This window comes from Cetorhinus maximus, chromosome 2 (assembly GCF_964194155.1).
Source record: "Cetorhinus maximus chromosome 2, sCetMax3.hap1.1, whole genome shotgun sequence".
NCBI lineage: Eukaryota > Metazoa > Chordata > Chondrichthyes > Lamniformes > Cetorhinidae > Cetorhinus > Cetorhinus maximus.
Genome location: NC_135880.1, coordinates 123,972,740 through 124,204,859, shown reverse-complemented (window position 1 = coordinate 124,204,859; position 232,120 = coordinate 123,972,740). Strand labels below are relative to the sequence as shown.

At 41.5% G+C, this 232,120-nt stretch overlaps 1 protein-coding gene across 7 annotated transcripts; it reads right to left on the bottom strand.

The window, feature by feature from the left end:
• Window positions 1-12,122: 12,122 nt before the first annotated feature.
• Window positions 12,123-158,910, bottom strand: LOC144697282 (SWI/SNF-related matrix-associated actin-dependent regulator of chromatin subfamily A member 2-like). Of its 7 annotated transcripts, none has more exons than XM_078569235.1 (35): window positions 158,712-158,910; window positions 151,140-151,400; window positions 137,583-137,712; window positions 133,430-133,759; window positions 123,021-123,113; window positions 121,942-122,188; window positions 120,663-120,789; window positions 115,654-115,827; window positions 112,435-112,608; window positions 109,642-109,812; window positions 107,546-107,599; window positions 103,972-104,102; window positions 97,621-97,678; window positions 93,704-93,807; window positions 87,271-87,418; window positions 85,941-86,104; window positions 78,659-78,725; window positions 77,906-78,016; window positions 77,239-77,481; window positions 73,658-73,771; window positions 69,068-69,175; window positions 63,754-63,840; window positions 62,299-62,345; window positions 61,243-61,409; window positions 58,108-58,271; window positions 54,296-54,523; window positions 51,463-51,501; window positions 47,377-47,454; window positions 42,308-42,526; window positions 40,093-40,310; window positions 39,002-39,107; window positions 27,500-27,601; window positions 25,073-25,199; window positions 17,593-17,738; window positions 12,123-12,710 (listed from the first exon to the last, which is right to left on the bottom strand). In XM_078569235.1, the coding sequence occupies exons 2-35, from the start codon at window positions 151,365-151,367 to the stop codon at window positions 12,675-12,677; spliced, it is 4,740 nt and encodes a 1,579-aa protein (XP_078425361.1). In that variant the 5' UTR covers window positions 151,368-151,400; window positions 158,712-158,910; the 3' UTR covers window positions 12,123-12,674. The 7 variants fall into 7 exon arrangements, with proteins under 7 accessions (XP_078425361.1, XP_078425395.1, XP_078425370.1 ...); XM_078569269.1 differs by having other exon boundaries at window positions 93,704-93,804; XM_078569244.1 differs by lacking the exon at window positions 158,712-158,910 and adding an exon at window positions 158,084-158,326.
• Window positions 158,911-232,120: the final 73,210 nt, after the last annotated feature.

Below are 232,120 nucleotides of genomic sequence, written 5' to 3'. Positions count from 1 at the left end.
GCTCCATAATTAAGGGATTGAGCACAAACAAAGGAAGTGATGCTGAACCTTAATAAAGCTCTGGTGGGTCACAACTGGAGCATTGTGTCCAATTCTGGCCACTGCACTTTGGGAAGATGTGTAGGTCCTTGAGAGGGTGCAGACGGACTTATGTAAATGGTTCCAGGCATGTGGGAATTTAGCTACAAGGTTAGGTTGGAGAGGCTGGGGTTGTTCTCCTTGGAGCAAAGGAGAGGAGATCCGTTAGATTATGACAGGTTTAAGTAGAGTAGAGAAAGAAAAGTTGTTCCTAATAGCTGAGGGTACAAAGTCTAGGGGATATGGATTTAAGATTTTGGGAAAAAGATAGAGGAGGAATGTGAGGAAGAACTATTTGACTCGGTAAGTGGTCATGACCTTGAACTCGCTGCCAACGAGGGAGGTGGAAGTAGATCAATGATCTCAAAAGGAAATTGAGGGCACATGAGGGAAATAACCTTGCAGGGCTTCAGCAGAGATAGAGCTGGAGAAATGGACTACACTCTATTGCACAAGGGAGAATCGGCATGGTCTCATTGTGCTGAAAGGCCTCATTCTATGCCATCATAGCTCTATGATTACTGGCTGAATTTTCCATGGTCTGAGAAGGCAAAATGGAGGAGGGCGTGCAGGTAATTTCGTCCAACAGAACAGGCATGCCCTCCACCTCCAGGCCAATTTGGAAGAGGCTGTGTCAAGGGGGGGGTGTGACAGCTATCTACTGGCAAGCAGCGAACAGCCAATTAGGCCATGTAAAGCGCCTATTAAGGCAATTCTCCTGATGCCAACTGGAATCTACTAGTCAGTATGCAAGCCCCTCGCTGAAGCCAAGACTCTGCAGGTGGATGAAGTGGCCTCCTGGCAGCAGACCAGGGGAGGAGCATGTCATCATACAATTTAAATCCCACCTCCCCCCAGTTGCCAGCCGTAATTGCCATAGGGTCACAGCTGCAGCCTCTTTGTGTTTGTAAAATTTGAAAACTCATCAGAAAGTCCCTCCATCTTGAGGCGTCCCCTCACTCTCCACCCTATACTGGCAACTCCATCCTCTGACAGTGGAACTGACAATCTTTCAGTGCTAGAGAGCCTCCTATTAACCTTCCAGCCTCGGGTGCCTGCCCGCCATCCTTAATTGCCTGGCAAATAGTGAAATGCATCATCTGGCCATCCTCTTGAACACTGCATCAGGCAGCAGACACTGATGCAGTTCAGGATCTGGAAATGCTCCCGACATTGGTGTCCTGATTGAGAAATGAAAATTCGGCTCTAAGTGTCTCTGTACCTTAAAAAGGTGCTTCCCTCCGTGAAATTGTACGAAAGGCATCCTTTATTAATTCGTACTCTACGTATGTGATTGCTCAGCCAAAAGAGTACGTGCTATAGTTGGCTGTTGAGAATTAGTCCTTGCCTGTTAAGTTAGAGGTACTCCTGCAATTTCTGGAATCACTGGTGATGCTGTAGTGACTGCATCCTGCACCCTATTTGGCACAAAACAAGTCACTTGAGCATGCCAGCTAGGTGGACAAATGTCACATCACCTGAGTGAGAACTCCGCCATTTACATAAATCCCTGCTGCTGGGCACTTTTTTACACATCCAGTGATTTGCCTTCTAGGGTTTTCTCCTCCTGCATAATTACAGGATCAAAAGAAAAATCATGCATTACAATATAATCAGTAAAACAGCTCTGAAACCAGGTATTGTTTAGCAAGATAATGTGCATTATGCTACTGAGGTACCAGTGCTTAACTGTATCAGTGAGTGAATAGGGGGAAGAAAAAATAAGCACTAGCCTGGAGTTCAGGATCGGCCAGACCTCCTCATCGTCTCCTAACTTCGCTATGGGCTTTTTTCAATGATAAATATTTTTATTTTCAAATACAGCAATAAATGTAAGTGGGAGTAGAGCTCAAAACATTCACCCAGTTGGATCACACTTCATTAGGTTCAGTCAATGCAGAGTGAGCTTGTCAAACAGGTACTCTCCCATGCCATTCACAGGGGCTCCCTGTCTCTTCAGGTTGATGATCTGATCCCCAAGCTTCCCAGCCACTTAATTTGAAGGGTACTCAATGGAGACAAATTGTGACAGTTGACCCCTCCCATCCCCCACAACACACAAGTGCTTTAAGAAACAACACCAAAGGTGAGAGTGACATTCTATTGATGCTCATCATTAACGACATTAAAATAGGCAGATTGTGCATAATTTTAATTTAGCAATCTTCAAAGGTTCGGATTTTTGTTTAAAATTTGCTCGCAGTGTATGAACTTCGGAAACTGAGCTCACTTGCTTGACCTCACCCACCCAGGCAGTTTTAAAACAGTGCTCCTGCACAGATGGTTCTTATTAGCACCAAAGAGGGCAAAGTTTCAAAGCAGTCTTACTTCTGGCTAGCCTTAATTCCATTCTCAATTGTCATTAATGTACAGTTCTCCTTCAATTGTAAGTAGCAGTCATTTTGAGATCTGCTTATTTCCTGGAAATCCCATATTATCTTCCCACAACCCCTCTGCAGCACATTCATTATAAATAATTCAATGAGTGACCACATAATTAATAAGCTCACCTTGTGAAAGCTATGGTCAACTATTAAACTCAGCTTCGAGACAGTGGGGATTGCATAATCAACTATATAATTCTTCCCTTATAAAAGAGATTTTCTAAATTTTATGATGCATTTGCAACTTTAAAGCGTTTGCTGAAAGCATTCAATAATGCATTTCCACATTTAGAATGCAGTATAAGTAACCATCTCAGATGCAATGTGCCAATTTGCTTCTTGTCTAAGCAATGGCACTCTATGGGCATCTGGATATAATACTTCAGTGTAGCAGTAGTGTAGGGAATGTATATTTAGAATTTGCCATTTAATAAATTGAACAAAGTGGTTGGAAGAATGTTCTAACTAGTCCAAGTTCTCCATTGTAGGCCACAGATCTATTAGATGATTCTGCTTGAGAACAGGTTCACACAATGTTTAAGAATACTTATTATATAGGATGGTTGAACCAAGGACAAGCTCGTATTTCTGTGTCACAAGGCCCTGTGTAACTAATGAATAGTGTAGCGAACTGAGCGATTGTCAAATGTACTGATTATTGGATAATCTTGTCTGTGTCATTGACCAAGTAGCTAATGGAACAGTGGGCTGTATTTTACTTGCCTCCACTGGGCGTGTTTTGGGCAAGGGGGTAACGTAACATAGGGCAGGTGCCCACCTCACTATCTTCACACCCACCCCCGAGCTCACCCCCATAGTAAGGCGGGACTGGGCAGCCCGATCCTCAAAGGGTAGGAAGAAGGGTGGGTTCGATCTTCGGGGCTGCCTTTTGCCAGCCAGGGGTTGGCTCCCCTAATATCGACCCCTCCTTTCTTTCCTACCTGCCCGCAGCCTTAAAGCCACCCCCTGCCCTCCTCCCTGGCCAGCCCAAACCCTCCCTGCCCATGACCCTGCACTTATCCGCTTCAGGGATCCATGGGCCTTCTTCTCCTGCAGTCCCAGCAGCGGCCAGTGATCTGCTTCTGGCGCTGCTGAGACTGATGGAGCTGCTGGCCTTTCTGATTCCTCCCTAGTGAGGGGTGGAAGTACCACTTGGCACTCATTTAGCCCGCCCACAGAGCTTTATGACTGTGGGCGGGTTGGTGTGGAGCATGTTGGCTCCACATTGACTTTGCTTCTTGGGATGGGGGAGCTGGGGCCGACCTGTTTCTTTCCCCCCGTATTATTCAGCCCAATATTTGCTGCAAAGCTACATTCCACCTAACAAAGATCATGAAGATCTGAATGAGAACCTGATCTTTGTAAGTGAGGAAGTTTGACAAATGGTGGTTGATCAGAATAGATCCTGGTGAGGGCTACAGGCACGAAGGAACAGCATTACCTTCAACATAAGCCACATAAGCAAAATCTTGCAATGCCGGAAATCTGAAGTAAAAACAGAAAATGCAAGAAATGCTCAGCTGGTCGGGCAGCATCAATGGAGAGTGAAACAGAGTTCATGGGCAGAACTTTGTCGAGGTGTCGGGGGTCCCGCCTGCCGACTGGAGTGCCGGCAAGAGGCTGTGCTGCCTATTTTGGGGAAGGCCCACCGAACCATATGTCAATCAGGCAGTGATGGTTCCCCTGGAATCATGACCTGAAGGCTGAAGTCTCGCCGATTGAGATCTGGGCCTGCAGTTCTTGTGCTCAGCAGCGTCACTGGGAGGCTGTGGCTGGAAGGGCAGGTACCGGAGTCCTAGGATCGCAGAGTGACCCAGGCCACAGGTAAGTAATGGGGTTGGGGGTTGGGGAGGCGGTGCTTTGCAGGGTGGAGGTCATGGGGAGAGGCATGTAGGGGGGTCAGCAACAAGGACAGGGGTAGTCCCTCAGTGAGCTCCCCGCACCCCCTGGAGTCCCTCGAGGGACCCTCTCCCATCCCCGGTGGTGACAAGCTGACTGCACAGTTTTAGCTGCCGTGCACACCGCATGGCAACAGATCTGCCTGCTACTGGGTTGATACCAGCAGCAGTGGGATGAGGCCCGTAAATTGTCATAAATTAGCCACCTAATGTCTTCAATTGGTGGTTCGGCAGGAAGGTCGACCATTGGCCTTCCAGCCCAGAACTTAATTCTGGCGCAGCTGGGAAGGCAGGATGGTTCTGGTACACCACTATCCCGCCTAATTACATGCCCTTCCCGCCTCCAAGCTCGCCACCAGTGACAGCACAAGATTCTGGCCAACATTTCAGGACAACAACCTTTCATTGAAAATGGGAAAAGTTACAAATGTATTCAGATTTAAGCAACTGAAAGGGGGGGGTGGTGGGGGCAGGTGTGGAATGCAACAGATTAAATGACAAATGAGTTGGTGGTGCAGGGCCAAAAGGAGTGAATAAGGCATGAATGACTGGAGAGCAGGGTGAAGAATCAAAATGACAGTCAACAGAGCCAAACTGAGCCTGGCAGAACCAAACAAAGCCAAACAGGGCAAAGCGGTCACCCTATCTGCATTTGGTCTCCCCTGAGTAGAGTCGACTGCATGGTGAGCAGTGAACAGTATACTAAATTGAAAGAAATTCACATAAATCACTGTTTCACCTGGAAAGAGTGTAAGGGTCCTTAGCAAGGAGAGGGGAGGCAAAAGAAAGGTGTTGCATTTCCTACATTTGCATGGAAAGATGCCGTGTGTGTTGGGGGGTGTGATTGAGGAGTCGATTAGGATGTCATGGAGAGGACGGTCCTTTCAGAATGCTAAAGGGGGAGAGGAAGGTGTGCTTGGCGGTGGCATCGCACTGGAAGTGGCAGAAATGGCAGAGGGTGATCTGTTGAATACTGAAGCTAGTGAGGACAAGAGGAATCCTATAATGGTTCTTGGGGGGAGGTAAAGGAGGGAGAGCAGAAGTGCAGGAAATGGGACGCACATGGTCAAAAGCCCTGTCAACCATGGTGGACTGAATCCTTGGTTGAGGAAAAAGGAAGGCCTATTAGAAGTGCTGAAATGGAAGGTTGCATCATCTAAACAGATGTGGTAGACAGAGAAATTGGGAGAATAGAATGGAATCCTTACAGGAAGCAAGGTGTGAGGAAGTGTAGTTGAGGTAGCTGCAACAGTCAGTGGGTTTATGGTGAATTTTCGGAAATAGCCTACCCCTTAAATGGAGACAGAGAAGTCAAGAAAGGGAGGGTGAGTTGGGATAAGTGTCAGATGTGGCTCAGTTGGGAGCACTCTGAGTCACAAGGTCCTGGGTTCAAGTTTCACTCCAGGGCTTGAGGACAAAAATTAGGATTGACACTAGTGCAGTACTGAGGGAGGACTGCACTGCTGGAGGTGTCGTCTTTTGGATGAGACTTTAAACCAAGGCTCCATGTGCCTGCTCAGGGGGGTGTAAAGATCCCTTGGCACTATTTTGAAGAATAGCAGAAGGCTCAACCCCGGTGCCTGGTCAATTTTTATCCCTCAATCAACATCATGAATTATCTGATCATTATCACATTGCTGTTTATGGGAGTTTGCTGAGAGCAAATTGGTGCTGTTTCCTACAAAGTGACTACTCTTCAGAAGTACTTAATTGGCTGTAAAGCACTTTGAGACATCTGGTGGTTGTGAAAGGTGCTATATAAATACAAGCTTTTTTAATGGACCATGTGAAGATGAGAGAAGGGTGTAAATTGGAAGCAAAGTTGATGAAATTTAACAGTTCAGGGCTAGAGGAAACTGTATAGATAAAGCCATCAATGCACTGGAAAAGAGGTGAGCGAAGGAGGCAAGTAGAGAAATTGGGAGGGCCGATGTTATGCTGATAGTTAGCAATGAAAAGATCAAGAGAGGGTAACCTTCAAGTTCCTTTCCAAGTCCCATAATGCCCTGAGTTGGAAATACATTGTTGTTCCTTCTTTTGTCAATTATGTCAAAACCCCATATCAACTGTGGAGATACATTCACCACATGGATTCCAGACATTCAAGAAAAAGAATCATCACCACCTTCACAAGGGCAACTAGGGATGTACAGTAAATGCTGGACTTGCTAGTGATGCCATATCCCAAGGGAAAAGAAGGCTGTACATTCAAATGATTCAAAGATCCAGAGGGAAGTATGGTCACTGGACTCTTACAATTCCAAAGCCAGCAACAATTCTTGATATCAGACATTGGATTCTACCATGTTTGTCTTTAGTATGCAAGGACTGTATTTGCTGTTCGTGAGCAAGATGTTTCCTTAACTTCAATAATAAAGCCAGGTCATCATCAAGGTTGTGAGTAGGCATCTAATTTAAGCTTTTGACAGAATCCTCTTTGGAACCTTTATGGATTAGGGTTGAATACTCCTCAGCCTGAATCAGCTAACAGTGCAATACATTGAACTTTACCTGGACTGAATTGGTGCAAGTGCTGATGTGGAATATTGAGCTATTTGAAGTCTTCCTACCTTACTCAGTATCTCACATCTCAAAATGGACACAAATGTTTTATAACATTTATTGGTTTGGATAAGGAAATTTCTCACAAGGCCAGTATTTATTGCCCATCCCAATGCCCTTGAGAAAGTGGTGGTGAACCACCCCTTCTTGAACTGCTGTAATCCATGTGGTCCAGGTACACCCACAGTGCTATTCAGGAGGTAATTCAAGGATTTTGACCCAATGATGCCAATGGATTGGCAATATATCTCCAAATAAGGATGGTACGACTTGGAGGGGAACTTGGAGGTGATGGCATTTCCATTTGTCTGCTGCACTTTTCCTTTCAGGCGAGAGGTCACGGGTTTGAGAGGTATTGCTGAAGAAACATTGCCACAATTCTACAGTGTACCTTGTAGATATTATACAACATCTACGACATACTAGTGGTGGCAGGGGTGAATATTTGAGGTGGCAGGTGGGCTGCTGATCAAATGGCTGCTTTGCCCTGGATGGTGTTGAGCTTCTTCAGAGTTGTTGCAGCTGCATCTATCTAAGTACGTGGAGAATATTCCATTACACTCCTGACTTGTGTCTTAAAGGTGGTGGAGAGGCTTGAGGAGTCAGGTGCTGAGTCTCTTGCCACAGGACACCCAGCCTCTGACCTGTTCTAATAGCTACTACATATATATGGCTTGTTCAGTTTAATTCCTGATCAATAGTGACCCACAGAATATTGATGAGGGATTTGCTAATTGCAACGCCATTGAGCTTCTGGGGTGGTTAGGCTCCTGCTTATTGGAGATAGTCATTATCTTTTAAGTGGCACACAAGTAGCAGGCAATAATTGAATGTTGTCCAGGTCTTGCTGTTTGCAGGTACAAACTGTTTCATTATCTGTGGAGTTGTGAATGGAACTGAACACTGTGCAATCATCAGCAAATGGCCTCTCATCTGACCTTATGATGGAGGGAAAGTCATTGAGGTAGTAGCTGAAGACAGTCAGTTAATGCTGCCCCAAGGGATTCTTATCGTGAAGCCCTGGGGCTGAAATCATTGGCCACTAACAATTATCTTCACAAGACACAAGCCCAGCCAGTGGAATTCTCCCCTGATCCCCATTTACTTCAGGTTTACTAGATGTCTTGATGCCAGACTTGGCCAAATGCTGCCTGCTGTCAAAGGCAGCCACTCCCACATCAACTCTTAAATTCAATTTTAAAAACTTATTCGTTCATGGGATCTGCACATCGCTGCCTAAGCCAGCATTTATTGCCCATCCCTAATTGCAGTTGAGGTGGTGGCAAATTGCTTTCTTGAAGTGCTGCAGTCTATGTGTTGTAGAAATACCCATAGTGCTGTTAGGAAGGAAATTCCAGGATTTTGACCCAGTGACAGTGAAGAAACAATGATATAGTTTCAAGTCAGGATGATGTGTGACTTGGAGGAGAACCTACAAGTGCTGCTCTTGCTCTTCTAAGTGGTAGAGGTTGTGGGTTTGGAAGGTGCTGCTGAAGAAGCCTTGGCGAGTTGCTGCAGTGCATCTTATAGATGATCAACACTGCTGTCACTGTGCATTGGTGGTGAATGAGATGCCAATCAGGTGGGCTGCTGTGTCCTGGATGCTATTGAGCTTCTCGATTGTTGTTGGAGTTGCACTCACCCAGGTAAGCTGAGAATATTGTTATGACGTGGCAGATGATGTATGCTGGGCAGACCAAATCCACAAGGGAAACTTGGCCACACTATTACAACGGTTTTTCAATTTGTATTTATTATGAGGTGTGTACTGAATTCAGGAGTAATGAGTCTACCAAGACCTTTAGAGACTTTAAAAAAATTAAAATATTTATTAACAAAATAAAAGGTTTCAAACACATATATAAGACAATTATTTCTTTAATTCCTAAAATTCCTAATTAACCTGACTCCCAGCTACACACCCCCTTCAAGGCAACAGTCCAAAATAGATGAACAAATGTTCTAGATTTCCAGCATCCGCAGTATTTTGCTTTTATCTTAGGGTCCAAAATAGATTTTGGATTAAAAAAAACAGCAAGTCAACAGTACCCACTTGACAGTGGAATTCCTAATGGCTTTCTCCAACTTTAGTTACTGGACACAACAGACTTATGCACAAATGGCTGGAGGCTTCTTCAAGACTGTTTCACACACTCTTTTTAGACTTTACATGGCCCTCAACATAGCCTTTCATTCTCCTTTATATATGTTTCTCTCTCTTTAATATGTAAACTCCATTATTCCTTATGTCTTTGGAACTATACTTTTCCCATAATATAAAAACTTTTATGTTCCCAATATTGTTTGGGAAAATAAATACACTCCTTAGTTTTTCTTTTCCCACCTATTTCCATTATTTTTAAATGTATTTCCATCCATTGTTTTATCTCTGCCTTTTAGCCTATTTCGATCCCTTCCCCCCACCCCACCCCCGCTAGGGCTATCTGTACCTTTATTATCACATTCCTTAGATAATATCACCAGCTTCAACACCTTTTTGTCCTTTTGTCTCTGACATCTTTTGGTTATCTCCACCTATCACTGGCCCTCTATCCAGCTCTACCTGTCCCACCCCTCCTTAAACCAGCTTATATTTCACCTCTTTTCTATTTTTCCTTAGTTCTGTTGAAGAGTTATACGGACTCGAAACATTAACTGTGTTACTCTCCGCAGATGCTGTCAGACCTGCTGAGTTTTTCCAGGTATTTTTATTTTTGTTTTGGATTTCCAGCATCCGCAGTTTTTTGCTTTTACCTTAGTTTTGCTCATCTGGCTAGTTGTAAACAGACTAACATCCCTTTGAAACCCAAACAATCCCTTCACTTAACTAAAAATGCAAATTCCCTTCACACCTTACATGCTAAGATAGCAACCATTACTCAATAGCATTTCAAGTACATTTCTACACCTAGCTTCTTTTGATAATTTCAAGCTTGCAGTCTACCTGGCTCAAAGTAATTAAATCACACAGACAGAATCATACACCCACCCATAAACCTACTTGACAATAAACCAGAACAATATTATTAAAATTATACTTTTGTAACAATATTCCATCACAATTCTGAACTGTGCCTTGCAGGTGGTAGTCAGGCTTTAGGGATTCAGGTGAGTTAACCTCTACAGAATTCCCAGCCTCTGACCTGCTCTTGTAGCCACAATATTTACATGGCAGGCCTGATTCAGTTTCTGGTCAATGGTAACCCCCGGGATGTTGATAGTGAGGGATTCAGCAATGGTAAATCTATCGAACGTCAAGGGGGATGGTTAAGAGTCTCGCTTGTTGGAGATGGTCATTGCTTGGCACTTGTGTGGCACGAATGTTACTTGTCACTTATCAGCCCAAGCCTGAATATTGTCAGGTCTTGCTGCATTTTTGTCATGTTTGGACCCAAGGCCCTGGATGCCACCACCGGATGGATTACCCCTCCAATCACCAGGGCCTGGTTGCGTGGTGCCAGCATGGCAACAAATTTTTTTTACCTTTCCTTTGTGGGTGCCTCAAAATGGAGGTGCACTCTTATTTTCCATGCAGTTTCAGCAGTAGCCACCTCTCTGGATGGTGTTATTGAGGTTGCAGCCTAAGAGTGGGCTGGGCTGGAAACATGGGGAGCCAGCTTGCCATCCTTATTTGAACAGCAGCCCGATGGCAGCCTTTTAATTGCCGCCACCTCCAAGATTTTTGCTCTGGTCCTGTTGACTGCTCGCAAGGGATTGGGACCTGCACATCGTCCCAATGTCAAGTCACACTGTGCTCTGGGGAAATCCTGGCCGAAGTCTCAACCTTTCTCCTCAGCCAAGGTAGCCCCTTTTAAAATTGTTGAGGAGATAGTAGGCAGCTACTGAAGATGTTAATATCATGATTAGCATCTGGAAAGGCTGTGAAGGAAAAAGGCCTAATGCAATTCATGATTTGTTTAATTTTTTGCCAACGTTCTGCTATTTTGTAAGAGATAGATGAAGAAGACTGAAAATAAATGTTCTCAATTCAGATGTGATCAACTTTCCCCATTGTAGATAAGCTGCACCGATATGTAATCCCAACCAGCAACATAGAACATACAGGACAAAAAAGTGTTTAATAGAGGCAGGACAGGGGGTCACAGGACAATAAAGAAAATTAGTCCTGGAATTCTTTCCTTTGATTATCTGGGTTTATGAAATTAAAAAACATTGCATTGTATGTACAAAACATGCTTCCAAAGTGTGGATACACATCATATGACATTAATACCTTTGATAGGGCAGAAGCCTGATATTTTCAAATCCAGTTCAGAATGAGCTAAGAGCAATGAATTTAGAAAAAAGGTTGATGCTGAAATTGTATTGCAAAGTTAATATGAAAATACTGTAATAATAGTGATTTTTAAATTAATGACAAATTAAAAAATGTAAAGAAATGATACATGAATTTCTGTGGATTTATTATTTTTATTGGCAAGTTTAAAATACAGATTTCTCTGACATATTGATAGATCAAAACTTTCACAAGCAATTACAATTATGAGGAAACACAAGGAAATCAATTACAAATTAAAATTATAACCACAAATTGAATTAAAATTATTTAAAAATCCCAATAATGAACCATCACCCCTCATGCAATCAAGCTACATTTAATTTTAGCATCTCTGGGGTTTCTTCCTAAATAACTGCCAAAAGAAGCTTGTATTTTATGAAAGAGGCTCTTTGAGTTCAAGTGGAAAGTCATCTGCTCTGTCATTTTTTGCTTGCAATAAGTTAGTTCAGCATCTGGAGAACTGAGGGAGTGGAATCAACACATTTTAAATCTTAAGTACAAGCATCAATAAACAACTTAAGACCAAAGTGTTTTCTTTCATTAAACATATTCTATAGATAAATATGTTTAAGAAAACATGATATTTCATCATCTTCCACAATGTAGAACTTCACAAAGCTATTCAGATGACAGAATGTTGTTTAATTGCCATCCATTTCCACATATTTCAAATCAACTTGGTACACAGTACTCTAATCTGTGCATTTTTTTTTTACACAAGGTTTAAAAGTAATTCACAAATCACAAAATACAGTTTTACAATTCTTTTATGAGATGACCTTTAACTAACCTTGACCTCAATTGTGGCAATATAAATAACATTTCAGGATTCCCCATGAAGTATCCTAACCTTGCTAAATTCTTAATTAGTGCTTAAATAAACACAGACAAAAAACTTCACTCTTTACAACTGAATTAGATTTTATTTGCCTTGGGCAATCAGATACACCAAAGACATTGTGCAAAGAAAGCAAGAATTAAGTACACTTAAGGAAAAGCTTATTACCAGCACTGGTTGCAAAACAATATTTTCAAAACAAATTGAACTAAAAAGGGATGTGCATAATGATACAAATTTTCCACTTGAATTATATTTGTCAGAATTTAAAGTTGTGGAGACATTGACCTTTAGGAACACAAAAAAAAAGCTATGACATGTTTTAATGTATATATAAACTGATACAATTCAAAAGCCTTTTTATTCAATTTGACAAGCATAAAGCAAATATATGGTGATGCAAACAGATGTATACTTAGGAAATTATTTTACTGCAGTCATGCCTACATAAAACTAAAGATTATACTGTTCTACTAACAGATTTACTTTTTTAGAAAAAGGACAAGCTGGGAAGGGTAAAGGAGGAGGGGGAGGAATTATGGATAGTTGTGCAACAAAACAGTTGATAAAGTTACTGAAAGCATGAAGCAATTCACATTTTTTTTTTCATTAAATCATTCATCTTCACTTCCACTGATATCAGATTGGTCCTGGAAAGGAAAGAAAATTAATAATTTACTGAAATTTGACAGAGCATTTTTGCAAGAGATTATGACACACTTAAATCTGGGGGCAAGACCTCATTTGCAGCTTCATATCAGTTGTAGCAGCTTGATGTTGACACATTTGGCAAAACTTGCAGTGTTTTTTTCTAAATAATGCAGATGAATCCTCATGAAATAACACATGCAGAACAACTGCTGTGGTTAGCTTCCATATCCTTTAAAGCAGTTTAGCTGGCATTACAGTTTTCATATTTAAAGCTAAATTATGCATACAATATATGCAACATTTGAATTTTCTTGAGTTGCAGCAGTCTGCTATATGTATAGTACCACAGGCACAGACATTTAATGCACATATAACTGATCTGGCAAAATGTACATTTCAGGAAACATTTGCATTCCACATAATCTTTGCTGGACTTTGAATCATTCCTGCTGATGTCAAGTCTCAGCCAAAGTTAAAAATTGAAAGAGATGGGATGTTGTGATTCATTTCATGCTGTTTCATCTGAGAAAATCAAATTACTGAATACATAAATCCCAGGTATTGGTACTTCAGAACTAGAAAGAAAATAAGCTATTTTAAAAATGAACCATTTTGCAGAAAGGTGGCGATGTGGGAACCTTTGATAAATCATACTTAGTTTGGACAGTTTTGCTGAAACTTGTTTTCATAGCTCTCAACTGCGTGAATACTCCTAATATTTACAATAGATTTCTTTCAATCAAATGGTTTAATCTCAAAATTAGCAGTTTTGTACCAGAAATACTCAAATGCACACCAAGCAAGTAATTTAAAACAAAGCATTTAGTTGTATGTAAAGGAAACTGGAGCATAAATAAGTGTATTTCCATATGTTTTGTTACTGTGCAAGTTACAATTAATGTGTTTAATATTTGATTCAGAGATCCAAAATGATGCCTTCCTCCCATTGAAAATTATATGGAAAGGGAGTAAGAACTGTGAACATTTACATAGAACAGTATTTACAACCTGTAACGACATAAAATGTGATTTTGACATAATATCTACAAACCATCCTTACAATAAGATTGTACAAAGACTCTGTCCTAGATTTCCACTTAGCATGTGGACCTGCTATAAAGATGTGCTTGGACCCATTACAGTTTTCTGGTATTGGGGGTAGGAGTTGGACCTTGGTGTAAATTAATGCAGTGTGATAGACAGCATCCTTGTTGCTACTTTAAACAAATAAAAATGTTTATTCAAATTTACGAGAATGGGACTGATGACTCGAATCTTTTGGTCATTCACATTTTAAACAGTTCTTCTACCATCTATTGCAATCCTGGATGTCAGGATGAAATACGCGCCTTGTGATGAGCACTGGTACGGCAGAAATGATGAGTGCTATTTGCATTTAATTACATCTGGCAATATCAGGATGGTTGTATTTTATGCTGCTCTTCCCATCACTCCCAGCCAAAGCGAAGAGATGGAGCAGAATCTGACATGCATTGTTCGGAGCTTGACATCAGCAGAAAATCTAAGCCTGTTCTGTATATTTAGAACAGCTGGCTCTGGTACAATACTAATCCAGAGGGAATGAAAGGTGCAATATTGAGTTTAACAAACCTTTGAATCATATGAATGTGAATGAGTTGTGATGAGGATGCAAAGAGGCTTCAAGAAGATTTAGACTGACTAAATGAATGGGCAAGAACATGGCTGATGGAATATAATATGGAAAAATGTGATGTTATCCACTTCACCAGGAAAACAGAAGTGCAGAGTATTTCTTTAATGGGGAGAGATTGGGAAGTGTTGATGTCCAAAGAGACCTGGGTGTTCTTAATCATTAGTCACTGAAAGCTAACATGCAGATACAACAAACAATTTGGAAGGCAAATGGTATGTTAGTCATATTGCAAGGGGTTTGAATATAGGAATAAGGAAGTCTTGCTGCAGTTGCATAGGGCCTTGGTGAGACCACACCTGGAGTAGTGTTTGCAGTTTTGGTCTCTTTATCTAAGGAACGATATACTGGCCATAGAGAGGGTGCAATGAAAGTTCACCAGACTAACTCCTGGGATGGCAGGATTGATCTATGGGGAAAGATTAGGGAGACTGGGCCTGTATTCTCTAGAGTTTAGAAGAATGAGAGGCAATCTCATTGAATTGTACAAAATTCTTAAAGGGCTTGAAATGGTAGGTGCAGGAAGGATGTTTCCACTGGTTGGGGGATCTGGAACCAGTGAACACAGTCTGAGAATAGGAGGTAGGCCATTTAGGACTGAGATGAGGAGGAATTTCTTCAGTCAGAGCATGATGAATTTTTGGAATTCTCTACCTCAGAAGTCTGTGGAGGCTCAGTCATTGAGTATTTTCAAATCAGAAGCCAATAGATTTCTAGCTACCAATGACATCCAGAGATACAGGGTTAGTGTGGGAAGATGGAATTCAAATAGACAATTAGCCTTAATCTCCTAAATGGTGGAGCAAGCTCGAGGTGCTGAATGGCCTATTCCTGCTCCTATGTTCTTGTATGCAGTGTGTGAAACCAGGGTTAGCTGAATGATAATAAATATTGCAACTTGGTAGCAGGATCAAAACTATTAGCATTTCCAACGTGAACAGAAATCCTATTCTTAATTTATTTACAGTCCAAAACAAGTCAGAATTCCAATATTATTTCAGCTATTGTCCACTAACTAAATTGTTAGCAAACATATTATCAGAGCCCCGAACAGAAGTGTTTCTCGTATTGCAAGGAGCACTAAATGTTTAATGAGCCAAACAATGGGTACATAAATATTAGAGCGTACATGAACAAGAAGAAATGCATAGGCAATGGACTCCAAGCTCAGGTGCATTTTTCTCTTATTGGGATGTGAGGATTGATGGCAAGGCCAGCGTTTATTGCTCTTCCCTAATTATCCTCAGGAAGGTGGTGTTGATCCACCTTCTTGACGTGCTGCAGTTGTGGTGTACATGTGGTTTTAGGGAGGGAGCTCTGCGATTTTAACCAGTGAGTATGAGGAAATGGTGATATGGTTCCAAGTCAGGACGGAGGGGAATTTTGCAGGTGGTGGTGTTCCCATCTGTTTGTTGCCCTTGTTCTTCTAGTTAGTATAGTTCACAGGTTTAGAAAGTGGAGCTTTGGCGAGTTGCTGCACGGCATCTTGTAGATGGTGTGCACTGCTGCCACTGTGAAGTGGTGGTGAATGGGCACCAATCCAGGTGATTCCTTTGACCTGAATGGTGTTGAGCTTCTTGAGGATTGTTGGAGTTTCACTCATCCAAGCAAGTGGAGAGTATTCCATCAGACTCTTGACTTGTGCCTTGCAGATGGTGGAAAGGTTTTGGAGAGTCAAGAGGTGAGTTACTCTCTGCAGGATTCCCAACCTCTGACCTGCTCTTTAGCCACAGTATTTATATGGCGGGTCTAGTTAAGCTTCTGGTCAATGGTAATCTCCAGGATGTTCATGGTGGGGGATTCAGCAATGGTAATGCCATTGAATGTCAAGGGGAGATGATTATACTTTCTCTTGTTGGAGATGGTGGTGCCTGGCACTTGTGTGATCCGCATGTTACTTGTCACTTATCAGCCCAAGTCTGAGTGTTGTCCAGATCTTGTTGTATGCGGGATGGATTGCTTTATTATCTGAGGAATTGCAAATGGTACTAAACACTCTGCAATCATCAGCAAACCTCCTCATTTCTGACCTTATGTTAGAAGGAAGATCACTGAGGAAGCAGCTGAAGATGATTGGCCTCCAACAACCACAACCATCTTCATTTGTGCTAGAAGTGACTCCAACTAGTTGGAAATCAGGAATAAAAATCTAAATCTTGCTGGTGCTCTTTGATGCCACACTCAGTCAAATGATGCCTTGATACCAGGATAGTTATCCTCAACTCACCTCTGGAATTCAGCTCTTTGTTCCATGTTTGGACTGAGGCTTGAGCTGAATGGCTCAGGCGGAGCCCAAACCGAGCATCAGTGAGCATGTTATTGCTGACTAACTGCTGCTTTAGAAAAAAAAATTCATGGGATGTGAACATCGCTGACAAGGCCAGCATTTGTTGTCTATCCCTAATTGCCTTTGAACTATGTGGTTTGCCATGCCATTGCTCTGGGCAGTTAAGAGTCAACCACATTGCTGTGGGTTTGGAGTCACATGTAGGCCAGGCCATGTAAGGATAGCACATTTCCTTCCCTAAAGGACGTTTGTGAACCAGATAGGTTTTTACAACAATCGACAATGGTTTCATGGTCTGAGACTAGCTTTTCGATTCTAGATTATAACTTGAATTCAAATTCCACCAGCTGTTGTGGTGGGATTTGAACCTTTATCTTCAGAACATTAGCCTGGGTTTCTGGATTACAAGTCCAGTGACATTGCCACTAAGCCACCATCTCCCCCTTGATAGCACTGTCAACAACACCTTACCTGTAACTATATTCAGGATGCAAGACTCAACAATGGATGAACTTGTAGGAGCGTCTTAATTTAAAACTTTATTTATACATTTGTAAACAGATATCATGGCAGAGGGGAAGGGGAGCTAACAGTTATTTCCCTTCATGAGTCACATGAATAGGGCATAGTAGAAACTCAGAGCAAAAAAAAGTGGAGGAACAGCCATAAAATCAAATTCTTGATGAACTAACACCATAGATATGTGGAACATTCAGGGAAATTATTTCTGCTACACCATGTAAATGATCTAAAAAGCTACAAAAAGAAACTGCTCTAATTTGAATTCAAAGGCTCATAATGGTTTAAAGTAATGTAGCCAGGCTACACATAAAAATTACCTTTGCAAAACTAAAGATTTTTGTATTCCAAACTGTCTTTCATGCAACTCTACAATAGTAAATTACCTTAATTAAAAACTTACATTGTCATCTTGGTCATCATCGCTGTCATCGTCACTAATGACAGGCTTGATTTTAGTACGACTTAGTCGTTTCTTGCTTTTTCCTTTCTCACGGCTTTTGTCGCTGTCCTTTCGACCAAGCTTTATTTTAACTTTGACTGATTTTGCTGCAAGTTATACAGAAAAAAAAATGTTTTTGAAAGCCTATTTATTGAACAGGTAAACATTATTACAAACATCTACAAAGAATAGCAGATTGGTAGGTGTGTGCTACAAGGCTGTAACACATTCACAGCTTCTGTAACAATATTTAATTTGTATGCTGTGCAAGTCAACTTTTTTTTCAAACCAGTTATCAATCATAATTGCATTATTTTGCCATATAGTTCTGTGCCGGATAACAAGGATAGAAGGTGCTTTACAAGCTTGGAGCACTATCCAATGCTGCCCTCTGATTTCTAGCATAATCTAGACCAAAATATAATATAATTTCAATTAAATCTCCCTTTCTGCCTATATCGACTGAAGAGAATCTAAATTGCCAACCAGCCAAACAAAAATATATTGATGGCATTTCCATTGATATGAGAGAAATAAGATCAGGTTATAATAGAATAAAAAATAATTGGAGCCTGTTCAAAATGATGTCAAAAAACATATGAATTGGGTGAGGTCGTTGAAATGGCCAAGATAGAATCTTCTTACAGGGGCGGCACCTCAAGCAATGTTTCCTTGTTTAACAACATTTATACTGTTATAAAGTCAATGTTTTATATCAAAAATGATTACTTATTGGGCTGAAAGACTGAACAGCAGCATATTTAAAAAATGGCTTTTAAACAGCAGCTAAGATGGCCAAACATATGCATAACTGTACCTTACAAATTCCAAAGCCATTAAAACAGAGTCAGCCTGTCTAGAGACAGCCCATCAGAGACTATCACTTAGAGGAGTGTGCATGAACCATCTTCTAACCCATTCGCAAAACATCCAGACAACCTGTATATTCAACTGGATGTGGACCAAACCATCAAACACAATCACTTTGGACAATGGACCCTGACTAAGAAGAGAACTCTGCCAGCCATGGACCTGGAATCAACTTGCTATGACCATATCTGGGTAATTGGTCAGTTTGTGAAAGGAGATCATGAGATGTGCTTTAAGGAACTGTTTTTTCTCCAGGCCAGTCAGAAGAACAGATGCAGAAAGAGAATGATCCAGCAGGGGCACTCTTTCCCTCTCTCCCCAACCATATTGCAACATGAGCCCTGCCTGTTGTTCGACCAGTCATACCCTACAGACAGAGTCCAAGACATCAACCCAGCAGCTGCTGACTCCAGGAGACCAAATAGAAATCATCTGTCAACATCTTTAAATCGGCCCGTTGCAGGATTCGGAAAGCCCATTGAGCCCAGTATTAAACCATCCAAGTCAATCTACTGGATCCATATCCAAATTACTTTCTTTTGGACTCTTTGACCTACACTCCCACTTTGTAATTTGTGTGTGTACTTGTGAATTCTTGAATGCATGTGTGAGAGAGGGTTGGGGTGTTTTTATTATTTTTATTTAGATTGGGTGGTAAGTACAAAAATGTTATCCTCTTTCCTTTTTGTAAACTTACAAGGAAACCCGTCAGTGTGTCCCCTTTATAGTCACAGCACTTAAACACTCACTGAATTGGAAAGAGCATTCTTTTAAAAAACCTGTTATGGTCAAACGAGGGGTGGAAAGGGGGGGGGATCCATTCTGCCACTTCTCACCTGACCATAACACTACCTATATGTGTAAAATTAAACATATTTCAATTCTTCAAGATAAATAATACTACTTCTTTTACCTCACATTTTCCACTTTTTTTTGTACTGAATTTGGTTCTTCTACATTGATCTATATCGAAAAACATTTACAATGTTGATCAAGAACTTGTGCACCTCAACGTGTAGAACTGGAACCAAATTGGGATGCAGGGTTTATTCTATTAGCCTCAAACCATGCTGGTCAAGGGCACTGCTTTGAAGTTAGCCAATGAAATACAGCTGACCAAGAGCTGTAAAAAAAATGAAACAATGTTGCAAACATCTCATTTCAAAATAATGATGTTACATTAGCCAATTAACCTTGGCTTCAACATTGTGGCGTGATACAAAGTATCTGTAAAATATTTAAAACTAGCTGTGATCTGCAAAGCATTTGCAGCCAAATTAGTATCTTTATTGCAACAGTACCTTAAAATACAGGTTTTCTAGTTATTCTTTCAAAGACTTTAATAGGCATCAAATCTTCTCACTCTGGAAATAGCTATGTAAAGCTTATCCATGTGTAAAACAGACCTAACAATATAAATACAAATTTTGTCAAGAGTCTGAGTTGAAGACAGGTTTATACCTGATGGGCTCAATATTGTTTGAAACATTATTTCAAATAGTTGTTTGGTAGTACAGAACTTGAGCATTGCTGAAGAAGAGACATGTCAAAGCTTTTCATCTTGCACTCAACAGGACACTTCGCAAGAATACCAATATGAACAACAATTTATATTGTTTGTGAAGAGAGTGCTGATTGGTTGGCAAGTGGACTCTGATTGGTAGAGGTGTTGCCATGGAGAATGCACCAGTGATGGTTAACTGCCAAGCATTGTTTGAAATTTAAACCAGGCAGCTTGACATATAGTATAAATTGTTGTTTTCCCCTTTTACTGGTATTCTTGTGAAGTGTCCTGATCAGTGCAAGGTGAAAAGCTTCGACATGTCTCTTTTTTCAACAATAAACATAATTTCCTTGAAAACTGACTTTTTAAATTTCAGCATCTAGCATTGAAGAAAACAGTTTCCTAACTACCAATCTTGTTCCATGATAAATGCCTTGTTTAGGATTCAAGTAATGGAGCAAGATTTTAACTGCTTCTTCCTTGAGACTAAGTTTGTGTGGTGGCATGCCCACTGGCGCCAAGCTATGTAGAAACTCTAACGGTACGGTCTGTTATCATCTTCACCTATAGAATTGATGCTAAAGTATTCCTTTAGCTCAACTGACAGCTTTCTTAAGCTTTTTCATTCAAATTTCGTGAATCTTCATTTTCAGCACAAAGAAAAGCTTTTGAATAACAAGTTGTATCAAATATTTGTCTCTGTCAATTTGTACAGTTAATGTATACCAACCCTAACCCACCTCCCCACCTTTCAATGCCATTCCACCTCTCCCATGCCATTCCCATTCCTCATGGAAATAATCTCACCAGCTAGAATAACTTTGTTGTTCAGGTCCCCTTACTCCTGCTGTTTTTGTTCTCTACCAATCCCCACCGCTGCCACCACCAACCTTCTGCAGCTGCACGTGTAACACATTCCTCCGTGCGCCTCATGTGCCTCCAGGTGCACCAGGCTCCGTGTACCAAATTAACCCACCAACAGGTGCGCCCTTAAACTGACCAATCAACAGGCAAAAAAAAAAGGACAGACAAAATCTGACTATCATGACAATAAATACTAACATCCGAATAGTAGCATTGCAAGACTTTGTCTCTCTGACCCCTTTCCTTGACCTTGTCATCTCCAGTTACTCAAACTAGGTCCTGCTCAACATTCCCCAAGCTGCGCAGCTACCCAAAACCCACTGTGGAGGCTGCGTCCCTTTAAATTATCACAAGTTTAAATGGGCTGCACACTTAAACAAATAGTCTGTGTACTTCAAAACAAAATGGAGGGATTGTTGGTCCTGCCCATTGTTTGTCAGTTGGCTGCCCAATAATTGTACTAGTTCTGGGGTTAAAACCCTGTGAGATGAAACTCTTCTGGTAATTTTTTCTCCCCTCGTTCATGTGAATCACTTGAATGAAATACCATGTTGTCACATCAGCAGAATTCTACACAAAATTGATGGCTTAGAATGAATTCTAACCAACAATATCGCATATCAACAAAAGATGACTGAGGCAGCAAATGTATAGATTAACATTTATAGAATTTGGCAATTCATCAGACCGTTCTTTCCATTGAAAAGGTCAACTGTTGAAATTATATCAGTGCGGTTGAAGCCAGGATGCCTTTCAGTTGTATGGTGAATTCAATCTCTGCTATTTGCTTTCACTTTGTAATGGCTAATTGTTCATCTCCTGTTTCAGATATCATGTAATCTGTTTATACCTTCAAGGTCTAAACCTTCATGATGTTATATCCTCAACAAGAAATAAAATATTCACGCACCATTGTTTTATTTTTGGATTGAATGAACGCTTCTAAACCTTATTTAACCTATATAATTTATGTTAATTTGTTCTTCTATCCAAGAACTTTGTTTCGTGCAATAGGTTTTCCATAGTTGGAGCTTTTAGTTCCAAAAATCAGATATTTAAAAACAAACAGTGCTGTGAAGAGTTGAAAGGATTTTTTTAAACCCAAGATTTTCACATGGGTAACTGCTGCGTTATTCCTTCATTAGAAAAACAATTTTCATCAGCAGCTGAAGAGTCACTCCTCAGAAGCTGATACCACTTTGCCTTTACTTTGGCTGGGTTTTATGTATGCAAATTCCCACCACACCCAGGCAAACTTAAGATGCAGCGTGATGGGTCAGCAATTCCACTTTATCATGCCGGTTTCAAATATTACACAAGGCAATTGGGCACGTAAATCGGAAGCCCGCCATTTTTGAATCACCGATTAACAAGCTATTGAACTTGTTAAAAAATCAATTGTGTGGAGCTTTTTGTTGCCAATTGCATTTTTCAAGCGTTGAACAGGAAAAAAATTGAGTGCGCTTTATGATAAACATAACGAAGCAGTACAAGTGCAGAAGAAAGACCTGCCAACTGGACCATGACCACACGTAGCAGCTGATTCTGGTGACGAAGGTAGCAGCATCTGCATGTTTTCTCAATGCATTTTTGAGTTGTCAAGAAAAAATAGGGGGGCTTTCAGAGAGCACGGGACCTTTAAACTTTTAGCCATGACCGACTTCCTTTTCGCGGCATTAATCCTCTGCTGCACGACGTCCCAGCCTACAGCCCTGATTGGCCATCCAGCTGAAAGGAGGCCACAGACACTTGATTGGATGAGCTGAGATGGTGGAGGCGGCAGCAAGCAGAGTACTCAGTTTTTGTTCCACCACCCTCACCCCACCGAAAAAAGCAAAATCCAGCTCTATCTCTGGGGATTAATTGGTTTTGAGCTCAGTGTGGTGCCTACACACACATTTCAACAGGGATCACAGTTTAGTTATGAGAAATAGAAACGCTAAATAATCTTTGCTTCTCCCATTTTGGGAACATAGAGACCAATTTTTAATGGCCCACCGACACCATCAGTTTTAAAAAAATATTTGTTCACAGGATGTGGGCGTTGCTGGCTAGGCCAGCATTTATTGCCACCGCTCATTGCCCTTGAGAACTTGCTGAGTCAATTTCTTGAGCCACTGTAGTCCGTGTGGTGTAGGAATACCCACAGTGCTGTTAGGAAGGGAGTACCAGGATTTTAATCAGTGACAGTGAATGAATGGCGATATAGTTCCAAGTTAAGATGGTATTTGGCTTGGAGGGAGAGCTTGCAGATGGTGGCGTTCCCTTGCAACCTCTGCCCTTGTCTTTCTAGGTGCAAGAGGTCACGGGTTTGGAAGGAGCCATGGTGAGTTGCTGCAGTTCATCTTGCAGATGGTACACACTGCTGCCACTGTGCATTGGTGGTGGAGGGAGTGAATATTTAAGGTGGTGGATGGGGTAGAGTGACCAATCCTCCCTAATTTTATGGGACTGTCTCAGGTTATTTGATGCCAGGAAGCTGTTTACCCATCATCACTTCGGAGACTGCATCTGACTCATCACTCCCTGGTTTCCGGAGTTCCTTGATTTGCACGCATGCGAATTGTACTCTCCTCACGGTGGCCTGCTGTTGCAGTTTGGACAGCACCCCCTTCTCGCACAGTGTAGACAACCATCCCTCCCAGGTTCTCCAAACAAAGTGTCCTTTATATCCCTCCCCCCCACCAATGGGAGTTGGTCCCCCTTTAAGGAGGTGTCAATCAAGTGGGCTGCTCTGTCTGGATGGTGCTGAGTTTCTTGAAGATTTTTTGAGTTGACTCATCCACGTCTGACGCTAATGTCATATGCCCGTGAAGTTATGAAAATGATAGTTTATTTTTTGAACGAACAGCATGGCATATAGACAATTTACCCTGACCAAAGATGGAGTCCGGGGATCAGGTGACTCCGTGATTTCTGCACAGACAGGAGCTAACTTATGTTTCTGGAAAGTCATCAAAATGTAAATGTCCGTGGGTGGAGGACCCTCCCTTAAAAAGACATTCAACTGTGAGACCACTTTTGGAACTTTCAGCTCCTATTATCGGGTATTTACAGATGCTCAAATAAAATAGTCTCCCAGATGCTGCAAACTAGAAACCTAACAAAGCTATGAATAAACTAGTTTATCCCAAGCAAGTGCGAATGGCCACCTTCATCCCTCATTGTGTGGCAACGGCTTCTAACATTTAAAAAAATCCTTTCATGGGATATGGGTGTCACTAACTAGGCCAACACTTATTGTCCATCCTTAATTGCCCTTGAGAAGGTGATGGTGAGCCATTTGTGTGAAAGATTGAGGTATTGATTTTGTGGTCACATGATCAAAACTGACTTCAGATAACATATTATTCCAAGGCCCGGCCAGCAGAAGGTCAGTCTGAACAAACATGCAGTGAGAGAGGGGCTAATTTGTCCCCAACAGCGAGAACATCTCTCTTTTCTACAGAAGCTCGGCCACAACATTGTAAGAAAACCCAGAGACAGAGACATTCAGCCTCCACTTATCTTCAAAGAACTAAGAGAAGGAATTCATCAGGCCTGCAACGTCTTCATCTTAAAGGACTCATTTAAACCAAGTGAGTGGTTTCTTGTTATTCTGTTAATAATCTAAGTGCATGTGTCATCCTTAGAACTCTTTTTTTTGTGTGCCTGTGTCTGTATATTTGAGGGAGTGAGCGTTTTCATTGTGTCTACATTCCGGGTTTTGCGTAAATAAACTTTTATTCCTGCTTTGTGATTTAAACTCACAAGAAAGCCTGTTTGCCTCTATCACAAACCTCAAAGGGTTTAAAACACTCCCTCTGAAATACCGCGAACAACTGAGAGGTGGGAAAAAAGGGGAAAAGTTTCCCACCACCTCTCCCCGTCTGTAACACAGGCAAGCGGAGAGTGCTCCATCACACTCCTGACTTGTGTCTTGTAGAAGGTGGACAGGCTTCAGGGAGTCAAGAGGTGAGTACTCACCACAGAATTCCCAGCCTCTAACCTGCTCTTGTAGCCACAGTATTTATATGGCTGGTTGAGTTCTGTTCCTGGTCAATGGAAGCCCCCAGAGTGTTGATAATGGGAGATTCAATGATGGTAACGCCATTGAATGAATTGAGATCAGCCAACAGCATAGATCACCACCATTCACACTAGATAATTAGTTAATAGGATGAACTACACTTAAAATGTATAAAGATAACATTTCAAACTCACACTCAGATCCTGATTCCTCATCATCATCGTCGTCGTCATTACTTTCCTCTTCACTTTCTTCTTCTTTAGCAATTTTCTGCCTTGCACTTTTGAATACAGATTGAAGAACGATAGAATCTTCGTAAATCTGTAACAAATCAATGTTTAAACAAAAGGAACAACATTTATTTACATATCAAACTGAGAAACAAAACGATTTCCCCTGTGCCTTTTCTCATTTTAGTGGGCCAATATTTAGTCACAATTCATTGTGAAGGATACTAATTAAAATATGTTCTTCAGTTACTGTGCAATGTTACGTTATGATATACAAGTGTAATAACAGTGAAAGCTTCAAGAAACAAATTTTCCCAACTTTCCGGTGAATTCAATTAGTAATTATAAGCCTCTGACTAGTGGGTAACTATAAGGTGAATATACAACTATATAGGCCAACAGAAGCATTACCATAGAGACCATGTCTGAATCACTCACTTTTCCAAACATCTTAGATTTAAAAATCTCCTTTGATGAAAAAGCAATGTATAAGGGCTTGGGCAACATAAATCTTCAGTAATATCACTAGAGACAAAAAAACTGATTTTGATAGCACAGAGCTGAGAACTGGGACGTAGCAGAGTTTAGGTAATTCTAAGTTAGAAACATATGTACTTATATAATACCATTATTTCCATAGTTTAATTTAAACTCGAAATGTGATTTGTAAATGTTTCCCCTCCTTAAACAGTATTGGCCATATATCAGAAAGGGTGAATATTCTAAAGAGGAATGCTATAATCAGATAATAGATATCTCAGAATCTCTAAAGAGATTAATAAATTTGTACGGTACAAGCTAAGAGCTAGGAACAAGACCAAAAAGACTTGTAAGTTCTGACTCTAGCAAGAACTGAAAAGAATAAATAAATAAATGAGATCATCCGTTTTCAGGTTGGCTGAGGAATTGGTGCTGGAAAGAACACTGGGAGAACTACCTTCCTCTTCAAGCAGTACCATGTGATCTTTTACATCTGCGAGAGGGGGCACAGAGTGTAAAGCACCTTGTCTAACATTTGAAGCAAGACAGCACCTCCAACAGTACAACTCTCCCTCAGTGCTGCATGGAATGCCAGCCTGATGATTATGGCCTCGAATTGCTGCTATGGGCAGAATTGGGAAATGCACTGTACATGGGCAGGCTCTGCCAAGGTGGAGTTACAGACAAATTTCCACTCTAACCATTTTATACAAGCCCGAATATAAAATCTCCTATGACTCAGCACAATCGAGCAGGGTTATCAATCAGAACCAGCTCAAGAATATTCAGCTAAACCAAGTTAAAATGAAAATGTGTTCATACATTTACTGAAAAACTAGTCCAATTAGCGGTTTCAATTGATGGTTGGTTACAGCTCTTATGTGCCAAGGGCAGATCAACTGAATGACTGCAAATTCAATGTAATTGTAACATCCAAATGAGAAGCAGGCCTGATTGAGGCTTCAATTGACTATTGGTCACTGCAGCTGTAGGTCATTAACAATGGATTAAGGTAAGCACAGGTGTAATGTGATAATACATATCCACAAATGGGCAAAACCAGCAGAAGCTTGCCATGCTCGTCTGGGAGTGTAGTCAGATTGTGGGTGGGGATTGATCAGGCGAATTGATTAAAGAATCACCTAAAGGATTGCAGAAACTCCAGCGCAAGTGTATTAGGACTAATATCATCAAGTTAATGAAGTGCACAGTCTCTCCTTTTGTACGAGAAGTATGTTAAGGCTCTGTAATCAAGGGAAATCAGCTGTGCTGATCTTTTGCTATTGTCTACTTGATCCCTGTAGCAAATCTAATTCGTAGTTTATAGCTTGAGTCACAATGTCTAATAGTGTTTATCTCTCTGCTATCTTAAAATAATATGAACATGAAAGTGTGTCAATTCAGTAAGCAGATTACAGTAACAAACGTCTCTTTGACTTGTACAATCTGATATTATATGTATCATCATACTTGAGTTTGCTTACAGGAGTCAGCCTTGCTCTCAAGCAGAGAAACATCGATAAAAATATCATATTTTATGATATAATGGTAAACATACAAAGTGAATGGGAGCTGCAACACTACATCCTGAAGTAATAAACAACATTGGCAATTATTGGTATTGTCAATCTCAAATGCTTAAATCTAGAAACATACATTTCTACAGGCCTCACTTAAGAGTTACTTACTCATATAGAAGAAAAAAATATAAACTTCATTATCTGTTACACTGTTGTAATTCTTGTCAATTTATAACAGGTTTTGAATACATTTTATGGGTCAGTCTCCATCAACTAGTCCTTTTCCTGCCAGCAGTTCAGATCACAGGATCGGCATATTTACACTTTACAGTACTACTTATTGACACAAAAGGTTCAGTAAATTCTAATATTAATTGAGTGAAACACTAACCTGTGATCCTTCCAGGTTGAATGTCTGAGCATTATGGCATAACAACATTACATCCTTTTCTAGATCTCCCAGGCTCCGATACTTATGGTTGCGAATACGGTCCTATACAAATTTAACAGAATTGATATATTATTAGAATCAAAGAATCCCACAGTACCTCAGGAGGAGATCATTTGGCCCATTGAGTCCATGTCACCGCTGCAAGGATAATCCAGCTTGACCCACTCTCCCACCCTTTGCCCACAGCCCTGCAAATTCTTCCTTTCAAAAGTACTTACCTAATTTCCTCTTGGAAGCCATGATTGAATCTGCCTCCATCACACTTTCAGGCACAGCATTACATATCATAATCATTTGCTGAGTAAAAAAATTCTTTCCTCATGTCACCCATCTTAAATCGGTGGCTTCAGATTCTGGACCCCTCTGCCAACGGGAAAGGTTTCTTTTATCTACTCTGTCTAGACCCCTCATTATTTGAAAACCTCCATCAAATCTCCTCTCAACCTTCTCTGCTCTAAGGAGAACAGCACCAGCTTCTCCAATCTATCCATGTAGCTCATCCTTGGAACCCATCTGTGCCCTCTCTAAGGCCTTTACATCCATTCCATAGTGCGGTACCTAGAATGGTTAAAAGCTTTGTGCGTGGTGCACATTCTCTATTTGTGAGGGGCTAAGACCTCACACTGTATTCTATATACCTATCTGTGATTCCAGAACAAAATAAGCCCCTTTGCAGTCTTGTGAAAGTAAGCCACTTTGCAGTTATTTCTGAGGAGCCACTAACCTGGGGACTGCTTAGCCCAACTTCAAAGACAGCTATACAAAGGCCATTTGCATTTGATAACCCAGGATTACAGCAGGAGACTGAGGGTCTGCTAAGACAAAGGCCCTTCCAACCTTCCTTTCAACTCATAATGGCTAGGATGTTTAGCAGTCTTTGAGACCCAGCTGAATTCCAGACAATGGATACACATACTTTGTTAAAGGCCTGATGGAAAGGTGGGGGGTCATGTGACATAGACCTCTGGCCTGTTGAACAGGTAATATCACCTTGCTGGGCTGAAAAGCTCAGTCTGCTGCTTTAACATCTGACTAGCAAGCCATACTGAAGGAGCTCTGGTCCAGGTTGGACACCTGGTCCCATCTATCCTGCTTCTGCTGGAGATCCTGTACCATTGTCTACAAAACTGATTCAACTTTGAGTTCCTATTTCATCATGTGAAGTCAACACCACCGGAAAAGTGCATTATATCACATCAGTTTTCAGCCAGCCGACCTCTGTGAAGGAATACTGCAATGGGTTTTGATTCTAGACTCTGAAACCCACGTGAAACAATATTTATTTTCTCTGTGGTCTCTGTACTGTTAATCCTTCTTTTCTCTATCCCTCTCTTCATTGTCTGAGTGTGGAGGCTCCTCCCATATTTTGAGTGTATGAAAATAAACTAACCCTTGAGTTTGCTGTGGGATTACTAATAGAAAATTGGATATCACACAAAAAAAAGGGGTTGAGAAATACGCCACCGCTTATAAAGGGGGAAACAAATAAAAACATTTTTCTGTTTATGGACGAGTAGCAAGAGGAGGAATTAGTGCTGTTTAAATTAAGCCCCCTCCTGTCCCGTAACAGGAACCTCAATTACTTTCTACTTGCATTTATTCTTGGGATTTTGGAAATATTGCTCAGGCAGAAGTTATTGTCCATTCCAAGTTGCCCTGAGGGCAACAAGTGAAAACCACATGGTATATGCTGAAGTCAATTGTGGTTCAAATCAATGGGTGAAAGTTCCCTCGAGGACATGAATGAATCAGTTGTTTTTGTTAATCAGTTGCTGGTTTCTTAGTCATAATTCTGGAACTAAGCACAAATTACCAGATTTATTCAATTTTGCAGATTGTCACAATGGGTTTTGAACTCTCATCTACTGGGCTGGTTCAGTGTAATAACTATTACACCACTTTATCCTTGTAATTCTTGTATCAACACTTACAACAGAACCTCTCTCTGTAACCTTACATATCTCAAGACGGCTGGAGTACGAAGGGATAAAAGTTATGTTACAGTTGTATAAGGTTCTGTAAGACCCCACGTGAAGTGCTGATTCAGTTCTGGGTATTGCAATTTAGGAAGAGTATATGGACTTGCAGGGGGTGCAGCACATATTCACACCAAGGCTAAATGGATTAAATTTCAGGAGTGGTTGCATTGTGTAGGTTTGTATTCCTTTGAGTGTAGAAGATTAAGGGGGTGATCAATTGGAGGTGTTTGGGTAGATAAAGAGAAACTATTTCCTTTGGAGCGAGAGTCCAGAACAAGGGGACATAACCTTCAAATTAGAGCTAGGCTGTTCAGAAGTGAGTCAGGAATCATTTCTTCACACAAAGTATAGAGGAAATCTGGAATATTCTTCCCAAAAAGCTGAGGCAGCTAAACCAAGTGAAAATTTCAAAATTGAGATTGATAGGTTTTGTAATCCCAGATTAGTAACAGTTACAAAACCAAGAGGGTAGATGGAATTAAGAAATAGATTAGACATGATCTAATTGAATGGAGGAACCAGCTCAAAGGGTTAAATGATTTACACCTACAACCTTTTTGGAATTTTCTGGCAGTTTTGCATCACCCCAATGCTGCAGTCACAATATAAATGCTGTTTGAATTTGTACCAGGGCATTCCTGAATCTTCACCAGGGCACAATTTACACTGAAACCAGCATGGAAGAGATAGAGCTACTCAGCTTAATTTCAGAGTTGGTTCAGATCTTGGTGTCCAATCTACATCAGAAGTGCAATAATGGTTTAATAGTTTAAGTTTTCACTATTCACTTCTGGAATGTTAATGCAATCTAAAAGGAATTAAACAGCACCCAAGGTATATGTAAATTTAGAAAAATGTAACACTGAATTCTATAATTAGTCTAATTTACACTTTCTATCTCATGCATTGGCGTTATCACAATCCACAGCCAAATGACAGTATATTTTTGATCTCTCTCTCTCGCTATAGAATACACTAGTTGCACAATGTCTTCAACAACTTATGTAACCAAGCAATCAAAGCCAGAATTCTCAACAGCACCCTACCTCACAAATGGTATATACTAACCATACACCATTTCAAGAACATAGAATGATTACACCTTCTGATTGCAATTATTTATTTTACATGGTATAATGGCTGTCCTTACAGAACAGTGCATCTTCTAACTTAACATGATCAATCCCACTGTAGACTCACTGTATTTTAAATATGGAGCGAAACTACTGCACTTAGTTGCACAATATAGAATGTGTTAAAAATAATTCTAAAAAGATCTCAACAATATGATACAACTGTGTTTATTTCACAGCAATGTGATGTAAGGAATCATTAATAGTGCTATCAGCAGTATTTACTCAGCAATAAACTTGCTTACTAACACTCAGTTTGGGTTCTGCCAGGGCCACTCAGCTCCAGACCTCATTGGAGCCTTGGTCCAAATGTGGATCAAAGAGCTGAATTCGAGAGGTGAGGTGAGTTGAGCATGACTGCCCTTGACATCAAGGCAGCATTTGACCAAGAATGGCATCAAGGAGCCCTAGCAAAACTGAAGTCAATGTGAATCAGGGAGAAAGCTCTACGCTGGTTGGAGTCATACCTGGCATAAAGGAAGACAGCAGTGATTGTTGAATACCAATCATCTCAGTCCCAGCATATCATTACAGGCGTGCCTCGGGGCAATTTCTTAGGCTCACCCACCTTCAGCTACTTCATTAACGACCTTCTCTCCAACAAAAGGTCAAAGGTGGGGGTGTTTGCTGATGATCGCAGAGTGTTCATTACTATTTGCAACTCCTCAAATACAGAAGCAGTCTGTGCCGCATACAGCAAGACCCGGGCAACATTCGGGCTTGGACTCAAGTGGCAAGTGATATTTACGTCACACGTGAGCCAGGAATGACCATCTCTAACTGGAGAGAATCTAACCATCTCCCTTCGAGGTTCAACGGCATTACCAAAGTTAAACACCCAATCACCAACATCCTCAAGGTTACTGACCAGAAACTTAACTGAACCAGTCATATAAATACAGTAGTTACAAGAGTACGTTGGAGGTTGGGAATTCTGTAGCATGCAACTCACCTCTCAATCCCCCAAAGCCTTTCCACCATCTACAAGGCATAAGTATGATGGAGTAGCTTCCACTTGCCTGGATGAGTGCAGCTCCAAAAACACTCAAGACAATCAACACCATCCAGGACAAACAGCCCACTTGATTAGTCCCACATCCACCACTTTATATATTTACTGCTTCCACCGCTGATGGATAGTGGCAGCAGTGTGTACCATTTACAAGATGCACTGCAAAAACTTGCCAATGCTCCTTCGACAGCACCTTCCAAATCTACCATATGGAAGGACAAGGGCAGCAGATGCACAGAAACATTACCACCTGCAAGCTCCAAACCAAGTAACACACCATTCTTACTTGGAATTGTATCACCATTCCTGCCTTGTCACTGGGTCAAAATCCTGTAACTCCCTCCCTAACAGCACTGTGAGTGTACCTATACCACATGGAATGCAGCGGTTCAAGAAGGCCACTCACCACAACTTTCTCAAGGGCAATAAGCACTGACCGTGCCGTCGATGCTCACATTCTTTGAAAGAATAACAAATAAAACCCCAAAAATCTAAGGCAGCCCAGTTACCAAGAGTTTATCTAATCGTTAAGAAGAGGAGTGAATGTTACCTATGGGACTTGCGTAAGGAAAAGATTAATCATACTATCTGGACGATGGCAATATTGATTAAGGATAACATTGTAGAGCTAGAGAGGGAGGAGGGGTCAAGAACAGAATCTATTTGGCTAGAGGAAGGAACAAAAAAGGAGTAATTACATTGCTTGTGTAGTCTATAGGCCATGAACTAGTGGGAAAGACGTAAAGAAAGAAATTTGCAATGAAATTACAGAGAGGTGCAAGAGTTATAGAATACTATGGAGGAACTTAATTATCTGAATATAGATTGGGTTAGATGTAGTATAAAGGGCAGAGGGGTGTGTGAAAAGGGTAGTCAGGGGTGGGGCGGGGGTTTAGTTCTTGGACATTTGTCTCAGCACACATGACGAGTTACGGAGATGGCATAATGCCAGATGACCCTCACCTATAGACAGTGGAAAAGGTTAACTCAAGACTATTTCAAAATAAGGAATGAGACAGTCAGAATAAAAGTTGAAAGCTCAGAATTCCTTGGTACAATTTCACCATCACTGTTGTGGTGTAATTCTTCTGTGACACAGTTCAATATGACATCAATTCGGAAACAGAAGAAGGCATAGCCTGTGCTGGTAGCACTCAAGGACTCCTAGGCTTTTGAGGGATTAAAAAAATCTTCCATGCTGTCTTCACTGCTTTTGTTAAGTATATATAACATCTTGCTTAATAAATTCTACTTGATTCATAAATGTTGCCTATTCATAATTGTTAGGTTAGGCACAATGGAGGACCCCATTGTTATAAATTTAGGATCTGGAACCTAGATATTCGAATTGAAAGGGTTTCATACCTTAAAATCCCCAAAACCTACAATGAGGGGTCTTTACAGAGTAGTCCTCCCAGTCCCCTAGACTCCCCCACCTGCTTAGTCCCTCCCCCTTCAGACACCATTAGTCCTTCCTCCAGCCTTACTCCTTCCCCGACTCCCTCAGACAACCTTACTTCTTCCTCCAGCCTTACTCCTTCCCCAACTCCTCAGACACCCTTACTTCTTCCTCCACCCTTACTCCCTCCCCTCTCCGCACACCTTCCTCCACCCCTACTCCCTCCCCTTGTGCACTCCTTCCTCCTCCCGGACTACCTCCACTCTCAGCACTCCTTCCCCCCTCTGAACTCCTCCTCTTACACCTCCCACCTCTCTTACACCTACCTCCCCAGTTGCCATCTCCTCCCCCATTACCCCCTCCCAATCTCACCCCGACACCTTCAATCCCTCCCTCCTAACCTCACGCTGCGACACCTTCATTCCTCCCCTCCCAACCTCACCCCCGACACCTTCATTCCCCCCCTCCCAGCCTTTCCCCACCGGACACCTCTTCCTCTCCAAGTCGATCTCAGACCTTCCTCTCCCACCCCTCGACCGTCATCTGTCGTGAGCATCAATGGTGACTTTCCAACTTTTGTGAGCTGCTTCGCAGCAGAGCCATATCCATGAGAATCCACCCAGCATGCCATGCATGTTCCTCCATTGTGCCTTTGGTGTCGGGCTCCACCATCTTCTGCTCCTTGGATTTCTGTAATGTGAGCAAGGCCCTGTCGATAAGTTCCAACTTCTGCACGTCACAGTTGTCAAGACATGTTCTGCACTGGCGGATTTGCCTGATGATGTGGGTGGACGTTCCAGCGGGCTGGCCTTATAACAGTATGCTGATGTATTACAATGAGGTTCCCAACATCCGACGACAGGGAATGCGGCCCGCCATCGACTGGCTGAGCAGAAAATCGTAAACTGGTTTCATGACGTTGTGAAACCGATTTTTGGCCTTCTTGCCATATTGTCCGCTCACGCCACCAAACATGACAGGTGGCAGCGGGCACGGACAATTCCACCCAGAGTCGGAATAAATGGGTCTTTTTTGGAGTGGCAGGCAGTGAAGAGTGGGGTACTGCAAGGACCAGTGCCCGGGCCCTTGCTATTCACAATGTATATCAATGATCTGGATGGGGGAGCCAAATGTAACATTTAGAATAAGAAATAGGAACAGGTGTAGACCATTCGGCCCCTCGAGCCTGCTCCGTCATTCAATATGATCATGGCTGATCCTCTGGTGTTTCAATTTCCACATTCCCATCTAACCCCAATCACCTTTGATTCCCTTGCCTAACAAGAATCTATCTACCTCTGCCTTAAAAATATTCAATGACCCCGCCTCCACCACCTTCTGAGGCAAAGAATTCCAAAGTTTCACAACCCTCAGAAAGAAAAAATTTCTCCTCATCTCTGTCCTAAAAGGGCAACCCCTAAAAAGAGCCCCCTAGTTCTGGACTCACCCACAAGAGGAAACATCCTTTCGACGTCCACCTGGTCAAGGCCGTTCAGGATCTTGTATACTTCAATCAAATCACCCCTCACTCTTCTAAACTCCAGTGGAAACAAACCCAGTCTGTCCAACCTTTTCTCATAAGACAACCCACTCATTCGAGGTATCAATCTAGTAAACCTCCTTTGAACCACCTCCAATGCATTTACATCCTTCCTTAAATAAGGAGACCAAAACTGCACACAGTATTCGAGATGCGAACTCACCAATGCCCTGGAAAGCTGAAGCATAACATCCTTACTTTAATGTTCAATCCTTCTCGTAATAGCCTTATTAATTACTTGCTGTACCTGCATACTAACTTTTTGTGACTCGTACTACAATATCTAGATCTCTCTGCACCGTTCTCCATTTAAGTAATACTCTGCTCTTTTGTTCTTCCTGCCAAAGTGAACAACTTCACATTTTCCCACGTTAAACCCCATTTCCCAGACCTTTGCCCACTCAACCTATCTATATCCATCTGCAACCTCATGTCCTCTTCACAACATACTTTCCTACCTACCTTTGTGTCATCTGCAAATTTAGCTACCACGTCTTCACTCCCCTCATCTAAGTCATTGATGTAAATCGTAAAAAGCTGAGGCCCCAGTACAGACCCCTGTGGGACGCCACTCGTCACACCCTGCCAATCAGAAAAAGACTCATTTAAGCATACTCTCTGCTTTCTGCCAGCCAGCCAATCTTCTATCCATGCTCATATGTTATCCACTACACCATGCGCTTTTATTTTCCGTAATCATCTTTGATGTGGCACCTTATCAAATGCCTTCTGGAAATCCCAGTACGTCTACAGACTCCCCTTTATCCACGGCGTATGTCACTCCTTCAAAAAAAAAAACTCGAATACTTGGTTAAACATGATTTTCCTTTCACAAAACCATGCTGACTCTTCTCTATTGCCATGAGCTCTTCTAAGTACCCAGCTATAACCTCCTTAAAAGATCAATTCTAACAACTTCCCCACAACAGGCATCAAGCTAACTGGCCTATAGTTTCCTGTTTTCTGCCTCCCTCTCTTCTTGGGTAGAGGGGTTACATTTGCTATTTTCCAATCTGATGGAACCTTTCCAGAATCTAGCGAATTTTGGAAATTATCAGGGCATCAACTACCTCATTAGCCACCTCTTTTAAGACCCTAGGATGTAGTCCATTGGGACCTGGAGACTTGCCAGTCTGCAGCTCCATCAATTTGTTCAGTACTGTTTCCCTGTTGATTTCAATTTCACCAAGTTCCTTTCTCCCGTTCACCTCCTGATTTGCAGCTATTACTGGAATGTTTTTTGTTTCCTCTATAGTGAACACAGAAGCAAAATATTCATTCATTTCTTCCATCATTTCCTTATTATCTAATATTGACTTCTCACTGTCACTCTCTAGAGGACCAACACTCACTCAAATTTCCAAGTTTGCTGACGACACAAAACTTGGCAGGAATGTGAGCGATGAGGAGGGTGTTAAGACACTTCAAAGTGATTTAGACAGTTTGAATGAGCGGGCAAATACAGTATAACATGGATAGGTGTGAAGTTATCCACCTCGGTAGGAAAAACTGAAGGGCAGATTATTATTTAAATGTGATCGATTGGGAAATGTTGATGTTCAAAGGGACCTGGTTCCAAATGTCTATTGATAACCACTATTTAAAATAAAAACTCTATTCATAAAAACCCATTCAATAATTTAAATTCCTTTAAGTGCTTAATTCGTTATGAAAACAAACATTCATATTCATAGCCCCACATCAAATACTTTATAACCACTTAAAGCTGTTAGTCAAACAGTAAGCTTACAGGCCCCATGCTGTGATAGTGATAGGTTGTGGAATGAGTTATGTAGCACTAAACCTATAATGATAACTCTCAGGCTTATATCAACAGACAGCTAGTGAAATTGCAAACACTGATTTTGTTTTCAGCTACAGGCTTTTTTTCCCAAAACTTTAAAGAGCTTGGGGATTTAAATGCCATGACAACTTGGCTGTTCCACTGAGTTTATCCACTTTTTACACAAATTCATGTCTAATTTTAACAATCCCAAAGGGCACCTGATCTCTCCCAAATAGGCAACTGACCTCTCCCAAACGGGCACCCTACCTCTCAAAATAACTCCGGCAGCTTTAGACCTTTTGCTCAAATGCCTAAAGCCCACAAGTTGTGTTATGGGCATCCCACTAATAAAAATTGCATCTGCCTTGCAGCTGCCTCCGAGAATCACAGATGTGCAAACTATAACCCACCCCCGTTTCTCCCATAGTAAAAATGGTGGGTGCCGGGTTCGGGGGCTGAATTTCCGGAAACTGGGTTCTAGCACCATTTTGGCTGAGGCGTGGAGGTCTTCCGTCGTTTATGAAAATTCGGGCCTTGGTCTTACAAAACTGGGTATACATCATCCAATTTAATTGTCCAGAGTCAAGACATTGACTGGTACTGAATGATGCATAATCAAAGACAGACATATAATTATATGCTTCGGTGTGAAAAACAGAAAGGCAGAGTATTATTTAAATGGTGATATATTGAGAAATGCGGTTGTACAAAGGGATTTAGGTGTCCTTGTACACCAGTCAATGAAAGTAAAAAGGCAGGTGCAGCAAGCAATTAGGAAGGTAAATGGTTGGCCTTCATTGCAACAGGATTTGATTTCTGAAGTAGGGGTGTCTTACTGCAGTTATACAGGGCCTTGGTGAGACCAAACCTGGAGTATTGCGTGCAGTTTTGGTCTCCCTTCCTAAGAAAGGATATACTTGCTATGGAGGGAGTGCAGCGAAGGTTCACTAGGCTGATACCGGGGATGGGAGGATTGTCGTATGAGGAGATATTGGTTCGACTGGGCCTGTATTCACTAGAGATTAGAAGAATGAGAGGGGATTGAAAGGTATAAAATTCTAACAGGGCTAGACAGACTGGATGCAGGGAGGATGCTTCCCCTGGTTGGGGAATCTAGAACTAGGGGCCACAGTCTCATGCTAGGGGACAGGCAATTTAGGACTCAGATGAGGAAAAATTTCTTCACTCAGAGGGTGGTCAACCTGTGGAATTCTCTACCAGAGAAGGCTGTGGAGGCTGGGTCACTGAGTATGTTCCAGAAAGAAATTGATAATTTTTTGGATTTTAGGGGCATCAAGGGGTATTGAGAGAAAGTGGGAATATGGTATTGAGATAGAGGATCAGCCATGGTCATATTGAATGGCTCGAAGGGCCAAATGGCCTACTCCTCCTCCTAGTTTCTATAATTAAAGGTTTCAGCTGGTAAAATAAAAATGATACACAAGGGGGAAACTACTGATAAGGTAAAAATTAAGGAAGTTAGAATGAGCTGATTAGCTCAATGGAAAATTAAGTAAGGAAATCAGTTTACAGATTGGGGTAATTGTTTAGGGAAAAGTTCAAATAAATTCTCCTCGTATGGAGCTGTATTTTAACTTCTGTATAATCACTGTGCAGAAATGGATAGGTTGTCATGTAGTTAGGGTTAATATATAAAAAGTGGCAGTTTATATAGAGTATTTGGGCTTATAAAGACCCAAGTTCAGAACTGTAGCGTGTTTAGATTCTCAACCAAATCATCTTTTGCAAGTACTCTGCTAAGCACATGTTAAGTGCTATTTCATGTACTGTATACTTAATTTATTATCTATGACAAATGACATAAATGATTAAACACCTTATTGGTTTGAGTGGATAGAACATCTAAATCATAAATAAGACTATCCTGAAAACATTTCAGTCTGAATCTCGCGCAAGTGAAACATAAAGCAAACACAGGTAGCTATCAATAACATTATACAGAACTAATTTAGGCACTTTTAGTTTCAGTTCTTTGTGAGCACAAGTCTTTCATAGTAATTATGCAATCTCACTCGCAGAGAACATTGCCAGAACTGGAAAGATGATGCTGGTGCAATTTGGAGGAGGAGGATAGGGAAAGGAGAAAACAAACAAAATCCAGATCCTTGAACAGTGTAATAAAGTTCATGCAATATCCCGTCTCTCTTCGTCTTTAAAACAAAAAGGAAGGTGGTGCCAAATGGCAAAACTCCTCATTCAGGACATTCCTGCCTCCAAAAAAAAATTCCATATTTCATTCTTGTTTTTACGTTTACAGCATGTAAACTTCTTTCCAAGGCCACTTGTATAACCATTTATTTTTAAAAAGCATCTTTAAAATATCCTTGAAATATTTAATTTTGAATGCAATGTCCTACTCTACTTAAAATTTCTCATGTTATACTGGAAGGTGAAAATTTGCATGAGCTCCTCCCTTCAATTTATCAGAACACAATGGTGATTCCAATCAGTTTTAAAGTAAAATCTGATTATTTGTAAGTCGTTTTAAAAAAAAAGTTAGAGAAGAAAAACATTTTAAAAAAATGTAACTTCTGTTATGTGGCAAATTAACCTTGTTTATGGTCTATCCCACCTTAATTTTTTTGAAATCCACAGGTTTTCTGATTAGCTCGTAGTATTCAGGTAGCTCCTTCCGTGAAGGCAATTGGATAAAAACCTCACTCAACTGTCGGCTCAAGCTAGTTTCAAGGCAAAAGTAAATGAAAATAGATCAGTTCTACACACACGTCACCAATACATTACAAAAACAATTTGTATGAATTCAATTTAAATTCCATTTGTACCTATATCAGACATTCACTTTCTTTCAACTATAAATTCACTTTGCACTGACTGTTACGGTAAAAGCAGCCCCAAATTCTATTTGACTGACTGGAAAATCTTCTCCCTCACCCAATCTACTGCTATTAGTCTCAAAAAATGGTGGATGTATTCAGCAGATGAGACGGCATCTATGGTGGGAGAAACAAAGTTAACGTTTTCAGGTTGACGGCCTTTCATCAAAATAGATGCTGCCTGATTGTTGAGTATTTCTAATATAAAAACAGAAAATGCTGGAAAACTCAGGTTTGGCAGCATCTGTGGAGAGAGAAACAAAGTTAACCTTGAGTCCGTATGACCCTCCTTTAGAGCTCTGGATGCATTGTGAACTGTGAGGAGGCCAGTGATAGGCTTCAAAAGGACATAGACACGCTGGTGGAATGGGCGCCCTTCATATCTCTGCTGCACTGAAAAAAATTGTACGGCTATGGGGAATGGGCAGGGAAGTGGGATTAGCTGAGTTGCTCTTACAGAAAGCTAGCATGGACAAGACAGGCTAAATAGCCTCATTCAGTGCTGTAACCATACTATGATTCTATGACCTCATAATTGAAGATTGCTGACCCAAGAACTGGCCTCTGAAGAGAGCTACAATTAAGATCACTTCAGAAGAAACAATTGTGCATTTTTCATTTATTTCTTATATAATTCAAAGATGGTTGCTGCTTTTTATATTTCATTTAACATTTTCACCAATGCAAGTTTGACATTGGAAACTAATGCTCAACAACTTAAAATACCAATTTATATGCTGCTGGGAGGTTGAATTTTTGGAGCAATTGAAATGCAAATGAGATGCTTTTATTTCAAAAGGTAAGAATCTAAATGTGGAACTGATCTTACCTGTCTCTGTAGTTAATAACTGTATCAATGATTACATTCATCTGTTTCGTGATCCTTGGTGGATTTGGAGACAATTTTTCAGCTGGAGGTCTACCTCTCTTTTTCTTCTTCTTTCCATCGTCTTTTGATGGATCTTTATCGACATTTCTTCTGCGCTTTCTAGCTTTCTTCTGACGTATTTCTTCTTCCATTTCTTCTAAATTGCCGTCTTCAATTGCCTAATTGAAAATGTTACAAGCTTACTGTCCTCTTCAAAATTTTGAAATTAAATTTTTATACACGTTTACTATGAGAATAGAGTTGGTGGTTGCCCCTTTAGTATCTGGGCTTAGAAACTTCACTTTGTGGTAATTTCACTTTTTAAATCATCAGCCTCCTCCAATTATACAGTCCATTCATTATCTTTTATTTTTGTCACCATGCGTTTCAACCTAGGAGAACCAGCAAGAAATGCAGATCCCTCAGGACCCAATTATATTCCAGACTTGATTCTGTTCTACTCCACAAAAATAAACTGTCAAAAGATTACCCCACAAGGGATATTGGATCCTTGATAGTCTCAGTTCACAACAGGTTAATTTATTTCTACCAGCTCTATAACTAATAAATCAGTGAAAATCCTCAAACCTTTAAAATGCAAAGTTGCACATCAGTGATTTGATCCCTACATCATTCCGCAAAGTTCAGGTCTTCAGTTTTAAACAAAGTTTGTAGGAAAATTCTACAGTTCATTCAATTTTTGGGTTTCCAAAAACAATGCTGTTCAAGGTCAAAGATGCAGCATAAGTTAACTATTGTACAACACCATTATGAGCAATTTGTCACACATTTTCCAGATCCCATACTTGCCAAGGCCTTAAACCGTAAATTCAGAGGCTCCCCTCAGGAAAATGGCCTTTTACCTGCCTAATTTCCACATCAAACAATTTGTTCAGTTATCCCAAAGACAACCTGCATCTGGTCTCCTTTAGAAATTTGGTAAAGGTAAGGAAACCGGTGCTATGTTTTCAGAGAATTATAGATGCAAAATAGGAGTGCCAAGGATAGATCTTTGGTAAAACCGGAGGTAACTGTGCAGGAGCAGGACGAGATGTCACTGCAGGTGATCCTCTGGCTACTACTTGGCTGACAAGAATGGAACCAGGCAAGTGTAGTCTCACCCAGTCCGCAGAGGAGAGGCAGTAGAGCAGAATTTTGTGATCAACTGTGTCAAAGCCTGGAGGAAAGTAGAGAAGGGTGAGGAAGGATAGTTTACCATGGTCAAAGCCACATAGGATATCATTTGTGACTTTCATTGGGGTGTTTTTGGTACTATAGCGGGTTGAAACCCTGATTCTGGGGATTCAAACATGGAGTTCTGGGAAGATGGGCAAGGATTTGGGAGGCAAAAGAATGTTCAAGGACTTGACAGCAAAGGAAGATTGGAGATGCAGTGGAAAACAAAGGGGATGCCTTCAACTACCTTGCTTTCCTCCACTACTCAATTATTACTCTTTGCCATTAACATTTTCTCTCACTTCAATTTTTCCCATTCCACTTTCTCGATAGCTACAGGATGGGAAAAACCCTAATGATGCAAAATTTTGACATCATAACCAGTGATCGGGCATCTAATGCATCACATGGATTATACATTATTGTAATTTTATCAAAATATATTCGGAACTTTTGAATTTAACTATGGAAATTTCAAAATATACCCATATCATCTACTTTCCCTGCCCTGAAACAAATTGCACCAAATCTACAGTTCAAACTAGATTCATACATTTCCTATTATTGTTCTTCAGTGTGTATGTGATTTACATCTATCAGTTGTGAGCTATGTGCGGTGAGACCAACTCTGCCAGTCAGCGCTATCAAAGAGCAGCCAAATCTCAAGAGGGTCACATTCTCAGGATTAAAGTGGCAGGCTTTGTGGGGAAGTATTTTGGCTTTTTGCTGTGTTTTTATTTGGAAACACATGAAACTATGTCATTTAAATGCACCTCAAGCTGTCATAATGAAACAGAATGTGACACCATTAGTCTGAAATTACTTAAGTTTCACTGAACAAAATTCCATTCCACACAACTGACCTTCATAAATCTTACTCAGGACAAAATTCAAAAGAAAAAAGGTAAATAAGTGTCATATATACACAACTTTCCATTTGTTCATGAGCCTTTTAACAAAAGTTCTTTATTCTACAAGGATAATTAAATGCATCACCTACCCTTAGCCATTGCTTTTCTGTAAGAGCATCACTATAGTCCACATCCCTGCGCATACGTGAACCTCGCCCGAACATCTTCTCCTCCTCCTCTTCACAAGTCAACCGTTCAACCTCCGCATCATCTTTGACAATCCACGAAGGCAAGTCGTCTTCCTCCATCAGCCGTGGTTTACGTTTTGGATTCCGTGCGTCTTCTCTTCGCCGTTCCAGATCCATGCGCTAAGATTGACGGCAGGAGGGAATGTGGCAATTGTTAATTTTAAAACAACTCTGCAATGCCTTTCTTGTGATTAAATAAAACCCAATATTTATACACTGTTTTTGCATTTATACATTTTTTTTTAAAGTGACTGAGGCATACTATAATCAGAATTTGTTACATGGGGTAGTTATTGGCAAACAATTTTGCTACTTGCTCCTCCTTCGATAATGCCAAAAATTTCATAAAATGTCAGAAGATATTTTTCACTAGATTTAGTTAATTTAAAAAAGCACAGAAGATCAGAATGAGGTCATTTGAAGTCCAGAATGCAAAATGAAATAAAAAATGTGTACATTCTCTGCCCTGAAACAAATTACACCAAATTTACAGTTCAAACTAGATTCATACATTTCCTATTACTGTTCTTGGCGTGTATGTGATTTACAGTGATCAGTTGTGAGCAACGTTTTATTTATTCATTCATGAGGTGTGGGTGTCACTGGCTAGGCCAGCATTTATTTGCCATCCCTAACTGCCCTTGAGAAGGTGGTGGTGAGCTGCCTTCTTGAACCGCTGCAGTCCATGTGGTGTCAGTACACCCACAATGCTATTAGGGAGGGAGCTCCAGGATTTTGACTCAGCGAGAGTGATGGAACAGCGGTCTATTTCTAAGTCAGGATGGTGAATGACTTGGAGGGGAACTTCTAGCTGGTGTATGACTTGGAGGGGAACTTTTAGCTGGTGGTGTTTCCATATGTTTATTGCCCTTGTCCTTCGAAATGATAGTGGTCGTGGGTTTGGAAGGTGCTGTCTAAGGAGGCTTGGTGAGTTTCTTGCAGTGCATCTTGTGGATGGTACACACTGCTGCCACTGTTCAGCAGTGGTGGAGGGAGTGAATGTTTGTGGATGTGATGCTAATCAAGCAAACTGCTTTGTCCTGGATGGTGTCAAGCTTGAGTGTTGTTGGAGCTGCACTCATCCAGCTAAGTGGGAAGTATTCCATCACACTCCTGACTTGTGCCATGTAGATGGCAGACAAGCTTTGGGGAGTCAGGAGGCAAGTTACTCGCCGTAGGATTCCAAGTCTTTTGCCTGTTCTTGTAGCCAAAGTATTTATATGGCTAGTCCAGTTCAGTTTCTGGTCAATGGCAACCCCAGGATGTTGATCATGGGTGTTTCAGTGATGGTAATGCCTTTGAATGTCAAGGGGCGACGGTTAGATTCTCTCTTGTTGGAGATGGTCATTGCCTGGCACTTGGGCTGACAAGTGGCAAGTAACATCCATGCTACACAAGCCTGGATATTATCCAGGTCTTGCTGCATTTGGGCATGGACTGCAGTGAGATCAACTCTGCCAGTAGGCATTATCAAAGAGCAGCCAAATCTCAAGAGTGTCAAATCTCAAGAGAGTCGCAATCTGTGTGTGGAAGCAGTTTGACTTTTTGCTGTGTTTTTATTTAGGAATGCATGAAACTGCGTCATTCAAATGCACCTCAGACGGTCAAGATAAAATGGCATGTGAGTCTGTACACCATGGCCAGAAACCTACCTGTGTTGGGCGGGAGTGAGCGCGGAGCCGATCGCTGCCATTTTACGTAGGCAGGCCAATTAAGGCCCGCCCAGCCTGACACATGGCCGGTAGTGCTACCTGTTCTGGTGGGGAGAGGAGGAGGGAGAGTCAGGGCCTGTGCTTTTTCGTGCATGCATGCGAAAGAGCGTAGAAATCTCCCTGAGGCTCGGAGCTGCCTCAGGGAGATTAAGTTTATAAATAATAAAGTTAAAAATTATTTAGACATGCCCCCTCATGTGACAGTGTCACATGAGCTGGGACATGTTTATGAATTGTGCAAAAATTAATAGTTTTATAAAACCTTCAGGAAACCTCATCCCGCCGTGGATGACGTTTCCTGAAAAATGCGAAGGCCGCTTGGGCTCTTCGCTTTCCCACCAACCTTAAGGTTGGACGGGCAGTGCTGTTAATTGTCTAAATTACTTCGCTACTGGCCTTAATAGGCCTTTGACAGTTCGGCGGGCACACAGCCGCCTCTGGTGTGCGCTGAACGAAAGACCTAAATGATGCGCGATGAAGTTTGTGAAGATAAAATGATTGGTGAAGACAAATGTAGGTCCCTTACAGTCAGAAACAGGGGAATTTATAATGGGGAAAAAGAAATGGCTGACTAACTAAATACATACTTTGGTTCTGTCTTCACAAAAGAGGACACTAATAACATACCAGAAAGGTTGGGGAACACAGGGTTTAGTGAGAGGGAGGAACTGAAAGAAATCAGTATTAGTAGGGAAATGGTGTTGGGGAAATTGATGGGATTGAAGGCCGATAAATCCCCGGGGCCTGATAATCTACATCCCAGAGTACTTAAGGAAGTGGCCCCAGAAATAGTGGATGCATTGGTGGTCGTCTTCCAAGATTCTATAGACCCTGGAACAGTTCCTACAGATTGGAGGGTAGTTAATGTAACCCCACTATTTAAAAAGGGAGGCAGAGAGAAAACAGGGAATTATAGACCAGTCAGCCTGACGTCGGTAGTGGGGAAAATTCTAGAGTCCATTATAAAAGATTTAATAGCTGAGCACGTGGAAAACAGTGGCAGTATCGGACAGAGTCAGCACGGATTTATGAAAGGGAAATTGTGCTTGACAAATCTGCTGGAACTTTTCGAGGATGTAACTAGTAGAGTTGATGAGGGGGAGCCAGTGGATGTGGTTTATTTGGACTTTCAGAAGGCCTTCGACAAAGTCCCACATAAGAGATTGGCGTGTAAAATTAAAGCACATGGGATTGGGGGTAGTGTATTGAGATGGATAGAAAACTGGTTGGCAGACAGGAAACAAAGAGTAGGAATAAATGGGTCTTTTTCCGAATGGCAGGCAGTGACTAGTGGGGTACTGCAGGGATCGGTGCTGGGACCCCAGTTATTCACAATATATATCAATGATTTAGATGAGGGAATTAAATGTAATATCTCCAAATTTGCAGATGACACAAAGCTGTGTGGGAGGGTGAGCTGTGAGGAGGATGCAGAGATGCTTCAGTGTGGTTTGGACAAGCTGAGTGAGTGGGCAAATGCATGGCAGATGCAGTATAATGTGGATAAATGTGAGGTTATCCATTTTGGTAGCAAAAACAGGAAGGCAGATTATTATCTGAATGGCTATAAATTGAGAGAGGGGAATGTGCAACGAGACCTGGGTGTCCTTGTACACCAGTCGCTGAAGGTAAGCATGCAGGTGCAGCAGGCGGTAAAGAAGGCAAATGGTATGTTGGCCTTCAAAGCCAGAGGATTCGAGTACAGGAACAGGGATGTCTTGCTACAATTGTACAGGGCCTTGGTGAGACCATACCTGGAATATTGTGTGCAGTTTTGGTCTCCTTATCTGAGGAAGGATGTACTTGCTATGGAGGGAGTGCAGCGAAGGTTTACCCAACTGATTCCTGGGATGGCGGGACTGACATATGAGGAGAGATTGAGTCGATTAGGATTATATTCACTGGAGTTCAGAAGAATGAGGGGGGATCTCGTAGAAACCTATAAAATTCTAACAGGACTAGGCAAGGTAGATGCAGGAAGGATGTACCCGATGGTGGGGGAGTCCAGAACCAAGGGTCACAGTCTGAGGATATGGAGTAGACCATTTAGGACTGAGATGAGGAGAAATTTCTTCATCCAGAAAGTGTTGAGCCTGTGGAATTCGTTATCACAGAAAGTAGTTGAGACGAAAACATTGTATGCTTTCAAGGAGTTGGATATGGCTCTTGGGGCGAAGGGGATCAAAGGGTATGGGGAGAGGGCGGGAGCAGGCTATGGAGTTGGGTGATCAGCCATGATCATGATGAATGGCGGAGCAGGCTCGAAGGGCCGAATGGCCTACTCCTGCTCCTATTTTCTATGTTTCTATTTTGCACGTTGGGCCTGCTCCTGATGGCAATATTTAGGCCCATTAGCCTGAGATTACTCAAGTTTCACTCTTGCTGAGAATGGTGTTTGACTGAAGTCGTCTCACTGTACATACTTAACTGATCAGTGTAGATTCTAGACGCACTAAAGAACAGGAATAGGAAATACAAATAACCCACTTTTTAAACTCAAGGTGCTTAGTCTTGCTAGATATTAGAGATTGTGCAAGTAAATTAATAATGACAACCACCTCCCGCCGCCCCCACACTCACCTGAACTCACTTATTCCCCTGCATCACCACAAAGTAACAGAGACATTGGATTACTAATGAATACCATACCTGCCTGATAGTGTTAGTAGCAGTTTCCAGTATACAGTTAAAATAAAATCATTGGAGGTAGCAAATGCTTATATGTTTAAGTAGCAGCCAGTTTTTAACCAAGGAGGTGGGAAGCAACAGAATTTCATTGTTATTTTTACTTAAAGGCTGCATGAGCAGAGTGTCTGGCTCTAAACTGTATCCACCAGATGGGAGCCTCTTCTGTAATTGGATGTTTTCCAGGGTCCAGTGCAAACAGGAGCTATAAAAGCTGACTATTTGCTCCAAAAGAATTGGTTGGAAACTATGCCATTAGTATTTGGTCTTACATGTAGTTACAATTTGGAATAGTTGATTATTTCTTTTCCCTTCCATGTGAAAGTACTATTTCTGAACTCTCACTTTCAACAGCCTTGGGAATATTAGCTCACCCTAAGCTTCTAGTCAAGTGCCAGAGACCGTAACTATAGCTGAATAAATAAATTACAAGGTCCTTCAGTATAACTTTAATACTCGTGAAATGCAAGCGATTAGCTATATGATACCCTTCCTCTCATGCACTTTAAAATTGTACAATTAGAGTCAAAAAATCTGAGCTTTTAACTTCTTCGCATAATTTTATGTAATTACCATAAACAATTCAAATTCCTCTTCGTGCCGAGCAATCATCTGATTCAGTGTCTCATCATCTGGAACTTCATCTTCTTCCTGTAAGTCAAGGAGTTAAGATGGCAATTAAATATTTTATTCGCCGTTGTAAGCCAACAGAACTAGATTCATTCTATTTACTGAAACAAAATTTTCTGGTTGATGGAAACATCACCTCTCTTCTAAGCTATAATTTTATTTGAAAACTTGTTTTGCAATTGTACTTTTTTAAAAAAAACAATTAATTTAAGAGGCTAGGGCCACTCCACACTAATGAGTCCAGAAACAGGGACAGGGTACACAAAAATAGGATGCTGCTGTTATCTTAAATCTCAGAATCTTCAGTAAGCATTACGTGTAGCACAGCCAATTAGATATCAGAATGCAAACACATTTGAATTCCATGATTTATGCAAGGTTAACATAGCGATGCCCTTCAAATATAATGTGATATATGAATCAATAGCAGCAACAAGCTGAATACCGGGGAGATTGGATAGTTTAGCTAAATAACAATGCTTTAATAAAAAATAATGTTCTTCAGTAACCATACACTGACAAACGTGTTTTTTTTAAATAGAATACATGGCTGTGTGGGACACTAAATGTGTCTTTTGGGTGACTAACTAATAAATGGTACTTATATTTGAGAGCACACCTGTGACTCTGAAATATCAATTCATGTAGTTATGTTGCTACAGCTCTGCAAGTTAGGTATCACATGATTCATCAAACCATCCAATTGGCAACTGCCATGTTGATCTGTCGCTGGCAATAAGCCAAGTCCGGGAATCAGTTTCTGGAAAATTTCTCAATTCTGCTTTGATGAATACACGACTAGGTTTTCAGAAATTTCCCATAGTCTTTCAACACGCACACATCGAATTGGTGGGGATGGGATGCATTGCCAGGCTACAGCAAGAAGCCCAGAAACTTTCTTACATGGATACAAAGCAAGCACTATAGGTGGGTCAAGATGACAGTGTGTTGGGCAAATTTAAAAAAAAACAGCATATTTGACAAGAGAATTGAATTGCTGGACACATTCAGGAAATAACAAGATTGTGCCTTCTCCTCCATAGCTTCTCCACTATTAAGTCAAAACTCCAGTGTTTACCATTTGTGCAGAAAGGAGTGGGCATGATATTTGACTTTTAGTTTATTGAAGGTCAAAATTTGATGTTGGGTATGGGTTACTTAAACACTATCAGCGCGTATTTTCTAAGTACCAGAAATAAAGACTGTACATTCCTGTGAACTAGTTTGACTTTATAGGAGGAGAGAAATATTTCTAGCGCCGAGCAAGGTGCATTTATTTTGAGTTTTCCACCAAGTTTGAAAGACAAAATAATTATTTCAGCAAACACTTTTCCTTTCGTCTCCTGAAATTTGCCAAGTGTCAAAAGGACAAGAATATTTCAGAAATTCAACTAAGAGGATAGGATTTCATAAAGTATATTGTTATGTAGCAATCAGCAAAACATGGAAGTAAAACTAAAATCCAATGAAGGGAAATTCCTGGTGGAAACACAATTTTTCCCAAAAGTATCTAACTGACATCATATTCAGTTTGGTCAAAACTTTGAGAGTACTGAAAATGCAACATGGTAGAAAAGCCTGAATTTCACAAACACTTAATTTTCAAAGCCAATGGATACAATGAAAGTAGTGCCTGTGTATGCTGCATTCAATGAAATTCAAAGATTTATCAAGTTATTCAAGAGGAAATGTAAAACAAAGGCATACATTTTGATAGTCACCAGAATTAAATTGCTTCCCTAGCCTTTTAGGTAATCAAAATCAGCTCAGGATTGAAGTGACAACTATATCTCAGTTCCCTACTTCATTCTATCTTCATCTGTCTCCAGTGCATGGTACAGTGGACCTCCATTTGAAACTATCAGTGTTGATGTCAGGAGTGAGTGAGTAGGCAAATTTGTGTCAAACAATTAACAAAAATCATGTCTACAAGTCCACAAAGAACTTGTAGCATTGGTGAAACCACTAGAATAAAGTAGAGTACAAGATAAAGTCTACATTATTAAAATAAAACATCTTTTCATACAGAAATCACCAGCACACAAAAATTAGATTTTTTTCATCATCTACGTTCATATTTCTGATGATTCAACTTAACGTCACTTTCATTTAACTCTACACAACTGGTGCTACATACCAAACATCAAATTTCAGGCACTAGAAATCAGTCTTTTTTTTAAAAAGAAAAGAATATCTTAACTCCAATGATGGGTTTTCACTCTAGACAATTCTGTACCACTATAATACCACTATGTGATGATGCAGAAGTTTTTCCTTTACACTTCTAAAAAAGATCACAAAGTCAGAGACATGGCTGAGTAAATGCAGCATGGTTCCATTCAAACTTGTTATGCATCCCCCTTCCCTGGTCCATAATATATTTTGAAACTGCAGTTTCCTTGATAGCCTACTGGCTAAATACTGTGGTGCGGTGCAAAGCCATAGAAATCAGGAAGGTTCCAGGCTTAATCCTTGTGGCTGAAAACTGGGGGCTATGATTGACTTTACCCTGGGCTGAGTCAAATCAAGGTCCCCTCTCCTGATTGCTATCCTGCTGGAAAGCGTGAATGTTGATTGGGGTGAAATGGAGGAGAAAAACACGTGATCGTGCTCAGACACTCTTGCCTCCACATTCAAATAGCCTGTTGATTGTGTCCAGATTTGTACAGGAAAAGTGGCCACTTAAGGGCTGCTCGTGCGAATGGAACTATATGCAAGCAAGAGTCAGCATATTCAGAGAAAACAGGTGAGAGCACTGGCCAAATTTAGAACAAAAGCTTTTGAAATATAATTTTAGGCCAATGGAGAAAATAAAAGGGAGGAAATGAAGCACATATCAAATCACACAAACATGCAAACACATAGTAATTAGGGCATCCTTGCAGAATATAACACAATTGCTATGTGTCAGAGGCTTTTTAGATTTATTTGTTCCTTTCATTAGTTACAGTGGCACCTCATTAGTGTGAGTGACCTATAAAAAGATCTTAAGTATAGATTTTCTGGATTATTAACATTCTTTTAAATTTTTGCAATTCTGATTAATTAGAGCTAGCCAATTTCATTGGTCATTATTTGTAAGAATTGAGATTCAATGCTGAAACAAAAATTGTAATATCAGTATCTGCCAAATTTGGATTTAAATCTATATTGCAACAAAAAGGCAAATTGCATGATTCAAATGGTTACATGCTTGCATGTTTTTATTGGTTCTAATTTAAACAATCTTGAAATTATCCCTAGGATGGCCTAAATATTGTGTGGAAATTTAGAAACCAGTCATCATAATATGTCAGTGCAATTAAATTACATTGATCTGGTTTTTAAAAAAAAAAATACACTGACCTTTTGATTTTTCCTCATTATTTTACCTTACTAACGTCCTTACTGCAGATTTCTCATTTTGCATCTCTCTACCTGAATCTCTCACTTAAGCTCTTTGTTTCTCATTCCCCCAGTTTCTACAATTCATGTTTTCTTTCCTCCCCATCTATAATTGGCTGGGAGGACAGCCATTAAATATTACAAATCCTGCCCATCCCCAAAAAATTACATTTATTTCTACAACCCACAGTCAATAGCTTATAATTGCAGATATAAGAACATAACATTGTTGACCAATCGCATTGCCAAATATCATGACATATTGTTCAAGCTTTTCAATAAGCTTCGAGGTAACAAATGTTATAAAAGACAAACTAACAAGGATTTCATAGTAAACATATTTTCTGGTTAACAGAACCATAGGATTAAGCCAATGTGTATTTTGTGCATAGCCATCCATTATTCAGAGTTGGGAGTTTTTCAGCATGTTTATCTATTTATCACTTTTGGTTACAAGATTGAATTGACAAAATGTAATTTTACTGAAAAACTCCAACTCCAATAGTTATTATGCTATTAAAACTAAATCAGCTGATTAAGTATAAAATACAGCGTATAAATAAGACACTGTTTGTAGCATATACTCATTTTTAAAGTTATTGAGCACAGCTATAGATCAAAAGCCGGCCAGTGATGTTATCCTACCCAGGTAGTACTGCAGGAAGGAGAAGCATTGGTGTCCCCCTGGTGGTGAAAGAATGCAATGTTACAAGATTGATTTCTCCAACAATACAGCAGAAGATGCTTCAGAACACTTGAGGAATGCACATGAGTAAACTGAAATTTTTCATTTTATAGGGAAATAATTGGTTATGACTGTTTTGCTGAATTCAGGCAACTTAAAACTTTGGACAATGGGAATGGTCACTCCACGTCACTTTAAAAATAGGAGCTATGTTAGCTGTCGGATTAATTTTAATCCTTTGCCTTTCAAGGAAAAATTTTAACCAAGACGCCACTCCAATGCAAAATATTCTGATGTTTGCAAACAGAGAATTACAGTCTCAGAGCAATTTACATGCAATTTTGCAGCTATAACATCACTAGAGCATTGGTTCTCTTAAAAAAGGTACTCTAAGAATAACATTAAAAAAAAATTAACTAAACTCAGGCCAATATTAGATATTAGCTTGATGAAATTCATTGCATTATAGGTGGCCTACTCAAAAAAGAACTCCCATAAGAACTTGACTTTCTGGCATAGGTCGTTTTTCTAGCACGGTAAGAATTAAAGTTTACCAAAAAGCACATTTGTTTTATTACCAGAAACATCCTCATAACACCTAAATGCAGCACTTTGCTTATGGTCTCCATCCCTCCACAATTAGCTTCTACAATACAACTGAAGGAGAAAATACGCTTATTTATTGACTTTATGAATAGGGCCATTCTTTCATGAAAAAAATGCAAATTACTTTAAGTTTTATTTAAACCACGTCTATTTGTTTTTGTTCATCAGTATTAGCAGCACAATAAAACAGGTCTCCTTATTGTCGGGTTTGCAGCTAAAGCAAATGCAAACTCACTAAAGTGAAAACTTATTATCGCAAGTAAAATTGAAAATCATGATATAGGGAGACAACACTGTTTGACAAAAGAGATGCAGAACTCGAACACAACCAATCGCTGCTGTGCAAAATAGCTCACTGCAGCAAGTTTTCAGATTTGAATAAATCATCCCTCTGCCATCCTACTTGAAATTAGCAATCAAAATCTGAAAGCTGTGGCCCAATTTTAAACTCTGCACAGAAGTGCTGGTAATTGAACATAACACAGAGCTTCACATTAAAGATGTAACTGGATGGAAATGGAATAATCCACATTTCTGTCGCTAATTCATTTTAGCATATGCCTCAAAATCCATGATAAAGGCACATTCTGCAAATATGCAGAAGACAGATCTTTGTAACATTTTTTGAAGGTTTCATGTCAATATTTGTGGCTTTGAGGGGCAAATAGATTAGTCCTAAAGATATTTGTTCAATTTTGATGGCAACAAATCACAGCTTTGTTTGCACAATCACTGAACAATTTGGTCTAGTGTAATTTATATATGGCATAATATACAAAGTCTTGCACTCATATTGACAGCCTAGAAACATTTATTTTACACATTCACTATAAACAAAGGACCGAATAGCAAGAGCCAAACTGATATTAAAAATGAGATGTTTTGTACTTTAACGAGATTATTTAAAAAAACACATCAGGTCTCATAACATTTGTCACTGAATACGAATACATGTGGTTTTTAATTCTACAAAGCCTACATGCATGTTACTGAGATTTACAGATCTTTAACTTACAGAAGCCTTTCTCTCATTTCATAGACTAGTGAAGGTTTCCTCTAGCCATATGAGTGACAATAATTGAGTGTACTGCAGAAATTCATATTGTTCCATCTAGATCTTAGGATGCCTGCACATAGATGAACATAACTTTCGCCTTTGAAATTCTACTGTATGCACTTTAAACTAAGATTTACTGTTGGAATGAAGAATATCTAATTTATATAAACTATCAGACCTTGTCAGCTTAGATATAATGTGCACCAACAATAACAGGACACATTGTCAAAAGTACACATGCAAAAATACTAGTTTGTTCTTTTCACTACTTTAATTTACCCAAGGTAATTTTTCAGTTCCAGGTTCTTTTGATAACAGACAAGCACTGTAGCCCAATCAAGAGAGATCCCCTCCCCTCATCTCAAAAAGGAAGGATGTTCTGCATGTATGATCAAGGCAAGCTAATAGCATCTTACAAAAGGCACAAAGCATCTAGTCCAAAGACATGGATGTATAATTCTTTAGCTAAAAAAAAGACATACATTATTGTTCCGCAGTTTACCATATGATTATCAAGTGCTTAATCTACTTGACTTGCTGGTTTAAAATAAAACTAGTTTTAAAACAGCAACACAATAGAATGCTGTCAATCACCTGCCACAACATAGGATCTATGGGTATTCCATAAGCAATGCTCTATTGATTGAAGTTATCAAGGTGATGTAATGAAGGCTGCATATAGCTAGAGGAACAAACCATGCTAAAATGAGCGTAAACCATGGAACATTTCAGTAAGGAAAAGCTAAATGGTACAAAGTGATCAGATACTCTTTTCCTTCAAATATTCTCCCGAACTCGGTTTGTAGCTACAACTGGATCATGCAGTATGTTTTATAATTGCGATGGCACTTCCTAGTTTGAAAGAATGCTATAATTTTCCATGCTGAAATACTAATGACGGCTTTAAACTAAATGCTAACAATTTAAATATTCTCTACTTATACTAAGGTATTTAACACATATCCAATATCTCTCATTCCTTTTATAAACATCAATCCTCATACCATTTAGTGAGATGATTTTTTTTGCAAAAATAAAATTAAACGTATCCTGGTGCAAATCCCTGCAGATGTATAGACTTTGCTTCAAACAGATCTCAGATTTCAATCATTGTAAAAGGTTACACATACCTCATTCTGCTCCTCATGCTCCAGCAAAGCCTGCAGGAAAGCTCGGCGCTCATGACTTGAAGATTTTTGATCAAACATACCAGCCTGGATAACTTTCTGGTCCACATTAAGCTTGTATTTGGCAGCGGCAAGAATTTTCTCCTCCACACTGTTGACTGTGCAGAGACGCAAGACACGGACTTCATTCTGTTGACCAATACGATGAGCCCTATCTTGGGCTTGTAAATCCTTGGGAGTGAGCAGGGGAAGGAGGAGAAATGCGGATAAAGGAAAGAAGTTTCAGCAAAATTTGAATCCAATAGCATTAGTCAGAGAATCTACAATTATCCTTAATATCCACAAGTGCTGCTCTTAATTTTTTGAGATTTCTCTCCCTCTGGAGATGACCCAGCTCAACATAAAAGGATAGGATGATTTATGCTTTTGATGCTGCACAAGAGATAGCCAAGAGACAAGACAGAAGCAGCTTTGTTATTGCATGGAGTTGCAGAAGTCCAGAGAGGATCAACAAAGTGGATTGGCAAAGAGGGTTGTTACACGAATAAGTATAATTTGATTTCTAGGTGCTTTAGGATCCACTGTTTCAGGAACAAGCAACAGAATGGGTCCAAACTGCCAAAGAATTTAAACCTACAATTTGTTATTAAATGATGAGATACAGTTGAAAATTCTGCAATGCTCTTATATAGTTCCTGGCAAACAGCTGGATTGAAGCGCTCAGAAAGGAGGTGCTTTTCAACCTCTCAACTAAAGTTTTAATGCAGTGAGAAAAATATCTTAAACAATTTACACTTGTGTAGTGTATTTAATATGGTAGAAACTCCCAAGTGAATAACTTGTTTAACAAGGGTGATAGTAATAATAAAAAAAATTGACACAGACATTGAGATAAAAATCAGGGTAGATAAAGAAAGCTTGACCAAAGAGGTAGGCTTCAAGAAGCATCTTAAAAAAGGAGAGAGAGGTACAAAGGTGGAGAGGTTTAGGGGGTATTCCAGATTTTAGGGCAAAGGCAGCTATAAGCAAAGCCTTCAAATGGTGGAGCAATGAAAATCAGTGATACTTGCAACTCCCACCATTCGCGGGGTTTCTGTTCCTGTGAGATCTTGCGAAGGGCAGAATTGTGAACAGTGAACAGTTTATATTGGGACCGAATCAGATATTATCCAGCCATCCCCAAATTTCACATTTTGATATTAATGGAGTCGATAAACGTGCACCATGGAGACTGCACATGCGCAGTGAAGTGACATTTGCAGTGCACACTTTCTTCAAGGAAGAGGACAAACAGCCATTTTTTAGGGCAGAATTTTGCCCTTGATGGGCGGGTGGGTCCCACCGGCTCGGCCGCCGAAACAGGCCCCGCCGCTATTTTAAGCGGGCAGGCCAATTAAGGCCCGCCCAGCGGCCTGCCTGACGGGAAGTGCTATGTGCTTCCTGTGTGTGTGTGGGGGGGGGAAAGAGATTCCCCAACTGTCAAAGTGGGTACTTTCGCGCATGCACACGAGAAAGCGCACATCTCCCTGAGGCAAAGTGCTGCCTCAGGGAGATCGCTGGAAGGCTGACAAATATAAAAAATAGAACAATAAAAAATTAATTAACACGTCCCCCTCGTGTGAAAATGTCACACGAGATGGGACATGTTAATGAAATAAACAAAAAATTTATTAAATGTTTTTAAAACTGCTATCAAACCTCATCCCGCCACTGGATGAGGTTTCTAAAAAAATCACTTACCCGCCTGCCTGTTGGGCCCGCGCGCCGAGCCGAAGTTTGCATGGCCCCCTCAAAATCGTCAACGATTGGCAAGTTAAGGGCCTTAACGAGGCCTTTAATTAATGGCGGGCGCGCGTCCTGCTGCACAGCATGCCCGCTAACTGAAACAACGCGATGCCGCACGCTGACGTCGAGATGCGCACGCGACATATTAAGCGCTGGTGTGCGGGCTCCGCCACCCACACATCAGCCAGAAAACTCTGCCCTTATGGTTTCAAGAGAATTTTACTCAGTAAGCTCTTTATTAACCTTTCGGGACCATGTGTAGAAACTTGAAAAGCTTGCTTCTGTAAGTGCTGTTTAGTTTGTGCTACAGTATTTTAATGGTTGGAGGGCAAGGGAGCAGCGATTCTCTGACTTTCAATGTTTCTAAGTGTGCAGTAACACCAATGTTTTAGGAGGGTTCCAAAATGTGGGATTTGACACCCATTACACAGGTGTGTGCTGTTTAAATTTCACCGGGAACTTGTGGCTTTCTACTGGTTTGAAAGGCTGCATGAGCTTGAAGCACAGGAGCAACAAGTTTGTCAACAGCTCGAAGATCTGCAAAAAGAGGCAAGTTTGTGCCTCTCAAATGCCTGTAATAATTGGTGTATTTTTATTTTTGGTTTGACTTTTTAAATTGATTGCACCTGGATTGTTACATTTTTGTAGATGAGCAAAGTTTTGGGGGTGCGAACTGCAATTGAATACACAAACAGATTCGCGAGGATAAGCAAAATTGTGATGGGGGGGGTGCATGAACAGCGAGAGTTGACTGTATTCAAGAGATCAGAATTGGAGTGCAGAGATTTCAAAAACTTATAGGGCTGAATTTCCGCCCCCCCATGGGGGGGGGGGGGGGAGAGAAAGTTGATGGGCGGGCGTGCTTCCAATCGGCGCCCCCAATCGGAGGCACGCCGCCATTTTATGTGGGCGGGCCAATTAAGGCCCACCCAGTGTGACATCTGCACAGAAGCACTATGTGCTCCCTGTGCATGTGCACTAAAGACTGCACTCATCTCTCTGAGGCTAAGTGCAGCCTCAGGGAGATAGGCTGTACATGTAAAACAGACAAAAATAGAAAAATAAAATTTCCCTTACGTGTCCCCTCATACGACAATGTTACGTGAGTTGGGACATGTCCATAATTTGTACAAAATCTTTATTAAAATTTTTTAAAGCCTACATGAAACCTCATCCCGCCCGTGGATAAGGTTTCATATTTTTTCTAGTTCCCACCGGGGCTCCTGGCCTGCCCGCCAAAGTTAAGGTTGGACGGGCAGGTCCTTTAATTACTTAACTGACCCTGTCAATGGCCTCAGTTGGCCACTGACAGGTTGGCGGGCATGCAGCTGATTTCGCTGGGCTCCTGCCTTCCTGAAAATTTAAATCGGGCGCAGTGACGTCGGGAGCTCCCCCTGACGTCACAGCACATCATTTTACGCGTCGGCGAGTGGACCCCGCTCCCGCTCGTAAAATTCTGCCCATCTGGAGGAGGCTACACAGCTAGGGAAGGGTGAGGCCATTGAGGGATTTGAAAACAATGAGGACTTTGAAATTGAAGCAGTGTCAAACAGGGAACCTGTGTAGGTCAGTTAGTACAAGGTGAATGAGATTTGGAGCCAGTTAAGATATGGACAGCAAAGTTGAGCAAAAGACTATGTAGGGTGAAAGTTTAAGGGCAGCCAACATAGCAATGGAGTGGTTAAGTCTCGAAGTAACAACTGGGATAGGGTTTCAGCAACAGATGACCGAAGGCAGGGTTGGAGTTGAGTGAGGTTATACAGGTGGAAGTAGGCAGTATTGGAGTTAATATAACAAAAGTCTTTGAATAACTCTCCTGCAATTATATTTATGATGTACAACCACAACTTAAAAATGACAATTATTCTCCACAGGCATTACAAGATGAACAATTTTTTAAAATGGGCACACATGTCATATTGATATAACATTAAACAGCCACTGATAATTTAAAAATTCTCATGCTTGCTGTTTTTAATACATATAAAGTTAAAACAGCCAATCTCTTTGCATTAAAACAAACATCACACCTGATGTGGATTCCAGTCACTGTCAAAGATGATAACAGTATCAGCAGCTTGAAGATTCAAACCCAGACCACCAGCTCGGGTACTGAGCAAGAAAATGAAGTACTTGGAGTTTTCTTCATTGAACATTTTCAGCAAAGCACCACGGTCCTCTGCCTTAGTTGTTCCTATGTGTACAGGATAGATAGAGAGATTGAGGGATCAAGACAAAACAACTTGGGAATACATCCTTTACCACAAAAATAAGTCAATTCTCAGTTCTTGTGAAATTCACAGGTGTAAAATTCCAACCACATAAATCTAAAAATAATTTGTTTTCAGGTAATAAAAAAAGTCCGAGCCAAGAAAAGATTATTCACTCCATCAAGAATTCATTTGTGGTTATTCCATCATGGATGTCTCTCCCACTTCACATGTTTACCCTTTCCCTTTCAGTGAATCTAATTTCTTCTACTATCTCCCATAGGGAAAACAAAGTCAAGAGTCTGTAACTATTATGTTAGGCTTTTTTAAAAAAAAGATTATCAATCCAGCTCCTTTAAAAAAAAACACAAATTGACCCAAATTAAATTGTCTTTGCTTCCCACATTCTGTTTCTTCTATGCAGGAAAATTCCTTATAGATTAAAAAATCCAAATAACCTGTATCAAAACAAGATTCATTCTACATTTATGTGCTATTAAACACATATCACAATGTGTCAATGTAAATGATTACAAGACAATTTTTATTCTCTTAAATTATACTCTGGCTATCCAAAAATATTTATTGTGCAGTTTTCGGCATCAGTCAAAGTGTGAGCTTTGAAATGCGATCAGCATAGAATGCTCACATTTGTGCCTTTTGCAGATGTCTGCTGCAGGTCAGCAAATATATTCACAAGCCTCTAGATAGCTTGACACAATGACAACATGGGTTGAAACAAACTGGGCTTTTGAGTTTAATGTGACATGTGTGGTGGGCTTCACTGGAGTAAGAGTCATGGCAGCTTCCAGGAAACCTTGTGCACACGTGCATGATGAACTATGGTGATGACAAACAATCTGCACACAGAGCATGAAACTCCTTCCTGGTGAATAAACAAGCCAGAATTATCTGATGGTGCCTTGATTGTTACAAGGTGCAGTCCATGATGCCTTGAACCTGTGGAAATCCAGCTACTGCAACATAGGCAAGAGCTCTCCGTGTCAAACTGGCCTGAGTGTCAAAATGCACACACTGGACAGTCTTGGCAAACATGGCCTCTGTTAACTGGGAGACAGACTTGTGGGCTACAGATAGAGAGATTCTCATGTTCTCAGCTTGTGCATGAAAAGGAGCCAGAGATGAAGAAATTCAAGGTCCAGTGCCCCTGCTATTGTTGGTGTTGCTGGTCCTCCTGTTCCTCTTCAGAGGTTAATATAATGGCTGCATAAGTTGTTTCCATTCTGCAACGAAGGCTGAGAGCAGTTTAGTTTACACCAAGGTAAGTAAGGTGCAAGGGTAAGACAACTGACTTCCAAAAGGTTGTGTCTGTCTTGAAATGAATGAATGAATGAATGAACCAACACAAGTGCTAAGAATGCAAACCTTTACCATCAGCATGGCTGCAATTTCTCTATTTAAATGTTTTCTAGCATGTTAGTTTCAATGCTTAATAACTTCCCGCTGTGATCTCACCTTGTACATTGTGGTGAGCTCCACACAGCACAGGAAATCCATGTCATGGCTGTTAATGCCAGAATAGGTTATACTGTCACTTTATCGGTATTTAACATATTTAAAATCTGACTCTTACACCTTCAGGGGGACTTCCCACTCGCTTCCTGGACTCCCCATGTTCATAAAAAAAATAGGAGAAGGAATAGGCCATTTGGCCCATCGAGCCTACTCTGCCATTCAATCAGACCATGGTTGATTGGATTGTGGCCTTATCTCCACAAGCCTGCACCATAAGCTTGTAGAACAAAAGTCGGTCTAACTCAGCCATGAATATATGACCCAGCCTTCACTGCTCTCTGTTGAAGAGAATTTTCATGCCTCTGGTGATTTGTCTGACAATGGGGAAAACTCAGTGGGCATGGGGGAGGGGGGCCATGTTGCAATTTTACCAGCAGGGGTAGGAAGGGCCGTTGAGTGGCTCGTGCACCCGTGGATTAATTGGGGGGGCAGGGTCCCTCCTTAATGGGCCATTTTGGGACCCATCGGAGGGCACCCCACCACCCCAGGTTATCCTACCCCACTCCCCGCCTTCCTAACCCAGCCTCCCAACCTCTTGCCTGGGCCTGCCATCCTGGCCCATGCGAGGTCCTCATACTTACCTCCAGTCCCAGCTCCAGCACAGCACTTCTTCCTGCAGATCTCGCTGTAGTAAAAGCAGCGGCCGCTGCTTCTCCCGGCTTTTAGCCAGGGGTTGGGCTGGAGGATGAATAACTAGGTGCCCCATTAAATCCAACCCCTTGTGTGGAGAAGGGTATGGGTGAATTGTGCCCATAATTCACAATCATGTGATATGCCAACGTACCTCATGCTGGAAGCATTAATCTCCAAATTGAATACTCAAGGTCAGTATGTAATCAATTATAAGCAAAGGTAAGTTTGGCCTGTGGATTCTGGCCTATCCAGGACTGATTGGAGAACACCCAACACATGCTGAAGTATTGAACTCATTTTCCAGTACGCACTTCCACTGGACAACTAGAATTTTGAAAGAATGCCTCATCATATGATTGAAAATATGAAACAGATGATGATCAATCAGTGCAATTTTAACAGGCATGCTTGTTTAGGAAATATCTTATATTTAATGAAAAATGTCAGATTAAAAGATTTCATAAACAAATGAACACAGAGCCAATTATAAACTGAGTTGTAGCAGCATTTGGGGAAATTTGGTTTTGAATTAAGGGCAATAGCTAATGATGCCCAAATTATAAATCTATTGCCCTAAGCACTAAATGTGTGATCTCATCTAGCTACAAATTAGTCATTTTCATTAATTACAACTGAGTGGTATTATAAGCATTATTTACCAGTTCATATTGGATTTTCTCTGTGTACACTTCTATATAAATCATCTCACAATGACTTCAATCATAATACCAAGGCTCTATTAGTGCAATTGAGATGCAGCCAAGTTCCCACATGAGTGGAACATACCATCAAGTCGCAAGTATGGAAAACTTCTGAATGCAAAATAATCTTCCATAATGGTCATCAGTGAGGTCATTTGGCAGAACAGCAGTACTCTGTGGTTAGAAACTCGCAGTTTTGGCAAAATGCGGTCCAATAATTCAAATTTTCCTGAAGCCCGATATAGGTCAGGACTAAATGGAAATAACGGAAGCATCAGTATATTAAATTGTTGTATGGTTAGACAAATGCTATAACTTTGAACATTTATTTGCTCAACATTTAATCAACATAAAGACATATTCTGTCTAACAGGGTAAGCAAAGGTACCAAATTTAACTAATTATGGCATAAAACAATGAGCTAGAATAAATAGCATTGCTCCAGCCATCCTAAACTATTTTTCTCCTTTATCATTGCAATACATTCTACTGATCATATTTCAAGAGAAGTACATCAACTATAAGTAACTAAATACGGTGATCCATCTTACTTTTCCTGCAAAAGGACAATGCATGAAACTGCACCATTAGGAAAATTTTGAAATTGAAACCAGTCTTCCTAATGATTACATGATGCAGCATAAGACAAAGTCAAATTCTGTTGTAAGCAAATATCCTTGCTCCAAGCTTCACCGAAAAGAGGGGTCCATTCCCACACTTCAAACAAAAGTTTATAGGATTTGATCTCCATCCACACAATAAAAGAGTATTTCAAGTGTTTTTCTAAACATTTAAGTGTTAAAAAGTTGTGTCCTTTTAAGCATTCTCTTATCTTCTCCTCACCACGCGTACATAAATAAAAAGCAGAGTAAAAATAAGCAACCTTGTATTTTTTTCTCTCTTCATCAAATATGATAGGCCTGATGATAGCAATATGGGTGGATGAAGGAGAAAACATTTCCCACATACCCTTTAACTTAGTGTAAAAGTCAATTAAGTCAATTTGTGCATGAAGTACAAACAAACCAAAACTGGCTCTTAAACACAAATGCATATACGCCACTTTGAATTTAACTTTCAGCATTTGGGGTTGCATCACAACTTTCAAAATCTGTACAAAACAAAATGCTTTACCACTTACCCAGTAATGAGCCCGCCATTATAACCCAGGTGTTCAGCAAAAGATTCCTGCAACAGGAAAGCAAAAAAATGGTCACTGCAGTGTGTAATTATTAAGAGCAGTGTAATTTTTTTGAATAATATTAGGAACATCAAACCTAAAAAAATTACATAAAAGAGGCACTTAGAAAGGAGTGAAAGAAATCAGTTTTCATTTGCCCTAATAAGTGTTATGCTATACTAGTGGGACTGGTGGAGGTAAATAACTGTTCTTTCACTAGGCTGGCAGATCAAAATATAATTAAGCTATCTTCAAAAAGCACACCATTGCTTTAGCAAACTATTTAACAGCTAAATTATACAAAAATGGAAAGCTTCCTTGTTGCACTTTGTGGAAAAAAAAGTACTCCATCAAAGCCAAGTCAATTTTTTTTTGCCCATAAATATATGGGGGCACAGGTTTGATGAAATGTATTTTTCAACATAAAATAATTTTTCCGTTCTCTAGCTTTTTTTATCCTCCACCACTTAAGGATTTCTTGCTGGAATACAATTCCTCAGGTGGACATCCCTCAGTTCCCGATTCATGTCCAAAATCAGACATCAAATGTCAGGTCAGGTGGGGAAATTACATCCTCACCTCCTCCCACACTTCACACATTCTCACTTGTAATTCATTATATATCTTCTCTAATTGATAAAAGGCTTGCAAGGGAGAACACCAAAACCAAGGCAACACGTGCATTACTAGGAGGAAGTGCTTTACTGTTTAATTGATGACAAGAAGGGATAAGAAGGAGCATATACAGACTTAGTGAAATAAATTAAAAACAGCTTCTCCAAATGCGATACATGCTGTTTTTCGAGCCTTGCTCAATACATAAGGTAAGTCTATTTAAGATCTTGGAAAGATCATTGAAAGAGGACTTAATGCTGAAAGACCTCAGTTGATCTATACTCAGTTCTGAAAATAAACTCGATATGAAATAGTAATGTGTTACAATTAAGGTTTACAAAAATAAGTTGTCATGGATAGTTTTGATTGAGTAACCAAGGAGAAATATGGCAGAAGGGACGGTGGCCAGAGGACACAAATGGAAGGTTATTGGCAAAAGAATCGGAGGTAACATGAGGAAGCCATATTTTACAGTTGTTATGATCTGAAATGCACTGCCTGAAAAGGGCGGTGGAAGCAAGGTTCAATAATTATATTCAAAAGAAGTAGATAACAATGTGAAGGGGAAAAAAATGCAGAGTTATGGGGAAAGAACAGGAGACTGGGACTAACTGGGTATCTCTACAAAAGAGATGGCACAGGCACAACGGGGTGAATGACACGTCAAAGAATGCCATTCTATAACAACCTCCAATCTTCTAGTCTATTAAGTCTAAGCTACATTTGCCCTTTCTGCCATTTATTATGGGTTTAAGCAAAACAGTGTAGGAATATTCCTGTTAGATGGCATTGGGAACTTACCTCTATGTGCTGAAACATGAAGGGATGATTGCATATTTTTCTGAGCTGCATTATGGTATTCATTAGGGTTTTAGCACCACCTTTACCCTAAAGGGAAACAGAAGAAATGTTAAACATAAACAAGATAACATAGAGGGACCACTCCCAAGTAACCTTTAAACATATATATGAGCATTTGACTAGTGGAAGGATCAGCTCAGTTTGAAAAGTGGCTACTTGACTTTGACCCTGCAGGATAAGTTAGTTTATTGTTTATTATTTACCTTTAATAGGACACCACAGGTATATTGGGAGCATCACAGCAAATATACATGAAGGAACAAACAAATCAGAAATAAAAACAGAAAATGCAGGAAACACTCAGCAGGTCAGGCAGCATCTGTGGAGAGAGAGAAAGCAGTTAATATTTCAGGTCGATGACCTTTCACGGAACAGGGAAGTTCCACAGCCTTTCTGACCTATTGAGTGTTTCCAGCATTTTCTATTTTTATTTCAGATTTCCAGCATCTGTAGAATTCTGCTTTTAAACAAATTATCAGGTTTGTTACTTTAATCACATAGTAGAAGGGAGTGGGACTGATGGAAAGTGCTATAATATTAGCTAACCCAATTATTAACTGATTGCTCGTACATTTTAATTGCTTAATCCTATGTTAGAAGAAATGTGAAAATCGCAGCACATGGATTTAAACAGAGTACATTCACTTGCATACCAATAGGGGAAAAATTCGACAGCACCCCCCCCAACAACTGGCATAGGAATTGTGATGCAGGATTGACCTGTGCCAACTGCCCCAATGCAGACAGCACATGGACTTTATGCTGCCTGCTAAGTATAGCAAGTTTCTGTTTTAAGTTGTCCAATTTAAGTTGTTCTGCTTTAATGTCAGTTAGTAGGGCCGGTATCTGTGTTTTGTGTCAGGAGTTTTGTTTTAATGTTGCTTTGTACTGGGTCTGGCATAGGTTCGTGTGACCCGATTGACACATTTTGGATCAGTTTCTCCCCCTCGCTGACCCTCCCAGTCGTTGTTGACCTTCCCTCATGCTGCCTCTCCAGCTTGCAGTTTACTTGTGTAACCCTGCAACTCAAAGCTGCTCTTACTCCAAAGCTGTTCTTCCTGCCTCTCACTGCTCATTTTGCAAGCCCTTGCTCGCACCGAGGGTTCAGGAGGGGGAAAACGGTAAGCGGGAGAGTTGGTGAACAGGATGTGTGGTGAGTGAGGTGTTTGGCGAGCAAGATCGGCAGCGAGCAGGAGGGGCAGCGAGCTGGAATTAAGTAGGGAGTGTCAGCATATTTCTTTTGTATTTTCTAATTTATTTTATCTTCAAAATTATTTCATTTGCAAATATAGGATTTTAGCAATGTTAAGTGTTTCAACTTACAGGGTTGAATGTTTCAACTTTTTTTCCAATGAGAAAGGTCCTATAGAACATGACTACAGCTTTTACAGTAGTTATAATTGGAAAATCTGGTTTGCTTAAATTTGTTTCACTTAAAGTTGCACTTCTCAGGAATACAACTACAATGTTAAGCGAGGACTTACTGGAACATGATTGCAGGGTCCAGAACGTGCTAACCACACTGCTGATTAGCTACACATATCAGCAAGAAATCAAAAATCATGAAACAAAAGCACCAGTTAAAGCTAGCCACACTACTTAAAGCCAGCTTGTATCTCTCAAAGCTTGCATTTTTACTGGAGCAGGTGATGGAAGTCATTTTGCAACTGATTCTGACCTGGGGAACACTCAATAATACCACATGTGAGACAGCAGACTCCAAGATTTTTCTCCATGGCACTAGAGACCCTGATCGAGGAACTGCAGACACTGGAGGCCCTCTGGACAATTATTGCAAAGGCAGTGAGAGCAGATAGCTACGGCAGCCAGCACTGGTATCAAGCCTCGAGAACCTGGATGCGATGCTGAAACAAGTTCTATGGCTTCGCATGAGTGATCAAGGTCAGCGAATAATCTTTAAATGCCACATTCCACCAACTACACCATTAACCTCACACATTGCTCAATGAACCACATCTTCACTCAACTACAAAAAAATGACTATTAATCAAGACTGAGACACAACAATTGTAGCTTCACCTCACCATCACACACAGCACTGCTGCAAGCTGCACTCAACTTATACACACTTTCAGCTATTCAACCTTGACAGCAGTATCACTCAAACACATTGCACCACACCCAATGGCACACTTCCCTCTTTCTTGCAGAGAAAGATGGCACACAAACAGGGGGCAGCAGATGCTAACCTGCAGGGCAAAGGCACAACTGCATATCCTTTCCCCAGAGGAGGAGACAGTGTCTGCCATCATTGGAACCCATGACAGAGGCTGTGGCCAGCAATGGTGCTGAAACCACAGAAAATGGCGTCATCCTCATACCCAATTGTCCTTCTCACACCCCATTTCCCCTCATCCCATAATCTCTTCTGATTTAGGAGCTGCAGATGGTGTAAGCACGCCTCTCTTACTTTCCTTCACATTCCCTCAACATAACCCACCCTTCTCTTTTCAGATAACCAAGAGTTGCCACCTGGCTAGGCAGTGGTGGAAGAGAAACAGGAGGAAGCACAAGACAACAATGATGATGAAGAATCATCACTTGATCTCACTCACAGCACCTGCTCGGATACTGACTGTGCATCTAAATTAAAGGATAGCTTAGTGGCAGGATCCGTAAGTAGTTAGGCAAGCATAGAGGCCTGCAGCCAGAGCAGGGGATAAAGGAGTGCAGATGCCAACTCATCAGGTGGCGAGATTGTACATGAGGGTGAGATTGTATATGAGTTCTACGGCAGAGGACACAGATGAGCACTTCGATGGGGCAGGTGACAAAAGAAGGCTGATGGGTACGCACAATGAAATATTTGCCACATTGACAGCACGGTCAGAAAGCCTGAGTGCATGTCAAGAAGCATGGAGAAGTCTAGCACCATTCTTCACAGGCCTTTGCACAGGGCCTGAAGCCCACCTTTTCCAGCATGGAAGTGGCAGCCAATTTCATTAGCGCACTTGTGAACTCAACCATTATTAAGCATTACATAGTCGATGTGTCCATTGCCACACAAGCATAAATTTGCCCAACTATGTCCTATCCACAAAAAGCAGGACAAATCCAATCCAGCCGATTATCATCTCATCAGTCTACTCATCTGCAAAGTGATGGAATGTGTTATCGGCAGTGTTTTCAAAAGCCACCTATGCAGCAATGACCTGCTCACCAATGTTCAGTTTGGTTTTCACCAAAACAACTTGGTTCCAGCCTTGGTCCAAACAAAGACAAAAGAACTGAACTCAAAACTTGAGGCAAGAGTGACATCAAGGCAGCATTTGACCCGGTTTGGGATCAAGGAAGCCTTACAAAATTGAAGTCAATAGGGATCCAGGGCAATTCTTTAGAGCTGGAGTCATATCCAGTACAAAAGGAAAATGTCGTGGTGGTTGGAGGCCAATCATCTCAGCCCCAAGACATTGCTGCAGAAGTTCCTCAGGGCAGTGTCCTAGGCCTAATCATCTTCAAATACTTCATTAATGGCCTTTACACCATCATACATTTGAGAAGTAGGGATGTTCGCTGATAACTGCAAAATGTTCAATAGCATTTACAACTCCTCAGGTACTAACGCACTCCGTGCGCACATACAGCAAGACATGGGCAATATTCAAGCTTGGGCTGACAAGCGGGAAGTAAAATGTGCACCATGTGCCAAATAATGGTCATCTCCAAGAAGAGTGTCTAACCATCTCTCCTCAACATTACAATGGCATTGCCATCCCTGAATTCCCTACCATCAACATTCTGGTGTCACCAGCTTAACTGGACCAGCCACATAAATACTGTAGCTACAAGAACAGAGGCTGGGTGTTTGTATGTTCGTATTCTCCTGACTCCCGATCACCTTTCTCCCATTTACAAGGCAAAGTCAAGCGTGTGATGGAATAGTCTCCATTTACCTGGATGAATGAGCTCCAACAACAATCATGGAGCTTGACGCCATTCAGGCCAAAGCAGTCCACTTGATTAGTGCCCCATTCACCCCTCCACTATGACCCACTGTGGCTGCAATGTATACCATCTACAAGATGTACTACAGCAAATCACCAAGATTTCTTTGACATGCAAGAATATAGGTAGCAGGTGCACGTGAACATCACCAGTAACTTTCCCTTTAAGATACACATCACCCTCACTTGGAAATACATTTCCATTCTTGTATCATTGCTCGGTGAAATTCCTGGAACTCCAACTTAACAGCACTACGTATATAGCTACACTACTCGGACTGCAGTAACTCAAGGTGGCGGTCACCTTTGCCTTCTCTAGGGCAATTAATGTTACAAGCACACTCATACCCCATTACTAAGACCACATATCCCACCACTACAATTGTTTACATTCACCTCCGTAATATTGTCAGATTCCATCCCTGGCTCAGCTCATCTGTTACCGTAACCACCCACCATCTATGCCTGTGTTACCTCTAAACTTGGCGGTTCCAGCACATTCCTGGCTGGCCTTGCATGTTCTATCTTCTGTAAACCTGAGATCATTCAAAACTCTGCTTCCCATGTCCTAACTCATACCAAGGCCTGTTCACCAGTCACCCTGTGCTAGCTGACTTACATTAGCACCTATGAAGCAATGCAGTGGATTCAAAATTCTCATCCTTATTTTTAAAGCCCTTTGAGTTCTCCCCCCTCCTAAGCTCTTTAGTCTCTGCCAGTCCTACAATGCTCCGAGGTATCTGCACTCCTCCAATTCAATCCTCGAATATCCCCAATTTTAATTGTTCCATTGTAGGCAGCTGAAGGCCTGGCTACCAAAGCCATAAACTCTGGAATTCCCTTCCTCAGCCTCCCCAACTCATTTTTCCTCTTCAAAAGCTACCTCTTTGGCCAAGGCCATTTGCCCGAATATATTGGATGGCTTGATGTAAAATTTTGTTTGATAAAACTCCTATGAAGCACCTTGGGACATTTTAATATGTTAAAGCTGCTAACACAAGTGTTGTTCTGGAATGCACTACCTGAAACTTCCCAAGTGATGGAAACGGAATCAATAGGGACTTTCAAAAGCAAATTAAATATATGTTGAGAAAGGAAAAATTTACAGGGATTTGGGAAAGGAGAAGAGTGAAACTAATGGATAGCTCTTTCAAAAAGCTGGCATGAGCACAATATGTATAAAGATCTGTAATTTTTTACATGATATATAGTTGTCTCAGAAGTGATAAAAGTAATACAGGACATAATCCAAGACAATGTTTTTAGTACATCATCTTTTGCATCCTTACCTTCTTGTCTTTCTCAGAACCATCTGTTAGAAGAATTCCCTTAGCTTGCATGTGACGGTATAGAATCTTCTGTAGAGAAGACATGTCACATTTGATGACGTACTCAACCTGAGAATAAAATTTAATTTGTTATTACACAGAAATAATACAAAACAATAATAGGTGAATAAAATAATTTTAAAAATTATATTAAAAATATTCATTAAGAAACACTGAAGCTAGCAGGCTAGAAGTAAATCTAAACTCGTTAGACCATTTTTTGCAAATTAAGTCTTTGGGGGAGAAACTTGTTTGTGCAGCGCCACTTCTAGCGATACTACGTAGATTCCCCCAGGGCAGGCAGCACCATGGGCTACGCAGTTAGCAGCCTGTGCGGCATTTTTAAATGATACCAATGAAGAAAGTAGGTGAGCCATAGTGCTGTTTCCCTCAGAGAATTGACTAGAAGCGGTGCTACACAAATGTATTTCCCCCACTATTATTTCTAATGGATTTTACATCTTTATAATGCATGGAGTGTTAGACAAAATTGAATTAGAAAGCAGGCAAATAGACTTGGCAGAAAAAAAGATACTGAAAAATCAAATACGAACATTTAAACATAATACCCCAATACTTCCTTAGATTATTAATATACATAGGTGAATGACAGCAGTTGATATTTAAATTTGATCGTTAGCCAGTATTGGGCACACTAATGACAAATTTTCTTCATAGGAACAGGAGTGGCATTAATACGGTAATCAACCAGAAATCTGCTGATCGCTTGGGGTGGGGGTAATGGGAGTGAAAATTAAAAATGACAGATCAATTTCCTAGTTATGTGCCCGCTATTATTGCATTAAACACAACATTTGAGATCTAACCGGCAAGAATATTTAATGAGGTACAGGAATGATTATTTCTGGTGATAAAAGCAATCCGTCATCTATTCCTGCTTTATAGTTTATTCTACCTTTTATTCTACAAATGTAGCATCCTATTCAGACTGATGTAAAATACCATGAGGAACATTTTTATTACAGTAAAATCTGCACTCCAGGAACTTTAAGTAGTTGCCGCCATAATGCTTTCTAAAACTGCATTACTTTGTTTAAAGAGAGGAAAAGGTTGTGTAGGTTACTGTCACATCATTAATGGAACAGCTTCCCAAATTCCACACACCACAAGTCTCATTTGGTATCTTTTTGGCGATGCAACATGTTTTTAGATGCACATTAACTAGTCATATAATTCAAAAATCAATAACAACTGGCACTTAAAAAGTCACAAGGTGTTTCACAGAGGTGTAATCAAAAATTGATGCCAAGCCAAAGGAGCAAATTAGGCAGGGTGAAGAAAGTTTGGTCAAATTGAAGGTTTTAATGCGGTGCGTGGGGGTTCAAAAGGCAGACGGAGTTAGAGAGAAAATAAGAGAGCATAAGGCCTTGACAGTGAAAGCCCAGTCACTAATGGTAGGGCAAACGGAGTAGGGGATGCACAACAGGTTAGAGTTGGAGCAACACCATGTTTCCAGAGGGCTGTAAGACTGGAGGAGGTTACAGATAGGGAGAGGAGGTGCCACAAAGGAAGTTAAATGAAAAGATGAGCATTTCAGGTTTCAGGAAATGGGGAAAACTTGAGATAATGCTGGCTAGCAAGGACAGAAGACAGAGGATGAGCAAAACTTGTGGAGGAAAAGGGTGCAGGCCACTTAGTTGTAAATGAGTTGAAGTTTCATCTTGGGGGAGGTTTGTGGCAAAGGATGGGAAGCCAGCAAGAGAGCAATGGAACAATTGAGCCTGGAGGTGACAAAGCCAGACGAGAGTTTCGGCAGTAAATAGGGTAGGGATAGGCGATGTTAGAGGTGAAAAAAGATATGGAGGGGAAATAAGGTCAGAAGTGCAGCACAGGTCAAACAGGATATCAAGCCTGCAGAGTCTGGTTCAACCAGAGGCAGTAACCGCAGAGGCGTATGATATCATTGGCGAGGATACGCAATTCATGACAGAGGCAGAACTTTTCCCTCGTTGGGCAGGTGCACGCCCGACCTGAACGAGAGTAAAATAGTGCGCAATGACGTCAGGCGAGCGTCTCGACATCATCACGCACTCTTGCGATATTTTGCTCGGCAGCAGCACGCCCACCGACAATTAAGGCCTATTAAAGGCCCTTAATCAATTAATTAAATCGTATTTTTCACTGCTTGTCCAACTGTTCGGTTGGCAGGCTGGCAAATAGACCAAGCGGACTTTACATTTTTTACGAAACCTCATCCACGGGCAGGATGAGGTTTCAACTACTGATTAAAAAAAAACTTTTAAAACTCATTTTTAACATGTCCTTGCTCGTGTGACAGTGTTGCATGAGGAGACATATTTTAAACACTGTAAAATTTTTAATTTATGTTTTACAAAATCTTCAGCTCCCTGAGGCAGCTCTGTACCTTCCAGGAGCTTTCAGTGCACCCTCCCCCACGCATGCACAAACTTCCGCACTTGCACTCCTCCCGTTCCCACCACCCCTCCCCCAGCGGTGCTGTGTTTCAGTGCACGATTCATGCCAGTTGGCTGTTAATTGGCCAGCCAGCGTGAAATCGCTGGCGGCAGTTAGTTTCATGCCCGCTCCCGCCTGTTGCCTCCGCCCGACGAGGTAAAAATCCTGCTCTATGGGTTTGATCTTCCCAATGTTTAACTGGAGGAAATTGCAGCTCATCCATGACCAGAAATTGGAGAAACAGTCTAATAATGGAGGCAGTGGAGAGGTACGGGATGTGGGTAGGCCAGCATTTATTGCCCATCCCTAATTGCCCTGGAGACGGTGGTGGTGAGCCATTTTCTTGAACTGCTGCAGTCCATGTAGTGTAGGTAAACCCACAGGTCTGTTAGAAAGGGAGTTCTAGGATTTTGACCCAGGGACAATGAAAGAACAGCAATATAGTTCCAAGTCAGGATAGCGTGTGTCTTGGAAAGGAACTTGCAAGAGGTACTGTTCCCATGCATCTGCTGCCCTTGTCCTTCTGGGTGGTAGAGGTCGCCGGTTTGAAAGGTGCTGTGAAAAGAGCCTTGGGGAGTTGCTGCAGTGCATCTTGTAGATAGTACACACTGCTGCCACTGTGCAGCAGTGGTGGAGGGGGTGAATGTTTAAGGTGGTGGATGGGTGTCAATCAAGTGAGCTGCTTTGTCCTGGATGGTGTTGAGCTTCTTGAGTGTTGTTGGAGCTGTACCCATCCAGGCAAGTGGAGAGCATTCCATTACACTCCTGACTTGTGCCTTGTAGATGGTGGACAGGCTTTGGGGAATCAGGCGGTGAGTTACTTGCCACAGAATTCCCAGCCTCTGACCTGTTCTTGTAGCCACAGTATTTATATGGCTGGTCCAGTTCAGTTTCTGGTCAACTGTAATAATCCAGAGGATGTAGATAGTCAGGGATTCAGTGATGGTAAGGCCACTGACCTGACTTAATGTCTTTGGGTATTATTGTCTAGGTGCAGATGCAGATAGGGAAGAGGAAGGGGGGTCAAGATAGATCTTTGAGAGATTCCAAAGATGGCGGTGTGAGATGGAAAGAAAAGCCATTGCTGGAATACTCTGGCTACAATTGGATAGATAAGAATGGAACCAAGCAAGGGCAGTCCCACTGAGCTTGACAATGCTGCAGAGGCACTGCAAAAGGATGGGTTGGCCAAGAATATCAAAGGCTGGAAAAAGTTTTGAATAGGATGAGGAGGGCAGTGCATTACTAATATACAAAGGATGCCATTTGTGATTTTGATTATGCCCGTTTCAGTGCTGTGGCAGGGAGGGCTGGACTACAAAGAGTTGGAAGTTATATTACAGCTGTACAGAGCGCTGGTTGGATTCCATCTGGAGTACAGCATTCAGATTTGAGTACCGGTCCCAAGGGACAATAGATTGGCCTTAGAAGGGGCACAACGTACTTACTAGAATGATACTGGGGCGAGAAAGCTTAAATTATGAAAGCAGGTTCCACGGATTAGGCTCGAGGTGTTTAAGATGATTAAAAGATTTGATAGTTTCTCTTCATCTGCTCTACTTCCTGGGGAGTTCAGAACAAGGGGGCTTAAACCTTAAAATTAGAACCAGGCCATTTAGGGATTATATTAAAAAGGACTTCACAAAAAAGGTAGTGGAATTCTGGAACTCGCTCGCTCAAAGACCTTTTCAGCTAGGTCAATTGAGAATTTCAATATTGAGAATGATAGATGTTCGGTAGGCAAGGGTATTCAGACTTAAGGAAACAAAGTGGATAGACAGAGTTGCAATACAGATCAGACATGATCCAACTGAATGGCAGAATAGATTTGAGGGGTTGAATGGCCTACTCCTGTGTTCAAATGTGGAGTTGTGAAAAAGATTTGCAGCATTTGGGAAGGGACATGGTTAAAAACTTAGAAGGAAAAGGAGGTTGATGAAGGGGCAGTAGCCTGCAAGGACAAATTAAGGAGGTGACTTAACAAACAAAACTTAGGTCAACAATCTTGTAGAAGCTCCATTATTGAAGTAATTTTCCAGGTTAAATCTACATGTGAAAGTTTTACTTGTAAATTATCAATTCTGGGTTTCTTGAAAGCTTTGCAGAAAATATTACCTTTTCTGGTAACTGGGATTCCACTTCTTTTTTCAGCCTTCTCAGAAGGAAAGGGCGCAGCACTTTGTGAAGACGACGAATGATCAGGATTGTTTCCTCCTCATTTAGGTCCACCTGCAAAAAAAAAAATCCAAAACATATACCTCTGGATACTTGCCCTCCTTAAAGGTTATATAATAAATTTTAAGTTAAAATCAAGTTTTAAAAAGCACACCAAGGCTTCCTCCATCTGGTGAAAAAATAGCATTAAAAAGAAGATACACATCATCCAGTTGTATGGGCACCATGAAATTGGTTACTCTTATGTTAATTATAAAAAAATTAGGGTGAGAAAGGAGAGAGAGGCAATTGCCTAGTTTATAAAGTTTATTCTTATTTCTGTAAACTAAAGATTTTTTGATGCTGTTAACAGAGCACTCCCTTCAAGGAAATGTGCGTGTGCAAGAAGGTGATCAAAAAAATATCCTGCATTCAATCTTTCATTTTAGTTTGGACAAATGAACTGCGCAGTACATTAAGAACATAAACCAGACGGGCCAAGTTTAATCCCTGGTCTTTGCTCATTTAGCTGTTCTCGTCTGAGTTACTATAATTAGTTTCAACACACTAGCCTTGGGTGGAGAAAGGTATGTTTTCCCATTTCCAATGCTTATTCCCAATGCAGATATTGGATGAAACAGGATCAGGTTCAGCTTTGCTTCCTGAGTCATCAACGCCAAAGCTAATTGGACTCTTACATGACTAGTTGAGTGCAATACCAGAAGGCTGCCAAGTCTGTAGAATCATATTTAACCTAGATTCAGCACTTGAGACGATGAGGAAGAAGTGTTTATTAAAAGTCGCACCAAATTCTGATTCTATCTAGCCTCTGCTTGAAACAACTTCACAACTCAAATCACTCTGATTCAGTGTTTCCCTATTTCTTCTGTAATAAAATTGCTGCCTGTGATTTTATTAAAATTCTTCATTTTAATCCCATAACGATGAGACACGTGCTTATACAGCAAGTTTATTAAACTGAAGACAGTGTGAGGAATACTTGAGCAAATTCATTAGGTCAACCTTTACCATACTCCCACCAATCCCTCCCCTACTTTGCACTTCAGAAATTGAAATAGAGTAGAAGTGTTATCAATGTTACGGTTGATTTCAAAACAGCAAAAAAGGGTCCATCTGCCTCTGAAATCATGCAGCAATATTTCAATAGAAAAAAATCACACCACTTCACAGTTGTGCTTTTTTCAGAATTTATAACGATAGATTATATGCATATGCAGTATAAACTGAACTGAATATTTTTGAATGTTTATATTTGAGTATTGCTGGAAAAAAGAGACACGCTGCCGAAGCTTTGAGTCATAGAGGTCTACAGCACAGAAAAAGGCCCTTCTGCCCATCGAGTCTGTGCCAGTCAAACAAGTACCTAACTATTCTAATCCCATTTTCCAGCACTAGGCCCATAACTTTGTATGCCATGACATTGCAAGTGCACATCCAAATACTTCTTAAATGTTATGAGGGTTTCTGCCTCTACCACCCTTTCAGGCAGCGAGTTCCAGATTCCCACCACCCTCTGGGTGAAAAAATTCTTCCTCTAAACCTCCTGCCCCTTACCTTAAATCTATGCCCCTGGTTATTGATCCCTCCACCAAGGGGAAAAGTTCTTTCCTGTCTACCCTCTCTATGCCCCTCAATTTTAGACACCTCAATCATGTCCCCCCTCAATCTCCTCTGCTCCAGGGAAAATAACCCCAGTCTATCCAATCTTGCCGCATAATTAAAACTCCCCAACCCAGGCAACATCCTGGTAAATCTCTTCTGCACTCTCTCTAGTGCAATCACATCCTTCCTATAATGCGGATTCCAGAACTGCACGCAATACTCTAGCTGTGGCCTAACCAGTGTTTTATACAGTTTCAGCATAACCTCCCTGTTCTTATATTCTATGCCTCGACTAATAAAGACAAGTATCCCATATGCCTTCTTAACCACCTTATCTACCTGTCCCGCTACCTTAAGGGACTAGTGGACATGTACTATCATTCATTGTGTCTTGTTTGCCCTGCCCAAGTGTATCACCTCACACTTGTGCGGATTAAATTCCATTTACCACTTATCAGCCCATCTGACCAGCCCGTCTATATCCTCCTGTAATCTAAGGATATCCTCCTCACTATTTATCACCCCACCAATTTTCATGTCATCCACGAACCTACAGATCAACCCTCCTACATTCAAGTCTAAATCGTTTATATATGCCACAAACAGCAAGGGACCCAACCCCGATCCCTATGGAACCCCACTGGACACAGGCATCCAGTCACAAAAACAGCCCTCAACCATCACCCTCGGCTTCCTGCCACTCAGCCAATTCTGGATCCAATTTGCCAAACTGCCTTGGATCCCATGGTCTCTTACCTTTGTTAACAGTCTCCCATGTGGGACCTTATCAAAAGCCTCGCTGAAGTCCAAGTAGACTACATCAAATGCATTGCCCTCATCTACATACCTGGTCACCTCTTTGAAAACTTCAATCAAATTGGTCAGACATGACCCTCCCTTAACAAAACCATGCTGACTGTCCTTGTCCCTGCCTCTCCAAGTGTAGATTAATTCTGTCCCTCAGAATTGCTTCCAATAGTTTCCCCACCACTGAGGTTAGACTGACTGGCCTGTAGTTCCCTGGTTTATCCCTTCCTCCCTTCTTGAATAACGGTACCACACTGGCTGTCCTCCAGTCCTCTGGCACCTCTCCTGTGGCTAGAGAGATTTGAAAATTGCCAGCGCCCCTATCTCCTCCCTTGCCTCACTCAACAGTCTGGGATACATTTCATCCGGGCCTGGAGATTTATCTACTTTTAAGCCTGCCAGACCACTTAGAACCTCCTCCCTTTCAAAGCTAATTTCTTTAATTGTAGCACAGTCCTTCTGCCTGATTTCGATATCCACGTCGTCCCTTTCACTTGTGAACACAGATACAAAGTATTCATTTAGAACCTTACCTACGTCTTCCGGCTCCACACACAAATTACCATTACGGTCCTTAATGGGCCCTACTCTTTTCCTAGTTATCCTCTTACTCTTAATGAACTTGTAAAATAACTTTGGATTTTCCTTTATTTTAACCTGCCAATGTTTTCTCATGCCCCCTTTTTGCTCTCCAAATTTCCTTTTTAAGTTCCCCCCCTGCAATTTCATTTTGCACCATCAGGATAGATTCACAAGAACATCAAATCTCAAAGGGAACAACAATTTATACTGCATGAGAAGAAGGTGCTGATTCATTGGCAAGTAGACTCTTGATTGGTAGAAACATTGCCATGGATGGATGGATGGATGGGTGGCAACACCTCTACCAACCAATCAGCACCCTCTTCTCATGTAAATTGTTGTTCCCTTTAAGGTTTGGTATTCTTGCGAATCTGTCTTGATGAGTATAAGACAAAAAGCTTTGACAACATCGCTCTTTTTTCAGCAATACTCAAGCTCTGTCCTACCAAGCAACTATATGAATATATTTCTTAAAGCTATATTTTAAACCTTTAAATGCAACTGTAAAATACTAGTGGCATTATCTTTACCCTTTCTCCAGTCATGGCAAATGGGGCATTAAACCACTGTTCAAAGGTGCTGCAGCTTTTGAAGATAGTTGGCAAAAGAAAGTTGAGAAGGGCCCAAAGTTCAGGAAGTTTGTTCTGTAGTGGAGTTCCAGTCAAAAGGACTCGACGAGGTGCAACATAGTGAGTATTCAACACCTGGGTCAGTTTACAATGGTGATTCTTCATACGATGACCTTCATCTACAATCATGTATTTCCATCGAAGCTGTAACAGAGGGACATCTGGTGATTCAAAACATCTGTCACAAATTCAACAAAAGGTTGAATTATGCAACTGGGAATGTACAACAAATTAATATAGCTGCAGCATTCAATGGGAAAATCTTAATCTGGTTAGCATCTTTCCTCTTACAGACAAAATCATCAAATAACTAAAGTTATGATTTTGTTAGAAACCCTCATTCGTCATTTCTTTACTTGAAATTCCTAGTCAATGATGCATATAATTCTAAAACTGATTAAGTTTGGAATCTTGTCCGCAAAAGAAAATTAACTTTACAAAGTTAAACAAAAATAGAATTAAGGTTAATTTCTGACAGTAACCATCATAATAATCAAATGATAGCTCAATATAGCCTGTCACTTACAACTTGTGAATAGTTTGTCAAATATGCCGAAATCGGTCTTACCTTAGCAAGCACGTGTTTGTCCTTAATAATATATTCGTACGTGGTTAGAAGAACATTGAATTTTCCACTACGTAATTGCGGAATAAATGACCGGCGGAGAGCTGGCGTACCCTTAGACATAATGAGAGCTATGTTACCATAACACACCAACAAATATTTACCAGTTTTTCTACTATAAGCTGTCAAATTTATATAATAGAGAAATTGTGCACTTAGTGCAAAATTACAACGTATTTGCAGCTGCAGTAATACTAAGTTACTCTCCACTAATTGCTTTCTTCAGAAAAAAAATACATTGATCACTACTAAAAGCTTTAGAAACAACTTTCCAGTTAAACTTTCCATCATGTTTACTCATTGTAGTTCAGTCCGCACTTATCAGTACAATTTCTTCCCAGTGCCATGCCAGTGCTCAACCTGTTCACTGCAAAATGTAAAAAAACTAACGTATAATAATGTTTTTAAATATGCCAATACACATTTGACTGTATTGCTCACACAAATGTGAATTCCAGTCAAGATTTTTATTATAATTAAATAAAAAAAAAACATCTTGACAAATAGTCAGTCCAACGCTCATTTTTACTTGGATCTGAAAAAGAGCATGTAATATTCACCTGAAAATGCCAAATAGCTCACCACAGCATTAACTACTTCAGAGTAAACGAATAATATAAAACTTGTATAGAGAACTGAAAGCAACAGGAAAATCACAGTACTTCTTATACCAAAGGCAGATTAAAAAAAACTAACCTTGTAAGAAATCTTCACAACAGATGGGGCCCACTTATCAAACTCATATACCCAGTTGGATAAAGTTCTAAAAGGGAGGGAAAATGTCTAACTTATTACTACTTCCAAAATATAGTTATTCCATTTCTAAATATTACAGAAACTTCAAATTGGAAACAAGCTTTAAATCACAGTCACATTGTCAATGTATATATTGTCCTAGCATTTCAAGGATTAAGATGTTACATGCACAGCATAATTTGATTATATATTCAGTTCCCAACGATTGGGAACATCAACAAATCCTCAATCAGACACTAATTACATCAACAATCAAGAGTAAAATCTGGAAGTTGTACTGGTAAAATGTACGTGAGAATTGAGCTTTATTCATTTCGCTGAGCAATTAGTTTGAAAATGCTCGTAACCTTTTTCCTGTTTTAAACTGACCAATTTTCATTGAAGATTGTTTGCAGAACACTCAGGACCTTTTTGTATTTGTTTAAGTTGCAAGCAAGGGTGCATATATATATAAAAAATAAAGTTAAAATTGAAGAAATAGCTGTGTGCTTAACAATATAAGACAGCTGCAAGTCAAAAAAGCAAAGCATGCAAGGCATGTTTCATATTTTAATTTTGGGAAAAGAACTGTGCAGCCATGAGCCGCAAAAATAGAACATGCCTTCATAGAGATAGGGCACTAGTGTTCTTAATATAAAATGTATCTGTTATATAAAATGTATCTGTTAAGTTTCTTTAAACTTTCCTCAGCTTTATTTTGCAGGTTTCTTTGCACAGGGGTCAGAAACAGCATCCTCAAAATGATCTTAAAGAAATTATTTCAAAATGCCCAACTTCTTCTAATTAAGGAAAAATATCTAATAATTCCTTAAGTTAGATATTTCCACAAATGAGCAGTTAAAAACTATTCAACTTTAACTTTAAATAATTTGTGGTATTTCCATTCTATGTGCAATCCATGCACAACTATTTCCGAAGTCCTCAGGAATAGTCATTTTGCATCAAAACCTAGAGTTAGTTTTCAGGCATGAAATGTTTTGATCTAATTTTATGTAAATAGTCTAATATCATTTCTTAATGTGTTATAAACAGTCTGAACCTGCTCTTGCAGCAAGTGTCAATTACAGTGGTCCAATTCAGCTTCTGGGTCATGTGACCCCCAAGATGCTTAGTGGCAGTTTGGTGATGGCTAAAGGTCACGAAGAGATGACAGGACTTTTTTTTGTTTGAGATGGGCATTTGACACTGGGTGGCAAAAATGTTACCTGCCATTTGTCAGACCAAGCTTGGATGTTATGGTTGGATGTAAGCTGACATGAGCTTCTTCATTATCAGAGGAATGAAGTCAAACATTGCAGCATTATGAGCAAACAATCCCACCAGAAGGTCTGGCAACCATGCTTGGATCAAAGTTATGGTAACAGTGGTTCTGGCAAAACCCAAACTGAGCATCAAAAAAACTGATTACTGGTGGGGATATGTTGCTTCATTATAGTACTAAAGACTTTTTAAAAAACAAGATGATCGGGAGGAGGTAAACAGGGAAGTAAGTGGACACATTAAATTCATCCTGGATGTTATGAATAGGAGAAATCTTCTGCATGTTTGGGTAGATGCCAGTGTTTTGGTTGTGCTGAAACAGGCTAACTAGGGAAGCAACTAACTCTGGCACAAGATCAAGTGGTTGGTTCCATCTGTCAGTGTGTCCCAAAGTCACTACTATCCAAGTAATTATTTTCTGATATGCAATCAGACATGTAGATAAACACAGCCAAAAAATTGTACAGGGCTGTGGATGCACAAACAGCAAAGAAAAAGGTATGTCAATCAGTTTTCTGGTCATGTTTGTTGGAGATGAATGTGGGTAAAGACAAGAGAAAAAAGCTGCTCTGCTCTCCTCTTAAAATAGTCCCCTGAGGTCTTTCACATTCCTACAACAGTGGCTACATTTCAAAAGTGTTTCATTGGTTGTGAAACACTTTTGGATGCTCAGAAGTGAAAGATACATGATGTATTTTTTTTTTTAAAAACCCAACAAAACAGGCAGCCTAGCCCTCAGCTTTAATGTTGTGCCAAAAAGACAACATGACAAACGATACAACACATTTAGTACTATACTCAAATATCAGCTTAGATAATATGCTTAAATCATGACCCAGAAACCTCCGACACATAGCATGGTGCAGGGTGGCTATTCTAGTTTTATCCCATTTTTATATCATCATGGTACTGGGAGAACTCATGCAGGCAATCACCACCTGTTCCAGATATTCCTAGTAGTGTGCTTATGTGGTTCCAATAAAGTACAGAAGTCTATGTTTGTTGTTAACTTGAAAGGCAGGGCTTGGAACGTATCCAAGTATTTATACTTGTCCACACAGAAAAGGTCCCCCGTGGCATAACTGATCAAGAAAAATCAACATGACAACCAGTGGGACAGAAAATATTAACCCAATAGAAATTCAGCAAGGAGTTTATAAGCATACTAAAAAAAAAATAAAATTGTTAAAAGGCAGGAAGGCAGCAAAGGAATGATGGGGCAATCTAGTCACGATGGATGAAGATATGTTGTAATGTGATGTATATATACCTTTAAGGGTGCACATCTTAAACTGCTGTCAATCACTATGGCCTTGTCACAGGGTGCGATATATTAGTCCCATGACTTAAATTCGGTCTACAGCAGCAGATGGTTGGAGTCAAAAACATATACTTAGCCCCCTTATTATTATTTGGATGTAATCCTATATTTAAATAAAGAGCCCACATTATTGTTTTACTAATCCTTAATGTGTGATTGGTACATTTACATTGAAGAGAAGAACGTAATGGATATGACCAATAATTTGTATCAGTTTTCACACATGGTGGAAGAGAGAAGCAGATTTACAGGCTTTAGAAAAGTTTCAGAAGAAAGACATGAGAATGATATCCAGCTTAAAACACTGTTATTCATAAAGGCTGAAAAACAGGGTCTCGGTGCAACAGGTCATAGAGTTAGCTACAAAATGAAGCCATTCAGCCCATTTATGGCTCTCCATAGAGTAATCCAGCCAGTCCCATTGTCCCGCTCTAACTCCATAGCCCTGCAAGTTTATTTCTTTCAAGTGCCTATCCAATTTCCTTTTGAAATCATTGATCATCTCTGCTTCCACCGCGTACTTGGACAGCGAGTTCCAGGTCATTACCACTTGCTGGGAAAAAAAAAGTTCTTCCTCACAATCACCTTGCATTTCTTACCCAAAACCTTAAATCTGTGCTCCCCAATCCTTCATTCCTCATATCTGCAGCCATGCTGGTAAATCTCTGCACCCTCTCAAGGACCCTCACATCCTTCCTAAAGTGTAATGACCTGAACTGAACAAAATACTCTAGCTGTGGCCTAACCAGAGCTTTAAGGTTCAGCATAACTTCCCGACTATTATGCTCTATTTTACTTTTATACCCTATTTATGAAGCACAAATCTTCACTTCTCATCTTAATGTTGAAGGGAAGGTCATTGATGAAGCATCCGAAAATGGTTGGGCTTAGCACATTATTCTGAGGAACTCATGCAGCAATCTTGGGGCCATGAGTAAAGGTTACACAACCACAGGATTAGTTTAAAAACAAAAAGCTAAAAGCTAATGCGGATGCTGGAAATCCAAAACAAAACAAAAACAGAATTACCTGGAAAAACTCAGCAAGTCTGGCAGCATAGGATTAGTTTAGATGTTTACAGGTTTGTCATTTTCCAAAGAGCAGCAAACCAATGCAACAAGTGCTAATTTGCAGCACCCTTGGAAATAGAGCTAGATAACTTCTTGGCTGGGGCAGTGCTCACATGAGGTAATATATATATCATGGATAATGCAGGGTCCCAGGTTTGTTTTAGTTGCAATGGGGGAGAAAGAGGAAGTTTTCTTTCCCTAAATTGGTCTTGGGTTTTTTAATATTTTGTTTGCCTCTCCCTGCAAATTGCCATAGCAGTTAGCGGGTGGGGACTTTGTGAATCATTATGTAGGGTAGGCTCAAGTGACCGGTTGGTCTTTTCCTGTCCATTACTTTCTTATGCTGATATGTAGGTGCACTAGAGGAGGATATGGAGCTGTTGCCAGAGAAAACCATTAGAGAACCTTAGGGGGAATTGGTTCTGAGAAAATTGGCAGAATTCCAAGTGAATAAGTCACCAAGCAGTGATGCGATATATCTTGGCTGTCGAAGGGAGTCAGAGAAAAGCTGGCAATGTTTACAATTTTTCAATTCCCCTTGGATATGCAAATTATGCAAGGGGACTGGAGGATAGCCACTGCAACTCCTTTGTACAAGAGAGAATGATAAGCCAAATGATTATTTAATTGTTAGTCTATTAACAGCTCTAGGGAAACATTTAAAATCCACAATATAAAACAAAATTAGTGAACATTTAGAAATGGGCGGTTTAATAAGGGCAGCCAAAATGTATTTGTTAAAAGCAAATCATGATTGATAAATTTAGAAGCTTTTTACTGAAGTGACACATTGAACACATGAAAGGAAGGCAGACAGTAAATGTCATATGTATGGATTTTTAGCAGTTAAGATGTTTATAATGAGAATAATGGCAAAAAATTAAGCTTGTGGATTAGGAGGAAATGTAGCACCAGGGATGAAAAAGAATAGGTGATGGACATGGGGGCCCTGGGGTTGGAGGAGTTCCGTACTATAAAGTTAGAAGTGGTTTTAATTCTAATTTTTTCTGAGTAACTACTGCTGCAAGACATTCAAAACCATTTGAAGTTTGCGATTTAAATTGGAGTTTCGGACGGTTCCCATTAATGGAAGTTTGAACTTTCTGGGCAATTGCCGTGCAATCCTTATGTGGGGACTTCCGGGAGGGATGGAGATGAGGGTCCCAAGCACACCTTTGGGGTTCCCCCGACCCCAGTGGCGACGCTCCAAAGCTCGGAAGTTATGGGCGGTTGTCTAGGACAAAGGGAGCACGATTTCAAATGTAAGGCATTTGGTATACAAAAAGATTTGTAAAAGACTTCTGAAGAATGTATATAGGTTAATGGAATGGACAGACAGGAAGCAGAAGTAATTTCATGTGGAGAAATATCAGATAATACATTTTAGGAGGTAGAACATGAAATGGAAAAGCTCCAGAGAACCATATGGATGAATAGAGAAAGTCAAAGATTCAAATGTAAAACTCCAGAAAAGTACAAGTCCAGGCAGATTTTTGTAAAAAATCATTCATGAAATGTAAGCATCAAGGGCAAGAGCAGAATTTACTGCCCATCCCCAACTGCTGTGAAAAGTAGGTGCGAACCGCTTTCTTGAACCACTGCAGTCAATCTGGTGTGGGTACATCCAGTGCTGTTAAGAAGGGAGTCTCCAGATTTTGAACAGCAGCAGTTAAGGAGCAGTGATATACTTCTAAGTCAGGATGGTATGTGGCTTGGAGGGGAACTTGCAAGTGGTTGTACTTCCAATCACGTGCTTTCCTTGTTCTTTTAGCTGGTAGAAGTCAAGGGTTTGGAAGATGCTGACTGAGACGCCTTGGTGAGTTGCTGCAGTGCATCTCGTATATGGTACATACTGCTGTCACTGTGCGCCATTTTTAACGTTTAAAGTAGTGGATAGGGTACCAATCAAGCAGGCTGCTTTGTCCAGGATAGCACCGAGTTTGAGTGCTGTTGGAGAGTGTTACATCATACTCTTGACTTGTGCTTTTAGATGGCTACTTGCTTTGGGGGAGTCAGGTGGTGAGTTATGCGCCACAGAATTCCCAGCCTCTGACCTGCTCTTGCAGCTACAATATTTATATGACTGGTCCAGTTCAGTTTCTGGTCAATGGTAACCCCAGAATGTTGATGATGGGGAATTCAATGATGGTAACACCATTGAACATTAAAGGGAGATGGTTAGGTTCTTTATTGTTGGAGATGGTCATTGCCTGGCACATGTGTGGGACAAATGTCATTTGTCACTGATCAGCCCAAGCCTGAATGTTGTCCTGGTCTTGCTGCATGCAGGCATGGACAGAGTATCTGAGGAGTTGAGATCACCAGTGAACATCCCTGCTTCTGTCTCTTGGGTCTAGGACACTACCCTGAGGAACTCCTGCAATGTTTGCCTGGGGCTGAGATAATTGACCTCCGACAACCACAATCATCTTCCTTTCTGCTAGATAGGATTCCAACCAGTGAAGTGCTTTCCCTTATTCTCATTGACTTCAATTTTATTCCTTGATGCCACACTCAATCAAATGCTGCCTTGATGTCAAGGGCAGTCACTCTCACCTCACCTCTGAAATTCAACTCTTTTGTCCATGGCTGGGCCAAGGCTGCGTTGAGGTCTAGAGCTGAGTGGCCTGGCAGAACTCAAACTATGCATCGGTCAGCAGGTTGTTACTGAGTAAGTGCTGCTTGCTGGAACTATCAATGACACCTTCCATCACTTTGCAATGATTGAGAATAGGCTGATGGGGCAGTAATTAGCCAGATTGATTATTTTTGTTTTTTGTGGACTGTATATACCTGGGCAATTTTCCATATTGTTGGGTAGATGCCAAGATTATAACTGTGCTGAAACAGCTTTGCTACGTGCATGACTAGTTCTGGGCCACAAGTCTTCAAATATTACAACCGGGGTGTTATCAGGGCCTATAGCCTTTGTTTTAATACAAAATAATGTAAAACAATGCTGTTTTGAAGTGGCTTTTGATGAACAGCACATGGATCTTGCCCAAGCACGTATTTATAGATTGGCAGAGATTTACAACTACCAGGTTCCTTTTTGTGAGCCTTAACAACCAACACAATTTTCCAAAACTGCACTTTGCTTCTTGAGAATTTGTTTTAAATTAAATTTAAAAAGCCGATGAAATGGGATGAAGTTCCTTTACTTGCACCCCCACCAACCGACTCAAGAGAAAACAATTAACTCTTCTGAGTTTTTCTCCCTCCAAATAACTTGGGGTTGCAATCCACAGTCTTTTTCATAATGTATGTAAAATAAAATGATAAAAAAGCCAGGTTGCACGTTTTGGGGTTTATAACCAGGGGCATTGTGTAAAGAGATGATAACTTGGTAAAAATGATTATGTCAGTTAGAGGGCAGTTTATAATTCCGGAGACCCAATTTTCCCAGGCAGTGAAAAGACTGCAGTTTCACTGGGAAGAGCAAAAACAACTGAGAGTAGGTCAAGTCCCATATTACTCAATTACAACTCTTGACCAACTGATCAAAAGTATGAATCAGCTCACACTTGCAACAAAATAAATATTTGGAGCACAATGCTTTTAGCAGACTTACGAGAGGGGTACAATAATGAGATAGGGTCCGTTGAGTCTCTTGTGTTCCATCAGGTAAGTAATGAGCCCAATAGTCTGGATCGTCTTTCCAAGTCCCATCTCATCAGCCAGAATTCCATTCAGATTGTTATTGTAAAGAGAAACCAGCCACTCTAGCCCTTGAAGCTAAAGGTTGCAGTAAAAGAATGTTTATTTATCACATAGTACTTGGGATAGGACTAAATTTTCTTTTTGGAAAAGTTATAAATTAACATTTCAATTGTAATCAGAAACATTATACTTCAACTATTGTCCATGTCTGTTTAAAAGTGGCTTGTGATGAGCAGCACATGGATTTTACTCAAGGATGTATTTATAGATTGGCATGAGAGATTTACAATTACAAACTTCTTTTTGCAGGCCTTAACCAATGCAACTTTGCAAAACTTCAGTTTGCTTCTTGGGCATTGAGAATTTGTTTCAAACCAAATATAAAAAGCAGATGAAATAGGGTGAAATTTCCTTTAACCCACCCCACCAACAACTCAAGGCAATTAACTCTTTTGAGCACTCCTTCCTCCAAATCCCTGGGGGTTGCAGTCCACAACCTCTTTCAACCAGGATCTGGATGACACTTAAGGGGTGTAGATTTTTGTTAACATCACAAAACCAAACCTTGATAAGCTGGATAGAGATATAAAGAGAGTAGGTAATTGCAATTCCACTTCCACTCAGTAAGGGATAAACATTCTACAGTTAAGTTTAGAATGGGCAATTATCATCAAAAGAGATGGATTTTGCATTCTTAAATACTACGCTCCAAATGCTTGTAACACATTCTTTTATAATTTACATTTCAAAAAACTTCAATAGGACCCAGAAAGCTATGAATCACTTCAAGTTGATTAACTTTAAGCTACAAAGCAATACTCTAATGTTGTGTATTTATTCAAAGTAAAAAGGCAGATGTAATGGAATAAATACTATTGTACTGTACTGCTAACTACTCTCCCTCAATTTTCACCTCTCTGATAATGCTGCCATCTGTTGCACCACACACTGAGTGCCTTGTACAGTAACCATTTCTGTCTTGTTTGAATAGTTATTGTTGACAAGATGACCTAAACAATCAGTCCTGAGAGATTATCCAAGCACATGAGGGGCTTTCTCAAACATTTAAGTTCTGGCGAATAGCAGAATATTTTCTGCTGAGCTCAATTTGCCACGGTAATGTACATTTAGTTTGGGCAAATAAAAACAGGACTCATTGTAATTGGGAGATCAAAAACTTCCACCGTAATTACTTGCTGGAACTATTCATACATAATACTTATTGTCATCTCAGTACTTACCTGGTACTGTTTAAGTGATCCATTGATCAGCAAAGTTGATTGTTTTTCTACCCGCTCCGTGACAGCATGTGCCACTGCATAATATGACTGGGAACCTTTCATTCCTGCTCGCATGCTGTATTCATCATCAACATCTTGTTTAGCACACCTAAAATGAACAAGAAATAGTAATAAACAATCACGTCAGTCCATTAAATCAAAAAATCCTTAAACAACAAACCAAATCATCTACTTATGGGGAAATCCAGAACTACTGTTCCACAAGTAAAATAGAGCAAATGCCATATTTAAAGAATACTGATCAGTGCAAAAAGTGATCATGCATTTTGCTGCCACTTTCAATTCTGTTTTTCTCCTGTGCCATTTTCTTACTACCCTTAAAAGATGCAGGCTCTGGAAAAGCTGTGGGGTTTAACTGATCGCCTTGATGAGAAACCAGTGGAACCAAGGAAACACAGGTGCTCAGTTATGATCCTGCCAGTTGTCACAAATGATAGCTGTGGGTGGAGACTTCCACAGCTTTTCCCACAGCCATGTCAGGGCCAGATAGTTCAATGGCAGACAGTACACCAAAAAAAAAATGAAGTGTGTGGCCCCCTCATGGATGCTTGTATACTTCACTGATGGGATTCTAAAAGGACTTCTGTTTTTGGAATGAGGGTAATGGCCAATAGGAATTGTCCCAGTCTCCTGATAACAGGCAAAGGAATTATTCCAAGTAGCACTATTGTCCCACCAAGGATTACAGGTATCTCCGGGACATAAAACGTTTCTCGGACTGCTGTTCCCGTCGCATTCTGAGATCCACACACAGTGCCATGCGCTGCCATATGAACACACTCGACCTCTCCCTCCAGCTGCACCGCCGCACCCTTTTTCAAAGCTGCGCGTGCCCCCAGTTTCATTTTATTCTTCGTCTCATCCAACGCCTCAACAAGAAACTTTTTCTCTTTCTCTCAAGTGCTAAGGAACGCAAGCTCCAACAACTCATCGACACCAACACCCATCCAGGACCCTCCACCCCTGCCTGTCCCTCTGTCCCCACCCCATCTTCCAATCCCAGCCCCGGCTGTGTATTCACTATACTCCCTGACCTTCCCCTCTCCGACGCTGAACGTTCAGTGCTCAGCAAAGGACTTAGTTTCATACCCTTACGCCCTCATCTCAATGAATTTCGGGCTCGGCATAATGCTGAACTCTTCTTCCGCCACCTTCGTCTCCATGCTCACTTCTTTGGGCAGGAGTCCTCTCCCCGTTCAACGGATCTTTTTACCCACCGCCAATATTCTCCCTCCACCTGGACCCCTCCCTCTGGATTCTTACCTTCTCTTGATCTTTTCATTGAGAATTGTCGGCTTGACATTAGTCGTCTCAATTTCTCTGCTCCTCTCACTCATTCTAACCTGTCTCTCTCTGAACTTGCTGCACTCCGTTCTCTCAGGTCCAACCCTAACATTGTTATCAAACCCACTGACAAGGGTGGTGCTGTTGTTGTCTGGCGCACTGACCTCTACCTCGCGGAGGCTGAGCGTCAACTCGCAGACACTTCCTCCTACCTCTCCCTGGACCATGACCCCACCACTGAACATCAAGCCATTGTTTCCAGGACTATCACTGACCTCATCTCCTCTGGAGATCTTCCTTCCACAGCTTCCAACCTGATAGTCGCCCGACCTTGGATGGCCCGCTTCTACCTCCTACCCAAAATCCTCAAACAGGACTGTCCCGGCAGACCGATCGTGTCAGCCTGTTCCTGCCCCACGGAACTCATTTCTTGTTACCTTGACTCCCTTCTCTCTCTCTCCTTGTCCAGTTCCTTCCAACCTACATCCATGATTCCTCTGACACCTTACGTCACATCAACAATTTCCAGTTCCCTGGCCCCAAACGCCTCCTCTTCACCATGGACGTCCAATCCCTCTACACCTCCATCCCCCACCGGGATGGTCTGAGGGCTCTCAGCTTCTTCCTCGAACAGAGGCCCGAACAATCCCCATCCACCACTACTCTCCACCGTCTGGCTGAACTTGTTCTCACGCTGAACAATTTCTCCTTTAACTCCTCTCACTTCCTCCAAATAAAAGGTGTGGCTATGAGTACCCGCATGGGCCCCAGCTATGCCTGTCTCTTTATGGGGTATGTGGAACACTCCTTGTTCCAGTCCTACTCCGGCCCCCTCCCACAACTCTTTCTCCGGTACATCGATGATTACTTCGGTGCTGCTTCATGCTCTCGTCGGGACCTGGAAAAATTTATTAATTTTGCTTCCAATCTCCACCCCTCCATCATTTTCATATGGTCCATCTCTGACACTTCCCTCCTTGACCTCTCTGTCTCAATTTCTAGTGATAGACTGTCCACCAATATCCATTACAAGCCTATCGACTCCCACAGCTACCTCGACTACAGCTCCTCACACCCCGCTTCCTGTAAGGACTTCATCCCATTCTCTCAGTTCCTTCGCCTCCGTCGCATCTGTTCTGATGATGCTACCTTCAAAAACAGTTCCTCTGACATGTCCTCCTTCCTTAACTGAGGTTTTCCACCCACGGTAGTTGACAGGGCCCTCAACCGTGTCCGGCCCATCGCCCGCGCATCCGCCCTCACGCCTTCTCCTCCCTCCCAGAAACATGATAGGGTTCCTCTTGTCCTCACTTATCACCCCACCAGCCTCCGCGTTCAAAGGATCATCCCCTGCCATTTCCGCCAACTCCAGCATGATGCCACCACCAAACACATCTTCCCTTCACCCCCCCCGGCGGCATTCCGTAGGGATCATTCCCTCCGTGACACCCTGGTCCACTCCTCCATCACCCCCTACTCCTCAACCCCCTCCTACGGCACCTCCCTATGCAAACGTAGAATATGCAACACCTGCCCCTTCACTTTCTCTCTCCTCACCGTCCAAGGGTCCAAACACTCCTTTCAAGTGAAGCAGCATTTCACTTGCATTTCCCCCAACTTAGTCTACTGCATTCGTTGCTCCCAATGCGGTTTCCTCTATATTGGAGAGACCAAACGCAGACTGGGTGACCGCTTTGCAGAACACCTTCGGTCTGTCCACAAGCATTACCCAGACCTCCCTGTCGCTTGCCATTTTAACATACCACCCTGCTCTCTTGCCCACATGTCTGTCCTTGGCTTGCTGCATTGTTCCAGTGAAACTCAACGCAAACTGGAGGAACAGCACCTCATCTTCCGACTAGGCACTTTACAGCCTTCCGGACTGAATACTGAGTTCAACAACTTTAGATCATGAACTCCCTCCTCCATCCCCACTCCCTTTCCGTTTCTTCCCCCTCCTTTTCGTTTTGTTTTTTTCCAATAATTTATATAGATTTTTCTTTTCCCACCTATTTCCATTATTTTTAAATGTATTCCACCCATCGTTTATTTCACCCCACCTCCACTAGAGCTATCTGTACCCTGCTTGTCCTGCTCTCCACTCTTAATTAGCACATTCTTTTAGATAATATCACCACCTTCAACACCTCTTTGTTCTTTTGTCTGTAACATCTTTTGGTTATTTCCTCCTATCACTGCTTGCTTGTCCCAACAATCCCCCCCCACCCCCCACCCCACCCCCCCCTTAAACCAGCTTATATTTCACCCCTTTCCTATTTCTACTCAGTCCTGTTGAAGGGTCATGAGGACTCGAAACGTCAACTTTGCTCTTCTCCGCCGATGCTGCCAGATCTGCTGAGTTTTTCCAGGTATTTCTGTTTTTGTTTTGGATTTCCAGCATCCGCAGTTTTTTGTTTTTAGCACTATTGTCCCACTGGTCCCATGTAAATGAGCTGCCTTCCCACTGATCTCAAAATCTGGCACTGTGCAGTGTTGGAATATGCCAACAGGTATGACCCTAGCTCAACCACCAGGATGGCTGTCTGGAGAATTCTGGAGCCAAAGTTTGCAAATGGAAGCTTACATCAGCTAGGTACAAACTCTCAATATCATAATTCTACATATTAACCCTTCCTCGTGAACTGCACTATGGGCAGTCTGGGTGGGGTGGGGTGGGCAGAGGGAAGGAAAGCATTTCATTAAGATACAATACAATACAGGAGATTTCTCTGTACTGACATCTCAACCACAACCCTAAGTGTCTCCTTCCAAAGCATACCAAATTGTGCCCATATTCGTGGTAGAAGTGGAGAATAATATCTTGCCTTTGTTAAGCACCGGTGGCATTGAAACATTTTCTAAAATGTTTCACAAGGGCATAATCAGACAAAATGGATGCTGAGCCAGAGGAGGAATAATAAGGAGCAGTGACTAAAAGCCTGGTTAAAGAAAGAAAGGAGTTTGAGACGCAGAAGTGTACAGGAAAAGAAATCCAATGCATGAGGGCTTTGGTGACTGAAGGCATGGCCACCAGTGATTGACTAAAGGCAGGGATCAAAAGTACATTTGGCCAAAGAAAGAGGGAGAACTTGGGAGGAATTTAAACACGACATTTTAGTTGTTGGAAAACCAGGAACCAATATGGGACTTCAAGGGCAGGAATGATAGGTGAGCAAGACCTAGTACAAGATACGGGCAACAGAATTATGGATGAGCTGAGTTTGCACAAGGTGGTTAACGAGAGGTTGAGCAGGAGAGTAGATGAACAGCTAAATCTGGTGGTGACAAATGATAGTTTTAATGGCCAAATGTGTTGAGGCAAGGGCAGAGGCAGTATTTGTGACAAAGAAATGGGCCGGAACATAATGGCCATAATAGGGGACTAGTCCATTAGCTGGAAAACTGGTGACAACACAGCCACAGCTGTTTCCGAGAGGCCCAATGGGATTTAATCCCAACCTGGCACCTACCTGATCGCTGGCTCGTATGAAGGGAATTACATCCTCCCTACCCTATCCCACCGGAAATCCTGGCGGGGGGACAGATATCCTGTCTCTGAGAGTTGCCAGCCAGAGGCCGGCAGCTCTCCAATACCTGCATTGCCAGTGGGTGCAGTGGCCACTGCTGGTATTGCAGTGTGGCCTACACCAAGGATCAATGGTGCATCCCAAGGAAAAAGGCTTTGCAAGGGGTGGACAGGCAAGCTTGGCGAGGGAGGTTGATTTAAAGGATGTTCTTGGTGGGTGGGTGGGTGCGGGTAGTGTGGGTCTTACTGGCCTCTGGACAGCAATGACATCTTTAAGCCTTCCCACCCTGGACTAAATCAGAACGAGTTGGGAAGGTGACGGGGTCTTCACCCTGCACCTAAGTTAGGGTTGAATAGAACAAGATTGTCAACAGTCTGGGTTATTCTGATACTGTTGCGAAGGAGGATGAATTGATGCCAAGACTATGGTGTTTGTGCCAGGAGCCAAAATTGATGACTTTGGCCTTACCAATGTTTAACTAATGAAAATAGTGGTTCACCCACAACTGGATACTGCCCAATAGCAGAGACAAAGTGGAGCAGTTGAGAAAGATAGTGAAAAGGTAGTGCTGGGTGTCATCAGCAAACATGTGAGAGCTGACCCCATGTCTGCAGATGATGTTGCTAAGGGAAGAGACCTGGATGGAGGACAAAGGATACATCCTTCGGAGATTCAAGGTAACAGCGGCAGCTGAAACAGAAGCCATTGCTACTGATCTTGGATTTGATGGATGAATTGCTTTTATGATTCTGTAAGTGAGAGCAATCCCACTGATTTGGACAATGGAAGATTGTGTGATCGGAAGTTTCAATGGCTGAAGAAAGGCCAAAGAGGGGTAATGCCTCATCAGTCACAGGATGCCATTTCTGACTTTTATTAGTGCTATGGCAGGGATAGAAACTTAGCAATTTACCCACTTATTATAATTTTCCCCCCCATTTTAGACATTTCTGGATCAGCCAGGAAGTTGCCTTGAGTGCTCAAGTTTCCAAACAGAACAACTCCCTAACAGCAACCATAACAGAGGAGTTTTAAATGTGTCTCTTGCTCAGTTTCAGGGTATTACATTGAGAGTTTTCTTTTTAAGATGTGGTAAAAAGGTAGAAAAAGCTTCTACTGGGAGGACCCAACCCTATATTGTTCTCCTTTTTTAAAATCATGCCCTTGGTGTAGAGACTGAAATAATGTGAGAAAGGGTCTCAGTCTGAAAAATTAAATTTTCTTTCAGATGTGGAGGGATTTATGCATGCACAGACAGGATAAGGAAAATTTCCCCTCAGTGCATCAGGAGGTCTTCTTATTTGGCAACATCATTCTTAGTCACACTTGCAGCTTCACACTTGTACCACTCGATGGCACTTACAGCTTACACAGATTTTCTGCTGTAGACAAATGAATATTTGAAGAATTTGTTTGGCTCGCTTCTTTAATTGGTAGTGCTGGCTGCCCATTTTGGATCTGTAGTTTCTTTTAAAGCTTGTGATTGGCCATTTTCACTCCTGTTAACTCCTTACAAATAAGATCCTAAATAAATTGCAACAGGTTCAAGTTTTAATACATACTCAATTATCTGCTTTGCAAAAAAGTCAGATACATCTTCGATGTTAGGAACAATAATCTTCTTTTCTTCACTCTCTGGTGCAACTGGGGCTTCTTCATCTTCCTCCTCAAAACAAAAACCCAACAAACCTTATATTCCAACCAAATAACACATGGAGGCAGAATATCAATTAGAATTTATATAGTCTTTTTTTGCCTCGGTGCACAAGCACTGGGGTGAAATAAATTAAAGGGACATACTGAAGAGTGACATCCCAGAAGTATGATTCATCAAATGGGGATGGAAACCTTTGTGTGTCTTTGACAATAAACTCTTGAACAAAGGAACAAAACACATCTAATTTAATAGGTTGCAATATGACTTGACATGATGAATGTTCACATCCACAATCTCTTATCCAGAAGTTCCTGAACTTATACAAGCAATTTTGAGGAACCAGGAAAACGTCAATCAACCCAGGCTGTTCTTCCATTCAGCATGCCATTGGATCACGTATTACCAGGAGTAGGTCATTCAGCCCGTAGGCTGGTTCACCATTCAATGAGATCTGTGTCGCAATCTCATTTATCTGACTTTGCTCCCAATACTCTTAACACACAAAAATCTATCAATCCTAAGTCTTAAACATCTCAATTAATCCAGCACCCACAGCCATTTAGGGTAAGAGCTTCAGATTTCTACCATCCTTTTTGTAAAAAAACTTCTGTTTGAATACATAATGTTGACCTGTTTTTTATACTATTAGTGGAGACTCAAAATAATTAAAGCAATATTCCTCAATATCTTTAGAGTTCCAAATAAGTTTGCTAACCATAAAGGAGGAGCAAAAAAAAACAACAAACCTTTTAGATGCTGAGATTTTGTAAAGCAAAGACTGGAAAAGCTCAATTTTTGTTTGTAACTGGCAATAAGTCAAGATGGCAATTGGTGGTTCAGGCGCAATTTGTGCCAAAAACAGTGCTAGTTTTATGAAGTTCCTCTCAAACACGCTGCATATCACCAAACACAAAATCTGCTATTGGGTATGTTTCAAAAGGTTTTTTTGGAAATGTTGCTTTAAAAAATATTTTTAAAAACTCAAAACAGTGTCCAACATTAAATGTGATTCTGCGATGGGACAACATTTGCTAAATAATCCTTAGCGTGCTAAGAATTACGCTGACAACCAATTTAAGATTGCCAGTTGGGCTAGCACTGTGGCACATTTGCGTGTACTGGAAGCTTCATATATTAATACACAGGCCCTGATCTTTGCAGACAGAAAGAACATGTACACATATTGTGCCCGTTTCAGCTAGACAAAGTAAGTGAAAGCCCTTTGCTGGTTCACTCCCCAGGGCAATGTCTTGACCAGAGTTAAGCTGTTTGATTTAAATTTCAAACAATGCTTGGCTGTTAGCTGTCAGCCACCAACAGCTGGTGCATTTTGAATGGCAATGCCCCTACCAGGGTCCATTTGCCAACCAATCAGCACTCTCTTCTCATACAGTATAAATTTGTTGTATCCTCTGACATTGGCATTTTCTTGTGAATTGTCCTGATGAGTGCAAGGTGAAAAGCTTCTGCAAAAATGTCTTTCACCAAACGGCTATAAAAAAATTCCTCAACATCTTTAAGAATTACTTGCAGTTTAATACAGCTGAAAATGGACTCATCGAAAAACATAACCACTTTTAATCACAGTTTTAATCCATTAGCTATAAGTAACAATTTTTACAATCTCCTTAAAGTCTAGCAAATGAATACAATTAGTGGAAATGCCCAACAGTGATTATTTCTTTCTGGGGAGGTACCAGTTTTATGGGCAGACCCAGCATTTAACATCTTTAAAAAAAAAACTAGCTCAAAAGATTGCAGAAACTAGACTTGTGCTGGATGTAATTAGCACTAAAAATTCTGCAGTCTTTTACACTGGTTATGCTAATTTCAGGTGAACTGCACTAAAAGAAACTAGCAAAGCTCTAGGCCAGTAAAGAAAAGCATTAGAAAGGAAAGTTCACAGCAGTGTTTTTTCATCCAGTAAAGTAAGCCATATTTTACTTTGTTTTAATGCATGTCAGGGTAACTGCTACTCAACTTAAATAGTATTAAGAACCTTAAGACCACTGTTTCAAAGTACTTTATAAAATCACTGTTTGAAACCATCTTCAGCCCATACAGTTGCTTCCAGCATGCTCAACCTGAATAAAGTTGGCAAGCAGCCAGAAAATAAATCCTTGGTCATAGCTGCTAGCTTTTTCAAGAGGCCTTGAAGAATTACTAAGTGGGCCTTCCACAGCATGCTGCCATATTTTTTAAAAGCACAGATTTTGGATTTCTTTTTAAATGAAACTATTGTATCAACATGCACAACAGAACTTTTAAACACAAAACCAAACAGGCCGATTGATGCAAACCTTTGGTATGTTTTAAATTCATTCATGGGATGTGGACATCACTGGCAAGGCCAAAATATATTGCCCATCCCTAACTGCCCTTGAGATGGTGGTTATGAGCTGCCCCCTTGAACCCCAGCAGTCCTTGTGGTGTAGGTACACCCACAGTATGGAGAGACTGTGGCATGGTGGTAATGTCACAGGACTATTAATCCAGAGGCCCAGGCTATTGCTCTGTGATTATGGGTTCAAATCCCACCACGGCAGCTGGTGGCATTTAAAACTTAATAAATAAATCTGGAATTGAAAGCCAGTCGAAGTAATGGTGCCCATGAAACTATCATCGATCGTCTTAAAACCCATCTGATTTGCTAATGTCCTTTAAGGAAGGAAATCTGCCGCCCTCTAGATACACAGCAATGTCGTTGACTCTCAACTGCCCTCCGAAATGGTTTAGCAAGCCACACAGTTCAAGGGCAATTAGGGATGGGTAACAAATGTTGGTCATGTCAGTGACACCCACATCCCATGAAAGAATAAAGAAGAAACACAGTGCTGTTCCAGGATTTTGACCCAATGGTAGCACAGGGTAAATCATGGGTCATTCTAAAGGCATCAAAAAAAAACAAACGCACGCCGTGGATCTACCTTCACAGGCAATTATTAAAACAAATCAAAAAGAGGACAGCTAAAAGTAAAGTCTTCTCAAAGACCATCTCAAATTAGTTAGCAGCCAATTTGAAAAGTTTAAAACTGTAATTAGAAATAGCACTAACAGGTTCCACCAACAATGGGCTTACAATAAAAAGCTGAGCCCAGCCTATTCTGAGTTAGCTGATGTCGAACAAGGGAGTACTATAATTAATCTCAGCATTCCTGAGTTAGGAGGGGAAAGGATTCCTGTTTTTGACCATAATATAATCATCCCTGCTGTCAATTCAAGCTTGCGGGTGTCAGTTGAGAAGAGATCAGGCTTAGTCATGATGTCCCTGTAAGTCAACATAAGAAATAGGAACAGGGGTAGATCATTCAGCCCTTCGAGCCTGCTCCGTCATTCAATAAGATCATGGCTCATCTTGTGTGTCGATTTCCACATTCCCGTCTAACCCCGATAACCTTTGATTCCCTTGCCTAACAAGAATCTATACAGCTCTGCCTTAAAAACATTCCCTTAAAAAATGACCCGCCTCAACCACTTTCTGAGGCAGAAAATTCCAAAGTCGCACAATCCTCAAGAGAAAAGTTCTCATCTCTGTCCTAAAAGGGCGACCCCTAATTTTAAAACAGTACCCTGGACTAGTTCTGGACTCACCCAGAAGAGGAAACATCCTTTCGACGTCTACCTTGTCAAGGCCGTTCAGGGTCTTGTATGCTTCAATCAAATCACCCCTCACTCTTCTAAACTCCAGTGGAAACTCTCACAGGGATAGTGGTCATTTCAGAGAGGTACTGGAAAGCAACTGTACCTCAAGTAGTTTATGCCATCAGCAAAAGAGAAGAGATAAAGCTCTACTGTAACATAAAATTGAAAGAAAGCACATACCTCCTCCTCGTACTCTGATCCACTCTCCTCACTGTCTGATCGTGGAGCTACTTCATACCTAAAGGAAGTTTAAAAAATGTCAGGAAGTTATTACCACAATTAAAATATTTAAAATGAAACAGCTAAAGGTTTATCACCATAAATACAAAATCATTAATAAGCTTATAAAAATGATGAATTGTGGATAACCTGAACAAACATATTTTGGTTCTTACTGTAAAGCTTGAAAATTGTTTTTCATTGGTTATTATTTTTATATAATTGAAGGACATGAGCTTCTGTTTACTAAATTAAATATTTTTTTTCAGAATATATAACAAATTAAACCATTCTTGCCATAAACACTATAAGCATCTATTTGGGTTTTTCTATTAAAAGAGTTATTGCCAGTTTTGTAGTTATTGTGGTTCATAATATCAGATGACCAGTTCAAACAACTTGTCTGACTTGCACTTTTATTTAATCAATAAATTTGGAAATTTATGCCCTGGCAGATCTCTTCGGTAACCCTGGGTTTCAGTATAGTTATCATGCTCAGTTTCTGACCTGATCTATCCATATGAAGCCACTGTCCAAATATCCCCTGTGGGGATGTAATCTGAAAGAGATTAACTGCCCAGTTAACTGCCTTTATTTACAACTGCAGAAGTAGGGGGTAATTGTAATTGCTTGTAAATTTCCAGGTCATCGTCAGAAACACCTTTTGTGAAATGCTTCAAAGATTCGAAAACTAAAAAACTGTTCGCCATTTGTAACAAAGTGCGACGCATGTGCTAGATGCAATTAAAATAACTAGCCATCCTACCAGCATTGCACATGGTAAATTTGTTGATTCATAACTTCTCCAATAGCATCTTGGCCTATTCCAAGCTGCACTTGTTGACTTGCATTGGCACCCTATCCCCAATGTGCTGAAATTAAAATCCTGAGACAAAACACGCCATAGTTTCATCCCACCCACTCACTGCAACCACCACTCCTTTAAACCACCTCCTGCATCATTCCTGTTGATTTGTCTTCAACCTACTCTGCTATAAATGGCAGAGCTTCACTTTTTTAAATTCCATGGCCAAACTCTCGTACCACTCCCACCTTCCTCTCCAGCTTGGGAAAGATATTCAAAAGGATATTTAACGAAGCTTATGGTCAGGTTTCCTAACCCTCCTATAATGTCTTGGCATCTTTTCCTTTCTCTTCTTCCCCTTTAAAGTGTAGTGGGAAGGTATTTCTAAATTAAAGGTGCTTTATAAATGCAAGTTAAGTACAAATATAGTTACAAGGCCATGGATTTGTAGTGTTTGAATAAATTATGGTGCTTTTATTAGAATATTGTAGGAGAGTTTTCATACTCAAATTACAAGATTATATGCATGTGTGCGTGTGTAAACTGTAAATAAACACCATTAATCAATATTAAATGGCAGCTTAACTGTGCTATTGTTATCTCAAGAATATTTTTCGAAAACTCAGGATACAAATTAGATATTATGCCCCCATGATCAAGTACATTAATCATGGGTGACTTTAATCTTCATGTAGATTGGGAAAATCAAATTGGCAGAGGTAGCCATGAGCAAGAATTCACAGAGTGTATTCGGGACAGGATCCAACTAGGGATCAGAATATTTTGGATCTGGTAATGTGTAATGAGGCAGGTTTAACAAATGATCTTAGAGTAAAAGATCCCCTAGGCAACAGTGAACATAATATGGTAGAATTTAGCATTCGGTTTTAGTGAGAAACATGGATTGCAAACAACTGTGCTAAACTTAAATAAGGGTAATTACAAAGGAATGAGGGCAGAGTTGGTTGGAGTGGACTGGGAAAGGAGCTTAGCAGAAAAAACAATTGGTGAACAATGGCAGACTTTTAAGAAAACAGTTCATGACTCACAACAAAGATACTTCCTAGTGAGGAAGAAGGATGCTAAGGGGATCAACCAGCCATGGTTAATCAAGGAAGTTAAGGATAGTATCAAATTGAAAGAAAAAACATACAATGTGGCAAAGATTAGTGGTAAGCCAGAGGATTGGAAAAGTTTTTTAAAAAACAACAAAAGATGACCAAAAAAAAATAGGAGAAAATAAGCTTTGAGGGTAAACTAGCAAGTAATATAAAAACAGACAGTAAGAGCTTCTTTAAATATATAAAAAGGAAGAGAGAGGCAAAGTGAACATTGACCCCTTAGAGAATGAGACTGGGGAAATAATGGGAAACCAGGAAATGGCAGAGGAGTTAAATAAATACTTTGCACCAGTCTTCACAGTAGAAGACACTAATATCATTCCAAAAATACTAAATAAGCAAGGGGCAAAGGGGGAGGCGGGAAAATGAGGAAATAAATACGATAACTATCACTAGAGAAAAAGCACTAGGGGAGCTAAAGGCCGATAAGTCCCCTGGACCTGATGGGTTACACCCTAGGGTATTAAAGGAAGTAGCTACAGAGATAGTGGATGCACTGGTAGTAATCTTCCAAGAATCTTTAGATTCTGGAAAAGTCCCAGAATTTGGAAAGCTGCCAACTCTTATTCAAAAAGGGAGGCAGACAAAAAACAGGTAACTATAAGCCAGTTAGCTTAACATCTGTCATTGGGAAAATGTTAGAGTCAACAATAAAGGATGTAATAGCAGAGCATTTAGAAATGCATAATATAATCAAGCAGAGTCAGCATGGCTTTATGAAGGGGAAATCATGTCTGACAAATTTATTAGAATTCTTTGAGGAAGTAACAGGCAGGATAAAGCGGAACCAGTAGATGTAATATATTTGGATTCCCAGAAGTCATTTGATAAGGTACCACACATAAGGCAGCTTAATAAGATAAGAGCCCATGGTGTTGGGGGTAGTATATTAGCATGGATAGAGGATTGGCTAACTAATAGAAGACAGAGTTAGGATAAGGGGGTCATTTTCGGGATGGCAACCTGTAATTAGAGGAATGCCACAGGGATCAGTGCTGTCTAGCTATTGTACTGCAATATGCCATATATTAATGACTTGGATGAGGGAAGTGAATGCACTATCATCAAGTCTGTGGATGACACAAAAATTAGATGGGAAGTCAAGTGGTGAGGATGGCAGTCTACAGAGGGATATAGACAGGTTAAGTGAGTGGGCAAAAACTTGGCAGATGGAATATAATGTGGGAAAATGTGAGGTTATGCACTTTGGCAGGAAGGATAGAGGAGCTGAATATTATTTGAATGGCGAAAGACTGCAGAAAGCTGCAGCACAGAGGGTTTTGGGGGTCCTTGTGCATGATTCACAAAAAGCTAACATACGTTCAGCAGGTAATAGGGAAGGCAAATGGAATGTTGGCCTTTATGTCAAAGGGAATGGAGTATAAAAATAGGGAAGTCTTGCTAAAACTATACAAGTTACTGGATAGACCACACCTAGAATACTATGAACAGTTTTGGTCCCCTTCATCTGAGGAAAGATATACTGGCATTGGAGGCAGTCCAGAGAAGGTTCACTAGGTTGATTACGTATATGGAGGGATTTTCTTATGAGGAGAGGTTGAGTAGGTTGGGCCTGTACCCATTGGAGTTTAGAAGAATGAGAGGAGGCAACCTTATTGGAACATGAGTCTTAGGGGGTTTGACAGGGTGGATGCTGAGAAGTTGTTTCCCCTTGTGGGAGGGTCTAGGACCAGAGGGCATAATCTCAGAGTAAGGGGTCACCCATTTAAGACAGAGATGAGGAAGAATTCTTCTCTCAGAGGGTAGCGCATCTGTGGAATTCTTTACCGCAGAGGGCTGGAGAGGCTGGGTCGTTAAGCATATTCAAGGCTGAGATCGACCGATTTTTGATCAAGGGTTATGGGGAAAAGGCAGGAAAGTGGAGTTGGGGGTTATCAGATCATCTCAATGATCTCATTGAATAGCGGAGCAGACTTGATGGGCCGAATGGCCTACATCTGCTCCTCCGTCTTATGGTCATAAGTCCAAATTACTTAAGAAAAAGCAATCATCCCTGCACTAATTTTGGAGGACACCACTATTTATAAATCGCTAACCCAAAAAACATTAGCTAGCTTATTGATTCCAGTCATTTAGCCAACTTTCGACCCATGCTACAATATCCCTGTTAATACTTCATGCTTAATCTTTATCAAGTCTCTTATGTGGCATCTTGTCAAATCTCTTTTTGGAAACCCAGAAAGATAACTTCTATTTCATTTCCTTTTATTCATACACTTCACTGACTTATCAGAAAAATCTCATCTTTACAATGAATGATAAGCCTTTCACAAACCCATGTTACCTGGCCTTAAGTTAACCCATTCTCTCCTAAGTGAGCACTAATTTTACCTTATAGCCTTTAGAAGCTTACCTCATACCAATGTTAGACTGAATGGTCCATAGTTTGCCAATATACCATTCATATTTAAGAAATGATTAAATTGGCTATCTTCCAGTTCTCTGGTCCAATTTTCATGTTTAAGAATAACGAAAGACTATGTTAAAAACATCTGCTATTTTCTCCCTGACATTTTGCAGCATTGTAGGATGCTTGAAATCAGGGTCATTTCCAGAGTTGTGCTGATTTTTTCATAACTAATTCCTTATCAATAGCTAGTTAATTGTTTCACCTCTTTTCTTAGTTCCTAACTTTCTATGAAAACAGAGGCAAAATACTCATTTTGCATTTTGACAAGGCTTTTTTTTAAAATTACGAACCAGACACTTTAAAAATCTTTCACTTTTTATATTTATAAAATCCTAACTGCCCCTCTTACATTCCTGGTTATAAGATATAGGTGATCTCAAGGTCAGAGAAAATCAGAAATGTGTGGGGGCATTTCTGATGGTTAGGTACCTGGATCTAATGAAAAAAAGCTACCAGAAACTGGCAGAAACGAGATTGAGCTGCAAGATAGGGTATTTAGATAATGGTCACTAGAAGGCAAGTGAAGAGGCAGACATAGGGTGTGGCAGCACAGCAGTGGCAGATGGGGCACCATGAGTGGTGCATTGTTGGGTGTGAGAGGACAAGAAGAATTGACGCTGTCGCCAAAAAAACGAAGATGTAGATTGGGATTTTCGGGATGAAGAGAGCACCAAATGACAATAGGTGCAGGGAACAGAAGGTTCCAAATAGGTGCCCCCAGTGATTAATTGGAAAAAAACTATTATTTAAAAATAGATGCAGCTGGCTATGTGTTCATCCTTAATTCTCTCCCCAACCCTTTAGCCTACTGCTGGTGACCAGACTCTCAGCAAGTCTCTAAATCACAAGAAGTGGCAGCAAGAGGGAGGAGTCACATAGTATCAGAAGGATGGTGTCTGGAGCTAGAAGGCAGGTGCAACTATGACCAGCATAGCACTACCCAAGTTGGTGACAAAGGGAGATCTCAGCAGTTTTTAAAAATTCATTCATGGGATGTGGGCATCGCTGGCTGGGCCAGCATTTATTGCTCATCCCTAATTGCCCTCAAGAAGATGGGTGTGAGCCATCTTCTTGAACTGCTGCAGTCCATGTGATGTAGGTACAGCCACAGTGCTGTTAGGGAGCGAGTTCCAGGGTCTTGACCCAGTGACAGTGAAGGAACGACGATACAGTTCCAAGTCAGGATGGTGTGTGGCTTTGAGGGGAACTTACAGGTGGTGGTGTTCCTATGCATCTGCTGCCCTTGTCCTTCTGGATGGTGGCAGTCGTGGGTTTGGAAGGTGCTGTCTAAGGAGTGTTAGTGAGTTTCTGCAGTGCATCTTGCTGCCACTGTGCGTCGGTGATGAAGGAGTGATTGTTTGTGGATGTGGTGCCAATCAAGCGGGCTGCTTTGTCCTGGATGGTGTTGAGCTTCTTGAGTGTCGTTGGAGCTGCACTCATTCAGGCAAGTGGAGAGTATTCCATCACACTCCTGACTTGTGCCTTGTAGATGGTGGACAGATTTTGAGGAGTCAGGAGGTGAGTTGCTCCCTTCAGGATTCCAAGCCTGTGACCTGCTCATGTAGCCACAGACAGTATTTATATGGCTAGTCCAGTTCAGTTTCTGGTCAATGGTAACCCCCAGGATGTTGATAATGAGGGATTCAGCGATGTTAATGCCTTTGAATGTCAAGGCGCGATGGTTAGATTCTCTCTTGGAGATGGTCATTGCCTAGCACTTGCATGGCACAAATGATACTTGCCACTTGTCAGCCCAATCCTGGATATTGTCTAGATCTTGCTGACAGTAAGTAAGTGTCTTTTCAGGCCAAGCTTGGAGGACTTGAATTTACCAATTCACTTTTATGTGAATTATGTCAGAATAGCATGAGAAGACAGCAGTGCCCCCACTCTGAAAGCACACTCTCAAATCTATTTTATTGCAGTTACACAAAATACAAATAAGATTTACTTACCCAGGGTTCATTTCCAACCATGTATCCAGTTGGACAGCTTTTGGAGCATCAGCTCCCTGAAGGACTTTCCCAGTTTCAACATGAATAACTTTGACTGGCAAATCACTCATCTGGCTGCTTTCATCCAAAAGCTTAACAAATAAAGAAATTTTCTTTTATAAATAAAAGTCGATAAAAGAGACTACTACATCAGTTCAAGACATTATCAATAGATTTTCAATAAATTTCTGGTCATTTATTTTTGGGAGGGTGGAGAGAAGCTAAAATGTATGGATTAAAGTTAAAGTGTATGGCACCCCAATTGGTCAAAGAAATGCATAAAATTCCACACAATATATTAAACTAATTAATACCTAAAAGCAAACAAAACTTTTTAAAAAATCTACAAAGCAGTCTTTCTGCTCTGAGGAAACATCTATTGCATCAATTTGGATTAGATTTAGCAGTGTGCTGACTGCAAAATCCTATAGGAAGAAACTTTAGACACAGGACAACAGCATAAATGTCAAAAATGGTCAATTTCATTAACAGAATGACTCCTGTAGAAAATGTTATAACAGTGCGGCAAGAGAAGCTCTTGGAGGTTCGAATAGGAGTGCGAATGTGATCAAAATTTTTTCTCTCTCCTCTTTTAACTAGCAAAGGTTAGGTCATTATCTCATGCAGAACATTTACAATAACTGAACCCATATTTCGTGGTTTAGCAATTTTAAATATGCTGTGTAGACAGTAGGTGGGGCAATTGTCCAGGAATCACTCCTTCTCCAAAATTAAGGGAAGATCTGGCTGCTTCTCAGGTCTTTGGCAGCATAAAATCCAAGCCCCTCTTGGCCTATTGGCTGCTGTCAGAATAACAGGGCATCTTTTGGATGAATGGATGGAGGCTAATAAAAAATTGACATGGCTTTGAAGCAGATTGCTGAATATTTACTATAGATCCTCCAATAGAAAAGGTTGTCATACTTTGAGGTGGGGAGGTGGGGGTGATTGGGGGAAAGAGGAGACAAAGCAAACATATGCCAGGGACATTCCCCACCAACTCCCAAAAAAATGACATGGAGTGATGTCATAATGGTACATGCATTCACTTTAAAATGCTCCCACATTTTTCAGCTAGGACCTTCCTATCCGTACCCCCTATGAAGTAGGAAACTGAATATTGCTGTAAAGAGAGCCATGTTGCTGAAGCTTTACATCTTGCACTCATCAGGGCAAATGCATGAATGCCAAATTTCAAACCATCACAACAATTTATACTACAGGAGAAGAGAGTGTGCCGATTGGTTGACAAGAGGACTCCGATTGGCGGAGGCATTGACATGTAGAAAGCAACGGGAACGACAGGCTCCCCAAGCTCCTGAGTAATTCAAACAAGTCTCAAGGCTTGAACTTATTCCTTTTGTTTGCAGAGACCAGATCCATGTATGTCGCTTCTGGCAAGCAAAGCCGAGCCATGTTATGAGCTCAACTGATTATGGTAAATTGGTTGTTAGAATAGCTATTAGTTCACCGAGGATTGTTCAGCAAGTGCACCCAATCGCGGAATTGCATCTAACAGTAGACATTTTGTTTTGGGTTTTATAAATATGGGTTGAGTACAGTCTGTACTTTGCCTATCACAAACAAAGGAACATGCTGTTGCATTCGATTAGCCAATTGTTGGGACTACGGCCTACATGTCTGGCATCACACCGACATTAAATTCATACAGGACATTAATTTTGGACGCTCTTGTTAGTAGAAAATGCCACTTGCATAGCCACTGCATAGTAGCAGCAATGAATGGTGCGCTTAACCTGTTGTTCACATCTTTCAGATATTTTTCCTTTCCAGGGTAATCTGAGGTGGACCAGACACTTTTCAGGTCTGAAAGTGGCAGCCTTCGGTCCATTTGCAAGTTTGCACGATACACAGCGAACAACGATCTGATCAGGATAACCACTGTCCCGCTGGATAGCTTTGATGCGTTCTGTTCTGTGTTAAACTTGCAAGTGAGCAAATGGCAGGGCCCCATTTACAAGATTGCTGCTATATGAATCCCAATGCGTAAACTTACCAGTGAAGATAGGCTTGCAGTAGACAGCAGTGGCAAACCCATCTGTGGATTTCTCAATTAACACAGAGGAAAGTGAGCACGTTAGATTGTTCAGTCTTAAAAGTGAATTGGAGCATGGGATGGAGCATATTAAGGTGTGTAAGGAAATCGGCGTGGCTGCAGATTCATAAATCACAAACATATCTACGTATTGGGAATATGCACGGGATAGGAGGTTGGAGTATGTTCCGTAAAAAAAAAAGTGCTTCCGCGATTGGGCAGCACTTGCTGAACAATCCTGACTGTGTTAATAGCTACCCAACAACCAATTTAAGATAATCAGTCATGCTCACAATGTGGCTCATTTACGCTTGCTAGAAGTGACACAGGACAGGATTTTACAGTCGGTGTGTAAAATGACACTCGATGACGTCGGGCTTGCCCTGACGTCATCGTGATGTTTCGCTCAGCGGGTGCATGCCGGAGTCGGCTACACGCTTGCCGATAATTGATAGGCCAATTAAGGCCATTAATGAAGTAATTAATGTCAAGTTAACAATGCCCGTCCAACCTTACGGTTGACACGCAGGCGGAAAGGCTAAGCGGCCTTTACATTTTTTGGGAAAGCTCATCCGAGGTTTGAGCGGGATGAGGTTTCCTAATGCCTTTATGAATTAAATAAAAGTTTTTCTGAAAAAAACATGTCCCATCTCATGTGACACAGTCACATGAGGGGGTATGTTTCATTAAATTTTTATTTATTTTATTTATTGTTTTGAAAAGCAATTCAATCTCCCTGAGGTAGCTCCGTGCCTCAGGGAGAATGAAGCACTCTTATGCGCACACGCGCGAAAAGAGCGCTGGCCCCAACTCTCCCTCCTCCTCCTGCCCGCACAGGTAGCGTCGACCGCTCGCATATTACGCTGGGCGGGCCTTAGTTGGTCCGCCTGCGTAAAGTGGCGGTGCGGAGCAGATCGCGGACAGCGGTTGACTCCCCAACTGCCCCCGCCCGCTTCTGTCGAGCCCACCCGATGTGGGAAAAATTCAGGCCATACATTCAAACGTAGGGACTGTTCTCTGCACATATAAAGCCTTGCATCTTTATTGAATTACGTGGGAGCTTGGGGGGCATTTGGTTCCCCACTGCTTTCTCTATGGCAATGCCTCAGGCAGTGTCGAATTACCAACCAACTAGCATCCTTTTCTCCTGTAGTATGAATTGTTGTGATGGTTTGAAATTTGATATTCCTGCGTTCGTCCTGATAAGACACAAAGCTTCGGCAACATGTCTTTCTTCAGCAATATCTAGGAAAAACTTGGTAAAGGTAAATAGGCTGGCAAGCTAATGGCATGGGTAACCACATACATTTCCTCTCTTGAGTTACGAACTGACACTGGCAATCAAAAATGAAAAAAATTGCCCACTGGGTATTGAAAATAAAAAAAAACTACTCCATAGCTATTTTAATATTTCTTACATTATAGGCCACAAAAATCTCATTTCAAAGAAGTCTGCAAGCAGTGATGAAAGCAACTCACCTCTCCATCAGGAGCAAGGCTAGAACTTGCTCCTTCTGCAGCTTCCTCAGTTTTCTGTTGATTTCGAAAAAGGATAAAAATATTATTTAGGATAGAAATGTTATTATGAGGGGCAGCTTTTAAAGACAATTTTAATAACAACACCATAACATTTACATCAGCGGAAGAACAGAAGGGAACCAAGCCAAGTTTGATTCTTACAATATTTTCTGCAGGGCAACTATATCAAATGGGAAATGTATGATTAAGAAGGTATTTGCTGCCACCATTACTAATTTCAAAGCAATAGTAAAATAAGAGCCAGACACAACTTAATTAGCATAGAGAATACTTGTACTTTTGTGTTGTACTTGAAACTGTTTGGTGAAGTTATGTTTGGAGGTGGTGGTGTCAAGAGAGAGCAAACAACACAAAAACAATTTTGAAAAGACAGAACGGAGACAGACCAAAGGGACAGAGAAAGAATTTGCACAAATTTTGATGTGTGAATACCAAAAGCACTTTGTAGCTAATTAAGTACTTTTGAAATGTAGTCACTGTTGTAATTTACGAAACATGGCAGCCAAATTGCACACAGCTAGTTCCCACAGCAAAGAGTTAATGACCAAGTATTCAATTTTATTGACTGAGCAATAAATATTGGTCACACCAAGGAGAACTTCCCTGTTCTTCTTCAAGTAGTGCCATGGGATTTTTTACATGCACCCAAGATGGAAGACATGGCCTCGATATAACATCATTTGAAAGACAGTACTTTCATCAACGTAGCACTGAGTGCCAGCCTAGGGTGCTACTGAGACAAGACTAATTCTATATGGAGGGGAGGAGCTGGAGATAAAAACACAAAGGTCCAAATCTTCTGATCAGGATAGGAATGCCTATTTCTGACCCTGATCAGACAAAATAAAAAGAACACACTTGCCTTCCTCAGACTTTTGTAGGCAATTTTCTGTTGGATGATCTTTCCAAACTGACTCAGCACAGGAAACCTCAGGGGGAGCAGTGGAGAGAAACCACACCACTGCCACTGTCACCGTCACCCCACCCTCTTTAATGGCACTAGCTACCATATTCTGGTAAGTAAAGAGTTTAAATGTCCTAAACTTTCTTTGAAAAGCTATGGAGAGGACGTAATTGGGTAAGTTAAGTAAGTAAGGTTGGTAAGGGTAGGGTAGATAAGGTAAGTGGGAAAGAAGGTAGGTTGGTGAGGTCAGGTTGAGGGGGTAGTCAGGTTGGCGAGGTCAGGTGGGGGAAGGAAGAGGAGTTTGGGGGTTTGCAGTTAGAGTGATTGAGGGAGGTCAGTTGTATAGTTACCCAAGAGTTAGACTACAATTTTTCTGTCTAACATTTCCTGGGTAACTATTCAGCTAAGTAAGTCGGAAGTCTCCAGTCTCAGGGTGCATGGGATGCGAGGTCAGGCTGCCCTTCAGGGACCAGGGGGGGCAAATCCCATGGGTCGAGAGGTCTCGTACATTGAGGGTGGTGGAAGTCCCATGGGTGTGGGGGGGGGAAACGGGTGGTCAGAGGGTGGTGGGGTGGAGGGAGAGACCTGAGGATCGGGGGAGCAGGGTCATTGTAGGGCTATACAATAGTTACCCAGGAGTTAGAAGAGATTTTAATTCTTCTAACTTTTCCCGGGTAACTATTGATGTAACCCAGTCGGAACTATTCGAGCTTTGCGATTTTTAAAAAAAAAATCACATTTTCGGATGGTTCTCAACTTTGCACCTCTGGGAAATTGCCGCGCAAACCTTACCTGTGAACTTCCAAAGGGGATTCCCCAGTGCATCTTTGGGGTACCCCCCCAATACGACGCCCTGGAGCTCGGAAGTTACGGCTTAATGAAGAACAAAGGAATGGGGAGGAAGGAATGAAAATGGAAAATAAGAAATATTGATTATTACAAAAGCAAAACTTGCAGTAGGTACACTTTCCAGATACCTAGAGAATCATTGTCTAGCCGTTTCTGCCCAACATCAGAGATTAAACAGGGATGAGGTCAATTTTATGTTTCCGTTTAGATGACTGAGTAGCCAGAACAAAATTGTCCCTGGACACTGCATATGTGCATTAATGTTTAAATGGGAAATACAAACCTTCTTTTTCTTCTTCTTTTTCTTCTTTTCTTTAGCAGCCTGAGCAGCTTTATGCTCATAGACCAGTTTAGTAAGACTTGCAACATATTCATCTGTTTGCTGAAGCAGGTATGCCAGGCGTTTATCCTTTTTCTGGTCAATTAGTTTACGATAGCCTTCTTCATCTTCAGCCTGTTTGCAGAAAATTAATAAATTAATTTACACAGTGCACATGGTATTTTCAATACAGAAAAAGGACATTCAGCCCAACAGGTTAGTGTTTATGGTCCATATGAGCCCTCTTCCAGCCTTCTTCATCTAACCCCATCAATATACCCTTCTTTTCCTTTCGCCCTCATGTGCTAAATGCACTTACACCAATCGTTTCAACAACCCTCGGCAGTACCAAGTTCCACATTCTAACCGCTTTCTGAGTAAAGAAGTTTCTCCTTAATACCCTACTGGATCTCTTGGTGACTATCTTACATTTATGGCTCCTAGTTCTGGTCTCCCTCTGCAAGTGGAAATATCTTCTCTACTCCCCTCAGCAAATTCATTCATAACCCAAGGATCTTTATCAGGTCACTTTTCTGTCTTTTTTACTAGAGAAAAGTCTCAAGCTGCTTTAATCTGTCCCGCTAGGTTTAAACCTCTTAGTTCTGGTATCACTAATAAATTTTTTTAGCCTTTGTGAGCACCTCTATCTCCTTTTTGTAATATGGAGACCAGAACTGCTCAGTACTCCAAATTAGTTTTGTCTAATCAGTGTTCTATTTTATCATACCTTCTCTGTTTTTCAATTCTATCCCTCTCGAAATGAACCCCAGCGCTTTGTTTTCTTTTTTTAATAAGTCCATTAGCCTGCTTCACTTCTTTTAGTGATTTGTGTAACTGTGTCCCCAGATCCCTACTTCTCCTCTATTTACTTTCCATGGAGTGTGTGGCTGCTATATCCTTCCTACCATAATGCATCACCTCACACTAATCTATACTGAAGTTCATTTGCCACTTTAACAAACTTGTAGAATGGATGTGTAATTTATGTCATCCTGCATTTTGTCACAGCCCTTTTTTATTAACTACAACCCCATTTGAAGTCATCTGCAAATTTTGAAATCGCATTTTGAATTTTAGAGTTCAAATCGTTGACATAAATAACATGGTGTTTTCAGCACCGATCTTTGTGGAACACCACTTCCCATCTTTTGGCGGTATGAGGAAATAGCTTTAATCCTTACGCTTAGTTTTGCTGTCAGCTTGCTATCCATTCTGTTATTTGTCCCCAGGCATCATATGTTCTGACCTTAGTCATAAGTTTACTATGTGGTACCTTATTGAAGGCCTTTTGAAAATACTAGTATATTATGTCTAGTGCATTACTCTGATCAACGTTGATACTTTCAAAAGAATTCAATAGGTTGGTCAAGCATGATCTTCCCTTTTGAAATCTATGCTTGGTGCTCCATTTTATTTTTAGTTTCTAAATGTTTGAGTGGGGGTCCAGTTAGCTCACTTGGCTAGTCGCCAACATACGGGGTTCGATCCCCAATTCGGCTGAGTAGACTCAGAGTCAGCCTCCTCACCCAACCAGTAGTAAAAATTCATGGCACTTTGCTGCAGTTTGGTAAATAATCGCTAAGGACATCCCTTCGGGCAAAAAATTCAAGAAGTGTTTGAGTAAAGGATTTCATGATCATTCCTACCACCCGCATTCAGCTAATTGGTCTTTGTTTAAAATTGACATTAGGAATTGATGTGCAAACATTCCAACTCCAGAAGATGACTAAACCAACTGAATGTTTATTACAGGATAATAACTAAAGAAGTTACGATCAGTTATAAAGCAGGCATTGTCCAATTACCCATCATTTTATATAAACCAGACACTACAAGTACAATATTATAAATTGTAGCCACGGATGCTTCTGAATTTGGACCTCAGAGCTTGGTATGTGCAATCTGGCTCTTATCACAGCCATTAAATCAAACTCCCATACCTGATTACAGAAACATCGACCAACAAAAAAACCACTCAGTCAAGGGAGCCAATTTAAACAGAGCAAGGACAGCAAGTTTGCTTTTACACACTGTTCTTCCAGAATCCAAAGTAAACAAATGCCAGTGTTGCCTTTAAGTGCACATGTGGTTCAATACTGCAACTAGTTCTACAGGCACAGCTTTTAGATAATAGTTCTATTCTCTATCTTTACAAAAGGTCATGAGAACACTGGTAAATGAACACTTTAAAAAAATGTATCAAAGTTCAATCCCTCACATTGTAATGAGCACATTATTTACCCAACAGGATTCAAAATTGCCAATTTCAGAATGACAATGCCCATAACCCAAATTACCATTACCTGGGCAGATTTGTTCATAATTGAAGTGTACAAATATGTTAGGCATTACATTCTTGGAACTAAATAATAAATAAAAATAGCAGATAACAGTTTTTATTACTGTTTGCAACTGGTGTACTTTGGGAATAGCCTTTTGTGCGTGTGTGTGAGTAGCACGTAACAGAACTTTGATTGCTAACGCTTGTCAGGAACTTAACTTCTTCAATTTCCAAATACTAATAGTTCAGAAAAATGCAGCATCACAGAAACCAACAGCAAACTTCAAGCTAAGCAGTAAACCACTCAAAGTGGTGGTTCCTTTGGTAACTTTCAATTTGGTAACCACCAGCCTATTTTCTATATGCAGCATGCTTATTTCACACAAGACTTCTGCTGTTCTGCATATGTTTTATTAAATAGAACCCTCTAAAATAGAATAATACAAGAACAACCAAAACAATTTATTTAACATTACCATCAGCCTCCTCATTCTTTCTTTCTCAATCCTCTCAGTTTCTTTCTTCTGCTCACGCTCTGTGTTGGCATGCCAAGTACCAATTGCTCTGGAAAGTTTCTGAATTTTTCCAGTGACTGAACGGTGATATTCCTTGAAGTCTTTTGCATGCTGCAGTATGCTGTTGAGATATTCCTAAAGCATAAATATATCAGTGAACAAAGAGTATTAAAGTATTGTGTCTTCATATCCTTTGACAATAAATTACTCTTGAAGTGCAGACACTTAGTGAAAGAGGTAAACAGCAAAGCCCTACCACAGCAAATAAGAAGAATGACCTCCTTTGTTTTATGGTGTTGAGCAATGCTCTCCCTAAAGTGCGTGCATGCACAACCACGCAGTAATCTGCAATGTACTGCGCACCAAAATAGAATCATACACAGTTTACAGCACAGAAAGAGGGCACTTGACCCATCGTGTCAGTGCCAGCTGAAAAACGAGCCACCCAGCCTAATCCCACTTTCCAGCATCTGGTCCATAGCCCTGCAGTTTACAGCACTTGAGGTGCATATCCAGATGCCTTTCAAATGAGTGGAGGGTTTCTGCCTTCACTACCCTTTCAGGAAGTGGGTTCCAGACCCCCACAACCCACTAAGTGAAAAAAACTTTTCCTCATTGCCCCTCTAATCCTTCTAGCAATCATTTTAAATTTATGGCTCTGAGTCACTCACCTCTCTGCTAAAGTAAATAGGTCCTTCCCATCAATTCTATCCAAGCCCTTTACAATTGTGTACATCTCAATCAAATCTTCCCTCAGACTCCTCTGTTCAAAGAAGGCCAACACAAGTCTATCCAATCTTTTCTTATAGCTACAATTTTCCAATCCTGGCAACATCCTTGCAAATCTCCTCTGTACCCTCTCTAGTGTAATTACATCCTTTCTGTAATGAGGTGACCAGAACTGCATGCAGTACTCAAGCTGTGGCCTAACTAATGTTTTATATAGTTCCAGCATAACCTCCACTGCTCTTATATTCTATGCTTCTGCTAACAAATGAAAGGATTCCATATGCCTTAACTACCTTATCAACTACCTTCAGGGATCTGTGGACATTCATCCAAGGTCCGTCACTTTCTTTACCTCTCTCAATGTCCTCCCATTTATTGTGTAATCCTGTGTCTTGTTTGACCTCCCCAAATGCATCACATCACATTTCCCTGGGTTAAATTCCATTTGCCACTTTTCTGCCCACCTGATCAGTCCACTAATATCTTCCTGCAGTCTACAGCAATCCTTCTCTCCATCAGCCATGCTGCGAATTGCATTGTCTGCAAAATTTATTGACCACTCCCACTACATTTATGCCCAAATCATTAATACATATCACAAAAAGTAGGGGGCCCAGTACCCCCACTGGAAACAGCCTCCCAATCACAAAAACATCCATCAAAAATTACCTTGTTTCTTGTCACTGAGTCAATTTTGTATCCAGCTTGCTACATTCCCCTGGATCCCATGGGTTTTTATTTTTATAATTAGTCTGCCATGTGGTACTTTGTCAAAAGCCTTGCTAAAATCCACGTAGACCACATCAACTGCACTACCCCCATCAATCCTCCTTGGTACTTCCTTAAAAAATTCAATCAAATTAGTCAGGCATGCCCTTCCCATAACAAATCCTTACTGACTATCCTTGATTAATTCATGCCTTTCTAAGTGACTGGTTATCCTCAGAATTGATTCCAATAATTTGTCCACTACCAAGGTCAGGCTGAATGGCCTGTAATTATCCGATCTATCCCTTCCTCCCTTTTTAAACAAAGGTACAACATTAGCAGACATCCAATCCTCTGGACCTCACCTGTATCCAGTGAGTATTGGACAATGATGATCAGATCCTCAGCAAGTTCCTCCCTGGCTTCTTTTAACAGCCTGGGGCACATTCCATCCAGGGCTGATGATTTATCCACTTTCAAGGATGCTAATTCCCTTAATAATTCCTCTCAATGTTTATCACATCCAAAAGATCACACTCCTCCTCCTTAACTACAACGTTTGCATTGTCCCCCTCTTTTGTGAAGACAGACGTAAAGCATTCAGGTGCAAATAAATGGGTCACTCACAACAATGAACTTGAGCAAGGGGTAGGGATGAGTTTCAAACTGCAAATGCAAAAGCATAAACACTTGGAGAGAGGTTGTGGGACAAAGTGCAGCTGTGGCTGGAGGAGCTGTCAGCACAGGAGATAAGAATCTATGATCTGAGGAGCAGTATATTTGAGTTAGTTGGGAGTGAGTGCTTGTCCAGAAGTGAGCAGTGCACAGGAAAAAGGGCAGGTGAGGGAGCCCTGGAAGAGACCGAGCTTCAGAAGGTGAAGGTGCTCCAAAATCATCAGTCCATGATTGTGGGAATGGGAGAGACTCAGAAATTTGCCAGTAGCCAAACATACTGTGATGGAGATTAAATTGGTCAAATGATTTAGTCTCAACGAGCACCTAATATCTTCTGATAGGCAAATTCATGATGCAGATTAGGTTATTGATCATGTATATACATATGCAGCATTGTCAATGAAGGGCTACCTTTAGCATTGTCTGAGCCACATGCACCAAACTGGAAACTGTAACTCAATTTAAGGCACTTAGACTAAGGGATAAAGGATGACAGGTGCCATTATGTGATTTTCTCTTCACTATCTGGCGAGGTGAATGGATGTTGAAGGTTGTTTATGATCCAAGTCCAGATTTCAAGCTACATGCATCCTCCCTGCTCCTGTCACATTTCATCTACTCTCATGAAATAAATAAGAGAGTTCAATGACTTTTAAAGTGTAATCTGTCCGTGGACAAAAAAATAGTGCTCAGAGGAGTTTGTAGCCTGTCCAGTACATCGGGGTTGGGTGAGGAAAGAATGATATTCAGAACTGCCTACTTCGGGTGTACTACAAATTTCATGATTATACGTTTTAACACTATTTGGTTCAGTAGTTCATTGTTTATAGAAGATTTACTACATTCAGTGATGAATTACTTTACCTTTTATAAACAAGAGCTAGGACTATCCTGATTGTGAATTTTTTTTAAAACTGCAAGTAGGGTGGTACAGATCGCAGAGAAGGGGTAATCAGCAGCTTTTTTTTACAAAAATACATCTGAATTGAAGACAGAGACAATTTTCCTCTACTTACTTATTCCGAACGGCTGGCCCAATCATAATTTTAAGAAAGACTATGAGCATACCTGATGTTTCTGCCTGCGCTTGCGCTCTTGTTCGATCTTCTGTTGCTTCTCCAACTTTTCTGTGATACGAGCCTCTCTCAATGACTGCCGTTTACTACGTTTGTAGGCCTTCACATTGAGTGCTGTCTCCAGAGTTGTGTCACGGCGCATACAGGCAACCACTTCTTGCCTCAGCTGTGTTGTTTTAAAAAACAAAAATTCCAACTTTTTTATGCAGTCTGTTATGAAACATTGAGATTACTTGCATTCTAGTTAATTTTACCATCTGCAGTTCTAGTTAGTCAGTCAGTAGGGAAATATAAAATTATAATTTATACATTTACAGATTAAAACAAACAATTATGTGAATTATGCTACTGTTTGCACCCATAGAAGCTTATTGATTACAATATAAATTTGAAAATTAAAATGGTTCAACATTCAGAAGGTATGAAAGATATATGTTGTACATGAGTCAAGCCTCCAACATCGCTGTAGATTTGAAGCTTATGATGTGCTTAATCTGTATTGGGAATTAAAATTATTGGTGAATCTGAGCAGCACTGCAGCAGTTCTGCAAGGTCTGATACATGCCAAGCCAGTTTAGTAGGGTTCATGAGGTATTTTGGCATTGTAATGTAAAGGTTCATGATGAGCATCATGGTAGTTCAGTAAAAGTTAGCCGATTGCTTAAACTGCACAACTCACAGTAAATCTTTTAGGCTAATAAAGATTTGTGAAATTCTACTTCCTAATCTGAACAAAACAAATTAATGCTACAATTTTAGAAACCATGCAGGAACAGAGACACCTAGGGTATATGCACACACCTGGAGGGTGGTGGTAATATCACTGTCTAGTAACCCAAAGCCCCAAGCTATGGGGACATGGGTACAAATCCCATCACAGCAGCTGATGGAATTTAAATTCAATTAATAAATTTGGAATTAAAAGCTAGTCTTAATCACCATGAAACCATTGTTAATTGTCATATCCATCCGGTTCACTAATGAATCTGCCACACTTACTTGGTCTGGCGTACATGTGACTCCAGACCCACAGCAATGTGGTTGACTCTAATGCACCCTCTGAAATGGCCTAGCAAGCCACTCAGTTGTATCAAATCGCTACAAAGTCTAAAAGGAATAAAACCAGATCAACCTAGGCACTGAAAACAACAACAGCAAACCCAGACCTGTTGACCCTGTAGAGACCCCCTTACCAACATGGCGAAGCAACCAACAAAAGGGGAAAAACTTCATCCTCACCAATCTACTGGGTGCAGATGCATGATAGGAGTGACCACTGCACAGTCTTTGTGGAGACAAAGTCCCGTCTTCACACTATTTTTGCTATGCTTTGTGGCATTACCACTGTGCTAATTGGGATAGCAACTCAAAGCTGGGCATTCATGAGGTACTGTGGGACACCAGCAGCAGAATTGTATTCAATCACAATTAGTAACCTTAGGACCCAGCATATCCTCCATGATACCATTAACATCAAGCCAGGGGATCAACCCTAGTTCAATGAAGGCTGCAGAAGGGCATGCCAGGAGCAGCACCAGGTATACCTAAAAACCTGTCAACCTGGTGAAGCTACAACACAGGACTATGTGCATGTCAAACAGAAGAAGCAGCACGTAATAGGCAGAGCCACACGATCCAACAACAAATGGATCAGATCGAAGTTCTGCAGTCCTGCCACATCCAGTAGTGGACAATTAAACAACTGACAGGAGGTGGCTCCACAAATATCTCCATCCTTAATGATGGGGAAGCCCAGCACATCAGTGCAAAAAAAACAAGGCTGAAGCATTTGCAGCCATCTTCAGCTAGAAGTGCCGAGTGGATGATCCATCTATCCATCTTGGCATCCTCTTGAGGACCCTAGCATCACCGATGCCAGTCTTTAGCCAATTCAATTCACTCCATGTGACATCAAAAAACAGCTGAAGGTACTTGATACTGCAAAGTCTATGGGCCCATCAACATTTTGGCAATAGAACTAAAGACTTTGCTCCAGAACAAGCTGCGCCCCTAACCGAATTGTTCCAGTACAGCTACAACAATGGCATCTACCCAGTAATGTGGATAATTACCTAGGTTATGCCCTAGCCACAAAAAGCAGGACAAATCCAACTCAGTCAATTACTTCCCATCAGTCTGCTCTTGATCATCAGCAAAGTGATGGAAGGGGTCATCAACAGTGTTATCAAGTGCACTTATTCAGCAATAATCTGCTCACTGGATGCTCAGTTTGGGTTCCAGTCAGAGCCACTCAGCTCATGACCTCATTACAGCCATGGCCCAAACATGGACAAAAGAGCTTAACTCAAGAGGCGAGGTGAGAGTGTCTGACCTTGACATCAAGGCAGCATTTAACCTAGTATGGCACTACTGGCACAGTATCATCAACAAGATGCACTGCAGCAACTCACCAAGGCTTCTTTGACAACACCTTCCAAACCCACAACCTCTACCACCTAGGACAAAGGCTGCAGATGCATAGGAACACCACCAGCTCCAAGACATATACCATCCTGACTGGAAACTATATCACCATTCATTCACTGTAATTGGGACAAAATCCTGGATCTCCCTTGCTAACAGCTGTGTATGCATCTACAACACATGGACTGCTGTGGTTCAAGAAAGTAGCTCACCACCACCTTCTCAGGGCAATTAACGATGGGCAATAATGCTGGCCTAGCCAGCGATGCCACATCCCAGGAACGAATAAAAAAAAACTTTTGAAGGTGGCAGGACAAGTTGAGAAAGCTGTCAAAAAATTTATAATAGACCTGTGCTTTATAAACAAACAGAGGCACACAGTACAAAGGCAAAGAAACATTTATAAATCACTGGTTAGACCCCATCTCTCATATGGTGTGAGATTCTGGACAACACACCTCAGGAAGGATATCGAGGCCTTAGAGAGGGTGAAGAGATTTTAGAATGGCACCAGGGATGCAGTCCTTCAGTTTGTGGAAAATCTGAAGAATCTGGGATTGTTCTCTCTAGAGCTTAGAACATAAGAACGCAAGAACTTGGAGCAACAATAGACCATGTGGCCCATCTGGACTGCTCTGGCATTCAATACATTTGTGGCTGATCTTTGGCTTCAACTCCACTTTTCCACCCATATCCCTCATTTCCCAGAGGTCAAACATCAGTGTCAGGCTTGTTGGAGCATCCACAGCCCTCTGGGGTAGAGAATTCTAAAGATTCATATCCTTTGAGCAAATAAATTTCTCATATCAATCCTAAATGATTGGCCCCTTACCCAGAATCTGTGTGCTTTTATTCTAGATTGCCCAGCCAGCGGAAACAACCTCGCACTATCTAACCCGCCAAGCTGCTTCATAATTCTGAATATTTCAATGAGAGCACCTCTCATTCTTCTAAAATCCAGAGTATAGGCCCAATTTACTCAACCCCTCATCATAGGACAACTCTCTCATCCCAGAGACCAATCAAGTGAACCTTGGTTGTACTGCCTCCAATGCAAATATATTCTTCTTTAAATCTGAAGGCCATAACTGCACATAATTTTCCAGGTGTGGTTTCACCAAAGGCCCACACAAGACTTCATTATTCCTGTACTCCAATCCCCTTGCAATAAAAGGTCAATATGCCATTTACTTTCCTAAGTGCTTGCTATATCTACATGCTAACTTTGTGTTGCCTGTACAAGTGCACCCCAGTCTCTCCGAACAGCAACAAGTTTCAAGTCTTTTAAAAAATATTCTGCTTTTCTTTCACCACATTATACTCCTTCTGCCACCTTGTTGCCCACTCACTTAACCTGTCTATATTTCTTTGCTGCCTCTTTGTGTCCTCCTCATAGTTGTATCTTCAGCAAACTTAAATACATTACTGTCTCTTCATTTAATCATTAATATAGATTATAAATAGCTGAGGTCCCAGCACTGATCCTTGTAGCACTCCACTAGTCACAGCTGTCAACTTGAAAATGCCCCATTTATCCCTACTCTCTGCTTTTTGTACACTAACTAATCCTCTCTCCATGCTAATGTATCACCCCTAACTCCATGAGCCCTGATCTTGTGTATTAACCTTTTGAACTGCATCTTACGGAATGCCTTTTGGAAATTCAAGTATACACCTACTATTTTTTTATCTAGCCTACTAGTTATATCCTCAAAAACTAATAAATTTGTCAAACAGGATTTCCCTTTTGTAAAACCATGTTGAGTGTTCTAATCATGCTTTTCTAAGTGCATTGTTAAGACTTCCTTAATAACAGATTCCTGCACTTTAACAATGACTGATGTCAGGCTAACTGGCATGCAGTTCCCTGTTTTCTCTCTCCCTCCTTTCTTGAATAGGGGTGTTACATTTGCTACCTTCCAATCTGCTGGGACTGTTCCAGGATCTAAGGAATTTTGGAAAATCAAAGCTGTAGAGATAGTGGATGCACAGGCTCTCTCTTTTAGAACAGTAGGATGTAGGCCATCAAGTCCCGGAGATTTTTCAGATTTTAGTCCCTCAAGTTTCTTCAGTACTTCTTCTCTGCTGATGTGTCTTCTACCAAGATGACAGACACAAGTTTCTGCCATTTCCTCATTCCCAATGGTAATTTCTCCTGTTTCTGCTTCTAAGGGACCAACATCTACTTTAGCTGCTCTCAGAGAAGGCCAACGGAGTATTTAACTGAGGCGTTCAAAATCATGATGGGTTTCGATTGAGTAAGAAAAAACTGTTTCCCGTGCTAAAATGATCAGTAACCAGAGGACACAAATTTGATTGGTCAAAAAACAGATGAGACAGGAAGATTTTTTTTGAATGCAGTGATTTGTCATGACTTTGAATGCACAACCTGAAAGGTTGCTGAAAGTAGATTCAATAGTAACTTTCAAAAAGGAATTGAATGAACAGTTGAAGGGAAAAAGATTGCAGGGCTGTGAAGGAAGGGTAGGGAAATGGGACTAATTGCATAGCTTTAAAGGCACGATTGGGTGAACAGTATTCTGTGCTATATCATTCTATGATTCTACGAATACAAACCTGCCGTTGGAAGTTCAGTAGTCGAAGAGCTTTTAACTCAACAGTAGCTTTATTGCGCAAATCCGGCGGCAAAGAACCAGGCAAATTTTCAAGCTCTTGAATACGATGAGCAATTCGAGCTTGAAGTCTTTGTGAAAAGAAAATTAAGATTAATCGTACTATTAAACTTGCAAAAGAGGTTCAGGTTCGAGTGACATAATAACTTAATGATAAATGATTTTTAGAAGTTTAAAGAAGTTAAAACAGTATATTCTCAAATATTATGTAAGTGATTTCTACACCATTTTCTTCATCTAATACAATTAGATAGAACAGGCATCACTTAAACAGGCCATTCAGCCCAATTAGCCTGTGCTGGTTGGTGTTTATTGTCCACGTCTCCTACCATTCCATCTCTCATCTCAACTTTTCAGTACATCTTTCCACTCCCCTTTCTATCATATACGCGTCTAGTTTCCTTTCGAAAGCATCTAAGCTAATTGCCTCAACCACTACCTGTGGTAGTGAGTTTCACATTCTAACTACTTAGAGTAAAGAAATTCCTATTTTCCTGTTTGTTTTATTGATAACTATCTTGTGCTTATGGCCCCTATAGTTTTGGATTCTCCCAAAAGTAGAATCAGTCTCTCCACATCTATGCTGTCCAACACATTCATAATTTTGAAGACTTTATCAGGCCATTTCTATGTCTTCTAAAATAAAAAGCCCACTTTGTTTAATCCTACCTGATACTTGTTTAACCATGATTGGACTTGCAAGGCCATTTTAAGAGAAACTACCTTAGGAAGTATAAATTAAATCAACATTATTGAAGTTGAATATCAATAGAACTATTCATGCAAATGAAATTATGGAATTCTGTTTTTTTTCAACAGTGTGCATTAAACCAATTTAGCTTCTTCACACTGATGGATTTCTTCAACCCAGTTTGCAAAGGGAGATCACTAGCATTCAGCTTAAACAAATGTGCAAATGAAGGGTATTGAATCGTTAGGAAAGTTCCCAAAACTCTCAAAATTTTTTGATGGTATTAGCGCTATTCAAAGTGAAGTAAATACAAGGAGAAACAGTAAGTTTTTTTACTACCAGTAAAACATCTAGGCAAGCTTGCAGGCTAAAACAAGCAAAAATCAGTCTTAGTAGTACACAATATGTTCCTACATTAAAAAAAAGTTCTGCAGAACAGCTGATTCATGTAGCTAAACGAGATAATATTAAAGACAGATGGATGTGATGCCTGGTGAACAACAGTGATCCCAATATTAACAATTCAACTCACCTGTACTCACGTTCTTGAAGAATTTCAACAGGATCCAACCCTTGTGGTTTCTGGATGGGTGTTATACGGTTTTGCTTCTGATGGAGTTGGATGGTTGGTGAAGGCTGGACAGCAGGCTGTTGCGACAATGAGGCTCCAGGGCCAGATGGAGTTGCTTGTACAGCTGGTGCAGGAGAAGGTCTTCCACAAGTAGCTTGAGCAGGCATTTTCTGAGGCGTATTAGGAATGCCCATTTCATTAACTTGACCTCAAAAATTAAAGCCAAATGAAAGATGGTTTATTACTTTATCCATTTTAAATGCAGTGTGATAGAAAATGTATCCATTCTAACTTGAACTAATCGTTGGCTTTCAAATTATTCACCTCAAAAATTAAGCTATGTCTCAATTGGTACACCTGGTACAGGAGTAAAATTAAAAGGGTGGTGGCATGGATTGAAAATGAAGAGAAACTACCTTCCTATGCCTTATAACGCTGGAAGTAGGAATGATCAGTAGACTAAACTATCAAATTATTCTAACCTAGGATAGCACAGATGTAAACTGAACTATCACATACTTTCCCCTTTCATTGCATTTTACAACATATCAAGGCTGCTTTGCTTTCAGCAAATTGAGCAATTTAATTGGATCAATGTACACCTCTTATGGACTAATGGAAGGAGGGTGGGTGGGAAGGGAGGGAACAAAAACAATTAGACAAATGCATCCTATTATGATGAATTCTAACCCAGAAACTGAAGCACCACAAACCAAGTTTCCTAAAGTAGCTATATCAATATAACAATTAGAATACAACTAAAACTCATTTTCAGCTAAAATGTAGCATGCATTTATTTAGCAGGGCCATCAGTAAGCTTCTGTACTCTGCGTCTCAATGACATGACAGCTTATTCTGAATATCAGTTTGTTGCTAAAACCAATAGTTGCACCAATCAACCAATAGGTAAATTTAGGAAACTGACCTAATAATAGTTAATTTTAAATAGTAAAATATATTTATATAGTTAACAGGGTTCCTAAACAATTACAGCAGATATGTAGTACAAAAACATCAATTAGTCTGGAAGATTTACTTACCTTCTGTCCAAGGCTTGGGAACATTAGGAACATGTCCTGGCATTATTTGTGAGGGTCCTACAGTTTGGCCAGCCATTGAATGCATGCCCATGCCTAAAAATTTAGGAAATGTATATTAAGTCTTAACTCTAGATCAAAAAAAATCTAGTAAATCCACTTTTGGAGGAGGGGAAAATACCACAAAAAGTTGGTATGCAGGTACAGCAAGTGATTAGGAAAACAAATGGTATGTTGTCGTTTATTGCAAGGGAAATGGAATGAAAATTAGGGATGTTTTGCTACAACTGGACAGGGCATTGGTGAGTCCACATCTGGTGTACCGTGTACAGTTTTGGTCTCCTTACTTAAGGAAGGATATAATTGCATTAGCAGTTCAGAGAAGATTCACTCAACTGATTCCATAGATGAAGGGGTTGTTTTATGAGGAAAGGTTGAACAGGTTGGGCCTGTATCCATTAGAGTTTAGAAGAATGAGAGGTGATCTTATTGAAACACAAGACCTTGAGGGGACTTGGCAGGGTGGATGCTGAAAGGACGGATGCATCCCCTTATAGGAGAGACTAGAGCTAGGGGACACATTTCCAAGATAAGGATTATTAGTCTGTGGAATTCTCTTCCCCAGAGTGCAGTGGAGGCACGGTCATTCAATATTTTTAAGGCCAAGTTAGACAGATTCTTGAATGATGAGGGAGTCAAAAGGTATTGGGGTACACAGAAAATTAGATTTGAGGCCACAATCAGATCAGCCATGATCTTATCAAAGCAGGCTCGAAGGGCTGAATGGCCTACTCTTGCTTCTAATTCATATGTTCGTATTTATGATGTAAACACATTTTAAACTGTAACCACCCCATGGTCACTAAAATACAAATTTCTCAATATTCATAAATTATACATTAATACAATGTGCTGTTAAATAAATTGTAAATTTTAGATATTTAACATAGATATGACTATCATTCATATGTCAATTAGTGTTGGGGCGGTGACAGTTGGGGGTTTGGGGGAGGCCACACCAGCAACTAATGGGACCATTGCTTTTAGGAAATTCATATTTATTGCAGTCATTTTGCTCAACTGATGTTTTACAAACTGCCCTGCTTCATTGTATAGAAGGTTGCTTAGTTCATTAACCAACAATTCAAGAGATTAAAACAAAGAATGTGTAATTATATAGCATCTTCGTGACCTCACAATGTTCCAAAGCAGTTTACAGCCAATGAAATGAAGCATAATCACTTGATTTTTAATCCATATGCAGCACCAATTTTGCACACAGCTGGATCCCACAAACAGCATTAAGATAAACAATCAGTTAATCTTTTTTATTTGACATCGATTGAAGGATAAATGTTAGTTAGCGCACCAAGAGAACGGTCCTACTCCGAATAGTGACCTGTGGATTTGAATATTCAATTGCCTTAAGGGCGAGTTTGAGTGTGGGCCAGCCCAAAAAATCATGTGCCTGAAGGCATCATTGGATCCTGACACTTTCAATAGGAGGTGGCGAGGAGGGAGCCAGCAACCCACTACTTTCAAATTATTTGCTTGTTGAACTCGTTAGTATGGGGAGCAACAGTTAGCAATTTTCAAAAGGCAAACACTAGGAACAAGGAGGGTCTGGGACACATTTGGGCATAGATGTCAGCAACACAGCAGGGAGCCATTAGTGCTCATGACTGCAGTGTGAAAAAGTTGTATAAAAAGGGAAGATTTAAACTCAGCTGCTCATGCAGCGGCACAGAGTTGCCATCTCTAGGGCTGAGAGGCTTGATTTTTGAGGAGAAAGTGTTTGGGCTTGAGAAGAACATGAGGCTGCTGGAATCCTTGGCCATTTCCAGTCACGTCTGTTTGGTCTGGCTTGCTGGAACTCTTTTTCCAGATGGAAGGAAGAGTACAGCTCTTCTGCCACAGCCTCAACCAGGGCCTCAAGGGAGGCATCAGAAAAACGTGGGGCTGTCCGAGGATGGCTGTCCAAAGCACCACTGGCCCTCTACTCTTCCAGCTCACCCATTTCCAAAGCCAATAGCAAGTCCATGCCTGTTGTTTGCCTTTTAAAACCATACCTCAAGTGCTTTACTCCTGTCGGCACCTGATACCCCCCCAAGTGACGCAAACACAGCTCTGGTCCAATTAGTGGATGACAATTTGAAAATTGCATTGCATCACTGATGCAGTGTGGGGTCAGAAATCCAGAAATATTCTGTGCGGAGATTCCCAAACCCAGATGAAATTCGGCCCGGGAAAGCTTCAAGTTAACATTTCGTCTGAAGATAACGCCTCAGACGATTCAATACTCCCTCTCTACAGCGTACGAGTCAGCCTAGATTATGTGCTCTAGTTCTAGAGTAAGGTTCGGCCCCAGAAACCTTTGTCTCAGAGATAGGAGTTCCACCAGTGATTGACACCTCATTGCAAAAAAACAAAAAATCCTAATAGCTTCGACGGGCTCTGTCAAGAGAGAATCAAAGAGCAGTTGGTTGGTAGCTTTACAGGTGGTTTGTCAACTTCCTCCAATGAACAAAGTTCATGACTAAGATCGATGATTAGTATTTGTCCTTATTTATTCACCTTCCAAATAAATAAACAGATGTATACTAAATTAGCCTGAAATTGATTTGGAACACTGATGAGATAAATGTTCAAACTTGGGCTTCAGGATATCAATAAATGCTTCCAAGTGCGATCTTGCAGATGGCATCAACAGAAACCCTTCAAATGTTGGCTCATACTTTCCTCATCATTCTTCCCCAGCCAAGAAATTGGAGGCACATTCTATCACCATTCAGCATCTCTGTTTCATGATTGTGGACTATAACTTTCCCAAAGGACCACAGGCATCTCTCTCCATTAGAGGGAGACAATTGATTATATATAGCTTGAGGGGCACTACTCCACAACCATGGGGCAAGGCAAGGAGTCAGTCCTCCATGAACTACCATAGCTGGCATGAAGATTGAACCCAGTGCAAGATGAAGCGATGAAAATTTAGGCTCTCAGGTTCAAATGATTTGACATTTGATCAGAAAATTTCAAATCTCAGCTACAATTTAATTGTCAAATGAAGGACATAACTTTCCAGGCACCCTTCATAAATCATGGACCACGGAAAATTTTCCAACCAACAATGCATCAAAAACAGGCAATAAAAAGTAGCTGTAACATGAATCCTAACAAGAATATTTTTGATTTAAGATATTGATAATAAATTTCTGCAAACATTAAATGACCACAAGCTGCAGTTATAGTCACAATATCAGTTCAGAAATCTTTGTCATTTAGCATTCTGAAATATTCTGGTTGAGGCTTTCCACTTTAAAGCAAGATGTATTATAATTAAAAAGTGTTTAACAAAACCCTTCATTGCTACAAAAGTTGTGTATAATAAAAAGCTTGCCAAGTTACATGCTAAATGCAAGAAGTTTGGTGCAAAAGTCACAAAAACTTATACTTCAATCAATTGAAAATTAGGCACAGTTTCCACATGTTCATTGCTCCATAGACAGATAAGAACCTGACCCCATCTACAAAATTGGCTAAGATCACAGATCAAATTAATCACCATTGCAAATTTCTACTAATTGTGCCTTTTTTGGTTTTTGGTGCAAGGATACAAATAGGCACCTTTTAAAAACTTTTAATTTAAGAAATGGACTTGCACACAAAAGTATCAAACAAATGTTTTTGTGTAACTTTTTATATTGATTCTCGATTTTTAAAAATAAGGTTACAAGTCGTAGACTCAACAACGATTAAAAATGCTTACTTTTGTGATAAACCCATTTTCAGCTGTATTCATAAACTGTAAATGCTTCAAATAATTTTTTGATGTAACTTTTTAAATTGTGCTTGAAAAAATTGCCAGATTGCACTGATTCATGGATGATTTTAAACTCGTCTGCCATTGCTGAATGCTGGTAGAAACTTAGGCAAAACCAAAGGGACAATGGACAATTGTGAACTGAGAAAAGCCACAAACCGAGGACCAATTGATTTAAGTTTAAAGGTTAAAACGCCAAAGAATTAAAGAAAAGGTGGAAAAAAGCATTCAATGTCTACGAAATAGTGAACGCATGGAAAACATTCACAACTGTAAAGTGTGCCTAATTCTCAACTAATTCAAACACAAGTTTTGTGACCTTTGAACCAAGTGTTAATATTTCTTACTTAACACGTACTTAGCAAGTTTTTTTTTAGTCTACACAATTTAATACATTTTTATCAAGTCTACATTTCAAATGTGTCAAGCCACAAACTATTTCTGTGCTTGAAATTTCAATGTCTAAATCACATAGGTGCTCAGTGAAAGATTTAAGTTAAACATGATGATGTAAATGCATTACACATTTTTAAATGGAGGATCTGCAAGGTGATAATTATGCCTAGATAACTCTCATGTTCATAACTAAAAAAAAACTACTAGTCTGAGCTTAAACACACAAGTTTAAGCACATCTAATTAAGTACCGAAACATATGCCACCATTGCTCCATAGCTATCACTAATTGTAACACTCATATCAAAAGTATACTTGCTGGCAGATAGGATGATATTTAAATGTATTTTTGTCATTTTTTAAATGCACATATCCATATTCAAAAAAGCGTGTTCACACTTTTATAAAATGCAAAATTGAGGTATCAAACTCCATTTTCAAAAGTGCATACTTCTAAAGTACACATGAAAATGCTGCTCGCAGCCACACAGCTCCCTGAAGACAACATTTTAGGTACCTGAATAAGCCACGAAAATACTGCGAAATCCAAATTTAGATCAATATGGACATGAAAAAACAAGGTAGAAATCTTAATTTAATCTAAAAATATTGGTTACCTACACTTCTATATATGTAAAAAAAACTACACAAATAGGTTTGCTGGCAAGTAGCCAAAAACAAGCACAAAAAAAATAGGATACCTCAGGGAAACATACTCCGAGGTTCAGCTAAGATTCAATGACACTGGTTAATTTAGACAATTAGGATTTGACCCGCCTGAACTAAGCCTTTAATTACATAGTAGTAGACTCATGCTTACAGGAAAAAGTCCAGTTTCAAAATATTATATATGATGCAGCATTTTTTAATTGGAACTGCCAAGTCCCATCAGCAACCATTCATGCCACCTCCTATAGTGCCAAATATGTGTATCCCTTGCAACAGGGTTTCTCTTTGCTTTCCTGCAGATTGTGAGTGCATCTGTCAGTCTCCCTTCTCATTATGTATACAGACCCACTCAACAGTCACCACCTCAACATAATCCATCTCCAAACAGGATTTCTATCCCCTTCTCTCACCCCTGCTCAAAAAGGAACTCTCTCTTCTTCATATCACTTCCCAACAGATCATGTCAGGGCTTCGCTGCCTGCCCTTCTCCATTCCATCTTCCCCCAATGCAAGTCCCTTCCTTTTCCTTCCTTTGTTGTTCCCGGAGTTGCAGCACAACCATAATGGAGGTCAGAAGTTTGTTCATTGCACACCAATTTCTCTGCATACTATTTCTCCCACTTTGCTCCCACTTTCCTCCTTTGCTCTTGTTACAGGAGAAAGAAGTGAAACAAAGTAACTTTTTGCAAAATTACCCCTACCCAAAAACACATTTCCTGCTGTGTTTTCATATTGCTTAGGAAAATGGTCACAAACAAAAATACAAATTGGGAGAGTCAGGTCCCCAGCAGCTTTGCTGCTGATAGTCATGGGGATTGTAGTCATGAAATCCATATATGCAGAGAGCAGATGATCAGCACATGGTTCCTTCTGGGAGTTTGCTGTTAAGACAGCGCACTAACAAACTTTAGTAGATAAATTTTTAGGGGTATTTACTGAAGGAAAGGGGAAAAAGTGGGTCGATCCTAGGAATTCTTCTGCTTAATAAAAAGCCTCCATGGAATGTAAACAACTGTTATCCAGTAATTTGCCAGAAGATGTATTTAAATGTTCAGAAGCCTGGCAGGTTGCATCATGCTACTTATGAAAAACAGGGAGTCATTGGAGCCAAGTTTGGATTATGAATAAAATTTGTGTTAAGTATTTTTTTTTACTAGTTTGTACTGGTGTGAGTGAGGGATTACCATGGTGCCTACATTTTGTAGAATGAGAATGTGCAGCCTTTGTTCTTGGAGGGATGCAATTGTTAAAGTTAAAATTGGAGAGAAAGGTTGTGTATAATACGGTAATGAAGTAGAAAATTATTTAATTTGATTTGCTGGATAAATTACTTAAAAATTCAGATCAAATTTATTACGGGGCTGGTCCCTTAACTCCTAATTTGATTTTCTCCAAGACAAAAGGAAAAAAAATAGAAATCTATCCTCAAAGTTACCTGCAATTGTTCATCTCTTTCAGGAAATTAACACTTGCAAGGTCCACAATGGCAAGAAGATTATTGGCAATATCTTCAAATGTACAGTTTAACAGTACCTTATAGAAGTATCTAAGATGAAATTAATCAAATTTAATTGCCATACTATTAGTGAAATTTCTAAATTTACAGGCTTGGCAACATTTTGGTGTCCCTTCCCTAGAAATCATGGCTGTAAGCAACTACTCAAAGAAAAAAAGCTTTCGACAGTTGCAGGAATTGGTGCTATATTAACTGGTAAAGAAAACAATGGCATATGCATCAAGGCCCCAATTCTCTCATTTTAAAAAAGTTAAAATTTGCTTTCAAAAACACCTTAATTGAGTTGTTCCAGTGTAGAACAAGAAATAGACCCCTACAATGCTCAGTAGTCATAACATAGCTTCCCTAAACCCTGAAATTTTACTACATCCTCCAGAAAACTGAATGGAGACTATCCTTTAAAAGGAAAGGGAGCTTGTGAATAGATTAACATCCTTGTAATTTTGACTGATAACTACACTCAATCCAATATATCCAAGTTATCCAAACACCACCTATTCAAATAGTTTCATCATTTGAACTCCATTTAATTCCTGCATTTTAAGGCAAGTTATACATTTTTTTTAACATGTATTCTTTCATGGGTTGTGGGTGTCGCTGGCGAGGTCATTTTTTGTCCATCCCTAATTGCCCTTGAATTGAGTGGTTTGCTTGGCCATTTCAGAGGGCAGTTAAGAGTCACAGAATGGAGGATTTCTTTCTGTAAACGGCATTAGTGGAACAAATGGGTTTTTATGACAATCGATTATAGTTTCATGGGTCACCACAACTGGGACTAGCTTTCAATTCTAGATTTTTAACTAATTGAATTTAAATTCCACCTGCTGCTGTGGAGGGATTTGAACCCATGTCCCAAGGGCATTAGTCTAGGCCTCTGGGTTACTAGTCCTGTGACTTTACCACTCCACCACCATCTCCTCGATGCCAAATACTCTCCCGTTAGCAGTGACAACATGACAGTAGCAAAGTTCTAAAAGTGTCATTGTTTGTATCAGGAGAGAAGAAACATGCAGCTATTTTGAAAGAAATTTGGATACTAAAGGCCCTCTATATTCATTGCAAACAATCAAAATTAAACACTAGACTTAAGATTATTTCCACAGCAAAATCATACAGGTATATTTGAATATCAAACTGTGAAAATACTCTTCCGTGCAGTTTTGGATAGCTGGGCTATACAGTATTTTATATGCAATCAGTAACAAATCACACAATAACAACATTTTAAAAGAGGCTAATACTTCCAATAAGAGGTCAGTAATGCTATATGTAACAGAATAACATCCAGATTTTTAAACTGTTTGACCTTGAGAATTCTAAACTTCTTAGTGTATTATAATGGTCCGTATCTTCTGCACTACCCAGCGTTAGATTTGAGGTGTACCCCAAAGATGGGCTGGGATATCCCTCTGGCAGGTTCCCAGGTAAAGGTTTGCATGGCAATTGCCCAGAAGTGCACACTTCCTCTGGACAATTGCGCTGCGCTGGGAACCATTCGAAAATGCAAATTAAGTCGCAACCCAGATGGTTCTACCAGGGTTATACCAATAGTTCCCCAGAAAAAGTTAGAAGAATTGAAACCTCTTCTAACTTCTGAATAACTATTGTAAAGACCCATACTGACTCCGTGGAACACAACTCCAACCTTGGACACCCCACCTGACCTCAGCCCAACCAACCCCTGAGCTTTCAACGCCCCCACCCCACAACCCCCAGGACCCCACCCCCCAACACACCCCCGGCCACCCCGCCCCTCCAACCACCCCACCCCACCCTGGACCACCCCACCCCAGCTCATGCATTAAAAAGGGGCACGTGGCCCCCTTGAACACCCTGGAGCTAGACTTTGCTGGGGCCTCCGAGGATTCTTTTGATGCAGGCCCAAAGCAGCTCTGACGAACGGAAGTGTCAACGTTATTTTCAAGACCAGTTAGGTAGGTATTTATTTCTAATTTCTGCGGGCCAGCGATTTCTGATGCAAGTCAGAGGTTACGGCCCAGTATGTAAAATCCATGAATCTTTAATAAAAATCTCAATACAAAATATACATTTTTTTGTCTGGACAAGTTCAATTCCATGGAATTAAGAGCTAACTTACACAAATCCAACCTCTCTAGCTGTTCATTTCAATGTTTTAATGGAATTGGCACAATTGCATCATTGCTGGCCTTAATTTCCTGAGATGGATGAGCAGGTTACATTTCAAGCATAAAACTCTGCAAAATGTCCCAGCAGTTTAAGCAGCACCAAAAAAATGTTGGCATTTAACATTGATCAACTTGACCACTACCACAGCCCCAACAAAAGAGCAACAATGGTATTCCATCAGCATCTGTTCTACATTTAAAATGAGGAGTGGTCTCATATTTTCAATAACTTTGGCAGCAGTTAAGCAGATGCAATATTACATGACAAATTGAAACAGTGGGACAAATCAAATGTTAAATGACAGTCCCAAATAAAATCTTAAGTCTTATTTACATTTCCCTGTATCCATTAAATGTAGCAGAGAATAATGCAATCAATAATTGTTTTGAATTAAGTTGAAAGTAAAGTTTATATGCGAATTGCGTTAAACAGTCTTTGAAAAGCCAACAGATAAAGTGGCAGCCTGAAACAGAACAATGCAAACAGGAAATGAAAGGAGGAATGAAATTGAAACCGAATGGAAACGGAGACCAAGTGATATTCTGTGAAAGCCATCATTCCCTCACTGATATCTTCCCCCACATCATTCCCTCACTGATATCTTCCCCCACATCATTCCCTCACTGATATCTTCCCCCACATCAAGCTTCCCCCCCACTCCACCCCAACCCACCCTTTCCTTACTGCAGCCAAGAGTATATGTCTGCCATTCAAGAGCTATACTGCTCATTGCCCATCACTTTAACAGAAAGTCAAGGATCACAAATGTTTTTCTGCATTGAATCAGAAATCATTCTGAATTCTCAGACCAATATTACCTCCTGTAGTTGTCTCTGGAATTGGAATTTGCTAGAACTTCCTTCAGAGCAATGTTGGGGTCTGGTGAAGGAAAAGGTATCTGTTTACACTACTCCCCCCATCCCATCCCAGCCACCCATAACACCAAATGGGTGGCAGAGGTATGGAAGGAGTACACCTTGCAACCCTTCTCCCACACTAAGCAAATGTAAGATCTTGTGGAGGAAAGGGACCTTTTCTGAAGAGCAGAAAGCCCAAGACTGGTAAAGTGAATGGCAGCAAACCTGACCCACCATTCAAGTTATACATTGTGAGCCAATCCCGCTGAAATGGGAGGAAAGGCAACATTGCTCCCCACAAATTACAATTGCGAAACTTAACCATGCTGAGAGTTCGAGGCCCTTCCAGTGCTGTTCCCCTATTTTTCGCTTGTATCCCTTGCCCATATTCTTGCACAGCTCCATGCCTTCTGAGTTTTGTTATGAAAACTTTACCTGCACTACCCCTATACACCATTACAAAAGCTGAGATTAGTAGGAATGTAGAAATTGCTAGGTGAGGAAAAAAACCCATGGCCCATCTAGTTCCTAAATTACAAAGTACAATGAACGACACAATGAAAACCCTGGTGGTGAGCTTTGGGAATCATAGGTCCAAACCCAGATTTTTCCTTCCGAGCATGCAACACTTACTAAATAATGTCTCAAAAATATTTATATACTGCATCCCAAAATTTTGTTCACAAGAAATCTATCCAATTTGCATTAGAATGAATCAATGCCAACTGCTTTCAACATCCAACTTGAACACAACGTCTCTAGCTATCCAAACGTCAAATGTCTGAATAACTCAATTATTAGAACTCAAGATTTCAACTTTTAAGTCAGATAAGTGAAAAATCTTTTCCTACTGCAAGTAAACAACCCTCAATTCATAAACAACTTTACTGCCTGGATGCTAGACTAATTCAAACTGCTTTAGTTTTGAAAAATCTGATAATACATTTAGAATAAAGACACTTTGTTTTCCCCCATATGAAAGAAATAACAAAATGCATACTTACTGGGTGGTCTGTTGTATGCAATGGGGGCTACTTGCTGTTGCATACTCGGTAGTGACCGCTTTCCTTGAACAGCAAGCTGCAGGTTATCCGGTAACGGTTGCCCTCTAGCAAGCATTTTATAAGCCAGAATTTGAGCCCTTAATTGATGAAGCTGAACTGGATTGAAAGGTGAAGGACCTCTGTTCTGCTGGCTCATAACCTGAGGATCTCCTTGCAACATTGGTGTAGCCTGGGCTGGTGGAATCTGAGGAGGAGTAGGGCCACCTGCTGACATTGGACTGGGAACGTGCTCTGGTACGCTCATAGGAGATGGATGAGGAGATAGATAACCTGCACAGAAAAATATTTTTGTGACCAGATTCTAAATGCAAAGATGAACACAAACTAATTGTACCATTATCTTTATATTACACTAGAAGATCTGTGATATTGTTCACAAGTAGTTAGGCTTGGAGTGCATTGTTCTGTATGCAACCCACAATAACTGAACTCACCAATCAAGGTCTTGCAGTTGTCTCAAAGGATTCAATTACTCACCAGAGATTAGAGGTAAGGGGTGGATTTTGGGCAAGCCAAGATCTAACTTGTTCTACTTCTTAACCATTTTGTGATTTCTGGAAGAAATATTCAGGAACCCCAGGCTTGTAAGCCTCGTCAAGAGGGTTTTTGGGGTACCTACGGTTGTATTGCTCTTTGTATTACTCTATTACAATCTAATTGTGTCTTTAACCTTTCTCTGTTAATCTGTTCCTATATCTGGATTACTCTTTCCACCTGTTTCTATCAGTTATCTTCTTCCACATTTCTCTCTGCAGTTAATTGCTGGCTGTCACTTGCTCCTAGTACTTATATCTGTTTCCTCCAGTCATCCTCACAATGGGAATAGAGTTACAGGAATCAGAATCAAAATAGCAAAGCTGAAGAATTGAGAGAATTGGAGTGGACACCAAGAGAAAAGCTGTGAAACTGAAGAAGTGAGGGAGTATGGAGTAGCTGGAAGCTGCTTCGGAGTGGGAGAGGGGGCGAGGGGAGAATTAATTGACTGCACGTGTCTTTGGTCTGTTAAATGTCCATTTTCAGTTTGAGCCTTATGTTTCAGGTTCACATTTAGCTAGACCATGGAGAACAAGGGCAAAAATGTTGCTGTGCACGAACAGGGCCAAGGCTGCTGTTTTTGGGTAGAGCCTGGATAAGGGAGTAGAAAGGAAGAGCAAGTGGAGAAGTTAAATTAGCATGTCTGAGGGTTTTTATTCTGTATTACTGAATTGTGCATGTGCGTGTTTTTAGGGATATGTAATGGGATGGATGAGGAACCATCTTGGCAACTATATGAAATTTGATACATTGAAGGTGAACTGGCAACAGCTTACCTAAGCTAATCTTCAATAGGTGAACCTGTCTCAGATGATAAGACAGTTAAAATACATAATGCAGAACACCAAAAATGTTCTGGAACTGAAAGCTAATCAGCCCCATTTGAAAGCTAATGAGTCAGCCAGAACTCAACTTCAATGCAGCCGAAAATCAAGTAGGGTGCAAACCAGGCGTCCAGCGTGAATGCACCTGGTCTGCCAAGCACATTAAATTAAAACTAGGGTTCTGGTTAAACTCTGTGAAGGGCTGCAAGTACATTATAGAATCATACATTGAATCTTTGGGTTTTCCTCATAAACATTCTTTTGGGGATAATTTTTATTTGGCACATATCCACAATGATTACACACCTTATTTTGAAAATAAATGTTTTTAGAATTTCTTTTTATAACACTTTTTAAAATCACAGCTTGTATTTTGCTAATTAATTCTAAATCAATAGAATTTTGCAATTTAAATTACATTCATAGTTAAAGAAAAAGAACTGCATTTATTTAGCACCTCATTGCAGTTCTCAGAAATACCTCTAAGCATTTAACATCAAATGAGAACTTAAAGGCAGTTTAAATAAACACTATACATGCTGATTTTTAAAAAAAAAGATACTGCTCTTAGGATAAAGTAAAAATTGAGTAGGGGAAGAAAAAAAAAAAAGTAGAATTCCAATCTATTTACAAGAGGTGGGAACAGGAGTGGATATTATCATAGCAGATTGTGCAAAATCACAGGATATATCAGCGAAGATCATGCCATAACAAATTACTAGTCCTAATTATTATGCATGGCAGGTCACAGCCTCTCAGCATGGCTGTCCAAAAGGGGTGGGAAAAAATTAGTATTTTTAAACTAATTTTCTGACTCAAATCAGTCATTGAGGAAAATAAAAAAATATCTGAGTGGTTTACAGAAAGCCATATGTGCTATGGCTGATATTAATTTATGATCACCACTCAGGAATCTATATATCCACTAACAACCTGCCTTCAATTAGTGACTGACACATACCCGCCCACCCCTCACACTGAAAAATATATTAGTTATCCTAGTCTTAGAAGAAGGATCACTGCAAATTCTGATACCAACATCATTTCTTTGTCTGGCAGTGGCACGATGAGGAAAGGATAAAAAGGAAGCAGAAAACTAAGAACTAATTAGAGTGTAGAACCATTTTATCCAGAAATATAACTGGGATAAATTTTGCAAACATGTTCAAAAACAAGGTGACTGTTGACACTGACAATTCATCAGAATATGATATTGTAATTACAAGCATTTAAAATTATCCCAAGGTATGGATGCAACAGCAGTTCTCCTATGGCACTTCTCCCAGCAAATTGATGGAAACACTGTTTTACAGTAAGTGAGTATTTATGCCATTTGCAGCATAACATTAAGACCGAATTATGATGACTGAATTCCATGGTTTTCAGAGATTTTGTTGTCACAGCTTTGGGGATTGAATTCTGCATTTTGTCCATTATTCAGAGAAAACTCTAGAAGTGATATATTTCTTTACCACTGCATATTTAATTTTTAAAGCTGAGGATCCACAGCAAGATGGTATGCAAGATGTACCAGCTGGAGGTAGCTACCTGGTATTCAGCAGTACTTGGGCGATCCTGGGATTTGGCAGAACTGGGCTGAGATGATGGAATCCTGGCATCACTATGAAAGGAGAACCAAGCATTTGGCAGAACTGTAGAGCACAGAATGTGCGTTTTGGCTCATTCCAGTATATCTCATCTATCTTTCCCTCTCACACAACTGTCATACGAAGGCTTACATTTTCTAACTATCAACAGAACACAGCTGAGTACAATCAGAGACTGTTTGCTTGAGAAAATCCAAATATTAAACTCCATTTCTTAGAAGAGAATTCAAATTAGGGTGATGAGGAAATGATGGCGTATGGCAGCTGGGTGCCTTTATTGAAGCAAAAAAAAAGCTTTGATTTTATGTTTAATTGAAATTTTACTTAAATTCACCATCCAGTTTGCATTCAAAACCTTTCCAAAAACATAAAAGTCAAATTGTGTCCATAGTAAATGAATTGTTTAAAATTCAAACATAATGATACTGTGTGTAAGCATCATTTTATACATTAAGTGAGACCATGCCTTTACACAATGCAAAGTTTACTTGTGTTGGCCTTCCGGTTGCTCACTATTTTAATTCACCACCTTGCTCTCGCGCTCACATTTCTGTCCTCGGCTTGTTGCAATGTTCCAGTGAAGCTTGATGCAAGCTTGAGGAACAGCACCTCATTGTCCAATTAGACACTTTACAGTATTCTGGACCCAACACTGAGTTCAATAATTTCAGACCATGAACTCTGTCTTCTTATTTTGATTCTTATTTTTTGCCAAGTGCCAGCCCGTACCTTGTTTTCATGTTTTACTTTTGCACAGGGCTGTGCTTTATTCTGCCACGAGCACTTACTCTAGGCTAATGCCTCGTTTCTTTACTACAATCATTATATCTCCCTTTGCCTTTTGTTCCACGACATCTTTCATTTAATCTCTCCCACCTTCTAATTTATCTTTGACCTTCCTTTTTGTTCTACTTGATCCTCTCCTTTTTTTTCTCCCCAATCGGCATAAAACCCATTGCACTTCTACCTCTCTTCAGTTCTGAAAGAGAGTCATATTGGACTCAAAAATTTCTCTCTCCACAGATGCCACCAGGCCTGAGTTTTTCCAGCACTCCTTTTATTTCAGATTTCCAGCATCTTTAGTATTTTGCTTTTATTCAGATTAACACAAATATGTATAAAACATACCTTGAGAATGCTGATCCATAGGACTCTGAGGTGGTCCCATTCCAGCATGAGCAGCCCTCATTCCCATGCCTTTCATCTGACCATAATGCATCTCGTCCGGCATTCCCTTGTCATGCATTGCATCTATAGGCTAAGGAAGAAAATAAGCCAAGTAAATGACATTTAACATTTGCTTGATAAATATTACCATTTAGCAAATTCTTTTGAGCAGCTTTAGGAAAAAATAGAATTAGATAATATTTCAACAATACAGTATTGTCTGTAAATGATTTAGCTTGAAGTTACAGTCAATTGTATAAATGGTAGTTTTCCAGACAAACATGGACTGCTATTGAGTACTATTCATGAACCATGAATATTCTTGAAGGTCCAGACACCATGTCCTAATGTAGTTATACCTTGTTCCCATTGCAAAATATGTGAGCCAACGTGAAAAAAATCTAATAAACTTGATTTGTGGAAACTGGATACAAACAGTTAAACTAATTAATGGTTGAAATGTACTGTCCTGCAGATTCTTCTCCCCCACACCCCACAATTACCACCTTGCACATACCAAAATCAACAGGATGGACAAGCAAGCAACCTCATATCAAGAGTTGGGTAAGAAGATGCCAGGAGTTAGGCAAAAACTCAAGGCTTCTCCCTTTCACTCTTCATCCCTTTGGGGAAGTGGTGGCATGTGTCCTGCACCTTTCCTTAATTACAAAAGGTCAAGAATAAAATATAATGTAGGTAATTAATTAATCAATGCAGGCCAATACATACAAATACACTGTCCAATGTCGTTCATTTTAAAATGGAGCTGTGTGTTCAAAAATAAGACTATAAAGCTGTCAAGGCATTTGGGAGACCACTTTATATAGAATACAGAAACAGAAGCAGACGCAGACTACTCAGCCCAACTAGCCCATGCTGGTTGTTTCCACTCCACAAGGCTCCTGCCATTCTAGGTGTCTTTTCTCAGCCTTTCACTATATCATTCTATTCCCTTTCCTCTCATGTGCTCTTCTAGTTTCCTTTTGAAAGAATCCACTTAAAACTGTAGGCGTTTACATCATCAAAGCCTTTAATTAACTGGAGACCTTAACTGCAGTGAAGATTCTCCAAACACATTCCAAAATTATTCCCAGCATTGGTGGTGTGCAGCCATGTGGATGTTTTAACCCACCACCTAGGCATTACATAAGACTTTAGGCTGCAGCAATGAGGTGCGTTAGGGCCTGCAAAAGCTTCAGAATCAATATTCACACTTGATCTTTGAGTGCCAGCTTGGTATGACTCTCATCTCCAAGTCAAAAGTTGTAGGTTCAGGCTCTATTACTGTATTTCAAGCACATAACCTACATTGATACTTAAGTGTGGTAATGAGAAAGGATTCCCTTTTCCTAAGCACACCTCTACGTCAGAAAAAGAATCAAGGACAAATTTCTGGAACCTTTAATTTATAGTGGTGATCCACTTCAGGTAGCAAGAGCCGAGTGAAAACACTGATGTTTTACAGGATTTGTATGGCCTTCTTCGCTCTTTCAATCTCCATCCCTTTGGGGAAGTGGTGGCAATGTGCCCTGCACCTTTCCCTAATTACAAGGTTAAGAATAAACGATAATGTGGGTAATTACAGGTACAAACCTAGGATATGTGGGGCTCGATGTTTGCTGCATGCACCTGACACTAGCTAGAGAGAGAAAGTGAACTGAGTCAATGTTCCCAGTGATAATACAGACATGATTTCTATTGAAGATTAGACTTATGATGATATAACCACCAGTATCCTGATACTGCAATCCTGCCATGTAGTTTATACAACCTTGCCACGAACAAAATTTAAAGGAATTGACCTTGCTTAGTAGAATATACTGTTAAATACAAGTTTCATAAATGTGGAGAGAAATCATTTGCATGCATTTTCCACAGCACATTCTTAAAAAAATGTCTTTGTCTGTTTCTCAACATATAGCAGGTTTTGTGGAGGTTGCAGTACAAAAGCTGTCTTGATACCAATTCTAGTACCAATATCAATAACTTCTTGTCAGAGTTTTCCTAAATTGCTGCACTATATGAAACTATTGATCCAAAAAAATGATCTCAAACACTAGAGGAGCCATATCCCATCAGGAAAACACTTAACCTCAATACTCATAAAATACAATAGACACTGGTCAGTGATTATTGAATGTAGTTCCTGTATTTTTACCAAATTGAGGCTTTGTCTCTGACACTAGCAAAGATTCTGTTCTCAATTTATGCCTTACATTTTTGTATTTTCATACACTTGAATTTTTTGAAAAATTCATTCTTGGGAGATGGCCATTGCTGGCAAGGCCAGCATTTATTATCCATCCTTAATTGCCCTCGAGAAGGTAGTGGTAAGCTGCAGCCCATATGGTATAGGTATAGCCACCATGCTGTTAAATAGGGAATTCCAGAATTTAGACCCAGAGGTGAGGAAGGGACAGTGGTGTATTTCCAAGTCAGGATAACGTGCGAATTGGAGTGGAACTTGGGAGGTGGTGTTCCTATGTACCTGTTGCCCTTGCTCTTCTAGGCAGTATAGGTCTCAGGATTGGGAAGTGCTTTTGAAGATGCCTTAGCATGTTGCTACACTGCATCTTTTAGGTGGCATTCAGTGCAGTCAGTGTGCTGGTGTTGGAGGGAGTGAATATTTAATGCAATGAATGGGGTGTCAATTAAGTGGAATGCTTTCCACTGGGTTGATAGTAATAGTCAAGTGAGGGATATGATAGGCCACAAGGTTACAGATTGTGTTGAAACACACTTCTGCTGCTGCTGATGACCCACAGTGTCCCATGGACGCCGTTTTGAGCTGCTAGATCTGTTCTGTACCTATTCCAATTAGCATGAGTGATGCCACATAGTACAATGGAGGGTGTCCTCAATGTGAAGACTCTACTTTGTTTACACAAGAACTGTGCAGTGATCACTCCTACCAGTGCTATCATGGATAAGTACATCAACAACAAGTAAATTTGTGAGGATGAGATCAAGCAAGTTTTTTCCTCATGCTAATTTTCTTACCACCAGCTGCTGGCTCAGTCTGGCAATTGTGCCCTTCAGAGCTCAGTCACTAGTGGTGCAACTGAATCACCCTTGGTGATGGACATTGAAGTTCCCAACCAGAGTATACTAAGTGCCTTGCTACCTCCAGTGCTTCTTCCAAGTGGTGTTCAACATAGGGGAGTACTGCTTCATCAGTTGAGGGCAATAGGCGATGATCAGTGGGGGATCTCCCTCCCTATGTTTGACCTAATGCCATGAGACTTTATGGGGTCCAGAGTCAATGTTGAGAAATCCCAGTGCTACTCCCACCCAATTGCATCACGACCTCTGGTGGATCTGTTCTGCCAGTGGAATGGTGCTGGAATCTGGAACAATGGCTGAAATATATTAATCTCCAAGTACAGCCTAGGTTAGGCTGTTGCTCAACTAATCTATGGGACAGCTCTCCCAATTTTGGCACAAGTCCCCAGATGTTAGCGAGGAGAACTTTGCTGGGTTTATTGGGCTGGGTGTACCTTTCTCATGCCTGATGCCTTGGTTGAGGTCAGGTTGTACATTGGATTTTATTCTTCAACTTTTCATAGTGGCTTGATAGACCCAAGTGATTGCTTGGCAAATTCAGAGGACAGTTAAGAGTCATCCACATAGCTGTCAGTCTGGAGTCGCACACAGATCAAACTAAGTAAGGACAACAGATGATATTCCCTACTAGGACATTACTGAACCAGATTGGTTCTTATGACATAAGAACAGGAGTAGGCCATTTGTCATGTCAAGCCTGCTCCGCCATTCAATAAGGTCATGGCTGATCCTCTTGTGTTTCGATTTCCACATTCCCATCTAACCCCGATAACCTTTGATTCCCCGCCTAACAAGAATCTATCTACGACTACCTTAAAAATATTTAATGACCCTCACTTCCACCATCTTCTGAGGCAGAGAGTTCCAAAGTCACACAGCCCTAAGAGAAAAAATTTCTCCCCATCCCTGTCCTAAAAGGGCGACCCATAATTTTAAACAGTGCCCCCTAGTTCTGGACCTGCCCACAAGAGGAAACATCCTTTTGACGTCCACCTTGTCAAGGCCATTCAGGATCTTGTATACTTCAATCAAATCACCCCACTCTCTTCTAATCTCCAGTGGAAATAAGCCCAGTCTGTCCAACCTTTCCTCATAAGACAACCCACTCATTTCAGGTATCAATCTGGTAAACCTCCTCTGAATCACCTCCAATGCATTTACATCCTTGGTTATATTTGCTACTTTCCAGGCTGATGGAACCTTTCCAGAATCTAGCAAATTTTGGAAAATTAACATCAGCACATCGACTACCACATTAGCCACCTCCTTTTAAGACTCTAGGATGTAATCCATCTGGACCCGGAGACTTGCCAGCCCGCAGCTCCATCAATTTGCTCAGTACCGTTTCCCTAATGATTTCTATTTCACCAAGTTCCTCTCTCCCTTTCACCTCCTGATTTGCAGCTATTTTTGGAATGCTTTTTGTATCCTCTATAGTGAACACAGAAGCAAAATATTTGTTCATTTCTTCTGCCATTTCCTTATTATCTACTATTAACTCCCCACTGTCACTCTCTAAGAGGGCCAACACTCACTTTACTTACTGCTTTCGTTTTTAAATACCTGTAGAAACTATTGCTATCCGTTTTTACACTTCTAGCTAGCTTCCTCTCATATTCTAACTTCTTCTTCCGATTAACCTTTAAGTCATTCTCTGCCATTCTTTATATTCTGTCCAATCATCCGTCTTGCTACTCATCTTTGCAGAGTTGTATGCTTTTTCCATAAGTTTGATGCTTTCCTTAACTTCTTTAGTTAACCACGGATGGTTTTCTTTATAATAGGACTGTATTTATTATGGATACTCTGAAATATCCCCTTAAGTGTTTGCCACTGCTTCTCTATTAATCTATCCTCTAGTCTAGTTTTCCAGTTTTCAGCTAGTTCAGCTTTCATCCCCACATAGTTGCCCTTATTTAAGTTTAAGATACTAGTCTTAGACCCACTCTTCTCCCTTTCAAACTGGATGTAAAATTCAATCGCTGCTACCTAGGGGTGCCTTTATTCTGGAGGTCATTAATTAATCCTGTCACGTTACACAATACGAAGTCTAATATAACCTGTTCTCTGGTTGGTTCCAGAACATGATGCTTGAAGAAACTCTCTCAAAAGCATTCTAAGAACTCATCCGGGCTACTACTGCCAATCTGATTTTTCCAGTTTTGTGTGTAAATTAAAACCACCAATGATTATTGCCGTCCCTTTATCACAAGCACACAATATTTTCTCTTGAATACTTTGTCCTACATTGTGGCTACGGTGAGGGGGCCTGTAGACCACTCGCACCAGTGACTTTTTTTCTGCATCAATGCCCTCTTTGATTAACAGTGCTACTCCTCCACCTTTACCTAGCATCCTATTCTTCTTGAATGTCATGTACCCCTCACCAACGACCCAATCTTTGTTGTCCTGCAGCCACGTCTCCATAATTGCTATCAGATCATATTTATTTACTTCAATGTGGGCCATCAATTAATTTACTTTGCTATGAATGCTACATGCAGATAGAGAGCCTTCAGTTTTGTCTTTTTGTCACTTTTGTAACATCTAGTCTTGACTGTTGATGTACTCTTAGGTTTTTTCTCTCTGTCCCTTCCTGCCATTCTCTGACCCTCATTTCTCATATTAGTTTTGCCCTCCTGTCTTGACTCTACACTTTGAATTACTACCTCTACCCAAGCTTGATCCCTCACACCTCGTTTAGTTTAAAGCCCTCTCTACTTCCCTAGTTATGCAATTTGCGAGGACACTTGTCCCAGCACATTTCAGGTGTAAACCGTCCCAACGGTACAACCCCACTTTCCCCAGTATTGATGCCAGTGCCCCAAAAGCCGGAACCCACTTCTCCCACACCATTCTTCGTGCCACGCTTTCATCTCTCTAATCTTAGTTTCCCTATGCCAATTTGCATGTGGTTTAGGTAATAATCCAGAGATTACCACCTTTGAGGTTCTGCTTCTTAATTTGGTACCTAGCTCCTCATATTGACTTTTCAGAACCTCTTTCCTAGTTCTACCTATGTCATTGGTACCTACATGGATCACGACATCTGGCAGCTTCATGGTCACTATCACTCATACTAGCTTTTTAAATTTCCCAGCTGCTGTGGTGGGATTTGAACTTCTGTAGCTGAATTGTTACTGTAGTAAATACTGTTGATGTTAGTGAAAGGTCACCGATCTAAATTGCTAACTGTTTCTCTCTCCATAAATGCTGCCAGACTTGCTCATTATTTCCAGCATTTCTGTTTTTATCTCTGGATTACTAGTTCAATAATATAATTGCTAAAATTGTTTGTGATTCACCACAAATGGAAGTTAATGAACACTTTTAGGACAATTACTCTTTATTCTTCATTTCAGAAAATAGTCTAAATCTGATCTAAGCATTAAAATAAATCTTTGATCAGTTTAGGCTAGCTTTCTCTAAAGAAAATGGTTAACTGGAAACTTTGTTTGTTGTCAGTTCATTGAAATATACAGTTGATGTACTTTAATCCTAAGAGATATTCTACATATGCGCATTTTATGTAAAACTTGTGAAAATTTTTTAGTTACTGTGCTTCATTTGAAATGGACCACATTAAAAACAAATGCTGTTAAGTCCTTCTTTCAAAGTGTGTTTCCTTAAGGCTGAACTTTAGATTTAAATAAATTTGCCTTTCAAAATGGAACCAAAGTTTGAGTCGAAGATAATAGTATGGATGTGAATTTAAAAATTAATACATGAATTTTAAACTGTGAGCAAGGGATTGGCTTTCATATTTCTTTGATAGCACAAAAAAAAAATTGTTGGTCATTATTTTCTCGGTTTCACAATTGCCCTGACAGCACTACCATTGTACCGCATTAAAAATGAGTATTTTTAATCTTTGTGAGGAGCATACAGATATTTTCACACCGAGGGAGAAACATATATCAATTCAGCTCAAATCTTGTGTCAATTGATGGCTACAAAATCATTTTGTGAGCATCTTACTTTATGAACAACAACTCTTACAGTAATCTTGAAAGCGCTTCTTCTCTGTACATCAAGTTTCTGATCGTCTCTTTCCCCCGCCTCTTGATTTTTTGAAGCAAACATACATTTATGTAGCAACTTCCATGTACTCAGTGCATCCCAAAGGACTTCTTAGCCAAAGAATTATTTCGAAACGCACTCAGTATTGTCACAAACATTAGTGAGAAAATGGCGAGTTAATCTATTTTCATGGTTTTGATTGAAGAATAAAAGTTGGCCAGGACAGCAGGAGAACCAAAGAAAATTGCAACAAATTAGTAAATCTTTGAATTGTAATCATGTGTTATATGGGCAAACATGGCAGTCAATTTCTGTAAAACGGGGAATGAACCAATGGTCAGTTGAAGCAAGAATGGCTGCCAGAACAACTGAGAGAACTCGCATGCTCTTCAATCTGTGCCATGGAATTGTTTATGCTCAACTGAGTAGATACTTTTAACATTTCATCTAAAAGACTGCACTTCCCAACAATGCAGCATCCATGGTATTCACTGCAGTAACAGCTAGATTAAATGAAGTCCATCGTGGTGCTTGAAATCATAACCTTGTGACTCAGAGGGAAAAGAGCAAACAGTTGGACCAAATCAATACTGAGGGCTAAATTTTAAAGGACGCTGCTCATTGTGAATTTGGGGAAGTAGTCGTCGTAAACTCAAGAAAGTACTTGGGTTTGTGTAATATTTTCATGTTCTCAAGACATTCCAAAGCACTTTACAGGCAATTTTTATTTTACATGAATCCATTACTCTGTTGACACACACAGCAGCCAATTTACACTTAGTAAAGCACAACAAATGACAACGACATAGATAGCCATTTAATTTCTTTTGGCGGAATTGGCCGAGGAATAAACACGGATCAGGAATTCTTCATAGAGTGCCTGACAATGCAGGAATTCCCTAGTGCTACACCGAAGTGTCACCCTAGATAATTTTCCCAAGTTTTTTAGTGAGCACATGACCATCTATTTCAGAGGAGAAAATGCTACTGCTGAGCCAAAATGATACTGAGGATTTAACTGTCAGCAGTGGGTATCTCAGAGAACCTGGAACACGCTTTAAACGTTGCTGACATTAAGCAATCGAACAATATTCAAACCAGAATAGAAAATCAGGTGTGAGCTGGAACTAAAGTTGTTTCAACCAGAAAAATACTCCTCCAATTGAGCTGCAGCATTGATAACTTTTCTATAAAGTGAATAAAATTTAGTAAAATCAGCTGGAAAAAAATCACCCCCCCACCCAAAAGGCCAAACCCTCGTAAGGATACAAATTTAACTGCACCAGAAAATCTCCAGTACCACTTCCAAGTCACTATTCTTCATAAATACTGCATAGTGACTATGAAAAAGATTTGAGGGCATGCGGGCTGACTTTCTTAGTTCTCCCACCACAAACTAAACACACATAACACTTTGCAACAGTAGTCACTAGATGATCAGTAATGGGAACACTAGCAGGTTTGCTACTTCCATAACCTAGGTGCCTATTGCTGCCCTGGTTGAAATCAGGAATTTTAACAGAGACCTACTGACACTGACATTGGCCTTTATCATGTGGGCTGCTGCCCGAGTACCTCTACAGAACTTTTCTAAAGTAAAAAACAAACAAGAAAAATAAAAATTAAATTAAAAAAAGTATAAAGAAGCATATATTTAAAGAAACAAAAATAAAAATAGCTGTAAAACTCAGCAGGTCTGACAGCATCTGCGGAGAAGAATACAGTTAACGTTTCGAATCCGTATGACTCTTCATCAGAACCAGTTCTGATGAAGAGTCATACAGACTCAAAACATTAACTGTATACCTCTTCGCAGATGCTGTCAGACCTGCTGAGTTTTTACAGCTATTTTTATTTTTGTTTTAGATTTCCAGCATCTGCAGTATTTTGCTTTTATATATTTAAAGAATACTTGACTGGGCTAAAAAAACTCAAGTGTTTCCTTGTACATAATAGTTCCTGTTAGAGGTTGGAACAGAAAAATAGTGTGGTTCAGGAGAAAGGAAAAAGCACTGACTCAAGATGTCCAATTAGCTATTTCCCTTCCCCTTTCTTCTCCCTTTTTTCTTTAAAAGGAGGTAATTTTTATTGTACGAGTGCTAAATATGTAGGGAACTGCCAACACTCGCCCCAAGTATTCCTACAAACAATGGGGCAGAGTTCCTAATTTTAGAGCATTTCAGGCACAAAATTGCTTAAAACTGGACTTCTTTTCAAAGAAATGATTTTGTTTTGCTCAAGTATCTGCTCAAATTCATTTGTATTTCGCCAAACATAAAATCCGGCAAGAACCATCTTTCAATTAGGAACAGCCTTCTGGACTCAACATAGAGTTCAACAATTTCAGACTGTAATCTCTGCCTTCCTTTTTTTGTTTACTTTTCTTTGCATGTTTCAGTTTTTCGCTTATTTTTGCTTTCATACAGTAGCACACCTACTCTCAGCATATCTTTTGTTTCTTCTCATGTCCCATCACTATTCCCTTTGGCCCTAGAAGACTAGCTCTTTAGTCATTCAATCTCTCCTGCCTTTTACTCAATCACAAAGCTTCCTTTTGCCCTTGTCCTAGCCACAACTTGCTCAAAGCTTATTACATCTTTAACTTTTCCCAGTTAAGATGAAAGGCCATTGACCTGAAACATTAAGTCTGCTCCTTTCTCCACAGATATGGCCTGACCTGAGTATTTCCAGCATTTTCTTTTTATTTTAGCATTTTAGAATTTTATTTTGCATTAAAAGAATATTCCTTGATTTATTTAAGAGTGATAACCTGGCACAGTTTGATTAATACAGCTGAAAAGGGTTTAACAAAAACAATTGTTTTAATCAGAATGACTAGTCCACCTCCTGTGACGAACCTGATTTATAACGGAAAATGATTTAAAAACTGTACAGAAATATTTACTAGTTTCATAAGTGTACAGTAATCAATTTTAGTAAATTTAAAATATTTCAAAGTTTTTAAAAAGGTGTCTAGTAGTGTTTTTGCGTGTAAAAATAATTTAAAGTCTCCTCAAAGGACTGCAAACAAGTGCAATGATGAATAATTCAATCTGAGGACATGGCCAGTTTTGTGGCTGAGCTTGCCCCAGTACAATTACATTGTGCAGTATTTATAGCACAGAAACAGGTCATTTGGTTCAACAGATCTATGTCAGCCTTTATACTGCATACAAGACCCCTCCTACCCTCCTTCATCCAACTCAATGACATATCCTTTTTTTCTCTTTTCCTTCATGCACTCATCTAGCTTCCCCTTAAATGCATCCATGCTAGTCACCTCATCTACTCCTTCTGAGAGTGAGTTCCACATTATAATCACTCTCTGGGTAAAGACATTTCTCCTGAATTTAGTATTTGATTTATTCATGACTCTCATATTTATGGCCCCTAGTTCTGGTCTCCCCCTCAAGTGAAATCATCACTACAACCACTCTATCAAATCTTTCTATAATCTTAAAAATTTCCATCTGGTCACCCCTCAATCTTCTCTAGTCAAGAGAAAAAAGCCCGTTCAATCTATCCAATAGATGTAACTTCTAGTAAATCTTTGTACCACCTTTCCAATGCTTCTAGGTCATTCGAATAATATGAAAACCAGAACTGTTCACAGTGCAAGGCTCTATGTAAATTTAACATATCTTCTATGCTTTTCCAATTCTATTCCTCTAGAAATGAATGCCAGTGATTGGTTCACTTTTTTTACAACAACTTATATAGCTCATTTAACGTAATGAAACCTCCCAAAGTGCTTCACAGGAGCATTTTAAAACAAAGTACGACATCGAGCTACATATGGAGATATTAAGTAAAATGTCCAAAAGTTTGGTCAAAGAGGTAGGTTTAAAGAAGTGTCTTAAAAGAGAAGGCAAGGTAGAGAGGCAGAGAGGTGCCAGGAGGGAATTCTAGAGCTTGGGGCTTGGGCAACTGAAGGTACAGCTGCCAATGGTGGAGCAATTATAATGTGCAATAAAAAAGTGGATTTATCAGCCTGCATTTTACAATAATAAGGATGAAAAAACTGTCACTGCTCACCGACATTACTTCTCTGAAACTGACAGCAACTTCTGCAGTCCATGCATGTACAGTTAAATGTTAAAATCCAGAGGTTTGTGTCTACTCTACACTTTCCCATTAGGTTCACTGTTGAAGTCCCCACCAGACTGCAATCAAGTAGAAATCACTGGATGACAAGGATTTCCACCCTTACGCTATTGGTCTCACTGTAAAAATGCTTGAAAAAGTAACAGCTAATTAAATGAGATGTAACTAGATTTTTTAATGGTTTACTAAGTTCATAATTGCTGCTAAGCAGCCTTAGAGGGCCTGAAGAACTAATTTTAAGTTTTTGGAATGTCAAATTTCTCCATTGTGATATATTAAAAAAAAAATCACATTTCTAAAATAACTTGATGAAGTTTATGATACTCCCACGTGAAGGTCCAATCATTCCTTTTGCTTTCTGAAAAATTTAGTGCATTTTACTTTCTGGTTTGTTTTCTGTCAGAATGTATCAATCTGGTTGGTTGCTTGCCTTACTTGATGGCATCACTGTTGTTGGATGCCTGGAGATCCCCTTGACTTGACACCAGATTCAAACAGGTGTCAGGAAAATGGAAAATTAATGTCACAAAAATCAGTAAAACTTTGTGGATAGCTTTCTTCAAGGTCAGCGGCAAGTGCAAATGACGGTGAAATCTAGGCCAATAGCTTCCGTCGCTACTTTTAGTGATATATGTGATCCCTCTGTTCTTCTACTCATTTAGACACATATTTTCCAAGAGTATGTGGCCTCCCTATTCTTCTCATCAAAATCTACCACCTCACACTTATCTTTACTGAAGTCAATTTGCCAATTACACACCCCTACTGCAAATGTGTTAATATCTTCTGTATCTTGTTGCCTTTCCCTATTAAGACCCTCCTAATTTGATGTCATCCACAAATTTTGAAATTGTACATCTGATTCCAGGGCCCAAAGCGTTTATGTAAATTGTGAATAATTGTGGCCCCAACACTGAGCCCTATAGAACGCCATTTCCTACCTTTTGCCAGTCTAAGGTACTAGCTTTAAACTTCCTCTGTTTTGCGTTTTATAATCAGTTTGCTATCCATTCTGCTACTTGTTGCCTGACTTCACACTTTCAAAGATTTACCTTGTGGCATCTTATTGAAGACCTTTTGAAATCCAAATATATTATTTCTATTACATCACACTTATCTACATTTCTGTTACTTCTTAAAAGAATTCAATAAGGTTGATTAAGCATAACATTCCCTTTTGAAATGCCTGGTGATTACTCGCTATTGTATTTTCAGTTTCCAGATATTTTTATATTATATCTTTAGATTCTCTTGTCTTTTCTACCGCCGACATTAAAGTAATTGGTCAATTACTTATCTGGACTTCTCTCTTTCTTTTATATATAGGAATGAAGTTAATTGTCCACCAGTCCTCTGGCACTGAACCTTTCTAATGATTTTTTATATTGTGATAATGCCTTTGCTACCTCTTCCTTAAAGTAGTTTTAAAAACACAGTTGCAATCCACTGGACCGGGAGTTTTATTCTTCTCCCACCCCGTTGAAGTTTGACAAGTTTATCAATTGTCTCCTGCCTTCCTACCATAAATGTCTTTAGAAGAATAAAGCAGAAAGATATGGGCTGGGATTTTCCAGCCCCATTGCGGCGGGGCCGGAAGGTCCCAGAGGCGGGTGGATGTGGAAAATCCCGCCCATAATGTTACGTCCACCACGTTTGTCTCCCTGGCAAATACCAAGGCTCAATCTTTTAATACTTTTGCACTGCATTGTATTACCTGTGTTTATTGTGTGCATCTCCAATGGACCTTTCCCTATACCGATTTTTCTTTTGCTGTTTAAGCATCTGCATGTTTTTTTTCAAAACTAGCGCAAAAGTAGTCAATTTGTGCTTAATGAAATTTGCATTTGAAATTCCTCGATTGTTTGTGGTGGGTTGGGTGATTTCAGGCAAATTGCACTGAAAAAGCATAGTGCAAAAATACGGCACAACCTAGCAGGAACTCTAGGTTGATAATTGAAAGATAGATTTCTTTTACTTTTAAGTGTACTCGCTATCCAGAATGTGGTCAAGGTTCATAGGAGCATACCTGTATACTGCATTCTGCAATATGCTGCATTATCAAATGCCCAGGCAACCTCAACAAAATTTAAACCTAAAAGCATGTAAAATGAGCATAAACACAGTACTGGGAATTGGAAATAAGAAGAGAATTCTGGAAAAACACTATGTGTCAGAATCAAGAAAAAGAAAATCTAGCTTTTACATATTGGGTACAGTCCTTTGTCGGAATTGCATTGCTTAAAAATGTCAAATTTCAAGCTTATTCATGTATTATGTGCTTTAGTACATAGTTCATAAGTGATATTTTTGATTTTATTCAGACAATGTTACCTTGTGCATCTGATGCATGCTGTCCTGCTGGTACTCACTCGGACCCTGGGGTGGTATCGAATGGGTTACGTTTGACGGCCCTGGACTGGGACCCATCATACTATGTACTGATCCTGGTGAAGGCCCCGGTCCTGGGCTTGGGCCAAGAATAGGTCCAGGAGATGGACCTGGTCCTGGAGAAGGTCCAGGGTGAGGCATCCCACCAGAGGGATCTGTAGGAGTCGACATCTATGCCAGTTTTGCTCGTTATCTTGAAGAATTCTATTAGAAAAAACAAACATTAGAACACAAATTTCTTACTTGAGTTTATTTTACGAAACAATTTTCTTCTGCCCCTAAACACAATGGTTTGAACGGCAAACACAATAATATTTTGAAAGTCCTTTCATTGTGCAATCTCAATTAAGAACCAAAAGGAAAATTGAAAAAAAAAGAGACATGTCTAAGCTTTTCATCTTGCAATCAGGATACTTGTAAGAATACCAATATAAGGGGAAAAACAACAATTTATACTGTATGTGAAGAGAGTGCCGATTGGTTGGCAAGTGGGTTTGCCATGGAGAATGCACCACTGATGGTGATTGACAGTTTGCAACAATGCTTGGCAGTTAACTGTCAGTCACCATCAGTAGTGCATTCTCCATGGCAACCCCACTTGCCAACCAATCAGCACTCTCTTCACATTCTGTATAAATTGTTGTTTTCCCCCTTATATTGGTATTCTTGTGAGTGTCGTGATGAGAGCAAGACAATAGCTTAGACATGTCTCTTTTTCAGCAATACTCAAGTTCTGTACTACCAAGCGACTATTTAAAAATAAAACGTTCACACACTTGCATGCAAAAGTATAGGAAGGTAGCGAAAACGATTCTGTATCCCCAGAATTGCTGCAAAGTAACAAATATCATGTAATTGCTAGCTTAGTCAAAAGAAATCTTAATATGAAAAATAGATGGTAGCAAAAACAATGTTACACCTGACATTTTACACGAATACTATCAGATTACATTTATCTAATGTGCCCATTTTCTTACACGATATAATATTCAATGGTGGCTTTTTTCTCCCCTATGCTAAGGTGCTATTTTTAGTCATTCAGATTTCCAAAAATTCACACTCAAACTGCAGAGTATAGAAGGCAGCGCAGCAGTTTACATACATAATGCAATTATGCATACCAACATCTGTGCTTTCATGCTAGACTACCCACAATCTCAGATCTCTGAAAAACAAAATAAAACACTGATGCTGGGATAATACTATATGCATAAGACATCAGGGCTGTCATTTTAGAAACTGTTTCTCTATGGCAAGCTCTGAAGCAGATCTAGAAAATGTCTTTATCCACCGTATTCCTGATTACTACCAGAGCCCCAAGGCCCTTAACTTATTGATGCTACCCCAAAAAATTGCTGTATTGTAAATGTGATTGACTGTCCACAGAAACAGGACAACCAATAAACAAAAATAAAAGGATTCAGCAAAATAAAGGCAAGGACTGATGCCGAATTTAACATTCTTTGCAGTACTACCGCACATAATATTGTCCATAGTATGAATATAAAATCAAAACATCCTCCTCATTACAACAGCCTGACAATTGGATTGTTTAGAGAGCCTGCATCATTTTTGATGGCTCCAGTCTGCAGATAAGTTATTAATTGTCAATTATTTAGTAAAATCTCTGTTAAACCAAATAAACAGAAAGAACACACACTGCAAGTATCTGGTGGTTTCTATTCAGTCATTTTATTCAAGATTTGAAACTAATAGCTGCCAATCAGAAAATGTCAATTAATGTTTGGACTTTCGTTTGAATTCCTGACCTTCCAGGAAAGGGAGGGGTGGTGTTGGGGGGAGAAGGGAGGAGAGAGAAAAAAATACAGCAGCAAATCTCCAGTGGAAATTTTCAACAGTTCACAGTTTAATTTCACGTCCATCAAAAACCATAATAAGGATGAAGGATTCCTTTCCCTGACAGTCATTACTGAAAATAGCTTATGCTAATTAAAAACGATAAATATGAACTGACAAAATCAACAACCTCACAAGGTGTATGTGAAAGGCTACATTATGCACAGTTGACTGGTTCTCAAGGTTTGGGTACATCATCTACAAACCCTAGAAAATCAAACTTGTGCCGTGAATATATTTGCCGCTGTCACCAAATGCCAAGTTTAAAATGGCTCAAAATACTCTTCCAAAGGAAAACAAACAGAATATAAGAAATTAAACCTAATAAGCTCCAGGTGCATCAAGTAACAGGTAAAACAATTTGTTTGTATCTCTTTATTCACTCTGGAGGGAGCACCACCAACAGGATAGCAACTTCCTGCAGTGCAAGAGATTGATGTGCCAGTTTACTTTTCTCCCTCAGGGTTCCCTAATACCTATTCCTGCACAACCAGCTGTTCCGTTGAGAAATTGTGCATGTACAGTAGTGGGTTTGAGTGACAGTCACTGGTGTGCCTCAAACCTAAGGCCACAACTGTTCAAAGCAACTGTCCTTAACTGCCTATATTAGGATAGTCTGGGCAAAAGAGTTTCAGGCATATCAGAATTCATCAGAAATTTATCCAAAAAAAAGACTTCCATCAGGTTTCTGCTAATGAAGAAATTGGATTTCCACTTTCTTAAGTAGACTTTCACAAGCTTCTGAAGAATAAAGTTGCATTTCTATAGTACCTCCCACATGCTAAATTAATCCCAATGATTTACAGCCAATGATTTATGTAATGACAGTTGTCTCAAAGGCAAACAACTAATTTGCATCCAAAGTCTGACAAAATAAAATGAATTACCAATTAACCTGCTTTTGATAGTGTTCATTGATAGATAAATGTTGGCCAAGACACACAAAAACCCTGTGGCTCTAATTATCACCACTGGCATCCATCTGATAAGGTAATGGCATCAATTTAACCTCTCATCCAAAAAACGCCTATGTTGCATTTCCAAAGTACAGCACTAAAACACCAAGCTAGATTATTTTCTCAAATCCTAAATCCTTGAATGTATGATCACCTAACTCAGAAGAAAATGAACTACCACAACACCATGATTAATACTTAAAAGAAAAAAAGTAAATGCTACATATTTTAAATATACTAACATGCAGATGTTAAATGAATGGTTTGGTAGTAAGTACTACAATATTGTGATCAGTAACACTGCAATGCAAATCTACAGCAAGAATTTACATATATATTGCATCTTTAATTTAGGAAAACTTTCAGAGGCAAGAAAATTGATGCTCGTCAAAGGAAAAATTAGCAGAAGTAGCCAGAAACTTGGTTGAAAAGGTAGATTTTCAGGAGGGTCTTTAAAAGAGGGAGAGCTTGAAAGAGGGGAATTGAGAGCAGAATCAACACAACTAGCAGACATTATGACAATAGGTACAAGAGAGGCAATGGAATGAATTAAAGACAAGGACTTTACATTTGAGTCATTGAGACCTGAACCAATATAGATTAACAAGGCTCAGTGACAGGCAAGTAGAATACATGCAGACCTTTTGAAAAGTTCTAGTTTATGAAGCACGTAGGTTGGGAGACCAGCAAGAACACTGGAGAAATCAACATCGAAGCTGTTGAAGACCTGTATGAGGGCTTCAATGGCAAATAAGCTGAGCATTACCTGTCTCTGCCATACCTAAGAGGTTACAGTCAGCAATGGAACCAACATGGGGTTCAACAGAAAGCACAGACAGTCTAGTTCAACCCCAAAACCGTGGCCAGAAAGGCAAATGAAGTCAATGGTAAGCAAGCAGAAGACAATGTCTTTATTTTTGTCCACTGTTCAACTGGAAGAGGTGAAGACTCATCCAAAACTAGATATCAGATAAGCAACCTAACACAGGCAGTTAAGGGGTTGTGAAAGCTGGTGGGAAGGTGAAGCTAGGTGTCACGAGCAATAATGTTGAAGCTGACCTTTTGGCTGTAGATAATGTCATCAAGAGACTGCATATAAATAAAGAGAGGATTAAGGATGGATCCTGGGGACACATTGGAGTAACTGTGCAGGTATGGAAAGAGAAACCATTGCTATAAATCCTCCAATTAAGATCAGTTCAGCAAGAGTAGAATCAAGAATTGGCAGCTCCAAGAGCTAAGCAATGGAGAAAAGGCATTTGTATTCGATTAAAGAATCAGTATGATGCCAAAAGACCCAGCTTGGCATTTATAATAAGAGAAGTAAGATAGGTTTTACACCTGCTGTATTGTTACTATAAAACGTTTAGCATAGGTTTGCATAAATGTCTTTTGCTAGTACATACAATAGTTTTCCAGGTTTCCTCAGCAAGGAATATTGACAAAGGCTAGATAATGCAAGCCTGAGCTAACCTTAGGCATGTATGCGCAAAGTAAATCAGATTTAGAATATGTCATGATTTTGTTTTAAAACCGAAGCTAAATGTCAAACTACAATATACATATTACTGGAACAATTGTTTTCAAGTAACTAGTAGTCAGCTTTTAGACTCTCCCTTTTGAACACTAGAATGCAGGAACATATCTATCAGCCATATTTACCCCTTCTATCAGAAAGTGGTGATCAGATGACAAATTACAATAGAAATTCCTAAAGATTTGAAGAAAAAACATTCAGACACAAGTGCTACTCAACTGACTTTACGTCTGGTTCTCTGGGTGTAGCATTTCATTATTTGCCACATAGATTAAAGAAGCACCACAGCCGAATGCTTTAATGGTCCTCAACAACAGGCTATGTTAGCGACAATAACCTCCAAGTTTGAACCAATTTTTACCACTACCTTTGGTTTGAAACTAACCAAACTAGACAACTGTAACAGGAAATCCTGGAACAGAATCTAGCTTGTGTTTGGGTTTATTACTTCAATCAAATTCCTTTTAAAAGGTGAAGATAATATTGCACTAAGTTATAGGTAGAATAAAACTTGTCTGATAAGACTAGTGGGCACGCAGTAATACACAGTCTAAACCTCTTTGTGAGCACAGTAAGCTTCTTACACTTGTTGGAAGCTTATACAAAATAACAAGACATCAAAAAAATCTTAAAGGCACGAGTGCATTCTGCTTGTTAGTGCTAAAGGTTTGTCAACTTGATTCTGCCCTGCATGTTCTATGCAATTCCATGTTTGGAACATTTTCCTCGGTAACATGATTTTCAAGTATGATAGCCATTTTATGACGAGGGATGTGGCATGATTTCATACGAGTCCCACTCTCCTTTAGTGGCAGCTACTGAAAATGAAGGTTACAGCCAAATAGTAGTGAGAGCTGCTATATTTAAAAATTAATGGCATATCAGACCCAATTGCAATAATTATTAAAAAAAAACTGCTGGCTGAGATGTGTCAGATTCAACCCTCTCAGTGCTGAATTGCAGCCTCTGCACATCACATTTTTAATCAAATGGTACAGCACCTCCAGTTTCTGAGCTGAGCATTCTGGTCAATAAGGACCAGACAACTTAATTCTATAAGTATTTACATTTCCTATTTACTGGTTTCTCCCACTTTTACTTTGTGGCACTGGAAGTTTTTTTTAAAATGGCATTCTTAGCAATGTTGCCTCAGCAGTGGATACATCCTAAAGCAGAAGGGCAAAATCTGTTTGTATGAGCTATTTGAGATATATGCAAATTAATGGAAACATGAAACTAAACTTTATATCTAGTCCCCGAGGCACCTTGGTATGCACATAAGTGGCCCACCTGGACAAACAGCAGGAAAACAAGCCAAATAATAAGTCCAGAGAAAAATAATGCTACGTCAGGTTACTAGCTACAGCATTGCAGTAAATTTCATCCGAAAGAATTAATTCCTTGACTATCGAGTGCACATCAGTATATTTAAACAAACGGGATTACATTATCTTCCTTTCTCAGCACTGATCCATCAGTAGAATACAGAACTGTGTAACCAAACAACCGGTGAGCAGTACAAGCAACAGAAATAGACTCCAGTAATTTATGACCAACAGCCCTGAAAACTGAAATGTAAACTTGCTGCCAGGTTTTTTTTTTATTGTACTTAACATAGGTATAAATACGTGTACATTAAATACATTTCTGAAATCTATTTTCACACAAATATGCAGTCGGCATATGTAACTGAAAAGGGAGTGCAGTGCGGCTGAAGAGGTAATAAAATGAGCGATGTGGCTAAGGGTGAAGTTATTCAACGCAATTCCTCCATCCCCCTACCTCCCCACATTGCATTTAATCCACTTTGCAGCAAAATAGGTTATACAACACACCGCAACATGTTCAACAAAACTTTATAGTGACTTTTACCCTTAAATTACATTTTTCGGACGCAAAGCGCCACCGTCAAAGACACTGCTCGCTGACTATTTGATCTTTTGTAGGAGGTTTACAAGCCTTTTTGGATTACGCTCAAACTTCCATTCATTTAGACCAATGAAACAAAAATGAACACGAAACAAATAATCTCCGGGGGGAGGGGATCATGGAGATGGGAGAAAAGCTGCATTAATGACCCAGAGAGTCACCAGGAGGAGCCCAGAGGCCGGGGACGGAGCTCACGGCACCCGGGCCTGGTTCAAACTCCAGGCTCGGCGAGAAATTCACCCACATCCCCGGCCTCAAAACAAAAGGCGGCGGGATGACGGAGACCGGACCCTGTTTATCGAATAAAATGCAAGATAATCCCCGGTGCTGAGGAGCGGCCGGGCCTGGAGCCGCTCACAGACATTGAGGAGGGTAAAACCGGCCCCGGGGCCCCCAAGGGAGAGAGGAGCCGCCGCCGCCGGAACCTCCCCTCGATCCCCGGGCTTTGGGGCCTAAAGACTGAACCGCCCGGAGAGAAAATTAAACAACAAAAAAAAACCCCAGACAACAACCCCCAGCGAGCGTCGTTCAGTTAAAGATTAATTCAATTCGCCTTCGCCTGCCTCGCCCGGACTATAGTCCGGGGCCGGGAACCGGCTCCAACAAACCTGTAGCTTCAGTTTATCAAGGCGAGCGCGGCTCAGGCCCGGCTCAAGCAGGCCGGGAGGCCGAGGCCAGTCAGGACCCGCACACCGAGCACGAGTTAGGACTGGAGGCGGAAATGAGTCGGAGAGAAGCAGCTGAGGGGAGGAGGAAAGGGTGGCGGCAGAAACCGGGCCCCGGCCGGGATAAAACATTCCATAAGCCCGGCCGTCCTTCCCTCCCTCCGCCCGCCTCCCCTCCCTCCGCCCGCCTCCCGAGTTCCCGGTCCCACCCCGGAGCCGCGGCTCCGATCCCCCCCCCGGCCCCGGCCCCGGCCCCGGCCCGCCAGCTCCGGCTCCGGCTCCAAGGTCCCAATCCCGCCCCGGAGCAGCAGCTCCGAGCCCCCCCACCCCCCGGGTCCCAACGCGAAGCTCCAGCCCTGAGCTCCCGCTCCAAGCTCTGGCCCCTGTTGCGGTGCTGAGCCGCTAAGTTAAACAAGTCGCCAGCTTCACAAACCCACCACCGGCCCCGCCAAAAATAACATGCGCCCACCTCTGAAAGTGCAAAAAGGTTAAAACTGTAATAGTTTCAGCTTTTTGGAAAAAGAAACACTACAGCAGAAAAATTAAACTGCATCGAACATGGAAATCTTACCCTTCAATATCGCATTCACTGACTCACTCCAGGGCATCGGAATTTGTGAAAACAGTTGGGGGCGCTTTTACTTATATATTTATTATTTTTTTATATATTGTAACCTTTTTTGAGGAGTTTTTTTTAATTGAGTGGCAAAGAGTTGATCTCATTGGTGAAGTGACAGCCATCAACTTCCTCTTTCCTTCAATCCTCTTCCTCTTATTTCGTTATTTTCTCCAACTGGCCACCAACTCGCTTGGCAGGAAATCCCGCCTCTACACTCCACGTTCATTGGATACTGTACTTACAACACCCATCATTTTATCAAATCCCACAAACCCTGCATTTGTTCAGAAAATACCAGAACTTTTGTGTGTAAAAAATCAAATGTAAGGAGATCTATCTGTTCCCTCTCCTTCAGTCCTATTCCTTTTCTCCTTACTTTCAATTTCTTCATGTTTTCTCTTGCATTTCTACATCTGCAACAGGAGGAATAATGTATTAAATAGATAATCATAATACTAAATTGTGACCATGCACTGTTGGAAATGGGGGGAGGTTGCAAATCTGCAGAGAAGCTGGTCTCTATTTTGCCTGGATCAGTGGAGAATCACTGAACATGAGTCAATGAATTAAAACAAAACATGGAGGGAAGCTGGCATCTGTGGGGTAGACAAAGGTTTCCAACACTCCAGGACTGTTCTGGAGTCTCCAAGAATTGAAGATTAATTTCCAGGGCATCCCTGGAGAAAAATCATAGAGGCATTTTCTTTGAATACTTTTGATGATTAGTTTTTAAAATATTGGAAACTGGAAGACTAATAGTCAAGAATCATCCAATGCACTTTTGAAGACAACGGTAGTGAGGGTTATGGAACCAAGTCGGGTGTATGGAGTTAAAACATAGGATGGCAGGACAGTCCTACCCTGTTTCTATTCTATGAATAGTCTGTTTGTGGAAATTAGATAGATAGATATAATTGGTTTATTGAAAAATCATCATAATGCACATGCCGAATTGTGATGACAATACAAAGAAAACAAGTAATCATAATTCATAATAGTTATAGACAATAATTAAAATAAGAATAAACAAATTAAATATAAAAGAATTGCACAGTTGCAAACATTTAAGTATAAAAATGATTATAATACATTGAAAATGAAGGTGTCCTTAATTTATAGAATAAAAAATGAAAGGTCTACTGCACTCTGCAATTTGTATTATTGTCCATAAATCATATAAATCAGATTGAGTTCATTAAATTCTCAATCATTTATACGTTTACTTTACAAATGGCGTGGGAAGATGTAATGCCATAATGATGGATGTATTGGAAGACCAATGATGGGAGTGAGGGGTGATGTTTTTGGAAGTGGGAGGTTATATGATGAAAATTCCAGGAATACATCCAACCAGAATTGGTAACCCTAAAATGATTAGGATGTTAAATTTCACTTGATATATTTTGTGAATCAGAGAATATTTACAAAGAATTTTAGGAGACTAAACTGGACAAAATCCACAATGCATTGCCTGAAAGCAGGTTCAATAATAACCGTTAAGAGGGAACTGAACCTCTGAATAGAAAGGAAACATGTCCTGGTCTATGGGGAAAGAGGGATTAATCAGTAGTTCTTTCAAAGAGTTGGCACAGTCACAGCGGGCTGGATGGTCTCCTATGAATAGGGTAGAATGTATATGGTCTACAGAAGGATGATGAAATTAGGTTTGCCCATATTTGATTGGCACATTCAACAGCAATTTGCATTTATATTGCTGGAGGTATTTTTTTACTAGCTCATTGGATGTGATCATCACTAGCAAGGCCAACATTTATTACCCATCCCCAATTGCCCTTGAGAAGGTGGTGGTGAGACGCCTTCTTCATAGGTAAACCATAGGTATACCCACAATGCTGTTAGGGAGTTGCAGGATTTTGACCCAGTAACAGTGAAAAAATGGCCTATTAGTTCCAAGTCAGAATGATGTATGGCTTGGAGGGAAACTTGCAGGTAGTAGTGCTCCTTGCATCTGCTGCCCTTGTCCTTCCGGGTGGTAGAGGTTGCAGGTTTTGAAGATATTTTTGTAGGAGCCTTGTTGAGCTGCTGCAATGCATCATATAGATCATACACACACTACAGCCAAGGTGCACCAGTGGTGGAGAGATTGAATGCTAAAGGTGGCAGATAGGGTGCAGTTCAGCAAGTTGTGGAGTTACAGAGGGTCAAATGTGGGAGGCCAACAGTTTCTGTTGGAATAGTCAAGCCTGGAGGTAACAAAGTCATGGATGAGAGTTTCAGGGCAGAAGAACTAGGGCACGGGTAAAGATGGATGGTTTATAGAGATGAACGTAGACAGTCTTAGTGAAGAGCTCATTTCAGGGTCAATTATTGACATCGAGGTTGCGAACACGCAGTTCAGCCTCAGACACATGCCAGGGAGAGGGGTGAAATCGGTGAGGGAACAGAGTTTGTGGCAGGAAATGAAGACAATGGCATCAGTCTTCCCAATATTTAATTGAAAAAAATTCCTGCTCATGCAATACTTGATTTGAATAAACAGTCTGACAGTTGAAACTGTGGAAGGATAAGAGAGATGGTGATAAGGTAGAGCTGGGTTTCATCAGCATACATGTGAAAATAGACATGTTTTTGGTTGATGTCACTGAGGGGCAGTATATAGATGAAAAATAGGATGGGGCCACGGATAAAGGACAATCCTAGTGGATTGGCAACCTTAAATGAAAGGCATAACATTAATTTCTAAATAAAGAACATTTCACCAGTGCAGATGGAGAGCTAAATAGCACTTTCATGAGTCTCCCTGTACCACATGCATTTAATGAGTATTTTTTTAAATCAAAGGGAGGGCTTGAGCAAATGTGCTCAGTATGGCTAGGTTATTTTGAAAACAGACATGTCAACTTCCTCAAATTCAATATAGAAAAGGTTTACTTACAACAAAACAAAGAGTGAAATACTGCACTTCTGAAAATTGGGTCTCCATATTATAAAAAAGATATGGTATTAGTGAAGGTCAATAAAAGATTCATATAGATGATAGCAGAACAGAGAGAATATACTTGGAAGAGTCTGAACAGCTTGGAGCTTGTTTCTCCAGAAAAAGAGAGGCTGAAGGGTAACCTGATGGAGGTTTTTTTTTAGGGTACAAGTGGAGTAAATTTTCCCGCTTGTAGGGAAAGAAGAAAACTAGAGACTATGAGATAGTCCCGAATAATCCAATAGGATATTCAGGAGGAAGGTTTTTTTAAATCTAAGAATGGTAAGAATGTGGAACCCACTATCAGAAGAAGTAGTTAAGATGAATAGCATGGATACATTTAAGGGGAAGATGGATAAGCAAATAAAAGAGGGAGAGGAATAGATGGGTATGTTGATGGGACTTGATGAGTAACAATGCTAGTATGATTATGTGGAGTTTAAACATTGCATAGACCAGTTGGGATGAATGAGTTTACAGCAAAGAAATGGACCAATGTAACCCAACAAAAGAACATAAGAAATAGGAGCAGGAGTAGACCACACAGCCCTTTGAGCCTGCTCCGCCATTCAATACGATCATGGCTGATCTTGGGCTTCAACTCCATTTTCTTGCTCCCTCCCCATGGAATTGAAGCCCAAAATCAGCCATGATAACATAAAAGGCTGGAAAAATTCAAGAGCTTATGCAACATTGGTAGGGAGACTTTTCATCATCAAACTGAAACATCTTTACCTCCGCTGGAGTTTAGAAGAGTAAGAGGTGATTTAATTGGAACATAAAAGATCCTGAGGGGTCTTGACAGGGTGGATGTGACAAGGATGTTTCCTCTCATGTCAATCTCTCAAAGGGTAGTGAGTCTTTCTAAAAAGGCAGTGGAAAGAGAGCTTTTGAATATTTTTAAGGCAGAGGTAGATGGATTCTTGATAAGAAAGGGGGTGAAGGTTTATTAGGGGTAAGCGAGAATGCAGAGTTGAGGTTACAATCAGACCAGCCATGATCTTATTGAATGGCGGAGCAGGTTTGGTGGGCCGAGTGACCTACCCCTGGTCCTAATTCATATGTTCGTATGTTCCCTCTCTCTAGAAGTACTACCTGGCCTGCTGAGTATTTCCAGCATTTTAAAATTATATTTCATTTACAGTAAAGTTAGTTAACAATGAAAAATTGGGCATTTAGTAGCAATTGTGCTTAACTTAATTTTTTTTGATAACTTGCAGGGCAGTCAGCTAAGTTATCACCGATTGACACTATTCCTCATCCTATTAGACCTGCATGGAATATATACTACTGATATGTCAAACTTTTAACAAAAACTAAAACACTTAAAAATGTTACTTGTAGTCACCATTAAAATGTAGTTGCAATTTATGTACTACTCAGTGGGCAATCTTACCTAAAGATGCCAAATTACACAAAATGTTCAAATTATTTGCAATGCTCTTTGCAGGTTACCTGCCGGCATCATAAATGCCAATTATTACTAGAGTATCACAGAATATTTACAGCGCAGAAGGAAGCCATTCGGCCCATCGAGTCTCCACTGGCTCTCTGAAAGAGCATTCCACCTAGTCCTACTCCCCTGCTTTATCCCAGTAACCTTGCACATTCTTTCTTTTTAGGTAGCAGTCCAATTCCCTTTTGAATACCATGATCGAACCTGCCTCCACCACCCTTTCAGGAAGTTTGTTCCAGACCCCAACCACCCTCTGGGTGAAAAATCTTCTCACATCACATTTACTCCTTTTGCCAACTTATTTGATTCTGTGCCCTCTAGATCTTGATGTTCTCTTGAGTGGGAACAGTTTCTCACTACTTACCTTGTCCATACACCTCAGGATCTTGAATACCTCTATCACATCTCCTCTCAGCCTTCTTCTCTCCAAGGAAAACACCCCCAACCTCTCTAATCTATCCTCATAGCTACAGTTCTTCATCCCAGGAATCATTCTTGTGAATCTCATCTGTACTCTCTCGGGTGCCTTCACATCATTCCTCAAGTATGGTGCCCAGAACTGGATGCAGTACTCCAGATGAGGCCTAACTAGTGTCTTATAGAAGTTCAACATGACCTCCTTACTCTTGTACTCAATGGTCCTATTAATAAAGCCTAAGATACTATATGCTTTATTAACTGCTCTCTCAACATGCCCTGCCATCTTCAATGACCTATGTATGTATACTCCGAGGTCCCTCTGTTCCTGCACCTCCTTTAGAGGCTGTCCCTTTATTTTACACTGTCTCACCATATTCTTCTTTATTTTACACTGTCTCACCATTTTTTATACTTCTCTGTATTGAGCTTCATCTGCCACTTGTCTGCCCAATCCACCAACATGTCTAGGTCCTTTTGAAGTTCAAGACTATCCACATCACGGTTGACAACATTTCCAATCTTTGTATCATCTGTAAATTTTGAAATCATGCCCTGCACACCACAGCCTAGGTCATTAATATATATAAGGAAGAGCAAGGGCCCCAACACTGATCCCTGAGGAACCCCACTATAAACCTTCCTCCAATCTGAAAAACAACCATTTATCATTACTCTCCGTTTCCTGTCACTTAGCCAAGTTCTTATCCAAGTGCCCACTTTCCCTTTTATTCCATGAGCTAGAACTTTGCTCAAGTCTTATGTGGCACTGTATCAAATGCCTTTTGAAAATCCATATACACCACATCAACAGCATTTCCCTTATCAACTTTCCCTGTTACCTCCTCAAAAAATTCCAGCAAGTTAGTTAAACATGATTTCCCCTTAATGAATCCATGCTGGCTTTCCTTAATTGTCCTGCACTTGTCTAAATGACTATTGATTTTATCCCAAACTATAGTTTCCAGAAGTTTCCCCACCACCGAGATCAAACTGACTGGCCTGTAGCTGCCAGCTTTATCCTTGCACCCCTTTTTGAACAAGAGTGTAGCATTTGCAGTTCTCCAGTACTCTGGCACCTCTCCCGTGTCCAAGTAAGACTGGAAGATTATCACTAGTCCCTCTGCAATTTCCACTCTTACTTCCCTCAGTACCCTTGTATGCCTCTCACCTGGTCCTGGTACCTTATTTATTTTAAGCAAGGATTTATTTTGTAACGCCTCCTTCCTCTCAATTGTAAGTTCTTCTAGTGTACCAGTTACCTCTCCTCTCACCTCAGCCTCGGTAGCAAATTCTTCCTTTGTAGAGACAAATGCAAAGTATTCGTTCAACACCTTTGCTATTTCTCCAGCCTCCATGTGCAAGTCCCCATTTTTGTCCCTAATCAGCCCTACTCTTTCTTGTACCACCCTTTTATTATTTACATGCTTTTAGAAGACCTTGGGATTCCCTTTTATGTTTGCTGCCAGCCTCTTTCCTTGCTTTTTTTATTAGTTTCTTCATTTCCCCTTCTATATTCAGCCTGATTCTCCATTATATTTTCTACCTGACATCTGCCGTATGCGCACTTCTTCCTTTTCAACTTTACCTCTATCTCTCATGTCATCCAGGGCGCTCTGGATTTATTTGTCCTACCTTCCTACCATCAGAAGCTGCCAGTTAAGCTTCAACCCATATGTCAGCTTGTTAGCATTTCAAAAGCAAAATTAGCTTTATCACTGGTTGGAGGTTATCAATATCAACCAATTCAATCTTTTGGAAAATGGGGTGAGAGGCTGTCAAATCCAGACTGGTTGGAGAGCAGTACTTGAGCTTGTCATTTGGGAGCAGGATTGATGGCTGTTAGAACAAATCAGGTCAGTTGAAGTGCAGGACTTGAAGCTGTCAGAAACAGATTGGTCGAAGACAATCAATTTCAGGTTATTGCCTCCCAAAGAAGAGCTGATGGTTATTGAGAGTCACAGTTACAGATTTGTTAATTTAGTGTTAGTCTCAAAAGAAACAATCTGCTATAAATGTTTCTTCAAATGAACTTTCTGAGATGTGCAGCTCTTGACTGTAATGTGCATAGGTTTCCATAATCAGGATTTTATTATAGTGTACTATAGTAACATATCAAGCAGACTTTTTGTCTGTTTGTGGATGATTTGCAACAGGTATTATGTTCTATAATTTGTAAAGCTATTTTCAGTTATGATTATGAATTGATGATTAAGTTTCATTTGCTATTATGTAAGAACCGGAGAGAACCCACATTATGCATATTAGATCAAGCAACATCTGCCAGAAATGTAAAACATGAAATGAACCAAGAACAGTATGAGATTACAAAATTCATACTGAAAGCTCCCCATACCTGTTATTAAAAAACACATTTAACATCTTTTTTACTAATGATTACAACATACAATGATTGCTAGTTCCAGTCCATTTTGAATAGCATCAAAAGATCACTAAAGGCTTGAAATTATGATTGGTAATAATTGTGCACAAACTCTTATTGCATTCCACTGTTCAGTATTTTAACAGCTCTATGAAAGTGAATAGAGGAAGGTCCTATAATGTGGTAAATATTTGTCCACTATTATCACCAATACTAAATTCTAAACTCATCAGGAAATGTTTAAAATCAAGAAATGTTTGAAATTCACAACTGGTTGATGGACAACTTGCATTCATACAGCACCTTCAACATAGGTATACATCACAAAGCACTTCACAGGAGCATTATCAGACATAATTTGATGCTGCATCGCATTATATTAAGACAAATAAAGAGGTCAGTTTTAAGGAGTATCTTAAAGGAAGACAGAGAAGTAGAGAGACTGAGAGATTTATGAAGGAAATTCCTGACTTAAGGGCTGAGAGGTCTGAAAACAGCCACCAAGCGAAGAGACAAAGGGAATCTAGCTGCACAGAAGACCAGAATTAGGGAATGCAGATATCACAGAGGATTGTAGGAATGGAGGAGGTTACAGAGATATGTTGGGACAAAGCTGCTTTGTGTTTAAAGCAGCAGTGCTTCTCAGTGTCAGGACTAGATTGAACTAGTCTCAAGATAGCAGCTTCCTGAGAAACGGCCTCATGGCATAGTGACATGACTATGGCAAGCCAGATAGGACACGTAGAACTGATTGTATTTCAAACCCAAACATTCCCCATTTCATACCAAACAAAGATACAAACACTCCCCTTTTCCTAGCAAACAAAAGACAAATTTGCATGCACGATCATATGTAACTGTGAGTTACCCCAGTTACCCACTTTTCTCATGCATTAACAACTGTTTGTTCTACTAGTTAGTCTCTGCTGGGCTGATGACGTCCAGATCATGTTGGTAGCTCCTCATGTTTTTTCATGTCTACATATTGATTCTTCAAGGAATCTTTCTGGTAGCAACTTCTTTACGTGCCTTTTCTGCCTGTCATTTTGCCTGGCTGTACATCTGGCTGAGCTTTCTCAAATCTCGCTTTGTTGTTGCCAACTGTGGAATTGAGGGTCATTATTTCCTCCTCATACCTTTCTGTCTTTGAAATTTGTTTGTTGAGATCTTGCACAGCTTTGTTCATTGAAGACTTCAGTTTATTGTGTGTTTTCAATGGTATATACTCAGCTTGAATCTTGCACTTCAAATCACCCAGTTCAGCTCTGATGTGATTATTTTCCTGTAGAACTGCTTCATTTACCTTAGACATTTCATTGCACTGACATCTTTGGCAACCATCTTGTGGTTTACTTGAATGTTGTCTCCCTCTCTCTGGGGTTTTCTGTCACCTTCTCTCCAGGACCATTTGTTGCCCTCCCTCTGCGGTCTTTTGCTGTCTATTCTCTGGGGTTCTTTGTTGTCCTTTCTCCATTGGCACATTAAATGTTACCAGTCCAAGTTTTAGACTTGCTTCAGCTGAGATGAGTGGCTGTTGCATCCCATCTATGACCTGGAATTCAGGATCTTCCTTCTTGCCATTGCATTGGGATCTCAGACTAATTTGTCTTTTGGTACGAGCATCGTGCCATCATATAGCCTCAACCTTACTTTTGAGGGCTTCATTTTTGGATCGCCATGTTGAGCTACTTCACAAAGGTTTGTGAAGGTCATTATGTTGCATGATGCACCAGTGCCTATCTGACACTTCTTGTTCACTGGATACTCTCCTTTTGTGATCATTATTGCAACAGTCACAAACCATTTATCCCCAATCGACTTGATGGAACCAACCTTTTGGATCATGTATAGTTCTTCATCAGACTCTTATGTTGATATCTTTCCAGTGGCCTTCTGCATAGGTTTGTTTTGTTTCTTTCTTGCCAAACATTTATGTGTGAAATGATTCTGCTTTTAGCTGTTAAAACACTACTTCCCCCATGCTGGACAATCCTTCTTTTCCTAGTATGATGTCAACCACAGTATGTGCATCCTGCCCTTTGTCTGCAATTGCATCTCTCAGCATTATGTATCTCCTAGTATGCTTTCCCATACATGTGCTCTAACTGATGTTTTACAACTTCTGCATTTCTACACACATCTATTGTTTTCTTGAGCATCAGTTTCTCATCTTTCAGTAGAGTTTCTCTCACCAAAGGTTATTGCATGCCTAAGACTAATCTATCTTTAATTAGATCATCTTTTAGCTGTCTGAATTCACAAGATTCTGCAAGATGTTTACTGCAGTCACATACTGATCCATGGGTTCTGTTTCACCTTGAGCTCTAATGTTGAATACACAGCATAAATAAATTCACTCAGGGTTCCAAGCATTCATTCAAGGCTTTCAAAATCTATGCTGTCTGTTTTCTTTGCTTGTCGGTTAGATTGTGGGTGGTATACAACTTGTAGCAGTCTCTTCCCAGCAATGTTAGAAGTATGGCTACTTGTATCAGTTCTAGCTTGTTAATTGAATCTGTTGCTAGCTCGTAGTTTTGCCATGGCAGGTGGAAAACTGCCAATTCTGCCACATATCGCCTTTCATTTTGACAGGAGCTGGGAGGGGAAAGTTTACAGCAGCTATGTTACTCACTCAGTATTTTACTTGCAGCCTTTGGTTTGTTTGCTTTTCCTTATCCTTTTTCAGTAGCTTTTAACAGATTTGAACATTTCTGTGTGCCTGGGTTTCCAGTGTCTTATTTGCGGGATTTCAAATCTCTATTTTAGTTCCACTTCCTGACAGCAGTGCTTCTCAGTGACAGGTCTTTATTGAACTGATCTCAAGATGGCAGCCTCCAGAGAGACTGCATCACGGCATAGTCTCTTAACTATGGCAAGCCAGATAGGACATGTAGAACTGATTGCATTTCAAACCCAAACAAAGATTATGGAGGGATTAGAACACAAGGAAGTAAATTTTAAGTTTGAAGCATTTCTGGACCCAAAGCCAATATAGGTCAGTCATGATGAGTGAATGGAACTTAGGCCGGGTTAGTATACAGCCAACAAAACTTGGGATGAGCTCAAAGTTATAAAAAAGGATGATAAAAGGCTCAGCAGAAGAACACTGGGATAATTGAGTACTAAAAGCATGGTTGAGTGTTTCAGCAGCCCATGGGCTTTAGCAGGGGTGGAGAGGGATGATATTACAGAGGTGAAAGTAGGTGGTTTTAGTGATGGATGGGATAAGGGATCAGAAGTGCAGGTCAGGGTTAATGAAGTTGAATTTTGAGGTGACTTCTAATCAGAACCTGGCCGTTCAGAATCTGATATCAAGTCACACCTTGCACTGGAAGGAAGTTAAGTGAAACTTCTTGGAGAAGACACTATCAGCTGCATCTATGGATAGAAAAGCAGAGTTAACATTTCAGGTCAATGATAGTTCTTCAGAATTCAGTCATTGGTCAAGGTCAATGGCCTGAAATGTTAACTCTGCTTCTTTCTGCAGGCGATGCCCAACCAGCTGAGTATTTCCAGAATTTTCTTTTCTTAGTATTAGTGCTCCAAAGTGCCTTTATGTAATTTAGTTTTTTAACTCTGCAATTAAAAGTGATTGAACATTGGATAAGTCTGCAGCTTAGGATGTGATTGAAAAGCCACTACACTTTCAATATAACTTCTCCAGGCTTATTTTATAGTATTTATTATTTTTTAGTTACAAGGTTAGGTTGGAAAGGCTACAGTTTGTTCTCCTTGAAGCAAAGGAGACTGAGGGGAGATTTGATTGAGGTGTACAAGATTATGACAGGCTTAGATAGGGAAGACAAGGAAATATCTTTCCCATTTGCTGATAGTATAAGGACTAGGGGGCTTAGATTTTGGTTTTGGGCAAGAGCTGCAGGAGGAATGTGAGCAAGTGCACAGTAAAGATCTGGAACTCACTGCTCTCAAGGGTGGTGGAAGTGGAAAAAATGAATGATTTCAAAAAGAAATTAGATGGGCACTTAAAGGAAATAAACTTGCAGGGCTACAGGGATAGAGTGGTGGAGTCGAACTGACTGGTATAAATGACTCTATGGGGAAATTTTATGGAGACCGCAAGAATGGGAAGTGTCGTGTGTGGGGTGACTGAATTGGGCCGGATGCGAAATTTCGATTTCCTTTTGGTGGGTTGGGATACAGAAATAAAGTCAACGGTGTGTTAAGCCTCATGCTGGTCTCTGGAAGGTTTGTACTTGCAATACATTTGCATGCCATGGATACTTATTAGCATAAAACTATTTTTAATAAAGTCCTGCCTTCAAGATAAAGTCAGCAGCGCACGAGAATCTCGCCGCACCCCCAGTTCATGTTTGTTTAAAAGTAGTGTGCACCAGTCAGCTTTTTGCAGATGTGTCTGAGGCCAGCTGTTTACCTTGTTTAACTCTATGGCACAAGGGAGAGGAGCAGGAGAATGGCAGCTTGCATGGAGGCTTGAGACAAACAAGGGCGAGTCAGTAGCAAGGGGGGTGGACTCTGTGCAGTTGGGTTATTGGCATGAAGGAGTGAAAGAGAGATCCAAAGGAAGACAAAGGGTGGGGTCCAGGCACGGAGGAGTGATTTAGGAAGGGCTTGGCCTCTTGAGTGTCAGTCAGTAAAAAAATGAGGGGCCTAAAGGGCAGTGTCAGTACTGTTCAAATGTGGGTCCATCTCAGGGTGTTGGCTGACAGAATCCTTGCAGGGCTTTGACTTGACTTATAACATTTCAATTATCCCTGCTCGGGTGATCTTGGACAATGTCCTTTACAATGCATAGAAGGGAGGGCCAGCTGAGCATTCAAATTCAGCCAGGTCCCACAGAGGGGCAAGTACAACACTAGACATTAGCATGAACATTCAATAAAGAGTGAACAGAAAAACACAGCATTGTTTCTTCCACAATAAAGGAAATGTCCCTTCCATGTATCCATCAATGTGTGTCAACCATGAGGTGTTTACATTTACATGAGCTACATTTAGCTCTCTGACCAAGCTAGTCTCAACAAATAACAATGCTACACATGAATAAAATGATACCAATGTAATTTATATTATATACAAGTGAAATTTTAATTGAAATAACATCCATGCCACCACTGTACTCTCAATAAGTCTTATGAGAATGGCAATGGAGTTGGGCAAGAAAGTTTTGGCTATGATGCAGAGACTTCCTGTTTGACCTAGGAGGCTATTTTATAGCCCACCTGTAGCTGCAGCATTGTCAGCTGACAATGGGTTTCAGCACTGCCTAGCTTCCCCCACTGCGTGATCACATATGTCTCCCATGCACAGCGCCAGCACTTTAAATTTTAATTGTAATCGCATAGGAAATGGACGGCAAAACTGGCGCACACTTCTGTTATACCGTCAGGAACGGCCATTGACAAAATTCTGCCCTTTGACTCTATGAATCTATTTTTCAATTGTAAGTTTTTGGATCTTTGTAATCTTTTCCTCATGTTGTTGGTTAGCTTTTAACTGATTTTCTAGGTTGGTGTGCATTTAGTATTTACCAGGAATAGTAGCACTGAAGCAGTGACATATTTTGCATCTGGTGTTTGTAGTAACGCTAACACTTTGAATGGAATAAGCAGTGATAGAATAGACAAAGAATGGCAGCAGTGGACTGCAGACAGCAGGGAAACAGAACATAGTGGATGTTTCTTTATGTATGAACAAATGTTTTATTTGTACCTATAGCATCCTGATTTTTTTTATATATGAGCTTCAAGGGAACAGTGCTCATATTATTGTCAACACTCACAATTCCTCTGATATTTGGACTGCTTTAGATTCCATATCTGTCTAATCCACAACTTTGTTGTTTTAATTATATATGACGCATGGATACAGCATCTTGTTCCAATAGATTGGTCATCCCTGCCTTATAGTAACAATGCAGAACAGCCATCTTCATATATGCCCAATATTCTTGTTAAATAAAGCATCATCAGCATAGGGTCTATCTATAGGTCAACATCTATGAGTCTCATATAATTTATCCCAATAATCTTTATCCAACAAGATAACTGTTAAGGCACATTGCAAGAATCAGCCAAAACAACTTTTATTAACACCTACGTGTTTTGCCCAAGCATTTCCCTAAATGAAAATTTATGTTGCATATTTTCTATTCCTTAACCACATGCTCTGACTAAGTGTACACCAAGTAGGATAAAGAAGTGATAAAAGCAAAAAACTGCGGATGCTGGAAATCCAAAACAAAAACAAAAATACCTGGAAAAACTCAACAGGTCTGGCAGCATTTGCGGAGAGGAGCACAGTTAACGTTTCGAGTCCGTATGACTCTTCAACAGAACTAAGGAAAAATAGAAAAGAGGTAAAATATAACAAGGCAAAAGAGAGATACAAAAATCTTGACGGAGAGAAGAGCAAAACTTCTTCAAGGTAGGCATTCCTTGAAGAGAAGTGGCAGTCAATTAAACACTAAGATAAAAGCAAAAAACTGTGGATGCTGGAAAAGTTTTGCTCTTCTCTCTGTCAGGATTTTCGTATCTCTCTTTTGCCTTGTTATATTTTACCTCTTTTCTATTTTTCCTTAGTTCTGTTGAAGAGTCATACGGACTCGAAATGTTAACTGTATTCCTCTCCGCTGATGCTGCCAGACCTGCTGAGTTTTTCCAGGTATTTTTGTTTTTGTTTTGGATTTCCAGCATCCGCAGTTTTTTTTGCTTTTATCTTAGTGTTTAATTGACTGCCACTTCTCTTCAAGGAATGCCTACCTTGAAGAAGTTTTGCTCTTCTCTCCGTCAGGATTTTCGTATCTCTCTTTTGCCTTGTTATATTTTACCTCTTTTCTATTTTTCCTTAGTTCTGTTGAAGAGTCATACAGACTCGAAACGTTAACTGTGCTCCTCTTCACAGATGCTGCCAGACCTGCTGAGTTTTTCCAGGATAAAGAAGTGAGTTGGATGGCTGCTGGATGTCATTGTATGTATCTAGGAATGCAAGTGGTACTGTACCTTCTTGTGTTTCATCAGTAAATGAAACTACTGCAGGTGGTGGAGTGACTGAAGCTGACTGAAAGCTTATGTTATATAACACATCTTCTTCTTCAGCTCTCTGCCCAAAGGCAGGTCCAACCTACAGTGCCACAATCTCCATCAAGGGCAGGGTAAGGAGGCAGGTCCCAAATTCGCCCTAATCAGAATGGGGATCGAATCTTGTGCTGTTGGCATCAACCTGATCCATACCGCCCATCCAGCCAAATGAGCCAACCCAAGGAGTCAGAGTTTCTGTGGCAACATACACTTTTAAATGCATGTTGTAGCCCAGAACTATGAATAGTGATGGTAGAGGCTCCAATTTCTTTCCATCACATGGCTAACCAGGAGTCCCTTCTGCTCTTACCACCTACCATTTGCATACGTTGGAAGGATTTACAAGTTGATACTCAACCTATTTGGCCACATTATGAACACACCTTCCTTTGGTTATCAAGTCCTGGAGTAGGGCTTGAACCCAGAGCTTCTTGCTCAGAAGCAGGGATGCTACTACTGCCCCACAAGACCTCCAATGACATTTCTACCATCATTTAAGTGGCATCTGAATGTGAGGGATGTGGCTTCAGTCTGAGAGACATCAGCATTCATGTCAACTCTTGCCATTCCATTGCTGCTGGGAACTGCCTCAATGTGGTCAGAATGTATGAACGGAATTTTCAACTGATAGTTCCAGCTAAACAAGGATACCTATAATGGGTTGGGAAGCCAGTTGCTGCTGGAGTGGGTATTGGCATGACTGTTTAACTCAATCACAGCAATAGCATCCCACTTCTGGGTTTCACAACTAATCAGAGAGCAAAGGCCAAGATGGAGGCAGCAAGGGCCAGGACAGAAGTCCTTTTCTTTGAAGAAAATAGGAAAAGGCAGAAGTGGCAGAGTTTGTCACTAGAAGTAGTGTGGTACCCAGGACCTGGATTTGGAGCCAGAAAAACAATAGGGTGGTGCAGCACAGAATGAGGCTATTCACCCCACTCTCTGACAGTCATTCCAGATCCTAATCGCTTGGTGTGTAAAATAGTTTTTCCTCATATCACTGTTGCTGCTTTTGCCAACCACCTGAGATCAATGTCGTCTGGTTCTTGACCCCTCTGTCACCAGGAACTCCCTGTCTACTCCATCATGATTTTGAACACCTCTATCAAATCTCCTCTCAAACTTCTCTTCTCTTAGAAGAATAGTCCCTGTTCTCCAATCTATCCTGGCAACTGAAATCTCTCAATTCTGGAACAATTCATGTAAACATTTTCTGTACCCTTTCTAAAGACTTCACATCTTAAAGTGTGGTGCCCAGAATTGTATACAGTACTCCAGTTGAGGCTAAACCAACATTTTATAAATGTGCATTATAATTTCCTCGCTATAGCACTATTTATAAAGCCCAAAATCTGATATGCCTTTTAACCACTTGCTCAACCTGCCTTGCCACCATCAACAATTTGTGCACATATACCCCCAGGTCCCTCTGGTCCTACACTCACTATAGAATGATACCCTTTAGATTGTATTGCACCTTCTCATTCTTCCTATTAAAAAGTATCACTTCATATTTCTCTGCGTTAATATTGATCTGTGATGAATCTGACCATTCCATCAGCTTGCCTATGAACTCTTGAAGTCTAACACAATCCTCACATTTCACAATACTTCTAAGTTTTGTGACATCTGCAAATTTTGAAATTGTGCTCTACACACCCAAATCTTGGTCATTAATATATACCAAGAAAAACAATGGTCCTATTACCAACCCCTTTAGATTCAAAAACAACCGTTCACACTGGTCTCTGGGCAGAATTTTGCCCTGGGCAGGCGGGCTTGGCAGGGGCGGTTGGGAAGCCGACCACTGCCTGCAATTGGCAGCACACCACGATTTAATGCTGGTGGGCCAATTAAGGCCCGCCCAGTGTGAAATGCAAGCGGCAGCGCTTAGCGCGAGGGCACTAAATGCGAAGGGCGAGTAGCCGAGCACGAACCTCGTGCATGCGCGCAAGTGAGCATCTCCGTGCCTCAGGGAGATGAAGGGATATAACAAAAAATAATAAAGAAAATAAAAATGTAATAAAACATGTCCCCTCATGTAACTCTGTCACATGAGCAGGGACATGTTATTAATTCAATTGCAAAACTTTTATTTTATTTTTATTTGCTTATGGAAACCACATCCTGCCTGTGGATGAGGTTTCCAAAAAAATACAAAGGCTGCTTGGCCTTTTTGCCTGCCCGCCAACCATTAGGTTGGACGGGCAGCGAAAATTTTACCTTAATTGATTATTTAATGGCCTTAACAGGCCTTTTAATTATCGGTGGGCACACGCCAGAGTCAGCAACGCACCCGCTAACCGAGCTATTGCGTGACTGCGCGTTGACATAGGCATGCTCTGCTGACGTCAACGCGTGTCATTTCATGTTCGAGCGGGTTGGGCGCGTGCCCGCCCACCGAGTGAAAATTCCTGCCCTCTGTTTTCTGTCACTCAGTTAACTTGGTATTCATGCTGCCATTGTCAATTTTATTCCATGGGGCTTTGAGTTTGCTGACACACCTATTATGTGCTGCTTTGTCAAATAACTTTTGGATGTCTATGTACAACACATCAACCACATTTCCTTCATCAGCCTCCCTGTTACTTCATCAAAAAGCTCATTCAAGTTAGTTCAGCACAATTTTCCTTCAACAAACCATTGCTGCCTTTCCTTAATTAATCCACACTTATTTGAGGGACTGTTAATTTTGTCTTCGATTATCATTTCAAAAAGCTTTTCCAGCACTGAGGTTAAACTGACTGGCTTATAATTTCTGGGTTTATCTTGCACCCTTTCTGAACAAGGGTAGAACATTTATAATTCTCCAGTCCTTTGATACAACCCACTACCTAAGGAGGATTGGAAGATTATGGTCATATTGAACTCCACAATTCCCACCCTTACTTCCCTCAGCATCCTCAGATGTATTCCATCAGGCCCTGGTGACTTATTATCTTTAAGTATAGAGGCAGTGTGCACCCTTGGAGTTCCTCTCCAATATGAGTACCATGATGCTTTAGGCATTTGCGCTGATGTCCACCTCCATGGAAAGAGTGGTCACCCTCATGGAGAGTCAGACATGGCAGATGACCAGATGCATGCTGGCTTGGATCAATGGCCTGCATACTGTAGCTGCCATATCCACTGGATGGAGCAAAGCCTCGCCTTGGTGGCTCAACACCTTCCTGACATGCAGCCAAGTGCCCTCCAGCTCTTGGTTAGCAGGGAGGTGCAGGTGGGCTCTGAGAGGGAAGATGGAGAAAGGACACATGGCAGTGGGGATTCTTCTTAAGGCGCCCCATTTCTAGGCCCTGATGACTGAGTTTGCCCTTGCACAGGTGCAGGTAGAGCAGCATTCGATGGCAATCTTACAGCCTCCAAAACCCAGAGGACATCTGCCAAGGGCATCTCATGTCTCAGAGTAGTAGAATGAACAGCCAGCCTCCAGTTCTGCTGAAGCCATTTAGGGTTTCACCATATAGGAGTAAGAGGGAATAGATCAGAAAAATGCCTTATTTGCACAGAGAAATTCATTTCGGTGCTTATATCAATGTTAATGGAGTTATAATGATGTTTATTTTAATGAATGAAATACTTAATTTGAATTACTCATCTCATGGCCTCCTCTTTATTCCAGTCGCCATTCACCCTGAACAGTAGCCTTCAGGTCACTATGATCAGCCTTTATGAGAAAGAAAGGTTGTGAATGTGATGATTGGAGTGTTGACTGTTGGAATGAGACATATCTTGGAGGGCAGAGAGTTTCTGATGGAGCTCTCAGATAGCTGCTTGCACACATATTAGGTGAAGCATGCATGGATGAGTCCTTAATAGGCTTCTCTGTCAGTCAGGTGAGTAGCAGCAGGCGTTAATTGCACATTTGGCTCCTCCACTTCATCATCCTCCTCTTCTCCCTCCTCCTTTGCCTTGGAATGTGCCAGCCGTTCCCCACCTTCCTCTTGCTGCAACTCCACTCCTCCCAGTATCAGCATGTCTTGGAGAACTTTCTAGGCGTCCCTAGATTTGTCGAGGCAACTGAAGTGCATCTTGAGAAAGCCAATTGCTTGCTCTATTATTTCCCTGATATGGCTCCTGTTGTACTTGTCCTCTGAATTAGTGGTAGATTTCCTCACAGGAGCCAGCAACCAGGTCTTCTGAGGGTAGCCCTTGTCCCTAAGGAGCCAGCCACTGAGACTGTCTGGCAGACAGAAAACCTATGGAGATATGATTGAATGAATGAATGGCAGCTCCCTGGATAGCTAGCGCAAATTTGTATGATCACGTTACAATGGTCATAAGCTATCTAAACATTGTGGGAGTGGAATCCCTTTGCGATTTATGAAGACTCCAAACTGATCAGAGGCCGCTTTGATTTCCACATGTGCGTAATCAATGACTCCTCGCAACTGTAGGAATCCAGCCACTGCAGTAAATCGGATAGCCCTCCATGTTTGGGTGGCCTAATCTGTGGCGAGGTTGATATAATTGGAGGCTTTGGCAAACAAGGCAGTGGTAATTTGCAAGGTTCACTTGTGAGCAGTTGACTGATATCATAGAGATTCCTCTAGCAGATCCCTGGAACGAGCTAGAGACAAAGACATTTAGGGCAGCAGTGGCCTTGATCGGCACCTGTAATGCATCCCAACTGGGTCCTCTTGGGCAGGTGTCTTGTTCAAGGAAGTTGCAGATGCCAGCCATGCACTGCTGCAAAATCCGGAGCCATCTGAGGCACTGTTGTCCCTTCATGTTCTGGAAACTCAGCTCTGGCGTACAGACCCCCTGTGCTGAATGGCATTGCCTCCTTCGAGCAAAGCTCACTATCCATTCCTTCTGTCCTGTGGAGAGCTTGCAGCTGCAGAATAGACAGCTGCTGCCGGTCGTGTTGGTGCTGTTGTTGCTTTAGTTACTGGGATGGCTGCTCCTGTTGTTCCTCTTCAGAGGTCAGGCTACTGCTGCATCGATTGTTCCTATGCTGTGAAGAGGGCTGATAGCAGGCAAGTTGAAATGCAGGTGAGTAAACTCCAAGGTTGCAATTGACTCTCAAACTAGTGATTTCAGGCTGAGAGAAGTAATCCTGTCAGCACAAGCTTTTCACAGTGCCTAACCACAAGCTTGCTGGTTTCAGTTTTTAAAGCCTTCCAGCATGCCAATTTCAGCAAGCAATCACTGCCCTCTGACTTTATGGATCTTGGTGCAATGCAGAGAGCTCAGGAACCTGTGCACTGGCTGTTAAAGCCAGGATTCAGGCTTACAGTTAGATTTAATGACCTCTGAATATTTTAGTTTCCTGGCAGCTGCACAGGTGTTCCCCACTCACCTCCGAATCTGTCTGAGTCATACCCGAAAATAGGCAGCATACTGTCAGGCTTCCCACCCACTGCCACTTTTTAGGGGTTTCACCCCATGCCCGCCTCCCCTTTTCCCATTAAAATCCCTCCCTATGTGTGAACAGACTAGCTGGCTGCAGTCAACTTATTGAAGTATTATGTTACGACTGTCCAATTCAATTCTTCAACACGTTGAATCCAGGCAAGACAGAGTTTTGGTGCTTATAGCCATTATAGCCCAAGCCAGAGTTGTTGCTGTGGAAGCAATGCCTGTACCTAAGACCTGAGTCAATGAGGGCCTCATTACAATGATCTCTGCATGGACTGACCAAGTTGTTCCTGGTGGTCTGCAACCTCAGTTGGAAGTCACGCTCCAGCTGCACAGATGTCCACAAACTTTCCAGAATTGCTGGAACAACCTCAAATATCTCCATGAAATGTTGATTGTCAAATGCCAAACTTTGTTTTAATGCAAGCATTGTGAGACCTGAAATCTTGGATTCAGCACCTGAAGGAGTCCTTGAGGTAGTTTTCTATCTATCAGCTTTGGATTCTGCCAGTACCACCTTCACTTTCTCCTTGTCACTTGTGCTCTGTGATTCACCAAGTTGTCCCTCCTGCAATTCGCTAGCTGAAAATCCTCCCAACCATACCCCACCCTCCCCTTCTCCTCTCCACTTTTCAATGGAGTGGATATGCCTGTGATGATGTTTTCTAGGGCTATGGTAAGAGACATCAGCTGGTATAGATGGTGGCAAGAGGGTTGTCAGTGGCTACACTGGTGACTTAATTTTGCTCCTGGGGACAGGAAACAGAAGTTAGAACTCTTTTCAGGTGCCAAACCTTACTCGGGGTAAATTGTGATTTTTCTGGGGCACCCCCTAATTGGTATGGAGACAGGTTCACCATCCAATTAAGGGTGGTTGGTGGGCTCTCCAAGATGGATGGCCTTCCAGCTGGAAAGGAGCAGCAGACTTGAAGGTAAGTAAGAGAAGGGCTGCTTCAAGATGGATGTACCCCCTCTCTAAGTTCTTTAAATCTTTAATGAAAAACTGGCTTTGGCAGCCAGGCTACCAATGTGGAGGAGGAACCTCTATACAGGGCAGCCTGTGGTTGTTGCAGCAGCCAAGCAGGCAGGGAAGGCTGCCAAGCCTGCGTGGAGCGCTGGTTCCCCGGTCCACCAATGAAAGGCTGATTCTGGGCACCTAAACTGGCTCCTGCCGCCTGTGGGAGCCTGAAGGCTAACTGGAAAATTCACATCACCTCCTTTAATTGGCCTCAGTTAAGCTCTAAATGATTCTGATAGCCTATCCTGCTGGCCCTCAATCCCGCCTCTGCAAAAAGGCCCAGACCAGGATGATCTGGGAAACTGGCACAATGGCCAGCAGGGGGTGATTTTTAGCATCTACCCACCTATGACCCAGGCCCCAGTTCTGTTGAAGGGTCATGAGGACTCGAAACGTCAACTTTGCTCTTCTCCGCCAGTGCTGCCAGACCTGCTGAGTTTTTCCAGGTATTTCTGTTTTTGTTCTGGGCTTCTCCATGTTGCCACCCAGAGGATGAAAAGAAAAATGCATTTTCCAATGACAGGAAGACACCCCATCAAGCTCTGCCTATAATAGAACTAATTTGGCATTCCTGTCTTCTTAGCAGGGAGCAGCACTCCCAGGGAACACATGGTGGTAAATCATGGGCATACAGCCTGTGATCTTCCATCTATTAATGTTAATGCATAGAAATAAACAGGCCGTGCACCCATGATTTATTGCAATGTATTTAGTGTGAGCGCTGCTCCCTGCTGGAAGCTCAGGGGTCAGCTTCATTTTTTGTCATATTGCTGTGGCTCAGTGTATGCCTTTAAATGAGGAAAATAGTGAATGAGCTGAGTGGAGAGAAAAATGAAAAGGAAAGACTGGTACTATCAGGAACTTGAGCAAACCTCTGACATTTTCCTCTCTTATTTAATCTATTGCTTTAGTCCTTGGGTTTCCTGAACCTCTTCCCCCTAATAGCTTTCTCTTTGGCTCAACATCCTTTTTTGTCTGATTGTCCCTTTGTGATGTACCTAGGGACATTTTTCAAGGTTAACAGCTCTATATAAATGCAAGTTGTTCTTCTTGTTAGTAATATAGGAACATAGGAGCAGGAGTAGACCATTCAGCCCATCAAGCCTGCTCCACTATTCAATACAGTCATGGCTGATCATCCATCAATTTTTCCTGCACTATCCCCATATCCCTCTATGTCATTGGCATTTAGAAATCTGTCAATCTCTGCTTTAAGCATACTCAATGAATGAGCTTCCACAATCCTCTGTGGTAGAGAATTCCAAAGATTCACAACCCTCAAAGCCAAAAAATACTATCTAGTTGAATCAATTACAGTTTAACAGCACATAAAATTTTGAAGAGATTTGATAAAAGATTTTAATAATAAAAGGCTAATTATAATAAATAATGAGAAGGTGCATTACTTAAAATGTTGGCAGCATTCAATGTAGAAAAGTTACCTGGTCTGGATGAGATACATCCTATGTTGCTGAGGTGAATAAGGATGGAGATAGTGGAGGCTCTGTCCACAATCTCCCAATCCTCCTTAGCAAAAGAGGGGAGTGGGATAGCTACAGCAAGTACAGGCTAGTCAGCCTCATGTATGTGACAGGGAAATTTTCAGACAATAACACGAAACAAAATTAAATATCACTTGGGAAAATATGGGTTAATAAATGATAGCCAGCATGGATATATTATAGGCAAATTATGTTTGATTATCTTGATTGAATTTTTTGATGGAGAGGTTTGATGAAGGTACTGTGGCTGAGATTGGGTGTATGGACTTTCAAAAGGCTTTTGAGAAAACATCACATAATAGACTTGTCAGAAAATTGAAGCCCATGGATATAAAGTGGCAGCTTGGATACAAAATTGGCTAAGAGACAGAGAAGAGAAAGTAGCTTTTCTTTTATTCTTTTATGGGATGTGAGCATAGCTGACTAGACCAGCATATATTGCCCACCCCTAATTGCTCTTGAGAAGGTGGTGGTGAGCCACATTCTTGAACCGTTGCAGTCCATGTGGTGTAGGTAGACCTACAATGCTGTTAGGTTTGGTTTAATGTTTGCAAGTTTCCTTTAAATTTTGTCTTTGTTTTTGCAGTTTCCCTTTAAGGGGCTGCTTTTTACTTTGTCCCTGATTTTGTTAATTTAGTTTATTTGGTTGACTCAAAAGAGTTACAATGCTGTTAGTGAGGGAGTTCCAGGATGGACAGTTGTTTTTCAGATTGGAGGGAAGTATACAGTGGTATTCCTGAGCTATTGGTATTAGAACCACGTATTGATATTTATTAATGATCTGGACCTGAGCATACAGGACATAATTTAAATATTTGTAGATGACACAAGACTCAGGAATATAGTAAACAGTGAGGAGGATAATAGACTTCATGAGGACAAAAACAGATTGGTGAAATGGGAAGACACATGCCAGATGCAATTTAAAGCAAAGAACTATGATGCATTTTGATAGGAAGAATGAGAAGAAGCAATATAAAGTAAATGGTAAAGGGATGCAAGGAACGGAGACACCTAGGGGTGTATGCACACAAACCTTTCAAAGTGACAGGACAAGTTGAGAAGGCTGACAAAAAGGCAGACAGGATCTTTGGGTTTAAAAACAGAGGCAAAACCTTTTTAAATCACTGGTTAGGCCCCAGTGGAATGTTAATTCTGGCCACCACAATTTAGGAAGAATATCAAGGCCTTAAGAGAAGGTGATTAACTAGAATGATAGTTCAGTTATGTGGAGAGGCTAGAAAAAATAGGTTGTTCTGTTTAAATCAAAGGAAGTTAAGGGGAGATTTAAGAGATGCTCAAAATCATGAAGTGTTTTGATACGGTAAATAAGAAGAAAATGTTCCCACTGGCAGAATGTTTGATAACTAAAGGACATAGATTTAAAGTAATTGCCAAAAAAGAGGAGAGATGATCAGAATTTTTCTCAACACAGTGGGCAGAATCGTCCCAGATTTGCACTAAGTGTGGTAGTGGGCGGGAAAAACATAGTTTTTCCTATCTGCTGCAAAGGCGGCTTTTCACGTTGTATCATCCCAAACCTGCCGCATTAATTATGCTTTCCTGGGATACACGCCATTTCGATGGTGGGTGGGCTCCGATTCACCTGCCACGCTGTTGCCTCGCCGCTTCATCACACCAGGCACCGCACTTAAAGTACAGCTGCGCTCAGCGCTTCCAGCCCAGGATTGCAGCAAAGAAGACATGGGCCCGAAAAGCAGCCCTCAAATGCCTTTCAGATGCCATGGAGGCCCGCTGCGATGTCCTTTGCTCCTGCTCTAGCCGCAGGAAGAACAGCAACTTTACCACTCTGGCTTGGTAGGTGATGGCAGTAATGATCAGCACCAATGTTGCACAGAAGTTGGCCATCCAATGCAGATAGAGGATGAATGATCCATCTGCGCAGCCAGGGTAAAGCAACCATCTCATCACTCTAAACTCACACTCAAACCCATCACACATTCACTGGCGTTTCACTCACTGCCAGCTCAAGGAACATCATTGCCCATTCTCACACACATATCCTCACATGTCCATCTGGCCTCATCTCCTCTGAAGACTGCCTCCTCAGCCCTCACCATCTTGAGGCTACTTGCACAGATCAGCATATGACCCCCCACACAGCATCGGATATCCTTCTTCCCCAGTACAGCTCTCATCCTGCAGCCTCTTCCCTTGCCTGGGGCCACTTCTCCCCCTTCCTCAAGCAAGACCTTAGCCTGCAGCTGTTGAAAAGCCACCCACATATGGCTAATCTGGTAGGTAGAGACCTGCCCGTGAGCCCCCCTAAAAGTGATGTGTTGCTGCCTGTCAAGTCTGGCGCTGATCACTGTGAGTGCTGCCCGAAGCAAGGTAGGCAAACAAACCTTGAAGTCCTGAGTGAAATGCAGCCCACCAAGTGCACACCTTATATACGCTGTTGTGAGACAGGTCAGCGTGTTTTCCTGCCGACGTCCAGTGGGGGGGATGAGTCAGGCCGTATAATGATGTGCTGATGTGCCGAGGTTTCTGACACCCGATGGTGGGGAACACGGCCCGCCATCGATGGGCTGAGCGAACGTTTGCAAACTGGTTTCACGATGTTGTGAAACAGATTTTTGGCCTTCTCGCCATATTGTCCACTCACGTCACCAAACACGCCTGACACTAGCGGGCACTGAAAATTCTGGCCAGTGAGTTATGATGATTGGGAATACACTGCCTGAAACTGCTCAGGTACAGGTGCTGCTGCCTGAAGGCATCTCTGTCCCAACACAGCTGTCCACGACCTTCATGCACCTGCTGCCTGTGTGCAGATTCTTAATTGAGGACTCCCAGGTTCACAGCCCTGTCCCTATTGCCAACTCTCCATCCACAGGGCTTGGCAAATGGACTCTACATGTGACTTTGTTTAACATGGGGACCTTGGGGTGCCATCATTGTCCACACGAACTTGAAGGGTTGTTGATCAGATTTTGGTGATATGTCAAACCACAATGACAGGATTACCTTGCCACTGCAGCCTTCTTCTGCCTTCACAGCTGGCAAGACATACATTGTTCCATCGCTTGTTCTGACGTTTTGGGCTGCACTTTGTCTGGCACCTCCCCTCGACCTTGCCAATATGGGTGACCCTACCAGGAACGAAAAGTTCCAATGACATCGCTCAAGGAACTGTCAGAGGCACATGCTTCTCCACCACATCAAGTTTGTGATCCACAGAGAAGGTAGCATCTTCAGGTAGCATCCTCTGCTCACCCCAAGTGGCAGGGCAACAAGAAAAGGTGCCCTAAAAATAGGTTGTCCCACTTTCTCCTGCTAGGGAACCACACCCTGCGGGATCACCATCTTTGTGGTCAAAGAAATAAAAGTTTGAATTTCGCAACTTGGAATATTAGAACACTCATGGATAATCTCAAGAGTGACTGTCCAGAATGAAGAACTACAATCGTTTCATGTGAGCTATCAAGGCTTCAAATTGACATTGCCACCCTCAGTGAGACCTGCCTTTCTGGGGAGGGGTAGCTGAAGGAATAAGCAGGGGGATACATTTTCTACTGTAAAGAAAAGGCTGACAGCAAGCTTCGTGTCCACAGAGATAAAAACAAAAAACTACTGCGGATGCTGGAAATCCAAAACAAGAACAGAATTACCTGGAAAAACTCAGCAGGTCTGGCAGCATCGGCGGAGAAGAAAAGAGTTGACGTTTCGAGTCCTCATGACCCTTCAGCAGAACTGAGTAAAGTTAGGAGAGGGGTGAAATATAAGCTGGTTTAAGGTGGGGGGCTGGGGGTAGAGAAGTTGGGGGGGTGTGGTTGTAGGGACAAGCAAGCAGTGATAGGAGCAGATAATCAAAAGATGTCACAGAGAAAAGGACAAAGAGGTGTTGAAGGTGATGATCTTATCTAAGAAAATGTGCTAATTAAGAATGGATGGCAGGACACTCAAGGTACAGCTCTAGTGGGGGTGGGGTGGAAAGACTGACAGGGTATTACAGTTATAGATTTAAAAATATTGGAAATAGGTGGGAAAAGAAAAATCTATACAAATTATTGGAAAAAACAAAAGGGAGGGGGAAGAAACGGAAAGGGAGTGGGGATGGGGGAAGGAGTTTAAGATCTAAAGTTGTTGAATTCAATAATCAGTCCGGAAGGCTGTAAAGTGCCTAGTCGGAAGATGAGGTGCTGTTCCTCCAGTTTGCGTTGGGCTTCACTGGATGATCTTTTGAATGCAGAGGCTTCTCCTCCCTCCCAGAAACATGATAGGGTCCCCCTTGTCCTCACTTATCACCCCACCAGCCTCCGCATTCAAAGGATCATCCTCCGCCATTTCTGCCAACTCCAGCATGATGCCACCACCAAACACATCTTCCCTTCACCCCCCCTGGCAGCATTCCGTAGGGATCGTTCCCTCCGGGACACCCTGGTCCACTCCTCCATCATCCCCTACTCCTCAACCCCCACCCATGGCACCTCCCCATGCCCACGCAGAAGATGCAACACCTGCCCCTTCACTTCCTCTCTCCTCACCATCCATGGGCCCAAACACTCCTTTCAAGTGAAGCAGCATTTCACTTGCATTTCCCCAACTTAGTCTACTGCATTCGTTGCTCCCAGTGCGGTCTCCTCTACATTGGAGAGACCAAACGCAAACTGGGCGACCGCTTTGCAGAACACCTGCGGTCTGTCCGCAAGAAAGACCCAAACCTCCCTGTCGCTTGCCATTTTAACACTCCACCCTGCTCTCTTGCCCACATGTCTGTCCTTGGCTTGCTGCATTGTTCCAGTGAAGCCCAACGCAAACTGAAGGAACAACACCTCATCTTCCGACTAGTGCAACATCCATCAGACAACCATGCTGTGAGTGATGTGTCCTGTTTCACAGGCCACTGCCATGCACTAACTATCTTCCCTTTCTTCCACAGGCACATCTGGGAAACAGCCGACGGAGTCCATGACCCAGGGCCCCCAATCAAACCCCAAAGAAACCTCTGAAGAGGAATCTGGAGGCACCCTCCCTGAAGTCCTGTCACAGTGCTCACCCACACCCTCCATCAGTACAGGGACACATACCTTGGTAGGACCTAGCTTTAGAACAGCCTCAGGATCATAATCTGGTGAGCACATCACACTGTCTGATCCACAGCAGGTGGAGACAGGGACTTCCCAGGTGACCGGAACTCAGAGGATGTCTGGAGACCAGAAAGTTGCTGAGCCCGAGTCAGATGACGAGCCTTTGGATTCAGCCTTGCCACAGTTGCTGGAGCTGCAAAGTCAAGCTCGGGAACATCAGGAAGGGATGTCCACTGCACTCCTCAGATTTCAAGGCATGATGGAGGAGTCCATCCGCCTTCAGTCTGAGATGATAGCATCAGCACGCCAACACACCGAGGTCAACACTGTTAGGATGACAGCCTTGGTCCAGGACGTCGCTCCTGCACTGTTGTGCGGGCTGAACTCCATCACTGAGGCCATGGTTGGCCTCCAACAGTGTGTATGCGAGAGGGTGCCGGGCAGCTCAATCTCATTCCAGCTACCCCTTCTCCTCAAGCAGTCAGCTTGGGGCCCTCGGGCACCCATAGAGAGGAGGATTAGCAGGTACACACCGCAGGGCCATCCACCCAGGTGACTCCGGGAGTGTCCAGCCCATCCAAATCCCCCCTTCCTGATACCTCAGCAGCTCCAGCTCCACAGGCCGAGGAGGGTGCCACTGCCACTACCACACAGCAGGAGCCCTAAAGCAGGCCTGGCCCTCCAAGTCTTGGCTGTCCATGAGATACCCACCAAAGTCATCACAGTCAGCAGGCTGCCTCCACCTCCACTGTGGATGTCTGGGGAGCACCAGGACGTAGCAGCAGGGTTAGGAAAGTTAAGAAGAATTAGTTGTACAGCCTGGGCATGGGTATTAATCACTTGTCCATACTGTTCACTATTGTCAATAAACTCCCAAGAATGTCTCCCTGCCTATGGCCCCTTGTTCTGATGAGCAGTGTTCGTATCACTCAGATGTGAAACTTTTCTGCACAAGATAAAGGCAGGTGTCTCAGTCCAGGGCCTCTTCCCTGTGCTCTGTGCAGCCTTCAGACCAAAGTGATGGTCCAGCCTCACACTCCCTGGACACATTACTGATGCCTGCACCTCGATGATGCTTGTCATTGCTATCAGAATGTTGTGGGCAGGCATCACAGAGTTCCATCATCCTCTCTGTGTGCTCTCAGCACCTTTAAGATGGGGCTGGCCCCTATCTCTTCAGCATCTGTGATTACTGACATTGTGCTCCTGAAGGGCTCAGGTGTTGAAGACGGACAAAGGATCAGATGCTTTTAAAGTTTCATGGCTGCGCCTCCATGATATGACCCTGATCACAGAGCGCAAGTGAGCTGCCCTTGGCTAGACAGGAGTCAGACATTCTAAGAGACTATGTGAAGATCTATGGAGTGTCCTCACTGCATGTTGTCATCAACCTCCAGCAATTGAGCCACTGTTTGGGCCTCCACTGTGTCTCCATGACAGGAGCATTCTCACAGAGGGTATTTGCGCTGCCATAAGCCAGACTGGAGTCAGACATTCACAGATGCAATGTGAGGATCTGTGGGGTAACCTCACTGCATATCGTCATCATCCTCCACAAATCTAATAGCTATGAGGGCCTCCCGAGTGCGCCTGCCTCATCTAGTCAGTGCGAGAGCATCATCCCCATCATCGTTGCCTTTGAGGGCCTCTGCACCCTCATCCCCATTGGCGTTCTCCTTATTAAAGGAGACCTCCAGCTCCTCCCCCTCCTCCTCAGCCAGCTCATCTCCCGGTAGCAGCGCCAGGCAGCAGACAATGACAATGTGTGATACCCTCTTTGAACTGTATTGCAGGTCTCCACCAGATCAGTCCAGGCACCAGAACCTCATTTTCAGTATCCCAATGGTTTGCTCCACCAAGTTGCGAGCTGCAGCATGAGCCTCGTTATAGTGTCGCTCTGCTGCAGTCTGAGGCCGCTGCATGGGTGTCATCAGCCACATTCTCTGCAGGTAGCTCTTGTCACCGAGGAGCCATCCCTGCAGCTTCTGTGGACCCTGCAAGACTTCAGAAATCTGTGACCAACTGAGGATGTAGGAGTCACACACATTCCCTGGAAACCGAGCGCAAACCTGCAGGATTTGTTTCCGGCGGTCGCACACCAGCTGCACATTTAGCGACTGGAAGCCCTTGCGGTTGATGTAGTTCACCGTGTGTTGCGATGGAGATCTGAGCACCACATGAGTGCAGTTGATCGCACCCTGGCACCTGTGGGAAACCCAAGATCTGGGCGAACCCAATCACTCTTACATCCTGGCTGTCCTGGTCCCGGGCGAAATGCACAAAGTTCTGTGCCCTCGCAAAGATGGCATCTGTGACATCATGGATGCATTTGTGGGTGGAGGCTTGTGATATCCCACCGAGGTCACCTGTGGAGCCCTGAAAGGAACCACTGGCATAGAAATTGAGTGCCACGGTCACTTTCACAGCCACTGGCAGTGGATGCCCTTCATGTCCCCATGGTGCCAAATCCTGCAGTAGGTAGAAGATGTGACCAATCAGTTCCCTAGACATGCGCAGTCTTCAGCGAGACTGGTTCTCAGTCATCTGCAGGAATGAAAGGTGGTGTCTATAGACCCTGGTTGTCGCGAGGCACTGACCAGTGACGGCTTGCTGTAGCTCTTCAGCGGTGAATAAGGGAGCCCCAGCCGCCCCTTCTTCCTGAGGTTGCTGCTCCTGCCTCTGCACAGCCAGGAGCCTCAGTCGCTCTCTCCTCCGTCGTCTTGGCTCTCTATTGGCCATCAGGCATACAGCTAGTTCACCAGGCTCCATGATCCTGATGTACTCCTGCAGGATGAGAGAGAGACACGTGGTCAGCACGGGTGTACTAAGAACCTGTCCTGGCTAAGTGCGAAGGCCCCTTAACACTTCCTGGAGAGTGCTGGCCACCACTTAGATGGGCCAGAGTTTAGTGCGCTGCATGGCTGCCTGAAACCCCGCCCACCTCCTCCCCACTCCACCCGACCGATTGGCGGCAGCTTTGTCCACTGGACTGCATGCTGTGCTCTCAGCTCAGGTGCAGGAATTCTCCTAACCCTCACTGCAAGGCTGCACTGTTAGCTTGAACCATGGGGGAGACTGGTCCAAACCGGGATGATGACATTTCAAGGGACTGTGAGCACGTCCAGCAGTGACTGCTCCATGGCCAGCTTTAGCGAGGAGGTTGTGCAACATGTGCAGTCGTCCAACTGTTCTGCAGTCCACTAAAACACTCATGACTTTGAAGTCTGTGCCAGTGGGGGGAGGGTGAAAAGCTTTGAGGACTTGGTGGCCACTTTGATGCATTTGTGCTGCTTGAGTGGGCAGATAAGCTAGAAGCCTGACTCCAATCATATCAATGTGGTTGCGGCTGATCTGTCTCAGTTGCAGAGGAATGGTCACTTTCTACAGGTTTCCCTAATGCGTGGTCACATCCCTCACCCACTACCCTCCACCCTGAATGCTTGTGCGCTATATCCAATGGCAGGGCTGCCCTTGCCCCCTCACAAGTTGTCTCAGCGGCAGGGCTGTCCTTGTCCCCTCACAAGTTGTCTCAGCGGCAGGGCTGTCCTTGCCCCCTCACAAGTTGTCTCAGCGGCAGGGTTGTCATTGTCCCCCACACAACCCCCACAAGTCGCCTCATCCGCAAGACAGCTCTTGCCCCCCCTCTCCCGACACAAGTCACCTCAATGGCAGGGCTGCCCTTGACACCCCCCCAACATTTATCAAGCTTGAAGTCCAACAGGCGACCCTGGAGAGCGTTGCACAACGTTACTGTGCACTCACCTCCGAGTTCCTGCCAAGTGCATGCCTTTTATGTGCTGTTGTGAAACATGTCAGTGTGCTTTCCTGCCGACGTTGACAGACAATCCAGCTGCGGGGGGTGGGGAATGATTCCGGTGGGCTGACTTAATAATGATATGCAGATATATTACAATGAGGTCCACGACGTCTGATGGCGGGAAACACAGCCCGCCATTGGTGGGCTGAGTGGACGATCGCGAACTGGCTTCACGCCGTCGTGAAACCAAGCGTGCTATATTGTCCGCTTATGCCACTGAACACACCCGAAGCCGGCGAGAACGGAAAATCCCGGCCCTAGTGTACAAAGCAATGTAGTCACCACACTCCTGTACTGCAGTGAGACCTGGACTGTGTATCAGTGACACATAAGAGCGCTAGAGAAATTTGATCAGTGATTCATCCGCCGCATCCTCTGGATTCAATGGGAGGACTGTTGAACAAACGCTACTGTCCTTCTTGAAGCCAGGTCCAGAAGCAAAACTTCTATGACTTAACTTTGTTGGACTGGACGCTTTGTCCAGATGGCCGAAAACCATCTTCCCCGTTAGGCCATCAACTCTCAAATGGCCAATGCTCCAGCGGACGACAAAGAAAATGCTTCTAAGACACTTTGACGCACTCCTTGAAGCATGCCAGCATTGATCTTAGTGATTGAGAGGAGCTTGCTACCAGTTGTTCAGAATGGCAACATCTTCTCCACCAAGCTGCATCATACTTTAAGTCACAACACCCTAATGATAAGACAGAATGGTAGCAAAGAAGGGAAGGAAAAGGAGCAACTCCTGCACTATGGATTCCATGAATTCATGGGACGTCCTGCCCTATGTGTCCAGAGTTATGCTGGTCGAGAATTGACCTGCTTATTCAGTTACATGAAGACCGATGTTAGAATTTCATGACTCCAAGTAGACATTATCCTCAAATCGATGATGACAATTGCCTGAAAGAGTAGTGAAAGGACATTGATTAATAGCTTTCAAAAGAGAACTAGATAGATACTTGAAGGGGAAAGATTTGCAGGGCTTTGGGGCAATGGCAAAGGAGTGGAGCTAATTGGATAACTCTTTCAAAGAACTTGCAAAGGTATGATAAAACAAATAACCCCCATCTGTTCTATATCGTTTTATGATTCTATGATTAGATGAAGATCTCACCAGTGAATCCATTCAATTATTCACCATGAAATCAACATAGATTTTAAAGTTATTGAGAGGAACAGGACTGACAACAGCAGAAACAGGTAACAAAATATCTTTAAGGGTTTTAGGTGCAATAAATGGATACAAGCCCAGCACATGAAACTGTCCATAATCTGCCACTACAGAACATAATAATCATAAAGATGGATGATGGAAAAGCATGGGCCCCAAAATTTCAAGGTGATGTGATGATCTTGCAGGTGTAAAAAGGGCACTGAAGTGCTGGCTTGAATTTGTTCATTGCACTGGTCCCCATATTGATAAAGGCTCCAGGACCCACAATCAAAACCTTTGCATATGAAAATAGAGGGCCTCATGCCTATTTGAGATCTCCTCTGCAAAAGACATTTGCAAGTAACTGCAGCCAAAGTTGTGTCTGCTGTGGTCAGTATACTCAGGTGGTTGGCAACCAAACCAGCAGCCCTTAAGGGTAAGTTCTAATTTTTTACCCACCTTATTGTGGAGCCGGAAGGAGCAGGTGTACTGCTTGTGGCTGCACATTAAGATCACTGGCCACTGTCAGTCCCTGCATCACGAAACCCCTTCCTTACCCTCAGTTGTCTGACCACTTTCCTAGCACTCCACTTAAAACTTCCACTGAGCCAGTTGAAATTGGTACCTGTGGGGATCAGTGAGCTGCCTGTGTTGCTGTCACTGGTGTCTGCGCTTCACCATTAATAAACAAATGAGGCCAATGCACCAAATTTCCTGTGATCCTACAGTTGGCCTAATTATGTGTGTGTGTAGCAACTATCTCTTGTTTTCTCAATGGATGCCGTCCACCCTGCTAAGCATCTCCGGCAATTTCTCATTTTATTCCGGGAAACTCCCAAGTTGTTTCTTGCATGCTGTAGAAATATAGGAGATGAAATTGCTCAAACCATAAAACAGAAATGTAGGGAAGGAATTTCTAAATCCAATATGGTTATATCAGTCAGATTCATCAGTAAATTAGCATGCAGACTCTTTCAGAATAGTCTTGTACCTGATTGCTTTCCCAAAGTTCACCAGGAGAAGACAGAAATAAAACAATCTACAGTCTATATGTGTATCTTAGATATTTCGGGGACACCTACATTTCCCTTTTTGTCTTTCGTTCTCTTTGTGTATTGGAGAACAGTTCCAAAAAGAAGGCTTGCAGTACAACCTGAGCATATCAGTGCTGTGGCATCTGTCCCCTTTAAATTGTAGACCCTGTTTCTGAGTCTCGAAGCAAGAAGCAAATAACTGCAATTATTTGGAGTTTCAATTTCACAATTTTAACTGCTTTTATATTGCTAGGTTATTGCTACCAGCTCCCACTCAGTGTGTCCCATGCACCCAGAGACAGCTCCATAGTGAATTTACTGGATTTGCTAGGGTTGGACAGTTAAAAAGAAGGGTGCTCCCAACTATCAGCCTTATTGAATGTGTTTTAGTTCTACGTATGTGAGGACGTATCACTGTCATTAGCAGTCTTGCCTCTGAATTAGAAGGTTTGGGTTCAAACTCCACTTTCCATCAAGAACATATTATAGATCTGCATTTGTATTGGCATTTGTTTAAGTTGGAAATTGGAAGATAGGTGAATGTGAGCTGGTTGCCTCAATTTGCACTATTAAATCAGTCCCTTGGACTGATCTTCCAGACTACCTTCTATAGTTTATGACTATGGCTGGAATTTTCTGTCCCCATTGGCAGTGAGTGAGATGCCAGTAAATGTGCAATGGCCTTGTGAGTGTGTGAGTCTAGAGTGATGAGATGGTTGCCTTACCCTGAGATCATTCATCTGTTTTCTACACTGGATGGCCGACATCTTGTGTGCAGCATTGGCACTGACCACCCAAGCTGGAGTGGTGAGGCTGATGGGCCTCCTGCAGTCATAGCGGGGGTAGAGAATATTGTGGCATCTCCATGGTGTCCAGAAGGTATCCAAGGGATGTGTCACTGAATCGGGGGGTAGCACTCTTCTTGGCTTTTGGGGCCATGTTTTCACCGGTGCCCTTCTGGGCTGCAAGCATTGAGAAGGATGAATGCAGCTGGAGTTTAAATATGGCACCCTGCGTGAGGAAGCAGCGAGGTAATTGCGTGGCGGCCAAATCAGAGGCCGCCCGCCAGGGAGGCAGGTGTGTTTCCTGTGGCTGCATAATTAATGAGGCGGGAATGGGAGGATAGGGCACGAAAAGCCACCATTGCGGCTGGTGGGTATAACATCCCTTTTCCCACCCACTACTGCACTTAGTACAAATCTGGGATTATTCCGCCCTCCCTCTTTCATCCTGCAGAAGGAGTACATCAGGAGCATGGAGCCTGGTGACCCAGCTGTATGGAGATGAAGGAGAAGAGAGTGACGCAGGTGCCTGGCTGGGCAGAGTGAGGAGCAGCACCCTCAAGAAGAAGGGGCGGCTAAGCCATAGCAAACTGGCGCAGGTCGGCGCCTAGCTGGACCCAGGGTCTATAGATAGCGCCTATCATTCTGCAGATGACTGAGAACTAGTGTTGCTGAAGACTGCATAGTGACTAGGGAACTGGTCGGTCACATCTACTACCTGCTGCAGGATTTGGCGCCACAGAAACATGGAGGGCATCCGCTGCCAGCGGCCGTGAAAGTGACCGTGGTGCTCAAATTTTACGCCAGTGGCTCCTCCTAGGAGTCTACAGGTGGCGTCTGTAGGATTTTGCAAGCCTCCATGCACAAATGTATCCATGAGGTCACAGACGCCACATTCGAGAAGGCACACAACTTTGTTCATTTTGCCCAGGATCAGGAAAGCCAGGATGCAAGAGCCCTGGGATTTGCCCAGATCTCAGGTTTCCCACAGGTGCAGGGTGCCTTCGACTGCACTCATGTGGCACTTAGGTGTCCGTGGCAACAAGCAGTCAACTATGTCAACCGCAAGGGCTTCCACTTGCTGAACATTCAGCGAGACAACCACAAACGCATCCTACAGGTATGTGCACGACTCCCAGGGAGTGTTCATGACTCCTATATTTTCAGTAGGTCTCAGATTCCTGACATCTTCCAGGGTTCAGAGAGTCTGCATGGTTGGCTCCTCAGGGACAAGGGCAACCTGCAGAGGACACGGCTGATGACGCCCGTGCAGTGGCCTCAGAGTCCAGCAGAGAGAAGATTTAATGAGGCTCATGCTGCAACTCGTACAATGGTTGAGCCAACCATTGGGATGTTGAAAATGACATTTTGGTGCCTGGACTGGTCTGATGGAACCCTGCAATACAATCCACAGAGGGTGTTATGCATTGTCGTCACCTGCTGCACGCTTCACAACCTGGCTATGCAATGGGGGGGAGGAGCTGCCTGAGGAGAGGATGGAGGAGCTGCAGGTCTCCTCCGATGAGGATGAGGGTGATGAGGTCCTCAAAGGCGAGGATAACAGCCATGAGGCCATCATATTGGCCAGACAAGGCAGGCGTGCCCGGGAGGCCCTCATAGCTGCTAGATTTGTGGAGGATGACATGCAGTGAGGAGACACCATAGATCTTCACATTGCATCTGTGAATGTTTGTCTCCTGTCTGGCTAATGGCAGCGCACATACCCTCTGTGATAAGACCCCTGTCATGGAGATGCAGCAGATGCCCATAGTCCCTACATTCCAGGAGGATGATGACAACATGCAGCGGGGACACTCCATAGATCCTCACATAGCTTATGTTAGTGTCTGACTCCTGCCTGGCTGAAGGCAGATTGCAGATCGCTTGTGCTCTGTGAACAGAGTCATATCATGGAGATGCAGTGGGGAAACTCTAACTTATCTTAATCCTATTTCATACTCCATGAGCTGAACCCTTCAGGACCACACCGTCACTGGACATAGATGCTGATGAGATGGGAGGCCAGTCGCACCTCAAAGGTGCTGAGGGCACACAGAGAGAATGATGGAACTCTGTGCTGCTGGCCCAGGACATTCTGGCAGCAATGATAAGCCCCATCGAGGTACAGGCATGAGTGATGTGTCCAGTGACAGTGAAAGCACACCATCAGTGTGCTGGGAAGGTAGCAAAAAGCACACAGAGGAGGCCCTGGGCTGAGACACCTGCCTTTACCTTGTGCAGGAACCAAGCTTTCATTTCAGAATGACACAAATACTGCTCATCATAACAAGGAGCCATAGGCAAGGAGACATTTTTGGGAGTTTATTTATAATAGTGAACATTATGTACAAATAATTAACATCCATGCCCAGGCTGTTCAACTACATCTTCTTTACCTTCCTAACCCTGCCACTACATCTTGGTGCTTCTTTGACATTCACAGCAGAGGTGGAGGCAGCTTACTGGTCATACCACATTTAGAATATTGTGGGCAATTTTGGGCCCCATATCTCAGGAAGGATGTGCTGGCCCTGGAGAGGGTCCAGAGGAGGTTCACGAGAATGATCCCAGGAATGAAAGGCTTAACATATGAGGAAAGTTTGAGGACTCTGGGTCTATACTCGATGGAGTTTAGAAGGATGAGGGGAGATCTGATTGAAACTTAGAGAATACTGAAAGGCCTGGATAGAGTGGACGTGGGGAAGATGTTTCCATTAGTAGGAGAGACTAGGACCTGAGGGCACAGCCTCAGAGTAAAGGGAAGACCTTTTAGAACAGAGATGAGGAGAAACTTCTTTAGCCAGAGAGTGGTGAATCTATGGAATTCATTGCCACAGAAGGCTGTGGAGGCCAGGTCATTGAGTGTATTTAAGACCGAGATAGATAGGTTCTTGATTGGTAAGGGGATCAAAGGTTACGGGGAGAAGGCGGGAGGATGGGGTTGAGAAACTTATCAGCCATGATTGAGTTACGGAGCAGACTCGATGGGCCGAATGGCCTAATTTCTGCTCCTATATCTTATGGTCTGCTGACTGCTACACCCTGTCTGTGATGACCTTGGTGGGTGTCCTCTGGAGGGCTGAGACCTGGAGAGCCCCGGCCTGTTTTGGGGGTCCTGGTGTAGACCAGCTGCACCCTTCTCGGCCTGTTGAGCTGGAGCTGCGGGGGTCATAGGAAGAGGAGATTCGGATTGGCAGGCACTCCTGGAGTCACCTGGGTGGAGGCCTCGGGGTTTGTACCTGCTGATCCTCCTCCCTATGGGTCCCTGGCTGACTCCCTGAGGAGAAGCGGAAGCTGGAGTGGGATCGAGCTGCCCCGCTCCTCTCTCACGTTGAGAGTGTCAGAGGCCAACTCTGGTATCAGTGATGGAGTTCAGCCCACACAGCAGTGCAGGACCGATGTCCTGGTCCAAGGTCACCATGACGGCCGCCATCCTACCAGTGTTAAATTCGGTGCATTGGCATGCCGGCGCCAAGACCTCAGACTGAAGGTGGACAGACTTCTCCATCGTGCCTTGCAAACTGAGGAGTGCAGCGGACATCCCTTCCTGATGTTCCCGAGCTTGCCTTTGAAGCTCCAGCAACTGAGGTATGACTGAGTCCAGATGCTCCTCATCTGACTTGGACTCAGCAGATTTCTGGCCTCCAGCAGTCCTCCGGGTGCCGGAAACCTGGGAAATCACTGCCGCCGCCTGTTGTGGATCAGACAGTGCGATGTGCTCACCAGGTTTTGACTCCAAGGCTACTCTAGAACTAGGTCCCACCGTGGTTTGTGTCTCTGCGCTGGTAGAGGGTGTGGGTGAGCGCTGTGATGGGTCTTCAATGAGGGTGTCATCAGTTTCTTCTTTCGAGGTGTCTTCAAGGTTCGAGTCGACGGCTTGGATTGAGAACCCACTCCCCCCCCACCACCTGGCTGCTTCCCAGATGTGCCTGTGAAAGCAAGGAGAGATAATTAGTGCATGGCAGGGGATTGCAGAACATAGGAACTCACTCACAACATGGTTGTGTGGTGAATGTTGCACTGCTAGATTCTTACCACCCACCTCACCTTCAGCGCAGGGATGGTTCAGATCACTGCCAGCCAGCTGGATGACTATTTTCAAAGTCTGTGAGAACCTTGTTGATGGGCATTTTTCCACCAGTCTGCGACCTCTCCCGTTTGTTGTGTGCCAGCTTGTCCTGCATGAATACAGGTGGACAGAGTGTAAGCAGGACGCCTGCCAGGCCAGATGATAAGGTTGCCTGGCATGTGTGGATGGTGAGTGGTGCCATGGACGGGATGAGGACACGATCTGAAGGGGATACGAAGGTGTGTATGAGACAGTGAATGGTGATGTCCCTTGAACTGGAAGTGAGTGAGATCCCTGTGGATGTGTGATGTTGAGAGTGATGAGAAAAGTGACTTACTGTGGTAGAACAGAGGAGATCATTCATCCTGTTTCAGAACTGGGTGACTGTCCTCTTTGAAGGCCATTGGCGCTGACAACAGCTGCCACTGACTCCCATGCTGGATTTGTCACCTTGCTTGTTGATCTTCGCCCAGGCCGAGGGTAGAGAACATCAGTGGGCCTCCACTGTGTCTAGAAGATGCTCGAGGGAAGTGTCACTAAATTTGGGGCAACATGGTTCCTAGCTTTGGCAGCCATCAGTTCCCAGCAGCTTCCTATCTCTTGGAGAGTGCTAGCTTTAAATATGGCGTCCAGATTACTGAAGACCTGAGGTGATGGCAGGGTGGGTGAATCAGAGGCCGCCCCGCCAGTGACCCGGCATGTTTCCCGGGAATGCGTTATTAATGAGGTGGGACGCGCCGGGAATGGGACAATATGGTGTGAAAAACTATCACTGCAGCCGACGGGTAAAATCTCCTTTTTCCCACTCACTATCGCACTTAGGGCACAATCATCCCAGATTTGCACTATGTTTTCAAGGGAGTGTATCATTGAATTTCATTATTTTAGCGAAGGCAATCAAAGAGTAATATCAACATTGCAGAGGAAAAAAATTGAATCCATTGTTGTTTGTTAAAATTTATTTTTATATTGGTTTGAGACTGCATCAAGAATGAGATTTTCATAAAAAAACATATATAAATGAAGAACCCACTTGAGAAATTGTATGAAACTATGGCTTAATATAAAATTATCGTGAACTCAATCTGTCTGCCACTGTCTAAGATATTACACAACTGACTGCTTTCTCAGCGGGAACATCATTGCATAATGACATTTTCTAAACAGAAATGCAGTTTCAAAAAAATATCTTATTCCATGGGAATTATTAAACATACAAAAGTGTCTGGATTGAAGATGAGCAATAAAGAAATGGCTGAATCTGAATCGGTTTGATTTATTTATTTCCTCTTTTTTTAAATAACCATTTTGACCATGTTTAGATTGTGCTTCATTTCAAATGTAACTGATCCCTAATATAAGCTACCAAGTGGACTTGTGTATTAGCCCACGGTTCTCCATGTGGTCAGCAATGGATCAAAGAAGAGCTGATGGGTGCAGATCACACATTTATCTCCAGGGAGGTAGGGAATACTGTGGTAGTGGTAATGATAAGATTTTCACTCTACGACATCTGAGATTATTATTTTATACAATATTGCGATTTTTACACAGTGCTTTTATTAAGTCTCAGATCCAATTTTATCTTGGCAGCAGATGTCAGGGTCAATGCTGATTTGTCAGATGGCTGCACATCCTGGATATAAAATGATGCTCATGCAGAAGGATTAACAATTGTGATCATTACTGCAAATTTACCAAGAAATTCTTTGGATAAATACATACTACATGATGTTTCCTAAACTGCAAGGAAGGCATTATCAATGTGCAATTGACAGTTAGGAAAACAATTGTATATCTTGCAATAGAGCTAACAAAAGCCGATAAAATTGACTGTCAGTGACATAAAAATGTACTAAAATAACCATCCTTCAGGTGCAGAGTGAGCAATCTTATTCCTGTGATAATGTGTATGCTATTGGTATTTCACACAGATACAAAACAAATAAGGTTTATAAACACACTGTATTTCTGTGAGATGTAGCCTTATAGCTAGATCATTCCACATCATTTTTAAAGACTATTGATGGTGGTTTTGAGCTGCACAATTGTGATGAAGACAGCAACAGCATTGCATACTATTAATCCTGTGCTGTCACATAGCAACATATGTCAGTTCTAAGAAATAGTGAGGAAAATTGGAACACTGTTAATAACATGACTATAACATCACTAAGAAGATTTTCAGCACAGATGTGGAGTATCATGACCTGCAAATGCTATAAACCTCTAAAATTTACATTCTTCATTTGCATTTCTGACAACATTATAGCACTGTAAAGCTGATTTAACTCACTTTGTCCCATCCTTGTGATTTGTAGGGCAGACTTTGTTTGAAAATTGCATCAGATTTGCATGGAAATGTCCTCAGAGACTTTTTCTATTCCTTTTGTGCAAAATGTTTGTGCGCATTAAGGTAAAGGATGTTAGTACGAGGGAAGGGAACACTTTCTATTTTAGGTAGTGCTATATTAAATAATCCAGGGTCAGTTATAACAAGATGCAGATTGAAGCAATCTTTTTACGACCCTAAAACTGTGCCCTCATGCCTCAGAAGAGATCCCCTCAGTACAATATTCTGACATTTTTTATTTCCCACACTTGCCATCCTGTGGTCTTTCTGAATGTGATTACTAATTTAAAGACAATTAGTACCAAATTAAGGAGTTTTGTACTGTACATGGCCACAGGTCCATTAGAAATTGGATTGAGACTGCCCAAACTGATCTCACACAGGGATTTTATGGTCAGCTGACAGAGAAGTGCAGCCAGCCCATATATTTCAAAAAGCCATGTCACATATGAGGATGAAATGTCTGTGGAATAATTTTCTTATTAGATATGCTGATACTGTGGTACCAAATGTTGCTCTGCTGGATTAGAATAAACTCAAGCATCCCAATTACCTAGTCAACTATGACATCACCTAGTAGAATGGTTTGTTAGATAGGGAGAACAGGCATTTGGGTTCAGTTCCTGACGTGTCCTGAGTTTGCTTATCATAAATTTTGCCAGGAATAAGGAAAAGGCAGAGGGTTGGGACTAAGTGAGATGGAACAGCGGTTATTGAACTGAATAGTTTTCTGTGCTGTTAAATTCTAAAACTGTGATAACTCTAAAGCCTTTTGAATCTCAAAAAAAAACACCCTTGACCACTTTGTCTTTGCAAACTTAACATCTCATCTTCAATCTCTCTGTCTTCTTCAAGGTACTTGAGCAAGTTGCTGTCTCCCAAATCCATGCCTACCTTTCCCATAACTCCATGTTTGATCCCTTCCGATCAGATTTTTGCCCCTGCCTTAACATTAAAATGGCCCTCATCAAAATAACAAATGAAAGCCTATATGACTGTGACCACATTAACCTATCGCTCCTCATCCTTCTCAACCTGTCAGTAGCTTTTGGTACATTTGACCACGCCATCTTTCTGCAATGCTTCAAGTCCTGGGTAGGACTGCTCTTACCTGGTTCCATTCTTATATATCCAGAAAATCATCTGCAATGGCTCATCATCCTGCTCCTGCACCATTGTCTCTGGTGTCCCCAAGGATCTTTCCTTGGCCTCCTATTTCTCATCCATGTACTACCCCTTGGCAACATCATTTGAAAACACAATGTCAAGTTCCACATGTACATTGACAACTCCCAGCTCCACCTCATCACCCCTCTTGATCCCTTCATCACCTCTGATTTTTCATGCTGCTTGTCTGATATTCAATACTGAGTTACCAACAATTTTTCACTAACTAAATTTTAGAAAGATCAAAGATATTGGATGTAATTTAATGCTTCCCCTGAAGAGAGGCTGGGAGGTGGAGAGGTGCCATATAATGGGGCAGTAAGGTGTGGGGTGGTGACCCTGTTGCCTTCCCTTCTCCTCCCAGGACAGGAAGAGTCAAGAACGGCCTTCCTGCCTGGAGGCCAATTGAAGCCCTTGGGGTCTAAATGACATGAGGGTCATTTGTTGGTCTCACCCCACTGCTGCTGGTATTCAACCAGAATTCCGCAGCCTTGGAGAGGGTGATCCCTCCTTCTCCAGCATCCTCAATTCAACAGAAAGACTGCCAGCGGAAATAGAGGTGCGTTTTGGAAGCCACACGGCTGCCCTTGACAATGACCCCCCTTGGGGGGGCCTCCCTGACTGACCCTGGCAATCCCACCCCAGCTCACATTTGCCACCTTCTCCACAAAGAACTGATGCCTCAAGGACTTGGAGGGCATCCCATGCTGGTGCCTTTGAAGGTGACTGGCACACTGAACATTTTTGCCAGCGGGTCTTTCAGGGCTCCACTGAGGACCTTTGCGACATCTCCCAATTGGCGACACACCAATCCATAAGGGAAGTGACAGGTTCCCTTTTCAATAAAGCTCACTAGTATGTGCAGTTCTGGATGCCACAAGCCAGGCTCCTGAGCCGTCGGATTTGCTGCGATCTAGATTTCCCACAAATGCAGGGTGCCATTGACTCCACACATGTGGCCTTGAGAGCTCCCCGGCAGCAGCCAGTGAGATTCATCAATTGAAACGGATTTCACTCACTTAACGTCCAGCTAATTTGTGATCACAGAAAGCAGGTCTTACATGTTTGTACTAGGTATCCAGGGAGCTCTCACAACTCTTACAACTTGAAGCATTTGCAGGTGCCACAGATCTTTAAGGCTTACAGGGCTGGCTCCTCAGGGACAAGGAGTACCCCAAAGGGCCTGGCTGATGACGCCCGCTTGCCATCCATGTCTTATTGCACACTTTATAAAAGTCACCAGGAGAAGGATTGACCTCTTGCTAGGGGCACCTCTTGATCTTTTTTTTAATTCATTCATGGGATGTGGGCTTTGCTGGCTGGGCCAGCATCTATTGCCCATCCCTAGTTGCCCTTCAGATGGTGAGAGAGTGAATGTTTGTGAATGTGGTACCAATCAACCAGGCTGCTTTGTCCTGGATGGTGTCAAGCTTCTTGAACCGCTGAAGACCTTGTGGTCTAGGTACACCCACAGTGCTATGAGGAAGGGAATTCCAGGATTTTGACCCAGTAACAGCGAAGGAATGGCAATACATTTCCAAGTTAGGATGGTGAGTGGCTTGGCGGAGAACCTCCAGGTGGCGATTTTCCAATCCATCTGCTGCCCTTGTCCTTCTGGATGGTAGTGGTCATGGGTTTGGAAGGTACTGTCGAAGGAGCCTTGGTGAATTCCAGCAGTACATCTTGTAGATGGTACACACTGCTGCTACTGTGCGTCGGTGGTGGAGAGAGTGAATGTTTGTGAATGTGGTGCCAATCAAGCAGGCTGCTTTGTCCTGGATGGTGTCAAGCTTCTTGAATGTTGTAGGAGCTGCGCTCATCCAGGCAAGTCACTCTCCTGACTTGTGCCTTAGAGATGGTGGATAAGTTTTTGGGAGTCAGGAGGTGAGTTACTTGTTGCACTATTCCTAGCCTCTGACCTATTGTTGTAGGCACAGTATTTATATGGCTAGTCCAGTTCAGTTTCTGGTCAATGGTAACCCCCAAGATGTTGATGGTGGGGGATTCAGTGATGGTAATGCCATTGAATGTCAAGGGGCGGTGGTTAGAATCTCTCTTGTTGGAGATGGTCATTCCTGACACTTGTGTGGCGTGAATGCTACTTGCCACTTGTCAGCCCAAGCCTGGATATTGTGCAGGTCTTGGTGCATTTTCACATGGGCTACTTCAGTACCTGTGGAGTCACAAATGATGCTGAACATTGTGCGAACATTAGGGAACATCCCCACTTCTGACCTTATGATGGAAAGAAGGACATTGATGAAGCAGCTGAAGATGGTTGGGTCTAGGACACTACCCTGAGGAACTCCTGCAGTGATGTCCTGGAGCTGAGGTAAATGACTTCCAACAACCACAACCATCTTCCTTTGTGCTCAGTGTGACTCCAACCAGCGGAGAGTTTTCCCCCTGAGTTGCATTGACTCCAGTTTTGCTAGGGCTCCTTGATTCCACACTCGGTCAAATGCTGCCTTGATGTCAAGGGCAGTCACTCTCACCTCACCTCAGGAGTTCAGGTCTTTTGTCCATGTTTGAACCACGGCTGAAATGAGGTCAAGGGCTGAGGGGCCCTGGTGGAACCTAAACTTGGTGTCAGTTAGCAGGCTATTGCTAAGCAAGTGCTGCTTGATAGCAATGTTGATGATCCCTTCCATTACTTTACTGATGATCGAGAGTAGACTGATGGGGTGGTAATTGGTCGTGTTGGATTTGTCCTGCTTTTGTGTACAGGGCATACCTGGGCAATGTTCCACATAGCCGGGTAGATGCCAATGTTGCAGTTGTACTGGAACAGCTTGGCTAGGGGAGCAGCAAGTTCTGGAGCACAATTCTTCAGTACTATTGCCGAAATATTGTCAGGACCCATAGCCTTTGCAGTATCCAGTGCCTTCAGCCGTTTCTTGATATCAAATGAAGTGAATCTAATTGGCTGAAGACTGGCATTCGTGATGCCAGGGACCTCCTGAGGAGGCCAAGATGGATCATCCACTCAGCACTTCTGGCTGAAGATTGCAGCAAATGCTTCAGCCTTATCTTTTGCACTGATAAACTGGGCTCCTCCACCATTGAGGATGGGGATATTTGTGATGCCTCTTCCTCCAGCGATTTGTTTAATTGTCCACCACCTTTCACGACTGGTTGTGACAGGACTACAGAGCTTAGATCTGATCAGTTGGTTGTGGGATCGCTTAGCTCTGTCTATCACTTGCTGCTTATGATGTTTGGCAGGCAAGTAGTCCTGTGTTATAGCTTCACCAGGGTGACACCTCATTTTTAGCTATGCCTGGTGTTGCTCCTGGCATGCCCTCCTGCACTCTTCATTGAACCAGAGCTAATCTCCTGGCTTGATGGTAATGGTAGAGTGGGGGATATGCCAAGCCATGAGGTTCGAGTACAGTTCTGCTGCTGCTGATGGCCAACAGCGCCTCATGGATGCCCAGTCTTGAGTTGCTAGATCTGTTCGAAATCTATCCAATTTAGCACAGTGGTAGCGCCACACAACACCATGGAGGGTATCCTCAATGTGAAGGCGGGATTTCGTCTCCACAATGATTGTGTGGTGGTCACTCCTACCTAAGATCTGTAGGAGGAGTGCAAGGAGGGTATGAGGGCTGGCAGAGCAGCACCAGCTGGTAGATGAGAGAGGGACAGTAGAGACAGGTGGACTCCCTGCTTCCTGCAGCTGGTACAAGAAAACCTACCTTCTCTGGATTTCCTCCACTAGGACAGCTAGTGCTGCATCTGAAAACCTGTGCGCTCCCTCACTTAGTCACCCTGGAGAATGTCAGCAGGCCCACTAAGTACCTTCTGTGGAAATGAATGAGTGAAGTCAGATGTACTGCCCCACAAAAATTGTATTGCAACACTTCTTGAGTGCTAAATCTACCCATATTTGTTTAATGCTTTCAAGCAAGTTCAAATGCTGGCACTCAGCAAAAGTTGCAGACTTTCAAACCAGATTTTCAAATAGGTGTTGCCTATAAGGATAGCACCCACTTTTAACGAAAAGTTGTTAATGTGAAACATTAACTGTTTCTCTTTCCGGAGATGTTGCCTGATCTGCTGAATATTTGTGGCATTTTCTGCTTTTATTACTCATTTAATGTTTTTTTCCACCTTTCACCAGAAAAAAAACCCCCAAAGTGCTTGGTACGAAAGGAAGAAATTAACTTCTTGAAAGTTGCTTCAGCATTGAAACTTCAATTGGAGGTCAAAGAGCAATAAAGAAAGTCAATAAATGAGCAAAGGAGAAGAATAGAAACATCAAAAGTATCAAAAAGGATCAAAAGTATCAAAACTGTTGATTAGACTTGTAAAAGTAAAGAATTGTAAAAAAAAAGTGGCTCCATTTTAACTTTGGGAGAATTTTGGGCAGTTTACCAACAGTATGATTTAGAACTTACTTGCTGCTCCAGAAATGAAGCCTGGGATATTTTAACTCCTGAGACACATTTAAATCCCATCACCTGGCTTCCCAACCTTTCTGGGCAGGAAGTCCATGGAAAGCGATGGAAAAAAATCACACAGCCCAGTGACCATTGTTGTATGTTGGCTATGATTTGTGAAGGAACAGGTTCAAAAACATAAATACCTGAACAATAACTGGTTTATTGTAAGAACATAACAAGACTCAAGACTACAGGTATTCCTCTGTCCGAGCCATGAGCTTTCTCCAACTAGGCCCCTAGTCATGTGCCTCTCCCTCACATCATTTTGTGGGTAGTAGTTTCTCCAGTCCCACACATTAACTCTTCCAGCCCTGAACACCCTAATACTACATCTACCGCCGAGTCTTTGTCCAAATATTTTGTACATTTACATTTAAATATTAACCCCTTCTTCCCTCAAGTCTCTGACTTCATAGGTTTAATTGGCCTGGAGGCTTCACGACTCTCCCTGAACATGTCCTTGTGAGGCTTGGAAGAACGGTACTCTCCACTTGGGCTTCTTTGCTTTGACTTGGTTGGTCTCTGGTAAGAGTTGCAGTATCTGGTGCAATGTTGGTTTGACTTTCAACATCTAGTTCTCCCAAATATATAATAGAAGGCTCTCCTTGAGGAATGAGGATAAGATTTCTCCTGTTCCTTCTTATTGTGCCTTCTGGGGTATATATATTAAGTAAGGCCACTGTTGATCGTCATCCCTATGGACGGTGGCCTTCTCTGCCTAGGTCTCTTATCCAAACCTTGTTTCGTTTGTTCAGCCTGTGCAGGTTTCTGGCACAGTGTTTCCTATTGTAAATGGAACCTTGTTTTCTGTAGGACTGTTCTTGGTCCTGAACCTTTTGATAGTCCTGGACTGCTAGCCCTGGGATTAATTTCTTGGGAAGCTTGGATAGCTGAGTACAAAGTTTTTTTCCCATCGGCAGCTCTGACGGTGCTAATCCACATTGCAGTGGAGTAGACCTGTATGTCAAAAGCACCATTGGAAAATCCTTGTTCTTCTTCAAGAGGGTTTTAATAGTATTGACACACCTCTCTGCCTTGCCGTTGGATTGGGGACTGGGGATACCTCGGGGAGCTGGTGAGGTGTTGGAATCTGTAGTTCTTAGTGAAATGGGTGAAGTAGTCATTAGTGAACTGCAGGTCGTTGTCGGACAACACCAGATGCCATGTCTTGCAAATGACCTAATTGCAACTGGAAGGATTTGCTGTTATGCATAAATAGATCCATTCCCAGGCATTCCCACAGTCTGGTAGAGAACTGGGTGGGGATGGGCTTCCTCTGGACTGGTTTGTACAGTGCGTACATCTGGTAGTATGAAATCATCTCTTCAATCGCTCTTAATATTCTCAGCCACCACACTGCGGACTGGGATTGTGCTGCCCGCTTTATGATGCCCATGTGGCCTTAGTGGATTCATTGCAGGATCTCTGGTCAGAGTGAGGTGGGAATTACCAACTGCTCTTCATACATCAGCAGATCATCAATCATAGTGAAGTTTCTCTGTTGATCGAAATATATCTTCATGACCATTCCACCAGGATGCTGCTGTGACCAACTTTGCATGCAGTATTGATGGATGCGGATGCAATCTTCATCCTGCATTTGCTCTTGGAGGTGGCTGGCAATTGTGTTGCCATGAACTGGGAATAGGATTTGACCTCAATGATCATATTAACATCCTGTGGTGCAGGATGGTTGACTGTGGCCCTGGACCATGTGTCTGCAGTCATTTGTAGCTTACCCTGGACATGCAACCATCTTCTAAGCAAAGCGCATTAGTCACAAGTAGAATATCTGGATTCTCGGGGGCATTCTGGAGAGTTCCCTTTTGTCCAGTCATGAGACTAATGGCTTGTGGTCCGTATCCATGACGACTTTCAGCCCGATGATACAGTCAGAGAATTTCTCATAAGCCCATGTGACTGCGAGAGCCTCCCTCTCTATAACAACATAGCTCATTCCTGCGTCAGATGGGGTCCAAGAAATATAACAGACTGGTCAGTGGCACCCATCCAGTTGCTTTTGAAAAAGGACTGCCCCTAGTCCTATAAATGATGCATCAACTACAATTGTGGTCGACAGGGATAGGTCATAGTGGGCAGGATATCTGGTGAGGGCAGCGCGTCTTTAATCTGGTGCATCCCAACACCATGTTTGGGCCTTCTTCGCAAGGGCTCTGTGACTTGCTCTAGGTTCAGCAGGAATTTTGCCAGCTAATTTACCAGGAGGGTAAATACCCAGGAATTGCTAGGATGGATGACAGGGTCAGAAATTTGCTGATGGCCCTTTTGTTTTGTGGGTCCGCCATTCTGCCTTTACTGCTCACAATGTGGTCCAAAAATCGAATGGACATTTTAGAGAATTCACACTTATCATTAAGTGTTAGTCCTGCTTCTTGCAAATGGTTCAAGATAGATTTAAGTCTCATGTCGTGTTCCTGGACAGTGATTCCATAGACAAGGATGTCATCCGTATGGCAGATTATGCCCTTCAGGCCTTGCAAGATGGTAGACATTGTTTGCTGAAAAGTTTCATGTGCCGAGGTTATGTCAAACGGCAAGTGATTAAAGCAAAACCTGCTGAATGGGGTAATAAAGGTTGTCAATAATTTTGAGTCTTCATCTAACAGTACTGGCCAAAAGCCACTGTTGGCATTGAGTTTTGAGAACACTGTACTCTTGGACAGCTTGGTTAAGATGTGGCCTACCGAGGACATCGGGTGGATTTCCATCACCAGGGCTTTTTTGAGTCAGTCAGGTTGACACGGATGTGAAAGGACCGTTTGGCTTAGGAACCGGAACCATTCTGTCAGCTGAGTGACGGTGGAAATTACTCTCATCTTGGTCACCTCATCCAGTTGTAGTTGGACCTGTTTCACACGTGGATGCAGTATCTTCCTTGGTGTAAACAGACACACCAGTTTGGCATCTTTTCTCAGCATTATGTTGTATTCAGTCATCAGTTACCCCAGCCTGTGAATAGTTTTGGAAAATCCTTTGTGAAGTCAGACCCAGCTCCTTGTTGACTGATCTCCTTGATCTTTTGGGTGAGGTTGAGGTCGTCATATGCTTTTCGACTCAGAAGAGAGAGTTCTTGGTTGTGAAGCACAAATAACGTTTCCAGCATCTGTTTGTTCTTATATTAGAGCATTGCTTGCAATGTACCTTTGACCTGGAGCTTGATTCCTCCTGGGCCATATAACTGGGTTGTAGGTGGCTTCAGGATCTTTATCAGACAGGACTATCACACTTGCTCATGTATCCAATTTAAAATTAGTGAATTGACATTGACACAAGCTTCCGCATTACAGAAAGTATTTCCTGGATATTTGTTCTCGCCTAAGACATATTGTTGTTTGTCTTTTTGGTGAGACTCCTCTATTCCATTGATGGCCTTGCATGGGGAGTTTCTCCAGTGATCTTCTGCGTATCTAAAGGTTTTTATTCTGCACATCTTTCCAAAGTGCCCCAACGTTTCACAATGAAAGCATTCTGCAGTCCTTACAGGTCACTGTTTGCACCTGTGCGGCTTTTTGGTGCCACCGCACTGGCATTGTTTACTGCTATCTTGAGCCTTTGTTCCATATGGTCTTTTTAGCCTTGAGTGTCTTTGGCATTCGTTTGTTCAATAAGCTGTACCATCAATGCCGGTTTCTGAACCATGGTTTGACTTCCCCTTGGCCCAACCATCTTCAGCTGCTTCATCAATGAACTTCATTCCATCATAAGGTCAGAAATGGGGATGTTCGCTGATGATTGCACAATATTCAGCACCATTCACGACTCTTCAGATACTGGAGCAGTCCATGTCCAAAAGCAGCAAAACCTGGACAATATCCAGGCTTGGGCTGACAAATGGCAAGTAACATTTGCGCCACACGAATGCCATGCATCTCCAACAAGAGAGAATCTAACCATTACCCTTTGAAATTCAAAGGCATTACCATCACTGAATCTCCCACTATCAACATCCTGGGGTTAACATTGACCAAAAACTGAGCTGGACTAGCCATATAAATACTGTGGCTACAAGAGCAGGTCAGAGGCTAGGAATCCTGTGACAATTAACTCACCTCCTGACACCCAAAAGCCTGCCTACCATCTACAAGGCACAAGTCAGGAGTGTGATGGAATACTCCCCACTTGCCTGGACGAGTGCAGCTCCCAGAACACTCAAGAAGCTTGACACCATCCGGGACAAAGCAGCCCACTTGATTGGCACCCCATCCACAAACATTCACTCTCTCCACCACTGAGCACAGTAACAGCAGTGTGTACCATTTACAAGATGCACCACAGGGATTCACCAAGGCTCCTGAGACAGCACCTTCCAAACCCACGACCACCACCATCTAGAAGGACAAGGGCAGCAGATAGATGGGAACACCACCACCTGGAAGTTCCCCTCCAAGTTACTCACCATCTTGAGTTGGAAATATATCGCCGTTCCTTCATTGTCACTGGGTTAAAATCCTGGAACTCCCTTCCTAACATCACTGTGGGTGTACCTACACCACATGGACTGCAGTGGTTCCAGAAGACAGCTAACCACCACCTTCTCAAGGGCAACTAGGAATGGGCAATAAATGCTGCCCCAGCCAGCGAAGCCCATGTCCCGTGAATGAATAAAAAAAAGAATGGCTCTACTTTGCTGATGGACCTCAGATTGTCTGACTAACTGTATTGCCTTTCCAATGTTGTCTTCTTTGGATTGCAGTAGGTTAGAAAGGGTGTCATCAGTAAACCCAACTACAATGCAGTCCCATATCAGCTCAGCTTTAAGATCACCATATTCACAACCTTCAGTCAATCAATATAGGTCATGGATAAAGGTATCCATGGGTTCACCAGTTTTCTGGACCCTTTTGTTAAACTTGGCTATATGTAATACCTTGTTACTCCATAGATTAAAATAATTATCAAAAGCTTTTAAGGCCTCTTCAAATGTGTCTGATGTTTCATTAATGCCTTGTCTTGCTATCACATCACTAGTAGAGTACAATTATGTATTGGCATGTTCAGCCTCTGATTGATTGTTTAATCCAGATGCAATTCTGAATCTTAAAAATGTCTTTCTCCATAATGCCCAATTCTGTGTCTGGTCTGGCCCTTCCAGCTGCCCAAATTATTCTGGCAAGGTAAATTTGGAATCCATAGCTGTTTTTCAGCTCTTAGGAGGCTTGTCTTTATTTTTAAATCTCCGGTTGCAGAAATGGAGTTTTCCGGTGCTGATCAGGCTTTTACTGATACCTGCTGCGTTACTAGGCTGTTTTTTGTAGTTGTTCATAACTTCACGGAACTTCCAAATTAATTGCTGGAAGTAATTATTGAGGCTAGTTCATTGCTTTCTCCCTCTGGAGAATCGTTTTGAGCAGCTGGTTTGTTTTCTTTTCCAATTGCTGTCATGTGGTCACCAAGTGTAATGGCGCTGACATTGGACCTGGGCTGTAGGGTGTAGTGACCCGCGCTCATTAAAATGGAATTTCCCCCAGTGCTGCCTACTTATTGTGCCATAAATTTGAAGTTTTTAAGATTTTTTTCAAGATTTACTCACCGGTCCTCGATCGCCACCAGGCTGCTGGATTGGTATTTTTCACGGACCACCACGTAATATGGCGTAGCCCTTAGTAAGCTGAACAGTTGATTTCTTCTCTGGCTCTCAACCTCCATGTCTTCTGTAGAGCTCTTTTGGTGATTTTCAACTGTCTTACTTAAGATTACATTTTTTTAGCTTTTTTTCTCAATTCAGACTGCCAACATTTTCAAAGTTGATTTTCGGAAATTTCTGGTCCTTTACTGCTGCCACCATGTTGTATGTTGGTTGTGATTGGCTGAGAAACGGGTTCAGAGCATAGATGCCTGAACAATAACTGGTTTATTACAAGAACATAGCTATCTAAAGATTTGCAAGACTACAGGTCTTCCTCTGTCTAAGCCATGAGCTTTCTCCAACTGGACTCCTAGTCATGTGACTCTCTCTTACATCATCATGTGGGCAAGACTATTTCTCCAGTCCCACACATAAACCCTTTCAGCTCTGAACACCCTAATACTACAACCATCAGCCAGGATAAGCTGAGAGTAGGATCAACATTCCTGCTCCTCTTGACCTCATCAGTGAAGGAAAAAAAAAACAGTTTATCTTTTTGGGCATCTTTTGGCCTTATCTTCTTCATTGGCGGGTTGACCTGGCAGAAATATGTGGCTTCCTACTCCGATGACCATATTAAAATTGCTTTCAGGTCCTGATGACATCACTGCAAATCAAAATACATATGTTAAAAATGGACTTTGGTGGCCTTGGGCAGGTATCCTTGTCTACTGATCTGTTCAGCAGGTTAAAATTGGTCAGTTTCCCCAGTCTTAGGACAGGTGATTTTAACTGTCCACCTGCCCATTTACCACATGGATATTAACTATATTTAGATTTCTGAGCTACATTTAATATTGTGATTAAAAAGCATAAATTTTTGAATGCAGAATGCAAAAATTGATAGTGCAATATCTGGGAACTGTGCTTACTCTCAACGAAGCTCCACGACAGCAGCAAAGCTTCATTTTTTTTTTCTGTCCATGTATTGCAAGTCAAAATCAATATTACTGTTAAAATATTTCTCTATTCATCTCAAGTAGCACAAGAATAACAAAAAGAATATCAGGAGGAATGCATCTTTCAGAATAATATTCATAAATGTGGACTAGCTCAGAATGAGGACTGTCTGCCCATACATTCAAATCAAAATTACAGGCTTCATATTGAGAGTTATTCTACAAAAGGGTGCCTAACATACTAACACATGAAATATCTCTAACCATGCTCCTCAATGGCAAATCAAATTGCAAACTTATAAATCTGTTGAAAAGCTTTCAGATATTTTGCTGGCATTTCAGTTGCAACTTCTTTAGATTTTTCTCTAGTATGGCTATACAATCTTCTTTAGATGCTTTACAACTAGTCAATGTAAAATCCTTTGGATGGCTTGCCAGTATTTCAATCAAAATGGAACTGAAATTTCCAGAAATACTCTTTTATATACCTTATCAGCACAGTACAACATCTTTTTAAAGGAACATCTTTGTGGCAAGTTAAATAGCCTTCTTTCCCAACTTAGTTCATTATACTGAATTAAAGCATAATTCCATGCATTTTTAAAGAGTTGTACAATTATTAGTTTTTCGTCACCATGTTTTATATTAATTGGAGAAAGTCCTTCCTTCATCTTCTGCATTCTTTGCAGATAGATAAACTCAAGAGTTGGGTCAGATGCAGGGCAAATACCATAAGGGTCCCTTTAAGATACTTTGATATCAAGTTATTAGGGATGTTGATTTCCTGAATCCCCTTTCTTCTGATTAATATAAATGCACGCTTCATGAGTACAGTGGTTAACTCCTTCTGCATTCTGGCAGAAATTACTGCTGCATTGGAAGAAAGAAATAGGGAAAAGAGCCAGTAAGACTAGTTTTAGACATTGGTTTAATTTACAGCCATGTATTTACTTAGGCCACTGCCCTAATAACTTAAGGTATTGACTAGATTCCTCAAAACTCAACTGTTTATAGCTTTGAAACAATATTGGTGGCAGTTGATCCCATATTTGCCTACATTAGTGACTACACTCCAAATGTCCTGAATCAGCTATGATGTGCTTTGGGAAGTCATGAGGGCATGAGAGACATTATATAAATTCAAGTTCTTTCTTTTCTTTCTTTTAGAGAAACTGTGATCAATTGTAGTCGTGCGCACTGAGATCAAAAACTAAGCACAGACTACGAATAGCACCAAGGATGTCTCTGTTCTACATAGCTTAGTTACTCACTGGATGACCTCACCGAACCATCAGAGGGACTCATCAGCCTATTCCAGGGATTTCAACCAGGGTCAGGTTGAACTCTTAAGGGCTGTCCTGCTTGCAGGCAAGACCCCATCATCAGGTGACAAGGCATTGCCTGAGTTTCTGAATTTCCCATGCAGATGCCAAACTAACAAGGGGGGTGTAAAAAATTCCATCTGGCGATCAGTGCTCTTTGACTAAGTGGGAGGTGATCACAACAGATTTTTTGGTCAAAAAGCTACCTTCATTGATCCTTTGAGATAGGCTTTCTAAAATTGAAGTTGATTGCATATTTAGATTTGTTTTTGAGATCCTGAGTTACAGAATGACATGGCAGCCCAGATAATCTGTGGGCAGGGTGGGGGGGAGCATGGGGGGGGATGTCAGTGGGCGGGGTGGGGTGGGAGCAGTCAGGGTCCCTGAGGGTCAGGGCAGGGGGAGGTGGGAGGGTGGTCAGTGACCCTGAGGGTCAGGGCCGGGGGTGGGGAGTGGTCAGTGACCCAGAGGGTCACGGGCAGGGAGATTCAGCCTCGGGAGAGGCTGCTCTAAGATGGCACCAATGGGGTTCCGCGACCCTACATCATATCCGGTATGAAACAATGAAAACTCCCAATGCTAAATGTGAATACCAGCCCTATTAACTGACTGCGTTAAACCAAAACAACTCAATATGAGACAACTTAAAGTGAGGACTTACAGTTTTTGCACTAACCTTAGAAAAGTTCCTTATTCAGTCTTTCAATTGGAAAATGGTTCACAATTGTGAGACCACGTGACGAAAGTGAAAGAATAGCGATATGGATAAAGATACAGGCATCAATATTCACCTTGAATAAAAGTAGAGTTAAGTTTGTAAGGTACTTGATAATGTAAAATGTCAATAAAATACACCTCCTGTATGAAAGTCGTACTGACTACAATTCTGAGAGGACTGAATGATGAAGAAAGTCTTAACAAGAGTTAAAATGAACCTGAACACCTTCATCTGTAGAAACCTTCAGTGGGAAAATTAATTTTAATTTGATTTTGGAAACTTATAGAAATAAAAAAAAAATCAACAGCTACTAGGAAATTCATATTGCTGTTCATTTTGATGTGTTTTGTCATCGGCCAAAGGAGTAGAAGCACCATTTATTTCTCCTTTAATGAAAACACATCCCTAATGTTTGTTTAGATATTAACGGCTTGTTTTTCCAAAATTGCTATCCTTTCAAGAAGGGAGTGCTATAATGAGGGCTAGCAGGTGAAATTCCTTTTCAGCAAGTGGTGCAAAACGGGCTTATAGTGGATTAGCAAGCTGTTTTACACTGTAGTGTAAAATGGGCTGCCGATTTGCTGAGCTTGTCTTGCGCTATTGCTGAAGACCAATTTTGTTCCCTATTATTTAATCATTGATTAATTACTTTTGACAAACCTTTCCTCTAACATTTAAAATCCTCAGCCCAGTGTTCAAATCCTTGCATGACCTTGTTCCTCCCAGCTCTGTAATTTCCTCCAGCCCTACAGCCTTCCGAGATATCTGCACTCCCTCAATTCTCCGGCTTCTTATGCATTGCTTTGCTCCATCGATGCAGGCTGTGCCTTCAGCTGCGTAGGCCCTGAGCTCTGGAATTCCCCCCCTAGACCTCTCTACTCCTCTACCTATCTCATTCCACCTTTAAGACACTCTTTAAAACCTATCTCTTTGACCAACCTTTTGGTTATCTATTCTAGTCTCTTATTGTGTGGCTCAGTGTCAAATTTTATTTGATAATGATTCCATGAAGAGTCGTAAGATGTTTTACAATGTTAAAGACTTTATATAAATGCAAGTTGTTCTTGTTGTAAGGTTTTAACACTAGTAGAAATTAGTCTGTGGGCTATTTCTTACTGAGTGTTAGCAATTACGTTTATACATAGTATTTAACTTCAACTGTCTTCAAATCATACTCCCCGCTGCCAGTGAAAGGGATCAAACACCTTTCTTTTGGGGGTAAGTATGAGCTGGTTCATTATTTTAAAAGCTACCTACCTTTGTATAAAATATTGGTAATCTTTGTTTGAGGAGGAGTCAGGGTTTCTGTACATCAGTTGCATTACAATGATGTCACATCATTTGCATATAATTTGCCACTGGGTTCAACTAATTATAAGGACATAAAAATGCAAACATTTTGTCATTAATGAATGTCCCTTAACAACAAGCAAATAAATAGAAAACAAAATATGAATCTAAAATTTAGATCTCTCATTGTATGGCAAAGGAACAGCTGGAGGCCTCCTCGAGATGCCAGCCATTTTCGTGGTGGGAAGGGGTAGTGAATGCATTCTTAGAAATAAATTTGTTCGGTGCTCAGAGCAGTGTTAAATCATAATTAAACTTACTCTTAATACTACTTCATGACTTAGTCTAGAAAATCATCAGTGAGTGGTGATTATTGCCTCCAGTTTTGATAAAACCCCCACATGAGGATTTTGTAAACACCAAGGGAATTTGCTTGCACATTGTGTCTGCTTACCATTTGCTGCTGTAGGTGGGTGAGTTCACTGCCATTTGAAGATAAGCCCTCTAGATGTGAATATCTTAAACAGGGCTGCTTCCTTCAAAGTAATTTGGTTCATGTTGTGACCATGCTTAAATTGAAGGACCTTTTGAAAGAAAAAAACTGCAGTTTATTGTAAATAGATGCACTCATGGGCCATACGCCAGCATGAGTCAATTCAAGACACGAGAGGAGAGAAAATGCTTTGGTGTGTGTAATTTCCTACTACTTTTTATTGCTGAAAAAAGAGACATAGACTCATAGGGCAGGATTTTTCACTGAGCAGGCAGGCGCGCGCCTGACCCACTCAAGCGTAAAATGATATGTGATGGCATCAGGCGTGCATCCCGACATCATCGTGCACTCGCGCGATATTTCTGTTGGTGGGCACGTGCCGGAATCAGCAGCGTGCCGTCCGACACTTAAAAGGCCTATTAAAGCCATTAACAATGTAATTGAATTAAATTTTTCACTGCCTGCCCAACCTTATGGTTGGCGGGCAGGCAAAAAGGCGAAGCAACCTTTGCATTTTTTGTGAATCCTCATCAATGGGCGAGATGAGATTTCGATCCGACATTAAAAAAATATTAAAAACTTTCATCCTAATTTATAACATGTCCCTGCTCATGTGACAGAGCCACATGAGGAAACATGTTTTTTAACATTTTAAAAATCTTTATTTTTAATTTTCAAAACTTTTCATCTCCCTGAGGCACAGAGCTGCCTCAGGGAGCTTTTCCTGCACGCATTTGCGCGCTCACCCTCCTCCTCCCCCACGCAGGCAGTGCTGAACGCTGAAGCACGCATTTTTTATGCTGGGTGGGTCTTAATTGGCCTGCCAGTGTGAAATCGCGGTCTGGCTCCAATTGCGGGTGCTGATCGGCTTCCTGGCTGCTCCCGCCTACATGTGGCTCCAGGCCCACAACAATGTGGTTGACTCTTAAATGCCCTCTGTACAAGGGCACTTAGGGATGGGCAATACATGTGGTCTAGGCAGTGATGCCCACATCCCATGAATAAATAAAAAATTCTATCAGAGGGTTATGCAACTGTGGAATTCTCTGTCTCAGAAGGTGATGGAGGTGGGGTCATTGAATATTTTTAAAGCAGAAGTAGATAGATCCTTGGTAGGCAAGGGGATCAAAGGTTGTCGGGATTAGATTGGAATGTGGAAATCGAAACACAGGAAAATCAGCCATGATCTTATTGAATGGCAGAGCAGACTCGAGGGGCCGAATGGTCTACTCGTGCTCCTATTTCTTATATTCTTGTGTTCCAAATTGAAACCATGCATAAATAACAAACTCCTCGCTTTCTGAGAGTGCATGGTCAGAGAGATTTGTTCTGTATTTCGTGGCATCATTAATTGCCTTGCCAAACTGCTTCTGCTTCAGTGAGTTTATGGTACGGAGGATGTGTTTCAAATGGTGCAATCATCTATTGAAGCAATATAGCGGCATAAATGGATCAAATCAAAAAATGAAAGAAATTTGTGCACATCAGACCAAGCTCAGTGTAGGGTACAGCATAAATTAGTAACCCTATTACCAATCTGTTCAATCTCACCTCGCATAAACGCTCGCTCAATTGTGGGACTGTCTCACTTTAGCATTATCGATACGCTTGAAAATGAAAACTGGCATAACCTTGGGTTTAATACATGCTTGGAGAAATTCAATAGATAGCTTACCTGTTCTTAACTTACCTGTAAGTTGAATTATGTTGCTGATATCCCAAATTCTGCCTTTGTTGTACCTCTGTCTCAGATATATAAATAGTCATTTGATAGTATAGAACTTGAGCATTGCTGAAAAAAGAGACATGTCAAAACTTTTTGTCTTGCACTCATCAGAACACTTCTCAAGAATACCAATATAAGGAGGGGAAAACAACAACTTATACTGTATGTGAAGAAAGTGCTGATTGGTTGGCAAGTGGTTTTGCCATGGAAAGTGATGGTGAATGACAGTTAACTGCCAAGCATTGTTTGAAATTTAAACCAGGCTGCTTGACCCTGATTGGTCAAGGCATTATCCTGAGGAATGAGTCAGTGATTGGCTGTCACTTATTTTGTTTAGCAGAAACATGCACGATGTGTGTACATGTTCTTTCTGTCTGCAAAGAATAGGGCCCTGTGTATTGATATATGTAGCTTTCAGTACACGCAAATGCACCACACTGCGAGCCTGAATTACAATCTTACATGTTTGTCAGCGTAATTCTTAGCACACTGAGGATTATTAGCAAGTGTTGCCCAATCACAGAGTCACATTTAATGTTGGACACTGTGTTTTGAGTTTTGCAAGCACAGGTTGGTTGGGTATGGTCTGTACCCTGCCCATTGTGAACAGTGGCTGGGACATGCTGTTTGATACCATCCGCCAGTCTTTGGGACATACAGCCTAGAGTGTGATTGCTAAGTATATAGGCCATATGTACCAAAGACTGGCAGATCGTATCAAACAGCATGTCCCAGCCACTGTTCGCAATGGCCCAACCTAGAATAATGCTGCCCATGATGGTGAAATGTATAATATTACTGCCTGGATTTCTCCACAATAATATAGCTCAGGTATGAACAATAAATTTTATTTGTGAGTAAACTGTTGACAATTAAATTATTTCTTGTTTAAATAAATATGTAAATAATTATGCAATAACCTTTGCATTTAAGTGTAAGGAAACACTTCTAAACAATACAAATTGTGTGCCTGCAGCAGAACAAAATTCTTACTAAGGAAATCCAAAATTTGAATAATTGCCATGGTTCAGTGTTCCACCCAACATGAAATTTGCAACTGCACATGTAAATGGATTATACAATATAGCCAACAGGCAAAGCAGTATGCAAATCAAACTTTGAACAGATGTAATTAAAACACATAACAATGGGAGGAGCAATCATTTAAAGGCAAAGCCTTTTAATTGACAATGTTATTAAATTATATGTTGCCATGAATCAAGTATTGAGTGAAATGCATATATAAAAATGGTAGAATGGCAAATGAAAGGCTGTATTAGTGAACATATTAACCCAATCTTTCTGTTGAAGATGTATGTTTGATGACAATTCCATTAAAAAGAATCCAAGTTATCATCCATCACAAAGTTGTTAGCCAAAATACAATTTTGTTGAGGAGTAATCACTGAACCTGGTTCAGAGAAAGTGAGATGTGTTTGTATAGTTTACTATCATTTGTTCATGGGATGTGGGTGTTGCAGGCAAGGCCAGCATTTGTTGCCCATTTCTAATTACCTTTGAGAAGGTGGTGGTGAGCCATCTTATTGAATTGCAGCAGTCCATGTGATATAGATACACCCACAATGCTCTTCAGAAGGGTGTTTCATGTTTTTGACCCAGTGAAGGAACTGGGATATAGTTCCAAGTCAGGATGGTGTGGAACATAGAGGGGAACTTGCAAGTGGTGGTCTTCTCATGCGTCAGCTGCTCTTAACTTCCTAGGCGGTAGAGGGTGCAGGTTTGGAAGGTACTGTCAAAGGACTCTTGGGAGTTGCTGCAGTGATTCTTGTAGATGGTACACACTGCCCCACTGTGTGCCGTTGGTGGAGGGAGTGAATGTTTAAGTTGGTGGATGGGGTGCAGATCAAGTGAGCTACTTTGTCACGGATCATATCAAACTTCTTGTGTATTGTTAGAACTGGATTCATCCATGCAAGTGGAGAATCTTCTATCACACTCCTGACTTGTGCCTCAAAGATAGTGGACAGGCTTTGGGAAGTTTGGAAATGAGTTATTTGCCACTGTTGCAAATACAAAGTTTTTAAGATTGTTATGTTTTATGACTGTCTCTTTCATATAGGGTCAAATGGAAGAATGAATGTGGCTTGTTCTTAATGCTGCCTGACAACATGTTTGTGTGGCTTAGTTGCTAAAGTTTAAAAGGGGAGCCCAGGTTGTTTTACTGGGAAGGAGGTGCAAGATATATTCACCTGTAGGCAATGTTAAGAGCATTTGTGCTGACTCTGGGTAGACTGTTATTCTTCAGGTCTCACAGGTAGATGTTAGGAATGTCAGGTTTTATAAATGTTATACTTTAAACTGTATTTAATTTCAAGGTAGAATGGAATTGGGGGTCTAAAGAAAAGCTAATTAGCATTCCCATCTGGATATGAGACCTGTGTGATTCATGATGCCATGGGGATGGGATTTAGGGAGGAACAGTCCATAGGAAGTCATTGTAGAATTGGCTTACTGGTTTATTTTCCCAAGATATTACTGAACCTGACAGAAATAGGTCAGTTTGCAAGATCTACGAGAGAGGGAGAGTGAGTGTGTGTGTGTATGTGTGTGTGTGTGTGTGTGTGAGAGAGAGAGAGAGCAGAGAGATAGAGACAGACAGTCTCTATTGTTCACCATGCAGCATGCAGATAGAAGCTCACACTCGGGTTAAAAAAAGCAAATTTGAAAGGATTAAAGTGAGGTTGGAAGAATTGTCTAACTTTGGCTAGAGGGACAAATCTCCAGGGTAATCCTCACTGTGAAAGTCAGTTCAGGGATTAGACATTATCTGGCTGGAAAAGGAAAGCAAAGAAGCAATCCTTCAGGAACTGAGAATAGCTTTGGACTGGTTCCTGGAGAATGAAGTGTCCACTTAAGGGATAGAGTAAAATATAACCATACTTCGGCTAGTTTAAGTTAAATGGGGAAATGTTTCTGTAGCTTAGAGTATAAGTTGCCTTTTGAAATAGTGTTAGATCAATGTTGCTTTTCATTTGTTTGTTAGCCTTAAAACTTGAAATTTTGTTTTATGATCCTTCCAGTCAGTCGCTGGAAATCTGAATATCTTTCTGAAAGTTATCTGCCTCTACAGAGATCATAACACCATAAAACCTCCAACCTCTGACCAGCTCTTGTAGCTACACTATTTATATGGCTAGTCTATATATTTATAGCCTGGTTTCTGGTCAAAGATAGCCCTCGAGATGTTGATTATTAATTAATTAAGACATATTGGAGATGGCAGGGTAGGTGATCTGCTGCAATTTCAGGATATGGGAGCTCCTGGATACCAGGGCAAACACATCTGCGCTAAATGTTGGCAGCTGCAGGAAGTTTGGCTTCGAGGTATTAAGCTGGAGGCAGAGATGCAGACACTGAGGCATATCAGGGAAAGGGAAAGTTATCTGGACACTTTATTCCAGGAGGCGGTCACTCCCCTTAAGATAGAGTCTTCTGATTTGGTCAGTTGTCAGGGACAGGAGGGTGTGACTGCAAGTGAGGCAGATAAGGGGACCCAGCGGGCAGGAGTGCAGGAACTTTGGTCCTTGCAATTGTAGAACAGGTTTGCAGTTTTTTCAGCTTGTTTGGATGAGAGTGGGGGCTGCAGAGTGGATGAGCTAACTGGCCATGGCGCCGTGGTACAGGAAGCCATTCAAAAGGGGGGAGTTGCAAGGAATGTACTGTTAGTAAAGGAAAGAATAGCCAGGGAGATTGACACTGTTCTCTGCGGGGAAGAAAATCTGCTATCTGCCTATATGTGACTCCAGACAATGTAGTTGACTGTGAAATGACCTGACAAGCTACTCAGTTCTCAAGGGCAATTAGGGATGGGGCAATAAATGCTGGCCTAGCCAGTGATGCCCCCATCCCATGAATGAATATTAAAAAAAAGTGGGTTTCGCTTCATGTGGCACAGGCACCAGTACTGGGAAAGTGGGATTTGTATTGTTGGGATGTCTATGCCTGAACTGTGCTTGGACCAGTGTTCTTGCAAGCCTCATAACTGGGGAGGGAGAGAGGGCTTTAAACTAAGTAGTGAGGGCAAGGGTACAAATTTAGGAAGATGTGGTAAACCAAAGGGTAGAAATAAGGTATAAAGTTTTAGGTTATGTTTTAGGAAATGAAAAACAGACAGTGACAGGAATAGACAGGGAATACAAATCTAACGGTAAATCAACTGATGAGACTAAAGGTTACAAAAGGATAAAATTAAAGGCTCTGTATCTGAATGCACAAAGCATTCAAAACAAAACAGGTGAACTGAAAGTGCACATAGAAATAAATAAGTACGATTTGATAGCCATTACAAAGACATGACTGCAGGAGGACATGGATTGGGACCTGAATATTAAAGGGTATAGGACACTTAGGAAGGACAGGAAGTGAGGAAAAGATGGGGGGAGGCGGCGGCTCTGCAAGTTAAAAATGGTATTAGCACAATAGACAGGGATGACCTAAGTTCAGGAAACTAGGATGTGGAAACGGTTTGGGTAGAGGTGAGAAATGGTAAAGACAAGAAGTCACTTGTGGGAGTTGCGTATAGGCCTCCTAATAATAACCACATGGTAGAATGGAGCATAAAGGAAGAAATAATGGGAGAAAGGCACAGGGATAATCATGAGAGATTTTAATCTACATATAGACTGGAAAAGTCAAACAGGCAAATGTAGCCTAGCTGAGGAGTTCATAGAATATTTCCGGGACAGTTTCTTAAAACAGCATGTTCTGGAGCCAAGGCAGGTTATACTAGACCTGGTATTGTGCAATGAGATGGGATTAATTAGTGACCTCATAGTGAAGGTGCCCCTTGGTAGCAGCAACCATAATATGATTGAATTTTACATTCAGTTTGAGGGAGATAGGAGTGGGTCCGAGACTATGTTTTTAAACTTAAACTTCGCATTCAAAGGATCATCCTCCACCATTTCCGCCAACTCCAGCATGATGCCACCACCAAACACATCTTCCCTTCACCCCCTCTGGCGGCATTTCATAGGGATCGTTCCCTCTGGGACACCCTGGTCCACTCCTCCATCACCCCCTACACCTCAACCCCCTCCCATGGCACCTTCCCATGCAACCACAGAAGGTACAACACCTGCCCCTTTACTTCCCTTCTCCTCACCGTCCAAGGGCCCAAATACTCCTTTCAAGTGAAGCAGCATTTCACTTGCACTTCCCTCAATTTAGTCTACTGCATACGTTGCTCCCAATGCGGTTTCCTCTACATTGGAGAGACCAAACGCAGACTGGGTGACTGTTTTGCGGAACACCTTTGGTCTGTCCGCAAGCATGACCCAGACCTTCCTGTTGCTTTCCATTTCAACACTCCACCCTGCTCTCATGCCCACATGTCCATCCTTGGCCTGTTGCATTGTTCCAGTGAAGTTCAACGCAAACTGGAGGAACGGCACCTCATCTTCCGACTAGGCACTTTACAGCCTTCCGGACTGAATACTGAGTTCAACAATTTTAGATCGTGAACTCTGTCCTCCATCCCCACCCCCCTTCTGATCCCCCTTTTTTCCAATAATTTATATAGATTTTTCTTTTCCCACCTATCTCCATTATTTTTAAATGTATTTCCATCCATTGTTTTATCTCTACCTTTTAGCCTATTTCGATCCCTTCCCCCCCCACCCCACCCCCACTAGGGCTATCTGTACTTGCTCGTCCTGTTTTCTACACTTAATGTCACCTATTAGCACATTCTTTAGATAATATCACCACCTTCAACACCTCTTTGTCCTTTTGTCTATGACATCTTTTGGATATCTCCACCTATCACTGGCCCTCTATCCAGCTCTACCTGTCCCACCCCGCTTAAACCAGCTTATATTTCACCTCTTTTCTATTTTTCCTTAGTTTTGTTGAAGAGTCATACGGACTTGAAACGTTAACTGTGTTTCTCTCTGCAGATGCTGTCAGACCTGCTGAGTTTTTCCAGGTATTTTTATTTTTGTTTTGGATTTCCAGCATCCGCAGTTTTTTGCTTTTATTCAAAAATATATAGATAGGTTACGTGAGTAGGCAAAGACCTGGCAAATGGAGTATAATGTGGGAAAATGTGAAATTGTCCATTTTGGCAGAAAGAATAAAAGAGAAGCATATTATTTAAATGGTGAGAAATTGCAGACCTCTGAGATGTAGAGGGATCTGGGTGTCTAGGTGCATGAATCGCAAAAGGTTAGTACGCAGGTAAGCAAGTAGTTAGAAAAGCTAACTGAATGCTATCATTTATTGCGGGGGGATTTGCGAGGGGTTATGCTTCAGTTATACAGATCCCAATGAGGCCACATCTGGAGTACTGTGTACAGTATTGGTCACTTTATTTAAGGAAGGATGTAAATACATTGGAAGCAGTCCAGAAAATACCTGGAATGAGCAGGTTGTCTTATGAGGAAAGGCTGGACAGGCTAGGTTTGTATCCACTGGAGATTAGAAGAGCAAGAGGTGACTTGATTAAAATGTATAACATCCTGAGGGGTCTTGACAGAGTGGATATGGAGAGGATGTTTCCTGTTGTGGGAAAATCTAGAACTAGTGGTCACTGTTTAAAAATAAGGGGTCGCCCATTTAAAATGGAGGATGAGGTGAAATTTTTCTCTCAGGGGGTCACAAGTCTTTGGAACTCTCTTCCTGAAAAGGTGGTGGAAGTAGAGCCTTTTTAATATTTTTAAGGCAGAAGTGGATAGATTCTTGGTAAGCAAGGGGGCAATAGGTTATCGAGGGTAGGCGGGATGCAGATTTAAGGTTACGATCAGATCAGCCATGATTTTATTAAATGGTGGAGCAGGCTCAAAGGGCCGAATGGCCTACTCCTGCTCTTTGTTCATATGTTTGTATGATTCAGCGACGGCAATGTCATTGAATGTCAAGGAGAGATGGTCAGATTTTCTTTGGAGATAGTCATTGTCTGGCATTTTTGTAGCACCAGTGTTACTTGCCACTTATCAGCCCAAGTCTGAATGTTGTCCAGGCCTTGCTGCACGTGAGCATGGGTATTTCCTGTAGCTAAGGATTTGCAAATGAACTCTCTGAAATCATCAGCAAACATCCCCACTTCTGAGCTTATAATGAAACGAAGGTTGTTAAATGCTGCTGAAGATTGTTGAACCTAAGACACTCTGAGGAACTCTTGCAGTGATATGCTGGTGCTGGGATGATTGGCCTCCTTCAACCATAACCATTTTCCTTTGTGCTAGATATTACTCTAACCAGTGGGGAACTTTCCCCCTGATTTGCATTGACTTCAATTTTGCTGGGGATCCTTAATGCCACACTCGGTCAAATGCTGCCTTGATGTCAAGACTGTCACTGATCTCACCTCTGGAATTCAACTCTTCTATCCATATTTGGGTCAAGGCTGTAATGAGATCTGTAGCTGAGTGCTCCTGTTGGAACCTAAATAGAGCATCACTGAGCAGTTTATCGCTGAGCAAGCACTGCTTGATAGCACTGGCGATGACACTCTCCATCACTTTGCTGATGACTAAGACTGCTGGGATGTTAAATGGCTAGGTTAATTTGTCCTGCTTTTTGTGACAGGATGTACCTGGGCAATTTTCCACATTGTGAGGTAGATGCCAGTGTTGTAGCTATACTGGGAGAGCTTGGCTAGGGGCATGGCTAGTTCTGGAGCACAAGTCTATATTATGGAATGTTGTCAGGGCCCAAAGCCTTTTAGTATCCAGTGCCTTCAGCCATTTCTACATATCATGTGGAGTGAATCATATTGGCTGAAGCCCGGCATCTGTGATGCTGGGGATTTCAGGAGGATACCAAAATGGATCATCCATTTGGCACTTCTGCCTGAAGATGGTTATAAGTGCTTCAGTCTTGTCTTTTGCACTAATGTTCTGTGCTCCTCCATCATTGAGGATGGGGATATTTGTGGAGCCCCCTCCTCCAGTTTGTTGTTTAATTGCCCACCACCCTTCATGACTGGATGTGATAGGAATGCACAGCTTTAATCTGATTCTTTGGTTCTGAGATCACTTTGCTCTGCCTATCACATACTGCAGCCACTGTTTGGCATTCATGTGGTCATGTTTGCAGCACCACCAGGTTGGCACCTAATTTTTACGTATGCCTGGTGCTGCTCCTGGCATGTTCTCATTGTACAGAGGCATAAATACTGTACTGCCCCCCTACAGTACACACTGACACTTTTAGTATATGCTATTATAATGGCTGTGCCAAAGCAAAGACTCAGATGTGCTCTGCAAGGTTGTATTGATTTATTATAGCTTATGTGGATAAAAGGTATGCATTCAAACTGATTTCCCTGTGTAAATGATGGAGGAAAATACCTTTAACAGAGGAATGGAAGGAGAAAGAAATTTGTGATTGAAGGTTATGGAGATAACTATGCCCATAATTGATCAGATTCTTTTGAAAAAATACAGCTCCTGTCCTGGGCTGTCTTCATTAATTGTGGTGGTGGGAGTAGGGGGGAAAAATATTCCCTTTATGTGTTACATGCAATACTGCAGGGGTGGTAAACCATGACAGTTGCCCATTGCTTATATTATCAGTTGCTCAGGCTTTGATTGTCATTGCTGATGGCCAATCTAAAGCCTGCTGGATTCTGTGAATTTGAGTGTGCGAGTCTCATTAGGTTCCTAAACAAAACTAGATTTAGGGGTACTTCAGATGCACAGTGCATGTTTGGAACCCTGGCATCCTTGTCTATTGCCCTGATGTGTAAAGGGGACCTTTGAGGGAGGTGGCAATCCCCTTTCCTCGCGAGGCCCGAGTAGGTTTGTCTGCGGGCTTCCTCTTGCCCCTGAAATCCTTCCACCAGCCTCAAAATTGCCCTTAAGTGACAAGTAATTGTCCAAGGCCTCAGTTGGGGCAAGGGCTGGGGAGGCCATTCTAGGCCTCGCCCACCCTACGTAAAATTGCCGAGAGGCTGGGGTGGGCGGGAGGGCGGTGGGAAGGCCACTGGAGAATTTATAGCCCTCCTCCACCAGCAAACCCACCAGCAGGGGACCCTAAAATTCTGGCCAAGATGTCACCAACAAATGTACCATTAAAATATAAAGTAACAAGCAAGGCCAACACTGGGATGTGAAAGAGAAAAGCACAAGTAGAGTTGTATGCAACACCAAGCGTGATTTGGGCTTGTGGTAGGTCACAAGAAGAAGACATAAATAAATAAAGTAAAATTTAACTTTATATATGCTGAGTATATGTTAAACATGATTAAAAAGGAGCAGGATTCGCAGAAAAACGAGTATTTGGCAAAGTTTGCATGTTTCCTTCCACCACTCCCAGAGTTCTAGACCAGGATTGTGTGGATCACCAATGAGGAACCCCAATGGTTTTAATTTTTTATATAACAGCAGCCTTTGCAAGAAGGTGACAGAGAGCACCTTCATTTATTTTCAGGGGGAAGGACACCAATAACCTCCCTGGGCTAGACACAGACCATTGTATGTGTTATTACCACAGCCGATGTTATTCGCTGAGCAAGACAAATCCTAGAGGGAAACTTGTATTACTGATCATAACATTTTTTTTGTATTTTGAAATGAGGGGAAAGCTACTCATCCCAGAAAGATAGAATTCCAATACGCTTCTAGGGTGTTAAAATTAAAAGATTATTAACAAGAAGAAAAAAGCACTTAAAATACAAGATTAAAATTGCTCAGTTGGAACAGTTTTACAAAACAATCCCCCCCGCGCCCCCCACCCCCACCCCCCCCACCCCCCACCCCCCGCAAAAAAAAACACACAGTCAGAACACATACTTGGCAACAGCTCCCTTAAAGATTTTGAACCATAAAAATCCAGTAATATTACCTGAGGCAAAAACTGCTGCTACTTTGCTAAAGTATACCACACACCCTCTCACTCTCTTCCACTCTGCTGTGGAAATCTGAAGGAAGTTCAAGGACAGACTGCTTTCTAAAAACAAAGACTTCTCTAGTTTGAAACTGGATGGCTGCTTCAAATTCTCAACTTTTCTCAGCACAGAGCTGGTCTTAGGACATCTCCCATACACAGCCACCTCAGCTCAACTAAAACAAAAACAGAAATACCTGGAAAAACTCAGCAGGTCTGGCAGCATCGGTGGAGAAGAGCAAAGTTGACGTTTTGAGTCCTCAACTTTGCTCTTCTCCACCGATGCTGTCAGAGCTGCTGAGTTTTTCCAGGTATTTCGGTTTTTGTTTTGGATTTCCAGCATCCGCAGTTTTTTGTTTTCAGCTCAACTAAAGATCTCCCTCAAATAGCTTTTTCCCCCTTTCATCCTAGACTCAATTGTCCTAAATACCTCTTTGAACTCAACTTTTCCAAAATATAAAAATCTTTCATGTCTTCCTATTGCCTCTACTTTTGAGTCAAATAAAATTTAATAACTTTCCCTTGTTTACTTTTGAAGCCTTTGTAAGTTGTAAAAACCTCTTAAACTCCCTTTGAAATTTAGCAGCTGAAAAATCAAGTCCTAATGCAAATTTTAAAAAACAATTTATTTACTTGTAATTCCAACTTCATCATAGCCACTCATTACAATTGCGTGCATCTAGTACCTTTACCGTTCATCTCTCAGTTCCCATAGACAAGCTGTCTCTATGAACCTTCCCCAGTTTAATTAATCATGGACACACACACACATGCACACACAACCTTCTTTATAGAATACCAACATACTCCCAAAAATATTAAAATTATAACATCCATCCTCACACATGTAAGAGCCTCTAGAAGCTGGTGAGTGCCAAAGACATATTCATAGAGGCATAGAGGCTTGCCATTGCAAAGCAACATCAAAATTCTTCCCCTAGTCCCAGAAAGTTCAGTGCAGTAAACAGTATTAGCAAAACAAGGGGATCATAAATGCACAGAAAATACAAAGTATTTGGGGTCCAATTTCAATGGGGATTCATCTGATCTCCTGGTGAAAATTATTTATCCTTTTTCTGGAGAACCCAGCAGATATTTTTCCCAATTATCTTTACTGATGGGTGAGGTATCCTGGGAAAAATATGCAAGTGAATGCATCAGCCTTCAGCAGCAAAAGCCTCCCTCACTGATGGACACAATATGTATGGTGTGTAATGGGGTGGGTGAATTTAAGAACACAAGAAATTATTGAATGATAAAAGTTGTATCCAGCCCATTAAGTTTGTTTTTCCATGGAGAATGTGCAATCCATGGACTCCATACAACCAATCTGATCTTCAGTGAAGGCTCTTCAAACATCTTCGTAAATCCTTTTTCACAGTAAAAGGGCTGGGAGGATGGCATAGAAAGAAAAGATAAATGACCATAAGTGAGATTATAGAGCTAGAAATATGCTCCTTTTAATATATCAGACATAGAAAGCTCAGAAATGAGGATGTTTGCTGATTACTGCAGTGTTCAATTCCATTCTCAATTCCTTAGATAATGAAGCAGTTTGTGCCTGAATGCAGCAAGACGTGGACAACAACCAGGCTTGAGTTGATAAGTGGCAAATAACATTTCTGCCACACAAGGGCTAGGCAATGGCAACCTCCAAGAAAAGAGAGTATAATCACCTTTGTGGTATTCAAAGGCTTTACCATTGTTGAATTCCCCACCATCAAAATCCTGGGGGCCAATCATTGCCAGAAACATTAACTGGACCAGCCATATAAATACTGTGTCTACAAGAACATGTCAGAAGCTGGGTATTCTAGGGCAAGTGACTTTCTTCCTGACTTCTCAAAGTTTTTCCAAAACCTATAGGGTACAAGCCTGGAGTATGATGGAATACTCTCCACTTATCTGGATGAGTGCTGTTCCAGCAATACTCAAAGCAAACTGTTTGATTGCACCCTGTCTACCATGTTAAACATTCACTCCCTCCACCACTGGTGCACAGTGACAGCAGTGTGCACCATCTACAAGATTCACTGCAGTAACTCAACAAGGCTCCTTTGACAGGAACTTTCAAACCCGTGACCTCAAGAACAAGGGCAGCAGGCACATGGGGAACAGAGCTACTTGCAAATTCTCCACCAAGTCACAAACCATCCTGACTTGGAATTGATTGGCATTCCTTCACTGCTGCTGGATCAAATTCCCGGAGCTCCCTCCATAACAGCGCCTATATCACATGTACTCCAGCAACTAATGAAGGTGGCTTGCCACCGCCTTCTCGAGGGCAATTAACGATAGGCAAATGCTGGCCTTGCCAACGATGCTCAAATTCTATGAATGAATAAAAAATTAAATGACAATAAACATTAAGAGATATCTGGATGGTGAACAGATAATAATATGATCCAATGGCCTAGATATTGATGGTGAGGGTGTAGTGGGTGCATGGTAGTGCAAAGGAAACCCCAGCAAGGTTGAGGACATGGTGGCTTTGTCAATTTTAGAGGCAGAGCCTCATGTAAAAAAAATCATTTTAGACATCCACTCAACCAGTGGCCAAATTGACACTCTGGCTGGTGGGTGGGAGCATCAACATGCTGCAGGAGGTCACAGCGGCCCGTGGAGAAAGTCCCTGGTAGTCAAATGGTACCAGTGGTTCCTACAGGTGCTATTGAGCAGGAAGGAGAGCAGTGTTGAAATGCGGGACGGTGACTGGGGCCGCGATCAGGGCTGGAGGGGAGGGGGAGGCAGTAGCAGAAGCCTTAGTGCTGGGAGTCGAGGCCAACATTTATGAAGTTTGCAGAAGTCCAATGGAAATTGCCATGAAACAGCCAAGAATAAAAACTTTGTTAAAAAGGTCAAATGCTTTAGCTAACTGTTCAAGATAAAACACAGCACTGCAATTCTACAGAAAAAAATGTCAAAATCTTAAAATAGAATGAACAGAAAGGTTTTTTTAATAGTTCTTGTCATTAAAAGGAAAAGGGATGGCCATATACTTAGCAAAGAATTTATAATTTTCTTACCCCCAGGAGCAATTACTCATGCTGAGGATAGATACATTATTCTGAAAGGGTTGTTAATATGTCAAAAAATACTTTTACCCAGGAAGTGAATGGCTAGGTTTGCTGCCCATTCATAATTTAATGGGTGGAAATTCCTTCTATCATAGCACAGCCGAGAATACTCAAATTCAATAAATTGAGATAAAAAGCAAAAACTGTAATGGAATTGAAGCAATGGGGTTTCTCTTTGGATCAATTTTTTGATGTTTGTCATGAACTCCAAGGAACTAATGACATTAAAAGACAGAGGTTTATCAGTTGATTTTGGTTTGATAATGCTTTCATAATGTTTTCTCAAAGGCATCAAATAAATACAGTATATGTTGTGGTATTGAACTATTCAGACCAGGTAGTGGTGGGGGCATTGTAACTGACTTTAGCGTCCTCGGGATAAAAAGTGATAAGTCCCTAAGTCCAACATTTCTATTCTTGATCATTATTCAGTGACCTGTATGTATGTGCATCATGTTAAACATGCACAAATTTTTCTCCAGCTATAAACAGGGAAGAATACACTCTTTGATAAGAGCAGGGTAATACTCAGCATGAGGGCTTCCATGATAGATTAGCCTGTTGAGGTTCGGTATTGCGGCTTAAATGTGAGAATAGCCAAAGGTGTGAGTAACCAGGGGAGCTACTGCCTCCTGTATGTTGTTTGCTAGCATGGGTCATTCAGTGGGAACTAGAAGAAAACATTCACATGTCTTCTGCAGTCTGTTATCCTGCAGATCAGTGGAGGCAATGAGCTTCAGACACTGGTGTGATGGGAGCTGCATATTTGTCTTCTCTCAAGATGCCTGCTCTTTTGTCATCCCCTCAACCAATACCCACCATACTATCAACAAGTCAACTAGGCACGACCTCCTGATCATGCTTTTGTGCAATACCTTGTGATGTTTTTCCACACTAAAGGCACTGTATACTCATAAGATGTTCTTGTTGTATACTTAACTTTATAATTTAGGATTAGTTTCTTTCTAAATCCTAGAATATTGTTAAGAAACTGTGATTCGTGTGCAGTCTTTAACACATAAATGCAATATTAGCTAATTATGTCTAATTCTTTACCTCAAGTCTAAACAGAAAGCAGAATAGTGAAACAGTAGGGTACCAAATTTATTCCTTTAATGAGTGATATTTCTAGAACTTGCAAGCAATGAATCTAGTTTTAGGACATGAGGTCTTCTGTAAGAGTAGAAAATACAAGTTATCTTGCTGTTTTCAATTTTGTATCTCTTACAGGCCCAAGTTTATATATAGTACTCAGGCAAATAAAGTTGCAGCTTTGAAGGCATATTTGTTTGGTGCATATTTTTATGCTAATCCCTTTTTACAATGTCATTTGTGTTGTACGGCTGAATTCATTCTTGTATTTGTCTGGCCAGGCATGGACTCTATCTATGATTCTCAAAACACTTTCTAATGGACTTCATTCATCTTGTGTAGAGCATTACCTTCTTTATTCTTTTCTGTCCATTACAGTGGGCTATCGTCTCCCCTATTTTGGTTCACAGCCTCCCTCTGGTGCAATCTGGCCATTTTTTGCTGAATCCAAGGGTGTACATTCTACTGGCCCGGTCAAGTTGCTTCAACCTTCTTTGAAGCCTATCCTGCTCACCGTGCTTGTGTGAAGCACATTTCCCAAACCACCTCCTCCTTTTATTTTCCTCCTCCGGTACCCTATTTGACTGCCTACGTGAATATTCCCTTGTATCCTTGGTCCCTCAAGCAAACCTCTGGCTATCTTATCTCTCTGCATCATTTAGTCAAGTGTTCAGTCTCTATCCCTGTCCATCTTATAATATCATCTTGGAAGAGCACATAGATCTTAGGCCTGATTCAAGATAGGTCATCATTAATGTCCTGTTAGCTCTTACCTTACAAATACCAAGCCAACTGACCTCACATTACACTATGTTCCCTTTCTCAAACAGCTGCAGCACCAACATTCCCACACCTCACCTCAGTCTATTCCTATTCCTCCTGCTCCTTCTCCATATTCAACTCTCCCTCCCTTCTCTCTATGTCCCTGACACCGTCTTTATCTCCTCCTTGATGCCCAAACTCAGCCTGAATTTTTTAAATATTCATTCATGAGATGTGGGTGTCACTGGCTAAGCCAGCATTTTTTGCCCAACCTTAATTGCCCTTGAGAAGGTGGTGATGAGCTACCTTCTTAAACCGTTGCAGTTCAGTGGTGTAGGTACACCCACAGTGCTGTTAGGGAGGGAATTCCAGGATTTTGCCCCAAAGACAGTGAAGGAATGGCGATATATTTTCAAATCAGGATGCCGTGTGGCTTGGAGGGGAACTTCCAGGTGGTGGTGTTCCCATCTATCTGCTGCCCT

Coding starts and splice junctions, on each gene's coding strand:
- LOC144697282 (XM_078569235.1), bottom strand. CDS start 151,367: ATGTCGACTCCTACAGATCCCTCTGGTGGGATGCCTCACCCTGGACCT. Junction 107,600..109,641: donor AAAAGAAGAAGAAAAAGAAG/GTTTGTATTTCC, acceptor CGAAATCAACAG/AAAACTGAGGAAGCTGCAGA. Junction 77,482..77,905: donor ACAAACACGTGCTTGCTAAG/GTAAGACCGATT, acceptor CCTCTGTTACAG/CTTCGATGGAAATACATGAT.